Below are 288,358 nucleotides of genomic sequence, written 5' to 3' on the forward strand. Positions count from 1 at the left end.
CTGGAATAAGGATTTATTAATTTATTTATTTACTTATTTAATTGAATAAAGAAGTATGCAATCTCTCAGATATATGCCTGTGCATACATTTCAGACACCTTGCATGTTATTTTACCTGTGTTATTCTCCAGTTCCTTTATGGGGCTCAGAGTTTTAACCAGGACCCTGTCTTCCACCTTGCCCCATCCAGGCCTCGGCAGTTTCTAGAAGCTGGCTGGGTCCTCTGCCCAGAAGATCTTTGACAGGGTGCAGTTCTTAATTTCATTCTGTCCCATCCTTACTGATGTACTGTCCTTCAAGCTGTTCCTATTTAACTCCTGGGTCTGGCAGTGGAAGCCTAAGTGATATGTAAGCCCCATCTATAATGGATCTCATTTTCTCCAACTAGTCTGGGTATTGATTTAGGTTCTCTTCCTCAAAGTGAGGGCTGACAGAGAATGACAAGATAAATGGCACAGGTACTAACAGCATTCTTGGGAGCAGCTCAGTGTCTGGGGTGGGCATGAAAGCTCAGGGAAATATCCCCATTGGCTCCTGGCAGCTGCAACTTCTGCTATAGAGTTATCTAGAGAGAGCTTGCAAAACACAGGTGTCTCTGGTGCCTAACAGTTAATGTCAATGAAGAGTAGACTTTGAGACACTTGGAGGGCAGAGAGTGTATACAGGAGTCCGGAGGAGACAGGCTACTCCTCAATTTTTAGCCTGATACTCCCATGTAAAACATTTTTATATGAAATACTCTGATTTTTAAATGTTGGCAATTAGTTCAATCAAAAAGACCCATTGTACCAGCTGAATAGCACATGTCAGAGGGCCTGAATCAGGCCTCTGGCCAGCACTGCCGTTTCTGGTCTGGGGCACGACCACTATATTCTTCCGTTATCTCACCAGTTCCTTCTGGGTTTTGTGTCCCATTTGTGTCCTCTCACCAAAGTGGCCTTAGATTAGAGTTTTTTGCTTCATGCTTTAAAAACAAAAACAAACTTTCCTCGTATAGTGGCTTGTATAGTAGAACATTGCTATCTGGTGCAGACTTCAGCGCAAAGGAACAGAGCAGTTCGAAGAAAATTTGGAACAAGAGCCTGGTGGCCTGCTTTCCTTCCTTAGAACCTCACCTTGAACAATTTGCTCAGCTCCATGTTTGTCGTTTGTTCCCTCCAATGCCTTTCCTGTCCTCCTGCGTCAAGGGATCTTAGTGACTGAACCAGGCTTGGGGCTTCTTGTGTCCAGGTGTGGAGAAAGCTTACATTCTCAAGCACACCGAGCAGTGCCTGGGGATGGCCATAGTAGGTTTTGCTTAACAACACCTTCGTTTTTATTTGGGAAACCATGCTGCCCCCTCTGCATGCCGGGCGCTACCAATCCACATGCCCTACCTTCCCCTGATGATGGGAAGCTGCACTTGGGCTCCCAAGGAAGGCCAGTACCCCACAGGATCATCCACAAGCTGCCACCAAAAGAAAAGAGCATGGCTGCTGGGCAGGCAGAGTTAACTGGTGGCCACTATACCAACACTGGGGCATGCGAATTTGGGGGAAAGGGTGGTTCTCAGAGAAGCCCTTGCCTAGGTCCCCTAAGCTGCAGATGAGGAAGCTGAAGCTCAGAGATGGTGAGCGACCAGCCTAAGCCACAGGAGACAGGATCGGCAGTTTGTCATCTGCTTGGGATACAACTAATGATGTTTGGGCCATATTAGTTTGTTGGTCCTCTGTCTCAGTTGCCTTATCAGCAAAGTGGTCATAATGGTTTCTGACTCAAATAAAGTTTCTGAGAATGAATGAGTCCTTATCTTCAAAGTAAACCATGCCTTGAAAGTACAAAATGTGACTAGAAAAGTGATTACCTTGGAGAGTTCGCATCCGGTAAAATCAAGTAGCGCAAAGCGTTGAATGTAAGGGAAGTGTCTCCTTCTATCTCAAATTATCTCAGGGAGCACAGGATGCTAGACATTTCTAATACAACTTCTTGAGCAAGTCAGACTGCTCTAGAGAAGGTTCCGCTTGTTGATTTCTAGCACCGAGAAGGAGTATAAGAGCAATGACCAAGAGTGGGCTGACAGACCTGGGTTTGGGTTCCGGGTTTGTCACTTTCTCGTGTGGTCTTGGGCAAGTTACTTGAATTCCCTATACTTCAGCATAAATGGTTGCAGCAACCACAATAGTGGTTAATATGGAAGGAGATCAGGAAAGTAAATGCTTAGGATGCTAGATAGTACACGTGCTGCTCTAAGTGAGTATTAGCCAACGAGGACCACAATAGAGTAGTGGTACTGGTGGTCATGGTGGTATGCTCCTGACTGGGTAGCTCTTGGCTGATTTTTAGTGAGTATGCAGGACACAAGTGAGCAGATCACAGAGAATTTGGCTCAAGTGGGTCAGCTGCTTTTCCCCTTGCTGCTCAGATAGGTCCTATAGCCAATTTTCAGATGCAGTGGGGTCACCGTGCCTTGTGCTACTTGTGTAGGAAAAACACCCTCATTTCTAGCAAAGGGAATGACAATCGAGGGAAGGAGAAGGGAAATGAGGCAGGATGAGGATTGGCCTAGTGAGGGTGGTTCTTGGTGTCAATTTGCCTGAATGCCACCAGCATGGCTATTCCTTGGGAAGCCTTTCTCTGAATCTCCCCAGTACATAGGTCTTCTGGTCTTAGCATCCTGTGCCTCCCCCCTCCCTGGCCTCACAAAATAATTAAACATTTATTTGTGTAGATAATTGTTAACCCTGGGTCCTCCACCAGACATGGTTCCACAAGAGCAGGACTGTTTCTGTCTCACTCACTACCCGATTCTTAACCCTTGTTCTAGTTTCTCTAGATCGAAGGCTCTCAATAAATACTTGCAAAGAGTAGATGAAAATAAGAATCTGTCATGAGCTTTCTGGCCCTTTATGTTTCTGGGAACATGAAGCAGCAAACTGGATTAAGTTTGCGAAAAAACTGCCTCGATTTATCAGATAGCCTGGCTAGAATGTTCATTTCTCTCTCCAGAAGAAATTCCTAGGTGAGGCACAGGGAGAACAAACAACTTCTCATCTGGAGTCAGGAGGCCTCATTTTGCCTGGGGGAACAGTCCTGTCATTCCAGGTGGGTCAGGCTTTGGGAATTCAGTAAGGAGTTAGGCAACATCCTCAGTCCTCAAAGAATTCACCTTCTAATGGAGGAGACCAGAAATTAAAAAGCAGAAAATACAATTTCATGTAGTGGTGGGAACCAGGTTGAAAATAAAACATGGTGAGGTGATATATGTGATAGTGACTAAAGGGTTGGAAGGAATAATAGAGATTTGGGTGCCTGGGGAATGCCTGTGGAGGTGGTCCTTGAATTGAGACTTGAATAACAAAAGGAACCGACTCAGTGAAGATCTGGGTGGAGAGCATTCCAGGAAGAAGAAGCAAATGCCCTAAGGGACGAGGCTGATGTGTTTGAGGAAGAGAATTAAGTCCACCTGGAGCCTGCTGAGCTTCCTGCTGAAAGAGCTAAATCAGACAGGGAGGTAGGGGCTGGATCCCAAGAGCAAACAGGTCTTGATTAAGGCATTTGCACTTTACTGAGAGGGGCAGTCAGAAGGTTTTAGCAGGGGAGAGTGGGTTGTCAGGAGCCTGGGGCATATTTTAGGAAGGGTGCTAAACAGAGGAGGAGCAGCTGTGGGTATGAAAATATGTAGATTGATAAACCACATGTGAGGGCAAAAGTGTGATTGGTGCTTATTCCTCAGGGTGGGTTTGGGCAACTGGGTGAAAAAAGGGCCCATTTACTCTTTTAGGCTAAAAACAGAAAATAGATTCTTGGGGAAAAAATATTTTTACATATTTTGTTTATGTAAAGTTTGAGGCACTTTTTAGACAATCATTTGGAGATGTCAAGGGTAGATGGCTAAACAAGTTTGGAGTTCAACGGCGAGGTCTAGGCCTGGAGATGTAGCTGTGGCATCACCAGCATATGAAGGTGCTTAACTCCATGAGATCATTGGTGGGAAGTGTGTAGCATAAGAAGAGTAGAGGGGAGGGAGACAAATACTTTGAATATTTAGGCCTATAATCTATGCTAATTTATTTTATTTTAGGGCCTGAATCATCCTGATTGTTATTTCAGTTCTCCATACTTTGCATTTGCACCTCTGAAGAGTCCCTGATTTTTATTAACGAGGCGTTTGGTATAAAACTTGTTACTGTAAACTATCTGTAATCACATTCTAGAAATCAGTTGGTGGGTAACAGATGCACACATGACCAAGGGAAATGTCATAACCCACTTCCCATGGCTGTTCCTCTTGCTTGTACACATCTATTTTTAACATATGTGATTGCAAGGCAATGGCCTCATCACTGGAGGGAACTGTGTTTCCCAATGGAGACCCACAGTAACCGGACCCATAGAGAGGCATGCCCCTGTGTGCCAACATTTACTGCCACTGATTTGACAGCAGAACTCAAACCACAAAGAAATTTAAGAATGACCTTTGGTAGTTTCTGTGTGTTGGGGGAGGCGTGGGGGGCGGTGGAAGGGGAGTGGTAAGTGGTTACAGAAAGCCAGTTCTATAGTTCCAAGGGTTTCCTAACATGTAAAAATTTCTCAGAAAGCTTTGCTAATTTAGGACTTTGAGACTAATTATCAGAAGAATTTACTCATCCATTTCCTGAGAGCTGATGCTTAATAAACTCTTAGCTAAGTGAAGTTCATTTTTTTCAAACATGTGGTAGGTTTTGATCCAATAACTTGAGAGAGGAAACTTGAAGATTCATACCATCACAGGAGCTATGTTTCCATGACTGAAAAGCGAATTATTATTTAACAGTTTGTACTAAGTGCAAATAAATGGCTTATTTGGGGGTCAAAATCAGTTATTCCAGCTAAGTGGCACTACTTAAAAGCAGCCTGTTTTTCAACCAGAAGCCCTTGGTCTGAACACAGACTCTGAAACTTACTGGGAAAGTTATCTAATACTTTCAATTTTTAGTTTCATCATCTATAAAATGGATCTTACAGTTACCCCAGAGTCCTACAAGGACTGAAATATGCTTTGTAAACCACTGAGTGCCACAGAAACCTTTAGAGGTGGAAAAGTCCTTGTATTTCCCCATTTTGTTCAGAAAGACAATAGAATTCCCATCTCCAGTATCCCTGGAGTTTGTGAACTCAACAATAGAAGGACTGGGCATTAGTTGTTATGTCTCACTCTACCAGGCAGGATGTGGGTGAATGTAAATCTCCATGGTAGTGACTCAATATGGCCCATTAAGAATGAGATAACCTTGGTTATATCAGATTAGGAAGACCTGAACAACTCTTGGCTTCTGTCATACAAAACTGTGCTCTCTTTCACACTTCAATGTTCCGAATTTCATCTGATTCACTACACCATACCCTTCCTGGCCCCACTTACAGGAGGTTTTAATGTCCCTTTCTTTGAAGTTAGAATCATCTGTGGTGGTGATGGTGATGGGGGTAGGGAGACTGAATATTATTCTTTGACCTTAAACAGGCCTAAATGATAGGCCCCAGCAATTACAATTCACAAATTTATACTTCAAATAGACTCACAAAAGCACTCGAAGACACGTGGGCAAGACATAGCAGCACTGATTGTAATACTAAAGAACTAAAAACAAACAACATCCTAGAGGATATATCAAATATTTTACCATATTTCTATGTAATGGAATACCATACAACCTTTATAAATAATAAGGTAGAACTATATTTTCTGACATTGGGACATATATAGTTGGTATACTGCTATACAAAAGAATAAGATGCAGGACATTTATACAATAATTCTATTTATATAGAATAAGATAGAAATATATCTGTAAATTTATAAAAATTTTCTTAGGAGATATATAAGGTACTGTTAAGGGTAGCTATTTAGGGATGAAGGAAAGAGAAGGATTTTTACTTTTCATTTCATATGCTTATGTCAGATCATAGATCAATTTTTACTACATGAAAATCAAAATTAGTTAAAACTAGATTAGACAGTGGAATGAAAACTTATATTACTTAGGATATCTGGTTTCTTATTTTTGTAAAGATTTTATTTATTTATTTTTAGAGGCGAAGGGAGGAAGAAAGAGAGGGAGAGAAACATCAGTGTGTGGTTGCATCTCAGGCATCCTCTAGTGGGGACCTGTCCCTCATCCCAGGCAAGTGGCCTGACAGGGAATCAAACCAGTGATCCCTTGCTTTGCAGGCCTGTGCTCAATCCACTGAGCCACACCAGCTGGGGCAGGCCATCTGCTTTCAAGTTACAAAAGAAACAACTCAAGCTACATATGAAGGAAGATGTTTTCAAAAGAGACTCTTGTTGTATGGAACCCCATGGCAGGAAGCATAGAAGGGCCTGAGAAACACCTGGAAATGTACAGCCATTGGGAACTCAGGTCATAGCCTCTCTCCATCTCTTGCCTCTGCTTCTCTCCACATTTTTATCACTTTTATTCTCTGCAGTCCTTGCTTTTACTGCTGCCAGTTCTCATAACAAAATCTGGTGTCCTCTGGCTCTCAAACTCAAATATTACAAGAGCAGTTGAGTGGAGAGCCTAACTCTCTTTTCCTTGATCTTAACTTCAAATTACCCATGAGTCTCTGATGGGCTCAGCTTGTGCCCAATTTCCAGCCCTTGTCCGGTCAAGAGTAGCCAGTGAGATGGGGTCCTGTAGCAGTGAATGACTACTGAGGGCCTGTTCAGGTTGAGAATAATGAAAGTTATCATGCGCAGACACTCTAAAAGCATCCCAAACAAGAATATGTATGAGATGCCTTTGGCAAATTCGAGGCACTGGCTCACTAGGTTGTAGGTGACGCTATTTTCAATTGCCAAGTCACTAATTCACTTTTTTGGGTCATGCCACTGATTTATTCTGCTATGAAATTTCACATTGATGAACTTGTAGTAAATACTGGTTACAAAAGAGAACAATTTGAAGGCTATAATGCACAGTTGACCCTTGAACAACCTGGACTTGAACTGGGTGGGTCCACTTATGTGGTTTCTTTCCCAGTAAGTATACAACTGGCCCTACATATCCCCAATGTTCACCTTTGTAGATTCAACCAACTGGGTATGGAAAGCAACATTTTTGACCCTTGGATGGGAGACTGTGTAGGCAGAGGGCTGACAGTACATTGTTCTATACCACTTTATATAAGGGACTTGAGCATTGGGGATTTTGGTATCTGCATGGGTCCTGGGACCAATCCCCTGTGTGTACTGAGGGAGCACTATAGTTAAATTTTACTATCTATAGTTGGGCTTTTGACTTTGGGGGTGGGGCTAGTGCCCCTAACCCCATTGTTTAAGGGTCAACTGTACTTCCTTTAGATATATTTAGTAGCTTCCTTGTGCTAATAGCTAATCAATTAATGCCAGCTGGAGTACTTGGTGACTGAAGCAACTCAACCATCACATATTGGGCAGTGTTGAAATTATGAGAAATGAATACTTTCTATCATTAGAAGATATTTCTTCTTCTCGGTCTTCAATCAACTGACATACCAGGGACTGAGTTAAAGGTTGTTGTCCAAATATATTTTTAAGATGCATTGGAAATAAAATAAAAGACTAAAGGTTTTCTACATAGAAGTAGTACATTTGTATCCATCCATTCATCCACCCAATACAAAAACCCAAATGAAGGAATAGTCACTAAACTTGGGTGTTATGCACATCTATATTTGAACTTCAAGGTCTGTTGTTTATACACAAAGGGAAAAACAGCTAGCTCATATAATTCCTCTTTGGACTAAGTCCCATGAGGTAAAGGCCCATTTTCCTCTTGTTTATTGCCATGTCCTTTCTACCTTTATCATGTCTGGCATTTAATAAGTATTTCTAAAAAAAAACAACCTTGTTTGTTGAATGTAAACATATATACAGGAAAGTGCACAAGTCAAAAGTGCACAGCATGACATTTTCATGATATGAACACTGTACCAAGATCAAGAAATAGCAGATTGCCAGCACCCCTGAAAACTCACATGCTCCCTCCCAGTCACTACACCTGAAGAGGATAAACACCATCCTGACCTCAATCACCACAGATTAGGTTTGCCAGATTTGGGACTTCAGGTAAATGGAACTGTGCGGTGTGCACTCATTTGCATTGGATCTGGCTTCTTTTGCTCTTAAATCTGTTCATTCTTTTCCTAAATCACGTTACTTTATATGGATACATCACAATTTATTCATTCTACTGCTGATGGATATTTGGATTTTGGGCTCTTAAAAGTAATATTGATATTAATATTCTTTTGGCACACACGCATACATTTCTATTGGGAACAGAACCAGAAATGAAACTGTTAGGTAAATTCCCCCTTGCATATGTCAGATAAGAGTAGAAACTGCCAAAGTTTTCCATGTGGTTAAATCAATTTACATTATTTTTCTTTTTTTTAAACTTTACGTTTATTTAGTTTTTGGAGAGAGGGGAAGGGAGGAAGAAAGAGAGGGAGAGAAGCATTGATGTGAGAAGGACAACATGTACGTGCCTTGATGGGGAAGGAACCTGCCACCCAGGCATGTGCTCTGACCAGGAATTTAACTGGTGACCTTTTGCTTTGTGGGATGACGTCCAACCAACTGAGTCACAATGGTCAGGGCAATTTACATTCTTCTGAACAGTACATGAGTTTCAGTTACTACTCAAAGCTTGCCAACAACTTGAATCTATCTGTCTTTTAAATAATAGCCATTCTGGTGGATCTGTAGTGATATCATTGTGGCTTTAATTAGCACTTGTCTGATGACTAATAATGTCAATCACCTATACATCTATTTTTGTTGTTGTGTGAAGTGCCCTTTAAATCTTTTGCCCATTTTTCTTCTAATTGGGTCATTAGTCCTTTTTCTCTTGAAGGAGTTCCACGTGTATTTTGGATATAAGTCTTTTGTCCAGATGTAGGTATTACAAACATATTCTCCCATTCCGTGGCTTGCCTTTTCACTCTCTTAAGGGTAGTTTTTGATACCTAGGACTTCTAATATTTTCATATGATCCAGTTAATCAAACTTTTATGGCACTTCAATGCTTTTTTAGCCTTATTTAAAAATCTTTAACTACCTCAGGGTTATGAAGATATTCTCCCGTGTTATCTTACAGATACTTTGTTGTTTTGCCTTTCACACTTACATCTAAAATATATCTGGATTGTTTTTTGTATATGGTAGGATCAAAATTCAATCTAATTGTTCCAGCACTATAAAAAGGCCATCTTTTTTCATAATTCAAGTGATTATATATGTTTGTATCTATTCCCAAATTCTCTATTCTGTTTCATTATTTAATTTGTCTATTCTAGTGCCAATACCACATTGTTTTAATTATTGCAGTTTTACAATGAATCTTGATATCCAACTTTGTTCTCTTCAATGTTACCTTGGCTTTCTTGTCCTTTTGCATTTCTAGTCAAATTTTAGAATTCCTTTGTCGATTTCCATGAGAAAAGCATAAGCCTTTGGTCAGCTATTGAATTAATAGATCAATTGGGAGAAAACTGATACTATTTATATATTGAATCTTCTAATAAGTGAACCTGAAATATCTTTCCATTTATTTAACATCATCTTTACTTTCTCCTAATAATGATTTACAGGTTTTTTACTGTAGAAGTTCTGCCCATCTTTCTTAGAGTTATATTTTAGGTATCTGATGCTTTACTTCCTGCTTTTGTAAATGTTCTTGCTTTTTGTTTTAATCTCACACTATACTTCATTAGCTCAAATGGAGCAGGGCACACTCCGTAGCAATAGAGCACCTTCAGTTGGTGGAATGCCTGGCAGGTACACACTTTCTTTTGTCCCCTTACCCACACAGAGTATGTATGCATGCTACAGGTAATATTGATAGGGGACTTAAGATTTGGAAAATTTCAGTTTAAGTAATAAGTAATAAGCTTAGTAATCAGTGCACATAAAAGCTTTTGTCCAGGAACTGAAGGTATGACCTACTCTGACTCTAGGAGACCAAGAGCAGTCCCACTTTGGTTCCCCAGGAGGACTGCAAGCAATTCAAGATGATATCTGAGCAATTGTATTTCAGGGTGAGGTGACCACCGCCCAAGACACAGCTAAAGACAACCGCCTGGGGCACAGCTTAAAACCACCGCACCCAGGACAAGAATGCTGAAGTCATTTTTTAAATCCAATTAACTTTTCCCTGAATTTCAAACCCCTTACTTACACTTTGTCCTCCTTATAAAAAGGACCATTTTAAAATGGAATTTAAGATAGTCTGTTAGGGTGTGAACCCACCATCTTCTCAGATCCCCGGCCATCTGAATAAAGCGTCCACAAAGATTCAGTCGCTGTCATTGCTTATTGAGTTTGGTTGTGACAGGCAGCCTGAACTCCTGTGTCTTTTCCAGTTTCAATATCTTACCATTCTTTTAATCCAGGTTTATTAATGTATAATTGTGAATAAAAATTGTATGTATTTAAGGTATATAACCTGATGACCTTATATGTACCCTGTGAAACAGCCACAATATATTCACAGTAGCAAAATATGGCAACAACCTCAATGTTCATTTACAGATGAATGGATGAGGAAAATTCAAGACACATACACACAGAAACACACACATATACATACTCAATGAAATATTAGCGTAAAAGAAGAAGGAAATTCTGCCATTTGTGATAAAATGGATAAATGAAACTGGAGGACATTATGCTAAGTAGAATTGAGGCAAGACAGTAAGAAGCTAGGGCAATTCCTTGGCTAGCTTCCCTAAGTGGAATAAGGGAAACTGAGACAAAATAATTAAACCAGGCCCAACAGTTTGAGGAATTTACAGCTAGCCAGCTAATGAATCACAAGGTTTTATCTTCCCTAACAAAGGACACTTAGAAGCAAAGGGTTACACATTCCAGACCATTCAGGGGCAGATGGGCCATGGTTCCTGTCCCTCTTCAATGACATGCTTTAAAAATTAAACTACTCAGACAATAACACTATAACACTAGGTATCTGATGTTTTACTTCTTGCTTTTGTAAATGTTCTTGCTTTTTGTTTTAATCTCATACTATACTTCGTTAGCTCAAATGGAGCTCTATATGCACATTTTGATGAATCAACATATTGAAGGACATACCTGTGAAGCTAATAAATATTCTGTTAGAACTCTTCCCCGAGACTTCCCCTAAGATTCTGATGGCTAAAGAAAGATTAAAAAGCCTCAAGACAAAGGACACAGCAGGCCCATGCCTGTTTCCCTTAGGCAGGTATCATCTCTGCTCTTTCTCCTAAATTCCAAGCAGTCCCAAAAGACTTACCATCAGGGGAGCAGTGGGCAATGGCAGCTTATCTGGGGCTTAGCCCTTGAACCTGTCTCCATGGCCACCTTTTCCTTCACTTTCCTGTGAACTGACAGTAGATCCACCTTAGTTCATTTCTGTCACTTTCACTTCTTGGTGAGTTCATGCAGCCCAGTGTGGCCCAATTCTTTCCTATCACTTTTCTAAAAAGCTAAAGCAGCCCTACTAGGCTCTTTCCTGTGGCTTTTTCTATCTTAAGCCCTTCCAAGAAATGGCTTCACTGTCCCCAGCTTTGATAAACACACTCTCAAAGTCACTTGGACTTGCATTGTAAAATCTTTCCTGCATGAAGTCAAGAACGCACACACCAGTCTGAGGCAGACCTGCTATGGGCCCAGGACAAGTACTATATGATCTTATTCATATGTGAAATCTCAAATAGTCAAATTCATAGAAATAGAAAGTAGAATGATGGTTGCCAGGGCCTGGGAAAAGGGGGAAATGGGAGGGTGTTGGTCAAGGTGTGCAAGTTCAGCCATGAAGATGAGTAAGTTCTGGAGCGCTGGTGTCAACCATGTGACCATGGTTAACAATACTGTATCATCACTAACAATATTGTAGTGTTATTACTGTATTGTAGTTAATACTTGAAATTTGCCAGGTGGGTAGATTTTTGAGTGTTTTCATCAAAAAAAGGAAACAAAGTTAGATGTTATTACTTTTAAAGTTCTCTTTTGTACTTGTTTATTGTTGGTTTAATAAAGAGGTGATTGAATAAATCAAAAGCAAGCAATCAATTCAATTGAGAAAAGGTAAAACTAGTTGTTTGGTGTCACTTCAATAAAAATTAAGTGGTTAAAATTGTTTCCACTTTAGAAAAGAGTATAGAAAACTGAATAGGTGAGATGAATCTTATTCAGAAAGAGAACAGAGATAGAACTGAGAGCAGACAGGCACCCCCACCTCTTCCAGCTCTAATCACCACACCAGGGGTTTTCCTTTATTGAAGCATTAGGCCTACAGGTGTGATTTATTTGAATGTCGCAATAAATGTTTAAAGTAAATTGAATCAATGTGTACAATTGGAAGATTTAAAAAATACATGGTCTTCTAGATTTTCTTGAAAAATTTGAAATCTAACACACCAGGCTTCAATTTCTGTATGGCTACATTAAGCAGGCACTGAGCCAAGCAGAGGGGTCCTAGGTTTCTAGTTTTCAATGTCCTTGTGGCTGGTGGCTTCTGAAGTGGACTCGTTTAGCTCCCAGACTAGCTTCATGTTCTAAATTCTCACTTTCCAGTTCTCTCCAAATCCTTTAGCTGGCTTTTGTCCCACGTATTCCAATGAATTTGTTCTTTTCAATATCCTAGCTGACTGAAATCTTTCCAAATCCAGTGGCCGGTTCTTTATCTCCATTGCATGAGGCCTCTCATGACATAGCAATTTCCCAGGTTGACCATGCCCTCCCTGAAGCCATGATCTTGAAAGCTTTTGTGACGCCAAGCCGCCCTTATTTCCCTTCTCTCATCCAAGGTTAGTCTGCAGCCTCTCTGCCTTGTTTTGGCCACCCTGTTAGAGTCTAAATGCTGTGCCCCAGAGCTCTGTCCTCGTCTTTTCTCCATCTGCCTTCTCCATCTAAATGAGCTTATCTGGGAGGGCAAGAATCTTCATCACGTTTGCCCCTAAATCTTCAGTGCCTGTAAAAATGCCTAACACAGGAGAGGAGCTTGTAAATGTTGGTGGGATGAATGAGCACAAAACATTGGGAATGAGAGTCCCCAGTAATTTTTGCTTTCCAGGATCATCGAGCTTTCTACTGTTCCTGGACTCCCCCCCTGCCCCCTGCTTGGTGTGGGACTGAAGATCCACAGCATTAGTTCACATATTAATTAACTTGGGTGGCTGTGAAGTTGGGGAGATCCTGGCTGGGCTGAGGACTTTGGATCTCATCTTCCCAGCCTTTGACCCTCTCCCAACAGCCCTCAATAAAATGGTTTGATCTCCTCCCCCCAAATTAATTAATTTAACAAATACTTACGAGAAATAAAAAACACAGAAAGTGGAAATTTTCTGTTGCTGCACTTCATATACATGGTCATGCAGGTTAAAAAAATATAGAAAACATAACATTACACTGCAAAAAAGGCAAATGCAATGTGGAGTCTCTGAATTAGCTCTGACTCAGTAACACTCCTAATTAGGGGTAAGATGTCTTTAGAAAATCTTTTTTTTTAATCTCAGTTAGATGTCCTCTTCTTCTACCATTTCTAAGAAAACACCCATGCTATTTTTGTTTATCAAATTATCTGTTTCACTATTAATAATAATTACACCAAAAGACCAATTTAATTTATAAAGTTTCCCCCTGCTGTCTGAAAGTAGACTGTTTTTTATAAAGCCTTCACAAGCCAAAATGGGGTAAAGCAAAGAAGCAGTTACCTTAGGACAGATCTCACTAACAGACACACACAAAAAATCAATCAAGATGGAGCACAGATGCTCACAGACACAGGTCAAAGCTGTGGAGGCTGGACGCTGCTGCAATGCTGAGTGTGGTTCCAAAGAAGGAGGTTGGTGGGGCCACTCTCACTGCACAGGGTGACCACTGCCTCTGTAACATTAGTGAAAATAGGTGCTCATGTAGGTCTCTTGTAAAAGCAAAAAGGACTAAAGCACATTTTAGAAAAGTCAGGACTCCTGTATTCTTTACCATTGCCATGGACAAATTGCTCTTCATTACCTTTTTAGCTTTGACTTTACTGCTTATCATGCAATTTGCTATGGATCCCAGAATTTTTTGCATTTCTGCATCGATGGTCATAAAAGACTGAATTTTCACTTTGCCAAGTGTTTCAATGAGAAACACTTGCAGTGAGGGTAAGATGAGGTCTGCTTATTTCAGGAAGCACACCAACACATAAGGGGAAGGCTGTGAGGGCAATAACAAGGCTGGCTGGACGGCTACTCGCTGGGTATAAGGCTCTGAGTTATTTTATAGAGATGTTTAATTACAGCATGTGCCCAATCACACGATATCAGAGCTCAGCTGACTGGGCGTGAAAGTTAGAGGGATATGCATCAACTCTAGGTGAGATCCAATATCCAAGGCAAGAAACATTCTCTGACCTTTCTATGTTCATCACTCTACCCACGATTCTTGCTCTCTGGTTTATCAAGAATTTCCCCCACTCCTGGATTTTTTGCTCTCTGTTGACAAAGGAGCTCAAATCACCACTTTAGGTGGGGTTGAAAATACATGGTCTTAATTCAATAATTAATTAACAAATATTGATTGAGCAGCAGTCAGAGACTATTCTAGACTTTGTCAATATGGAGGCAGACAAGACAGTCTAGATGCTCTTCTCCGGGAATTTAAATCCTGGGGTGAAAGGGGATGGTGGTGGGGAAGACAGCAAACAAATAAATGAACAAGGCAATGGCAGAAAGCATCAAGCCCTATATAGAAAATAAAACAATGTGGTGAGATTGGTAGAGATGGACGGGGCATGGGGGAGGTAACCCTAGAACAACCTGGAGCTTGGGGTGAGATTCACAGTGTCTGTTTCCTTCCTCCCATCTCCCTTCTTAGTAGCTTCTTTATCCATTCAGGGCCAAATTTCCAGGAAGCGTGGCTGAATCCCCTGTGACCTGAAGTCCAGCTACCTACTCATTCCTTTACCTTCTTCCAGTTGACATCACTGCAATCACTCCGAGGTTTTCTCACAGCTGTTCTAGGCCCTATTCTCATTTACTTCTCACAATGGTCAAAAAAGGCAGGTACTTCAATCACTATGAACCTTGTTTTTCATTTTATATGTGGGGCCCAGAGACATTACTGAGACTTGCTCACTAGACATTACTTGTGAGGCTCACAGTTAGTGAGTGGAGGGAAGTGTATTCCTTACCACAGGGCCGTGCTGCCATTCAAACCCCACCACTGTACAGGAAGTCTAGCCCTGGCCCTCACCCACACTCCCACAGCCAGATAAGAATTTTCCAGAAGTTGCCCACCCAGCCCTCCCCCCTGCAGAACTGGAAACTAGTGTTCTCACTGTTGTGTGCGTACACCTGATTCATCTCGCCTGTGCCTGTCCAGTAACCTTTTCTGCCTGCAGGTGCCCTGGCATACCTGGCGTGACTGGCATGTCTGACATCCCAAGGAGACCATCTCTGAAAACCTCCCTCAGCAACAGGACAGCACTGTTTTCAGTAATGATCATAAAATGAAATGAGTAATAGTGGTTAGTAAAGAAATGTAGAAGGCAAAAATTTTCTGTTCTTGCATCTCATATATGTAAGTATATATAGTATATGACTATGTATGTACTTGTGCCTGTTAAAAATATAGTGTTACAGTGCAAAAAATAAAAATGGATTGTTTTAATTACATTACTGTATTCTTTTTTTTAACACACATTGAAAAATGTGTATCTACCAATTGGTCTGCTAGAGAAAGGAATGACAGTATTACAATTTGTTTCATTGGCTTCTGCACATTTCCCAATGATTTTATGAAAATAGCTCTCTTCATATACTCATGTTCAATGGATAACCAGGTCTGTCAACCTATTATTCTACTAAGTTTAATTAAAGAACACATTTAAAAATTTTCTAACTTGGAAAAGTTTCTTTCACACAAAATAATAGGTATAGAGGAAACGTCTGAAATGGAAATTTGGCAGACAGGCGTAAGAACCCCACCTGACAATAAACTGCAGAAGTTGCAGTAATGTGCATGTCTGTTTGCTTGGGATCCGGTCTAGCAGCCTTCAAATGGCTCTGCAGTCAGAGGGTTTTAAACACAATGAAGACTCCATGTGTTTTGAGAGAACGGGAGAGTTGAAATAACTCAAGTTGTATTATCATTTTTAATTTTCTATCTTCAGGTTAACTCAGGAACATATCATGTTTGGAGACTCATTGAGCTTGAAACACATTCGGATAGTTTCAGTCCATAATTGCTAAACTTACATTAGAAATAAATGTAGCTAGCAATTATATATTGGGAATTGTCTAAATTATCTTCTGTGTACACTCCAGTGTTCACTGAATAATAGAAAATAAAAGTCTAATATAAATATTATATGTTATGAAAACTCAACTGTAACTGCAGCAATTAATGAGAACTTAGACCAACGAGAGATTTTTTTTTTGAGAGAAAAGTATTTTATCCCTGGCATTGCTTATAAAAAGCAGTGAGGTTTTAGTTGGCTTTGTTGTTACTTTTCAGGGCCCTACAGACAACCCTCCCACTACCTCTTCCTGGGTGGGCTGTGGGGCCGAGTCTTGCTGATCTTCCTGTTCCGGGGGCCTGGCTGACTCTCTGTAGCACCTGGACTGGTGAACACTCACGTTAACCTCTCTCACCCTGTTGGCTTCCCAGGCAGGGCCTTCCCAGACTCTCGTTGGACCTGTCTGCAGGACACTATACCCACAGATCTGCCTCTCTTCTCTGTGCTGATCTTACCCAGCCATTCACAGAGACTCCCGAATCTCTGTCCATAGTTCTGGTGTTTTTTCTGATTTGTTACCATTCACTGGCATTTCCAGGGACTGATATTCCCAGGTATCAAAATCAAAAGGATTGGTAGGAATGGTGATTTTAGTCTCAGAGAATATGGCTGGAATCACAGTCCAGCAGTAGTTCCAAAACCACTGTGGTTCATGGGTGAAACATACTTGGGCACAGGGACGAGCTCAGAATACTCTGTCACAACATATCAAATGTAATAGTCAGTGTGAACCATTCTGGACACGCCAGTAGCCCTGCAGCCAGGGATAGAGAATGAGCGGTGGAGGCACTGACTGACAGTCTCTCTCCCAAGGCAGCCGTGGTTCCTCAGTCCTGCCCCTCTGTCCCCAGTGACAGCAGAGGCTCCCTCAGAAGCATCCTCCTCACGACATTCCTGGGAGTTGCTACCAGTTGAGCAGCACGAATGTCAGGAAAGAGAATGATTTGCAGGGGGAATAAGTGTCAGGGATATGGTACATACAGATTAGGAAGACATGATGTAGGGAGAGATCTGGTATAAACACATAAGAACAGGAAAGCAATGCAGATGATAGGCAAGAAATGTATGTAGAGAACAGTGGAAGTACCAAGTTGCCAGTTTTACTAGGGATCCATGTGGGGAACGTGAGTTGATTGTATCAGAAGAGACTCTATAATAGGGGCATTATTTTCTTCCAGTGAGCTTGTTACTTAGTCTCCAAGGGCTTCAGCTTACTATTGTGTGACTTTAGACAGGTTACTCAGTGCCTCAGAGCCTCAGTTTCCCACCCTGTAAATGAGGTTAATAATAATACCTACCCTTGTAGGGCTGTGGCAAGGACTGAACAAACTAATCCACATGAAGTGTTCAGAAAGTGCCTGGTTCACAAACAGTGCTCCACTGGTAGTTGAAGTTACCTCTTAAATCCTTTCGAGGCTAAAAGTCCGTGGGGAGGTCCAACAGTTTCATTGAGAAACCAGGATTAACTCTGGGACAGGTCACTTTCTCCAGGTGGGTGCAGATGGTGTCCCTCTGTGCTTAGTCAGGCAGCTTCCCACCTGAACAGCCTTCCTTTCCCTGGGTCTCAGGGGTGGCTAGTCAGTGGACACACAGGTTCTTAGTCACAGTGGTGGGGCTGGGGCAGCAGGAACCACATGTCAAAGGGTAAGTTGAAATTGTGTGGTTGGGGGATCTGTGGCTACACCTCAACACTGAGCAGGCCAGGGAGAGGGGGCAGCCTCAGGGAGCAAGGGACAGACAACCGGATGAAGACAAGATGGGGGTATAATCTGCCAGATAATTTTACTTATTCTATATGTTGTGTATCATAATAGTACAAATATGTCTCTTTTTGGAGGAAATAAAGGACAGTCAAATGTTGTTACATGAAAAAAATAGTGATGAGAGGTATAGAGAAAAAGGGCAGAATTAAAAAAAATTCCCTCAACTACACAACAGAAATGTGTTTCTGATTGGCATGAAATGCAAACAGCCAAAGCAGAAGCCAACATTGACACTCAGTGATGATTTCTGCGGGGAGTTTGATTTTCTTGTCACCTGGATTGATCTGATCCATAATCTTTATTTTACTTTGAATTGCATAGCTGCTTTTCACTGGGAAGCGAGGGTTAGGATGAATTGAAGACCTGTCAGGAACATGTTGCCTCTAGGGGCAAATGGCAGACAGAGAAAGTATATTTAAATGGATGAAACACAGAGAAAGGATTGAGCGGAAGGCCAGCTTGCTTCAGCATGAGGTGCAGACAGACCTGCCTGGTCTTTGGTTACAGTCTTTGGGAGACCATCATGGATATTGGGCTAGGACTTCAGATAACTTACTCCAGGTGGGCACATCACAGAAATGGGAGCTTTATGCTCTGAAATCAACTCAGCCACCCACAGTTAGAGTAAACCCCGCAGTTTCTTTTGAAATCAATGTCATTGTGTCTTTTAGAGAACAAACCAGCGTGTTCACAAAACACAGCCCAAGTCACCTGTACAGTGTGAGTGCCGCTACTTTTTCCATGTTTGGATTTTTGCTTTCCTGCTTTTCCTCTTAAATGTGTCTGGAGGTAAAATGAGAAGACATTTTAATGATCACTTAAATGCAAAGACTCTCATTTCACCCTCAGATCTTTCATTTTTCACCTTTGGGGCTGTCCTTATAGCTACTGGTAGAAAAACAAAATTGTACCTATGTCAAATTGAGAACAACTCAAATGCACAAAAGACCAAGGGTGTTATTAGATTTCTGCATTCATATGAAAGAACCTACACAACTGATGCATCTGTATTTACATCAATATACGCCATGTTTTCTGACTTTAGTTTTTCCTGTGCTCCTCTGCATCGATAAATGCAGGCACACACTGCATGCACATTATGGTGCTAGACATTATCTTAGAGGCCATCCAGTATCGACTTGCATTCCATCTTCACAGTTTAGGAACCAAGTGCTGTTCTCACTTCTGTCTTACAGGTGAGAAATGGAGGCCTAGCAAAATGAACTGATCAAGACTAATTGCACTGCTAGTAAGTGAAGGTCCAAGGCTCAAACTCAGGCAACCTGCCTCCAGGTTTCTTGTATGTTGTGCTAAATGCTCTGGGTCTTTTTATTTTGCCTCTCTGACAGATCTACCTATACAACACCAACATATCCCTCAGAGTAACTCTCCTCAGTGTCTCATCTGGGATTAAGAACCATAAGCGTTCATCGTCACCCGTATGTTGCGCGGCGTGCCCACCACCCAAAGTCAAACCTTCTTCTGTCACCGTACATCTGACTCCCTTATACAGGCGATGTGTCATAAAATTGTACGCTTGAAACCTATATAATTTTATTGACCAATGTCACCCCAATACATTTCATAAAAAAAGAATAGAAAATGTGTATTTGTAGCCATTCTCTACAATACTGAATTATGCAAAAGTGTATGTGGATAAAATGAAAAAGTAGAGAATACTCATGATATTTGGATACCTACTATATTTTATTTTTAATAAAGGTTCCTCACTCTACATAAAAAAAGAACCATAAGTGTTGACACAAACACCCTGTAGGTCTCACTCAGAGGCTGCACCTAGGTCTGAACTCAGCCCCTTGGGGGCACGCTGCAAGGCTGCTGGTCAAACCCAAGGGGAAAGACTTTTTTTCCTGCTTCTAAAACCATTTCTTTTTTTTCCCATTAAGTGTATCATTTTTACTGAATTTTTTTCCATTGTCATTTATCCTCCCATACTCTCTTCCACCTCCACCCGTCCCCCATCACCACACTGTTGTCCATGTCCACGAGTTCTTTCTATTTTTTTCTTTTTTGCTTGATCCCTCCACTGGCCCAATGCCCTCAACTTCCCCATAAGCTATCATCTGCTCTCTATCTCTGAGTCCGTCCCTGTTTTGCTTATTAGTTCAGCTTGTTCATTAGATTCCACATATGAGTGAAATCATATGGTGTTTGTCTTTCTCTGACTGGCTTATTTCACTTAGCATAATGTTCTCCAGGTCCATCCATACTGCTGCAAAGGGCAAAATTTTCCTCTTCTTTTCTTTTTGTTTTTGCGACTGAGTACTATTCCATTGTGTAAATGTACCATAGCTGTAAAACTATTTCTTTAAGTGAACCCAAGAGTGATTTATTTTAAACTAATCTTTAACCCTAATTAAAAAGGTAATTCAAAAATTTAAACATGAAAAAATATATAAAATTCTTCCCTCCTATCCCTTCTTGAACAGATGACAGCTAGTGGCAGGGGTAGGTTAGGGGTGAAGGGAGTGAGTATCTTCACCCCCTAAAAAAGGAAAAAGGACTCACGGACATGGACAAAAGTGTGGTGATTGCTGGGGGAGTGAGGCCTAAAGGGTCTAAATGGTGATGGAAGAAACAGAATAAAGATTATATATTTTCAAAATAGCATTTTAGAAAAAATATTTTTAATTCTACATAAACTCTTTCAATAGAAGATAAAAAATTGACCACACTGAAGTGAGGAACATCTATCAAATGATACCACTAACTTATTCATTTAAAATAATCAATTAGCACAATGTGTGAACTGTGTCTCCACAATACTGTTCTATTAAAAATACCAAAACTAAAGTATTTTGGAATACATGCCTAGGCAGTAAAATTAGGAAGAGAATCAAGGAAATGAATTCTATGAAACTCAGGACAGTGTTTTCTATGGGAGAGAGAAAGGATTAAGTTAGGAAGTTGGCAGGGTGAGGAGGTGGGTGACCCTGAAGTGCTCTTTATGTCTATTTCTTTACCTAGGTGTTGTATACACATGTCTATTTTACAATGCACATTAAACTGTCCATTTATGCTTTAAATGTGTTCTCTAGTTGCGTTATACTTCACAGTAAAAATGTAACAAAATATTAAAAATTCACAGAAAGGAGTGAATTGGAAAAATGATAGGGTTACAAAAAAATTTAAGCATGAAAAACAGAAATAAAATAAAATTCTTCCCTTTTATCCCTTCCCAGAGCTAACTACTGTTTCTTTTTTTAAAATCATTTTTTATTGTTATTCTATTACAGTAATCCCAATTTTTCCCCCTTTGCCCTCTTCCACCTATCCCACCCCAGTGTGAGAATATTCTCCAGTTCCACCAATGCTGTTGTGAAGGGTAGGAGCTCCTTCTTTCTTTCTGCTGCATAGCATTCCATTGTGTAAATGTACCAGTTTTTTGATCCACTCATTTACTGATGGGCACTTAGGCTGTTTCTAGCACTTGGCTATTGTAAATAGAGCTGCTATGAGCATAGGGGTGCATGTATTTCTTACATATACCTCCAGAAATTCATGTTTTCTGTTTGTTTTCATATAGGCAGGAATATATATCTTTTTAAATTCATTAAAAAATATGTACTAAGCATCTATTAGGTGCTAGACACTGGGGATACAGTAGGGAATGTCATGAAGGTCCCTGCTATTGCAGAACTCATGTTTTCCTGGTTTCCCACTGGTGAATGTCCCAGAATCCCACAAGTTAGTTTCTCCTCCTCTGACTCTATTTATACAGAAACTAGAAAAAAATCTATTTTAATTAACTTCCATTGTATCTAAATCCTTCAGTGAGGGAGAGAAGAGGAACAAGGAGGGACTTTAAGTAGCCAGCTTAAGGGAAGTCTTTGACTTTTTTTTTTTTTTTATTGAATCTATGTCTTTGTTGTCCCAGGAATGAAATGTCTTTGGGACACTGACCAAAGAACAGCTTGGACACCCCCCTTTAGTTTTAGGAATTTGTAAACTTAGAGAGACAGCACTACCATCAGTTGCCATTCCAAGGTCTGAAAATTTCAGAGGCAACTATGTTTTAATTTTTCTTTCTTTCTTTTTTTGAAGTAGGTCCTTGAAAAAGTCTACTCTCTCAAGATTTGTATTTAACCTAAAACGAGACTCCATTTAAAGGTACCTCTTTTGCTTTTGTCATTCAGACATGGATGTAGATGTGACTTCATGAATCCTGCAGTTAGTCAACTGTCACCCACCAGCAAATACTGCCGGTGCCACGGACACCCTCACCCTCTAGCCACACAGCTCACCCTCCTGAGTGTTTCTGATCCAGTACACAGTAGGCACTTCATAATTGTACTTGAATGTGACCATTTTAAATGTGAATCTCACTCATTAAAAGATGGGGGGCATCTTTTCATGTGTCTCTGGATCCTCTGTATGTTTTCTTTGGAGAAGTGTCTAATCAAGTCTTTTGCCCATTTTTCAACTGGGTTGCTTGTCTTCTTAGAGTGGAGTCATGTAAGTTCTTTGTATATTTTGGGGATTAAACCTCTGTCTGAGTTATTATTGGCAAATATATTTTCCCATACAGTTGGTTCTCTTTTTATTTTAATACTGTTTTCTTTAGCCGTGCAGAAGCTTTTTATTTTGATGAGATCCCATTAGTTTATTCTTTCCTTTATGTCCCTTGCTCTAGGGGACATATCAGTAAAAATGTTGCTGCGTGAAATATCTGAGATTTTCCTGCCAATGTTCTCCTCTAGGATTTTAATGGTGTCACAGCTTATATTTAAGTCTTTTATCCACCTAGAATTTATTTTGGTGTACGGTTTAAGTTGGTGCTCCAGTTTCATTTTTTTTTGCACATAGCTGTCCAGTTCAGAATGGCCATCATAAACAAAGCAACAAACAACAAATGTTGGAGAGGTTGTGGGGAAAAGGGGACCCTAGTTCACTGTTGCTGGGATTGCAACTAGTACAACCATTATGGAAAACAGTATGGAGTTTTCTAAGAAAACTAAAAATGAATATGCCTTTTGACCCAGCAATTCCACTGCTAGGAGTATATCCTAAGAACCCTGAAACACTAATCCAAAAGAACCTATGCACCCCAATGCTCACAGCAGCACAATTTACAATAGCCAAGAGTTGGAAGAAACCTAGGTGCCCATCAGCAAATGAATGGATCCAAAAACTATGGTACACTTACACGATGGAATTCTACGCAGCAGAAAGAAAGAAAGAACTCCTACCCTTTGCAACAGCATGGTTGGAACTGGAAAAGCATTATGCTGAGTGAAATAAGCCAGGCAGTGAAAGACAAATACCATATGATCTCACCTTTAACAGGAAACTAAACAACGAAACAAACAAGCAAGCAAAATATAACCAAAGACACTGAAATACAGAACAGGCTGACAGGGACCAGAGGGGAGAGGGGAGGGAATTTCAGGGGAAAAGGGGAAGGATTCACAGGAACAAGTATAAAGAACACATGGACAAAAACTAAGGGGGGTGGAAATGGGAGGGAGGTGGGGAGCACTGGGTGGGGGTGGGGGGGCTGGGATGGGAGTAAAAGACAGAAAACTGTATGTGAACAACAATTACATTTTAAAAAAACCCGGGGAGAATGAAGCCCAACTTTCAGCACTGTGTGCCAAAGGAACTTTTAGGAAACTCTATTAGCTAAACCAACAGTGGTGACTTCCTGTCAGAGCAGGCGGTGAGAGGCCCTTCCTGGCACTGACGACCTGTTTGGTTTGGTCGGGTTGTTTACACAGTGCTCCGATGAAGGGAGCGATAAAATAATGTACAAAATTCCTCCCTCAACCAGAACAGTATCCTGGCTGTCAGCTGTTAAGGGGAGGGTTCTATCAGCAACAACTTAATGGCTTTGAGATATTTCAAAAGTGCTTCTTCAAGTGCTTTCAAGTGCCTTAGAAACAAGTTACAGTTGATGGAGAGTCAGTCTCTCCTTTCTTCTTAATCCTTAGTCATTAACAGTTCAATTCAAGGACTAAACAGGTTTCAGGAGTTTTTAAATCCCAGTTACTGATGATCTTTGATGTTGAATCACTTCTTTTTGTGTTTTACTTCCTAAGAAAATTGCTGTTGAGGGTCCCTGACAGGTTGTGCTCTCTCAAATGCTAATGGCAAGCCCAACCGGATGCGGGTGGTCATCACTCCTCATCTGCCTTTTTGTATCCTCACTTGCTATCAAAGTCAAACTTCCTGGTCTAAAATTTCCTGGCTCCTTCCTCATCCTATATGAAAGGACTAGAACATATATTTGCTTCCTCAAGTCTCCTGGGTACCTCAACTCTTTTTAAAGAACTGTTGGAAAGAACAGATGCTACATTGTGGACTTTATACAGGAAGTACCTAGTGGTCTAGCCCTGCCTCTTTGGTGATTTTCTTCTCAGTTGACAGTGGGAAGAGAGATAATATGCATGGGCCAACCTTCTCTGCTCAGTGCTTACTCCATGCTCATTAAAATCAGTGTGGTCTCCCCAGTCCAGCTTTGACCTTCCTATCCATTTAGGAGGAAAAAAACTCTGACCAATACTAAGTATTAGCCATCAGTACAGGCAAGTATTCGTGTTGTGTACCTGCCTTATTTGGGGAAAATTTTTGAGATTTATGAGGCTGTATCAAATAAGATTTTTGAAAAACATTCTCTAAGTGCTTCCATTACTCTAAATATTTAATCTAATCATGCCGATCCTTTGTTTAGAACCCATTAGTAGCTGCTCCATTGTATTTAGAATTCAATTTAAACTTCGTGACAATGGCCCCCACAGTCCTAACAATCTGGCTTTTTTTTTCTAACAACTTTGAGGAAATATTAATGTATAACAACCTGCACATATTTAAAATATACCACTTGAATTAATGAATAAAGAGCATACCCATCTTTAAAGTTTTGTTATGCCCCTTTTGGAGTTAGTATCTCCTTTCACACTCATGCTCAGGCAACCATTGATTTGCTTTCTGTCACTGTGTATTAATTTACAATTTCCAGAATTTTATATAAATATATGTACTTCTTTCCTGCTTCATTGGACAGGGAATAATGACTTTGAAATTCACCCACACTGTTGCATATATCAATAGTGTCTTCCCTTTCACTGTTTTTTGTTAAATTATCATTTATATAATATTTCAATTTATGGATATACCATTAATTATTTATCCATTCACCTGTTGATAGACATTTGGATGGTTTCCAGTTTGGGGTTATTACAAAACTTAATTAAAAGATTTTCATAAAAAGGTAAACAGAAAGTAAATTACTACTGAAAATGTAGAGTAGATATTATTTGCCATAACAGAAGCTCACCACAGAAATGAACACGAAACTAATAAAGGAATTGTACAGGTCAAAGTCATTGCAGCTTCCAACCCTGGGGTATAAACCATGGTGGGGAACTGTCTCCCTGCAGGAATCAGATGGGCTTCTGGTTTCCATCCCAGCCTGTGGATCATGGTTAGACAACGAATAGTTACACTCTGTGGTGTCCAGTTAAAAGCAGTAAGTCTGGCAGATGATACGAGAGAACTTGGCGCTGTAATGTTGACAGATGCTATTCAGTCATTTTATCATTAAGTGAAAAAATTAAATGATCAGTGACCCCTTCCTGGGGTCACTGGGGGTGTAATGGGGACAAAATAGATGTGGTTTCTAGCTTATTTGTGTTCTAAAGAGTAGAGACTGACAACAAGATGAGCCTTTTGGTGTGATAGCACTATGTTCGCTCATTTGCAGCTAGTTTGAGAGAATACAGCAGGGTCCTCACTGTGGCCATAGGAGTCACCCATATTTAAATGATAACCCAAAACATAATTAGGAGTCAGACAGGTAAGCAGAATGAGAAATGGGTGATGAAACAGAGGAGCAGGTTCTAGGGAGACACTGAGAAGCCAAAACATAGTCTGGTCAACTTCTAATCTCATCTCGGCATGATGAGGCATGGCCAGGAGTTCTAGATCAATGCAGTGGAGAATCCATGCCGGTCTTGGTTTCTAATGCTCTTCATCATGTCACTAATCCCTCCCTGCCCAGCTGGTAACTAAGGTGACAGGTATGCTGGTAGACTAGTGGTCTACAATGATTCTGGGAAGAAATTGTATTTGACTTATGCCTTGTCTATGTTCAGTGGTTTACTTTATACAGCTAATACCAAGTTAGTCTGTATGAAATGAACCTGGTCCTTCCAAAGTTGACTAAGCCAATTACAACCAACTTCTGACTTAATTGAAGCCAGTGGGGGTGGGGATGAAACAAAGGAAGGAAAAGCTCAGAACATCATCACAGGTCCAGCAAGTTTGAGGGAGCAAAGCTATGAAGGTGAAGTACAGTTAATGGGAAGAGATTTGGGGACTCTGATGTGTTCTACCCAATGTCTATCCCTTCCTTTTTCCTTGTTAACAAAACTTTAGTTGTATTCAGGGGTCCACCTTCCTCCAGAAGGCTTGGACTTCAGAGGAGAGTGAGCACACCCCTAACCTGGAGACGGATCTAACTGAAGTAAGTCAATCACAGAGCCTAATGCCACTTGCCGATTCAGGCATGAGACCTGTTTAGGCATGAGGATGTGACAGAATTCTGGCCACAGAGACAATAGGGGAAGTGTGTGGGGTAGCTCTGGCAAAGCTTTTCTTTCTCTTAGAGAGGATCCCACAGAAGAGTTGGTTTCTTCTTCTTCTGGATGCTTTTGTTATTGTGTATGACAATGGAACTGCTGTGACCATCTTGTGACCATGGAGAATAGGAGACGAGATTGCAGGCCTACCAGACCGAGAAACACTCGGGGGATGGCAGAGCACAGAGTTGAGAGGATCTAGACCCTTAATGACTTCCCCAAGCCTCAGAATCACTCATCTCTGGAGCTGCCCACTTTGGAAGTATTCAGTTTTCTCATGTCTTAAGCCACTTTGAGTTTGGGTTTCTTAGGCAAGAAGCATCCTAACTAAAGATTCAATTCATTCATTCATTCATTCATTCATTCAACACCTACTCTGGTGGTGGTGACTCTATACTGGGTCAGGCACTATATATACTAAGAGATACAGACAAAAATTAAAAAAATGAAGTTGGATGTGGTTATGTACCTGGTTTTGCTCAATGAAATGTGACCAGAAATGGCACATGTTACTTTTGGGGAGGAACTTTAAAAGCCAGTCTGGTATTTGTCATGCTTCCTTTCCTCTGTCATGAAGCTGAGTAATTAGGTGTTGAGAAAGAACTTCCTTCCATTCACCTGCCTCTCCGGTGACCGGGTTGAGCAAAATCCTACCCCTTCTTTCCCACATTGGATGTGTAGTGAGATAGAGAAAAATGTTGTTTTAAACCATTATGAATTTGAGGTTGTTTATCATCCGGTAAAGTCTGCCCTAGCTGACAAGCATGGAGACTGCTTAGCACAGAGTCTGGTGTTCAGTTCACAAAAGCCTACCTGCTGTGGATGTCGGGATTGTTGTTTTGCTACTGAGGCGTGCCCACCTAGAGTAATGAACTAACGAGGCCGGCACATATCTAGAAACGTACTCAGACTGTGACTATTTAAAACCCAGTCATTTATAGGCTTATCGAGCAGAGAGGGTGCCAGTTAACTACAGAGTGCATGTTTGTACTCAGAGTCCAGCCATCTAGACCTAGGCGTCTTAGAATCCCAAATAAACAAGGTATCTTTAAACAATGGCCAATATAAAGTTTTGCTTTTAATATTATAAAATTAATTGTAGCAGGATCAACTAGAAATCCGACTTCTCTACAAAGAGAAAGAGACCTGAGAAAATGGATAAAATACTGAAAATATAATGTTATTAAGACTATTTACAAAAATACAGTGTCTAGTTCAGGAGAATTCCATAGTAATGAGCCCCGCCGCCACGTCTGAGGCAGGGCGCAGTGCCCCCTCCCAGAGGGACCCTGGTCAACAGAGATTGTCCTGGGAAGAAGAACCAGGATGGCTGGAGTACGGAAGCTGTCCCTTGAAAGCCCTCAGCAGAAATAGGAAGGTGTTTTGTCAAGAGGAGGGTCTTGTTAGCTGTCTTAAAATGCTTAAAGAGAAGCCCACTTCCTCTGAGTGCTTGCAGGAGGTCAAACAAAGCTCAAAGGTGGAGCGCCAGGGACACTGAGCTCAGCTCAACAAGGAAAGGAGTAAGAGGGAGTGGCCACAGAGCGCCGGGCGGCGCCCCAGACCCCTGCCCGGCGCAGGGGCGGGAGTGGGACGGGGACCGCCTCCGGCCCGGGATGCGGCAACTCGGCAATTCGGCAACTCAGAAACTCGCGCACCTCCGCGCAGTCGGCTGTGGACTCCTGAGCCAGGCAGGTGGCTCCGACCCCAGGAGACCCAAGGAGCACTCAGGTGTGAAACCGGGCGAACTGTGGGTGACGGCGTCTGCGGGGGACTTCGCCACGCGTCCACCGAGACCTGGGGAAGAGAGCCTGGAGCTCCGGACCCCCGGCCTCTCCACCACCATTTTGGATACTCCGCTGGGAGGCGCCTGGGGGTCCCACCGACTTCCAGGACGGACGCGTGCCGCTCTCTTACCGCCAACTAGGCGGCAACCCCTGTTTGCCGCGGTGACCGTTTGCCTGTGACTCTACGGAGCCTGGAGCCCCCCGAGAATGCCGCGGAGTGGACGCGGAGCCCGTGGGGCAGCGCGATGTCCGCGGAGGAGCTGTCCCTGCAGGCTGCATGTCTGGCGAAGGCCTGGGAGGAGCTTGGCCAGACAGGTTGGTACTGGGGACGTATGACTGTTAGTGAAGCCAAGGAGAAATTAAAAGAGGCACCCGAAGGAACTTTCTTGATTAGAGATAGTTCGCATTCGGACTTCCTACTGACAATATCTGTGAAAACATTAGCTGGACCAACTAATCTGCGGATCGAGTTTCAAAATGGGAAATTCAGGTTGGACTCTATCTTGTGTGTCAAGGCCCAGCTTCAGCAGTTTGACAGTGTGGTTCACCTGATCGACTTCTACGTTCGTATGTGCAGGGAGAAGTGGGCGAACCGAGCGGCCCACCAGAGCGGCGGCCTTCACCTGTACCTGACCAAACCGCTGTACACGTCCGCACCGTCTCTGCAGCACCTCTGCAGACTTGCCATTAACAAACGCACCCGCGCCATCTGGGAACTGCCTTTACCGACGAGACTAAAGGGTTACTTGGAAGAATATAAATTCCACATATAAGAGTTTCCTTTTTCCTAACCATGCCTCACGTAGACTATCTCCAAAGGCAGCTGGGTGAGAGAGCCACAACCTGCCCCGGGTAACAATGCGGCATTCCAAGAACACCTGAGCCAGTCTAACGCAAATGCATGACGGAGGTGGCTAGATAAGGTGCCCAAGGTATTTCACCTAAGGCTTTTCTTCTTAAAACTATGAACAGCTGATCCTCTGAAGTTAAAAATTAAAGGTCTCAAGGAAGGCTGAAGGGCTGAAGTGACATTTTCATCGGAATGCCTGGCCTTTTGAAGGTTCTTTGTTTTTTTTTAATTTTGTTTTTGGTTGAAGGTCCAAGCCCCAGGAGTAAAGGACTCCATGGAGGAGTCATGAAGAAGGGGAAGAAAACTGATGCGGGCTTTACTTCAGCGGTGTGTGCCTGGTGCTCCGAGCCTGTTTGGCCGCGTTACATTTTGTATTCTCATGTCCCCAGGAGTTTTGATGATCAGATGTGCTTGTGAGTATTTATCTTCATTTTATGCAATTAACCAAATCAATCAAAAAAGTGACCATGAAATCCCGTATTTATCTTTTTACTACACGTATGAACTCTCTCGTGTGAATGAGTGCTATATTAATTCATTTTAAGGGCAACTTAGTTCAGAAATATTTCAAACTGGTGCAAATGAAAAAGATTGTCTTTTCCTTTAAGACTAAAGATAAGAATGGCATGCTATACTGGTTCAACCCAGTTCCTGTTAAATAACACCATGTAAATATAGACATTTTACCCTTTGAAGTAGCTGTGTCCCAACCTGTTGCCATAGATTTTTTTGGAAATGGCTTAAAAATTTCCAAGTTGTCCTTGAATGTCTAACTGAACATCAGCAGTTGTCTCAATTCTAAGAACTTTGACTTAATTTTCTTCCAGATATCTAGGGGAAAACTTGCCTGTTTTTCAAAGTGTTTATTTACTGCTGGTACTATTTGATTAGAATATATTAAGTAAAAAAAAAAACCAGACTTCAAAAAAATGAAAAAAGGAAGATATTTGACCTTATAATAATGGTATCTTCAGAACAATGAAAGGGGCTGATCTTGATATAGTGAGCTGTCATTTAAAGTGTTTCAAGATGCCCTGGCCAGTGTGCCTCAGTTGGCTGGAGCGTCGTCCTGTCTACTGAAAGATTGGGTTTGATTCCCAGTCAGGACATATACCTAGGTTGTGGGTTTGATCCCTGGTCAGGTGGCCTATGAGAGGCAACCAATCAATGTTTCTCTCTCACATTGATGTTCGTCTTTCTTTCTCTTCCCCTTTCTTCCATCTCTAAAAAAGCAATGAGAAAATGTTCTTGAATGAGGATAAAATATTTTGTATGTATGTACATATATATAGTGTTTCAAAAGAGGGTGAACAACCTGTATGTATACAGAATTCATTCCGCACTTACTGAGGATCTACTAAATGCCACATGGTCAGCCAGATAAAGGTTAATATGTGATTGTTGATCACAGGGCATTTAATGAAAGTCTACAATGTATAAACAATAGGTACAAAGATAATTATTTTGTGTGGTAGAGTTTGAAGTTGTAGAGTTTGTGTAAACTTTTAAGGAGATAAATGCTGTTTTGAAAATCAGGAAATACCATATGGAAGTTACATTTTACTGGGTCTAGAATGATTGTTTGGCATTTGTGTTGCAGAGGAGTAAAATATCAGTGTGGGGAAACTCAGTGATTTTTTCAAGTCTCCCAAAATTTACACCATCCAATAAAGGCAAGACTAACACAATGGTGATCTAATGGGATGAGACACATATAAAATGTGTATATGAACTAAAGGGACCCTCCAACTTTTTTTAAAGCAAATAAGTAAAGGAGCAGTCTGCCGTGTGTGGATGGGGAATTTGCCACTCTTGATGTAGCTTATCAGACACTTCAGGTGGCATGTAAAATCCTTCAGAAGCAGGGAGAGCTTCTGGACACATCTGGAGCTGGGACTTTACTGTGAGGCTTGTGTCCCTACAGGTTTGCTTAGAAATGGAACTGCAAAAGATGGATGAGTTTTGGAAAAGGGACAGGTTTTATTTTGCTCTTCCAAAAGGCTATGGAACACTGAAGTAGCCAGAAGGGATAAGAAGCAGGAGGATGAGTAATTGTCCCTATAACCAGCATTATAGGGATCCCTGTAACCAACCATCCCTATAACCAATTTCTGAGAAAAAAAGAGCAGCACACCACTAAAACTGACGAGTCCCTTCTTTAGCATCAATCTCGAATCAATCACAAATGGTTATTAAGACCTGATACTTTTAAGACCTGTACTACTTGATGGTAAGGAATAGCAGCAGTGTGATAAACTGAGAAGCTGTGGTAAGGCAGTCCTAGGTTCAAGCCTGCAGCCTTCTGCTTCCCAGCTCTATGGCCTTGGATGAGTTAGTTAACCTCTCTGAGCTCCAGTAGCTTCATTCGCAAAGGCAATACACTATAGAGCACATAGGGTAGCTGTGAGGATTACACAGGATGATGCAGTATCTGTATTCGTGTGCTTGCGCAGTACAAGCCTTGTAGCAAGCACTCATAAACTATAACTGTCAGTATTATTTTACTCAGGAGAAAGACAAGCAAAGAAAAAAAAAGAAGGTAGGCATTAGTTTGGCTTTGTTGGACTTCGGCTTCAAAAATCAATTCAACAAACTTGAGCACTTATCTTGTGCATGGCACTGATTTAGTGGTAGGGATGCAGTAAAATCCCTTCCTTCACAGAGATACAATCCAGAGGGAAAACATAGACAATTAATAAGCAAAAAAATAACAGGATGCTTTTACATAAAGATTAGAGCTATGAAGAAATTTTAAAAAGAAAATGGGCTACAGTGTACTGATGCCATGCATGAGAACCCTGGCTGGACTTGGGGCACGTGGGGAAAGATGTGAAGTCCTACACAGTATGACATGAAGTGCACAAGTGTGTGCCAGATTGACCCCATGATTTTATGTCCTGCAGTTATGTACTTATAGTGTCTTAATGAAGTCAGGTCCCAGACACACGGACTCCATCATTCCAAAGGGATTTATTTTAGGACCCCCGCACTTCTTTTGGTCTTGGACAAGCTGGATTACTCTTTTACAAAGTATTTTGGCAGAACCTTCAACTGATGTGTATTTTTAGTACTGAGTTCGTGTGTAAGAAAAATGTGGATGGAAGGGTTGGCGAATAATGGGAGAGGAAAATAAAATTGCAAACTGTTTCACAAGTGTCGGCTCAGTAGCAATGGCATAGAAAGTATTGGGTGATTTATAGGCTATGTGAAGCTTAAAAACAAACATAAGTAAAAGACCAAATTGCTGGTATTTTGACACTTGTGAGAGTGTCAATGATGAAAGAACTTGAACTGACAAAGACAGTAGGAAGGGCCAGAGTTGGGAGTCAGGGGGAGACAGAGATAGACATTGATGCAAAAAGGCAAGCTTTTGGGAGAATGCTCTTTTTGAACTTAATCACCAAAAACATTTTCTGGAAAAGCCTGGAAGGACTTTCCTTCCTTGGCCCAGATGAACAATATAGCCTCTGAGTAAAGAGAGAAATCATGGTCTATCTTTGAAATTCTAGCTTGATCCTAAAAGTGCACACTTTGATTTTTTAAAAAATGGCAAGAGGAATTTTCAACAACCAAAGTAGCTCATAAACATGATTGTAAAAACACTTATAGGACTCATAAAAGAAGAGATTGAGCCTTTAGTAATAGCCCTGTCTCATGAAGTGCGATCTGTTAATTGCATACATTGTAGACATGAATGGCTTTAACACATTTTATGTCATCATTCTGAAACCTACACTCAGGAATATCTCCAAGATTTTGTTCAAAGTCTTCTCTGTTACCCACAGCTGAGCTCCTGATTCAAGCTAGTTTCTCATTTATTTCTTCTATAAACTCTTAAGTCTTAAATCTACCTTGTATTTTTAGTTTATGATGTTTTTTTTCCTCTGAAATATCAACTTCTCAGTTTCTATCTTGGCTTCCTTCTACCCTTCAAGGTTTAGCTCCAAGGCCTCTTTTTTATTGAACCACTTCTTAAGTAGAATTACCTGTACACCGATAGGGTTTCCCATAGCATTTTATATACATCTTTATGATCCTTTTGTTTATCACCATCATGTCTACCATTTATTGTGTGCCCACAGGCACTGTGTTAAATATATTACATCAGTTCCTTCATTTAATACTTGCAATGGCCTAATGAAATAGGTATTATTACAATTAACTGAGGAGGTTAAGAAATTGCTCCATTTTATCCAGCTAATAAGACATGACACCAAAGTTTGAACTTAGTCTTCTACATGAGCTCTCATACCACACCGTTTACTTTTGCTGGCATTACAGTTTGTTTTCTGTCTGTTTCCCTCTCCAGATAACAAGAATGTGTAAGTAGGAAGGACAGGTGAGGAGTTTTTTCCATTGCTTCTGCCCTCATTTCCAATGGCTTTTCCATACCAATGGCCTCTTTTGGCTCATGCTTCAGACTTTCCTAAAGTCTTTCAAACAAGCAGCATGTGGCCTCAGCTTCCCCATACTTCTCACTAAGTGGCCTCAGGTCCAGCACCAGCAGCAGCTAGCTTTCGTTTGTAGCTTGCCTTGCCTGGGCACCTCCAAGTTCAGCAAAAGTAGCAGCAATATGCAGATTGCTTTTAGCTCTTGCTGGGAGGCCCCTGGGCAGAACACAGGTGGTAGGTGACCTTGGCCTGCACCTCCTGGGAGGGCCCAGAGTCAGTACACTGGTGGACAGTTCCAGACCATGTCAAAATACCACCTACCCACCTCTACAAGTGACACAGCAAAGGGGTGGACTCAGTGGGCATCAGAGCCTAGCTGAAGTAAATCCTGCTCTGTAGGGTGGGCCACTGCTCAGCTGATCCTCAAAGGTGGTTGCAGGCTCTCCTTGTAGTCCATCAGCCTGGGGGTAAATTCCACCTATTGATATGCTAAAGCAACCAAGGCTCAACCATAACATGTGGGTGTACACAGTCCACACAGGGGCAGGGTATACCTGCAGTGCCCAGCTTGAGTGATCAGGGAGGCTATGCTGCTGGACCTCACAGAATACCACCTACATAAGCCCACTCTATCAAGCTCTACCTAATACAGGAGAACAACACAGGGAGGCTGCCACAATGAGGAGACAAAGAACCATGTCCTAAATGAACGAGCAGAACAAAAGTCCAGAAATAGAACTAAACAAAGTGGAGACAAGCAATCAAGTAAATGCAGAATTCAAAACACTGGTTATAAGGATGCTCAATAAGCTTAGGGAGAACTCCAACAGCATAAAAAAAGAACATGGAAACCATAAAAAAGGACCAATCAGAAATAATGAATACAATAACCACAATGAAGAATTTACAGGGAACCAACAGAGTAGATGAAGCTAAGAATCAAATCAGAGTTTTGTAATATAAGGAATCCAAAAATACCCAACCAGAAAAGCAAAAAGAAAAAATCCAATAAGTGAGGATAGTGTAAGGAGCCCCTGGGACAATGTCAAGCACACCAACGTTAGCATCATGGTAGTGCCAGAAAGAGAAGAGAGAGCAAGGAATTGAAAACTTATTTGAAAAAATGACAGAAAACTTCTCCAACTTGGTATAGGAAATAGACATACAAATCCAGGCAGCACAGAGAGTCCTATACAAGGTGGACCCAAAGAGGCCCTCACCAAGATACATCATAATTAAAATGCAAAAGTTAAAGACAAAGAGAATCGTAAAATCAGCAAGAGATAAGCAGTTAGTTATCTATAAAGGAGCTCCAATAAGGCTGTCAGTTGATTTCTTAACAGAAACATTGCAGGCTAGAAGGGGAATGACAAGAAATATTCGAAGGGATGAAAAGCAAGTGCCTACAACTAATATTACTTTACCCAGCAAAGCATATATTTAGAATAGAAGGACATATAAAGTGCTCCCCAGACAAGAAAAAAACTAAAGGAAGTTCATCACTACCAAACCAGTATTGCACAAAATGTTAAAAGGTCTTCTTTAAGAAGAAGAAATAAACCAGAAACAGAGACAGACTCATAGATGGAGAACAGATGACAGGTAGTGAGGTTGGGGAATGTTAGAGGGTGGAGGGATTGAGCAAAAAGGAAAAATGACTCATGGACATGGACAACAGCGAGGTGATTGCAGGGGGGAGGGGTGTAGAAGAGGACTAAATGGTAATGAAAAAATGCAATAATATTATACAAAAGGATAAAATATGAGCAATAAAATGGTAATAAACACCTATCTATCAACAATTGTATCTGAAAAGACAAAGGAGAATGGAAACAGACTCATGTAGTACAGAGAACATTTTATGGTTGCCAGATGAGAGGGGGAATGAATGGGTGGGTGAAATGGGTGAAGGAATTAACAAGTACAAATTGGTTGTTCCAGAATAGTCATGAGGATGTAAAATACAGCATTGGGAATATAGTCAATAATACTCTAATAACTATGAGTGGTATCAGTTGGGTACCACATTTAGTAGGAAGATCACATAGTTATATAATGGCTACTCACTGGGCTGTATACCTGTAACTAACAATACTACATGTCATCTATAAGTGAAAAATAAAAAAGTGATTTAAAATTTAAAAATAAAAAAATTTCATCTATTTACCAGTCCATTAAAATTATTTTTACACCTGAACTTTGCATAAACCGTGGGATTAAGCCATGATTTGACCAGGGGCAGGGCTGTATTTGCATTCCCAGTGCCCGGCCCTCTAACTGATTTTTTTTAATTGAATGAAAAAAGAAAAAGATTCTTTTTTCATTAACTGAAGAGTGAAGAGGGATTTCAGATTAGTAGAAATAAAAGGTAAAAAAAAATTGATAGCCCAGTGCTATGTGGGAATAGGAAAACATTAGGTAGATTTTGAATCTTTTCTACTTAATTTCCAAATTCTACTTGATTTATAATTTACATTTTTTATAGTTGTCTTTATGCCAAGACTGGTTTCTTTCCATTTGCATGTGCAAATGTAATAAATTAAATAGTTATTAGTGTTGTGGTTATCTATGGTATTTCCAGAGGTCTTTAGTGTAATCATGAAAATAAACACTGAATTTTTTCTAAAAATTCTTCCATACAGAGAATTGGATGATGGGTCTCAGAGAAACTTGATACACCGAGGCTTGTCTTTTCTCCTCTCCGTTTTGGTTTTACAGGGTGGCAATGCTCTGGGGAAGCACTGGGAGTCTGGTTATCAACGTGCTTTCCAGAGAGTAGAGTGTGCAGGGAAATGAGGGCTTGTGAAGAGGTCTGTGAGGAGGATGGAGAATGGCACTGATCATTTGCACTGGGCCAGAGTCAGTGTTGGGAGCCCACTGGCTTTGTGGAGTGATTCACAGGGTGGTGGATGTTTTCTTCTGCAGGAGAACTGGCTCAAAGTCACAGAAAAAGTGAATCAAGTTTCAGGCTAGTCCTCCATCCATGAGTTCCAAACAGCTCTCCTCCACTGGTGTAGCTTTATCCTGTGTTTAAATGACTGTCAGTTAGTTTGCTGTTAACTGAGCTGAATGCATTTCTGACCAATACAGTGTCTACTCAATCAAAGAGGAGAATCACATTTGAATTTGTTCTCTACTAGTCCTGACTGAGGTTCATCTAGGTGTTAAACAATCACTTTTTGGTTCCTTCTTTTTTCTTTAAAAAATAAAGTCTACTTCCCTAAGAAATTGATTAAAAATATTTACTCCTAATACTCCCCCAATAAGAAATAGGAACAGGGGCAAATAAGGTTTTCAGTACTTGAAATTTTGGCAAATGTGTCCATTTTGGACCATCAATGCAATTAGTTAAGGCCTCTGGTCAGTATCAGAAACCTCTCCCCTGCCCCTCCTGATGTGGCCATCAGAAAAACGGGAGGGGCAGCCACACGAGGAAGTTTAACAGTATGGGAATTATGACTGCCTTAATGGGGGCTTTGTGAAAACACCTTTTTCTGAGTTACATTTAAAGCCAGCATACTGCCTGATCCTTGTGGCATGAGGGTGCTTTGTGTCCGTAGAGTCTCAGTATGTCTGATATGTTCATCTGGCGTGGGCTACATTTCCCTGGGGAACACGGTGATGTTCCCAAATAGGAAAACTGGGTGTTGAGAGCCATAATAAGTGGAGTGGAGTTTTGCTGGGTTAACCTGTTTGACGTCTTGCTCTCCAAACGGCCCCGTAAACTGTCAGTGGTATTTTGCTCCCGTTGCTATATCTCTGTCAGAACCTGGCAGCTGTTTCAGGGCCCAGACCTGTCAAAGCTGCCCTCGGAATCCTGACTGTGCGTGCTGAGCAGCCTGCGTACTTCACACACCCATTCCTCAGCATAGTTGGCCTCTGACCCACCGTTTGGTGTCTCCTGGAAAATACCAGGTCATCCTTTGCTATTTAGTAGTGGGCCCCATCCTACCTGGAAGAGCCACGTACTCAGGCTGTTCCAGGAAGGTGCTGTATTTAAAAAATACCAAGAAAAGGCCAAGGAACAAGAAGCTCCAACTCAGATAAACATGTTTGAGATAAGCCCCTGAAGCACATTCTTTGGAACGCCCTCAGCACAGGAGGAATCTTTGCCCTCTCAGGTTGATTTTGAGTTTGAAAATCTGACAAAAGACGTTTAGAGATGAGTCTGGTAATCAAGCTGTGTGATTTGGCTTTTGTAAAGAGCCATCCAAAAAAGAGAAATAAATGAACATGCAAACAAGATCAACTCTGGTCCTACCCAGTCTTTTGAGACCCTTTCAAAAGGGGAGAATTAATCTACTTAAAGAATGAAGCACTGGGGAGCAAGTGCTTATGGGAAACTTAGAAGGCCACACATTCTGAGGTGTGAAGTTGTGCTATGTTCCCTCCTTAAATAATCGGCTTCAACTCTGTCCATTGGCTTTCAAACTCTCGGCTGCATCAGAATCACACTTGGGGCTTGGAAACACACAGAATCCTGGGCTCCACCCCACAAGATTCTGATTTATTGAGGGCTAGGGTAGTGGGAGTTGATAATTTGCATGTCTAACAATTTCCCAGGTGATACGCCAGGGCTACTGCTTTAGTCAAACCTTGTACTTCCATCCCATCATGCCAGCTAACTGCTTGGTTGCCAATCCTGCCTTTTTTTTAAAGCAGTGTGACTCAGTCACATAGCTTTACGTGTACCCTGATTTGCAATTACCCCAGCCTCTCACATTTTATGGTTGTGTGTGGTTCATAATGGGCACTGGATCTGACACAGTGCATCAGCAGGCTCACCAAGTTCGAGATGAGGCTAGAAAGAGAGGATGGCTGTCGGACACTTACAGGAGGTGGGGTGGGCAGGATGTGGAGGCATAGTTGCCATAGCAGTTGTTGCAGTTACAGCAGATGACAGTCATCCATTCTGAGCCTTGTCACTGCGCTCCTGAACAGATTTCTTTGGGTTTCAGCATTTAATATTTTCTTATTTGTAACTTTTGGAAGGTGCCGCCACTTCTCTAGCCACAAGTTTGTCATCTTTTCTGTTTGTGTGGCCAGGTGCTCTGGCCAGCTCTTTCCTGCCACTTTCGTTTTGTCTCCTCCCCACTCACCTACGTAACAGGTAAGGCCCTGGTGTGCATTCAGGCTTCCTACTCAAGACTCCAGGTAATCTTTCAATTCATCCCCCACTTCACTTTGACCAGAAAAGAAATTCCCCAGTAATGCCAGAGTGCCACCTGGCTCTTAGTTTTTAGCCACATAGGAGGATCTTATTTGCCCCTTTGGTAAGCCCTTAGTTATTCAGACTTGTCCTGTTCTGTATTTTCTTTAGAAAAACCATGGTAGCACTCGGAGGAAAGCCAGGGATCTCAAGGAGACAGCTGCCTTCCCCACAGAGCATGGCCACCTGGCCTCTACTCTAACCCACCAGGTGCCCTTTGTCACGCAGGTCACATCATCAGTCAGAGGGCTGGGGACTCTTCCGGAGATGCAGAGGCACAGAAGCACATCCTTAGAGAGTCATGGAGAGAATGTGTGGAGATTTCTAATTCTTTTGCCTCCTAAGGAGAGCCATGGAGACAGTCGCTGGGTCACAGAGAACCCCTCAGACAGAGCCCCTGCCTCTGGTAGGGAGACACCTAGCACCAGGAAACGATGCGTGTTCAACAGAGACCCATAAGCACAAAATTGGGCGGGGGGAGATCCTGTCTGTCCATTTCTTTTTCGTTATCTTTTTAGGTCAGAGAAGTTCAGAAGCAGGATTCCTGTATCTTGTTTTGAGGATACCACGTGTGTGTTTAGTGCTCTACAGAACATTAAACAACCACGGGATTTATAAATATTTGCATTCCATAACTGTCCTTGGGCAGTATCTGCTGAGTTGAGTCATCCTGGGGCCACCTTCCCCCGGCCCCTGTGAGGGGCCCCTGAGGTTAACAGGTGTCAGTTCCTCCACTGGGGGCTAATGTACTCTCCTTCAGTCTGGTCATATCTGTCCTTCACCAGCACTTCACAGGGCCTGCCCGCCCGCCTGCCTGCAGTGTCAGCAACCTGAAGGGTCGCCAGCCCGAGATATGCCTGATGAATAAGCCTCGTGATTCCCACTGCCAGCCGTGTGTTCTTCCCGAGCCTCTCTTCTTTCTCTGCTCAGAGTAAACCCAAACCAAACCCTCTGGGGCTGGGAGTGCCCTGACTTGTCTGCTGATTAGACAAAAAAGTACTGATTGTGGCATCTTAATAGGGTTGTATGTCAGTTTGATGGGACAACTTGGGAACCATAAAGGCATAGGGAAATTAGGGTATTTGAGACTAAGCATCATGACTGGCCCTGATTCGTTTTTTCCTTCACAAAGAAAACAAAGCTAGCCAAAGCTCTCCTATGTCGTGAGAGGATGGGAGGGTGTTTCTTCAAAAAGTATCCTCTCATTCTGGTTTTGACACTGATTAGTAGATTTGGCTTCAGAAAATTCCAGATGGATGATGTTGGATGACTTTCCTGGGGTTAGAAAGTAGATTTTTTTAGCCACATTGAGAGTAAATCCTGGGGCCTCCGATGTGGGCGTGTGACCTGAGAGAGGCACTGGGTGTCCACGTTCCAGGTCTGTGCCTTGTCCGACACGGCCCTTTGTAGGAATGTGCACGCGCGCTGGCGCCTCACAGTGAGCTGTTGGGTGCTGATGAGTGAGCCTGGATCTCAGGGCCCACCTCAGTGTGCAAGCTGTGTGCGGGCCTTGTCCATTCACTGTGCTTTATTCCGACTTGAGTCTGACTCTCAGTGTCCTCCTGACTAGTCAGCGTGGCAGGAGAGCTAACCTCAGTCACTACTGAGACCCTACCCTCCTCGGGGAACATGGGAGGCTGAAGCTATGCCCAGTCACCAATTCATCCTTATTTCTCTTGACCTCACCATTGTCTGGGCCTTGAGTTCTATGAAAGTCTTGTGGTCTCTCTGCTTTTGTGTCCCACCCATGACATGGGAGCTTTGCCCAGGTTGGGAACCCTTGCTCAGGGCTGACCTCCTCAACTGTACCAGGCAGCCCTCCTCTCCAAGTCCTGCCACCTCTGTGGGTGGCACTGAAGGCTGGTCCTTCATAGCCATTTGACTTTTCCCCTTCCCAGACTCAATATGTCTCCCTTCTCTTACCTCATGTTCAAGGTCATTCCTCTGTCTGTACCCTCTTCCTCCCTCAGGATATCTAGTACCATGTCCCCAGAGAGTTCCCTTTTACAAGACAGGAGGATCCCTTGTCTTCAAAGGGCTTCTATTTGCTTCTGCTCTCTAAGCCAAGGACATACTAAGGATGAGGGAAGGGCCTTGGAAAGTGGGCAGAAGGCAAAACTGTAATACACTGAATTGGGTCCGAGATAATACTGGAAACAGGTATTGCAGCCAGGGAAGTGGGCGTTGCTTTTAACTGTGGTTATACCCTCAAGAGGACGGAACAAGTGAAACGTGTCATTCTGAGAGTGGAGGTGAGTGAGAAGATGCAGAACCTTCATACCAGGCAGTAAGGTATTGTGAGCACTGAATGCTCAGCAAACTTTCTCTAGGTCCCTGATGCACACAGAGTGCAAAACGGGAATGAGAAAGATGTGGAGATAATGTGACTTTTCTTTGAGAGAGGTCTTTATAAAGAGCATTTTGGGTAATTGTTAAATGGTAAATTAAGAAGAATCTAAAAAAACTGTGCAATGACTTGTCCTCACAGATTCATAAATAATAGCTCATATTTTGTAAAATGTGTACTACTTGCCAAGAACCACTTAAGCATAAGCAGCATCACCCCTAGTTTGCAGATAGGGAAACTGAGGCTCCAACTGTACCAGGCAGCTGGAATGGGACGGGCCTAGGTTGGAACCTCAGCAAGCCCAGTGCTCACTGGCTCGCCTTTGAGATGAAATGGGTTGGATCCCTCTGAGATGAAATGGTTGGCCAAATCTGAGTCTGCACCCACTTCTGCATCTGGCAGAGGGATCCACGCGCGCAGGCAGAGGGTGGTAGATTCTGGAAGAAAATCAGGGCTCTGATGCCTGAGGAAAGGTAGTGAAACAATAGGTGCCCCAACAGAACCCCATTTCATAAAATGGGTTTTAGAAAAGGAGGTGCTTGCTACTTTGGGTGTAGCAGGGGCCCTCCTGGAGCCCCATTCCTGCACTCCTGACCCCAAAGAGACCCTGTTAGCATCTCTCTGGAGCTCTTAGGCACCGAGGAGTGCGTTTGAAACCACTGCCCTTAAAGAAGCATAAAATATCATTGAGCAACAAAACAGATGTTACCACAGTCACACAGTGGACTTTGTACACTTAACTAATAAGGGAGTTCCTTAGGTCTCATTCAGGAACCATTATTGGTTTTGTATCAAACAATTTTAATAAGCTTGGTTATCTGGCCATCCTAGCCCAAGCCAACAAAGTAACACAGGGCATTTTGTGGCCCCTGGGAAATAATGTCACCTTTTATTGCTCAACTCTCTCACCTCCAGTCAGCGGAGACAGAAAGATTGGAACACACATCTTGGTCATGTAGCTCTGGAACCTGCGAGCCTCCTTCTGTGAGTCAAGCACAGATGATTTTGGGGTTACAGAGCCATTGTTCCCAGACAATTTTCATTCCACTTTCAACTGTAATGGTTTGCAAGAGCGGCAAGTATGTTCACTTGGTGTTGCTGTGCAGCTTGGATATAGTATTTGACAGTAATAAGCTGGGTGGGGAAGGGCCTGCCAACTTGTGGTTTGTGGATGGGTCGGGCAGACAGACAGTGTGTATCTGCTTCGTGCTCGCTGGCTCAGTCTCACTCATCTGTGCTTCAGGGAAAGTTATGGGACTGCCCAGCGTGAACTTGCCCCTCTTTGGTCAATGCACACAAGTGTGGGCTGCTTCTCTGGCTCTTTCTTCTAATCTTGTGTTCAGTGCTGACATGGATTCAACAAGCAAAAGTATTCCTGAGAGACAAGTGGCTTTTAAATAGTAGAAAGATCCAAAAACATTCTCATACTTTCTCAGAGAGACCTAGCAGACCCCCTTGTGAGGGTCAAGGTTAAAAGCTGGGTTTGGGCTTGACTGATCTGGATGCTGACCCTGACTCCATGCTTGCTACCCTCTGGCCTGGACAATTTTGTTTCCTTCAAAAGGGAATGGGACCCTGCAGTCCCGGGTGGCTGTGTCATTCCAGTGAGATGATATATACAAAGTGCTCAGCTGTGGGTCAGGTATCCAGGCAGTAGAGTGCTGGGCAAATGATAACCCCCATGGGTATTACTGTTATTACAATTGTTATGGTAATTAGCAACAACATCCTGTAGCTACACAGGTAACTCAAGTGGTGAGAATGTTCCCTCTTTGAACAACACCATGAGTTTTGCCAGCAATTTTTTTCTCATCCTTGGAGTTTGACAACCCTGGGCTTAAATAGCCATTTACTGCTTATTAACAGCGTAACTTAGGAAGAGTTGCTGAGTCTCATCTTCCTTCTAGTAAAATTCCAGCTAATTCACAGTTGCTTTGTGGATAACAAAGCAACTGTATCAGAGGAGGCTGGTTCTGATAACTGATAACTATTATTAAATGAATTTGAATTTCCATTAGTTAGTTCTGACTTACTCTTGAACAGTATGCCCTCATCTGCTTCTAGTTTCCTCAGGGGCCTGGTATGTTCCCAAGCTTGTCATTGGAAACTGTCATTGCTAGTTGAGAATTCTGTATACTGGTAATGCTAATTATTTTGATTTGGGAAACAGGATTTGAGTTTTGAGTTTTTAGAAGTATGATTTTTGTCATTGGCTCTTTACTTTCTGACACGCTAATGTTTACTTATTTTTAAATGTTTTATTTATTGATTTTTTTGAGAGAGAAAGAGAGAGGGAAGGGGGAGAGAGAGAGAGAGTTAAACACCAATTTGTTCCCCTTATTTATGCACTCATTGGTTCATTTTTGAATGTGCCCTGACCCAGGATCAGACCCGCAACTTTGTCATATCAGGTTGACATACTAACCAACTGAGCTACCTGGCCAGGCCCAATATGCTTTAGAATCAAGTAAACCTGCCTTTGAGCCACAGCTCTGTTCTTATTTACTAACTGCATTTGTGATTTTGTCTCAACAGCAAAATCTCACAAAATTTCAGCTCTCCCATCTGAAAAAAGGGCTAATACAAATATCTTCCTCACAGTGGTGTTTGTTTGTTGGAATATATTTTATTGATTATGCTATTATAGTTGTCCCATTTCCCCCCCTTCATTCCCCTCCATCTTGCACACCCTCTCCCACCCACATTCCCCTCCTTTAGTTTATGTCCATGTGTCATAAGTTCTTAGCTTCTACATTTCTTGCCCTTCCCCCGTCTATTTTCTACATACCATTTATGCTACTTATTCTCTGTACCTTCTCCCCCTCTCTCCCCCTTCCACTCCCCTGTTGATAATCCTCCATGTGATCTCCATTTCTGTGGTTCTGTTCCTGTTCTAGTTGTTTCTTTAGTTTGTTTTTATTTTAGGTGTGGTTGTTAGTAATTGTGAGTTTGCTGTCATTTTACTACACACGTTTTTTATCTTCTTTTTCTTAGATTAGTCCCTTTAACATTCCATATAATAAGGGCTTGGTGATGATGAACTCCTTCAACTTGGCCTTATCTGAGAAGCACTTTATCTGTCCTTCCATTCTAAATGAAACCTTTAATGGATAGAGTAATCTTGGATGTAGATCTTTGGATTTCATGACTTGGAATACTTCTTTCTAGCCCCTTCTTGCCTGTAAGGTCTCTGTTGAGAAATCAGCTGACAGTCTGATGGGAACTCCTTTGTAGGTAACTATCTCCTTATCTCTTGCTGCTTCTAGAATTCTCTCCTTCATTTTCATCTTGGCTAATGTAATTATGATGTGCCTTGGTGTGTTTCTCCTTGGGTCCAACTTCTTTGGGACTCTCTGAGCTTCCTGGACTTCCTGGAAGTCTATTTCCTTTGCCAGATTGGGGAAGTTCTCCTTTATTATTTGTTCAAATAAGTTTTCCACTTGTTGCTCTTCCTCTGCCCTTTCTGGTACCCCTATGATTCAGATGTTGGAACATTTAAAGATGTCCTGGAGATTCCTAAGCATCTCCTCATGTTTTTGAATTCTTGTTTCTTCCTTCTTTTCTGTTTGGTTGTTTCTTTCTTCCTTCTGGTCCACTCCATTGGTTTGAGTCCTGGTTTCCTTCCCATCACTATGGTTCCCTTTACATTTTCCTTCATTTCACTTAGCCTGGCCTTCATTTTTTTCATGTAATTTGTAACCAAAATCAACCAATTCTGTGAGCACCCTGATTACCAGTGCTTTGAACTGTGCATCTGATAGGTTGGCTATCTCTTTGTCACTAAGTTGTATTATTTCTGGAGATTTGATCTTTTCTTTTGTTTGGGCTATGTTTTTTGTCTTGATGCAGGTATTAAGTAGTAAGGGGCGGAGCCTTAAGTGTTCATCAGGGTGGGGCAACCATGTCACTATATTATGACACCATTTGTGGAGAGGGGTTGAGAAGAAACAATGATGATCCCTCTTGACACCTCTGCTCTCTGCTGGCTTTCAGTCACTTCCCCTGCTTCCCTCAAACAAACTGGGCCCTTCTGGTGCTGATTCCCAGGTGGATGGGCTTGTGTATACTCTAGGACCCTATAGGTCTCTCCAATGAACTCTCCTGTGAGGCTGGGAGTCTCTCCCAGCACCTCAACCCCATGGGTGTTTTCAATTGGTGATTTGAGGCTTTATTTCCCCATGCTGGGACCCTGGGTTGCGAGGTCTGTCTCACTCCCCATTTTCACCTTGTTTATCTACATGCAAATATGGGACTGCCGCCTGGTCAGCCAGATGCCTTGTGCACCATGCCCTGCTTCACCATTGCCTCCTTGCTTGGTCTGCCTGCTGCCACCCCGCACCCAGGGTCTGCCAGCCGCCGTCTCCATGCCCAGGGTCTGCCTGCTGCCATCTTACGTGCCCGGGGTCATCAGCTGCTGCCTTGAGTGCCTGGGGTCTGCAAGCCACTGCTTTTTTTGCTGCAACCCCTCTCCTCCTGGCCAACTGATTCCACCCCTCCTACTGGGCTGGATGAATGTGTCTGTTTTAATTCTTTGGTTGTCAGACTTCAATACAGTTCGATTTTCTGTCAGCTCTGGTTGTTATTTTGTTTGTCAATTGTTGCCCTTATTTTGGTTGTGTGAGGAGGCACAGTGTGTCTATGTATGCCTCCATGTTGGCTGGAAATCAGTATCTCCCTCGAAGTGGTGTTGTGATGACTGCAAGTATAATATATGTTAAATGCTCTGCACAAAGTGCTCAAGTTGATTGTTCTTGTGTGCAAACTTAACTTTAATGAAAATTATAAAAGAAAATTGATAGCAAAGGAAAAAAAACCCCAAACACTGTACCAAGTAAATTTTAATGCCTCTATTTAGTATGATGAACAAATGGTCTCTCATTCTCCATCAGGGACTTTAGACCAAGCTGTCTGGTCTCAGATCCAGTGACAACAGTTAGGAAATAAGAACATTTGCATTAGTTTATGGTAGTTGTTTTATGATTGAACTCAGACTCTGAGGGGGAAAAGCAGCACAATAATTACATTCAATCCGAAGCATCATCAGGGTGGGCTAAAGGCCCTCAATGTCATCGGGGAGCATCAGAAACAGCACAACAATAATCCATTCAATGACGGAGCTTTTTTTGTGCAAGTGGTACCCATACTGAGGTCAGTAGCCTGAGGAACTTTGCTTGGTTGCTAGGCAATAAGGGATCTGCTATTCCATAGCCCATCAATACCAACATGAAGCATTAAGCAAACCACACTCCTGGTTCCACTTATGAGATGGCCACATGGAAATGCTGGGGAACAAAGAACATTATGTAATGTGGAAAAAGTGAAAGTTGGCACCGCACGGCAAGGCCTCGTCTTTGAAGGAGGAGTGAATCAATAGGGATCATCTGCTGGTTGTGGTTCCTGCTGCAGTCGAAGAGGATGGGGAGGCAGCTCAGCAGTCCCATGCCAAGTCTGCCCCACAAGGCGCAGCAAAACCTTAGGAATCTTTCAGCTAATGTGACCCAAAGTACATAGATAATTCGTGTTCAAAAGTGTAATTTTAAAGGCTGAATGACTCTGGCTCTGAATTCGCCAGTTTATCATAATGTTCCCTGCAACCATCATGTGTGGCTGTAATCACCCCCATCTAGCTCAGTGATGCGTTTCACTGTAGTTACAGACAGTCGGAGTCCCAAGACAGACGTCACACAGCAACACTTTGGAGGACTCTACAGCACAAAGGTACCTGCCCTAGAATTTACATTGTCCTCTGCTTAGGAAAGAAGTTAACATTGCATTGGACCCCCAGCCTATTCATTTAGTAGACAGTATTCATTGCCCTTTTACTAGCTGTAAGAGAGTTGGTGTGAAAGTCAATAAGCTAGTGTGTTCATAAGATTTCCTTAAATATGTACCTATTTATTAAATCAGAAATAACAAACGGACTAGATTTAACTGGAAGTAGAATTTTCAACTGGGCAGTCTATGTAATTTAAGTATTACATGTCTCGGTACAAGACCTCATGAGTATTGACTGAAATCAGAGAACAGAGGTAACTGGCCACAAGGAACATCAAAAGAGGCGAATGAGATAGAAACTTGGGACACCTTGAAAGGGGGAAAGGAGAGGTGCAGAAGCACTGGAAGATTTTGAGTTCGTTTGTGACCTTAGACTGAAGGCTGGGAAAACAAACACAGGAGCACACAAGACATTGAGGGAGGCAGCTGTAGATGAAGACCAAATGTATCTGAGGAATAGATTTCAGTCATCTGAATGACCAAATATATACGTGTAAATAAATCATAATATTACAGTATTATAGGAGTAAGGTGGGGATAAATATTCCTCTTATCCTAATGGATAAATATAATGGACATTTTTTTAAAAGAAACGGAAGGAGTATGTGAATAATTGTGGATGAGATGATTGGTCATAATTAGTCACTATTCACTCATAGCCTCAGTCCTCACAGCTGTTTTGCCACAGAGTGACCTTTGGTGATATCTTTCTTCTACCCTCCTGGTTTTCACATGTGACTTGAGTTAGGGAACTGGGCTGCACAGCTGGGCCATTGCGTTCGTCAGAGATGTTTATGGACAGATTCCAATTGCTGTTGCTAGAACCTAACCATGAGGGTAAGAGAAAGGCACCTACAGGAATTACAGCGGTGGGGCTTCTGAGATTCCCTGGCCAGGTAATTTAGTGATCCCATTACACTGTGACCCCTGGACCACACAGGCATCTGCCAGGTTGGGCTCCAGCTGTCCCCTCTGCTCCAGGTGGGTCTGGACAGCCAACCTAGCAAGACCTCAGAACAGCTTGTTCTGAAAATTGGTCTTGCTCATGTCAGAGATGTCTTTGCTGATGGCTGGAAAGTGCTCAAGGAGAAAAGCATGTCTAGTCAAAACAGGAGAGAAAGGACCCAAAAGGGTTATGAGTCATCAGGAAGGTCATGTGAACACACAAAGAATTTTTCAAAGGATGTGATCCATCCTTGCATGATGGACTCACGGACATTTCTGCTCCTCTTGGTTATGGATTCTCTTTCTAGAACAGACCGGGAGAGTTAAGAGAGAACCAAATCAAATGATTCATGGAACCACCCTTATTTTCACAAATTTTTATCGATAATTTTCTCTGCTTCAGAAACAGGACCAAGTATTATGTGCTGGATGGGAAGCCGTGAATAAAACAGACATGGCTCTTGCTTGTTTTGAAATGTGGGATGGCTTACAACCAGAGCACTGCAGACAGAAGCAGGCTGGGCTGATAGAGGAGGACAGACTCTGGGAATGCAAGGATGGTTTAACAGTAGTGGATGCATTATATCATTAACCATAGTCATAGGTCAAAGGAGAAAAGCCATTTGACTGTTTTTGTCCTGACACCAAAAAATCCATCTGCTAGACTTCAGTGTCCAATAAAAACTGTTACTGGTCATTGTGGCTTGCCATAAAAAAATAACTTTATAGTGCTATAATTTCAGAACAGTACATCCTATTTATAAAAGTGATAAAAATATAAAATATCTGAAATAAGCTTACCAAAACATATATGATATATATTGTATATATACATGTATAAGATATACAAAGAAAACCTTAAAAAGTCTACTTCTGAAAAGAAAACCTGAGTAAATAGGATTTACTATTTACTATTATTGCCATTAAATACAGCTTGGGTATTTAATATTGTGGAGATATTAATTCACCCTCAGTTGACCAATTAAAAGTGATCTTATCACAGTAATGTTTGCCCTCAACCCCTCAGCCGCCCTCTCACCCTTCCCAGCTCCCTCACTTCGCTCCACTCTCTCGTTCTCTCCTTCACTTTCTTCTTCAGAACTTGACCAGCTGGTTTGAAAATCCATATGGAAAAATAAAAGAAATAAGATAAAAATGAAATTTAAAAGGCTAACTTCTGAAAATCCTAAAAAATAAGAGTTCTAATGACTGGACTACTTCATGCAGAAATTAAAATTTAAAGCTATAGCAATTAAACAATTTTGTTCTGGCATAGACAGAAAAAACAATAAATGACAGAGTCTAGAAATAAGCTTATATCCAACTGGACTCATATGGTGTTTAGTATGTGATAAAAGAAAACTTTTCAAACCAGAGAGGAAAACACAGTTTCAAATAAATGGCTCTAAAATAACAAACTATCATTTTGGGAAAAAACAAGGCTATATCACTTCTATTAGATAGCTTAAAGATTCAAATATATGTTTTTAAAAAATAAAACTGATAAAGTGCCAAAAGAAAACAAGAAAAAAGGAAAGTTCTAAAATGGTGAATGAAGTCCTTTGTAATTAAGCTACTAAACACCAAAGACAGATAGGGATAAATTAAATCTGTGAAAATTTAAAACTTTTGTATAGCAGCAACTAGAAAAAACTAGGGAAAATATTTTCAATACACATAATAAAAGGTAGCTAATTTTATTATTATTAAAAGAACTCATAAATCACAAAGATAAAGCCTAGCGGGAAAAAATGGAGAAGAATACCAACTTACAGTTTATAAAATGAAAAAAATGGATTATAAATATAAAAAGATATTTAATTTACTCAAAGGAAAGGCAATTAAAAGAATGAGATACTATTTCTCACTATCAGATTGGCAAAGATATAACTGTATAGTTATATAGAATGTGGTCAAGAGTGTGGAGAAATAAGCTCTCTTATAACCTATTGGTAGGGCTAAATACTCTTCGAGGTCCAGCTTGAGAACATGTGTCATATTTTTTATGTATATATTCCTTGACCCAGCAATTATGTTGCTAGAAATTTATTCTATCAATATACTCACTCTCTTATGCAAAGAATAATCTATACCTGCATCTAATACATAAACTTCACTGCAATATTCCAGCCAAAGTACTTAAATGTTCATCAATAGAAATCCTAATATATATACCCACCACTTTAGATATATTAACATAGGAAGATGTCCAGTATACTAAGTTCAAAAAGCAAAGGTAAGCTGGTATTATCCTAGTGGTTACAAGTTAAGATACCAGATACACAGTTGTGCAGGTGCAGCACATTTCCATGAGAGCACATGAGAAAATGTTAACAATGGTAATCTCTGACAAATGGGGCCGGAGACTGAGGAGTTATAAAAAGAAGCCTTTTATCTTAAATTTCATATCTTTGCATGTGTATTATTTGGTTTTAAATATTTCTTGCCACACATACCTATTGGATTTCTCATAAACAGAAGAGAGTTTCCTACTTTGCTACATTATACTTCTCAACAAGAGTTACGTGTGTAGCAGTATTGTTTTAGATAAAGGCTAACTTGCTCAAAATACTAAATTTGTCATGTAAACTCTCACTTATTTGAACAAAAACTCCAGTCTTTGTGAAATATATTTAAGTGATAAGCGAGTTTTAAAGTCTGAAATAATCTCTTTACAAAAACATCCACTTCAAGAACCTACAACTGGATAAATTTTGAAATATAGTTTTATTCCCCAAAGTAAGTGATTATTCTCCAAGCAATATCACTGACAAACCTATTATACGTGTGTATGTTTTATTTAAAAATACAATGTCTACAATCTAAGAAAACAGTAAATATTTAAAGTAATAAGGTGACCCCGCAGTGCTGGAATGATAACCTGAAGGTGATAACATTTCCATTACAATAGATTACCTAGAAATGATTGAAATGTTTCAGACTTTATAGGGCACTGAAATAAAAATAAGCACCTGAATATGACATATTACAGATGGGATTTGATTTTTAAAAAATAGTCCTGTTTTTCCTTTCTCTCTCTCTCTTTTTTTTTCACACCAGGGCCATTTTCATTACTATTCAAATGATAGTACACCTAATTAGCATATAATTATTCTGTAATCTTGGTTTAAAAGTGAGTTAATTTTTTTTTTCTGTAAAGTCCTAGGAAAACAATGTAAAAATTATAAGTTCAGTGCCAAAATACAGTCACCACCTTGCTCAAAATCTTATGATTTAAGGGGGTTTTGAGCTTTTTCTGGGCACTGAACTACCATGGAGCTATTATGCCTACAAGGCCTCCGAATAATGACCAGATATTTCAACTTGGACTAATGAATGAAGAGGGAGAACAGCCAGTCCTCTATTATGCTGTAAAGTCAGATGGCAATAGATAATCAAAAATAAAGATTAATAAGCAAACCTCAATTTTTACCTAAAGTATAAAATTAGGGACTTAATCAAATATGAAACATGTAGATGTTGGTCAAATAGTTTTTTAATTGATTGAATTTTTTTTCTGCGCTAGACATAGTAATTACTTATTACTGTTTCTACAATATTGAATTTGCATTCTAATGCAAACTAAAGTTAGAAATGGACAAAACAGTGTGTGTGGCAACTTGTTAGATCTTCAGCTAGAACAAGACAATGACAGTTTAGGTTAAATTTTCCATAACCTAGGCATAATGACAGAGATGTATCTGAAACTTCAAAAAGAGATTAAAGTAAACTGTTTAACGTTTTTTAAAAAAACTTTTTAATGAAATTTATTGGGGTGACATTGGTTAGTACAATTAAATAGTTTCAGGTGTATAATTCTATGATTCATCATCTGTATATTGTATTATGTGTTCATCAGTCAAATCGAGTTTCCTTCTACCACCGTCTATCCCCTTATGCCCTCTCCTACCTCCTCCCACTCCTTTTCCCTCTGGGAACCACCATTCTGTTGTCTGTGTCTACAAGGCAGAGTGTTTTTCACTGTTGTTTTTGCTTAACCCCTCCACCTTTTCCACCCAGCCTCAAAATCTCCCTCCCCCATGATAGCTATCAGTCTGTTCCATGTATTCATGTCTCTGTTTCTCTGTTGTTCACCAGTTTATTTTATTTATTTATTTAATAGTTTATTTTTGTTCATTAGATCCTACATATCATTTGGTATTTGTCTTTTTCTGATTGCCTCATTTCAGTTAGCATAATGCTGTCCAAGTTCATCCAGGCTGTCACAAAGGGTAAGATTTTCTTTTTACAGCTAAGTAGTATTCCACTGTGTAAATGAACCACCAGTTTTGATCCCCTTCTCGCCCCCATCTACTGATGGACACTTGGGCTGCTTCCAAACCTTGAGTTTTGTAATAATGCTGCAGTGAACATCAGGGGCCATATACTACTAGTGTTTCAGATTTCTTTACATCTGTTACCAGAAGTGGAACCACTGAGTCATAGGGCAGTTCCATTTTTAATTTTTTGAGGTAACTCCATACTGTTTCCCACAGTGGCTGCACCAGTCTGTATTCCCAACAATAGTGCATGAGGGTTCCCTGATCCCATATCCTCACCAATACTTCTTTGTTGATTTATTGATGATAGCCATTCTGACAAATGTGAGATGATATATCATTGTGGTTTGAATTCGCATTTCTCTGATGATTAGTGACATTGAGCATCTTTTCACATGCCTATTGGCCATTTGTATATTCTTTTTGGAAAGTGTCTAGGTCCTTTGCTCAGTATTTAATTGGATTATCTTCTTGGTATTGAGTTTTATATGTTCTTTATACATTTTGGATATTAACCCCTTATCAGATATATTGTTGGTAAATATGTTCTCCCATTCAGTGGTTTGTCTTTTCATTTTGTTGATGGTTTCCCTTGCTGTTCAAAAACTTTTTGGCTTGATGTAGTCCCACTTGTTTATTTTTTTTGTTCCCCTTGCCCAAGAAGATAAATCAGAAAAAAATATCGCTATGAGAAATGTCAAAGATTTTACTGCTTATGTTTTCTTCTAGGATATTTATGGTTTCAAGTCTAACATTTAAGTCTTTCATCCATTTTGAGTTTATTCTTGTCTGTGGCATAAAAAGGTTGCCTAGTTTAATTTTTTTTGGCATGTGTCTGTCCCATTTCCCCTGCACCATATATTGTCCAGACTGTCTTTACCCTGTTGTATGTTTTCACCTCCCTTGTCAAATATTAATTGACCACAGAGACATGGGTTTATTTCTGGGCTCTCTGTTCTGTTCCATTGATCTGTGTCTGTTTTTATGTCCATACCATGTTGTTTTGATTACTGTGGCCTTGTAGTATAGTTTGATGTCAGGTAGCATCATTCTTCCAACTTTGTTCTTCTTTCTCAAGATTGCTGTGGCTATTCAGGGTCTTTTGTGGTTTCCATATAAATTTTTGGAATATTTGTTCTAGATTTGTGAAATATACCATTGATATTTTTGTAGGAATTGCTTCAGATAGTATAGACATTTTAATGATGTTAATTCTTCCTCTCCATGAACACACTGTGTGCTTCCATTTATTTGTACCTTCTTCAGTTTCTTTCTTCAATGTCTTATATTTTTCTGAGTACAGGTCTTTTATAACCTTGGTTAAATTTATTCCTACATATTTCATTGTTTTTGAAGCAATTGTGAATAGGGTTTTCTTAGTTTTTCTTTCTGATAGTTCATTATTGGTGTATAAAAATGCAACTGATTTCTGGGTATTTATTTTGTATCCTGCTACTTTACTGAATTCATTTATCAGTCCTTGAGGTTTGTGTGTGTGTGTGAGATCTTTAGGGTTCTCTATGTACAGTATCATGTCATCTGCAAATAATGACAGTTTTACTTTTCCTTTCCTGTTTTGGATGCCCTTTATTTCTTCTTCTTGTCTGAGTGCTGTGACTAGGACTTCCAGTGCTATGTTGAATAAGAGAGGTGAAAGTGGACATCTCTGTATTATTCCAAGCCTTAAGGGAAACACTTGTAGTTTTTGCCTATTAGTATTAAACTGTTTAACTTTCATCTGCTTTGTTTATCAGTGCGAGTGTAGAGAGGATGCGAGGGAGGGTGAGAAGGCAGGCCACCATGAACTAGAATCTTAGTTGTATGACTTTAGTTGTAAAGTCAGATAACTTTAGGAAAGCACCCCAGGCCAAGAAAGAGGTGCTCTAGGTCCCAATTCTAATTCTGCTGGGAGTGGGCTGAGTGATCTGGGGTAAACTACTGAGTCTCTGGCTAGCTCAGTTTCTCATTGGAGATACCAAAAGATTGAATTAAGCCTCTTTAGCTCTTAGTTCATAAATAACACCTTCACTGACCTTTGTCTGGAAAAGAATAGTAGAGAATATGAAGAAATAGGTGGTCACTATTGTCACTTGTGACTGTTTTAGATTTGGAGAGAAACTTTCTCTTTCTGTGACTTCCCCTAAAGCATGTAGGATAATCGACTCGTGTACACACGCGTACATACTACAAGGACTGTGCCAGGTGCTCCACAATATATTGGTGAATAAAAGACCTGGTCCTACCTTTGTGAAATGTATGTCGCAGTGTATGTAACCAGGTGGGGCTAGAGTGCAGTAGAGTGAGTCCTAGTCAGTTAGGGTCAATTAGATTGGCCATTAAATTCTAACTTCACGTCCCCTGGGAAAGTCTGCTAACCCAGGACACCAAGTACCCAAATCTTGAGGCTAATATGCTTCATATAAATGTCACATAGCAAACTCAGAGCCTGGGTAGCTTTTAAAATTAACCCATGCATGTTACTAATGTTGCCTTTCTCCAAAACAAAACAAAACAACACAAAATTTTTGTATTTAGGAGTCTTACTGTCAGTGGTAATATTGTAATCTTATTTGGAATTTATTATAGGTATACTGTAAAATAAAATGATTAATTATGTTAATGGTAAGAACCTAGATTTCCAACATGAAAGAAAATACATACAAGTATAAAAATCAAAAGAGTAAACAAAGCTTTGATCTGAAATGTCATTCAGAATACTACTCAAAACTCATGATGTTTTTACTCTTAAATATTTTCTTTTGTCCTAGCTTTGCTATTGAAAAGCAGCAATTCTATTACGCAGGTTGTGGTTTCTAAATGCTAATGTCTCTCTAAAAGGACCCAGAGTTCTTAGAATAGGCTGGTTCTAGGTCTGGAGCAGGAAATGAATGAGATAAGCCTGGGAAATCTTGTTGGGTCAGGAAGCAAAACAGCCATCACGACTAAGAGGGATAATGTCAAAAGACACATGCCAGCCACAAGGTGTTCCTACTGCCGGAAAGGAGGATAGTTTGCATACCAAAAAGAAGAATGATTACGAGGGATTTAAATCCATCAAATACACAGTGGTGTTAAACAAAACAACCTTGTTTCTAGGGCAGTAATTTATTACTCTGAAAACTGATAAGGAAAAGACTCAAGGATTTATCTTGCTCTTCTTGTATAGACTGTATTTCGGCATAGCCAGATGGTCGATGAGGGAAAGTTCTTCATAGAAGAATTTCAGCTAATAAGGAATGATAGAGATAATCACCATTTTGCATCCTTAATAAAGTAATGAATTAAGCAACACTAAAATTATGTGAAAAGTTGGTGAGAGAAGTTTAAAAATGAGTGATCAGGCTGAAACTCATAAACTCATCACTCAGCCCTTAAAAGTGGGACAGACAGACACCATGCGCCTTAGGGCGTGGCACAACAGAATGTGTGCGGCCCCGCCTATAAAGCGTTACTCGCCTAAAACAGGACCTGGAATCTAACCAAGCCTCTAGATCTAAGTATCATTTGTTAGAAACACGGATGACAGAGAAACACATTAAATGACACCACAGTGAAGTAGACACGTCTGGAATCAGGAGCAATCTATAGGACTGTTTCAGAGGAGATGTAGGAGACAAAAGAAACAAATGCATTTTTGTGAACCATGTTTTAATCCTAATTCAGACCAACCTTTTACAGAATCATTTTTGGAACAATTTGGCGAAATTATGTATTAGATGGTATTAAGGAATCTGTGAATTCTGTAGAGGTGATAACACAGTAACTATGCAAACTATTCCTCACTTAAAATTACATACTGAAGTGTTTGTGCTATCAGGGTCCACGCCATGTCTAAGATTTACCTTAAAAGCTCCAGCCCCTCTCCCCAAGCCCTTCTCTCTCATCGTATGAGGCTAGAGAAAACAAGATTGGCAGACACAAGTTAATTGTTGTTATAGGTGGGTGGTGGATGTGTGAAGATTATTAACTTATTCTCCTCTTTCTGTGTGTGCTTGAAAATTTCCACAATGCCCCATTTTAACAGTATACAATTTCCGAGGAAGATTTGGTACTGTGTCTATATTTGGCCAAGTGTCACCCACTCCTAGTACTTTCTCTCGGTTTCTCACTGTGTTTTCTCTAAGGAATGATCTCTGTCTTGCTAAGTCCCCATTTTCTTGATTCACCCATTTTCCTTTAAGTCAGAAAAATTTTTATTTCCTTTATCTCCCTGTGGTCTTCACAGGGGTCTAGAGTTGGGCTTGTGTAAACATAAGCATTTTCTCACTTGCCTAGACAACGTGACACCGTGTCTAGTTTCTGTCCTGTCAGGTTGCCCATTTTATTTTATTTTTCTTCCTGAGACACTTGTTCAGTTTGTGTGGGATTTGTGGTTGAATTTACTGATATATAATTCTTTCTACAAAGGGACGCAAGACATTCTTTTGAGATACGGTTTTAGCCTCTAAGCTTGCAACCCCAAGCTGACAGATTTAACACGCTTTTCTCAAGTAGAAATAGGAAGAGAATGGCGTTGACATTACAGAAAGCCACTCTCTCTCCACAGAACCTGTTGTTTTTGTGGCGTCCGCTTCTCCTAGGCATTGCTGATAGAGCAGCATGCTGGCTATCTGTCTATTTAGGATTCTGCCTGCCCTACCAATCACACATCTGTTTTTACAGGTCCATTGGGAAGGAAGTGGCCTCGATGGGGGAGAGCTAATGCATAGTTACTGTGTATACACTAGGTTCTGTGTTAGGTGCTTCACAGGCACCATTTCATTAGTGATAGTAGTAATAAAAGCAGTTATCATACAACTGCTATGTTCCACTTGACATATTTTCCATTTGAACAGACAAAAGCTCTGAGGTTACTGCTGCTATTTTTAAGTGAGGTTAAGTAACCTACTCAAGTTTGCTCAGATATTAAGTGATGAACTCTGACTCCCAGACCTCTGTGGCCTTCACTAGTTTTTTCCACCAGTTCTTTGAGTGTGACTTGCATAATTTTGCCATCTTGCCTACCCCTTGGACAATTATTTGTGTGATGTTTTCAAATTGACATATTTTCCTTTAAGTATATTGACCCAAGAAGGAAACTAAATTTCACAGTCATAAGTGAAAAACTAATATCAATTGCATAAATACAAGGTAACCACAAAAGTAAATGCTACAATGAAATTTTAGCCCCTGCATTTGAGACTGGTCCCATGGGGTGGTTGAGACTGGTCCCATGGGGTGGTTGAGACTGGTCCCATGCGGATGGAGCAGAGCGGGCCCTCCCCTTGTCTGGCCGTGGCATGGGTGCTCCACTTGAAGGCTTGCTTTGTTTAATGTCATGCAATGTGGCTTCAGAAAAATGAAGCAGTTATGGCTCTGGGTCTCTGTTACAAAATGAAAGTAGATCATAGTACATGGACTAGACCTCGGTCATACTTTGGCCAACACACTGTTAACATTAGGTATGAAAAAAAGTTAAAAAAAGTTAAAAAAAGTTAGTTCAAATAACTAGATCAGAAAGCAAACATAAAGGGAACTTAATGAATAAATGAGCTAATTGTATTTCTTGGTAATACATTTTGATCATATTAAATTTCCAGTGCAGTATAGTTTAAGCTATGCTTAAGATGTAGTGTGTATACATATTTGTGAGCACATACATGTGTATATATACATACATACACAAACACATGTATCTTTGTCTAGGTATTGTTCTGTTTATACTGGGGGTGCTCATACCGTGCTTGGGCTTCCTGAAAATTCAGTATCAAAAACAGTACTAGACAAAAACAGTCCTGTGTAAACCGTGCTCGTGCATAGGCCACAGTCCTGATTTACGCACAAGAAGCCAATTCATGAGCAGTTTGAAGTGGAGTGTCAATCACAGCTGTTGTCTGGCTGCTGTGATTTATGAACTAGCATGAAGATTCCACCTGCCAGTTTGGGGCTAGCATGTGTGTGGGGAGCGTGGTCTGAAATGTCGAATCCACTTAACAAGCAATGTATGCATGTGTCTGTGTGTCTATGTATAAAGGCACCATTATACAAACTTTGCTCTAAGATCATGAGAGTCTGAAGGCTGGGGTCCAAAGTCCTGAGATATTTAAAAAGTTCAAAAACCTTCTCTTTTATGAGAAAAAATTTGCATTTGAAAGGCAATCTAATTTGGCAGAAACAAAAGTGACTCTGGAGTCAGACAGACCTTAGAGGAAATCCCCACTTTCTCCCTACAGGCCAGGAGACCTTACCTAGCCCTTCATTTCCTCATTCATTAAGTGAGGATAGTAGTTCCTTCATCAGAGAACTTTTATCAGATCGAATGAGAAAATACGTGTAAACCATTAAGCCTCGTGCTTGACCCTTGTATCATTCACTTATCTATCATTATCATCACGATGATACCATTATATGAGCAGCTAGGTGCTGCAGACACAGCAGTTAAGTGAGGCAGACAGGGTCCTCAAGCAAAGTGGCCAGACTCAGAAGCCTGGTATAAAAGCAATTGGGAAATAAGTAAAATAAGATAAACAGAAAGTAGTGGGCGTGGTTGTTAGCAAAGGTCTCTCTGAGGAAGTGGCATTAATTGGAACCCTGACAGGTAAGACTGAGCCAGCTCTGAAAAGAACCAGGGGCAGCATTTTGCAGGGGGAAGGTAGGGCAGTGGGGAGACAGAAGGTCATTACCAAAGTCTGGGTGGAGATGATGGCGAGTCAGGTTTAGGGAAGTGGAGCTTGTCATAAATATTCATTCACTTCTCTTCAAATATCCTCAAAACCAAAATTATATTACTCATCAATTTACTCTAAGTATTAATTCAGATGAAGAAAGCAAACATGCTTGTTTTATAAAGCATAGGTTCTTAAGATCTCAGATCCTCATGGCCTCCCTTTCTCTGAATTATTTGTCTTCCTGGCCAGGCCCTGGGATCAGGTATGTTGCTGTGGGTTTGACCATTATTTGCACTTAGTATTGCTCGTTCACATTCTTGCTAATAAAACTTCTCAGAGATAATAAAAGGAATGAATCTTTTTATTTTTTTTTTATGGATACTCAGCTGACTTTCCAGCAAACAAATTTAATCACAGAAATTCACTGTTGTGTCTGCCATGGGTAAGGGTGACTCTTGAGTGGCTTACGGGGACAGCCAAAAATCCCTAAGTGAAAGGCATGAGGTGGGACATGTTCCACTGAGGAAACCGACTCTCAGTTCACATCCTTGCCTCTTGGTTCTAATACTGGCTTACTTTGGAGAATGAGCAAGAGCCAACACTTGGTTTGGTTCCCAGATAGCTGGGTCATGAAAGTGTTCTCTCTCTGGGGGAACTCTATTGGGTATCCACGCATCTGAAAGCACAGATAACCTACTTGCCTACTCGGCTTCCTTCTAGTTTTCCACTCTGCAGTTTCAGCTTGTGGGCCTCCTCCTTTTCCAGTGGCCTTTCTCTTGCCTTGGAGTATTGTTCTCCAACACCCTGCAGACCTCTACTTGTCTTGGATGGCTATTTAGTCTAAGGAAACCAGTTAGCTGTTAGGAGTGAGCTGCATCCTGACACTTTCTGGCATGATAAGGTAAGGATTTCTTGTTTTTTTTAAGAAACCTAATTGCTCTGGAATTGTTTCAGAAGCAACACTGGGGGGCAAACACTGAAATAGCCCTCCTGGAACCCTCCGTGCCTCCTCCCTTCCCTTGGAGTTTTTATGTGGTTGTATGTGTGTGTGCATTTGTCCACACCTTGGCACTGCCTGTTTTTTTCAGGTGATTTGTTGCACCTAGAGATAAATAGTCAGCTTCTTATTAATGACTTCCTATGGGTAAAATCAACCCAACATGTTCTTAAGCCTCAAAACTTGAGAGCTGATTTGCAGGCTCCTATAGAGAAAATGATTCAACCTCTGATGCACATACCAGAGAAAATATCACTAATATAGAGTAGTGGGAACCCTCTGGGCTTTGGAATAAGGTCGACCAGGTCGGGTGAGGGTTTTAGTGCTCAGTAGCTGTGATCTTGGGTATATCGAGGGGCATATAAGAGTACTTACCTCCAGAGATCTTGTGAGGATTCAGTACTGTAGTGTAGTGAAGCAGCTAGCACAGTGTCTGGCACATAGTAGGCACTCAATAATTGTTGGCTATTTTATTACCATATAAATTGCCATTGTTTGCTTGGATAGAATAGAGTATAGGAGAAGTACCTATGGCTGGACACATGAAGTCCCTGTAATGACGTCCTAGTGACTTTGGTAGATTACCTCCCTTCCTGTCTAACTCCTGTCTCCCACACAGGCCACAGTGTCCCCAGCATCACTGTGAGGGTGGAGAATGTGCCCCAGGTTCTGTGAACACTCAGCATTCTGCAAAGCACCTGGTGCCTAGTAGGTACTGAATGTTTGCATAAAGGAAATACAAATACAAATAATTTATGTTCTGTAGTCTTATGAACTTCAGATGCTAGAAGTGTTGAAAAATCACAATGCTTCTAAAGTACAATTTTTTATTACTCTTATATGTTTTAAACCTGTTCACTATGGCGTCATTGGACAAATTGTAATTTTCCTATGTTAAAAATACTTAAAACAAAAAAAAAATTGGATTCCAGGCAGCAGGATCTCAACACATTTACAAATAATCTCCATTTTCTTTAAGCCAATCCATTCTGTATCTGATTTTTAAAATGTTAGGAATATAATTTTGAAGACAAAAGACTTGGCCACTTTTCATAGTGAGATTGCCATGGATATCACAGAACCGTAATTAAGAACATCTATTTAAGATGCATTTTAAACTATAGTTAATAATACCACATTGCATATTTCAAAGTTGCTAAGAGTAGATCTTAAATGCTCTCTCTCATCACAAGAAAAAGCCTCTGTAACTGTGTGTGGTGAAGGCTGTTACTGGAATCACTGGGGTGACCATTTCACAATAGAGACAAATACTGAAGCATTGTGCTTGCACCTCAAACTAATAAAATGTTCTATGTCAATTATACCTCAATAAAAATGTGTTTTCAATAAACTGAATGGAGAGGCAACCGATTAACTTAATAAAGAGCAGTCATCTGATTATTTCAAGATGTTCACATTTTCTTGGATTTGACTGACAAAACTGTCCAAAAGGAAAGGCTCTGTCCTCCATCAGCAGCTGTTTCCTTAGGGCATTTCAGGGAGAATTTTCAGGAGCCTGCTAGGGTTGCTCAGAATAGGGTGATGGTGGCTGGGGATGGAGGAACAATGTGATAACTGGACAGAAATGCAAGGTCTCTCTGGGGGTCTTTGTAATATCCCAAATCAAACACTGGCCTCAGAAAATAATCAAGTTAGTGAGAAAAAACAAACAGCTAAAGCACTGGAGTCCTGTCTCTTTACTTTCCATGTGACTCTGACTGTACAGAAGTACAGAATGCTGTTTCCTCTTTGCTCCTCTTTTTTTCTAGTTGTTTCCTTCTCTTTTCTGTCCCGTCTGGTAAACTCCTACTCACACTCAAAAGCCCATTTCAGCTGTCTTCTCCTGCCGGGATCAGCCATTCTTCATCCTCCTTTTCTTACTGCCAGGCAGAATAAATCCCTTTACAGCAGATTGAACAAACACATTGTTTTGAAATAGTCTGTGTATTTGTCTACTTCCTGTCTTGACTAGGGGTCAGCAAACTACAGCTCGTGGGCCACATCTGGCCCATTGCCTGCTTCTGTACAGTCTATGAAAGAAGAGTGGAGTTCACATTTTCAAATGGTTAGGAAAAAAACAAACAATAGTATATCATGGCATGTTAAAATGATGTGAGATTCAGTTAGGTATCGTCCGTGGTTACTTTCACGCTACAGTGGCAGGATAGAGCTACTGGGACAGAGACCACGTGTAGCCTGCCAAGCACATGATATTCACTGTCCAGCCCTTTATGAAAGGTTTGCTGGCATCGGCTCTGTGGGAAGGACCCTGATGTCATGGTCACATGCCTGACATGTATTGCTACCGTAAGCTGAGCACTATAGTCAACACTTGCCAGGCATGGTCTTCTTTCATCATCAACAACTCTATGAGGTGAGTACTACTGTCATTTCCATTTTGCAGATGAGGAGACAGGCACAGAGATGTTGAGTAGCAGTTTGTGGGAATGTGATTTAAATCTAGGTTTGCCTGCCTCCAGCCGGATGGAGCTCACAGCTGTAGTGTCATCCTGGTCACCATTCTCCAGGCACCGACGACAGCATCTGGCAGTGTCTGTGGAATCAATTAGTTACATTTACTTCCCGTTGCCCCCCATTGTATTCCTTGATTTAGGGGAAGGACTCCAATGCAACTTCTATTAGTTTTGCTGAGCAGAGAGAGGACCATCGCCAGGAGATGGATTAACTAATCTATTAATGTCATATGCTGAATATGTCCTCTGAGCCAAACTCAGTGCCAAGGCTGAGAAACAGAAGCAAAGGAGCCTGCAGTCGAACAACGAGTCCCTGGCCTGAGCATCTGAATGAGGCAGAAAACTCTGAACTGTGTCCAGTAGGGCAGGCTGAGTAGCAGAAGAGAGGGTTCAGGCAGTTTACCTGGAGGCCTCGTGGCAAATGTTCTTTCATTGTTTTCATATGGAAACCCTTATTTATTTTAAGTTTTTGCCCCTCCTGGGGAAGATTTAGTGACGAGTTCAGATGATACAGTGGCTGCTGCCAAAGCAATGAGGGTTTTCTACTTTCTGCAAAACTTCTCTCTACCGTGCTCAGGAAGAAAACGGCTGTCAGGCACTCCTGTGTCCCCAGCAGAACCGGGAGACTGAATGATCTCGTCCCCAACTGCTCACAGAGACTGCCCAGCCATGCACCCATTTTTAGATTTCATCTTGCTCAGTGCTCCTCCTGAAACACGGAGCCCTCACCTGTGGGCTCTGTGAACACTCAGTGGAGCCTCAGTTGTAAACCCTTACTGCACAGACTGTGTGTGGTCTGTGCATCAGCAGGATGGCATCACCTGGGAGCTTGTTAGGAATGCAGAATCTGCAGCCCCAAGCAGACCTCCTGAATGATAATTCACATAGTTAAGATTTCTGGGTGATTTACATGGACATTAATGTTTGAGAGCGACTGCTCCAAAGCTTAACACTTAAGGCAAACTTAATCCTTAAAGAACACAAGACCCATGGTGGAATCCAGATGTAAGTACAGCAGAAGGCAGGTGATTATTCATTCCCACAGAGCATGTGAGAGCCACGCTCAGTACAGATCCGAGTCACACTCATCCCTGAGAAAACCCCAGGCAGTCCTGGATTCCAATGTGTGTGTTCTAAGGATGCTCACTGCACATCTGCTGTGAGCAAAAGTGCTGTGAGCACTTCCTCCTTCTAAAGATGTCGTCGGCAAGAGCAGGAGAATATTTAACGCTCAACACCAGCCTTTTTATAGATCACTTTTTAGGTTGGTGCTAATACACATTTTCTCTTGTTGCAATAATTACATAGCAATAAATAGGTCTTGGTTCCTTCAGCATCACATAAAGAGCAGAAGCATGAGTTCACTGTACCCCTTCTCAGGGTCTCACCATCTCTGCTCGAAAGACAGACATACCAATAACAAGGCTTCCTTGTGTTCTTTGAAGCTGACATAATTTACAAAGAGCTCTGGCTAGTTCTTTGGATAGAGGTGGACAGGAGAGATTGTTATTACTATGGCAACTGTACTGTGGGAAAGAGGGGAGCAGGGAAGTTATTTACCAATACACATGATGACAAGGTGCTGCTCTAAACTCTGGTTCCTGATTGGGCACCACACTCGCACACGTATTTGGAGACCCTATAGCACAGGTGGCAAACACAAGGTCCGTGGCCCTTGTGCAGCCCTTCACCTTGTTCCTACCCGGCGGCAGCACTGAGCTCCTTGCCCCTAGTTAAGGAGTAGTCACATTTATATACTCCTAAAATGACATTCAGCCCTTTGAAGGCAACTGCAAGGCTGATGTGGCCCCTGGTGAAAGTGAGTTTGACACCCCTGCCCTATAGCCAGACATAAGGCTGTGCACTTTACATGCTTTCATTTACTCTTCTCTGATGTATTACAAAATTGGTACTTTTTTTTTGCATTTGGAGAAACAGACCATCTGCAAGTGGCATAATCAGGACACTGGTGGGCCCAGTTCCAAAGTCCAGGCTCTTGGCTATTGCAAAATCTCTTTCCCTACACAATATTCAGTCAAGGGGGACAGGTGCTTACTTGTATGCTTTAGAACTATGAGGCAAAATTATTTAAGGAGGCAGAACCTTTTTAGGCAAGAAAATGCCTAATCAAAAATGAGAAGGAGTCTAATCTGTTTCTCATTCCCTCCCTCTACTAGTAAAAAGGAAGTTTCTATAATGTGTTTCTTTGGTGTATTACACCTCAGCCCGAAGCAGAGGAGGCCACCCAGAGAGAGTGAAGCAACGGGGAGGCCTGAGAGTCTTGTCTAGGAAGAGGCCAACTGCACCAGCAATAGGGTACATAAATAATAATAATTACTATTAATAATAATTTAGTTGCAGTCTCTTTTCCTGAGTGCCTATCATGCACCAGTGCTAAATAATTCACATGTATTTATTTATTTAATTCCTCTAAACACACTACAAGGTAGGCCTGTTTTGCATCTGAGAACACTGAGGAGCAGAGAAGCTGAGAGCCCTGCCCAGAGTTGCATGGCTGCCTCAGTGTGAACACACGTGTGCCCGACTCCACAGCAGAGGCTCACAGCTGCTATGTGGTGGACACTTAGAGGCCAGTGGTGAAGGTGGAGGTGTTTCCTACTGCCTCTTAGAGTGGAGGACCTGTAACTTCTGGATAAATGTAAGCATGGAGTTTTCCAGTTTACAGGATGCAGACCAGTGCTTCTCAAACTTGACCGTGGTTCAGAAGCACCTGGAGGGCTTACTAAAACACATGTTGCTGTCCTCTCCCAACCCCCTCCCAGCCAGTTGCTCATTCTGTTGGCCTGGCTCTAGGCCTGAGCACTTGCACTTCTAATAATTTCCCAGGAAAGGCTACCTAATTTACAGGACTCAGAGCAAAATGAAAATAAAAGTCCCCTTATTCAAAGAGCAGAAAAAAGTACTATCAAATAAGGTGCTAAAAGACAAAACTGTTGCCATTCTTCTATGGTTCCTCTCCATTAGTCACAGTGCTTTTAATTTTCTATTTAATGTTCTAAGTAAAGAAAATATAAGGTAAGTTCTTGGCATAAATTTTACCATCCATCTGTAAGTTACACAAGTCTTAAAGAGATTTCAGTCACCTATGGAATCACCGAAATGATACATTTCTTATCTTTTGTAACTCATATGTATACGTATTTCATTCTTACCAGAAGAGTAGAACTGCTTCACAAAACTGAGTTGTATTTATTTCCCTTCTTGATATGCACGCAGTCTGTCAACTTTCTCTGCCCGTGAATTACCAAAGAGTAAGGAAGGACAGAGGATAAGGAACCATGGGTGGTTCTATCTTTCCCTCCCCTTCTGAGTGTAAGCAGTCGGCTAATTCTCAAGGAAGAAAGGATACCACAGGGGTCCTTGATGGTCTTGTGTTTCTTAGTATGCCACCATTGCCTTTGTCCTGGCTTCAAACAGAAAGGGAGACCTCACTGGGCCATCAATGTCCCCTCCTTCCCCCTCTCCTTCCTCGGTTTATTTGGTTGTGGACATGATGCATTTGCCTCAGCTGTGCTTTGAATTGCAGTGAACTCCCACACCTGTGGGCTCACTGGGCTTCTGTGCTCATGGGGCTCTGGGGATGCTACCTGTGGATGGGCCAGCAAGCACTGATGTTTCTCCTCTGCTCAGACTAACGCTCCACTGCTCCATTGCTCCACTGGACTCTACCTTCAGAGACAAAATTGTTGGGAATTTAAAGGTAGTGACTGTATTAAAGTGAGTACGAGGCCCTCCTGAGTAGGGGCCCTGCGCCCAGGAGATAATGCTGATGCAGATAATTTCTGTGATTTCCCAGTTCACTGTGAATGTGTACACTCAGGAACAGGCAATGTTTTTGCTTCATATCCCAACAACAAAGCCTTTCAAGATTTTCCACGAGAATCAGATTGCTTCCCAAACAAATGACTCCTACAAAGTAATAGTTTAATGACTTAAAAGGCAAGAAATAAGAAACATCCTGAGTTTCTTTAAAAATACATGTGCTTTCCCCAAAGTAAAGGCTTGAGGCAAAATCTAATCATATTTTACTGAACCCAAAACTTTGGGAAAATAATGCAAGATACTTAGCTGGACCCAAGATGCCCAAAACATTCTCTATTTTTAGAATTTCATTTTGGCGGGTTAGCTCCTGACCGCAGCTTATTCTACCAAAGGGTGTAGGGCTTTGACAGCACAGAAGGGAGGCTATTTCCAGAGTTAAAATTCTCCTGATTTCTCATTAATTTTCACTTACTTTTTTAGGTTAATATAATTAGCTCTAGTTATTTCTGTCTTCTTAGCAAGGAAGAATCTCCCTCTTCCTCACCCCACATTTATTTTTTCCTTGTTGGGTATGAGCGAAAGATAAAAATCTGCAAACTCCAAAGAGGATTTCCTCAGATCTGGAACTTACTCCTTCACCTTGACAAAGTTATATTTTTACTCTCAGCAAACATTCATCACAGGTATAGGGAGCAGGGTTTGTTTGAGAACGAACTCACAGGGGAAGCAGCTCTGCAGAGGTGCAAAGTACTATCGGAATCATCATGTTTACTGTGTGGGTACCCGGGCACATCACACATCTTTCTGACCTTGTCATTTTGTCCAGCTGAGGACCAGAGGGATCAAATCGGGGGGTTTTGCTTGTTTTAAGCTTATGGGGGTAAACCATTAACAGATTGTACTTGACCAAAGTTATCTGTTCTCTGGGAAAATTGTTTTCCCTCCTCTGCTTCTGTCCTTTTAGTTTGTTTGACTTTGTTAACACACTGCTTAGAATTGTTTACCTACACTGTTTCTTTCAACTCTTAGGGCCCCCAGAAAAGAAGGAGAAAACGTATGATTCCTCATACTGTGACCTTGCCTAGAGACTGTGACTTGCACCATTATGGGGTTCTTATACTTCAGTGGTTGGAAGTTGACCTGAACTAGGAGCCACACAGAGCTCTGCCTTTAAGTCTGTGTGGCCTTGGGTAGATTGCAACACCTTAAGCTTTAGGTCTAGTGCATAGGAAAACCACCATTTACCTTAGAGCAAATGTTCTCAAACACCAGATATGTGCTAAAATGCATTTTTTAACCCTCCCCTCAGTGTCTGACTAAGTAGGTATGCCAGAGATACTTACTATTTACAGTTCACTGAAGGGGCCAGTGTTGTCTGTCAAGGCCAAAGGCAGGAAGCAGAAGTGACATGTGTCACTACTTTGATGAACCATTTTGGAGCTGGTCCGTGACCCCCTATGTTCCCTTTCACCTTTGCTAGGTGACACTGCGTGCCATGTGTTCCATTTGTACAAGATGGAGACAGCGTGGATCCGCAGATCATTGTTTGGAAGGGAGATGCCATAGAGAGTCACTTGACCTGTGGTAAACTTGGAGTGAAAAACTTTCATATGCTAAGCAACAGATACTTGGAGGTGGACTTGCTTCTACAGCATAAACTAGCTTATGGCAAATGCAGACTTGGACACCATGCGTAGGTGCTGGGGCAACAAAACCCTAAAGTGCATGGCATTAACTCAGCAGTCAGGTGGCAGGCAGGCAGGAACTGATCATGGAGATTAGGGATATGGAGTTTGTGTTATTTGGTGGGAAAATGTTTGTCAAAACCCTCACCTGGGATAACAGGGGAGACCATGTGAGGACTGAGCTGGCAGTGTGGAGGGAAGATTCAAGGAAACATAACATCAATAATGTGTATTGGCCACTACTGGCTGTAGTCAGAAAAATGCTATGAAAAGAGAAAGAAAAGAGAGAGAGAGATGCTCTAGAAAGAACTGGCAGAAATGAAAGGCAGCAGAGCCCAGCAATGTGGTGCCTTGAAAGATTAGAAACCCCACTGCAACTGGTCTGCAAACTGTGAGAAATATGATATAAGAGGGCTATGGATAACAAATGTCCACAAAGCCAGCAGATCCAAATGACTCAAGGCAAGGATCAGATTTGGTGTGTGGCCACTCAGTGGGAAGAAACCAATAGAGAAAAAAGGCAGTTTTGAAAGCCACGTCTCCAAAGAGATGTATGGATGGGGTTCCTGGCACACGGGACTGACTGTGAGCAAATATATTGAAATTCTACTGAATCTTTGAGAAAGTGTTTGTCTAAAACTCAAGAGACTAAAAACATCCTTAGAGGGCATATGCCACAATATCCTTTTTAGATGTGTTAAAGGAAAATCAAGGACTATTAAGAACATCAAGACGGGTGAGCCAGGTGCTGCAGAGAGCACCAGACTTCCCCTCCTTCCGGAAAACAGAATGAAAGTCTAATGGAGGAACCTGTCCCATGCAAGGGTAGGGGCCACCAGAGCCATTGTCCAGGGAAATTGCAGAGTTGCCACAAACCAGTGACTATGGTGTGTCTTCCATTCTTCCCTTTTTCAAATGGGAGTGCCAGCTGCTACTAACATGTCCCTGTCTCATCATTTTTTGTTGGGAGTGTCTGTAGCAAGTGGCAGATTCATAGTTCTCTAGTCCAAGAGGAGCCAAATGTGGACCAGGCAGTGACTACTGGTCAGCACCTAGAAATCCTAGATTTTGAGCTCAGTCCATCTATGGGATGGGACTTGGAATTATCTTTCATAGGAAGGACTGAGTACATTCTCTGTGTAGGGAAAAGGGGCAAAGGATGGAAAGTGTCAGAGATATTTACTGCCCATTCTGTGTCCTTGTGTTTCCTTATGTTTCCTAGCACCTTGCAGGAGAGTGGGCTCTTGGGGTCATGGCAGTGGGCTACCAGGCCAAAGCGCAGTAGAGCGGTGTGCATTCTCCATGCTCCCTTGTTGAGATAACAGACCAGAAAAACAATCAGCAGACTGGCTACTGGGTCACTACTTGGAAAGGAGTACTGTGAAGAACCACCAAACCTGTGGCAAACTTTGTGTGAGGGGGAATTTAACCTTGGTTTTGTCATATCACTGAGATTTTTGAGGTTCACATAGGCTCTCCCAACCTAATCAATGTGGTAGAGTTGGGACGGGGCCCAGAATCTGCGTTTTTAAGAAGCATCCTAGATGACTAACAGATGGCATATAGACTCCAAAGACAGAAACACTGTCTTAGAGGATTGCAATTAGGTAAATTGTCTAAAAGGGCCTTAGAAGATAAAATTAAAATTTTAATCATGGCTTTCAATAAATGAGTAAATGCATTTTTAGAATACGCACAATGTTTGTTGCTTTAATGCATGATGATTATATTTAAGTAGAGATTTGATCGATTGTTTACGCTACTAGTATCAACAGCAGACCTGTCAGCAGGGCCAAATGACAAAAAAAAACAACCCCCAGCAGCTGGGCATATCCCTGCAGTGCATGCCTGCTGGGCCACGTTCCCCAGAGCCACCGTCTCAGCTCTGTTCCAGATGCAGGGGCCCAGAGTCCAGCACTGTCCGCGCCTCCCAGCCAAGCTCACCTCCGGGAGAGGCCAGTCCCGTTTGTGCGCAGCAGCAGCCGCTTTCATTCTTCACCCGCTAGTGCTCAGGCTGCCAGTTGCCAGTTGCCAGTTGCCAGTTGCCAGCTGGCAGCCTGAGCATACTGTGAAATGGGCGAGTGCACCTGTGAACCCATCCAAAGTTTATCCCAGCTGGCTTTCATGGACCTCCTTACTTCTTGGTGACATATCATTCTTTTGGCATCCTTGTCCTTAGGAGTAAGCACCGTGTCTGGAAACAGAGGTTTGATTACCTGCACCACTGTATACTCACTGGGAAACGTTTCCCTCTCGCTCCCTCCTTCCCTCTCCCTCTCTCCTGTTTATTCACTATAGGGTCAGGGTGTGAGTGACACAAGACAGTGCAAGGTACATGGTAAGTGGTCAGTTGTTAGCATCAGATTGTGTTGTTCTTGATCTACTCTTGCATTTTAGCCTTTGTCTGTCATGGTCCAAAGTGCTAGAGACCAGTGGGCACTGAATTGGAAGTCACGGTCAGATTTTCTGCCTCTCTGAGATATGAAGGAAGGCTTTTCCAAACACTTTAAAGTGCCCATAACCAAGTGCATTTAGATTGTACTTGAGTGGCACAAATCTTTGTCACTCTTTTTAAGTTAAAATAGACCTTGACACTGGGTGTTGTGGTAGCTGTAGGCTAACAAGTTAGAAGAGTATTTTCAGTATGTAGGGAAAAAATTACAACCTTGAAAAGTACATTCTTTCCATCAGAACTATTGAGAAACTACTTGAAAAATAGCCAAGTTAGTCCTGGCTTTGAAGATGTGGGACAGGGGAAAGGCCTCTGTCCTGGGTTTACATAGAGGTTGTATATTTTTCCATGGAGTGTGTATTTAGTGGCTGTCTAGATTAGAGGCATTTTGGTGAAAGAGAGAACCTTTGATGTTATTTAGCCCAATCACCTACCCAAGATGAGATCCATTTTGTCAATGTTAACACTTTGATAGGGTATCCACTCTTTCATGAGTTATTTCTACCAGTTAGAAAAAAAATTAAATGTATTGAGCTTAAATATTGCCTTCTTATAATTTCTACCCACTAGTCAAATCTGCGTCTGTCTCAGCTTCAGTGTCTTCATTCATGCAAATAGAATCTGTCCCTACTTGAGCCAGGGGGCAGTCCCTACTTGAGCCCTTTTCAAAGCTGTGTCCTAGTTATTCAAATGGCCCAGCAGCCAAGACAGAACTTCACAACAGCTCATCTCCTGTGCATGCTTTCCTTGGACACTGTAAAGAGGATTCGTGCATTAAAGAAACATTGCTTAAAAGTCTTTCTTTCCCCATCTTCTTCCTTCGCCCACTGCAGCTGCTTTGGTACCTTGCTCTTCCAAAAAGAAGATAGAAAAAAATAGATAAACAAACTATCCTGGGGGTACTAAAGTAAGTAAATCAACAAGTAAGCAGGTTTATTTAACATGGTATGCACAGTGAAAATAAAGTTATGATGTGATCCTATAAATGCAAAAGTATAAAAATTATTGAAAGGATGGCCCATAAACAAGAAAAAACCCACTCAATTCTAAATGCTAGCCTGAACAGTTTTTCACCTTTCTCCCATTCTGAATATGAAAGCCCTGAAAATCAGGGAGGGAAGCTCTTTGGAGTTTATCAAGAGGAGGGAAAGAAAATGAGTGGGCAGAACCAGAATCAGGTTGAGTGGGCAGAGAAGAGGTGGGAACACAGCCTGCGTTCTGTCCAGCACAGTGGTAAGAGCACTGAGGAATGGCACCACAGTCACACGGACGTCACCAGAGCCCTAGGGAGTTCATGGCAGACATTTGATTCTGCTTCTCTGCTGAACACTTTGAGGTAAAGGTCTCCTGTACGTTCACTTATCCATCCAAATATTTTTGAGTGCATTTTCTGTAACTCAATGGTAGTCACCAGTTATGTGGCAGTTCTTCATGTGGTCAATAGCACCTTTATCTCCATTGTAAAGATGAGCAGTATAGTCCTACCAAGTGTTTAACACTGTATTAGACATTGTAAGTTTCAAATCATCTATCAGTCAATCAATCAATCAATCAGTCATCCATCCTTTGTAACAAGGAAGCCCCAAATATGAGGCAATCCAAAAGAAAAAACTTGAGAAAAAGTAATTGGCTTCTGGGGAGTGGTAGATGGCCTGGTGTTTCAGTGAAAAGTAATTGTGCTACAGAACTCTGTGAAGGCTCTGCGAAACAGTGCATACCCAGAGCTAAACTCTCTGAACATGCACCAAATGTCCAATTTGTTGGATAGTCACTCTGTTGGAGATCCTTATCTTACATAGCTTTTATTTTCTTCCTAATCAGCACCTAGAACAATGTCAAACATAGTCAGTGTTTATTTCTATAGAACTTCAGAGCTATAGGTGGTTTTGGAGATTAACACAGACCAAGACCTGAAGTTTTGTAGATGAGGAGCCACGAACCTACCTGGACCATTAGAACAGCTTCCTAATTGACTGTTAAGCCTCTAGCTCCCTCAAACTTGACATAGCCATTATAGCCCTCTTAGCTTAGTCAGGGGCTACTCACCTGTCGGGTGAGTTTCAGTTGGGTGGCTTCGGTTACCCCAACCTCCAAACAAAATTAGATCTCCCTTATAATTCTCAAACAAAGCACCCCTTGACTTTCTTGTATAGCATTTTCTAATGATACTCATGGTTAAATTATAGTTTTTCGTGACTAATTACACCTAAGAAAGCTGTAAGTGCCAAAGGAGCAAAAATGAGTCATTAATTCATCATTCTGTCCCCAGTACCTAGCACAGTCCTGGCACAGAAGAGCTCAGTGAACATTTATTGAATAAATAAAATTTTGGAAGGCAGGCACCAGAGCTCTCTTTTTAAGACACAAATCTGATTATATCTTTTTCTTGCCCAAATTCCTTTTTTTAGTTCCCCATTGTTTAACAGTAAAGAAAAACATTTCTTGGGATGTTCTTACAATTTGGCTTTTCTCTAAGCTGCTCAGGTACTTTCAGACTTCTATGCCTTTGCCTATGCTGTGTCCTCTAGGGGGCGCTCTGTCCACCGGTCCTGCCTGAGAAGGTGAAGCCCAGACTCCCCAGGGAGGGCTGCTTGGTCTGGTAGGTTCTTGATGCTTCCATAGTGCTTTGTGTTTCCATGTGTTGTTTTTTCCCCCCTCATAATTCTTAAGGGAAAAGAAAAGTTTTGTTTAGGGTAATTATGATTAAGATAACTGAGACTCTTAAATGCTTTAAATTATACATTTTTAAAGGAGGTGAGAAGATATGTGGAAATCAGTTTGAACTTTTATGAGGCATGAAAGAGATGATCAAATGTCAAACTCAAAAGAGACACTAAAAAAAAAAGAAAACTTTTCACAGAAACATATTGATTGAAAAATTGTTTAGAGATTAAAAAAAAACATCTCTGACTTGTTTTGGTGCTGAGCACAAGCACCAATGCGCATCCCCTCTTATGAGAAGATCGTAAGGGAGTCAGATATTAACGCCCCCCCCTTAGAGGCTGCCCTGCCTGTTCACTATATGGTGTTGTGGAGAGGTTTTGAAACTTGACTGCTTTCTTCCAAGTTTCCACTTTCCAACTTTATGGCCATTGCAGACACACGTCTGTGTGCTTCCTGTAGTGTACTGGGCACACTGCTAGTGATCTGATGTCAAATAGCTGCTCCTTCATCTGTTGCTCGCTGAGGTGACACTTGAGAAAATTTTTTAAAAGCACTTCAGCCAAATCTCAGCTTCCACCATGTCTGTTCCCACACGAAGAGGGCCGGGAATGGGGCTGGCTGGGTTTCATGTCCCAATCTCTCTGCATCTGCTGGCCCGGTCCAACTGTACTCTTCCTCTCCTCTGGTTAGCAATACCACCTGTGAGATCCAGGCCTCCATTTTCAGAATTTTTCCCACGTTGACATCTCCTCAGCAAGAGCAACACACATTCCTTAGAGGAAGTCCTGGAGGGTATATGGCATGCCTGCGCCACACAGCAAGGTTGTCGGTAGAGAGACAGAGAGCTCAGGCCTTGAAATTCTGCTCTTATTGGGGTCAAGGATACAGGCCAAGGGGGTCACAGGTTCACTCTTCCTTTACCTAAACCTGTTCCTGAATTCCCCCTATTGCTCCTAAACTGCTGGGAATAATGGAGGGGCAGAGGAAAACGCGCAACCAGTGGTTCTCTTCCACCACCTGCCCCTGTCAGCTCCTCTCTGCTCATTTCTTGTCTGTGGCCTGTATCTCCAGTTATTTTCCTGGACTTTCTTCTGATCCCCCTGTCTTTTCTAGGGCCTTCTCCACAAATTTCACTCGTTACATTAGGTGCAATGATATAGCTCCCTTTTTGTTCCTTTTTTGGAAACATGACCCCTGAGAAAGGGGACAGGAACTCACGTATCACACTTCGAGCCATAGCAAGGTGTCTTCCCAGATTAAAAGCTGCTGTCTCTTGTGAGATAGAGTCTACCATTCCTTTAGCATGCAAGAAGAAGGCAGTCAAGTTTCTCGCTTTAAATTGTAATGTTTCCTTCCTCTCCTAGATGTTTTAGAAGCTAAGCAAAAACAAGTGTCTCTTCTAAAGCTACTTCACTTCGACATCTCAGGTTCTCAACAGGCTTTGTAATGGCAGCCACCCATTTGTTTGCAGGAGCCACTTTTGAAGTTGACTCTGTGAACTTGATGAAGCAAGACATCATTAAGAAGGGGGTGTTCTTGGAAATGGCTCTGCAGAGTTTAAACTCCAGTTCCTCATTTTGTGTTCAGAACAATTGCTCTTTAGAGCACACGGTAAAGATGATCACTTTATGGCTCCATCAACAACATGGAAAAAACCCAGTCCTACTGATTACAACAGAGCAGCTGGGCCTGATGACTCTCCAGTTTCATCTCCCTTTTGTGGCCTCCTCCATTACTGGAGAGGCCAGAAGCTTGGAAAATCAACGTTTGTCCTTAGAGAATAGGGTTGCACATTTTCCCAGCTGTTTCTAGGCAAAACTGAAACACAGCACTGGAGATTTTTGGAGATGTGTTTCCTTCTGGGAACCCCCCCCACCCCCCTCCCACCCCCCCAGGCAGAAAACTTGACTATGGCCTCTTTTTATTATTTCTGTCCTTTTTTTTGTTAAGTCCAAAGGCTATAAAGAAGAAAGAGAGCAGGCACTACTATGGATAAATTCTACTAAACAAAAAAAAAAATAGGTTTTAATTGACTCAGTTACAGTTAATCTGGTATTTTTTTCCACTGAAATAAAAACATTGAGAAAATATGACATGATTTATTTAGTAAAACTCCTGAATACCTGAAAGGCATTAAAAAAGGAGATTAGCAATACATAACATCACCTTACCTTTATATAATGCTCTGCATATTGTAAAGATTTTTCGTGACTCTCAAAAGACTGAATCTCATGTCACTGGTGAAAAGAAAGCAGGGAGGATATTTTGGTACCAATTTACGGATAATGACACAATTTCAAGGGTCCCAGTTCCATGATGTATAAGAAGGTCCTCTCTGTGGTAATTAGGGTTATGAAAAAATGGCCAACAGAATCTAGAGGGCTTTTTAAAAATTACCTTAAATTTAATCCAGGAAAATAAATGATAAAACAAATCAGTGGTAGAAGAGAAAAAAGGATATTTCTTTCCCCTTGAAATGACTTAAATTTAACTGTGGTCATCAGAATATGTAAAATCTGAAGTTACTTGATACTAGAAACTTCTAGTACCTACCGATTTGAATTTATAAGACTTAAACAGTGAAACACATTTTTGTACTCTTAGATTAATATACTAAATTATTCAGATAAAGCCATTATCATTTATATTGCACTTACATACTTTTACATACAATATTCTATTTAATCTCATGCTTTTTTTGTGGATGTGATGGATCAACTCTCATGAAGAGAGATTTCTGGACAGACAAAAAAGACAAAAATACAGGATCAAGACAGGCACAAATCTTTGCCCTGGCTGGTGTAGCTCAGTGGATCGAGCATGGGCCTGTGAAGCAAAGGTTTGCTGGTTTGATTCCCAGTCAGGGCACATGCCTGGGTTGTGGGCCAGGTCCCCAGTGGGAGATGCATGGGAGGCAACTACACATTGATGTTTCTCTCCTGCTCTTTCTCCTTCCCTTCCCCTCTCTCTAAAAATAAATAAATAAAATATTTTTAAAAAAAAGACAGGCACAAATTACAGTAGACTCTACTCTTATTACCCAAATAAAGGCATGGACAATAATGTATAATAGGAGACAGACAGCTGTGAAGACAAGGCATCTCAAATAAAAGATATTATTGTCATTCATCATCCATGATTATCTAGCTGGTAAAAATCAGGCTCACTTGATTGTAGGTAGGTAAGGGACCTTTCCATTTCTATGGCTTACAGTTGTGAGTATGCAAAACACAGTTTATTCTTATGTTATTATTTACAAATTATGTGTTAATTGAATTACCAATTATGTGTTCTTTGAATGTAAACATTCTTTTTTCCACTCCTGTATATATGACCCAGTAATCTATGAGAAACCAGTTCCTCACTTTTAGGATGAAAGAAAGAGCATAAAAACTATAGTTATATCTGTATTACTCACACACACACACACACAGACACACACACACAGACACATACACACACACACTCCACCCATCCACTCCGACCAAAATAAGTTTTCCTTTTCTCCTCTATCAACTTGAATTCTATCTAAGATCCCAACCTGTTGAAAGCCTCAGGTACTAAGTCACCATCCCAACTAAAGTTAAGCTCCCTCTGCATACACAGATTGTGACAGCTGAAATCCACTGTGGGTCTCTGCTAATGGATCCCCAATTTAGACCATGGGCAACTGGAGACAGAGCATGCTTCACAGGGGCCCTCAGCTTTGGAATCCCCTGCCTGTCTTGGTTGATCAAAGCTGCACTTGCCAACCTTCCAGACTTGGTGTCAACCTTGTATTTTTAGACTAATCAAGTGGCAATCTGAGGCTGGAGTTTTAAGTGTGATGTTTTTCTTAAAGAATTGTTTTATTCAGAGGTAGACTAGGTGTTTTTAAGCATATAAGTCAAGCTGTTGTATCAACTTAAACTAATTATTAGTGCAATGGATTTTTTTTCAATTTTTAAAATAATGCCTACTACAACATATGCCTGGGCATGAGGAGCACAGAAAGTGAACACTGTAATGGTAATAACACCTTCAAGGCTGGAAACAAATGAAGAGAAAGGACAGTAACACATGACTCAAGAGCTACCACACACACACACATACAGTGCCTTTTTTCTACCTACAGTGCACCTCTGAACCCCTAATACCGCCTGTTGGGGAGATGGCTCTGCTTGCGACATTTTGGTGAGAACAGAAAAGGACACTATTGTCAGGCTACTCTCCTTGTGGCATGCTCTGAAATGCCTGCAGCTCACCTCTGAGGATGTTTCTAGGTTAGAAAGGGACTGGAATGCTGTGGTGGCAGATTCCATTTTATCAGAAAAGATAGGGGTGCGTGCATGAATGGTTCCACTCAGGTCCGTCCTGGCTGCTGAGTACTCTTTTTCCCCACGTTGTGACTGTTTTCTCTACTTTTGCTATTACACTTAACTTTAGATTACCATAAAATCTTACAATCACAATGAGAGAATGCAAACCTGTATTCACAGTTTTGAAGATATTTAATGAAGATCATTTAAAATATGTCTTTGATATGTTGAGAATCTTAATTATAACCCAGTTTGATGATGCTAGGATCAAACTTCTTGATCCATGCCTGGACCAGTCAGGTGGTTTATCTGGCAAGTCTAGATGTGGGTGCAAAGAAGAACTATTTCTGTCTTTGATGTATATCATTTACTTTCAAATTTGCTACTTAATTTTGGATATAGTTCTCTGTTATTTCACATTCTGTATCAAATATTTCCAAAACCAAATGGGTTCAGTTTAAAAATTGTAGAATGGTAATTTGATCTCTTTTAGTAATGATTGTTAAATCATTCTCACCACATTAACAATACCACACATTTATTATTATTTAATGTGGCTTTAGAAACATATATTAGTGATGTGCAAATGAGACCTTATAGGCCCTGATCCATTATGTAGAATGTAGTCAAGGCTAATATGAGCAGACCCTTCTTAGAAACCAAGATCGCATTTTTTTTCTAATATAAAAAGACTGGTTGATTTTCTATTCCATTGCCATTGCCATTACAATAATGAAGTAGGATACATTTTCTTTGCATCAAAATCACTCATTTGGTAATTGGCTTCTGTTTCAATTTGATCTTTTATTTGAATTAGTTGAAAATACAGATTCTGTATTCTTTTACATGGTCAGGGTTCTATATAAAAGTCATTTATTTCATTTAGCTCCAACATTAATACCTGGGAATTTTGGTCTTATGTTTTTTTCCTACTTTTATAGGTGGAAAATATGCTTTGAAATTTTTGTTTTCAAACTATTTAAACATAAATAAAAAATGCCATACAGCATCACTGGAATAAAAACTGAGGCCAATGTGACTTATCCAGTTTTCCAAAGAAGATGTTTTCTGATCTGCACACAGCGGGAAGAGTTGGCATAATGGCTGTGAATCATGACTCCTTCAACTCATTGATGTGTGAGTCAGTGCAGTTGGAATAAATACCTTTGGATGTACATTACACAGTAATCCCAGCTTTTATATCCTTTCCTACTCCCCTAACCAAATCCTAAAATGTTAGGCATCTAGACAATGGCATAAACCCCAAACTCATCCTTACTCCTTAGGGCCCTTTCTAGTCCTTTCCATATGTGATTATTTTTGTGTAGACAGAGCAGCCATCTCTGTTTACAATGAAGAAGCTGAAGCCCAGTAATGTAACCATAGCAACCAAGCTAATCAAACCAGTCAAATCTGTGCAAAGAATAATTCTAGTTGCTCCAGAGATAGATAAGCTAGCAATTTTCCTCAGAGAGGCCCAGGCCTAACTGTGGTCGCTTAGCTGGGCTGATTACCACACAGTGTTAATGAGCATGAGAAAAAAAATAATAAGAGCAGCTAGCATTTATCGAATACTAAAGTCCCAAGCATGGTACTAAGCACTTTACATGCATTATCTCTAATCCTTATAAGAAGCGTATGAGGTAGGTACTATTATTATCCCTGCTTAATAGATTAGGAGAAAGGCTAAGCGATATTAAATCACTTGTTCAAGGTAACCCAACTAACAAGTGGTAGAGGATCACACTTAAATTCAGCTCTTCCCAACTCTCAAGTCCATACTCTTAACCACTGTGGACACCACTTCTCTCTCTTTATCACCTAACATCGACTATTTCTGTTTCTTGAGTGGACATAATATTGACTTGGACCCTGCTTTTTTTTTTGAGAAATGGGAGTGGAGGGAAGTGGGGTGAGAGAGAAAGGGAGAAAAGGAGGTGTAGGGGCCAGGAGAGAGGCGCGGCTCATCTTCTCAGTCATTTTATGCCTCCCAGATTTATCCAGGCCTGCTCTGCGCCAGGCACCACATCAGATGCCAGGCCGTGGCTGTGGAGCTAGGTAACTTCCTGGCTCTCAGGAGGCTAAGTGCCCCAGGAATCCTGCATTTACTTTCCCACCAAGTCCAATGTGTGTGCCCAGGTGAGATGTAGATACCTTGCTCTAACATTACCTACAGTTTTCTCCAGATAAGCAGATAGGAGAGAAGAATGCTCTGACAGCTGAATAAATGTAAGAATGTGTTCATGAAAATATAGAGCTGTTTCTCTCAAAGTCAGTTTTGAGGTCCTTGTTGCATCTTAGGGTAAATATGATGCTCTGTATATTCCCCTTGGTATGAATGGCTCATATCTGAAGTTAGGATCAGCCCTGAAGCAGCAGGTGTAACACTGCTGTTGGCTGGTAACTGTTTCTAATAACAGACAGGCTGCGTCTGTGTAAGGTTCTGAATGCATGGCAGGATCCGGTGAGGGGCCTTCTTGTTCTTTCACCATGTCAGAGGTGGCCCTAAGGTAGGGCCTGGGTGGGCCTCTCCTCCCTACAGCTCTTCTAACAAATCTCCAAGATGCCCTGGCAATTAGCCCTACTCTCTTTCCATCTGCACCAGGGTTGGCTTCCGTAAGAGCCAGTGACTGTCTGTCATTAAGAGTTTCAGGACAGGGCAATGGGACAACTACAGCTCCCCAAAATGTGTTCAGTTCTCATGATTCACTGGCCTCTCAGACCCATTTTCCAATATTTCTCCTCAACATCTTTGTCTACCCAACTACAGTGGCAGATTAAAAAAAAAAGGCTCTGAGTAAAAGATAAAAAGTTTCATAATGGGGCTTGAAAGCCTGGGCAATCATGTCATTTAAAAAAAAAAAAAACTTGGCTGCCAAACAGTTTGCTCAAATGACACCAGGCATGTTGCCCAGTGACGTGCAGATGGACTGGCCTTAGCTTCTGGGCCTGAGTTTTGGAGCCTTCTTGAAGATGGGTATCTAGGCAGGCACGCAAACTATGGCAAGACTGGGCTGTGCATCGTTAGCCTGAGGGAAGGACATGCCTGGGAAACTTGGAAGGTGGTCTCTACTGGCCTGCCCCAATTTCTGGGTGGAGGCACACCTGTCGTGCCTTCCCCCAAAGGGAAGGAAAAGCTGGCATGACTGTGACCCCTGTGATATGGTGAACAGATGTCTGTCTCACACAGTTGAAGTGAGCTGGCCTTCCAGAGATGTGCAGGTGGCAGACAGTGTCTTGGGAACAATGAGGGAAGGAAGCTCATGAACTACGCCTAGAGAGGGAATAAAATAGTTCTGTGCCACCCACCAGTAGCCCCTGCAGCCGAAGATCCTGATGCGAGAGCACGTCATTCAAGAAGCGATGTCTGCCAGGCAGCTCTCAGACCCTTGGTCCCCTTTACCTGGGCTGACTAAGCATCACGACCATCCTTAACCTTTTGTTTACATGTATCCAGTCACAGCTACCCTGACCCTTATTCTTTGTTTCCTTCACAAACTTTTAGGCTCCGAGCAACTACTGACATCACCTTTCCCTGGGCTCACCTTTTTCTTGAATTGACTCCATCAATCTGTGAGAGAGCCAAGGGCTTTTTGCCTCATCCTTGAGTCAGCTGAATATTCATATGCCTGTGCCTTTGCCAGTGCATCTTAATCATCTTTGCGGGCTACCTGCTCTTTGTTTATTAGCTTCTGTACACACATCAGTTAACTTTGCATCCTCACTTGAGTTGCATCAGTGAATAGTGTCTTATGTCACAACCTAGGGTGAACCAAGAACATTACTTATAGGGAATTAGGAATATCTTTGTTCATACTACACACACACACAAAGTTTGTGTTTTTAAAAAAATGCACCTCATTTTGCAAAAACTTACCACATGAAAATTTAGATTCAGGTCTGAAAATTAAATTTACACATAGCTTTTCAGGAACTCAGTGGGCTCTCACTTTCAAAGGAGGTGAATAGCACCTCCTCACAGATGTTGTGGAAACATGTCAAAGCCTTTTGCTAGTCCTGGTGATCGAGGTAGTGTGATTGGTATCTACTGAGTGGGGCCCAGGGAGGCCTAGATCAGAGTCTTATACAGCAAAGAATTGCCTCAGCAGACATCCTGGAGCCTCAAACCAACTCTCTCAGACATAGTCACGAAATATTTGTATGCAATTTTAATGCAGTCTAGAATATTCCAAGGAATGCTGTGAAAATCAAAGGAGACTGAATTTTGATTGCTTGGGACTTTACCAAGAATACTTCATCATTTGGGGGCAGGGACAAAAAAATCACATCACTGACAGCAGTGCCCCCGGTGGGGTTGAGCTGATGTGCACACCGTGTTGCGGCTGCTGCCTTCCCGGTGATGCCGTCAGTATTGGCAACAGCCACGTCCATGTTCAGACACTGTGTCTTTTAAAAATGGCTTAGAGTGTTGTCATGCCTGGGATTTTTACCAATGAAATGTTACTCTAAGTGACTTCTATTTCTCTTTCATGCGACATAGGACATTGTATTTGTCTTTAAATTTTATGAGTTATGTAGTCTGTGAATAACTATACAGACAGGTAAAAAGCTATTGTTATTTTATAAAAGAGGATTTGGGGTTTGATGGAGACAAAAACCATTGATATAAAGCAACATCTGTCAGCAATTTAGACAGAAATATTTTCCATTTGCACTGATCAGAGAGTTCTTGCTCTACTAGATGAGAACAGCAAGGCAGAGATTTGCAATGTAAGTTATGTGATAGAACGTTTGGAAAAGGTGGTCTACTTAATTGCACTTTAAGTTAGTCAGCTGCCTATCAAAGAATCCCTCCTGTACCTTGCTCATTCTCACTCCCGTGTTTGAGAAGCTTCTCAGCAGCACCAGGGTGCCAGCTCTCCCGGGGTTTGAAAGCGGAGGGACCTGACCATCCAGAAGCATAGACTGCCCTCTCTTGGAGGGCAACCTGCATTGAGATGGACATACTCCACACAGTTGGCCTTTATAATCTCGATACCCGGTATATCAAATGATGTTTCCGGTCATTAAAATTTGTAAAGGTTTCTGAACCTTTCTTACAAAATCACTAAAACAAAGTTATAATGTAATGCTGAGGTTCTCAAAATCATCTTGGGTGTTGGGTGGCCAATAAGGAGTGTACATTACAAAAGAGAAGGGGAGCAAATTGGCTTGGAGGAGAATGGGCTTTAGAGTTACAAAGGTCTGGGTTCACATTTTGGCTCTTCCAGTCATCAGCTGTCCAAGTTAGAAATGCTCAATGTATTCCTTTGTAACATAGGCACAATTCCATCTCTCTGACTGAGCTGATGTGAGGGTTAAGTGAGATCACAAACATAAAGGCCTCAGCAGAAGGCTCAGCATACAGAAGGGAGCAAAGTACATCAATCACTACCATCCCCGTCTTCCTGGGGAACTCTGTGATGACTTCTTGACCTGAGCCTTACAAGTGGCCTTGTCAGCTAGTCTGGTGCTCCATTAGGCTACACACACCTCTTCCGTAGATGGCGAATGGAAAACTTCAAGCCCTTATTGTTCCCATGTGCTTTCCTCTCTTTATCAGCGGTAACTAATTCTACTCTGGTGCCCTGATTATCTTACAAGTTACAGCAAAATATGAAAATATTTGAAGTTTAATCTGTTGAAAATAGCAACTCCTCCCCTCTGTAACAATCTCCCACCCTGCCCAATCAAATTGCAGTGAATCATAAAAACTGTCACACAAATTAGTGCTCAGTCTGTTAAGGGCTAAAATGCCATGCAGAACATCCCCCATATCCTCTATGTAATTGAGCTTAAAATAACAACAACCAAAAAAGAAATTTGTCCTTTGCCATGAATACAAGATTCTTTACAGTAAAATTCTTTTGATGTTCAAAGTCCCCTCTCCCCAAGCAATGGGTATTGGATGGTATTGAATATATGAGCAAAAAAGGCCCTCTGGAATAGGGGTCCTGATGTAGGTGGTTGTATCTCCTTCCTGAGACAGGTCCTGATTACAGAGTAGTTCTTTCTTTAAAAGTTGCGAATTTTGTCTTGAGAAAATAAAAAAATTAGCATAATCAACTAGCATTAGGTGTTTATTCTGCAAAAACATGTGATCTCTAGGTAGGCGCTATTCGCGACATCCTTCCACCTACACCTCATCTCTTCCTTCCCTGACCTCAGGCCTCATGAGTGCATCGAGTCTCAATAGAAGAGGCTCTTTTATTCTGTGCCACATTTGAGGTCCACAGACTGGGGTTAGGGTGATGTTTTTGACCTGATGTTCCTTCAGGAATTTCTTCTCGGTTTATTTTCTCTACATAGTTGGTCTTCTCCTTTGTAGACTAGGGTTCTTCACTTGCCTTTACTGTGAGGTGTGGGAAAGGCCACAGCACATGACATAATGCTTCATGATGTAAAATACTAAAGATGAGAGGAGGAGGGTGATGTTCTCTAGTTGTTCCTTGAATGACTAGTGAGGCTTACTATCAATAGTAATAATAATGATTATTACTAAAGCCTGAATGAAGGAATGACTAGAGGACATCACTCAAGAATGACATAAAAAAAATAGCATAGAGTTCTCATATTTTCCTAAGCTGAGTATCTTGGTTGTATTGGCTTTTTAGCTATATTTCTTTGCATTATTTTGTGTGTGTGTGGCTGCCCCAGTGATTGCAATTTACATCCTTCACTATTTACTGTCTATGTACAGTTAATATTTTATCATTTCACATATATGTTGGAAGTCTTATGTCCTTCCTGATGCATATTTCCTCTTCCTTTATGCTAACATGGTCATTTGTATTACATTTACAAATATTATGAACATCACTGGACAATGTTATGATTTTTGCTTTAAACCATTAGAAGGCTTGCAAATAAATTCCATGGGAAAGGCAAATTTTAAAGTGACCTTTTGTATTTACCCAGATATAACCAATTGCAGTGCTTTCCATTCTTTCCTGAGGGTTTGAGTTTTCATCTTCCCTTCATTCTGGAGAGCTTCCTTTATGAGAAGAGCTTCCTGTATACTTTGCAGTTAGTTCAGGACTACTGGTGCCTCTTTGGTTTCCTCTTATGTGGAAATGTCATGATTCAGTCTTCAGTGCAGCATATATTTTCTTTTTAAAAATTTTTTAAAATTTATTTTTAGAGAGAGGGGAAAGGAAGGAGAAAGAGAGGGAAAGAAATATCAGTGTGTGGTTGCCTCTCACATGCCCCCTACTGGGGACCTGGCCTGCAACCCAGACACGTTCCCTGACTGGGAATCAAACCAGAGACCCCTTGCTTTGCAGGCCGGCACTCAGTCCACTGAGCCACACCAGCCAGGGCAAGGCTATGTATTCTGAGCAATGAGTTCTGGTTTGACAATTTTTGTTCTCTGTCAGCACTATAGAGATGTTTGGTCCACCCTCTTTTGATTTCCATAGTTTCTGCTGAGAAGCCGACAGTAATCAGATCACTGGTTCCTTGTATGTAATGTGTTGTTTTCCTCTTGCTGTTTCCTTTTTGTCTTGGCATTTCCAAAGTGGACTGTAATGAATGAGAAGATAGGAGACTTTCATGGATCATCATGCATCTATACATTTTTATCTTTTATCAAATTCAGTAATTTTTTTGGTCATAAATTCAAATATTTCCCTCCTCCATTCTCTTTTCTTCTCCTTATGGAATTCCATTTACCCATCTATTGGACTATTTGATGATATTATCTAACAGGTCTCTGAGACTTTATATTTTGTTTAATCTTTTTTCTCTTATTTGTGTTGGATAATTCTATTGCTCTATCTTCAAGTTTGCTTTTCTCTTTCACATCTCCATTTAACTGTTAAGTCAGTGTAGTGAATTTTTATTTGAGATATTGTATTTTTAGTTCTAGAATTTGTTTCTTTTTATGCTTTCCATTTCTCTGAGGAAATTTGCTATCTTCTCATTCATCATGTGCATCATTTAGGAGATTTATAACAACCATGTTAATATCTTTGTGATTTAGTCCCAACATCCAGTTCACTCTGGGGTCACAGTCAATGGATTTCTCTTTCTCTTGGGAACATGCCCCATTTTCTTGATTGTTTGTATGTTAGTAACTTTGGATTGTATCCTGAACATTGCAAATGTTAAGCAGTAGAGGTTCTGGATGCTATTCCGCCCCCCACCCCCAGCAAGTGTGGTTTCATTGTAGCCTGCGATGATCTTAGGGACTTAACACCGAACTGTTTCTTGGGTAACAGCTGCAGTCTCGGTCCATCTCCTCTGTCTTCAGCTCAGTTGCTTTGAGTCTGTAGCAGGCTGCATAGTTTGAGAGTCAGTCAGAGATATGGACAGGCAGAATTGGATAGGTCTCTCTAGACCTTTCCTTTTGGTGATCCCCCCTCTTTTCCTAGCAGGTCTTGGTCACCCTGCTCAGAAAGACTGTGTTTGTCGCACAAGCACCACCATTGCCTGAGCACACTGTGCCCATGGCACTTAGGCTGAGCCGTGAACGTGGGGACTTTATGCAGCTCCCCTCCTTCCCTCCCCCAAGTGTGTTCTCCCCATTAGCATGTGGCTTCTGTTCATGCTCCAGGATTTCCAGCTTTTGATAGTACGTCAAGATTCGAAGGCGTTTTCCACAGGGATGTCATCCAATAAGGTCTTGTTCCATCATTCCCAGAAGGAGAGGACATACCACTCTTCATTACAAATGCGGAAAGGCGGGGCACTCCAGGGAGCCCTGCTATTGAAAAAGCACATAAGAATTGCTTCAAACCTGAGCCATTCTTATAAAAAAGATCAGCTAATGTTTATTTTTTTTGGCTTCACTTACAGATATCTCAACTATTTAAAGATGCCTATTCTATTCAAAATTACCAGACTCAAACTTATTAAAAATAAGTTAATTTGATAGGATTTGTTTTTTTTAGAAATTCATCTGGCTATTAACCCATTTCCCAACGTTTTCCCTGACTCACTTCAAAGACTACGGGGTAGTGCGTCTTGCTGTGGGCGCTCCAGGCTGCTGACTCAGAGATGTGCACGGAGGAGAGGAAAGAGCTCACGTTTGTGGGGGCAGTTCCCACAGCCTTCGCCTGCCCCCTTTCTTTTCTTCCTAATGAGATTTTCAGCATCACTGGAACCTTGTGGCTTAGGTTCTATCCCTGCTGGTTATTTTCCCCCCAAAGCTACAATCTTTAATGACATTATAATCATTTCCACAGCCACTCACTTTTGCCTCACAAGCTGAGAAGTAATACATTCAGACAAAAAATATATAACAGGAAGAGATGGACTACTAGGAACTAACCTGTTTTCAATCACATAAATGTCATTTGTAATAAGGCATGAAAGATAAGAACTTTTAAACACATAAATTAATAGGAACCTTTCTCTACTAGTTTTCCATTTGGCCTCTCCATTTCTTTTAACATTACTGACTTGACTATTCTATTAACTACACTACTTGGTGGGTCAGATGGGCAAAAGCATGAAGTTCATTTTATTAGTTTGTCAGCAAGCTCAGAATCTGTGTAGACTAGTACAATAATAATGATGCTTTAAAAAGATAGAAACAAGATTAGAAGTTTGCTAAGGTTAACAGTTATCTTTGAAAATATGGGCTTAAAGGAATTGATACTTTAATCTTTTTTATTGGCAGGAAGGTATATTTAAGTCATGATTCTTACACCAAAGCCAAGATTGGCACCATCCAAATAAAAAGGCATTAAATCAGAGTCAGGGTGTAGACCATGGGAAGATGGATTTACCAGGACTCTGTAGGGCTGGTGTAGGAGTACAATGGCATTAAGTTTACACTTTGTAGCACCAACCCTTACCACCTCCACTATACTGCTCTTCTATCCCCTTCTTTCTATTTGTGCAAATTAATAGCTTAAGAAATCTGTGTGCTGTCATTGTAGCAGGATTCTGGAAGAGAGTAGAGGCACTGTTCTAGGCTCCAAAGGCATGGCAGTGAACGAGACAGCAGTTTCCTGCTCTCCTGAGCTTGTGTTCCAGTGGGGTTGTTAATGTGTTAACATAGACAAGTAGAGCTAGGTACGAGGTAATTTCAGATAGTATAAATTCCTAGGAATAAAACAGATTGGAGGGGTGTATGATTACTTTAGAAAAGGGCATCAAGAAGAATATGAGGTGGTGACATTGGAGTTAAGATGGTCATGACAAGAAGGAACCAGCTTCATTAAGTTCTGGGAATGCAAATTAAATCCACGGTGTGTTTTACAGCAGCTTATGTCAGAGAATCAAGGAAAAAAATGTGTTTAACTGCTAAGGAAGTAAACCAAAATATCTACAGTGCTTACCTCTGGGTGTAGATTAAAACCTGGGAATCCATTTGCCACTGCCTAGTTTTCATATTTTTAATAATTAGAAAATATTAAGAACTCAAAATATATCTAGAGGGGGATACAGAGTCCAAAGCAACACTTAGCCACCTTGAAATAATTGCACATTAAAGAGGGGTTACCAGGTGTATCTGAAGGCGTCCTAAAACTGAAGGCCTTACAGAGGAAGCTCCCTGGACGCTGTACACAGGGTAGCAAGATCAAGCAGACAGAACAGGACTGCTCACTGCTGCTCTCAGGCCTCCTCTACACCGACGGGGACCTTCCTCAGGGAGCCCTTCCAGGGCAGCCATTGCGTTCTCAACACAAAGTGGACAGGGACATGAGGTGCTGCTGGAGGGGCGCGAGGTGGAGGCAGGGGCTTACCGATGAAGGGAGTCTTGGGGGCACTTATGGTTTGATGATACGTGCAGCAATATTCTAATTAGGCCCTTAGTTTCACAAAACTCACTTGTCTTTAACCTAAACCACAGCTCTTTAAAGGAAATTTAATTAAAGAAAACATGAACTTCTAACTCCATGAAAGTGTATGCCAACATATTGTGTTTTCATTTTTTGTTTTACCTTTTGCCTCCGGTTCTGGAAACCAGGGATAAAATTGGAACAACAAGGCATACATTCGTTTGAAGCTCATATTTGGCTAGAGCTTAAGGATAAAAAAAATTGCAAGGGATGTAAGCTGAAGTCTAATTTTAGACAAAGAAGCACCACTACTTCAAAAGAGAAGTAAAAAAAAAATTCTTCATTGATTAAAAATCAGGAGTATGTACCGTGATGGAGAAGGGCTGATGGTCGGAAGGGTTAACAGTCTGTAGTTCTGAATTTGCATCTTCACGTGCCACGAACCCCGCTCCAACCCCGCGGCGGCTCCAACCCCGCGGCGGCGCTGATGGCCTCTGAGGACACGGCAGCTTCCTGGCAGCCTGTGTGGACTTACGAGGCTGCTGCAGAGTGGCCTCAGATGGGCAGCTCGTAGGCTCAGCCTGTGAACACACTTGGCTTGGGCCATTCTTTCTTTTTTTTTTTTAACTGTTCCAACATTTAGAAATTGGAATAGTTATCCATGTTTCTGGAGTTCTTCTTCTTTTTTTTAATCAGAAGACCTGGCAACTCTGAGCCTACCCCCTTATCTGGTCGTATTTGGCAGGAATGAGTAATAGTGGCTGCCCCCAGTGGCATGCAGTTCCCACCTCACCCTGGACACTCATTATGGCAGCTGTACAAACTTTGATTTGCTCTCTCGGTTGGAACCAGGGCCCGGACCAAAACCATCAGCCTTTTTCACTGTGGCTCAGGATGTTTGTCACATAAACCGAGGAGACTTGGCTGGGACCAGTGGAATGGCCAAAGTTCACGTGTATGTTCACTCAGCATCTGCTCCCTAGGTGAGGAAGGTGTTTGTGCTTCTACAGGCACCTGAGAGTGCAGACGTTGGGAACATTGGGAGTGATCTTCCGGTGGGAGAATACGTTTTAGAGCAATAGAAAGGAAAAGCATTAATGAGAGATCTGTTGTTCTCACTTCCTCTTGTGTTACTCTCCTCTTTTTTAAAGGACATTTTTGTTCACCTTTATATATCTTGTTGATTTTTAAAAAAGTATTTGGGGGGAGTTTCATGGGATAGTCACATATATTAATGAGCATACTTTAAAAAAAAATCAGGTACCAGAGATTGTATCTTAACCAGATTTCCTGGTTTGAGAGAGGCCAGCTAATGGCCCCCAGCCAGGCAGGTGATCACTGATGGTGGGGATGACTCACACACAGTGCAGGGTGGAGAAAGTGACCCAAAACTTTGGGAAGCTGGGCATTAATTCACACTAGGCAACAGTCCCAAACAAATTAACTTCCCACCCGTGCTCCTCCCTCCCCCTCCCAATGGTGTTGAATTTTATCTGTGAGCATATTTTGGGCTTTCTGAAGTCATTCACGGCTAAGCAGAGTGAAGTGGTCCTTTCATATGGTTGGACTCCTGGTTGAAAATCACACTGAAAGTTTTATAAAGCCAAAGGATCTTTTCCACAACACTGGAAATGCCTCTTTTTAAAATTTGTATGATTCAGTAAAGCAGCTATTTCCTGGCTCTGCAAACACAGCTCCAACTTTGGACAGAATGTGGGCCCAGGCCTTGACCTGGGTCTGGGCTGGAGCTACCTGCTTCGACTCTTCATGGAAAGGAAGCTCCTAATGAGCACAGCTCCCAGTGACAAACAGACAGTTTTAGTGCTTCCAGGAAATTATGTGGGAGGTAGAACAAATAAGAAAGTTACACCCCCATCTTCCCACACACACCTTTTCCTTAAGTTCTTGACACATTCAAAGTGTCATGTGGTCAATAATTATTAACATTTCTATTAGTCTAGTTACATGTTCAGGGAACACATATTTTGCCACTAACAGCTAAAACTTAACTCCAAAGGGGGAGCCATGCATGAGCCATCTTGTAGAAAGTAGTATATTGTAAGATTAGAAAAGAACTATTTCTGTATTAAAGAAAATATATGAAAATCTTTAAAACATTTCTCTGAGCCAACCATAGCCCACAGTAGTTTCATTTATTCCAAAATCAGTAAATATCTGTTATCTACTTTACTTCTAGACTTGAGGGGGGGAACTGGGAGCAGGGGTTGTCTGTGGGGAAGTGGAGACAAACACTGGTAAGTACAAAGGAAAAAGGGGAAGCAGCTAACGGATAGGGAAGTGAGTGGGGAAAAGTAGGACACTTAGACTAAGCATTGAGGAAAGGCCGCTTGGAAAAAAATGTTTGTGCTTCCTCCTGAATGATGAGGAAAAAAAACAGCACAACAAGAGTGAGGGGAACATCATTCTAGAAAAAGACATGAATGTGAAATGTGAGGTCCCTGAAGAGAGACAGAGGGAAAGAAAGCTTGGCAGATTAACTCTAAGACCAGACTTGCTGATGTGGTGTGAGATCAAATCAGGAAGGCAGGCAACGCCCCAGTTGCAGACAAAAGCCATCAGGGGGCTTCCACAGGGGAGGGATGCATCCTTTGGAAACTCTGCCAGGGGTGTCCAACCTTTTGGCATCTCTGGGCTGGAAGAAGAGTTGTCTTGGGCCACACATTAAATACACAAACACTAATGAAAACAAAAATCTCATAATGTTTTAAGTAAGTTTATGATTTATGTTGGGCCACATTCACAGCCATCCTGGGCTGTATGTGGCCCCTGGGAAGCTGGTTGGACACCCCTAGGCTAACAAATTAAACCCTGCCAGCTAAATCTGGTCCTCTGTCTGTTTTTGTAAATAAAGCTTTATTGAAACACAGCCATGCTTGTTCACTTATGTATTATCTATGGATGCTTTTGTACTACAGTGGCAGAGTTGTGCAGTGGCAATGGAGACTGTAGGACCCATGAAGATGGAAGTCTTTAAAGGGCTATGTGGCAATTTAAAGAAAAGATTTTACAAACTCTTGCTTTAGACTGTGTATTCTTCATGTTGCATTTAATGGATTTTGGGTTGTTGAAAAGCTGTCTACCAGGTTGCCCTCACTTTCTCAAAAGGCACAAGACATGATTGCTAACGCAGGAATTTTTAAGAAAATAAAAATTTGCCTCGGAACGAGAGTCAGGCTTGCCTGGATCAAGTGACCACGTACATCATCCTAGCTAAAGACTGCTTCATCACAGCAAGAGGTTATCTCAGTCCGTAAGAGGTCTGTAAGCAAGTCGGATTGTTTCAGTGGCATGACGTTATCATCAGCTCGCTATCCTTCTGTTGGCCAAGGGATGTGGGAGGGCTCACCCGCATGGTAGCAAGAGGGCCGTGATGGTTTCAGGAAAAAATGCAGACAATATGTAAGATATTTAGCAACAGAACAAGTTGCCTGTATCTGCCCTCATGCCCTTTTACAAAGGAAGGAACATTCTTTATGGTTCACAGTTGCTATCGGTTTGTACCTCATTGGCTGAGATTAGCTTGTGTTACACTGATGTCTTGTGAGAAGAATGAATTTACCATGATTGGCTTAGGCTAACACTTACCACCTTGGAGTTGTGCACCTACATGGTGAATGAATGCCTAAAGTCAGGCTTCTGCCAGCAAGGGAGGTAGGAAAGACTGAGAGCTGGGTACCCAAGGTAAATGCCACAGGATGGGATCTTTGTAAAATAATCCTATGTCTGTCCCAAGATATTCAGAGAATAAATGTGAAAGGTGGAAATCACCCAAGAAACAAACTGTGCAAATCCGCCCATTGGGATGTGGTTTGTTGGTGGTGGTGGAATATGGTCTACTGCATAGTTTTTTGACTTAATGAAAATTTTGTCTGTTGCTTCCACAAGAGGTTGAATAATTCATTCCCGCATGTGGATGCCATGCTCTCAAAGCAATATCTACAATACATTTAGCCTCTCTGGTGAGTCACTTTTTTTGGATAGCTGTCTTCTGAGCTCGAAGAAACCACAATTGTTTGAACATGGACTTGATTCAATTGAGTTTTGCAAGTAGGGACTTGATACCATACGGGGCTCACCTAGGGTTCCCTAACAGGTCCTTCCCAACATATCTCGAGTTATTTGCATTCACTACATCTCCAGTTGGCTGGAAACCACAGCCTCCTTTAATCATCTGCTTCAGGTTTTTTTTGTTTATTTGTTTGTTTTGGAAGGAACTCCCCTCCTGGGAAAAGGTACTTTTGCTTCTTTGGTCTTTTCTCCACATATTCAGGGTGCCCAGTACCTGGCCGTGGAGGAGCTTGAAGTCTGCTTCTCAGGAGGCTGAATTAGTTGCTGTATGCATGGCATTTTCTGTGACATCTGTGAAGTTCTTGTAGAAAGAAATGTTAAAGGTGAGGGGAGCCGAAACCCAGCAAAGACTAGACAGAAAGAACTCTCTTGAGGACTGAGTCTTTGTGTATTAGATGAATTTATATAATACCCGAGTCTTCATTTTGTTTGAATTTGTAATAGGAGCTATTACGGCAATAGGGAAGGGACTGGAGTCCTGTGATATTTGTGGAGGACAGGCCACAGCTGAATCATTTCAACTTTGAGACTAAGGCACTCCGATGGAATTGACCTTCACCAAGCACAAGCTATAGGCTTAGAGAGATTACTCCCCAAAAGAGATTACTATCAGATTTCCAGGCAATGGAGAAAGGTTTTTTTTTTTGACCTCAGTAGTCATCAGTCACACCCTCCTTTGTTCTTTCATTCATTCCCTTATGTTATGATGAGAGCCCCTTATACATGTCAAGCCCCACTTTTGGCACTGAGAAAAGCAAATGGGACCTTATTAAGTACCTGTTACAAGCAGGTGGTGAAGGCAGTGCCCTTGTCCTCATGGATCTCACAGTCCAGTGGGGAAAATGGGCATCTGAACAGGTGCCTGTAACACAGTGAGACTGGAGTGGGCACAGGCAGGCTCACAGTCAAAAATGTCAGTTTGAGTGCCCAATTCTGGATTAAAACTGTGTGACTTTGAGTGAGTTACTGACTGAATGCCAGCTTCCTCAGTTGTAAAGTGGGGTCACTATGAGGGTGCATGCTCCTCCAGTTACTGTGAAAGCGAAAGGAAATGACGCGTCTCACATTGTTATTGTAACACTCGTTACTATTGTCATGTACTACAGTAAGGGCAGGACTGCCAGATAACAGGGGGGCTGTGCACAGGAGTGGAACACTATCACTTAATGTCCTGTCACCTTGGGCAAGTTACTCAGCCTCTCTGTGCCTCAGGTTCTTCTCTATAAAATGTAGATAATATCCCGTTCAAAGAATGATAGTGAAGACTTAAATGATGTCACTCGTGTAAAATACTTAGCATGATATAAACCCAGTACCTGTCAACAATATTACTGTGACTGCTGTGCCTATGGAAACAACAAAGGCAACAATCCAAAGGTCCAGGACACAGTTTGCAGAGAAGGTACGACCCAAAAGCATGTGCCATTTTTGCAGGGGCAGGGGTCAAAGCCATCAACCACTGTGGCTGGGAAAACAACCCTGCACCTGTTTTCTGCATCATGGATCGGTGGCATCTTGTTTGTGTGTTTTGGACAGAACATTTAATTGTGGAAACTTTGAGAGCTGTTACATCTGTATTTTCATGGGATAGTTCAGGGTGTGATACATCGGACTCTTTCCTGCCTTCCTCACTCCTAAACAGCCAAACTTTCCTAGAAATTTTCTTCTTAAGTTACAGAAAACACCTTTGAAAGCACTAAGATCAGAATCCTACTCTACACTGACCACTAATGTCCTCCCTCCCATCCTCCAAAGCTCTGCACATCACAAAACTCTAATTTTAGCCTGTGCACAGCTGTGCCCTGGCAGGAATGATGAGAAACGGGTGTGAAGAAAGCAAATGACCGAAGGGTGGGAGTACACGGCCAACATGCACACGCCTCTGTGCTATCCAGAACCACAAGGTCTGGCAGTCAGTGGCATTCCTTACCAGGACTGATGTCACCGGGGGGAGACATTCCTGACTTTGCTCCCCTGCCCCACTGGTTTTCCTTACCATATTTTTTGGATACTAAGTGTTCTTTTAGAAAGGGTCACCATTTTTTTTAGAGGCTGTCTTTCTCTACTCTCAATTCAAGCACTTCAGTAGAGTGCACCCCATGACAAGCGGTTCACTGGAGATGTACACCCAGCCCAGAGACTTCCCTTCCACTCCCTGCTGATTGGTTGAGGGAGGGGCACTGACAGTTCAGGCCAACAGTGGTCAAGCTGAGGATTCTGATCCTCCCACTTTATCCTGGAAGTAGGTAGGCCTGCAGCTTCCAGGGAGCACCAGGACACACCCGAGAAGGTGAGATTCTGTGGAAGGCAGAGGGGAGAGAAGAAAAACAGGCCTAGGGACATTATTTAAGCCCCTGTAACCCTCTAAACCATGGACTTTCCATTTACATGAGCCAGTACACTCACCTTTTCGCTTAAGCTGGTTTTATGTTTAGTTTTCCATTTCTTACAACCAGAAAAATCCTAATGCACTCAAAACCCATGTTTAAGGCCTGTAGAAACTGGAGAGGTGCACTCGGTTGGGCCACCAGTAGTTTATACTTCTTGTCTGACCAAATCTTGCAGAATATATTGGGAAAATGTCCAAAAGCACTTTGGCAGCTTAAGGGGAGAGTACAAAGGAAGCAGTAGAGAACACTCTGCTACCAATTAGAAGTCTGAACCCGAGGCCAATGAGTGACATGCTTTTGTGAGCCTGTGTCTAGTCCCAGACTCAGGAGCATACCCACTGCCCTGCCCCCACCCTGGGGCCATCCACGGAGAAAGGCGGTACAGCGATCTGTACCAGTGCTGGCTCAGGCTGGCCCCTGTCCCTGGTCAGAGGCCTGTGGATAAGACTTTGTACCCAGAAAATGAACTGTTTCAGGAACCATATGCTGAATTCCTTTGAAAAATGAACATTATCCATAATTTTTATTCTCAAGGCCACACTGGGCCATTCCCTATTGGATTTTTGGACAGTGAGAAAACACTGCCTGACTTTAGGCTTGTTTCTAGAATACTAGATTTTCCTGTGTTGTTTATGCCAAATTATCTTAACCTCAGATTATTTTGCTTAACTTTTAAGTATATTTTGGGGGGAATGGGGTAGGGAAGAGCAATAGAAAGGGAGGCAAAAGCAAACATGTACTGAGCAGTTACTTTGCTTGGCTTGAGCCAGCATGTCCCATAATGGTATATGCATTTGTACACGTGGTCCTTAGAACAAGGATAGGCATGATTATTTTCCCCATTGTACAGATGACAAAACTGAGCCCAGAGATTTGACTCACAGCCCGTAAGCATTACCCTACCTTCTTAATATGTACCCTTGTACACAATAAGTGCACATGACCATCCTCTACTTAGCATAATACTAGCAAACACAAGAGTCACAGAAAATGAAATTCTCCACCCTGAGAATATGCACATTCTAGGAGGACGCCAAGACTCACTGACTCAAGACTCAATTTAAAAAATTACAAACTAGTCCATATCTTAAAACCCCAGTGATTAAGTGCTATAGAATATTAGAAAATAGAACTTATTATAAGGAGACATTGGGGGTTTTGGATGTTTAGGTTATTTTGGATTTTTAAAAAACTTCTCCAAGGTACAGAAAATAAGTAGCATAGACAGTAGGTAGAAAATAGACAGGGGGGAGGGCAAGAATAGTATGGGAAATATAGAATCTAAAGAACTTGAGACACGTGGGCATAAACTAAAGGGGGGGAATGGTGGGGGAGCGGGTGTGCAGGGTGGAGGGGAATGAAGGGGGGGACTAGAACAACTGTAATGGTATAATCAATAAAATATATTTTAAAAATTTCTCCAATCATTGGAAGTTAACTAATGATGGAGCTATCATCTATTTTATTTTGCTTTTGGCAGCCCTTTCATGGAGCGTATAGAGTCTGGTGCACACAACATACAAACAGACCAGTGAACGAATGCTGTACGCCCCACTGGGATGATCACATGCAACTGGGAACTCAGGGATCCTCCTGGCTGTTGATTACCAGGAAAAAAGAGACAATAGGCCAAGCAGATTATGGGCTCAAGATTCTGGGTTCTATTTTTTTCTTATCTTTAAAATGTGGAGCTCTCTGGGATATAATTTAATGAGTCAGCTTAGAATTAACAGGAGTAGTTCATGTACTTTGAATACTGTGCCTGGGACAGAAAATACTAAAAGAAAGACAGTCTGGTTTAATGATTATGAATTACCTCAAACAGGAGCTACAGCTTGCTAAATCTGTCTAATTGGCAGAAGCAGCCCTGTCCAGCCATCATCTCCCCTTTGGTTTGATGGATGGTAACAAAATGATTCTTCCATAGATCTCAATCCTCAAATGACATTCTTCACATACAAAAAGCCAACAACGAGCACCAAAACATTGAAACAGTGTGGGTGGGAGAGAGTTGCACAAGTATACAAAACAAGGTGGGTGAAGTTAAGTAGTGCATGGTTTAATCTCTTTATCTAGAGAATAAGTCACAGAATTATTGGAAAGAAGATGTGGCTGAGCCCTGAGCTGGGAGCGAACTTCCAAGTCCTCTGTACCTCGGTGTGCACGTCTTTAAAGTGGGCCCTGAGACGTATTAGCACACTGCTTCCCACATTCCAGTCCTTTGCTTTGTTTCAAGGCAAATGGGAGAACCTGGGAGAAGTTCATGCTGTGGTCCCAGCTGTGGAATATCATCCCACAGTGTGTGGGTGTGTGGCCTTTGTGACTAAATGGCTGTCGCTTTGTACCCACAGGAGCTCCGGAGCTCACTTACATGTAGATGTGAGGACTTGGTTATATGTGAAATACTGTTTAGCCCTTTTTCCATGAGTTTCTGATGATCTTTTAAAAAGACAGTATTTAGTGGGACAGTTTTCTGGTTAATGTTTTCTCTCTCAATACTGAGTTTTAAGAATCTCTTGACTTGGTGCACGTGTTTTCCTGCTATGGCCTTAAAAAAGAACATCATTAACACCAGTCTTTGGTGCATTCCCCTGACCAATGATTTCTTAGATTTGGTCAATAAGGAGGTGACACTGGTCAAATAATGTCATCAACAGGCTCAGCTTCATTCAAATGACAAGAGGATGAGAGGAAAAGGAAAATGCCAAAACATCATGTCACATTTTGATAAATTGAAATACCATGAGAATAGAAACCAGAGCTGTATGTATTGGGGACTGGCAAATCCAGCCCATGGGCCAAGCCTTTTTTTTTTTTTTTTTTGGTATGGCCTGCAAGCTAACAATGGTTTCACATTTTAAGTGAGCACATTTCAAATGGGTACTAAGTCCCTACATAATATCTTTGATTTTTACCCCTTGCCTGCAAAACCTAAAATGTTTCCCATTTGACTCTTGGAGAAAAAGTTTGTCAAACCCTTGGTTTAATCATTATTTTAACATCAAAGATGAACATAATGCCTGACAGACATTTGGTTCAACTGAGTATTTGTTGACTTTACTTACCCAGAATTCACATTATTGACTGGGGTTCAATGCCATGGTCCATGTACTGCAACTTGGCCAGTGACTAACTTGGGCCAATGATGCACAGGGAAGTTCTCTAGGGTTTTCTGGATAAGAGCTTTTAGAGGGAATCATTGTGGATGACAGACAGACCTAGAACTTGCACATGTGAAGCTTATAAGAGAGCAATGGGGCCAGGAGAATCACAGGGAAGCAGTGCTCCTTGGCCAAGCCAGCCCTACCTCTGTCTTCTGTCAGATGAACTAATAGATTTCCACCAAATAATAATTATTTATTGCTTGCTTATTATGCGGTAGGCATTGTGTAATTGTTCTATGGACTTCATCTCATCTTATTTTTGAAACAACCTGCAATGAAGGTAAACTTCCATTTACATATAAGGAAACTGAGGCCTAAAGATTTTTAAAAACCTTATAGCTACTAAGTGGCAGAGCTGTGATCCACACTGGATCCACCTCGAAGTTGCTTCTCCACTCTTAACCACTGTTCTGCCCTGCTTTCTGCTGTGTGCAGCTGTATTGTGTGTGGCATCATACAATGTGCTCAGAAGGAAAGGTCTTTTCTGATAATTTATTTGTGCTGATAAAAAGCTGGAAGAAACAAAAACATTTTCTCAGTGTTCTTGGTTATGAACCTAGAGTATTAAAAATTTTTAGACAGTCTATGCGGGATCTTTGTTGTGTTTTATCGAAGGCTTTATTTATATGTTTTTAGAGAGAGGGGAAGGGAGGGAGAAAGAGAGGGAGAGAAACATTAATGCAAGAGAGATACATTGATTGGTTGCCTCTCGTATGGGCCCCAGTCAGGGACCAAACCTGCCACCTCCGCCTGTGCCTTGACCAGGGATGGAACTGGTGGCCTTTAGCGTTGTAGGATGACACCCAACCAACTGAGGCACACCAGTCAGGGCTTTGTGTTTTTTTAAATAAAGGTGAAAGAAATATTTTTTGTTAATAGGGTCATGTAGAGTTATACAGCTCTTAAGGTGGTATGCTTTTTTATGCTTTTTGGTAATTTGCAAAAAGTTTTATTTCATATTACATTACTTGGACACACATGTTTTCCAAAGGATGAGAAGCAATGCTATTTTAAGACACTTTATTGAAAACAATCATCCCTTTTAAAACTCCATTTCTGTATATTATATTCAATATTAAAGTTACTTTGTTTTCTTGGGCACACACAAATAAGATAGGCCACATAGTCAATTCCTGGGAAACTCTTTGGCACTTGTGTTGTGAAAAAGCTCTTTCAAACCACGAGGGTGGCATTTGGTAATTTACTGCTGAAGTAGACACCAAGTGGCAGCCGAGGGGTGAAAAGGAGGGTTTTCTCCCTGGGGGAATCCAGCTGAGCCGACTAATCCTGTAAACTGCTGCAGAGAGGGTAGGAAAAAATGGCTGTCCTGTCAGTAACTATTCGATGACACCCAGCACCAAAGGCTTTAATTTCCCACAGACCAAACTCAGCAGATCAGAAGCCTACTAACCAGAGACAGAATTTGTCTTTTGTTTTTGCATTTGAATGAAAGTCTTCTAGCCAAATGGTACTGAAATGTCATCTGGCATCTCTCTGGCTGGCTTGAGGGAGAGTTGGTGGTTTTCACCCAGTTTCCACATACAATGCTTCCCGCCCCAGAACTGTTGTATGTTAGGCTAAATTTTGCCAGACATTAAATAAGCACCATTTAAAAATACTTTAAGCTTAACAGCTGAATAAATCAGTCAGTGGCATTTATTTGTTACCCACTGTGTTAAGTTCTGAGGGTGGGGGTGGTAGAAAGTCACAATTAAAAGAACACATGAGGAATGTTCCATACTTATAACCCTAGCCAAAATGTCAACCATTACATTTTAGCACCTTCAGAGTATGTAGAAACTCACTTCCCAAATAATTTTCTGGGGAGCATGAGCCCTGTGAGATACGATAAATGCTCTGGGTTCAGGTGAGGTGAAAAAGTGCGACATTTACAGGCTTCTCCATGCAAGACCTCAGGACCTTTAACGTGCTAACATGTGTGGTAAACCTCCCAGTACGGACCCAAGACTTGCAGCATTCCCCGACTATTCAGACTACATTGGGTAAATATTGCGTAGAAATTATCAGTTGACTTTCCCCACTTCATAAATGCAAAAGTGGGGTAAGGTGACTTGTCCAAGATCATATAGTTAATTGTTGACAGAGCTAGTGGCAACACTCAGCTCTTCTCCTTTTAAGTCTAGTGTTCTCCAGTGAAGTCTGCAGTACCATCCTTGTTTTATAAAATGTACGTTTTGGCGTGGTTTCTCCTCGTCTTACTGAGTTGACTGGTTATATTACCATGTAACCACAGGTTAGGACAGTGAAAGAAGATCCAAGATTTAGGGTATAATAGCTTTAACCCTGATCTGCTACCAGGGAAAAGTTTGCAAGCTTAGTTATTTCTCTTTGGACCTCAGTTTCTGCACCTGCCAAATGGGAATAACAGCGCCTGTCTGGCTGAACTGTGGGAGGCTCTAATGTAAAGCAATTGGTGGCTAGATCATTTCTAATCTAATGAACTCAGGCCAGGAGGTGAATCTCACTGCAAAGGCAATGGAAGCCACTGGAGGATTCAGGAAAGTCAGAGTCATGAATTTGCCTAGATTGGAAGCCTTTTGAGGAAACAGGTTCTCTTTTTTCTCCCAGTGACTGCTCTATCACATTATACTCAATTGATATTGAATCAGCTGTAAATGGCAACACAACACAAACCAGAAATAGAAACAAAACAGTTAAGAGCTTTACCACGCTGCACATGCACAACTACATGCAGAGTACTAGGGGAGATACTATCAATGGTTTTTGTATATTATGAAAAATGGTCTTTTTTTCCCCAATAAGACCTCTCTCTTTCAAGGTCTGTTTGGTATTAGAAATGGAATCATAAACATGTTGAAAAGTAATTTGGGTGCTTTAACGACTGGACCCAAGAGGTTAATTTGTAGTACTTAATAATAGTTAAAACCAATTCCATTTTCTTAAGATAGATTGCTTTCCTGGTGCCCTGGCAGTTTACCCATTTTATAGACTTTCAGGTCAGAAGCGTCGACTTCCTCAGGACTGGATATGGAGTTGCCTTGTCACCTCATTTGATGGATGGGAAAAATAGATCTATGTGTCAGGAGTTTTGTAGGGTCATTAACTTCACCCTATCCTTCAAAATAAATACGCCAGCTTTAATTTTTCATGCAAGTGGTTCACCCCCATCCAAAAACCCATGTAGTCCTTGGGAGACAAATATCATAAATCAGAACTAGCTAGGCCAGTGTAACCCCATGGGGCCGGGTTCTCCAGCTGGAGTGCTCAGAAATGCAGATAAAGAGGGAAGGTAAAGAGGAGGGACTTTTATTTACTTTTGTTTGCCTTCAACACAGTTTCCACAGGCAGTCATAACCATTTACAGCTAGAAACGGTAATGACTCCACAACCCTCCTGAAGCTTCCAAAATACTCTTACAAATAAAAATAAATGATGCAATCAGTACAATAAGCCTTTGGGGAAACTAACCATAAAGGACACTGCAGTGCACACAGCCACATGCAACTCTCCCCTGCCAAGAGCGCATTCCTTTTGAAGGCCAACCGAGAATCTTACACTTCAGCAGCCCAACTGTTACCACCAGGCCTCAGTGCTGCAAGAGGCTTTGTTGTTAAACCACAGTTTTCCCTTGTCTCTTCAAGACATCCTGAAATATTGTCAACATCTGTAAGATGGACCACGTTAGGCATAACAAAGGGAAAATAAACATGTTCCCACAAACAACATTATTAAAAATAAGTATGCTACACATTGGCTCTCCTAATTCTAATTCGAGGGGAAAACCAGGGACAGGATGTGGATTTTGTTTTTTTAATGATTCAGTGGTTTGACCTAACAAGTGTATTTGTGTAATTTTGTTAATGCTCCAAACAAAGCTATGCTAAATAGTCAAACACTAAAGTGTCAAGGAACAAGTTTAGATAGAGAAGCTTAATTAAAAGTAACTTAATTTCTACCCTTTGGGGACCTAAATACTAGCAGTAATGGCATTGGGAAGGTATATTTCTTTCAGATAAAACAATAAAAATGAGACAATTTTGTTAAGGAGGAGATTTGGGTATTTGATAATAGATAGTATGCTTGGTTTTTTAAAAAGCTTGACAGTTTTCTTGGTGTTCTAGATATATAAAATTGATGTTATGCCAGCTCAGCTGAGACACTAATACTGTTTAGAAAGTTACGGAATTTCTGTTGGCCCCTTTGATCTCATACCTGTGCATCGCCTTAGCCACTGTGGCAGACAGCCTCTAAGGAGGTCCTCATGACCCTCCTCTCCTATGTTCATGCCACTGAGTGTGAACAGGACAGGTGACTTCCTTCTAACTAATAAAGTATGACAAAGGTTACAGAATGTAAGTGATTGCAATACACATGACTATAATGACTGCCTTGCAAGGAGATTCTCTCTCTTGCTGGCTTTGAAGAAGTGAGCCACCCGATGTTTTGAGCTGCCTCTGGAGAGAACCATGTGGCAAGGAACTGAGAGAAGCCTCCAGCTGACAGCCAGCAGGAACCTGGGGTCCTCGTTCTGACAGTCTTCAAGGAACTGAATTCTGCTAATAGCCATGTGAGCCTGAAAGTGGATCCTTCCCTAGATGAACAGAGGATGAGCCCCCAGCTCTGGTTGACAGCTGGATTTCAGCCTTGCAGAGGACCTAGTTACACCTCAGGACTCTCTTAGTGCTGGGGCATGGGTGTCCCATGGGAAGCCACTCTGCACTCACAAGTGCCCAACCCAGAAATGGAGAAGAGTTAACTCCTGTAGAGCCACCACTGAAAAATAAGGGGAATATGGCTACATGCTTGTCCCCTTCTTCCTTCAGAAATGCCTTTTGTAAACACAGCAGGTGCCAGCTTGACAAACCTTCCTTGCATTGGCCTGCTCTCTTTTGGTTTTTCATTGTCCTGTCCCTGATCCACAGAAGCTATGTGACAGTAACTAGGTATTGTTTTAAGTTATGAAGTTTGTGGTAATATTGCTACACAGTACAACTAAGATACCACTCGTGACTAATTTAGGTATTACATGACCCATAGCTCTCAGGGGGCAAAAATGAACCAGTATCAGCATATTTAGCAGCCAGTTGTAAGTCAGGGGGAAACCAGACTGGTCCATACGACATTTATTGATGCTATGTGGATGCAAGTGATTTGCTGTTCTAGCCCTTCACACCCTACTCTGCCTTGGATTAGCGGTAAGCAGTCAGACTAATTGCAATTACTCCAAACAAAATTATACTCTTGTATGATACAACATAGTTCTGAAAATGTAAGTGTTAGTCAAAAATCAGAATTAAAAATGTCATTTTATTTTTAAAAATAGCAGAGGCCAGGCCCTGGCCAGGGAGCTCAGTTGGTTAGAACATCATCCTGTGTACCTATAGGGTACAGATTCGACCCCTTGTCAGGGCACAAACTGACATTGCAGGTTCAGTCCTTGGTCAGGGAACATACAGGAGGCGACGGGTTGATGTTTCTCTCTCTGTCTCTGAGTCTCTCTCCATCTCTCAAATCAATAAACACATCCTTGGGTGGGGATTAAAAAACATGTAACAGAAGCTGTGTGGACAGGGAAAGTATGCTCTAATTGTTGTTTTTGTGTTTCTCTGCATGAAACTATTTAAAAATAAAACATCTCAGAGGCTGATCCAGTGCCATCTAATATGCATTTGGGGTGACAAGGAGAGTCACCTTCCACGCTGGGGCACAGAACCCAGGCCTGGCCGAGCTTTCTGTGTACAGCGCACTCCTTCTCCCAAGGAATGCCAAACGCCTGATCCCACTGACCCCTCAGGGCCCCTCACATGCCTCTCACCAAGGCAGCCGGCCACGAGGGACAGAGGCCTCATGATGGAGTGGCCTGGTTATTGTTGCCTCTCATTTGTCCTGTTGAGTAAGTTGGAACAGATGTTTGAACAGCAGAAATAATGAATGTGGGTGTTTAAATGAGGTTATAAGGCATGAGGAAAAGAGCAATCATAAGTTGCAGATTTTGACTACAGAAGCTGGTTAGCGGCAGCACAAGATAAAGTTCTAAAAAGCCTGATTCACTTGTTCATTCACATGTATAGGTCAACTAATATTTGCCAGGAATCAGGCTTGGGCCTGGGAATCAATGGTATACGAGAAAGACACGGTCCTATTTGAAAAAGGGTTGGGGGCTGATAGAACAACATATGCACAGACCCAGAGGACTGTGGTGTGCCGTGGGACCAGGAGGCATAGAGAGAGAGGTGGGAAAGAGGAAGCAGGCAGAACTTGGAAGCCAAGGCAAAGGTGTTTGAGAAAGTGCATCTTGTGAACAATTCTACCAGCTTCCTCTTCAGTACCTCCCACTGCCATCCTGCTGCTGGAACCCTTAACATTTCCCCTACTGCCAAGTGACCCTGTGTTCTTTGCTGTGGCTCGCTAAAGAGGGCCAGCCTGACCTGGCATTCTCTGGACCTCTTCTACCCAATTAAAACACATCAAGGGTCAAAGAGCATAGTAATAGGGTGCCAGCATTGACATTTCAACCTACCACATACAGCCCAATGGACCTTTGCTAAGTTGTCTGGCCTTTTCAATAGTACCTCATAGGGCTGTTGAGAAAATTTAATGAGGTGCTGGCCATAGCAAGTTTAACCTCTTGCCTGGAACATAGTGTGTGCCCATTAAATGGTAGTCACTATTATTATTTTCTGCTCCTGGGGAGTTTAACTATTCACCTCCTAATGCTGAAAGGAATGTGCAATAATGTGTTAGAGGAATATTTTAAATACAGTTTTGGGAGGGGCATTTTAAAACGAGGGCCAGTGCCCAAACCTGCAGAAGTGATTCTCATGCTGGGAAGGCCCAATGGCAGGTCAGGTCAGTGGGAGACACAGTGCCCACCTTTTGTTGTGTGCTTGGGCCAGGTTATGTGCGAAGTGCTTTACACACCTTCTCTAATTTAATCTGCACAACCGAGCTCTGAGGGAGAGCGCCAACATTCTCCCTTCCTACGGGTCAGGGAACCCAGGTTTGGTAGATTGAGTCTGTGGCCAAGTCACGTGACTATCACTATCAGATTTTTTTTCATACTCTTCCCAAGGGGATGTCTTCCCTAGGTGTAGACGTCCCCTTGAATTATACTCATGGTGCCTGCACATCTGTGCACCATGGGGCAACCAAACAGGGCACTTGGATCCAGATGGAAGTTTCTTGTTTGTTTATGGAGAATAGTCCAGCCCCAGGCTCTCCTTGAAATATTGCACAGTCTACAGTTTCTAGTGTGCACAATACTACCTGCTCTCCAGTGTTTCTGGCCTCTGCTTCTTCACCCCCTGACCTGACTTCTCCCAAGCACCTCCCCACAGCCGTCATGTGGGGTGAGAAACATTTGCCTGGCCAGCACTTAAGAACTTAAGTAAATTTGAAATTAACAAACAGAATTTCAAAAATGTTATCCATAGCTCCAAAACAAAAAAAACCTTAAAAACAAACAAACAAACAAAAACCCCAAGGCTTGGTTTTCTTCAGCCTCCTTCCACCTGGGAAGGGGTACAAACAAAGCCATTTCATCTTGACTTCAGGTACAGGAGAGCAAAGGTAAGAAAAAGGAACAGAGGCCTGAGACATTCCCAGGTATAATGCACTTAGACATGGTGCTGTTAAGATGAGGGGGGCATATTCTAGAACCCAGATGAACTGCTGGGCACAAGATAATTCCACATCATCTGACAGCTGAAAGTAATCAAAGGCTTCAGAGACAAAGATTATTTGTGTTCTTCTAAACAAACCAGTAAATCCAGAGGAAAAAGGAAGGCAGACAGCTGAGACTCACAGAAGAGGCAGAGAGAGTCAGAAAGAGAGGCAGAGAAGAGAGAAGGAGAACATAAATCACAAGGATGCCCATTCAGTCGGCAGGATTTGGAAGCAGTAGAGTACCAATGGCTAAACACCAGGGCTCCACTGCTTGCTAGCCGTGGGACTCCAGCCTTGGACTATACCCCTCAGTCTCAAAAATGGGGATAATAGGGGGACACTAACAGTGATCTGCCTCTTAGGGGAGTCGTATCAATCCCTTGGTATACCACCTGACATGCAATGAAGGCCCCACAGCTGTTACTGTTGTTACCTGTCATATACCACTTGCAAGGCACTCAGGGTGAGGGCACTATGGTGACAGAGATGAGAACTCAGCTCTGATCTCATAGTCTAGAGGAGGAGTTGAGAGGGCGCACAAATTCTAATCTGGGTTACGGTTTTAAGAATCACAAAAGTTACAAAGCACTATAGGAGTCAATAAAACCGCTCAAATAACAGAGTGCCAGAGAGACACCCACAGGCTCTGTTGTTTTAGGAATGAGAGCCAGGCAGTAATACTGGTCAGAGAGGGTTCAGATCGATAACTGCCTTCAGAGAGCAGAAGGTGGTAGGAAGGCATTCACACGCACAGCTGGCTGCTTTCTGGGCATCTTCCCACATTATCCAGACTTGTACACATTTCTTTGTTTTTGTTTCTGGAGCTAATTTAGGGTGGAGATAATTAAGTGCATGGATTTAGAATGACAAAAGTTGTCCATTTGTGTGTCTAATATTAGGTTCCTAAGCAACAACAAGCTGCTCTGGTCAGATGCGTCTTCACAGTATATTAAATTCCTTATGCATGACTGCTCCAACAGTTTATAAATGCTCTTCAAATTTTGGGCTGTCCATGCCAAACTTCGAAGTTTCTTAATGACAGTGGTGGCAGCCTGAGCCTTTAGGAGGACTCAGAAGGTTGCCAAAGCCTAAACATGCCATGGGAACTCTTGCCAAAGCCACTGGTTAGCTCGACTGTAGATGTCAATCATTGACAGCTCTTGTCCTCACGCCCTCCCAGTGCACCTGGAGCGCAGCCCGAAGAGAAATTCTATCACTCGCTTTTTCCAGGGGACATGCACATCTGTTGTTGACACATGCGGAGCCTCGGCTTTCCCACCACTTCTAGCACTGTTGCTGTGGTCACGAGACTTTAAGCTGAAGGAAGGACAGCCCCTCCTGGCAGAAGGAAGATGTGCTTCACAGTTAAAATCAAAATTCAGCCGGCCGCGGTGGCTCTCTCAGAACATCCCCAGGAAGGCCCAGATAGAGTCTGAGAACCTTCGCCTTTCTCTGTACACTGTTAGCTGCTAGGTGTCCGTGAGCGGTTAAGCTAAAGACAAAATTAAAGCACCGTATTGGTTTCCTCATTGTATGAATGGGCTGCATCTCCTGCTTTTCCCCTCAAATCTCTGAAAGTGACATCGTGTCGCTTTCCTAATTTACCTGGGCACCCCATTGCACAGACAAGTTGACACTGCATTTTAGTGGCGTGATGAGCGTTTCAGTTAAGAGTCTCAGGTTGGACAGGGAACAGAGTCAGCAGTACTGTAATAACTACGTGCTGTGCCAGGTGGGTGCCCGGGGAGCACTTCGTAAAGTACGTGACCGACCACTCTGCTGTACACCTGAAACAAATGCAAAATAATACTGAGCATGAACTGTCATTGCAAAAGAAAATGAAAGACTCTCAGGCTGGGAGCCACCTAGTCCTGGGTTTGACCCTGGATTCACTGGCTGGGTGACCTTGGGCAAGTAGCTGCACCCTCATAAGCCTCACCCCCTTATCTGTAAGGCTCACTGCCGGCCGCAGGACATTCTTCTGAGGGTTCTGGGAGAGAGTGATATAAAGCCTCTCCCTTGGTGCCTGACACAGAGTAAGTGCTCAATAAACATCAGTGACCACGTCACAAACGAAACTTGAACAAACAAAACCCACAAACTGCTCTGTGGAGTGATTGGAAAATTTGGTAGAGGCAGTGAACACTTATTTCTGCAGTTTAGAATGTGATAATTGGGCAAATGTTTCATCTTTGTTGGGTGCTCAGTAGGGTTTGGGTAACATCTTCTTAGAAATGCCTATTGTAAGGGGGAACAAAAAAACCTCACTAGGTTCATAATATCACTTGAATGTTAAAAAAGAATTCTTTATCTAAAACTTGCAATTTGGCAAGACAAGTTACTGTGTGTGACTTGTGAACTATTCTAGCTGCCTGAGCCATCCCAGATAATCCGTCCATAGCAGTCCCATTAACCTCTGCTTCTCTCTGTCCAGCAAAGCGATAGTTACATTGCATGCAAGGAGGTTATTTCTCAAAGTTTGACTCTAGAGTCAGGTAGGACTAGCTTCAAATTCTAGCTTTACAGCGTATAAGCTGTGCGACTGATTTTGAACACCAGCTATTCCTCCAAGGGGTGGGAATTAGTGGGGAACCTTCCTGATAGGGTTGCTGGGAGGAGTACAAGAGAATGTGTAGGAAATGGCCTTGGAATGGTAGAGGCTCAGAGAATATCAGCTGGTAAGATGATGATAAAACTCATTCTAAACTTACTGCTTTCAGGACTCTTAAATTATTGAAGACCCCAAATAACATTAGTTTATGTACATCTTATTAATAGTACTTAGCATGAGAAATTTAATGAAAATTTTATTAAAATATTTGTGTATTAATTTATAAATTAGTACAAACCCTTCTTACACACCAACCTAAAACACTTTTAATAAAAAAGCAACTATTTTCTAAAAACAAGGGACACAGAAACATGTCATTGCTTACATTTTTTAAAAAATATCTCTTTAATGTCTGCCTTAAGAGAAAAGAATGAAATTCTTATATCTGCTTCCATGACAGCCTGTTGCAATATCACACTTGTAGCTTCTAGAAAACCCCACTTTATACCCAAGAGGGAATTAAAAGAGGGAAGTAATACTTAGTATTATAAAAATAATAATAGCAAATAGGAAGATAATAAAAATAAACACCACTTGGTTTTACAAAAGCAGTTCCAACCTCACGGACAGGACTCCTGCCCTTTGAAAACAGCCAGCGCAGCACAGGTGCTTTCCTGCTCTCAGTCTCAGCTGCAGGCAGTGCCCCACGTGCTCATGTAACAGAGCGAGCCCAGTGCAGAACAGAATGAGAGAAATATCTAGACCAAGAATACAGTAAGCCTGAGGCCCGCTGAAGAATCTACTTGTAGGAATAAGGTTGTCCTCAAGTAGAAGGGATAGCAGGAGCCCAAACCAATGCACAGAAGCAGGCGAGTATGAATTATAGTCTCAAAACAAATGGGACCAGTTTCTGTGATGTTTGTATCTGGCCACTGCAGATCATTGCTTCTCCGTCTCTCCCTTCTTCCTTCTGCACCCCACCTGCTCTGCCCCACCCAGAACAGCTCCCTTGACTATCAGACAAGGTAGTGACAGCCCACCAGGGCATGGTGACTCAAACCCATGAAAAACTCCTGAATTTTCCAGGCCTGGGTTCAAATCCTGAATTTGCCACCTCAGAACTAAGTGGCCCTGGAAAAGTTACTTAATTTGCTGATTTTTGGAATCCTAATGTATACAGTGGGGATTGTGGTGAATTAAAAATGGCCACATACTCTGGAATTCCTCCCATGAACAGGTAAAGCCCAAACTGGGCTGGCACAGTGTCAATCACTAAGTGTGGTGGAGGCAGAAGCATGTGACTTCTCAGGGTGGTTTCGAGAGGCCGCATAGCTTCCACTCCTGCCCTTGTGGAAGTGAGAGGTCCCCGTGCTGTGATGAACCATCCCTTGGCAGGAAAGGCCCAGCCCTCTCTGCTGAGAGCCCAGACATCTTACCCACTCCAACCTCAGCCAAGCAGCCATACAGAGACCCTGAGTGAGAACAACAGAACCGCCACCCAGGCAGCCCACGGGATTGTGGGAAATGATCTTTGCATTCTGGGTCACTAAGTAGGTGGATGGTTTCTAGGGTGATCAATTTCTACCAGTTCTCATGTACTTGCCCACTGAAAATCTTACATCTTAAGAAGCAGTAGAGTCCTACTTGGTCATATGCGTGTAGCACAGCCACAGACGCCTCACACAGGGACAAGAATGGGCTGCTCCGTGTTTCTGAGTGAGTTAAGTGAAATGAGGAGGCAAAATAGCGGCCCCAGACAATGAAAGATATTTTTTGTTTTCATTTTATAAAGTAACTTCACAATAACTTGCTTTATAATAACTTTTTCCTCTAATGAAATAAAATTTCCATAGCTAATAAAAATGTGATCTGTTAGCTTTGTCTGTCACTGAGCTTCTGATTCAGGGACCCTAAGTTTCTTTAACTATACCATATAGCATTCTCTCCCTAAAGATGCTACATTTTAAGCTAAGCACAAAGGTAGCAAACCTCTGGGAAATTACAAACCAAAAAGAAAAAGAAAACATTGGACTTAACTAAACTAAAACCCGCTGTGAGTTCTCACAACATTATCACTGTTAATATGGGAAATACTTAATATTATGTCACTCTGAGTAGGTCCAGCATAGGACTATTTTTTTTTCCTGAGGATACGATCTGCAGGTAAGGCCCATACATTGTGCCCACCAACAGGCAGACTCACGGGGCTATTGCATGTGAGAGCTGAAACCCTTAAAACTCTAATTTAGAGCTGTTCTTTAGGAAGAAACCTGGGAAAGGGGTCCCAACACTTGTAAAAATCTGAAATTCATTGAAAAATGGTGTAGTCTTTGACCCATGTCGTAATTGTTGGATCTAAAAATGTATTTTAAGTGACTAAGAGGTAGCAGGTCTCTCTTTCTAATGGAATTGCCTGTTATTTACATAGTTAAAGTAACTTCCTCACCAGAGGGGCCAAAAGAACTTCATGCTACCAAAAAAAATTACTATCCTGTGCATCGCTACAGAATTCTGACTCTGCAAAAAACACACATTGAAAACACTCAGCAGACTGAACAACAAAAAATGTCAGTGTTGGAGAATTTAATTAAGAAGGTATTTCCTCCTGCAGACTTCCAACAGCATGCTGAAAATGGGCACAGACACATCTGTGTTGCGTGTGGCTTCCTCGCATACAGGAACATATTGAGACACTTAAGAAAAGCATCTCAGATGCCCTGCAAAGAAGCAAATGCTTGATTCTCAGACACAATCAAAGTAGGATTCAATCAGCCAGGTATTAATTGCCACTGCTCCTCAGAGAGAGTAAGCAAACATACAAAGAATAGAGGTGTTAACTTTATAAAGAATGGAAGGCAAGCCACAATCTACATTTTTAAGAGCTTCTAAAAGCAACAGACCACCCTCCCCATGGCATGGATTTGTATATTTGAGGCTACACATAGATGGATGGATAGATATGTGGATATCTGCATCTTTATCCCTATTTTATGCATCTATATTGCTTCAGCAATTACATCCATCCATCCATCCAATATGATTATACCTCACTTCATCAGAAGCAGAAAAGTATGGTTCCTTCATTTTGGAACACTAGATTATTTACCCCCAAATTTAACAGTCTTGATTATGTTGGCCTCTAGAAAGCCACTACACCTGTTATTGTGGACAGAGTTAAATATTAGAGAGCAGAGAGTTTAAATACTCATGATTTTTTTTTTTATTTAAAATCAGACTCAGGAGCTCTGGAATAGATTTCCTAGCTATTTTTTGATATGTTAGGCATTTCCAGAATTTCAATACTCAGTTTCTAAAATTAAATAATCTCAGATCTGGCCAGTATAAAAATGTATACAAAACCACATGAACAAAAAATACAAATGAAAACACCCTTTTTTTAAAGGATAAAGCTTTAAGAAACAAACAGTAAATGAAATAAAATTATGACAATAATTATGTATTCAAAAGAATAATGACAGGATAGTGAAGTACATTTGAAAGATGTATGCTTAACTGTAAAAGTATATCTCAATGGCCACAAATGCCACCAAGAGAATAACACATCAAAGTGCTTCCCTTTTCTCCCGTAGCCCCTGTCCTGTCCCATCTGCATGAGGGTTCTAGGGTTCCACTGTGTCCTTTTTACCCACAACCTATTCCTCAGATGGAACAAGAGGCAGCTTGAATATAAAAGATAATTCGTTCCATCAGCTCCCCTGCTTAACAGTTCTTAATGGCTTGGGAATTTTATTCTAAACAGTGCAGACTCCTTCCCTTGGCTGTCAAGGCATCGGGTAACTTGGATCACCGTGTGCCAGGCACACAGGTGTCTTATGCTGCTTGTTGGGAACTGAAGCCATCTTGTTTCTGGGTGTTTAACATCCTTCTTCCCATTGCCTAGGATGCTCTTTCCCTGGCCTTCAACACCCTTGTCTCACCCTTCGAATTGAATCCACATCACCATCCCATAAGGCTTCCATGACCACCGTGGTTTATACAGCCTCCTCCCCATCACCCTCACTCTCTCTGCCACCTCACTCTGTTGCTCACCTCCATGGCTCTTATCAGAGTCCAAGATTGTTATTTATTAGTTTACTTGTTTGTAGTCTTTCTTGGCTGCTAGAAGGTAAGGACTTTGGAAGCATGACCTTGATTTGCTCCCTCACGTTGGATTCCCTGGACCCAGAACAATGCCTGGTTTTGCTTTGTCTAATATCTAGAGCACAGGTGGCAAACACAAGGCCCACAGGCTGAATCCAGCCCTCCACCTTGTTTTATCCCACCGGGAAGCAGCACCGAGCTCCTTGCCCATAGTTAAGGAGTAGTTACATTTACACAGTCCTAAAGTAACATTTGGCCCTTTGAAGGCAACTGCGAGGCTGAGGTGAGTCCTGGTGAAAATGAGTTTGACGCCCCTCATAGAGAATTGATTAGAGGATGGCCAAGACAGGAGTAGTGAGAACATTCAAGAGGTGATTACAAGAATTGACATGAAGAATGATAGTCTCTATGACCTTGGTGAGGGAGGGAGAGGGCGGGGCAGGTGGGAGAGATCTTCAGGAGACAGAATCAGCAAGACTTAATAATGGGTTGGATATGGGAGATGTTAGAAGTGGTATCTAGGTTTCCCCCTTGATTGCGAATTTCCTAAACACATTTCTTCTTCCATAAGTTTATATGATTAGTAACAAGTGTTCTATAAAATCAGCCTGCCACTGACCACAGCTGGTAGGTACCAGGAGTGATATATTCGTACATAAGCCCTAAGTAGGTGGACAAGACATTTTGCTTTTTCTAGGGCAGTCCTGGACTATTGTCCCTGCATAATTACTTATACTACCTCCTTTCCCTCTCCTTTCCCACTTTTGAGACGGAAAAGTGGATAATAACTTTTCTGGTCTGGATAATAACTTATATGGTCACATTAGGCATGTAAGGAGGTTAATTGCCCCTAAAATTATCTGGTATGTACTCTGTGTAACAGGAGTACCCGATGTTGAATGGTGACTAAGCCAATAAAATGTAGCTTCTAGGAACACAATAAACACTAGGTGAACGAAGAGAGAGTGGGCAACGGTCCACATGAGGTACATGCTCCAGAGCTGGACTCACTGTGAGAGTAAGGCTAAGCACCTCCCCTCCTTGAATCCAGCTAATTCCATTCCTGAGAGTCATTGGAGCTAATCTCTTCCTCCTCGCTAATGAGCTTAAGTGGCAAAATTGCCACCCGAAGGCACAAGTGTCAAGTGGGTGGTGGTTTGCAAGGACTTGCCTGTCATCAATAGGAAGCTGCACTAAGAAAATCTTCACCAGTGGTGAGGCTCCTCAACCTGTGATGGAGAATCGAAGACCAACGAGACTAAAATTAGAGCCCCTGCTGTTTCTGAGAGCTCCCAGCCCGCCTAGCGACCATGGAGTCTAAGGGGGGGCCGAGACAGGAGCTGCTGAGCCTGGGCAGCAAGGAAGATCCGAGGCCCAAACATTTTTCAGACACACAAATCCAAGGCTTTGGAGATACTTCAAAATTAGAAGTCAAGTGGTTTTATAAGTGACTAATTTTAAGGTTTTATGGCTCAATAATGTCTTAGAAATCAACATGAAATTCTCATGTTTCTTAATTTTTGGTCTCAGCTTTCAATGGGTCATTGGTCTATAAGCAGCTCTTATACATTTCCTCCTCCCCTATGTTTCCATTGAAAAAGAAATTCTAGTTGTGACTCCACTGGGCATTTCCCAAATACAAAAGAGTACATAATACTGTGATTTGACTGATGTGCACGAGAGAAGTCTAACTTGCAGGGGTGTCCAACCTGCGGCCAGTGGGCCTCATGCAGCCCAGGATGGCTATGAATACAGCCCAACACAAAATCATAAATTTACTGAAAACATCATGATAGTTTTGTGATTATGTGTTGCAATGTATTTAACACGTGGCCCAAGACAAGGCTTCTCCTTCCAGTGTGGCGCAGAGATGCCGAAAGGGTGGACACCCCCGAGGGTTTCTAGTCAGGCACATACTGTTCTGAGTAACTGAGAAAATGCTCTGTATACCTCCAAACTCTAGCTTGTGGAGTTTATATGATATTTCATTCATTTAGCCTTTTATAAAATGATAAAAAGTCTCTCTTTTCTCCTTCTGTGGCCACCACCTAGAGAAACCCAGCACTGGGGTGGAAGGTAGATCTTAGTTTGACTGAGAGAAAGTGTACAGGGTTTTCAAACTACCCCCTTTCAAAGCGGAATCCTTGACTATAACTGCATTCACTGGGAGTTCAGCTCTATGATGCAATAATAGAGTTTCAGAAATTGAGAAAAGTACTTATGTAAATAAAACTCAAGCACCGAAGACTTATACAACTTCCTATCTTTAAAAAATTGTAGCTGTAATACATATATTGTAAATGTAATATGTGTGTACATAGTAATGAAACGAAAACAAAAGGAACAGGGGCTACAGTAAATTGCAAGGTACTCCAGGTATTTAAATCCAATAAAAATATCATTATTGGCAAGATTTATTAAAGCGTCATTGGGAAAAGCAGTACTGACATTTTTCGTTTTTTAGTTTCTCTCTCCATTTTTTCTCCCCTTAAATTAAAACTCACAGCCAAACAAAACCTCTGGCTGGACTGGAAGGAACACTATTCATTCCCCTGCTCTGACCTGATTAGTCGGAATGTTTTTTAAATGATGACTTTCCAGTCTGGGTCACCGCCAGAGAGAAAGGCCCCAAGTTAACGGTTGCATTGATTATGGCTCCGAGAGGCACATTAAAGAAATTTCAGTAACACTAAAAGAAATGCTGATCTTCTGAAAGAATTTTATTTAATGGATTTCTTAAAAATTAAGGGTTTTGGAAACTTGTCAAAAGTGTTTAAAATTCCACTTACAAGTTTGGCTGCCTAGAGACTTTGAGTGGTGAGAACTTTGTCATTTCTTAGTATAAAAAAGCTTCGACCTTGGACTCTGGGATCCTCGATCCCACCAGTGGGGGTCTTGATAGAACTGCAATTCTGGCTCGAACGTAGGACACTTTTACCACCCTGACTTCCCCTTGATGAATGTCGTCTGTCATCACTTCCCCAAGTGCCCTTCCTGGGTGGCTGTTTCTCTCTGTCTCTGCTTTTGAAAGCTGCACTCGGAGAAAATCAAGAGAAAAGGTGTTGACAAACTTTGGAATGTTTGGTTGGCACAGAGGGATGGGAATTTGCACAGAACTCTTATTGGGCAAATTTCTCTCAGCTTCCGGGCAGGGAAGTTCTGGTGCTGAGTGTCAAGTGCAGGAAGCTAACAACAGATTAGCCGTGGACTCTTCACTCTCTCCCACTCGTACGTATTCTGTAAAGCTCTTCAGTCTGTATTTGCAGCAGGGGAGGGCCACAGAAGTAAGCTCCTATTCCTCACCAAATTCTTCCATTTTGAAATTGGCCAGTATAACGATGTGGTGGCTTATTCACGACTGAGACCTGTGCAAAAATCATAGCCCACTCAGGACTTGTGAACGGTGTTCAGGGATGAGAAGCAGAGTTACTTTCTCCTCTGTTCTTACTAAAGTTTGGTGGCTATGCTTTACGCCATGGCAAGTGAGCTTTCATTAGATGTCAGAGTAGTTCCTGTTATTTAAAGTGGTAGTGAATGATCATTTTTCTCAATCCCGTCTCATCTCCTAAACTTTCTTATGTGTGCTTGAACCAAGCAGTCATACTCCCTTTCAAGTGCCCCATGTCTCTCTGTAAATGTCTGACCTGGGTTGGCATAGAGAAATTGATGATCTTAAATGACATTTCATTTGCATGAGGCCTAGTGATGAAAAGAGGGAGGGTCAAAACCAAGAACTTGTGGAATATTAAAATGGTAAAGACAGAGGTCAAATTGATTGTCTGAGACTTGGTGTCTAGCATTTAAAACTCCACCCCCACCCCCACAATCATTCCTGGGCTTGGACCTGTTATTGGCAGGCCAATACAGTCGAGATTACTTCCCACAGCCGCAAAGTGGAGAACTGGCCACAGAGTAAAGGGGGCAGCAGTACTGACCACAGAACCCACGCCCGTCACACTGATCGTGTGTTCCCTGTGAGTGATGATGAGCAACTTCTGATTTTCCCCCACCCAAAATCATGGCACTATGTATTCGTAGCTGGTTGGTGGTACAGGGAGCACCTAGTTTTATTTTACTTTGATTTATTATGCTTCACGGGTATTGTGTGTTTTGTTTTGTTTTTACAAATGGAAGGCAAGACCCTCCACCAGCAAAAAGATTACAATTCACTTGATTGTGGTGATCTGGTAGTGAACCTGTCATATCTTCAAGGTGTGCCATGTATTTCTACAGCCACTGTTTTGACTATGTGTTAAGGTCAAAGGACCTGATAACTTCCTTTCAATCACAACAAAATTTTGATACCTGTGATCTGAGTCTCCTGCTAGCTATACCAGTATGGCTGACCTGATATTTACTAGACTCTACCTAAGGCCATCTCCCACTCTTGGCCCGCCTGTCTTTGGGGTTTGCTATCCTCTTTATTCAATGCAAGGAATTACTTTCTTCTTAATTTTATCATATTGCTCAGGTCTTTTTAAAATCTTAAAAACAAGCTCTTGCATGAAGCCTTCCTGGGATCGTTGGTTCCATTTTTGAGGCCAGAAACAATAGCCTCTGGTTCACTTTCTTGGGGAATGCATGCTCACAAACTCTGTGCTTCCATCTCCTGGTATGGCGCATCTCCTGTTTCACTGAAAGCTCTTGAAAACTGTCCTTAGACACTTAAGGAGCCTAGTAGTTTATCAAACTGGATTAGAGGGTGAAGGTAGTGAACTGTGTGTGCAGTTTGCCCTGGCAGAAAGAATATTTTATTACTGGCACTGTTTAGAATTACTAGTGCATGGTAATAGTAAAAAGCAGCCCAATTTTCAGGTGGTATCATTATTGTTTCTAAATGCTACAGAGACCATGGACTCCCTTATTAAATGCCAACCTTGCCACCCTGTGTATGGCTCTGCTCAAAGCAGCTCCAAAATGACCAAGTTCTATTAAAAAACACACAGCAATCTTTTAGGATCCTCATTACTGAAGCACACATTTTACCCTATTGTCGAGAAATGTCAATGCCTGTAGGAAAAAGAGCCAAGCACCCTGTGCACAGAGGCAATCCCAGGCACCAAACGGTGCAAAATATACTTGCACCGACTGCCATGTCCTAGCCTTTTCCTTCTGTGTTAACACCAATGAAACACAGACACTAACCACTTTTCAAAAGTAGAGTCTATAAATACTTACATTGCCCTTTAATTTGGTTGCTTTGTGCCCACTGTACCCAGCTGAATCTCTTTGGGGGTCTCCCCATTTTTTAAGTAAAACTAATAACTCATTAAGATCAAGCCGAGTGGAAATATTTTTTTCTTGTCTTTTTCTGGGAACTTTCCTGAGGCCCAGGTTCCCCACATACAAGGTCATGTCCAATAGTTTGCCTTCTTATCACTGAAAACAATTTCAGGAACTTTTTCAGTCTTTCTTCCCCTGTGTACTCATTAGGGAGTGTGAAGAGCGTGAGAGTGTGTGCAAAGGCAAGTGCACAGGGTGGGTTTGGGACTAGGCCTGGAAAGACATATTCTATACCACTCACTGGTAGAACCCAGCCACATCCCACACCCAGCAGCAACAGAGGATGCGTGGCCAGGAAGAAAATGAAACAGAGGTCAGTGACCAATAAGTGTCTCTGCTCCACCAGCAGATGGTAAGAACCTCGAAAACAAGGTATGCTTAGTTCTGTTGCTGCCACAAGTCCCATGTGCAATATAGTACCTCCCACATGGGACAGTCTTAGTAAACCTTTGCCATCTGGATGCATTGAAAGTACTGGATGAACAATAAGGAAAGGAATGAGTTTAGAGTAAAATTCAAAGATTTTAACTCTTACCTCTAGCAGAATGGTTCGTCTGCTAAATCCAAGGGGCAACTTAGAAGATCCCATGAATGCTGATGCACTGTTAGCATTTGGTTGAGAATTTTAACACCAAGAACGATTTACAGAAATTCACTTAAATTGTTCAGTTTTTGTTAATTTTCTAAATAACCAGTTTATGCACACACACGTATTTGACTGTAGCTATTTGAATGTGTAAACATACGGAAAAAAATTTGGTTTCACATGGTTTTTTAGACCAAAGAGAGGACACATAAACATTTGTAATGAACAAAGGCAGCCTTATTCCATATGTTAATACAAGAGACTTTGGCATTAATGGAAGAAAATTTCCTCTGTGTTTGCAGTTTCCTTTGAAGGACCTTACTACTGCATGTCACCCGGAAAGCCTAGCAACCAGTTTTTAAGTCCTCACAAATCAATCAGTGCTAGGCAGTGGCCCACCCACATTGTGCCCTAATTCTAAGCATTCCTACTTGTGCCAGAAAGGGACACTGATGTAGAAGCACAGGAGATGTAGTTAATTCTCTCAGGAACAATATGAGAACAATGATTACTAATGGGCTACACTCTTAAGATCACAAGAGAATAGCCACAGATTAACATGCAAAAAAATGCAATTATCTCTAAATAACAGGCATTAGCAAACCAGAGTACTGCAGAGATGGATTGTTCCTACACACCAAAGAAACTGATGAAATCATCTCCTCTTCTATGCTCAAAGGTAAAGAGAAGAAATACACACATTATAAAAAAAAGTCATCAGGTCTTTCTTATTTAATACTGTGCTATTTTCTCTCCTGATGATGGACTGATAACATTACATGAAGGGTTATATAGGTAAGTCATGCTGTGTCAAATCATTGCTTAAATAGGATGTTTCTGAGCCACTCAACCTGGTATTATCCAACAAAATATAGATGATCAACGGGCATTAAAAACAAAGAATGAATAAACAACCAGAATGGTCCCCCACTTACCTGCAGAGTGTACTTGGATTCTGTTCAGCAGCTGTTTCAGTTCACTGTAGCTGCATCTGGATGTTGGCATCTAGATCACCATACTCCCAGTTGTTTGTTGTGGGTCCCATTGTACTTGAAAGTGCACTAGTTTAATACCTATGAACATGGGGGAGATAATGTAAGAACATCAGGATTGAAACTCTGCTCAGATCCATTGCCCAGCCAGTGGCTCCCATTTAACAATGAATCTTAAATCAGCAGCTCTCACACTTTAGGAGCACCAGAATCACCTGTGTGTTTATTCAAACCCAGGGCTAACTCCAGTCTGAGTTTCTGATCCAGTAAACCTGGGCTGGAGTCTGAGAATTGGCATTCTAGCTCCCAGGTGAGACTGATGCTATTGGTCCAGGATCTGAACTTTGAGATCCAATGTATTAAATTTAAAAATTAAACATCTAATTGCAGATCCTCCATATGCCTGGGAATAGAGAATAATAGATTTTTGCCTGTAAAGGGCCAGAAATGTTACCCAAACCACCACATCTTTATATTAGTATCTGTTATATCTATACTCAAAATCTTTTTTGTATATTTGAAATTTTTATTTTAATGTAAAAAATTCTAATTAACAGTAATTGGTAAGAGTGTTTGTTTGCAAAGTAAAATTTAAAAACAAGTGAACTGAACATTTAGTAGCTTTCAAATACAAATATAATCATAGCAAAATCAAGTAAAATAAATTATACAACTTTAAACATTAAACATAAATCCTCTTTCCCTTTTTGCTGCAAAGTAAAATAAAATTAGGGATACATTTATTTAAAATTTTAACCTCCCTAGTTCGGTCCCCAGTCAGGGCACGTGCAAGAGGCAGTCAGTCGATGTTTCTCTTTCATATGTCTGTTCCTCTTTCTCTCTTACTCCTTTCCCCTCTCTATAAAAAGGTCAATGAGCATGTTGCGGAATGAAGGTAAAATTTTTTTAATTTTTAAAAATAAAAATTTTAACCTCTTTCTCATCAACAAAATAAACAAAAAAAGTGAGCCTGATGCCTTCCTTATACTTGCTTAAAGAGTTTCTTTGAATATTTACCAGAATAACCCTGCATCTTTTTTAGAATCGTTTCCAGTCATTACCTTTAGGGAAAAAAATATCGGTTCCTCTTTGGCACAGTAACTTCTTTAGCTCTTCCTGATTCTGGGCCTGTCCCAGCATGCAACGGACATGTTGATCCCCAGTGACCAATAAACTCTCAAAGTTATGTTCACATGCTGATAGGCCCCACAGAAATCATCTATACTGGGTTAAATTCAGCTGTAGATGTTTTTGTTTGGCTGATACAGCACTTGAAGAAGACCTGCATCTGTGTGCACTTGGGAGGGGCGAGTCCTCTGAAGCCCGTACCTCCCCCTGAATAGCAGCTGACTCCACTCATTTATGTCACCTGCCTGCTCCCACTAGATTGCTGAAATTGCAGCACCTGAAGAACCCTCTCATTGAACAAACGGAAAACCATGGCTTGAAGAAATTAAGCATCTTCTCTGGAGGCACATGGGTAGCCAGTGCTGGAAAAGAATTGCAACTCATGGCTCCAGGCCCCCTCCTTAGGGTTTGCTACCTCCCCACATTTGGGGTCTCCACTGTGCCAACATAAACCATTAGCTTGGCCACCATGGTCACCAATCTTGCTCTCTGGGTCGCCCTGAACAGCACACATACCACAGTCATCCACATGGGTCTGTCAGACATGCCACGGCCGCCTGACCTACAGGGTGCCTTCTTCATCTTGAAAACTTTCTCAACATGGTACCTTTCTTCAGATTGTTTTGAAATGTGTTAAGGCTCCACTTCCCCTTTTTAGGTTTGTGGAGGAGGAAAATAGGTAAAAAAGTCCAGGGTAAAAAAAAATCACTAGAGCACTGGCTTTGGGGTTGGTGATGGAAATGGGGTGGACTTTCACAAAGGTATTCTTTAACAAACAAAAAACAAAATCAGACTTAAAAATCTCGTGGCACAGTCTTGTTTGAAAACATAGTCAGGGAAGATACAGTGTCTCCTTGGCTCTTAATTTGCCTGTTTGATCTGTTCTCCGGGTTTCTTTTGTCATCATTGCAGGGAGAGCATTCACCTGTTTGATTTTGACCTTCAAGCAAGTGACAGAGGTGGGAGGACCAAAAGTAGTGATTCTCAACATTACATACACATATCACCTGGGGGATTCTTTACCCTATAGCAGTGTGACCCCTGGGGGAGGGATTTCCGGTGAGCCTGAAATCTACATAATTCACCTGCACTTGCAGGTGTTTCTGATGCTAGTGGCATGAAGCACACTCAGAGAATGTGCTTGTGCTTTAGAGCAGTGCTTCTCAAATCTTAGTGTGCCCACCAGTCTCCATTAACATGTGGAGTCTGATTAAGCAGGTCGGAGGGCATTGTGAGGTTCTGTATTCTTCTCATACTCCTGGAAGATGCTGGTCCAGGAGATACTCTTCGGGTTGACAAGGGTTCAGAGCTCTGGTGTGGCAGCTGGGCATATTGCCTGGGTTCAAAACTCAGTGCTGCTCTCTGCTGCCTGGGAGTCTGGAGAAGTTACTTAACCTCTCTGTGCCTCAGTTCTCTCATCCCTGAATAGGATACACTTAATCCTATGATTTTTGTGAGGTTTCAATAAGATGATAAATGTAGAGCTCCTAGCACATAGGGAGGCTTAACAAATGTTAGCTATTATTGTCACTTCTGGGTATTACGCTTTGACTTTTGTGTTAAATATACAAAAAGACTGGTGGCTTGGCATATTGGGCTTGCTTGAGTGACCTGAATTCCATGCCCCTCTCCCCCACCCACCTCTTCTCCCTTCCCCCAAAAAGCTCGTCCCGAAGATGTCAAAATGGCCATTCACTCCTCTGAAACCAGAGGAGCCAGGAGAATAGCAAACTGACAGGCAACCTCAGTAGGGACAGGAGAGAGGGTATCAAGTTTTTGAGCTGTGCCCACGTTAACAGATTTGGAACTTCTTGAAGAGGTACCACGTCTCCCTGAAAAAACAAAACTCGAGCATTTTCTGCCACAAACATCTACAATCACAGCCCCCCCCACTAATACAGTTCCCTTCTGCCACCACCAAAAAGATTTGCCCTTATAAATCAGAAAAATTGCCTCAATTCCAGGTTGGCCAGCTAAGAAAAGTCCAGCCAGCAGCTCATCAGCCACTGTAGGTAAGGGTGGTGACAAGTGGGCAAAGTCCAGGATGTCTCGCTTCTTGGTTCCACAAGACTTACTGGTATAACATTGAGATGCGCCAGCCGGCTGACCCCCAGCTGAGCTGAGTCTCACCTCTTCGTTTTAATCACTGATTCTCACACCTTAGTCTGCTGGAGCATCTCCTAGGAAAAATTTTAAACTCACAGATACCAGACCACACTTCACAAGGTGCAGATTCAGTAGGTCTGAAATGAGTACTAGGTATCTATATTTTTTAACGGACATACCAGGTGATTCTGTAGCAGGCGGTTCATTCTCTGAGAAATAAAGCTTTTTAAAGAGTGAAGAATAAAGAATAAGGCTTAAACATGTGCTAGTTTCACAGGAGCAGCTGCCCAAACGTTGTTGAGTGGCCACACAGGTTAATTTTGTTCTATCGAATGACCTCAGACCAGTCACCATTGGTTGTGTGAGCAGTGACCAAGTGCTAATGACTTCATACTTCGTTTCCTCTTCACAGACCCGTTGTTACCACTCTCATCCTCACAGAGTAGAATAGAGTCTTGGCTCAGAGGGTTTAAGAAACTTGCGCAAAGTTTCACCCTGAGTTAGTGTCCACAGTGGGACTCCAGCCTGGACTCGTCTGAGCCTGAGTCAGAGCTTTTTCTAGTACTCTCTAAAGCAGAGCTCCTCACGCTTTAGAAAGTACTAGCTTTCCTGGGGGGCCTGTGAACACAGACTGCAGGCCCCACCCTCAGGGTTTCTGTGGCCATGGGTCTGGGCCAGCCCCGAGCGTTTGCCCTCCTGGTAAGTTCCCAGCTGTTCTTCCTGCTGTTGGGCTTGGAGAATGACAGCCCTAGAGTTAGCCGTTGGGTCTTTTTCGAGAAGTCTGATGCTGCATCTCTCTTGAGCAGCATCAGAGAGATGCTATTCATCCAGGACAATTTAGAAAAGCTTCCTTTTTTCCTTCAACTGTTGTTTAGCCAGTAAGTACATGACAAATGGCCATGAAAGTTGCTGTAAGCCAGTTCTTAAATGTCTTCGGGTGTTACTTTTAAAGTTGTAATACATCATCCCCTCCCCTCAAGCAGAAAGAACAATTCCCCTTTGTGGTGGCTCTTTCATAAGAATTCTTCTGCTTTACCTTTTATTTCTTTGCTTTAGAAATGATGAGCTGTCACACTGTGCTTCTGCTGCAGCTAAGCCCCGGTTAGCAAAATGTCCTTCTAATTAGTTCTGTCAAGCCAGGCGCTAAGGAAATAATCCAGGCCTCATGTCTCCTTTCTCCCGTAGTCTGATGATGGAATTCCAGCTGCGGTCTGGGTAGGTCTTCCCTTTAAGTTAATGACCCTGCCTTGTCTCCTGGGACTTCTGGGGTGTACTCATACTGGGGACAGCCACATCCACCTTAGTCGGGAGCACAGACTGCTGTGAGAGGAGGGAATATTTCAGCTGTTGTTCCTTTTGTTTTTCTCAAGGAATCGCATGTGTGGCCTGCTGAGCTATTTCCACAACAAGCTGAAGAAACACAAGGGTGACCCTGTGGAGTTTCTGAAGGGTCTGATGGATACTCTGGGAAAGATGAAATTGGCAACTCAGAGTCAAAAGTCTCCACCGACTTTGTCCTCTCTTGATGCTTCGTGCACCTTCTACACACCTCTATCTTCAGCAATAAAGCCGTGTCACCAAGGCCCCTTCTTTCGCAGAATTCAAAGTACAATTTGATTTGATAATAGTTTAGCTGACCTTCTTTATGACTCTTCAACTCAGTCCACCAGCATGGCCCGTGACAGGGTAGTGTATGGATGAATTGGGAGCCCTGGATGTCAAGTGCACCGTGTCACCATGAAGTCAGGCTAGCCAACTGTCAAGCGGAAATATTTGTGCCTGTTGCACTGGATGGAATGAAAGGAGAGGATGAAACAGCTCATTATACATGAAAGTGTCTAGAATGTGTAGGCCCTTAGAAAATATTAATAGAACCTGTGTCCCCCTAGGTACCTAAGTCCATTTCTCAAATCTTTTTCTCTGGGAAAAACATTTGCCATGGTAATAAAATCTGATTCAGGATTCAGCAAAATTCAGACGCACATCAGTGGGAGGCAGTTGAGCATTCAGGCTAATGACTCGGACCTGAGCGCATGCCTTTGGCGCTGCTGCTCACTCGTGGTATAACTGGTGGGCTTACGGTCCCTGATTTTCAAGTTTGTCTCTTATACAGTTGTTATGAACATGAAATAATTGTGCATTAAGCTTTTAGTACAGTAATTCATAGTAAACACTCAGGAAGCACTAGTTATTTTACTGATAACTATTTGGGGGATATATGTGTATATACACACATATATGTGGATATATATATTCACAGTATTTTGCAAGTAAATTCAGGGATTTCATGGATTTCTTTGAAGCCTATTTATGCATAGACACTTGGGGCCCAATTATATATGATATAAAGTGTTTTCCATGTATTATGTTATTGATCCACTATCTGATGTGTTGGGCTTTGCAGTATATTTTTCCCTCTGTGCTCAGGTGATAGGTTTACAGACTTTCAAATGTACTCCTATGACAAACCAAATGTAACATCCTGTTGTCCTGAATGTGACAATCCTGAGTCTTGCAAATCCATTCAACTTCAGACCAAGCTCCAGTTACACGGCCTGGAATGGTACAAAGCTTTCCCGACATGTTCCTGTGGCATCATCCTCATCTTTCTCTCTGGCTCATCTCTGGTCTCTGCTGGCCCCTTGTATACTCCTTCTGTTATGTTCTGTGTCACCCCATATATAGCTAGAACTTGGTTCCCTTACTGGTTCTCACAAGAAATCTACATTGAGTATTTTGTGATGTTGGTGAAGTGTCACATTGTGGAGCACAACTTTTCACCATCCTCATCCTTCCCCTCCTCCTCTCTGGCACTTCGAGACATTATCTCCCTTTGCTTCGTTTATGTGTGGTCCACAGCCATATATAGGGCTGCGAAGGTACCACTTTCTATCCCACCCACTCATCAAGAATGGTTTTATCAGACAAATACAGCTCCTTTCCTAAGAGAAATTTGGTGGAAAAAAATTTCTCCCTCTAATTGCAGATGGATTAATGTCATATTTTATGTCTAATTTTATGCCCCAGTGCCTTAGGACAGTACCCACCATGTAATAGATGTTAATCTACTGGGGCAGTGGGGAAGGGGAGTGAGAGAGAGAGAGAGAGAGAAGAGAAAGAGGGGAAGAGGGGAAGAGGGGAAGGGAGGAAGGAGGAAAGAAATCCCTGAGCTTGTCCCAGACCCAGACCATGATTCCATTAGTCAGCTTAGTGGCTGGTCTGTAGGTGCCTGTTCTCCTGCTTATTACTGTAGCACAGGTTTTGTCCTTTGCTTTTCTTTCATGCCTAAAACCTCAGTGATTTTTCCCAAGCTAATTTTAGCCCTCACAATAGAGTCACACTGTGGTTCTGCCCCCCTTTCCCTTTCCTCATGAAGTAAGAAATTCACAACTCACTTCCTAATCCCCTCTCTGGTAATTAGTTGACTCAGGGGGCACCTCAAGAAGCCAGGAGCATGTTGTCTTTCATTTCCCCTCCTCCAAGTCTCTTCCCACTATTAACCTCACCTTCCTCAGCCAGAGCAAAAATTAATTGATATGCCTTCTTTCTCTGGACATCGTTTGTCTCTTCAACAGTTTTTATTTTTTTTAGAAGCTATCTCCTCAGTTCCTGTAAATTGTAGCCTTCCTAGTGTGGCCTTTCCCTTTCAGAGAGATATTATTGGAACCTGGGCTTGACTCTCCTTCAATTTAGAAGAGAAACAGAAATGTGGGCTTCTTCCCCCCTTTTCTGGGGACCTCTTCATGGAATTCTGGGAGAGATTGTGGCTGAACCTTTAAAACTGCATTACTCTGTGTTGTGTTGGGGAGGATCCAGGTTGAAGAAGTGCTGTGAATTAAACAGAGAAAAAGGAAGAAGAAAGCTACAGAAGCCACCAGCAACTTCCTGCTTTGGGGGAGGAAGGACCTTGCTTTGCACAGTGACACTCTGTCTGCCTCAGGCCCAGGGCGGCACAAGGAGATGAAAGAAAGTTGGGTCTTTCCCTGGCGAAGGTGGATTGAGACATTCAGACAGCTAACACTGAATCGAGTGGCCAGACTGTGGCCTGTAATTTAATCACACACAGGACTTACATTTCCACATAGTTTGTGCACTGTGTGTGTGAGTAGGAGGGACAGTTGCTTTTCATTTCTGTGTATCAGGTACTGAGCTGAATGTGTATAACGTGGTTTGAAGTCAGAACTATTCTGGAGTTGGTTGGAACTGGAGAACTGGTTGCTTGAATGTGTGTAGGGTTGAGGACACTGCAGCAGCTGATGACTGTAAAGAAAATGAGGAAAGGTTGCCTACAAATGTTGAAATGTTTGAAAGAATCCTCAAGACCTTTGGAAGATATTGGGAAGCTGCTCCATTCAGTCTGTTTATGTCAAGTTCTACACTAGATGACAAAGGCCAACCAGAAAGAAGACTCAGTCCTTGTCTCAAAGGGCACCATAGTCTGTAAAGGCAGACAGGAGTCACTGGATAATTAGAAGAATATGATGAAATAATTTGAATTTCCAGCAGTTGAGGAATTAAGGTAATTTTTTTAGTGGGTTATCATTAACATTATATTTGTTTTGAGTTGAGAATGCTTATGGTATAATATTATATCAAACAAAGAATAATCATTGCATGTATATATGACAACAGCTGTGTGAAAAAATAGTATCACTCTTCTAATTAAAACCCTTCAATATTTTCCCGCTGCCTTCAGGATACAACTGAACTTCTTCAAGTTGAAGCTCATAAGACTCTTTGTTATCCAGTCCTGCCACCTACATCTCCAAAAACATCTCCTCCCACTGTCCTCCACCCCATGTCATCCCACCCCAAACTTCTCCAGAGCCCTGAGAAACAATTCTGCTTCCCCACTACCATTATTTAAGGGCAAACATGAAACAACAGAACACACAGGCTGAGCTATATTTGTGTTTTCCCCCATCACATATATAATGTATTTAGGCTTTACCCCACCTTACCCTCACTTCCCTCATTTATACCACTCTGGAGTTAAAACACCCCTAAATTGGAGAAATTTTGAGATTGAGTACTTTTTAAAAGTTTATCTTCTTTTCTTGAGCTTTGTTTGCAATGATGTGTCTCTCTGCAGCTGACATCTAGCTAGAATTAGAAAGAGACATGGGTTTTCTCCTTGACTGGCTTTGAGATCAAAGACAAATGGGCAAGCTCCAAGGATCTGGATGAAGTTTGCAGGCATTTTAAACCATACTCTGCTTTGTGTAAGCACTTTGCACAGACAGGTGTGAATATGGTAAGGGGAGCCACACCACAAACTGTAGAAAGAGCAGAATGATGATCACTGATTAAGGTACTAAGTTGCAGACTTATATTAAGTTCCAGATTCCACAGCAGCCTTCCAACCCCTCTGTTAGCTCCAAAAGGAATGCATTGCCAAGGAGAACCCTCCCCTGCCTTTCATAACCACCTGAGCTCCTAAAGCATCATACTGTTGGCACATAATTGACACTTGACACATCACATTGCTGGAGTTATTAAAGTGAACATGGGAAAAAACCCACAATGACACTGTCATTGTAATACTGGAGATTCAGTCAAACTGCAATGCCCAGTGATAAATCCAAACTGTGAGTCAGGGATGCTGATCAGCACACGTTTCTATCACTAGCACCAAGCAAAGTATCCATCCAATCAGCAAATCAGCTACCAGAATGAATATACCAGAGTTTGGGAATGAGCCTGCTCTGATTCAGAACAGAAATGTCAGAGGAGTTCTTGCTTTCTTTGGAAGCCCTCTTAATGGGATTTTAGGAGGAATTCCAGGTGAGTCGTACAGACTGGATGTTGGTGTGGTGCCAACTAAAAGGGTCCCCCAAATGGCACTGCACTTGCAACAGTATGAAGATGGGTATTCCTGACTCCCATTAGTCTGTATATTTGCATGGCTATTCTAACGAGTCCCTCAGGAGTGGAGGAGGGGCAGAGTTCCAAGGGACTTGTGCAGTCACATCAGAGGATCACCAAATGGACTCCACAGCTTGGTCCCATTTCCCTAAAGGGCTTCACTTTTGCCCTAGGGGCAGGGCAAGTTTGGGGGTGAGAGTCCATGGCTTGGAATGTCAGTGGATAAGTTGAGTGCTGCCACCAAGGCCTTTTTACCCTGCCTGGTCTCCATGCAGTTGCCTACCTCCTTGATAAATGCTGAATCTCCATTTAAATGTTTGTCACCAGTCCCTCTGTGGAGCCCACACAGAGTGTGTCTTGGTGCCATCAGGAATCAGGACCATGATACGGAGTCTCCGTGGGTGCCAGCCAGTTATAAGCAATGGTGCCTCGGGCATTGAAGGAATTACTCCCATTAATTTATCCTTTTGGAGAGAGGCCAATCAGTGAAACTTCAAGTGTTAGAAGAGACTTAAAAAAAATCAGGTCTGATGATATTCAAGTCCCCACCGACAGGAACTGGTTTGAGGAGGGAAGGAGGGGAGAGGGAGGAGAAGCCACATTTTAGAAAACCCTGTGATGGTCTTAATAAGTAGATAAAAATTTTACTCACTTAGCATTTTCAGTATTAGAAAGCCAAGAGGACTGAAGAGGGGCCTGAGAACTGTACCTTCTTCCCTCCAAAGATAACAAAGATTCTACAGAGCGATCTGTGCTCAGACTTCGTGCTTAGGGCAGGGAAGGGTTAAGAATGGGTTGAGCAGTATTTTCAAAGTGACTATAAATGATTAAGCTGATAAATATCAAAGGAGAATCGAGTTCTCCTCAAGTGCCTTTTATAATATTATTTAATTTGTCTCCAAAAGACAAGTGCAGTTTTAATACTATCCCACTCTTAATGATCCTACTCATCTTCCGAAACTCACTTAGATACCTGTATCACTGATCAAGAAAATGTTCCCAAATCACCCCCTGCTTATAGAATTAGTCCACGTTTTTGACATGCAGGTATTGTCACTTATCACACTGAATTGTCCTTTGTTCATTTGCAGGTCTGTCTCCCCCGCTGAACAGGGAGCCCCTTGAGTCCAGACGTTGTCTTCATTTACCTATGGGCGTCTGTTTTAACCTAGAGCTTGGCACACCTTAATTACTTGGTATTTGTGTACTTAATTAAGGAACACACTGAGCATAAGTACAGTATTTTCTCTGGAACTTTTGGTGGCCTTGACTAAACATCCTGGTTTTCTTTCTGATTTCAGATCATGGGCTAGTTTTTCTAGTCAGATTAAATTATTTCATAGATGAGATCACTGAATTTAAATAATTCTCCCAGGGCTGTGGAAGTTGTTAAATGGCTCAGCAATTTTTGGTAAATTTGTGAAAAACTCCCTTGGGGATAGAACCTGGTCTGTGCCGACACATTGGTTTATAGCTTTTAGTTAGCCGACTTGCTATAAAATTCATATTGTATGCCACAGAAACATTAATGCATTTGATTGTTGGGTGCTTGCCCTTTTCTAAAGTATGAAATATTGAAAATTCTACAGTACATCTTGCCCCAAGAATTTCAGAGAAGGTACTGTGAATGTGTATAGTGGTATTTCCTTAAGGGAACTCGTATCATGTAGTAGGTGTGCTTAGTCTGTTAGTGCTCATTTCAGCGAGGCAAAATCAATTTCATGTCCAACTGGTGTTAGTCATTTGAACTTTATTGTTTGTGTTATTTTGTATGCATTTAACAGTCAATGTATCTTGGGTGAAAATGTGTTGAAGTTATATGCAGTTGCTATTAATTACTAATTTTATGTTTATACTATTTAGGTACTACTATAATAAAAGCAATCTAAGTAGAATAAAAAATGGAGGAAATCCGTGAAAAATTGCATAGCTAAAATTAACTTTAAAAAAACCCTCCTGTGGATATAGAACAGTAGAAATAATTTTGTGTCTAATTATAAACATTTACATGTGTATGTATTATTAGATGTACACATAAATATACAATGCATGCTATAATAAAGATGGGTACTGTCCAGATTCAGATTAGTTGTCTTCTTCTCTCGACAACCCTACTTGTTTTTTTCTTTTACCAAAAGGTTATTAAGTTTACCTAAGTTAAATGCATTATTATGAGATGCTCAACTAGGAATCCCTATCTATACCTACAGTCACAGAAATGGCTGATTCTTCCACTCAGTTTGGCTGATCCCACCCCCACCTCTTCAGCAACCACATGCATCCAGAGATTTCAGAGGAGCTGATGGAATCGACCAATTGATTTGGAATGATGAGGGTTGAGTCTTAGTCAGAGCACTTGCATAGTCAGTCTCAGCCAGAAGGCTAGAACCTGAACAACATTTGTGGGACAGTTTAGGACATAATTTACATGCAGCACCCCACAAGAAAAAATGTAGGAGGCAGGCTGGCTGTAAGAAAGGAAACAATGCAGGGGCATGGGGAATGGCAAGTAGAAACTAGTTTCAGTATCAGAGGGAAGAGAGACAGCCATGGGATGCACATTGCAACGCACACCAGTGTGTGTTGCTATAGTGTGCAGCTGTAGGGCAGTGTTGCTATATCTTTGTTTTTATTTTTTAAGTGGAGGTGGGGGGAGAAGACCAAGCTTTTATGTGAATTCTCCTGATTTTCTAAATTGGCAACTAATTCAAAGGGAAAAAAATGGGTTGGATCATGTGAAACACATCTGTGGGCCAGGTTTCGTCTTCAGACCATCAGTTTGCATCCTGAGTTAGACCTGAAGGCAGCCATTAGCATCCTGGACAAACTTGTCACACATGGCCCCTCTTCCTACCTCGAGAGGAAAGGAGATAGAACTCTTCATTTGTGGTAAATCCTACATTTCATCTGAGGTGATAGCTTTGGCCATGGCCCAGAGGTTCGCTTCTGGAAACCTGAAATTTCTTCCTGTCCTCATTATTGTTTTTGGCTAATTGCATTAGAAATAGACTGGATTGGAGTAAATTGAAATGGATACTCAAGGGCCAATCCTAGGGCCTTATAAATTCCTTCTTCAAAGTGAATTCTAAACTGAAATTCATCCTCTTTCCATTCCTTTTATATAGACTCCTCAGAGTTCACACAAAGTGCTAAATGTCTAACACTAAATGTGTCATTGGGCCAACAGAACCCATGAGCTCAATCTGTTTCATTATACAAATTTCCAAAACTTAATGATGAAATGTTTTCATTTACTTAAGTGAGAGCAAAAATTTTTGGCAGCATGACTGCGAAATTGTTAAGACAGTTTCCACATTTGAACCTTCACTTGTATTTTTTTTAAAGATTTTATTTATTTTTAGAAATAGGGAAGAGAAGGAGAAAGAGAGGGAGAAAAACATCAGAGTGTGGTTGCCTCTCCCATGCCTCCTACTGGGGACCTGGCCCACAACCCAGGCATGTGCCCTGACTGGGAATCAAACTGGTGACCCTTTGGTTCACAGTCTAGCACTCAATCCACTGAGCCACACCAGCCAGGGCTCACTTGTATTCTTTTCATTTCTTTGTGCAGCAATATGCATTAAGAGCCTATAGTATACTACTAGGTGCTATTTCTACTATTGGGAATATAGCAGAGAGTAGTAAGACAAGGCCTAAATTCCTGTAAGTATAAAATCAATATACAATAATTTATATGTAATCATTTGATGCCGTGTGTGTGTGTGTGTGTGTGTGTGTGTGTGTGTGTGTGAGAAGCCTATCTGGAAAAAGTTCAGCCATTGTTAATATAACAAGAATGGTTTGCATAACACTGATGTCACTGGGTAGCCAAGGTAAGCGGACTGGGATGCACATGTGTGAACAATGATGACTTCCCTGTACTAGTCAGTGGGGGAAGTAGACACTGTTGAGTGAACATGTGTACTGGTGACCATTGCATTCAAAATGACTGAGCAAGTACAGCAAGAGACCTGCATCAAATTTTGTGTTAAGCTTGAACATTTCTCTGCGGAAACTGTTTGGATGATTCAGAAGGCCACATCTATGGGCAACTGGTGAGTGGTAGCTTCATCATGACAATGCACCCACTCACACATCACATCTTGTGTAGAGTTTCTTGGTGAAACATCAAATCACCCAGGTGACCCAGCCCCCCGGCAGCCCAGATTTGGTACCCTGTGACTTCTAGCTTTTCCCCAAACTAAAATAACCTTTGAAAGGGAAGAGATTTCAGACTATTGATGAGATTCAGGAAAATACAATGGGGTGGCTAATTATGATTGGGAGAACTGTGTGAGGTCCCAAGGTGCCTACTTTGAAGGGGACTGAGGTATCACTGTCCTCTGTGCAATGTTTCTTGTATCTTGTACCTACTTCAATAAATATCTCTGTTTTTCATATTACATGGCTAGATTACTTCTGGACAGGCTTTACCTACATATATGTGTGTGTGTGTGTGTGTATACATATATATATAGATATATATATATGTATAACAATAGATATTACACAAAACTAAATATGAAATCACAGACTATACTCTGTCCTCAAAGGATAGAAAGGAAAAAATGTATCCATCCTAGAGAGACAGGGAAAAGAAGCCCAGAGAAGAAAAGAACATGGGAAAAATGTTCTTAATAGTAAAGATTGAGAAATTACATACAGGTGCAGATGACCACAGGCAACTCTAGATCAGTTGTAAGGTAGTAAAAGGTTATTGGGACTTCATGTCTCTGGTTCTTCATAAGCCTCTGGTTCTCAGCTCTGCATTTCATGAATTCTCAACTGATAGGCAGAATGACTGCTTTTGGGAAGTTGAGTATGTAGTTCACTGTATACTGCATTTTCTAGCCAGAGTTTAAAGAAAATCCACACTGGAGTAAATAAGCAGTAAAAATGTCCAAGTAAAGAGTAACAAATCAAAAGCAGCTTAGTTTTAAGAGGCAATAAGGACGGAAAAGAAGACTGTAGCAATACAAACAACACTTAAAGACAGTGTCTGCTGGTCTCACATCTCCAGTAAAGACACGAGCCTGGGTTCCAATACAATTTGAACAACTCTTGATCTGCCTGACTATCTCTTGTATCAAGCCTTTTCTGAATAAAAGCCTTGAAAAGGATCAATAGGTTGGCTGAGATCATCAAAGCAAAATAGTTTCACAGGTCAAGTTTCCCTATCAGCCATTTCTCCCAAAGCAGATTACAGCATTTGTATCGCTAATTAAAATTAAAAACTTCCTTTCTATTTCTGGAGGCAAAGTCTGAAACTGCCAAAGCCAAGGAGCTGGAAAACTTTATTTTCTTAAGAATTGAGAAATGTTTCCCCAGCCTACAAAAACATATACTTGACTACAATTTTTCTTATTTCCCCAATACTCTGCTAATGGGGAAAAAAGGGTTTTAAAAAAAACCCAACTTTATCAAGTGTAAGGATTCTTATCTTTCTGCATATACATATAATGAATTAATCATTACTTGAAGGAAATGACCAGAAATTCTTATAATAGTCACAAGCCAATTTCAGTTGATATTTATAAATAATTGAAAATGGATTGTTTTGCTTGTGTTGCTATTGGGATAATTCAGGCAATACTTCTCTCTTTTTTCCATTTGCTATGTATAGAGCTACTTTGTAAAACCTAGAAAATAGAGAATATATTTGGGAATCAAAAGACATGACAAACTCTCAACATTAGAAGACAGCTTCCAAGTGGTCACTCATTTGCTTACTCCTTGAAATATTTACTGGACATGGGTTATAGATGAGACTACAGATAGCTGTGTATGATAGTGAGGACACAGTGATGAAGGTGTCCCCTGAAATCTATAGAGAATACAGACAGCAAACCAGGTGCTACCAGTGGGGGAAGGATGCTGAAGGAGAAGCTCAGGGTATCAGGCAAAAGACCCATTCCTGAGTAAGGTAGGGATGGCTATCTTCTCGAAAGAAGTGACGCTTCTGCTGGGACCTGAAGGGTATGTAGAAAGTTTGTAGGAAGGTCAAAGGGAAGTTGGAAGGGAATGAATGAAACCATCTGGGATGTTCTAGCCCAGCTCTCATCTGACTACAGCTGCAGGAGGGAATCAAAGAAAGAGCAACATAAAAACCACATCAGCAAGTCCCAGTCAATCCACAGAATCATAAGCAGTAACAATAAGAATTTAGTGGCTCAAACATGAGCCACTAAATTTGGGGGCATTGACTATGCAGCAATAAACATGATGGTTTGCACTTTACAAGTAAAAACTAGATGTGTTGACAGCAGATCCACATGTTGCAGGAGCCCTGCTGAGCTACAGGGACCTCGGTGTGTCAAGGTCCATGCCTTCCAGACAGCTGTTTAGTCCATGGCGAGAAAGAGCATTGGGGAGAGAATGTTCTTTGTGCAGGTACCTGGATATGGGCCGACCAAGGGGTGAAGGGAAAGAAACCTGGGACTTCCTCCCCTGCTAGGCCTTGTAGCACAGGGCTGAGTCCTCCACAGGCTATTTTATGTATGTTTGTGTGGGCCCCAGTGCAAGGCTGTGGAGCAGGGGAAACAAAGGGAAGTTTCTATGCTTGAGGTGTTCTGGAATGTTGCTCTGGTGGCCAAAAAAGCAAGCAGGACAGAGCGCAGGAACCCAAGCTGGCTTCCCTCTGGCACAGGCTCCTGGAGGCGGCTGTGGGAGACAGGAAGGACTGGGCTCTCCAACAGCCCCAGAGCAGCTGCATGTCTTTCTGTTACTTTTGGCTTTCTCATTCTTCCTAGTTCTTCCTTCTAGGAAGGGTAACCTAACCTCTCTGAACCATGAATGCTTTACCTTTAAAATGGGAAGAATAAAAATATCCACTGTAAGAATTAATTAAGACGACACGTGGCAGAGAGGAATGAAAGGGAGGAGGAATGGGACAACTGTAATAGCATAATCAATAAAATATATTTTAAAAATTGAAAAAAGATGATACATGTAAAGCTCTTACAATACCTGGCATATAGTTTCAGTAATATTTAAATAGATTATTATACTGTTCTACTTGGAAAACCCTCCTAATTGATTTGAAAGCAATTAGCTAAAAGCTAGCTATTAAGAGATAATGACCATTGGTTAGGCACAGGATTAAAATTGCCAGGAGGTGTATAGGAATATCAATGATCATTCTGTCCAACGACTGTGGTGTCAGCCTCCTTAGCAGGTGTCTCAGAGAAAGCTAGCAGGAGACAGAGAGCACATTCAATAGTAAACAAATATTTCCTGAACACCTATTAAGTGCTAGGGACTAGAAATACAGTGATGAACAAATATCTTCCTCATGGAATTTATAAGGAAACAGGAAAGCAAATAGTAAGTAAGTAATTATGCCAGTAACTATCGATTGCAGTAATTACCAATTGCTAGATACTACATAATACCACTGCCTATCTACCAATTTGGGTACCATTTTGTATTTTCCCAACAAACACTGGCCCAGGAATCAGGTTTAGTTTTTCTTAACAACAAAACAAAACAAAACCCCTCAGAGACAGGCCACTTACTACCAATAATCAAGTAGGCACTTAGTTTCGGAGTCTCACTTTCCTTGTTAGCAAAATTGGGGGTGGGGGATGTGTTACAACAATTCCAATCGCACGGGATTATTGGGTGGTTCATTAACTGAGACTGTATACAAAAGTACCAGCAAGGCCTGGCTCACAGTGGGTACCCAGTAAATGGTTTGTTTTCTTTCCTTCACTTACTTCAGGCACACATTAAACTTAGGAACAGATTCCTGTGTCAAACTGAATGACAAAGATGAACAAATATAATCCACATATGTGAGGCCTGTGCTCTTAATTGAGAGAATTGAGTGCATTAATAGTTTTTGGCATTGTTACTGAAAGCTATCTCTCCTTGTTCTGTGCTAATTATTTTTTAAACCAGCCACTACTAATGAGAACCAAACCGAAACCATTTCATTTAAGCAGCAGCAGCAGGTTAAAAGCTATCATAACATCATTCGATAAAACCCTAGCCTTCAGTGTAAAGGAAGTCTACATAGCCTGTGGGCACGTGTGTGGGGGAGTGTGTGCTGGGGGAGGGAGGATACATTCATGTGGCCATTTGACCTCACGGAAGGGCCAAATCGTCTCTGTGAAATGGAAACCCAGTGGTCATCAAATTATGAAACTGGCAATTTGGGATTTTTTTCCTAAACAAGTGGTTTAGGGAGCCAGCATCTTACTGGGAAATGATTTGCTTACCTAATTGTGCCATGTTTCCAGGTGACAATTTTAGAAAAAATAATGGCAAGATATTTGAATTACCAGAGAATGTTAGAATTATAAGGCTTCCAAGCAATCATTCCTCCCAGCCCTTGTTAATGCTGAAATTCTTACATTGTACATATACATACACACTATTCTAATGTACTTCATTATACTTTACAGAAAAATTATTTAATACTTTAAACAAGTTCAGGCATCTAACTTTTGATATCTTCCAATGTACCCTTGTAGTTAGTTGCTAAGGGCAAGAACAAAAGGAAAAAAAAAACTATCTTGTTTGCCTTCAGCAAGTTCATAGCTTCCATAGCTTCCATCTTTAATTGTTGAAATTGGCAACAGTTCCCTCAAAATGTGTGTGTGTTTTATGAATGAGCATACTGGATAGTTACTTTAAAGTAGCTATTTTAGGGAGGCCTGCAGATAACTCCATGCTGCAGACAGAGACTGCACTAATTCCTAACAGTCTAGTGTTCAAGGTCATTGGCAGAAAAGGGAAGAACTGGCTAACACATTGCATTTCTTTCTCTAAGTAGACAGTTTAGGATGGTTTTAATAAGCTGGGCTCATTACAACATTCAGTTGTAAAACCAAATAATACGTGGATTTTATATTTCTGTGGACTTTAGGGACACAGGTCACAGATACTGTTTGGGACCAACTGAAACTCTGTTGGGAACCGCCCTGCCTGGTTTCAGGAATTGTAACTGCCTCCCATGGCTAAGTGAGCAACCTCTGGGATGCGGGCCACAGGAGACAGAGCTTGTCTCTGGCAGCAAGCACTGCTTCTGCTTCTTCCCCTGCCCCCAAAGCATGGTCAATGTCCATGGCGGGTATGACCCCTCAGAGGGGGACAACCTAGGCCAGACATGATCACTTGGGGGCTGCAACAAAGAGGGAGCGATGGACCCTCATCTCCTGGCTATTGTGACATAGCCCAAGTCCCCATTTCCATCTGGGAGAAGTGCTGCCTGGCTCTAGTCCACTTAAGCCTAAAAACCTTTGATGGGGAAGGTGGTGCAGCCCTGTGCTGGAAAAGGTAGGTATCTGGGTAAATCAGGCATAAGAAAGAATATATGAAAGTCCTATGAAACCTGCTTTGTTTAGAAGGCTCTCATTTAAATGATAAGGGTCCAAGCAAGAAGTTTGTTCCTTAAAGTTTTATGGCTCATTAGCTATCTGACCCTGACTGAGAATAAGACCTCATAGTTCTTTGAATGATATCTATTGTTTGATCCTTACCTGTATTCTTGTGCAAATGAACCCAATAAAAGCCCCTTGGGCAGGGGGCTCTTGGCCCTTCCCCTTTGAGGGATTGGCCACCTCTCCTCCCTAAGCAAATCACGTCTTGGTAGCATTAACTTTCATCCGTGGCAGACTGGGGGACTTTGCGGGCAAAGTTGTCCCCACAAAACTCAAAGGAGTGTTATTTGGTAGCTAATAAGCTCTAAATATTAGATTGAGCCTTAAGATTTTTCTATCATATCTTCATATTTCTTTTTATTACTTAAAAAAATGTCACATACTATTGGTAGGAATGTAGATTGGTGCAGCCACTGGTGAAAACTCCACAGTGTGGAGGTTTCTCAAAATATTAAAAATGAAACCGCCTTATGACCCAGCGATTCCACTTCTGAGTATATGAGTATATCTAAAGAAACTGAAACACTAATTCAAAAGAATACCCTATATGCACCCCTATGCTCACTACAGTGTTATTTACAATAGCAAGCTATGGAAGCAACCTAAGTACCCATCAGTAGACAAGTAGATAAAAACGCTATAGTACATATATGCAATGGAATATTACTCAGCCATAAAAAATAGTGAAATACCATTTGCAACAACATGGATGGACCTAGAAGGTAGTATGCTAAGCGAAATAAGTCAGACAGAGAAAGACAAATACCATGTGATTTCACATATATGTGAAATCTAAAGAACAACATAAATCAACAAATGAAACTCAAACAGACACAGTGCAGAGAACAGACTCATGGTTGCTGAGGGGGTTGGGAGACTGAGTGAAAAAGGTAAAGGGATTGAGAAGTATACATTGGTAGTTATAAAACAGTCATGGGGATAGGGAATACAATCAATAATATTATAATAACTATTTATGGTGTCAGGTGGGTACTGGAAATATCAGGGGGACACTTTGAAAGTGTATGATTGTCTAACCACTATGCTGAAACTAATACAAAGTAATGTTGAATGTAAACTATAACTGAAAAAAATTTAAAAAGTGTCATGTAAACTAAAGTCAATTTTGCCAGCTGGCGCGATCTCAGATGGTTATAAATTTTCATGTGCTGATTTTTTTATTTTCAACATGCAAATTTTCAATCTTCTGTGGAAAACTATTACTTAATCTAGTGGCATTTGGAAAGACAGCTGTCAAAATAATAATTTGTTTTATTATTTCATGTTTCCTGCTCTATGTCCAAGGCCTATTTTGTTAGTGATTATTTAGGGTTTCAGATTAATTTAATTAGGAACAAACTTTGAATATTTACTACAATCTAAATTTTTGTAAGTTCATTGAAACATATATTTTCATAAGGAAAAGTTTTTGTTGTAATTCAAATTGAAGAATTCATATTTTCATGGCCATTCAATTCTGCTTAGAAAGTTGTATTTTATGGATAGTAAAATATAATCTACTTGTGATGTAAAACAAAATGCAACAATAAAAAGTGACTTGTTTGCATTGAAATATCACCCCAAAAAATCTCCAACACAAGGCTTGAGAGATTGTGGCCTTTTATGCCTAAACTTCCAACAGCTTGACACTAAGTTGAAGCCTGAAACATTCTCAGGGTTTTTTAGCAGACAGCTGCAAAAAATATGTGGGCAGCTGAGTGCTTCAACATTTGTTAATATCAAACAAATGAGTACATTAGGAAAGACAAAATAATTTCCCAAATGCTTCAATATGGAAGGTTCTAAAATTATTTGAACGGATTCTTCATCTTTCTATTTGCTAACAAGCATTTTGGTGCACCTAAAATTATAGGTCATTTTCACTGCAAAGCAGGACAAATTAATGTATCCTTGTGTTTTAATTTGAAATATTTAAATTTCTGTCATACCAACATACCAGTGTAGAAAAAGTAAAGCCATCCAAATAGGAAGATTGTTGTATTTTTCTCAAGAGGAAATGGTACATCGTAACTGGGCGAAACTTCTGGATAATTGTTCATTAGAAGGGTTCTGGCCAGTGTCGCTGCAGTCAGGGTAACTGTCTCCTGTTACTTTCCAAAAATAAGAGTTTATTTCTCCATAAAGATAGAACCACTGGGGTCCCCTGTGTAGCCATGTAAAAGTAGATCCGCTGCCCTGGCTAGTGTGGCTCAGTGGATTGAGTGCTGGCCTGCATGGCAAGCCAAGGGTTTCAAATTCAATTCCCAGTTAGGGCACATGCCTGGGTTGCAGGCCAGGTTGCCAGTAGGGGGTGTGTGAGAAACAACCACACATTGATGTGTCTCTTTCTCTTCCCTTCTCTCTAAACATAAATAAATAAAATCTGTCCAAAAAGCAGACCAAACACTTTTAAAGTATGAGGACATCTTAGGACAAGAAATTACATGTGGATTAGGCAAGCTTTTTGTCCTTGATTTAATACCAGGTTCAGTTTTGTGTGCGAACCTCTGATCTCTTACAGCTTTATGGTCACAGGAATGAATTTTATTCCAATTTAGATTAAGGTAACCCCTCCAGGGTCAACAGCAGTCACTGAGCACTCACTTGGATTCTGCACACAGAACATCTTGAGCTGAACTCCCCTTCCCTGGCGTGCAGACACGCTGTTTGGGTGACAAGTCCTGCATCTGCCTCAACAGCCATTTCCACTGACTGCCCCACACAGCTCTAGGGCGTGACTTCTCTCCATCACTCATCCGGTCTTTTCAAATCTCAGGAACCAATTTCTCCAAGTTTCAAACTTCCGTTCAACAGACACTCCTTGTGGCTCTTCTACACCAGGGACTACATTTAACATAGGAAGCTAAGTAAAACCCTGCGTCTGTGCTTACAGTTTGAGGGCGCTGCTGTGCGTGCTGTGCGTGCTGTGCGTGCTGATAGAAAGGAGCCATGGAAAGGGCAGGAAATGCACATTGAGCTCTATCTTTCATTAGCCTTCTGCCTCACAAAGGTTATACAATTTCCTTGAATTCAGGTACTTCCTCCACAAAATCAGAATAATTACATTACGTGCCTTATAGGATTACTATAGGGGTAAAAAGGATTAACAAAAGGAAACCTGTATTCACGGGCTTGTTATGAATGGTCAACTATCCTTACTAGATCTGTGTAATACTTGTGATTTACAGAACTGCATTTTGATATTAGAAAAATTTAAAGCTAGTAGGACTGCAGAAATCAGGTAGTTCAATGATTCACACCAATAGCAATCAGGGTCCAATGAGGAGACAGAAAACCCACCAGTTATTTGAGTAAAAATGATTAAAAAATTGTTAGGTGGGTATACAGTTGTTAACTATGGAGAGAGAATGAGAGAATATGAACTTGAAGGTAGCAACTGTAGGAGGCAGCTATCACCCCTGTGGCTAGAAGAACAAAAAGAAGAGGCTGGAATTATTAAAATTTAGGAACTTGGAGGAAGGGCCCAGGGCTGAAACTCAGACTTCTGAGGAGGGAGATGTGCTCAGTCCTCTCTGAGCTCAGACAAGGGCCTCCACCAGGAGGTGTTAGACCAGGAGTGGGGGCGGTGCATTGGCCAGCTGAGGCTGGGCTGATGCACTGACGGGGGTGAAGTGACACAGGCTCTCCAATTGGACAAACCGCGAATTGGACCCAGCTGCTGCTATTGGCCAGCACTACCATTCACTGCTAGGGTTAGGAGGAGAATGGGACCTGGCTTCCTGGTTCTAGTTCTTTCAAGAAATGGCTGCCTCTTGACCTGAGTTGTCAGTCAAGCCCACATTTTCAACATAAATCCTTCATTCTATTGAAGCCAACTGGGCTCTCTCTTGAGGAAAAAAGTCTTAGCTAATACAAGCCTGGTGAATCAAACAAGGAAAGTAACATCTTGCCAGAGTCCAGTGTACTTGGTACCCTGGTTATATCTCTATAAAGTCCATATCTTGCCTGGTTATATCTCTATAAAATCTTAGTTTATTTGTATAAGGCCAAAGTTTTGCAACCAATTCCTTTTCCTTTTCCCCTATTACATTGTACCACATGACAAGCATATTATAAGCATTTAGAGGCAAAGTTGACAGTAAAACGCTTTTAGTTGGGTATTGAGGAAAGGCTCCTGTCACATTAGACATCTGAGTTGTATTAGATCAGAGGTTGTACTAATAGTGTAAGTCTGTAGACAAATCATTTGTGGTGTTTGATTGCGTAGGTTTGTACCTGATCCTTTGTGATAACAGAACTTCTCTGAGGACTTCATAGGTGCCCTCCTGCTTCTATCACCCTAAAACCCTCAATCCCAGGTCAATTCTCAGAACAAAAGTTATGTTCTGAGAAGATGAGTGCTTACAGTGCAGGTTTATGACACAGTACTCACACTTCTCCTTTGTGTATAGATGGGGCTGGGACTTAAGAGTGATAGGCTGATTCCATTGACTTAGAGAGTAATAGGCCAAGACAGAGAAACTCAAAATAGAAACACATAGCTAATTTTAACTGAGAATATACAATGTGCCAGGCACATGTATTAGCTCATTTATTCCATTCAGAAACCTGTGAGGATACACTATTATTATGACTATAGTCCGATGAAAAAACAAGGGTCTGAAAGGTAAAACAGTTGCCCAAAGTCATGAAATTAGTAACAGCCAGAAACTGTATTCCAATCTAGGCAGCTGGATCTACAGCCCTCCTTCCCAGCCTCAGACTCTACTGCTGCCTCTCCTAAGGTCTAGAGTGTTCCTGGGGACGCTGGCTCCACAGTGCTTGGAAGTCTCCTCTACTCTGCTAGAGTGGATTTGTTAATGCTCCCACAGCCTGACTGTCTTCTATTTTATGGACCTGAACACAATGGCAATTAGATAATTATTTGACAGACTATAATTAGCATAAGAGCAGAAAACAGATTTATAAGTCCACTTCTGCATCCCTGGTCCCTAGGTTTGAATCCAACATTTATTTATTGAAATAAATGTTAAAAAACAAACAACTACTGCAATAATTATCCATTCCTGCATTACAAATTATCCTAACACTTAGTGGCTTTAAAAACAAACACTTATGTCACAGTCTCTGTGGTTTAGGACTTTGGGAGCAGCTTGGCTGGATGGTTCTGGCTCAGGGCCTCTCATACAGTTTTAGTCAAGGTGTCTGCTGGGGCCACCGCTATGGGAGGGCCTGCTGGGATTGGAGGGTCCATTTTTACAATGGCTCCCTCTTGTGGAAGGAGGCCGCAGTTCCTTGCCATGTAGGCCTCTCCAGAGAATTGCTTCATAGAGTGTCCTCACAATATGGCAGCTAGCTTCCCTAGAGAAAGCAGTGAGAGAGGAGAGAGAGGAATGGGGGAGAGAGAGAAGTTGCAATACTTTTTGTGATCTAGTCACACAGCATCACTTCCACCATACTCTTCATTTGAAGCGAGTCACTTTGTCTAACCCACATTCAAGAGAAAAGGACACAAGGTTTGTTGGAGACCATCAAGTATCCTAGACTAGAAGGCAGAGTAAGAACAGAGGAATGAGGGAGGATGGGGAAATAAAGTGGGAAGACGGAGTTTTTACTTGCAGTGGTTGACAAAGGAAAGCAGTGGAATGGCATGATTAGAAAGGGCATTTCTCTAGGAATATTTATCTGGGAAGACAGAGTCAAGCGTTGGAGACTGAACTTCAAAATCATTAGGAGACCAATACCTTTGCAGGAAGGTTTTTGGGGCTTGTTAATGAATTTAATAAGAGAGGAGCCAGAAGGAGTTGCCAAAGGCGACATAATGTTTTTGGTCTGGGTGATGATGGTATGTTATTGATCAAAAGGAAGGGTACAAACCTATGCAAGCAAACACCAATCTACTGTAGCAAAGTTCTGGAGGTTGGAAGTCCACGATCAGTTTCACTGGACTAACACCAAGGTTCTGCAGTGCCGATGCCTTCTGGAGGCTCTAAGAGCAGGATCTGCTCCTTGCCTTTTCAACTTCTACCAGCTATGTGCATTCCTTGGTTTGTGACCCCCTCCTCCATCTTCAGAGCTCATCACACCAACCTCTGATTCCTTCCTCACATCACCTTCTCTTCTGACTTTGAGTCCTCCAGTGTCCCCCTTGTACCTACCAGGTTAATCCAGGATAACCGCCCATCTCAAGATCCTTACTTACATGTGCAAAGTCCCTTTTCCACATAAGGTAACTTCCACAGGTTCTGGAATAGGACATGGCATATTTGGGAGGCAGCTATCTAGCCTACTAGTCACCCAAATTCAGTTGGTTCAAATATATCCCAGGTGCTTCTGATCCTCTGTTTTCCTAGCTGAATTCACACACCAATGTGAGGCCTTTAAATATCACTTCCCCACCCTCTCAGCTTCATGAGTTTTCATGCCTCGTTTTTTCATCCATAACAAACATCATCATCATTCTGCAAAGGCCTTAGTATCATCACAGAACTTTTTGGTCTAAAGGGACCTCAAATCTCATCTAATCCAGCACCATTTGAATATTTATTTCTATTGGTCTTAAAGCCTGGATGAAAAAAAAGTGAAGTACTTGAATTTACTTCTCGATCTCTCAATTTGTTTTCCTTACTTGCCATTGATTTCCTAGCAGCTCGTTCTCCCCATGGTTTCTCTTTCTTCAGCAAAGAGCATGCCTAGAAAATTTCCAGCTTGATGTATTAAGTGTTCAGCATCTTAATCAGAGCAACAGACATAAATTTCTAACTATGATTAGGCTAGATAAAATTTGAGGTCCCTCCAGATCCTCAACTTCTATGATTCTTTTAGCAGTTTTCTCAAAATAGTATTGATGATAACTCTAATGTAATATAAACTTGCATCATTTTTCACTCTAAAGAAATGACTGAACTGTAAATCACTGTTATTTCTCAGAATTGAACTGAATTTGCTAGAAATTTTCAAACATATCATGTAGTTTGTGAACAATTTTTAATGATACCTATGTTTAGATATCAAAAAATGTGGTAGAAAGAGCTGTGATTTAGAGTCAAATGAATTTGAATTCAAATTTTAGCAATGCAGCCAAGCTAAAGTATGGAAAGTATGTTAATTCCTGCAAACCTTCACACATGTGTAATACATATATGTAAATGCTGGGGGGACTGGATCTGACCATGAGGAAAAGCGACTAGCAATGCTTGGCAAATAGCAGACGCTCAGTGAATGTGGATCCTGGTCATGGCATTCAGCAGTGCTTATCTTCAACCGTGCCTATGGCTGGGCTTAGCTCCTCCCCTTTACCTCCCTCCTTTCTGCACTCTCTCCACCACTGAAAGAGTAGAAGCAAAATGCCCCAAATTTGACACTCGAGATCCCTGTTAAATTGAGTTAATGTCCATGATACTAAATAATGATTAGCAAATATATTAATGATTAACAGATTCATACAATAGTTATAAGGTTAGGGATGATTATTCATTAACTTGAGTAAGCCTCTGTGTTCCCTGATGGCTGCTATGATGTGCAGTTATGAGCTGTGATGAAGGAAAGGCCAGGAACGGTCACACGTGCCTGACCTACTCAGGCAGTAGCGGCTGTACAATCAACGTGTTCTTAGGTCAAAGACACGCTCCTTCTTGAAACAGCAAACCATTACGTTAAAAACCAATTCAAAGTTAAAATCCATGCATTTTGTATAATTATTGTAAATACATTTCTTAAAAATTTTCAGCTACTCTATTATCAAAGTGGCCTTCTCTCGTTATTCATGACTGGATCAAGTGAACCCAAAATAGACTTAAAAAACATGAGTTTCTCTTTTCAGTTTCTTATGCCTTAAAACTCTATAAGATATCTTGTGTTCTGTATGGGGAGAGGGGTTGTGTTATCTTGTGTGAGAGGGGTTGTGTTATCTTGTGTTATCTTGAGCATCAGTAGACTGATGCTCTGCAGGGAGCCTCAGCAGGGGAGGTGTGGGAGAGGAAGTGGACTTGGGGGTCACCAGTCCCCCAAAACAAGACATGTATATTGTGTTGGTATTTCTCCATGTCTCCTTAGATTCTGTCTTTGTAGTATCTCATCTGAAATTGCCAGCAAAGGTCATACATTCAGCAGTGATACAAATGTTAACTTTCCAAACACCTACTCCTTTGGTTTTTGCATATTTTTTCCTCTATTTATGAAATTGTGGTCCCCTTATATCAGAGATACATCTATTTGAAAGAGAGTGTAAAGTTCACTTATCATGACTCTCAAGACCTAAGTGAAATTACAGTCCTTGACACTAATGAGGTAGTTATACTAATACTGAAATCCTGAATAAATAAAATTCAAAGCCAGAAATTTGACAGGTTAACTGCAGAAGGAATATAAACTCATTGGAAACATAGTACAAGCCAAGTAAATGTCTGAGCCTTAAATCTATCTCAATTCAGAGAAGGGCCCTGGGAATATTTTGCTACTTATATTGAATTGCTTGTTGAGACCAAATGGTAGTGATTCCCTATGGCATGTATCTAGTATGGTTGTTTGGTTGTTACAAATCCTCTCATGGAGACATTGTTAACCACAAACTGCTCTGGAGTGGGGCTTAATGCTCTCAGTAGTTGCGGACTTTGGGGCTGGCCCATGATAAGGATGGAGGGAAAAAGCATCATTTATCTTAACACGTTTCCTTCCAAGAACTCGTGTGGCATGCATCTTCATTTCAGTTTTCCTGGTTGTTCGTTCTGTTTTCAGTTTGTGAGGAATCTCTGTACAGTTCTCCACAGCGGCTGTGCCACTTTGAGTCGCCAGTAGTGCACACAGGTTCCCTGTTCTCCACAACCTTGCCAACACTTGCTATTTGTGGACTTTTTGTATGGCTGCCTCTCGTGTGTCCCCTGCTGGGAACCGGCCTGCAACCCAGGCATGTGCCCTGATTGGGAATCGAACCACAATCCTTTGGTTTGCAGGCTCAATCCACTGAGCTATGCCAGCCAAGGCTGGACTTTTTGAAAATAGCATTTTGACTGGAGTGAGGTAAAGTGTCAAGTCACTATGTTGTAAATGTGACCTAACAATATTGTATGCTAACTACAATGAAAAAATAGAAATAAAATTTCCTTTTGAAAAATAAGTGTGGTTGTCCACATTATTAATAAAATCTTATGTATTGTATTCCCTCATAAAATTTAAAAATCTCGCCATTTCTCTAACCACCTCAGTGTCCTTCTTCTATTCTTTGAATATTCTGGGACTTTTGACATAAAACATTATTGTTGTATATTTTTTTAGTATTATACATTTTTCTTTTCAAGAATTATAAAATCTTTATGCTGTTTTATAATAATGTTTAAGACAATTACAAGAACAGTTCTAGATTGAGATGACATCAATCTTAAAAACCTTTGTTAAATAATTTACGTATTCTTGGGCACTTTGTTTTCATTCATCTTTTTTGGTCCTGAAGGCTTTTCTTCATATGCTTGTGGGTATGTTTTATGGTTATTGAAAATTATTTTATTATTTAAATATTTTACTTATTATTAGACTTCTAATGTCATACAAAAGATCTCTAAAGGCAAACTGACTTTTTTTTCTTTATAAGTAATCCTTTTCTCCTTAGAGTGTAACCCTCTCTGCCTGACTGTAGGAAATTGTCTTTACTTTTGAAATTCAGATAACCTGGGTCCTTCCTCTACCTCAGGAAAGTACTTTTATATTGTGTCTAACTTTTTTGTTTGTTTGGGGTTTTTTTGAATTTTTTATTTTATTTTTTTAAAATAATTTTTTAATTTAATTCTTGTTCAAGTACAGCTTCTAACTTTTATTTCAATTTCAAATGCTTCTCTCATTTTCATTGATCTTTTCAATCTGGGAGAGTGTCAGTCATTTCCTCTATATCACTAACTCAGTTTTCTACAGTAGCAATTCTACTCCTTATTCATTACAATGTAATTAAAGTTTTACATATAGTAATAATAACTTTCTTTGTATTTTTCATTATCTACTTAGTTCCTTTTATGTTTTTAGTATAAACTATCATCTTTCTAGTTTGTTTCAGAGACTGTTTTATTGAACTTTATTGTGGAGCACAATACAGATGTTATCTAACCTTTATTTTGGTTTCAATATAGTATTACTTTCAAATGGATGCTCTGTCTCTATTTCTTGATTTCAGTGTTTGTTATCTACATTTCTGTTGCAGATTTTTTAATGGTTTCTATGTTGTTTATCCCTCCTTAAACATGAAGAGATTGATTTAGTCATGTTAGTAAACCTAAAGTAGGTGGGCAGATTCTGTATGGACCCTCATCACGTACCTAAACCAGGTTAGTCTCTTCTCGGCAATGTTTAAGTTGGAGGGTCAGCTGGTATAAGTTTCCACGATTAGGTCAGTGATTCCTCCAGCTCATTGGGAATGAGAAAGATTTAGAATTGTGGGCAGGTTTTGGCGAGAAAGTAAAACCAGGAGCTCCCTCCCTGTTTCTGCCTTGTGGTTTTGCCCAGTTTCCACTCCCTGCATTGAGGTATCTGTGTCTGTTCTCTTCACTGCGGCCCAGTGTCTTGGAAGAGTTCCACTACATTAGGGAGATGAGAGTCACTCTGAGTTTTCTATTAATAGCATCACACTTATGCTTAATCTAAAAAAAAAAAGCTGCTTGGAAAGCTTTCCATTCAGGCTGGTGGAGAGTTTCTAGAGGTGAATTCCCACCTTTTCCACAACCCCTTCTTCTCCATTGAGGATTGTGGTTGGGTTCTGTTTACTTATCACTATTTTTTAAATTTAATTTTTGTTGAATTGCCTTCCTACAACTTTAAGTAGAATAGAAGCCTTTCCACCAAAAAAAAAAAAAAGACCATAGAAAATCCAGCATTCTTATTATGCAGTAGCAAATTTCAGGTGGAATATCATTTATGGTAGTCATTGGTACATGCCAGTGGGTAGCCTCTCTCTCCTTAAAGAAAAAGTTACCAACATAAATACAATAAATCCTCAGTATATATAGTCAATAGGTGCTGCGACTTTAAGTGAAATGACATTTAAAAACAATTTTGTCACCGGTTAATGAATATAAACAAGAGTTAAGTTCCTACAGCATCTCATCAACACCACAACAAAACAACATGGAACGAAAGAGCACCAGCCGAGGACCTGCTCTGTTGAAAACAGATGGTCAGCATCTGCTTACAGAGCTTGATCAACTGTCAGAACATGGGTTAGAAATGCATGGAGTGGTCAGGGTTAAAGTTCAAATCATTTTATAAGAAAATCTTCTAAGTAGGTCATAATTATGCACTCCTGAGATCACGACAGAATTGTCTCCTTAAGCCTTGTCAAAATTCTAGGTTCTTCCCTTTGCCCCGTAACCTATTGGTCCTCCTACATACCCCATGCCCAGACCAAGAGTCTACTTAATGTCACTCTCCAATAAATTCTTTAGATTAACTTCTGATGCTTCAAAAAGGGCCCAAGTGTATGGATCTCCAACTCTTACTGAATTGTCAAGTCATTGTGGAACTTCTAGAACAACATATGTTTTAAAAAAAAGAATTAGGGAGCAGTTTGTGTAAGGAACTCCTACATATCAATAAGAAAAAAGACCAACAACTGTACAGAATAACAGGCAGAGATATAAGCAGAAATTTCACAGCAGACAAAATCCTAATGGCCATGAAGTATATGAAGAGATGCTTGACCTATTAGGTTTAGGGAATAAAACAACCAGATGACATTTCACAACTATAAAACTGGCAGATTTTAAGAAGTTTTCTGATATCAAGTGCTGGTGGAGAAAGGGAACTCATGATCACTGATGATAGGAGTGCCAGTTGGTACAATGAAGCTGAAAAGGGATTGGCTGATACTAAGTATGGTTAAAAATGCCCTGCCCTATGACCCTCCACTCCACTTCTGGCTTTACAGCCTAGTGAAGATTTTACACATGTGTGAAGGGTGACATGCCAAAGAATGTTCTTTGCTGCATTGTTTTTATTAACAAAAAGTTGGAAATGACTCAAATATCCATCACTAAGAAAATGGGGATTAATAAATTGTGATATATTGATAATGGTGGAATGCTGTGTGACAGCTAAAACAAATGAGAAATGTCTTCACATATCAGTGTGGATGGATCTTAAAAATACCATAGAATGAGAAAAAAGCAAATTACATTTTGATTTAAATAATTCATTTAAATTAAAAATAGTGACTGTGGAAACACTACACAGCATTTATGGATATCTATAGACACATGCACTCATGGGAACGCTGGAAGGCGTGGATTAGAATGAGGGTTGCTTTGGGGATTAGCGGGAGGTATGTCTGAGGATTGGGACGGAGGAGGTGTGTGTTTATTTCTTTAATTTTTTTCCCTTTCGATAACAGTGTGGTGATTGCTGGGAAGAGGGAGGTATAAGGGTACTAAATGATAATGGAAAAAATAAAGATTAAATTTAAGAAAGAGCTTGAGATAGCTATTGCAAAATAGTGTTCATTTTGTCAATACTATTGTCTGTGTCTACAAGTTTGTTTGTTATCAATCAAAAGGCAACAAATGAACAAGCAACACGGACAAGCTATTAGTTGTTCTTTTCATTAAAAGATACCCTAGACATTCGCCCTCCAGGGCACCGGTCCCCTGGAACTGAATTCCTTCTGAGAGGGAGGAGCTAGAGCCGCCTCTGCGCTCCAGACCTCGGAAGCTGCTCTGTTAGAGCTCAGAGCTCGGCTCCCTCTCAACAGGGCTCTCGAGCAGAGCTCTGCTCAGCTGTACACGTGCACAGCAGCCTGGAAAGGCAGTATCAGTCCAGCTTCAGTGGAGAAGCTATTTCAGAATTGCGATTCATCTCTAATGATTTGTTATTTTTTTAATATTTTGGGATAAATGTTAGAAACTATCTAAATATAAAACAACTTGAACAAGACACTTCTATACTTAGCCCATATTCCTACTTGTTCCATCCGCAGATTTAGCTGGTGTTCTCAGGAACATACAGTATAATTTCCTGAAAGCAGATTGTGATCCCCCCATTTTAAAACACGGCATTGGAGGTAGACACCTTTTCCTCTGACTTTCCACATCTACTAATCATCCTTTTCCATAGCAAAAGCAAGAGTCCAAGTGTTATAAAAAATAAAATCTGTGGGGAAGAACTGCACTTCTTTGCACCTCACCAGAGGTGAGGTAATTCTCACCAGAATTATCTGGAGTGTTTTTGAATTGTTTCAAAGAAAACTCCTGCCTTGTCTAGGGCTGGAGTGAGGCCAGAAAGTAGAGAGAGTGGATCAATATGGGAGCCATCCCAGCCCCACCTGTAGTGCCCTGGTGATTAGAGGAAATGGCTTATCAGTTCCTTTTACAACCTGGAAAAGAAATGATTTGTAGAATCAACGGATGCCTGGCAAAGCTGTCAACAGTAGTCCAGATATATATGTCTTCATTACCATCAGACACGTGAATCAGAAGGAACCTAAGTTCCATAACTCAGCCCGTAACACAGTTAAATGTATCATACTGGTGATTAGCGTGGTTATTACACACAAGGGGAAGCTGGGCATTTGTTTGTCTTATATGGAAACAAATGCTGGTTTTACCTTTATTATCTGGATAGCTAAATATTGTTTCTTTATGAGAAAATTTCAAGTCTATCATGACTCAGTCACAAAGGCCAGCAGAATGAGTGAAAGGATGAGTGTCAACAATAAAAATTAAGAAAAAAAGTGGAAGGGCACAGTTATAAATACTCTGGCAATGATGTGTGCAATCACTTCGGCTGCTGGAAGACTTGGGGTGTTCAATAGTAGGAAGTAATAGTAATAGTTCAATGGGTGTTCAGCCAGTAGGAAGTCAAGAAGGAGAACATTTTCCTGCTTGGTGCTGTAGAGGGAGGGCTGAAAAAGTGCATAGAAAATGCTTGTACTGTGTGAATCAGCCCAAGACGAGCTGACCTAAGAGCCCCCTTTCATCCTGCAAGTTATTCCTGGACTAGAATGTTTAAATAAGATCAAGAGGAACTGTTCCTTGGGATTTCAGAGCTGGGACAGAGAACCTTTGAGCGGAGGCAGGGTGGAACTGTGGAAGCAGCCACATTCCAAGGAAAAAGTCATGGCCCAGGGAGGTTTGGCTCAGAAGGCAGTGGCCAGGCAGCTGGAGCCCAAAGGCTCCCACCTTCTAACCAGGAAAATCTGTTTATTGGTCCTCGAACACTCTGCATCCTTGTGGTCTGGCATGGCTGGGGAACTGCTTCGTAGTGTACACAGGCCACTCTGGGCTTGAGCATTTTTCTTTGAAGCAATTCAAATAGATCCCATGGTAGTTATTGAGACTCGGCGGGCACATAAAAACAGCCCACTTCTCCCTTGAGGTTCATACCTTATTTTGAAATGTATCACTAAAAATGAGATAATCCAAGATCCAAATGCCAGCTTTTACTGATGAAGCTGAGTTGGAACATAGCTTGGATTTGCACTCAATAATGTTTTTCTCTGAATGAAACCCTCCTGCCCAACCAGGGCAGCGGGGAACAGTGCAGGCCTCTCGACCAAGAGAATGCTGAGCCCCAGGCCCAGTCCCTTCTCCCCAGCTCACTCAACTGCCCAGGGAGGACAAAGAGAAGGAGAAAGAGGAAGGAAGCAGGGAAAGAATGGCACAAGTGTTTCTCCCACACTTTCCCTGCCTAAGGACATGTTTTTTCTCCATAGAAATTCAAAAAGTGTTATATTGTCTGCAATAGACTTTAAAATGCTCTGTCCTAGATACTGTGTTCATTTTAATCCACATGCTAGGGGTGGGGTTAGTTAACCTGAATGGAAATACACACTTCGGCATTGCCAGAGGCACTCGGATCTCTCCTCTGGGAAGTTACAAATTAGAGGTGGTTGAGAATGCCGGTCCAGCCTCCTCCTCACAACCACAGAACCCAAGGCCTCACTAGATGTGCCATTGCCTTGCTCAGGGCTGGAGTTTGCTGCAGAGCTGGCACTGGAAATCAGAACTCCTTCTCAGTACACCGATGGCTTCCTTTCATGAAACTGTATTCACTTTAGTGTTGAAATACTATTAATTAACATTATGGAGGTGCTTATTACATAACCAGCACTGTCCCAAGTGCTGGGACAGTGGGACAGTCCCATTATCTCATCTGATCCTTACCATCACAGAGAGATTGGTCATGTTATTGTTCCCATTTAACTGGTGAGAAAACCGAAGATCCAACGTCACTCAGTGAGTGACTGGGAGAGCAAGGACTCAGACCTAGACACTGGAGTGCAGAGCCCAGCCTTCTTCACATAGCCAGGGTGAGAAAGTATGTTGGAGAGGAGCTTGCTTTACTTGTCCATTTATTGGTAAATTAATATACCAATAAAAAGCATTAAAAGCACATGCTGCCATTCATTTGCACTATATATTAGCTAGCTGGCTACTATATTAGGCTGTTTATCTTAAGTTGCTTTCTAATTATTTTATGAATGTATGCACACAAGAGATTTTCACTTCTGTCATATATTATTTTTTCCCCAAATATATTTTATTGATTATTACAGTTGTCCCATTTCTGCCTTCATTTCCTTCCACCCTGCACACCCTGTCCCTCCCACATTCCCTCCCTTTAGTTCATGTCCATGTGCCTTAAGTTCTTTAGCTTTGACATTTCCCATACCATTCTTGCCCTCCCCCTGTCTATTTTCTACCTGCCACCTATGCTACTTATTCTCTGTACATTCTCCCCCTTTCTCCTCCTCCCACTCCCCTGTTGCTAACCTTCCATGTGCTCTCCATTTCTGTGGTTCTGTCCTGTTGTAGTTGTTTGCTTAGTTTGTTTTTGTTTTTGTTTTAGGTTCCATTGTTGATAATTGTGAGTTTGCTGTCATTTTACTACACATGTTTTTTATCTTCTTTTTCTTAGAAAAGTCCCTTTAACATTTCATAAAATGAGGGCTTAGTGATGATGAACTCCTTCAACTTGACCTTATCTGAGAAGCACTTTACCTGCCCTTCCATTCTAAATGAAACCTTTGATGGATAGAGCAATCTTGGATGTAGGTCTTTGGATTTCGTGACTTAGAATACTTCTTTCCAGCCCCTTCTTGCCTGTAAGGTCTCTTTTGAGAAATTAGTGGACAGTCTGATGGGAAGTCCTTTGTAGGTGACTGTCCTCTTATCTCTTGCTGCTCCTAGGATTCTCTCCTTCATTTTAATCTTTTTTATTTATTGTTCAAGTACAGTTTTCTGTCCCCCACTCCCATCCCAGCCCACCCCCTGTGCTCCCCACCTCCCTCCTGTTTCTACCCCCCTTAGTTGTTCTCCATGTGTCCTTTATACTAGTTTCTGTGAATCCTTCCCCTTTTACCCTGAAATTCTCTCCCTCTCCCCTCTGGTCCCTGTCAGCCTGTTCTGAATTTCAGTGTCTTCAGTCATATTTTGCTTACTTGTTTGTTTTGTTGTTTAGGTTCCCATTAAAGGTACGATCATATGGTATTTGTCTTTCACCATCTGGTTTATTTCACTCAGCATAATGCTTTCCAGGTCCATCCATGCTGTTGCAAAGGGTAGTAGCTCCTTCTTTCTTTCTGCTGCATAAAATCCTTCATTTTAATCTTGGCTAATATAATTATGATGTGCCTTGGTGTGTTTCTCTTTGGGTCCAACTTCTTTGGGACTCTGAGCTTCCTGGACTTCCTGGAAGTCTATTTCCTTTGCCAGCTTGGGGAAGTTCACCTTTATTATTTGTTCAAATAACTTTTCCACTTGTTGCCCTTCCTTTTCCTTTTCTGGTACCCCTGTAATTCAGATGTTGGAACGTTTAAAGATGTCCTGGAGGTTCCTAAGCCTCTCCTCATTTTTTTGAATACTCGTTTCTTCATTCCTTTCTGGTTGGATGTTTCGTTCTTCCTTCTGGTCCACTCCATTGATTTGAGACCCAGTTTCCTTCCCATTACTATTGGTTCCCTGTGCATTTCCCTTCATTTCAATTAGTTTAGCCTTCATATGTTCCTCTAATTTGTGACTAAAATCAACCAGTTCTGTGAGCATTCTGATCACCAGTGTTTTGAACTGTGCATCTGATAGGTTGGCTAGCTCTTTGTCACTTAGAAGTATTGGCTCTGGGGCTTTGAGCTCTTTTTCTGCTTGAGCCATAATGTTTTTGTCTGTTTGCACCTGTTACATATGAGGGGCAGAGCCTTAGGTGTTCACCAGAGTGGGGTGACCCAGTGGCTGGGTTGTGATGTTGTATGTAGGGACGGGGTCAGAGAGGGGAAAAATGGTGCTTTGCTCCCCTCTCTGTTGCACCTCAGCCTCTTCTACCACTTCCCCCAAGCAAATTGGGCCTTTCTGATGCTGATTCCCATGTGAGTGGCTTGTGTGCATTCTAGGAGCCTGTGGGTCTCTCCAATGAACTTTCCTGTGAGGGTGGGAGTCTCTCCCTGTGCCTCAACCGCCAGACATGTTTTCAATCAGTGTTTTGAGGTTTTATTTCTTGGCGCTAGGACCCTGGGTTGCACAATCTGTCTAGCTCTCCAGTTATCTGCGTGCAAATGTGGCACTGCTGCATGGTCAGTCAGCCACTTAGCACACGGTGCCCACTTCTCAATTGCTGCCTCGCTGGGTCTGCCCCTTGCCACCCCATGCCCAGGGTCTGCCAGCCACCTCCTGGGTGCTCAGGGTCTGTCCGTTGCCACCTTGAGTGCCTGGGGTACCCTGCGTGCCTGGTGTCACCGCTTCCTGTGCCAAAACCCTTCTCCACTCGACCACCTGACTGCGCCCCGCCTACTGGTCTGGATGAATGTGTCTATTTTAACTCCTTGGTTGTTGGACTTCCATACAGTTTAATTTTTTTTTAGTTTTGGTTTTTACTTCGCTTCTGAATTGTTGTTGTCCTGGCACAGTGTGTCTACCTACGCCTCCATCTTGGCTGGAAGTCTCCTGTCATGAATTATTTTTTTAATGGTTGCCCCACATCCTCCCCCAATCCCTGAGAACCACTGCATTTTCAGAACTCATTTTTAGTAGTTTTGTTTGTTGCCAGTACTGCTGGCCTTGGTTGGCTTTCTTTACTTGATTATTTGAATAAGATTCTCAAGATGTGGATTCTCTGGAGTGTTCTAAGTGCAGGAGAGGCTCTCAGTATCTTTCGGAAAGCCCCTGCAAGATGACTGCCGAGGACCTTATCCCCGCCTAAGGCTTTGGCATTGTGAGGTATCCTCCAGAACTTAGACCCTACCCCCAGATAAGGGAGAGGAAACTCTGAGTGAAGGTTAAACTTCTAGTGCCTGGCAGGATGGGAGCTCAGAACTGAGATTAAATTCAGTCATGGACAGAAATATTACCTGGGCACTGGTAACCTAATATGCTGTTAGGTTTTGTTAGGTGGCTTTGAACTTTATTTAGTGGATGATAGGAAGCTAAGTAAGGCAAGTGACATGCCCAGTATTTATTTCAGAAAAGTCACTTTGGCAGCAATGCAGAAGATAAATTAAAAGTGAGAGAGACTTGAGGAAGGGAGGCCACTCAGGAGGTGATTCAGGAGGTTGAGTCAACAGGCTGTTTGGAGGGAATGCAGGGGAGGAAATCTAACTCACTCTCTGCCTATTCCCCAAACCCATTTCCTTTCCATTGGGACATACAGCTAGATTACATTTCCCAGCCATGCTGGGTGTCAGTGTTACTGAACTTGGACCAGGCAATGTGGGCAGAAGTGAGGATCACCATGTGCAGCCTCCCTTTTGAACCTCCATGCACCCTCTATTCCTCAGTCCACCATCTGGTCTGCATACCAGGGTGAACTGACAACCCTGTGTTGATGGTGGAGCCTCCATGGAGCTGGGTCCCTGAGTGACTGCATAGAGTACACACAAACACACATGCCTCTCGACGTGTTAGCAAGACATGAATTGCAATCATGTTTACAATTTCCAAGTTCATCTATTAGGGTAGCTAGTGTTATCTTCATTAATGCAATTCCTGAACTTCTCTGGTCAGAGCAGGCTCAATCCTTTGTGTGCACTGCTGTGTACCAGCTCTACCCTCATTATAGGAGAAACAGGAAAGTAGAAAGAACATGTTACATACCATCTCATCCACCAGGAATAAGCAGTCTTAACAATCCGATATACTTCCTCTCACTCTTTTTCCCCCTTATAGCAAGGAGGATATGTGGCCCATTCACATATTAAATTTCTCATTTAGTGACTTACTTATTCATTCAACATTCATTGTGGGCCTGTGCGTCAGGCACTGCTCTCAGTGCTAGAGATAAAAGAATAGACATGACACAGTTCCTATATTCCAGGGAAGTACGACCTTGTAGAGGACAAAGGTGCCTAAACAGATCATGACTAAGATAATGACAAACAAAATGTGTCAGTGGCATGACAGAGAAGGGAACTAAGGAAGCAAAAAAGTAAGGGCCTTTACTATATTTGTAAAAATCCACATTTATTGAGTGTTTGTTATGTGTCAGAGACTGTTTTAATCATCTTTCAGATAGAAACTGATTTATTCTTTGTGACAGTCCCGTAAGATGCATATCACAGTCTCTTAATGTTCTAGGTGAGGAAACCAAAACACAGAAAGGTTAAATAACTTGTCTCTTGTTCAGTCTCACAACTACTTAGCATGGAGAGGGATTTAGCAGTATATGTGTATGTGTGCTTGCATGTGCACACACATGTGTGTGTTGAGTTGGCCCCTAGAATAGTTTCCTATAGGGGGGTGGGGAAGGGCTGAGTTGCATGTGAGAAACTGGGGGTCATGGTTACCTGGCAAAGCTGGGATGAAACATTTGGCCCTGATCTTTGGATCTTACTATATTCCCACTGGACTCCTGGCAGAAGAACTTGATGTGAAGGTGTGGTTAGGCTTATTTGAGGAAGTAAGGCTGTAAAGGGAGTCTGGCTCAGATGATGAGTTCTGCATAGAAGAAGGGAACTGTTCATCGAGTGTGTGGCTTTTGAAATCTTGTTGACTCTGCGTGCTAGGAAATGTGGCCCAAGTGGTGTTCTGGAATCTGGGATTTGTAACCCCCTACTCCCTGGAGCCTGAGGCTGGTGGAAATTAAATAGGGAGCGAGAAGAGAAAGACCTTCTTCTACAATGATGACAGCTCAAAGCTCCATCTCATCCAGGGAGTCACACATTTTCATAGACCTAAAGCCTCAATGTTAAGTAAGGAATAAGGCACCTGTGATATTTCACTGGTCAATTAGGGGAAATGGTGGTACTGTGGAGAGGGTGAGTTTTCAACACAAATCTATGAACAAACCTGGCCTGGGAATCCATCCTTAAATCAAGTAAAAGGTAGGCACTCAACCTTGCTGTCTTCATCTACAAAGCATGGAGACAATCTTGAAAAAGCATGCACACTAAGGCTGACTTTTCTCCTTTCCTTTCTTATTGCTAAGTTCCAGCCCTCATTTTCTTTATGATTTTATAATGAAAATCTGACCTTTCTGCATCAGAAGTTCTCTCCCACTTGCCTGACATTCTTACCCTTTCTAAAGGACACTGTGAAAGGGCCTGCTTGCTCCTCCTGCCCCTAGAATCCTGTTCTAAAGTTATAGGGTTGTTCTTTTCCTCATACAGCCAATGGTTTCACACATACCCATGAGTCAATGATTATGATACACAGAATAAAAGCTCTCAAAGATGTTCACTTCCTAAGCCCATGATCCTGTGAAATATGTTATCGTACATGGCAAAAGGGACTTTTGCATTTGTGATTAAGTTAAGGACTTTGAGATGGGAATATCTTTCTGGGTTATCTGGGTGGGCCCAAAATAATCACAAAGGTCCTTGAAAGTAGAAGGTGGTGGCGGAAGAGAGGGGCAAAGGGGGATTTTATGACAGAAGAGAAGGTCAGAGTGATGGCATGTGAGAACTCAGTTCACCATTGCTAGATTTGAAGATGGAGAAGGAGGGCATGAGCCAAGGAATGCGGGCAGCATCCAGAAGCCAGAGAAGACATGGAAATAGAGGCTTTTCCCAGGGCCTCCATAAAGGAATACAACCTTGCTGACATCAAGATCTTGGTGCAGCAAGACCCACGCTAGACTTATGATCTTAAAAATTGTAAGATAATAAATTTACATTGTCTTAAGCCACTAAGTTGGTGGCAAATTTTAACAACAGTAATGGAAAACCAATACAGTCACAGTTGCAATTTTCTCTCTTCCCAGGGCAAGGAAATCCAGTGCCACAGCTCCAATAACCCTCTGCAGTACTTCATTTTGCACCTTCTCAGCCTTGGCTAATCTCTTTATTTATGTTGACCTTTGGTAGTCCAAGTGAGTTATGATTTTCACTTTCAAGTCATCCTTTGAATATTGCTGGCTTTCTGTGCTCAGAGAGACCACTTGATCCTGTGACTGGAGCAAAGCCCACTGACTGCCTTCATGATTTGATTCTATACCATGAGTTGATTTGGGGGCAGCAATAGATAAGGAGAAGACTTGGCCTTTATGTTTTTGATAGAACACTGGTCACAGTAATTTCTTTCTCTTGGCTATGTCACTCATCCTCCACTTCTTTTGGAAACTCTTATTTTTGCATTTCACTGTTTACTGTAAAGTATCTTGAAACCACACATGGCATCTGCCCTGTTTGGGGAAAGAGGCCATTTTGGCTGGAAGCAGATGTGTATAGCTAGAAATTTAATAACAGTATTTTGTTTAATTATATTTATTTCTGTGGTTACCTTCTGCTTATGATCATAGATATTGATTTTCCATTCATAATCAGTAGTATATTTTTTCTTTTTAAATAACTTGATTTCACTGTAAAATAAGAGTTGATTTTAAGAAAAATATTTAGTAAATAATAATAGGTGGTAAAGAGACATGACAAGTAGTGCAATGGTGTAGGCAAATGATGGACATTTGGGAGAAGAATGCCTGAGCTTATCTGTACAGTGTAGGTCGTGCTGGGTGCTCTAATCTGCTCAGCAAGACCTGGCCGAGGGGAGTTGGCCCATACATCTATTGAAGCTTGTGGGTGGTGTTGAGAATCGCAGATGTCCTGATTTTGAAAGAGGTGCGCCTTTCATGGGGCCCTCTAGGATACCAGAGAAATCGCAGTGGCCAGCTGGTCTAGCCCATGTTTTTAACAACATTCACTCCACTGCCCTCTCACATGGTTGGGGGCGTGGTTAGTGGTGTGTTTGAAGAGAGATGTGAAATGGGAAAAGCTGTGTAATGCTGGGATGAAAGATCATTCGTCTGTTTTTCCTCCTGAAGTCTTGGGGAAAAGTAAGAAAGGTTGAAGACATTACCTAATCTGTCTCTGCGGTGCCTCTTTGTGTCTATAAGTTTGATAACATTTCCCAAGTTACTGCCAGCCTGCCCATCTTTGTCTACGGCAGTGAGTTTCAACTGGTATGCTACAAGAATATTGAAAACATGCAGTACCTGACTAGTCAGAGGCATTGACCGCTTTTCCTTTAGATTGTCAAATGAAACAATGGCAACAGCCAACACAACAATAGCCATCCAGAGTGAATGTATCAAAATTATACCTTTTTGTGTTAGATTGGCAAAATATATATTTTTAGTGTGCTTCAGAATTTTAGTAATTAGTTTAGGTGTGCCATGAGATGAAAAAGGGTGAAAATCACTGTCTGGAACACATTTGGCACTGGTAACCTGGCAACACTTTCCATTCTCTAAGACATGACTGTGGACTGAGCCCAGCTCTGAGGGATGAATAGTTGACCAGGAGAATAGTGCGGACGCTCAGAGAGAATGCTCACCTCAGACCTAGGGATTTTGAATTGTTACCTATTTATTCAACTCCAGAGATGCCATAAAACTCAATACTGCCCAATTCAGTATATTTTATTTGTAATTTTTCTCATGTTGGAAGGGCTGCCGTCACTGTATCACCCAGTCAAACAATGTATGTCTATAATTACATCATTTATATACTTATCTGTTACATTACTCAAAAAGAATGATCATCTTTTGGCCAAATGGATAGGAAAACAAAACTTCTGAGGGCACTTTCCCTACGAGAGAAAAATCTAATGGTGTAGAGGTTTCTTCCAACAATTAAGGTAGAGTTTGCTTCCAAACCTGGGTGTCCAGAAGTCCAGAATTACCTGTGCTTAACTTCACAGAACACCATTTTTGAGAAGCCCTGGGGACAGGTGAAGGGCCTGTTCAGTAGCGCTGTTTGGAGCTGGGGGGAAGCAGAGGAAGCGGGTGAAGAGACATAGGCCTGACTGAGATCAGCAGGGTGGAGAGATCATGATCGTTGCCACCCCAATTTTGTACTGAAGCGTGCATGGCCCTGCAGGATCTGGTGCCTGTCTGCCTTTCCAAACTTCCCACTCCCATTCTCTCTCCCCTGTGCCATACATGCGGACTTGCTAACCACCTACTAGCTGTTTCAGCTCCCATTCTGCTCCTGGAAAAGGACAGCATCTCCCACTTGGGGTCCTGGCTCTGACCACTGCCCGGCACATTCTCCCACAGATAGGCATATAACCAGCTTCTTTTTATATGGCTCCTTCATAGAGGCCTTCCCTGGGCATCCAAGGACATGTGCTATTTTACTAATTTACTTTCCCTTTTCTCTCTCCTCTCTCCCCTCTCTCTCTCTCTTGTAAGCCCTGTGATGGCAGGGCTATTGCCTAAGTTATAATTAGCTACATCCCAAGTGCTAGTATGGTACTTTCCACATAGTAGATACCCAATAACTATTCTTTTTTTTAAAGATTTTATGTATTTATCTTCAGAGGGGAAGGGAAGGAGAGAAGGAGAGAAACATCAGTGTATGGTTGCCTCTCGTGAGTCCCCCGCTGGGAACTGGCCTGCAACCCAGGCATGTGCCCTGACTGGGAATCGAACCGCGATTGTGTAGTTCGCAGGCCTGCGCTCAATCTACTGAGCTATACCAGCCAGGGCTTCCAATAACTGCTCTTAAATAAATGAACTATTATCATACACAATGCTAGGTAATAGTCAGTCAATTTACAGGTTAAATTCTGAAATATTTGGGGGAGCTATTTGGTTTGCCATGACATACAAAAGGGAACAGTTAAATGATTTTTAACTTTTTAGTTTGATGACAGGTCTCACAAAATAAAAGCAGGACCATACACCCTCATTTAAATGGGTGATGTACGTCAGCTTTTGTTGGTACAATTGCTGTCATGGACATGGCAAATAAACCAGCTGTGACCCTACAAGACTGGTTCCTCTAATTGATAGAAACGAAAATTGCCATTTTACTCGATCTGGAGGCTGAGTGTGTACAGAAAACCTAAATTTACTTCTAGCCTTGATATAAACTCATGTTTGCTATTTGCCTGGTACAATTGAAAGTACCATTCTCAGAGCCATCCTGTCTTGTAATGATTTATCATACTTGTTGTTCCCAACGTTGTCAGAACTGTGTCCCCAAAATAATATGCAAACATTAACTTCTGCAGAAATAAGTAATTATGCAGGTTTATCAGCCTAGAAGGTCAGCATATATTATAGAGCAGACAGCTTTGGCTGATGAGAAACCTCAAACACTGATAGCAACTTGAACATCTATTATTGTTTCAAACAAAACAAAACAAAACAAAACCACAGCAGCTCCTTCTTCTGTGATTTATTCCTTGAGGATATGGTCAGAAAGATTATTGCTTCAGACTGTCCTGAATGACAGGCTAGTGGCGTTGGCACTAGCACACTTGGACTTGGACCCTTCATCAGGAAGCACCAAGGAGCACAAAGGCTGGGTGACAAGATAGGAAGGGCAGAGAAAATAGAGGAACCATTCCTTCCAGGGCTGTGGTGGATGGTAAAGCCAAGCCAAGGAGGGCTATGTGGACAGAGAACCTGAGTTTGAATCTGAGGTGGATTAGCCCTTACCCACCAGGGGACCCAAGGCAGGCTCCCTGACCCATCCCAGCATCAGTTTTCTGTGAAAGAAGAAAAATAACATTTTCCTCACAAGTTGTTGTGAGGGTTAAATAATGTAATGAATGTGTAATCCTTTTACACTAAAATTTATTGTGAGAATGTCAGGTATAAATTAACATTTCTAGGCCTTTTTAAGTTTTAAGTGGATATTGGAAAGCAGTAGAAACTTCTGGCCATGAAAGGATTTTGCATTTTATAATGCTCTGAATTTTTGGAAGACAATAAGCAGGAAAATTTCAGACATTCAAAAGACCAGGGTGTGAATCCTGTCTCCTCTCCTTCTTAATGAGGCAAGACTTATCAGTTAAAGAGGAATGCTAAGAGCAGTCCCTTTAAGTGCTATTATAGAACTGAGTGCAATGAATGAGTCGTGCTACACAACTAGTGAGATTATTTGTTCTTAGCAGAAGGAAAGTAGTTTCACGAATCATGTTTGTCTGTTCTGCACAGAATCACTAAGGATCTAGAATTACCTGAATTTTATAGAGAAAATTACATGATCACAAGTATGAATGTTCCCACAGGATTTAGGATTATTTCTAGTGAAATTTAAGGTTTGTCTGTATTATGGAAGTCTCACTTAAAACTAATTTTCTGCCAGCCATAATGACCCAGCTCATATTATTGCCTAGCCAAACTTATTTTTTGCTTTTATGGAGAGGCAGATCCAAGTGCCATCTGCCACCTGGGTGGTCTTTGCAGCCCCCCAGATGTCAAACCCCACAGTGAGAACCTGGCTCCAAGTCCTTTTTCAGCAGGGTAATCACCCACTTCTAAGCACACAACCGTTCCAATGGTTCAGAACCCCTTTTCTTTAGTATATCAGGGAGCTATTAAATTTTCACTCTGCAGTTGGCCTCACGTCTCTTTCCCCAAGGACTGGAGTGTAAGAAATTTTCTTCCCTCCCTGTGAATTTTGCTGGGATCATGATTAAATTTTCTGCTGGTAAATGAGGAAATCAAGGAGACATGAGGTGATTTCAGAAGTACATGTTCCCCATTCTTTTTGGCAGGGCCTAGGGGGAGAACGAACAACTAGGTTATTTTGTGTTTTATTTTATTAAGAGAAAAATTAGTGGTCTCTCTAGAATGATACACATTTGAAAAAAATCAAGTTATAGTAATTCAAGCAATTCAAGTAATTAGGAGCTTAGGTTTGTCAACAATGAAAACACCAGCTCAGACCCTGAGGATGGGAGGTTCATTCTAGGAGGTGAAAGAAGGGAACAGGAAGTTGGGCATCAGGAGGATGGAACAACATGTCCCTGTCAGATACAACTGCTTTGCGTCCCATCTTGCAGGGATGAGAGCAGGTTTTCTCTAGGGCTGTGATTCACTTCTAGTCCCCCTGCCCCTCATAACACAGCAGCACAAAACCGTGTTGCTTCCTCTGATATTTTCAGATTGGGTCCAGTGTGGCAGTTTCCTAATACCATGCTCCAGGTACTGAGCAGAACATCATACATTTGAAATTCACTTAAGCCTGTGATATCTCTGTGAGGAGGCATTATTATTACCCACCTTACAGAAAATAAAGATGAACATGAGAGATGTAAAACTGACAGCTAGGGAGTAATGGAGCTGGAATTCAAACCCATGCTGTGCTCTTTGGCGTTTTGACAGGGGGGTTCTTGCTAGAACCACTCTGTATAAGAGCCTGCTCACCCTATGAGGTTCAGCCTGAGAACCACCTTCTGCAGACAGTGAATATTTGTGAAAGAAATCTCAGCTAACTCTCTGTCTTTTAGATAATTGGTAGTATGTTACCACAACATTTGTCTGTTTCTATAGCATTCATATTTCATTTATACCTCTAATAATATTTTGATGCTTTATCTTAACCAGTTTAATGCCAGATCCATTCATCCACTCTTCCTTCCTTCCTTCTCTCTTTCCTTCAAGACCCCTTGAAAAATCTATACTGACCCCCTTGTAGTCTCTAGGTACTGAGTTAGGTGCTTGGAATAAATGGTGAACAAAACAGACCTGGTCCTTCACCTCACAAGTGGACAGTCTAGCAGAAGAGACATAAATTAATCAAAGAATCACACAAATATGTAACTATCAACTTGACAAGTCCAATAAAGAAGTGCAGGAAGTTCTGGGTGCACATAAGAGGTGGTCCTGACTTCCCCTGGGGGTACTGGAGACTGCCTCCTGAGGGGCACCATGAGAGCTGAGAGCTGAAGAAGTAATTTCACTCATGGAGTGGTTCTGGTGTGCCACGCTTTGTCTGCAGCACTTTTCATGTAGTGACTCACTGAATCCTTAGCACGACCCTACCTATTATTTCCCACCACCAGGACCCATAGCATTATGATGCCACTTTCCACATTGGCAAAGAAGAGGAGGGGAGCATCTCCGACAGTGGGAGTGGTAGCTGGGCAGGAGAGGGAGATGCTCTCACAGAAAGCAGAGAGGAGTGGTGTCTGATGACACCAAGAGACATTTCTTCTACGAGTTTTGAGTTAATTATTTTATTATTTTACGAGTTTTGAGAAATCACTGTATTTTTTTAAGCTAGGCAAATGACTTGATTAGATATAAGTTTTCAAATATTACTTAGGCTGCTAGGTTAATGCATTGGAATGTAGGGAAGCAGGGTAGGGAGGAGACTTGGGAGACCACTGCTGTCCTGCAGGGAGGGTTTGGACTAGACAGTAGTCCTAGAAATGGAGGCAGGTATGACATATGGGTAGCCATGCACTTAACACCAGTTTTGTGCACAAAAGTCATTTAGCTTTATACGGTAAAATATAGTCTTTAATTTTATATATGCTCTGAATTTCTTTGCTGTATGTCCCCAAGTCCCTCATGGATGTGATTTTTGCTACTCGGTTTTAAGTCCTCCTTGGAAGGTGTTGTTTCTTATAGTCATAGATTCCCCAGGGGTCTTCAGGGCTTGGGACACAGACAACATTAACCTTCAGGCAACAACAGTACTAAGCCCCTCGAACACTAGTGGATGCTACTTAACACTGGCAATGGGAATTGAGGAAACCTAAATTTAGCAGGCCTCTGACTTTTGTTGGTTCAGTGCTGCCATTTGCAGATTAAAAACAAACTGTCATAAGTCCCAGAAATCTAAGTAGAGGTTCAAAGGGCAATTTTAAAAGGTTTTTATAATGAGGAAGTAAAAGTTACATTGTGATAACATGCCCATAAACATATGAAAACCACAAAGACTGAACACTTATTGAACTACTTCTAAGATTTTTTTTAACTAAATGGAAAAGTGCTAAGAGCTACACACTTGTTTACTAGTGTTACAGAATCTCAGGAGCGACCGGACGTTTAAAAATCAGATATAGGGACTTCTGCCAAGATGGAGGCATAGGTGGAAACACTGTGCCTTCTCCCACAACCAAGTTTGAATACAACAAAGGTTTGGAGAACAAAGACACAGCCAAAGACCGGAAAATTGAATTATACAGAAGTCCCACGACGAACCGTTCAACGGGGACGGTAAGAGGGGCGGAGCCAGCAGCGGAACAGGGTCGGGCAGGACAGATCCCCCGACCTAGGCGCGCAGTTTGCCCGGAACCAGTCGGGGTGTGGGGCAGACTGACCGTGGTCGCACATTCACGCACAGTGAGACAGACCACGCAGGCCCCAGGGGTCGAGGGCTGAGGGCGGTGGCACACTTGCGTGCAGTGGGATGAAACACATGGGCCCGGTGACGGTGGCAGCTGTGGCACCTGTGGCTGCGGCGGGAGGCGGCAGACGGGACGCCATTGTTTCTCTTTGACCCCGCCCCCACATGCAACGTCACAACCCAGCAACTTAGTTGCCCTGCTCTGGTGAACGCCTAGGGATCCTATCCTGCTACGTAACAGGCACGAACAGCCCGAAAGATGGCACAAGAAGAACTCAAAGTCCCAGAGACGATAACTCTCAGCGACCGAGAAATTGCCAGCCTCTCAGAAGCACAATTCAAGACACTGTTTATCAGGATGCTCACAGAACTGGTTGATTACAGTCACAAATTAGAGGAACATATGAAGGCTGAACTAATTGAAATGAAGGGAGATGTCCAGGAAACCATTAGCGATGGAAAGGGAACTGGGACTCAAATCAATGGAATGGACCAGAAGGAAGAACAAAACATCCCACCAGAAAGGAATGAAGAAATGAGAATTCAAAAAAATGAGGAGAGGCTTAGGAACCTCTGGGACATCTTGAAACGTTCCAACATCCGGATTATAGGGGTACCAGAAGGGGGAAAGAAACAGCCATGAGTGGAAAACTTATTGGAACAAATAATAAAGGAGAACTTCCCCAGTCTGGCAAAGGAAATAGACTTCCAGGAAATCCAGGAAGCTCAGAGAGTCCCAAAGAAATTGAACCCAAGAAGGAACACACCAAGACACATCATAGTTACATTAGCCAAGACCAAAATGAAGGAGAGAATCCTAGAAGCAGCAAGAGATAAGGGGACAGTCACCTATAAAGGAGGATCCATCAGACTGTCAGCAGATTTCTCAAAAGAGACCTTCCAGGCAAGAAGGGGCTGGAAAGAAGTATTCCAAGTCATGAAATCCAAAGACCTACAGCCAAGATTGCTTTATCCAGCAAAACTTTCATTTAGAATGGAAGGACAGATAAAGTGCTTCTCAGAGAAGGGCAAGTTCAAGGAGTTCATCATCACCAAGCCCTTATTATATGAAATGCTAAAGGGACTTATCTAAGAAAAAGAAGATGAAAAATATGAACATTGAAAGGACAGCAAACTCACAGTTATTAAAAACCACACCTAAAACAAAAGCAAACCAAGAGGACAGCTAGATCAGGAGTGGAACCGTAGAAATGAAGAACACATGGAGGGTTAGAAACAGGGGGGTGGGAGGAGGAGAAGGGGGGAGAAGGCACAGAAAATAGCATAGATGGTAGGTAGAAAATAGATGGGGGGAGGGCAAGAATAGTGGGGGAAATATAGAATCTAAAGAACTTGAGACACGTGGTTATAAACTAAGGGGGGGAGAATGGTGGGGGAGGGAGTGTGTGGGTGGAGGGGAATGAAGGGGGGAATAGAACAACTGTAATGGTATAATCAATAAAATATATTTAAAAAATCAGATATAGGAGAGCAGGTCAAAGAGGGTCTGATATGGCAGAGGATTCAGTGGAAGCTCCACGAACCTCCTTCCAGGACCAATCTGGAATTACAACTGAACTGTAGAGAAATCACCCAGAATAACCAGCTGAACACTAACTAGACAGAAACTGTATAACCACAGGCAGACACAAGAAACCACTTCACCACAATGTGACTGCTGGGGAATACGGAGGCAACGTGAGAGGTCAGAACCTTTGATAAGACCAAGGAAAAAGGCAGAGTCTTTGGTAACATTATAACACTTTTTTTTTAAATTAAAAGAGACAGGTGGTGTTTAGCTTTAAAAAGTTTTCCACAGTGGAAGCTAACGTCATCTAACCTCAAAACTCATCATATTCAAAATTGAGATTTCTTTCCAGCAGTCATCCCTCTTTCAGAACTGGTCATTATATGCTTCCAGTTTTCAGAACAAAAACCATGGACCCATCCATGATTCATCCGACTTGTCAGCAAAGCCTGAGCCCATTGCTCACCTTCTTCATTCACAGCTATGACCATGGCCCCAGTCCTCCTCATCCCCTGCCCAGACCAGTGCAGTGGCCTCCTAACCATCTCCCTTCTCTCCACCCTGTCTCTCTTCAGCCTGCTTTCAAGACAGCTGCCAAAGGGAGCCTGTTGACATAAAAGTCAGATGATATTATTTCTCTGCCCAAACCTTCCATTGTTCTCTTATCTCAGACTCAACTCAAGGTCCTCACAATACCCTAGGAGTCTTGAAACCATCTTTCCCACTTTCCTCTCTTCCCACATTTCCTGCCAGCTTTCTGCCCACTTCCTCTGCTCCTTGAGCGCTCATGCCACTCCCACCTGAGGGCTTTGCTCTTCCTGGCCCTACTGCACACAATATGCTCTCTAGATACACATAAGGCTTTCCCTTTCACCTCTTTTAGGATTTTGCTGGAATTCGTATTCTTAATTGAGGTAGGAATTTGATTATTTGTATAGAGCAGTATTTTGCTTTTTAAATAAACGCTTAAATAGATGTAGCTCAAAGCCAAAGTTGGCTTATATTTATCTTAATGACTTCTGCAAAATAGCCACTATTTATTGATTGAGAAAATGGACATAGTCTGATGATTTCTTAACACTATCTGGAATTATATTCAGTGCCTTTTTGATAATGCACTCCTAGGAAAAACTTACAAATCCTTTTTTGTAGTGAAGAGTTCACATTAAATTACTCTTCTTCATAAATAATGACAGGAAATGAGGGCTCGACTAGCTTATATGAAGCCTGATGAAGACCAACTCTGCCTAAATATCACCTGATCCCTGGGATACAGTATCCTCATCATCACAGCATCCCCTTCAATGGCTTCCCCACTGCCCTAGGGATGAAGGCCAGAACCTTTACCATGGCCCCACAGTCCGGCGCTTGCATGTCTCTCAACCCCATTTGAGGCCCTGCTTCCTTTTTGCTCCCTGCCTTCCAGATATTCTTTAAGGTCTTTGAACATATCTTCCTTCCTCTTGTCCAAGGCTTTTGCAGTTTAGTCCTTTGACCTGAACTACTCTTACTTCCTCCCCCTCACACTGTGATAACTCCTATACCTCAGGTCCCACAGCAACCATCGCTTCCTTGAGGATGTTTTCCCTGACCTCACTCAGCAGGTCAAACACTGCATTTCTTTCTCATAGGCTCTTATAATAACATTGTCCTTTCTTTCAAAGGTTATGACTTTATATGCATTAGTTTGATTCTTTACTTTTAATCTCACTTACTAAACTGGACAAGGACAAAATTTATGTGCATATTTTCTCTCCAAACCCCAGCATGCAGCACAGGGCCATGCCCATTTAAGATATTTAGTAATTACTTGTTAAGTAAATAAATGGATGAATAAGTATTAAAATAAACAAAAATCACAATTTGGATTCTTGAGGGATTCAATCACCTTTTAACAGAACATCATCATTATCTTCCCATACCCAGAACTTTTAAATCTTATCATTATCTCCATGGCTCAAAATCTGATGGTATGGCCCCCCAAACACTAATAATGCATAATTCACATGTAATTTTCAGCTTTCAATGAGCTTTCACTTTCATTTCTACATTTCACTCAATTTACTGATAAAGAATCTAAAGCTTAAAATGCAACATAGTTAACAACACAAAAAGTTAAGGCTAAAATTCTAACCATACCAAATCTCCCACAAAATATGTAAAGGGTAAAGAGAGGAATTGGAAATTTGGTCCAATTCTGAAGGCTCAGGGGAAAATATATCTAAAAATGGAGTATCTCCCACCTCACACCGGTTGGAATGGCCATGATAAATAAATCAGCAAACAAGTGTTAAAGAGGATGTGGAGAAAAGGGAACCCTGGTGCACTGTTGGTGGGAATGCAGATTGGTACAGTCACTGTGAAAAACTGTATGGAATTTCATCAGAAAACTAAAAATGGAACCACCTTTTGACCCAGCAATTCCACTGCTGGGATTATACCCTAAGAGCCCTGAAACACCAATCCAAAAGAACCTAGGCACCCTGATGTTCATAGCAGCACAATTTACAATAGCCAAGTGCTGGAAGCAACCTAAGGGCCCATCAACAAATGAGTGGATCAAAAAACTATGCTACATTTACACAATGAAATTCTACACAGCAGAGAGAAAGAAGGGGCTTCTACCCTTTGCAACAGCATGGATGGAACTGGAGAGCATTATACTAATTGAAATAAGCCAGGCAGTGAGGGACAAATACCATATGATCTCACCTTTAACTGGAACATAATCAACAGAAGAAAAAAGCAAACAAAATATAACCAGAGACATTGAAATTAAGAACAATCTAACAATAGCCAGAGCGGAAGGGGGAGGGGACAGTGGGGAGAAGGGTTTTCAGGAACTACTCTAAAGGACACATAGACAAAACCAAGGGGGAGGGTGGAAGCAAGGGAGGGAGGTCGGTTTGGCTGGGGTCAGGAGGAGGGGTGAGGAGAAAATACAGACAACTGTAATTGAACAACAATAAAGTAATTTAAAAAATAGAGGTATCTGTCCAACTGCAAATATAAACCAAGATTTAATTTATTAAAAGGGATTATTTTATTAAAATTAAGTGAGATTGGGTCACAAAGCTATTTACCAGGGATTAGTATATGAAATTGTAAAAAGGGGGATAAAAAATCATTCCAATTCATGGCTCAGACAGCAACCTTTACCAATTTCTTCTTTATATGTCTGTTTTGTGCTTATTCATTATACTGACTCATTATACATAGACTCTTCTATTCTCTATTTGTCTACAATGCAATTTAGTTCACCATTTAGTGGCTCTCAATGTTCCTTATGTATGCATTTAGTTTCAAAACTAAAACAGAATGATAGGAACTATGTCCAAGCACAACTAAGTGCCCTTTACTCAAGGTTCTTATGGATCACTTGAGCCAAACACCTCTTTATACAGAGGTCACTGGGTACCAGTCAGCCTCAGAAGAGATGGCTGAGCAGATGTTTTAAGAGTGTTGAGTTAGAAGGACAAAAATTAAACTTCTGAGTACACCACAGAAAAGTAACCCTGGAAACTCTTGATGTGTTGGTTTGGGTACCCCTCAAGGAGAAATACACAATAAATAGTAAATTTTCACAATAGTAGAGGTCCTGTTTCAAATCATCTGAACCCTCAAGTGTAGGTTAAGGTTATCCAGGATTTCTAGTGGCCCTAGCTCCCTGCTGGAAGCAAAAATACATCTTCTCTGGACGAAGACCACCTCAGACCTGAGTTTGCCTGGCATTTTTTCAAATTCAGTTTCTGGAATTCAGTACAAATTCAATACAATTCCCTCTGAAATAATACAAGGGGATCACAAAGAGAAAAAAATACAATGTAAACTAACTCACATGGGATCCAGATAATAAAGCAGTGAGACTCAGAATGCTTAATATGTTTAAAGAGATAATAGGCATGATTGAAAAGTTGTACAGGGAACTGGAAGCTATCAAAAAGGACTAATTTGAAAAATATATAACTGAAAAATATAATAATCAAAATGAAGAATCCTAAGGTTTTTAATAGTGCAGTTAACCCAGCTGAAGAGAGAGTTAATGAACTGAAATACAGGTCTGAGAATAGTATCCAGAATGAAACACGACTAAACAAAAGGATTTTTTAATAGAAAAGAACAAAAACAATCCAATCATATTGCAAAAGTATGAAAATAAAACCTCACTGAAGGGGATGGAGGGAAAAGTGCTGGACAGAGTAACTATGGAAATGAGTGGAGCCAGCAAGACTGAAAGCAAAAGAAAATGTACAGAGCACTGTTCTTTGGTTGGTAAAGTTGTGGCCCACAGGACACAGGTTAACTATTCTGAATTTGTACACGTGTGTGTGGGAACTGAACAGTTAAGTAAATTAAAGGCAGGCGTTGGAACAGGTTTCTCACTGCTGGCTTCTCAGTGTTGGAGAGGAAGTTAACAGATAAGCAAGGGTGAAACACTAGTATGAATTGATATTTCTTAGAGACACTAGTATGAATTAATATTTAGCTTACTATAGAAATAGATGGTCACACTTTTTATGGTATTTATACACACACTGTAGACTTTTTATAGATATGTAAATACACACAGATTAGTATACATACATATATGTCCCTGCTCTGTCAGATGAGACCAGAAGCAATGTCACGTAGAAGCAATGAACATACCTAGCACCCAGATTTTGATTTCTAATATCATTATCCAATAAAAAAAAACAGGGCTCTTTGGATAAACAGTTGATCCTAGGACTGGAGCAGAAAATACTCAAAAGATGCCTATGGGAGAATCGTGTATTACTAGAAAATAATAAGGTGCTTTAAAAAAAGACACAAAACAACAAACCTGCAAGAACAAAGCTATATTGAAGGGGCCAGCTGAAAGAGTTCCTAATAGCCAAACCTGGAACAACCTCAGCATCAAGATAAAGTTGTAATGCAAAGTTGCATTATAACTCAAAGTATAAAATAAATGTCCACAACATAAATGGTTGAAGAACAACATAAATGAGAAAGAAGAGACAAAACTCCAATGCAGAAAAATTCCAAATAATTTGTGGAGATATTCGCCCTTAAAGAGGAGCATAACTCCAACTCCTTATCATGGGCCGTGCACAGTGACACCTTTCTGAAGAGCACAGGGTGGAAAGGGGAAGGAAGAGTAACTTTAGAGCAGAGGAACCTGGGAACCGCTTCCTCGGTCAAATGATCGCGGTTAACTTCCAAAGCGGTAAGTCCTGCTGATACAGCATGATGAACATGGCACTTAAGCCCTGTGTTTTTCCTCCCCAATGCCCCCTAGCCTCATCATGAGAAAAACAGCAGCCAAGAGGCACCTGTGGACATAAGACAACTAAATGTGGTACAGAACCCTGGATAGCATTACTGAAGAGTTAAAGGGCACTAGGCAAAAACTAAGGGAATCTGAATAAATTATGGACTTTAGGTAATGACAATGTGGCAATATTGGTTCATTAATAAATAATGACTGCATAAAAGTATTATGTCTGGTGAGATTTAAAATACATATAGAATTAAAATATGTGACTATAACAGCAAATTAGTTGGGAAGTTGACAAATGCATTATCCAGGAAGGATATAATTGTATAGAATTGCCTATGGTTTGTATTATATACCCAATGATATGAATAACAACAAAATTTTATGATGCTGAAATACTTATCATTGTCTACTTAAAAAACCATGCACTAAGAACTATGTATTTTTATAGATAAGACTGTATGATCTCACCTCTAACAGGAAGCTAAACAACAAAGCAAACAAGCAAGCAAAATATAACCAAAGACACTGAAATAGAGAACAGGCTGACAGTGACCGGAGGGGAGAGGGGAGGGAATTTCAGGGGAAATAAGGGAGGGATTTAGAGGAACCTATATAAAGGATACATGGACAACAACTGAGAANAATACATATAGAATTAAAATATGTGACTCTAACAGCAAATTAGTTGGGAAGTTGACAAATGCATTATCCAGGAAGGATATAATTGTATAGAATTGCCTATGGTTTGTATTATTTACCCAATGATATTAATAACAACAAAATTTTATGATGCTGAAATACTTATCATTGTCTACTTAAAAAACCATGCACTAAGAACTATGTATTTTTATAGATAAGACTGGTATGGCCTCTGTACGCCAGAATGTCAGTACATGGTCCCTGCATAAGTAAGGAATTCCTGGTCTTGGAAGTCCAACCAATGAATTTTGCTTTAATAGCTCTTAATATTTACAATAACAAGCTTACAAAACATAAAACACATTGCAAAATCAACCTGCACTTAAAAAAAGAAAACACACAAGAAACTCTTTATGTTTCCAGCTCTGCTTCTGAATTTATAAAGTTCAATTTAAAAACACCTTTTAGAGAAAGTAGGGAAAGTGGGGCACACTTGTTTCTCCCAAGAAAAGAATGGAAATCTTAAATGCTCAACTGCAACATGGTTGCCGTGTTGTATCACAGACCCAGCAGCAGTTAACTGAAGCCAAGCCATTGAAATGAGATTTTTAATGTCTCACAGAATACAGAGATTTGTGTGTGTGTGTGTGTATGTGTTCTGGGAGGTAAAGATGAAATATAATATTTCAATCATACCCAAAAGAACATGATTTAATATTTCACAGCTACTTAACCCACTTACTCAGAAACAGCAATGCAAATGTTCAAATATTTACAATCACCAAATGACAAAAGCAGCCCAATTGTCCATCGATTAGTTGAGTGGGCAGAACAACTATCAGGCATTTACACAATGGAATTCTACTCAGCCATAAAAAAGAAGAAAATTTTACCCTTTGCAGCAGTATGGATGGACCTGGAGAATATTATGGTAAGTGAAATAAGCCAGTCAGAGAAAGACAAATACCAAATGATTTCACTCATGTGAAATCTAATGAACAAACTGAACTAACAAGGAAAATGGGCAGACTCATAGATAGAGAGCAGATGACAGCTATGGGGGAAGGGGGAGGTTAGTGGGCAGAGGGATGGAGCAAAAAGGAAAAAGGACTCATGGACACAGACAATAGTGTGGTGGTTGCTCAGGGGTGTGGGTTATAAGTGGACTAATTGGTAATGGTTAAAAATACAAGAAAGATTAAATTTAAAAAACCAGATACGGGAGAAAAATCTTCATGGTTTATACATATAAACACACATACACAAAATCAAAGAGACTATTGAGGCATTAATCCACTTAATTATTCCCCCCCAAATTGTCAAATCAGATGCTTGAGGTAAAACATGTTTTCCACTTTTAGAAATGTGCCTTGTTTTGTTTTGTTTTGTTTTGTTTTGTTTTGTTTCAGGGAGGTAACATCTGCATTTGAATAATTGACATCTTCCGTGTATTCAGAGTGACTGAACTGGCTGGGGCTGAAAGAACAAGAACATGGATGGGGCAAATGGTGTTGCTAGGTTTCTACATTTATATAAGGCTTGGAGAACTTGTGTAGAACCAAGAGTTTCTTACTTTCAGCCCTAAGCCCCAGGCAGATGTGACTACAGTCCCAAAGGACCTGAAGAGCCAGAGCTTCCTCTGAGGGCAGAGCACCCAGTTGGGCCTGCAGGAATGAGCAACACCCCATGGGGACCAATGTATGGGTGTAATACCCCTGGGAACATGTTGCCTTAGATTGCCATACAGCCCTGATGATAGACCAGGTGAGGGCTATGAGCTCCGTTTTAGGCCTAGCAAATAAAAGAAACTCAATAAGCAATATTTTTTAGTGGTGAAAGTGATGGACAGTGTGAGGCTTATTTGTAATCATTTGACTCGGACCTCAACTCTCAGGTGTGTATTTTCAGTGGGAGTGTTTATGAAGACACACTCCTCTCCCACCCTCCTCTCCCTTCCTTCCTCCCCAATTACCTCCCACATCCTGTCTGTAGGAGATGCCTCTGTGAATGACACTGTGGTGTCCCTGCTGGATAACCAGGCACTCAGCCAGAGCGCCCAAGCCAATATACAAACACAACTGTTCCTGGGGAAAAAGAGAGGAGTATGATTTCTGAGCCAAACTTTAATAGTGGTGAGCCAGAATTCCGATAATTTGGGTAACTCTGGTTTGTTTTGTCTGTTTGGCTTAATGGGGTGGGTAATGCCCTTCATTTTACAGCCATCTGAGGTCCCTTGCTCCAAGAGGATGAAGAGGTGTGATAGACACAGCTGTCTGAGTCTACCTGTGAGCGTGGAGCTGTGGTGTTCTTGAAGAGATTGATAAAAGCACATGTGTGGAGACAACAGGCAGTCGGCCAGAAGAAACCTCTAGGCTGCTGGCTGCAGCCAGGGAAAATTAGTGGCCTCACCCCGAGAGATCAGCCCTCTGTTGGGCCCCTTCCTCCTCTGTTTGCAGAGGACTGTCATGTCTGGATCTAGGGTGAATGTGAAGGGTCCATAGAGATGGAATGTGTGAAACAGCCAGACCATGATCGGATAAGAAGAAGCCTGGTATCAGTGCTTTTCTTTCTTACTTTCCTGGTCAACCTAACAAAACCCCATTTCTCTCTAACAACGGCACAAGCACATCACATTGCAGTCAGCCTCTAAAAGGTCACTAGGGAACACACCAGAAGAGAAAAATAGCTAAATGGAAAATTCCTACCAAAAGAAAACAATCCACAACTTCATAAACTTACTTAGCATGTATATGAACTTAATATCTGATCTTCCAAGTAAGTATTATATCCTCATTTCACAGATGTGGAAATAGCCTCAAAGGAGTGAAATAGCATCTCTGTTAAACAGTAGAGAAGGAGCAGAATCCAAACTTAGGCCTAACATCCATTTGTGTTTCACTCTGTGTTCTATTTGAACAGAATAGCATTTTGTTTTGTTTCACTTCTTTGTTTTTTAGTCATGGTCTACATACGTAAGACTTAAAAGTTCTGTCTCCTATTCTTCGAATCTGAGACACCTTTACTACAAACAATTTTTTAGATGTTCAAAGCAAGTTTGGATTTATTTTACTATTTCACTCGTTGATGCAATAAACTGTTAATGATACAATAAATCTATGACTCAAATTGGATGACTTTTTCTGTAGTGTTTCCCCTACACATATATGGCTCATTCAGTGATTTATTCATGAGACTGTTTACCAAATGTTTGCTCTGTGCCTGGCATTGGACTTGACCCTTTGCATATACACACAAATGAATTGGGAACCATCCTCAGTTCACCGTCACATAATCCTCCTGCATCACGTATGTGGCAAGCACCACCACTATGTTGGATATGCTCCTACCATGCTTCATTATCAATGTGGACAAAAGTTCTCTCCAGAAAGGTGGGTGAAGATGAGGAAATAAGTACTTTGATCAGAGAACTGGTTTCTAGAAATCATTTTTTTATCCTCACCCAAGGACATGCTTTCTGATTTTAGGGAGGAGGGAAGGAAGGGAGAGTGAGTAGGAGAGAAACATTGATAAGATGGAAACATCGATTAGTTGCCTCTTGCATGTGCTCCATCCAAGGACTGAACCCGAGAGCCAGGCATGTGCCCTGACTGGGAATCAAACCCACTGCCTTTAGGTTTATGGGATGATGCTCCAACCAACTGAGCCACACTGGCCAGGGCTAGAAATCATTTCTTGTTTAAAATGAAAAAAAAAAAAGAGGAAGNCTAGAAATCATTTTTTTATCCTCACCCAAGGACATGCTTACTGATTTTAGGGAGGAGGGAAGGAAGGGAGAGTGAGTAGGAGAGAAACATTGATAAGATGGAAACATCGATTAGTTGCCTCTTGCATGTGCTCCATCCAAGGACTGAACCCGAGAACCAGGCATGTGCCCTGACTGGGAATCAAACCCACTGCCTTTAGGTTTATGGGATGATGCTTCAACCAACTGAGCCACACTGGCCAGGGCTAGAAATCATTTCTTGTTTAAAATGAAAAAAAAAAAGAGGAAGCCCACAGGCAAAATAAATAGTTTCTTCAGCATACAGATAGCCTCCTAAAGATCTTCATAAACATGAAAGTGCATACACACATTCTCTTTCTCCAACTTCCCCTTGCAGTACAGAGTTTAGAACACTCAGAATGCACAAACAGTGTGAGGTAGGTGGTGCATTCGGGTCTGAAAGAAAAGTTAGTAAAATGAACTTCCTTCTATTTTGCTTCAGGGCCCTTCAGTATAACTCTTTCTGTAGTTTCTACCTGGAGAGTCAATTCAACTCATTGTCTTGTTAAATCTAAATGAACTTTTCAACACCTCCATATTCTTGCCTTTTTAAGACTTCATCATTTTTGGTTTGAATGGAAACCTTCACCGTACCTGTTGTACGTCTTGTTTCAAGAGTGGCTTACGAGCCTCCCTCTTTTGATGAACCTTCTATCCTCATTGTTCTGTTCTTTCAAAAAAGCAAAGGCTGATTTTTAAAAATGTTTTCTTGCTTTCTTTGCCCTGCAGTGCCAAACAGATCTCTGGTTTTCTGGGTTTTTATTTTAGATAAAATTTAGGAATAGCATGTGAAGGAAATTACAAATTGTGTGTGTTCTTTTACTTCTCCCCTAGCTGAAAAATGTACAGGACTGGCTCTAAGTACTCTGAATTACTTACTGACTAATTTATTGATTAATGTATTCATTAAATACCAACTTTGTGCAAGGCAGTACCCTAAGCACTGGTGATGAAATGCTGAACCTAGGTATACATTGCATCTAACTCTCTGTTTTAGAGAAAATGATGGCTGTACCAATACCAATTGCGTGTAGGCATGTAGAATCCAACAGCACTGTTTTCCTCTGCTGCAGCCGTGGTGGGCCAACATGTGTTCCATAGCTGTGGATGTAACAAAGAAATGTGTAATACCTCTCTGTTGAATGAATGAGTAAAGGATTATGGAGCTGGAGAAGGAGTTTTTAGAAAAGATCTATTAAAATGACATAGAATTAGGATGTTGGAAGTAATTAGTTGAAAAACTTAGCACTCAGTAAGGGGAGAAAAAGATTGAAAAGACCTAGAATTGAAGTCTTTAAAATATTCAAGAGCACCCAGAGGTGGAAAACAAATGAATTTACAGACATGTAGACCTCTAGAACCATGTAAATTGAATTGCTCAGTGGACAGGAAGTTATTTTTAAAACAAAAAGAAACAATATATGCTTTATATACTGCTTTGTTGATTTAAAGCATTTATTCCTCAAGAAGTGACGTAAATTGAAAAAACATCAATTGGTCTTTATAAGAGCCATGTTGAGAATGGACCTAAACCAATTTGATCTCTCACAATTATTAGGTTATTTTTAGAACTGGTGGCATTAAAAACTGTAAAGGGTCTAGTTAAAGATCTCTTTTTCAACTCTGCTGCCAGGTTCAAGTGAAAACAAATCTTCAACCAAAACCTTCCACCCATACAAAATTTATGAAAAAGCAGGCATCAAACCATCTACAACCCATTTGGTAATCTTCTTGAATCCCAGCTCTGTTCTTTAGTATCACACTTTGCATACAAGACTCACTAGACACAGGCTGGTCATATGCTGGGTCCAGATCCAGTTCACCCTCTGGGTGGCATCAGACAGTCCTCCAAATTAACTACCTGGCAGTCCCAGTTCCGGCTGCCATTTAATTTTTTAAAGGACACATGGACAATAACTAAGGGTGGGGGGTGGAAATGGGAGGGGGGTGAGGAGCACTGGGCGGGGGTAGGGCTGGGAATATAAGACAGAAAACTGTACTTGAACAAGAATTAAATAAAAATAAAAATTAAAAAAAGAAAAGAAAAAAATTTTTTAATTGATTGATTTGAGAGAGAGTGAGAGTGAGAGAGAGAGATCAAGTTGCTGTTCTACTTACCTATGCACTCATTCTCATATGTGCCCTGACTGGGGAGCAAAACCACAGCCTTGGTGTATCAACTGTAACCGATTGAGCTACCCAGCCTGGGCCCTGGTTGACATTTTAAAAAGTGCACACAGGACTTCCTAGAATGGAGCTTAACACCCCCACCAGAACATAACTAAAAAAGCTAGGTAATTTTTTAAAAGGATCTATTTTAAGGCACCATAGAGCTGCAAAAGCAATGAAGACTAGATGAGCTAAAATTCCAGATGAAAACTCCCAGAGGGAGTGAATAAAGGATCTTTAGCAGCTTTTTCCCAGGGGGCATTTGCCAGTTCTGGGTCTGGCCAAGTGGCTNGAGCGAGAGAGAGAGATCAAGTTGCTGTTCCACTTACCTATGCACTCATTCTCGTATGTGCCCTGACTGGGGAGCAAAACCACAGCCTTGGTGTATCAACTGTAACCGACTGAGCTACCCAGCCTGGGCCCTGGTTGACATTTTAAAAAGTGCACACAGGACTTCCTAGAATGGAGCTTAACACCCCCACCAGAACATAACTAAAAAAGCTAGGTAATTTTTTAAAAGGATCTATTTTAAGGCACCATAGAGCTGCAAAAGCAATGAAGACTAGATGAGCTAAAATTCCAGATGAAAACTCCCAGAGGGAGTGAATAAAGGATCTTTAGCAGCTTTTTCCCAGGGGGCATTTGCCAGTTCTGGGTCTGGCCAAGTGGCTGAGAAGCCTAAGTTGGCTCCAGCGAAGGCCCTTGCTGTGAAAGGAAAATCAGCAGAGACTGTGGCAGTTACGCAGCCCTGAGGATTGGCTTCAGCACTAGGCTAGTGTCCTTTTCAAGACATTTGCTAAAATTTGGAAGCTGTGTAAGGCGAGAGACTTAGAAGCTAAATTGAAAAACCTCTTAAAAGAAGAGCAGGCACTGGCTGGTGTGGCTCAGTGAACTGAGTACCGGCCCGTGAACCAAAGGGTTGCCAGTTCAATTCCCAGTCAGGGCACATGCCAGGCTTGTGGGCCAGGTTCTCAGTAGGGGGCGCATGGGAAGCAACCGCACATTGATGTTTCTCTTCCTCTCTTTCTCCCTCCCCTCCCTTCCCCACTCTCTAAAATATATATAAATAAGCCCTGGCTGGTGTAGCTCAGTGGATTGAGCGCGGGCCTGCGAACCAGAGGATTGCGGTTCGATTCCCAGCCAGGGCACATGCCTGGGTTGCAGGCTGGTTCCCTGCAGGCCAACTCCCAGCAGGGGACACATGAAAGGCAACCATACATTGATATTTCTCTCCCTCTCTCCTTCCTCTCTGAAGATAAATAAATAAAATCTTTAAAAAAAAATAAAATATATATAAATAAAATCTTTAAAAAAAGAAGAAGAGCAGCATTTTTCTTAAGTTCATGGTTCTGAAGAGACATTGACTTGCTGGGGAAGAACACTGGGCCCCAAGGGTGGTGGTAAGCTGGTAAACTGGTCACAGGGCCCCAAGGGCGGTGGTAAGCTGGTAAACTGGTCCCAGGGCCCCAAGGGCGGTGGTAAGCTGGTAAACTGGTCCCAGGGTCCCAAGGGCGGTGGTAAGCTGGTAAACTGGTCCCAGGGCCCCAAGGGCGGTGGTAAGCTGGTAAACTGGTCCCAGGGCCCCAAGGGCGGTGGTAAGCTGGTAAACTGGTCACAGGGCCCCAAGGGTGGTGGTAAGCTGGTAAACTGGTCCCAGGGCCCCAAGGGCGGTGGTAAGCTGATCTGTCAGCTGTCAATTTACCCTGGGAGCACATGCAGATTCTGGGTGTAGCCAGGACTACATCATTGAGAATCCAGCTTGGCCTATCAGAGGACCATTGCTGGAGGGTAGGAAACCAGAAATGTTGGCATTCTTGTGAAGCAAAAATGACAAAATTGGAAACTTGAGGGGCCTCAAGCACACAGCTGGTTTTCCTTCAAGAAATTTGCAGATTCACGGAGCAGGAGACTAAAAATCAAAAACATCCTGAAGGCAGAGTGAAATTTTCCGTGCTTTATTAGCACTAAGTCCAGAACCTTCTGGGGAATGGGGTCCTGGTCACTGTGTCAGGCTCTCACTCAAGTGGAGGGCCCCAACCTGGGAGGAGGAGCAAATCAGAAAGAGACCCAACCCAGTCACAGGGTGTGGTAAGGTGTTGCCCCCAGTTCCAATCTCCCTGCCCAGCAGAATAAAGTGCTGACGCTGTGGTGGAATCATTGAGAGCCTCCTTAAGTTTTTTTTTTTCCTCCTTAAGTTTTTATAAACACTCTCCCGCATTTAACCAAGATGCAGAGACCGCTGATATCAGAAGATTCTCATACCCTGTTATGTAAGGAGGGGTGTGTCTCTAGTATGTGTGTATGTACATATTTACTAATGCTGGACAAAATCAAATTCATATAAAATCTTTTTAAAATTAAATTTGTTGGGGTGACAGTGATTAATAAGTTTATATAGGTTTCGAATATACAACTCTGTGGTGCCTCATGTGTATACTGCGTTGTGTGCCTATCACCCAAAGTCAGATCTTCCATCACCATACATGTCATTCCCCCCTTTCACAACCTCTCCCACTCCCTTCCCTCTGGTAACCACCATACTGTTGTCTATGTCTGTGAGCTTTTGTTTGTTTGTTTGTTTTTCATGTGTTCATTTGTTGCTTTCAGTTTTATATGCCACATAAGAATGCAATTGTGTGGTTCTTAACTTTTTCTGTCTGACTTATTTCACTCAGTGTGATACTCTCAAGATCCATCCATGTTGTCCCAAATGGCAGGCAGTATTTCATCTTATGGATGAGTGGTATTCCATCAGCCGGTCTACACCTTGAGCAGCCTCCTTTCACAAATGAAAGTGCCTCTCTGTCATCCAGGGTGCTGGTCAAAGAGAAAGAGAGCGGAAACCCCTGCAGTAGCACTGCTGGGTGTGGCTGTCCTGATAAGCCCAAGCTGACCACCCCACAGCGTGAACCTCTGACTAGTGTGTAGCTGTGTCTCTAATACACTGTCTTTGATGGAAGTGTTTTATGTAAAACCTAGCCCACGTAATAGACCAAAAGTCACTTGAAATCAGAAATCTTGTTAGCTTCAACTCTGTGTGCCTAGATAATTTAGAGCTTAGCACACAATAGGGGATCAATAATATTGGTTGAGTGAATTAATAAGTGAAATAGTTTGGTAAAATATAAATAATGGATTATTCAAGACTACATTTCAAATGTTGGAGAGTCAGACCAGCTGGGTTTTAGCTACTTTGCCCCTGTCTTCCTAACTTGTCATTCTGAGTCCCCAGTTGTGTCCTGTGTCTCCTCTCTGGGTTCTCATTTCCTGTCTTAGATGGTTGTGCTACCACCCAGACCCTTTCGCATGCATCTCCAGGAAGGCAGTGTGGCACAATGGTTTAGAAGGAGGCCCTCAAGTGACAGGCCGTCCTTGTCAGGGAGCCGTGACTTGCACTTACACCACATTTTCCTTAACCCCTGGCAAGTTACTTAACCTCTCTGGCTCTGAGTCCTCTACTAGAAAGTAGGTATAGCAAGAGAGGCTATTGCATAAAGTTGCTATGGGAATTAAATGAGAAAAAACATATTCAGATGTTTAGGAGAGTGCATTGCACATGGTTACAGTGCAGTAAAATACTGGCAGTTATTTCTGTTTTTATTCAAGCCTATGCATTACCCAATTTAGCCTTTTCAATCAAATACCTCTGGCACTTATATTAAAACTCTGTTCCTCTTCACAAAACAAAGGTCCAAGAAACATGAGACATATTTTTTTAGAACTTTTTCAAATTAATATTGTCTTGTTCAAAGAAGTCAGTAGAGGGACTAACACATCAGAGCTGCAGGCATTTAAAAGACAGTTTCCCAGTTTTTTTGACATTTCTCACTCTTTATGGGTCGCAAATGGTTTGGGAGCCCCCCCCCAAAAAAAAAAAACCCAGCTCATTCCTTCCCAGCCATGTCTTTTTTCTAAACCAAAATTGGAATCTCCAACAGATTTATCTTACTAAATGCAAGATTTAGCTCAGAATGACATCTGCTTTTCTAGAAATCATATCCAAATTTAAAAGATGAAGAATTTGTGGACTCTTAGCAAGGAAAAGAGTATAGTCCAGATTCTAAATATCACTCCCAAACGGAAGTTCTTTTAGGCCAAGACTCATTTGTTTGAAACCACGGGAGATATGGAGGTCATGGGAACAGACCCTACATTTATTATTGGTTCTAAATGTCTCTGTTGCCTAGATATTGAGCTACTATAATGGCTGGTCCACTTTAAAGGAACACGGCATAAGGACTACAGACAACTCCAAACAGCCAAACCAGTGGCTGCATATGACAGCCCAGATTAAACATCAATCAGCTTTCTGATCTCTGAGTAACAGAGCTGATTTTAAATCATCATCAGCATGTATGGTAAAAGTTATATACAGCCAAACTATCCTTGACAATTTCTTAGGAAGAAACTGGATCCCAGTAAGCCAAACACATCCAGTCTCCTCCATCGTCCAAACCACCAGATGAAGTCGTTGGTTTGTGTTTTGGGGCCATATTTTAGGAAATATCCTTATTAGCACTAGTAGCATTTTCAGTGTAGAGATAGGCCCATGCGGTGAGAGGCATGTATGGAAACTGGCCCCAAATGAGAAAAGATCAGATTGACTTTTCCTTATTTCCCCTGCACATTAAGCATATGCTCACTGAGGGAGGTGGTCAGGCAGAATCACCTACATTGATTACATGATGTATAGTATTTTCTTTTCTCTCATCCTTGGCATGGGCACATCATGTGACCTGGACCAGTTGACTCCATGAAGTTAGATGCATGGAGATGTAGTCTGTACCACAGTCCCTGAAACAACTAATAGCCAAAATCTACATGTGCCAGGGACTGTAGTAAATATGCATCACTTCACACAACCTTGTTTAAAGTTTAATTTTTTAAGTTATACACAATAATGGACTTTTGGTATACAGTTTTATGAATGTTAGTACAGGTATAAATTCATGAAACACCACCCCGATCAGGATACATAACAGCTCCATCTCCCCATAAAACTTCAGCAATCCTCTTGTAGACACACTCTTCTCCACAGCTGACCCCAAATAGGTCTATGGTGACCATCATCTTGTGCTCTGTCATTACAGTTTTGTCTTTTTGAGAATGTCACATAATTGAAATCATACTGTACATGGACTGTGACACTGGTTCCTTTCATCTAGCACAATGCTATGCGATTCACCCAAATGGTTGCAAATGTCGGTAAGCCCTTCCTTTTTACTGCTGAGTAGCATTGCATTGTATGGACACGCTGCTGCTTATTTGCTCATTCGCTCACTATTTTGGGTTGTTTCCAGTATTTGGTAGGCATTAATAATACTGCTGTAAACATTAGCACATAGTGCTTGTATGAATGCAAGTGTTCGTTTAATGTGGGTGAGTATATCCAAGGGTAAGAGAGCTGAGCCAAGTGGTAACTGTATGAGAAACAACCAACCTATTTTCCAGAGTGGCTACACCATTTTGCACTCCCATCCGCCACACATGAGAGTTTCCGTTGCTCCACATCCTCACCAGCATTTGGCTTTGTCAGGTGTTTTTAATTTTAGTTGTTCAATAGATGTGTGACATGTAATCTAATAATGCTATAAAGCAGTTCTGTTATTTTCTCAATTTTGTAAGTGAAGAAAACAAGGCTCAGAGAGATGAAGTGAATCATGACACGCTTCACATAGCGTTTTAAGGGTTAAAGGCAAGATTTGAACTCAGGCTGTCTAAGCCCAGAGTCCTAAAAACTTTCCATGCGGGGTAGTAAGAAAGACATGTGTCTGCACATGTGACTTTTATTCACAAGTCACAGTGCTTCAACATACCTGGATGTTTTTCATCGTTGGAGATGTTTTAACCATGAGTTTTGCGATGAATCCAGAGGAAGCCTTTTATCAGAAAGAGTCTTCCTTCTGGGGAGGTGGTAAGAGGGAGCCTAGTAGATAGATAAAGAGAGTGACTTAATTTTTCTCTTGCATGACAAGAAGTATTTAGGGCAAAACCAAGAAGAAAAACAAGCAGGCAAAAAATGCCCTGGGTGACCTTTTACTTGCCTTCTGCTCTTTTCTCCCACAGGGTAATCACTGCTCTTCACTGGACAAGAAAAATGCCAGCTCTTAAAGAGCCATTTTTATACATTTGAAAAGAGAAAAAGATGCCCTGTTTTTCTTTTCCCAAGTTTTTCTTTTTTCTTATCCTTCTTGAACTATGGTCTTAGTTCAATGTCACAACCTCCCTGCAGGTATGATGGGTTCCTCAATGGTGGTAAAGCCACAGAAGAATGACAGGCTGACCACTGGGGCCATTTACAAAGAAGAAGGTGAAAATATATATATTGGATTTCTTATATGTAGATCAAAAGCCTGAGAATACCAACAATTTGTCTACAATTTAGTTATATTGTTTACTACTTTTTTGTTTGTTTCATAGGCACTTGGATTAATGATAGGCAATTAAGAATAAACTAGAAATAGAGGAATATTTAAGACTCAGGCACTGGACAGAAATCAATTACATTCTTTAATGGGCGAATTTCCAGCTTTGAAAGCCAGACAGGACGGTTTGTGTTTGTTACATCATCTGGTCCAACAGCAACACAGTCGATTCTCAGCTGTTGGCTGCGTCTGCACCGGCTCTCCTCCCTCCGGCAGCTTCCCCTCTCCCGACTCGCCCAACGCCACATCCTATTGGGGAAAAGCCCTTCTGCTGTGTGCAGGGTATATTTCTAAAGCCATGTACTGGAACCTCCGTGCTGGGGGGGATCCTCCTGCAAATGGTTTTATTTGCAAGAGAAGTACATTTAATGCTGGGTTTTCCAGCACTTCATTACAGAACACAAATAGAGGGGTGTCTCCTGGAGTGGGCGAGACTGACTCTCCGGACTTCAGTTCTGTGTTCCTTCTCTGTGGGATTCGGATCATCTCATCTCACCCGCCTTGTCCATTTCTCCTAGCCTGCATCTTCTGCTTCTTCCAGAGCTATTTCTCATTGTCTCTGGAGAAAAACAAAACTGGATCCCTTCCTAACACCACATGCAGAGGTGAACTCTAGATGTATTTAAATATATAAAATGATAACTGTAATAAAAGAAAATGTAGGAGAATATCTTTGTTATCTAGGGCAGGAAGAACTCAGTGAACAAAACATTACAACATGAAAAGCATAACTATGAAGCAAAAAATGATTAATATGACTACTTAAAAAGTAAAAAAACCTGCTCAAAATAGGGCAGAGTTAATAAGCAGATGACAAAATTGGAAGAGATATTTGTCACATCTGATACTGACAAGAGATTTTTATTCCTATATAAAGGAAACACTTGCATGCATAAAGGAGAAGACAGAAACCCCGGTAGAAGAATGGACAATGAATATGAACAGGCAATGTGTAAAAGAGTACGTCAAAAAGGCCCACACACAATGGAAAGAAGCTCAAAATCATCTGTAAAAGGATAAATGCAAATCAACATGCTAATGATATATCACTGGACTGGAAAAGATAACACAGCAGGATAATGTCAAGAGCTGCAAGGGCTTTGGGGCTGGGAGCTCGGTGTCCTGGGGCTGCTGACTGAGGAGTGGTGCGGTGTCATCTGACACCACTCCATCACCCTAAGTGTATGCAGTTGTATGACCCAGCAATTCTATTCCTGGTGTAGACACCAAATAACTTCTCACACAGATCCAGAGGAGGTCATGCAGGTGGTGAGGAGCTAGAAAGAACCTGGCTGTCCATCCCTGAGAAGGCAGGTGGGTACAATGTCGTGGGTAAGACCACATGGCAAAGGATTAAATATATATGTAGTGACAGGAAGGACCATAAAACATAGTAGTTGTGGGAAAAGAAATACAATAAGTTACAACCCAGTGTCATTTATGTAAGTCTAAAGCAAGCATGTGCATAAAATGTCATTATATCCATTTTGTATGTAAAAAAAGATGCATTTCAAACACATTCAACTAGAATAATTGATGTGGGGGGTGTGAAAGTGGGAAATGGAAGTGGATGAGAAGAAATAGATACAATAAGAGGGAGCCCTTCACAGACCATGGATGACCTTGTGCCATGAACCAGAGTATTATTAACTTGAGTCTGCTTCTGAGAGCCACCATCAACAAACCAACAAATAAATACAAACTTGCATGTGTGATACGTCTGAGCTTTCTGCAAAGTAGGCTTGTAAACCTGGGACAGCCTCCCTATCCTCAAAGACCCACTGCTTTCGTTCTGGAGAAAACCACGTTCATCCAGGACTGCTAGAAGAGAGCTGATGAGATCTTTGTCTTTTCCCAGTCCCGTCGGTGACTTGTCCATTCTATTGTGAATCTCAATTGTTACTCTCTAAGCCTTATAAATCTCTCCTGACTACTTATGTTTGGGTGTCATGACTCTAAGTCCCATGTATGTAGGTGTCCATGACAAAATGCCCATCTTTAAATAATGCATTTTTGCTATTTATATATTTTTCATAATAGTAAATAGTAAATCATGTAGCCAGTCCCAGCATTGAGGGACTGCTAAATAATTATGGCACATCCTTATAATAGACCAACTCTGCAGTCACAAAAGAAATTAAGTTCTTAAGGCACCAATACAGAACTATCTTCTGGACATACGTTTAAGTGAAAAAATAATGTGCAAAATAGTGTGGCTTATATGCTACAAATTGTGTTAATGGGGAAAAGAATATGAAAAGGTATTTGCTTGTCTATATCCAACATCTCTGAAAAAACATTTAAGCAATTGATAATACTAGTTTTCACCTGGGAGGAGACTTAGTGATTGGTGGACATATGTAAGAGGAATATTTTCTTCTTTTTTATGTCTTTTGAATTTTTAAATCATGGGAATGCACTATTTTAAATTAATATTCAAAATCAATAGAGGACTTCCGCCAAGATGGAGGCATAGGTGGAAACACTGTGCCTTCTCCCACAACCAAGTTTGAATAAAACAAAGGTTTGGAGAAACAAACACACAACCAAAGGACAGAAAATTGAATTATACGGAAGTCCGACTACATCTAACCGTTCAACGGGACGGTAAGAGGGGCGGAGCCAGCAGCGAGCAGGGTTGGGCAGGACAGAACCCCTGACCTAGGCGCACAGGCAGACGGGAACCAGTTGGGGTGCGGGGCAGACCGCGGGCGCATATTCGTGCACAGTGAGACAGACCATGCAGGCCCCAGGGGTCGAGGGCTGACGGAGGTGGCACACTCGCGAGCACTGGGACGAGGCACGAGGGCCAGGTGACGGCAGCAACTGCGGCACCGGCACCTGTGAGGGCTGTGGCGGCAGGCGGCAGACGGGACACCAGAGTCCCTCTTTGACCCCGCCCCCACATACAGCAGCGTCACAACCCAGCGACTTAGTTGCCCTGCAATACCGGTGAAAGCCATTGTCGCTCTTTGACCCTGCCCCCACATACAACGTCACAACCCAGTGACTTAGTTGCCCTGTTCTAGTGAACATTTTAGGGCTCTGATCCTGCTATGGAACAGGCACGAACAACCCGAAAGATGGCACAAGAAGAACTCAAAGTCCAAGAGCCAATAACTCTCAGCGACCAAGAAATTGCCAGCCTCTCAGAAGCACAATTCAGGACACTATTTATCAGGATGCTCACAGAACTGGTAGATTATAGTCACAAATTAGAGGAACAAAGCCACAAATTAGAGGAATATATGAAGGCTAAACTAATTGAAATGAAGGGAGATGCACAGGAAACCAATAGTGATGGAAAGGAAACTGGGACTCAAATCAATGGAATGGACCAGAAGGAAGAACAAAACATCCCACCAGAAAGGAATGAAGAAATGAGAATTCAAAAAAATGAGGAGAGGCTTAGGAACCTCCAGGACATCTTTAAACGTTCCAACATCCGGATTATAGGGGTACCAGAAGGGGGAAAGAAACAGCCACGAGTGGAAAACTTATTTGAACAAATAATAAAGGAGAACTTCCCCAGTCTGGCAAAGGAAATAGACTTCCAGGAAATCCAGGAAGCTCAGAGAGTGCCAAAGAAGTTGGACCCAAGAAGGAACACACCAAGGCACATCATAATTACATTAGCCAAGACCAAAATGAAGGAGAGAATCCTAGAAGCAGCAAGGGATAAGGGGACAGTCACCTACAAAGGAGTACCCATCAGACTGTCAGCGGATTTCTCAAAAGAGACCTTACAGGCAAGAAGGGGCTGGAAAGAAGTATTCCAAGTCATGAAATCCAAAGACCTACAGCCAAGATTGCTTTATCCAGCAAAACTTTCATTTAGAATGGAAGGACAGATAAAGTGCTTCTCAGATAAGGTCAAGTTCAAGGAGTTCATCATCACCAAGCCCTTATTATATGAAATGCTAAAGGGACTTATATAAGAAAAAGAAGATGAAAAATATGAACAGTGAAAGGACAGCAAACACACAGCTATTAACAACCACACCTAAAACAAAAGCAAACCAAGAGGACAGCTAGATCAGGAGTGGAACCATAGAAATGAAGAACACATGGAGGGTTAGAAACAGGGGAGTGGGAGGGGGAGAAGGGGGGAGAAGGCACAGAAAATAGCATAGATGGTAGGTAGAAAATAGGGCGGAGGGCGAGAATAGTGGGGGAAATATAGAATCCAAAGAACTTGAGACACGTGGTTATAAACTAAGGGGGGCAGAATGGTGGGGGAGGGAGAGTAAGGGTGGAAGGGATTGAAGGGGGGGAATAGAACAACTGTAATGGTATAATCAATAAAATATATTTTAAAAAAATAAAATATATTAAAAATAAAAAAAAGAAAAAAACAAAATCAATAAGTGAAAATTACATTTTCAACAAAGATTAAATTTTCATAATATCACTTTATATGTGTGTAGATACTAAGTAGATATGTATTTTTCCTTTTTTTTCCCTATCCTCGCCCAAGGACATTTTTTTTCATTGCTTTTAGAGAGAGAGAAAGGGGAGGGGAGAAGAGAGGAACATCAATGTGAGAGAGAAACACTGACTGGTTGCCTTCTCATATGCACCCTGACCAGAGATCAAACCAGAAACCTGGGTATGTCCCCTGGCTGGGAATCAAACCTACAACCTTTCAGTCCACAGGACACCACTCCAACCAACTGAGTCACACTGACCAGGGCCTGGGTAAATGTATTCAAATGATGATAACTATGCTACAGAGTTTCTATGGGGATTAAAATAGGCAGCTGAATTTAGAAAATAACCGCATATATCAGAACATATACACCAAGTGAAGAATAACTTCTTAGAGGTCACTTTTAGAGGTAACACACTTAGTTAATAGAATGAAGCTGCTATTCCTGACCCTATTTTGGATTCCTCTAAATAACATACAGTTAAATTTAACATACAGTCTTTAAATTTGGGGTCCATAGGGTCTACAGCTAAAATTCAGTAGGCCTGTGTACCTACCTATACAGGGAAAACTTATCTGTATTTTTATTAAACTGTTTATAAAATGTGTTTCCTTTCATTATGGAAGCATTAGTAATTCCTATAACTTTTCACCAAGAGAAATCCTGGACGTCTTCATATTCCATTATTTTCATATGATATTTTAGTTTTGGCAGATACCTGGAAATCTCAATTCCAGGTAGACATTCGACTTTATTATACTTTTATTTTACATTTAATTACCTAATGTGTTAATAAAGAAGCATATATAGTACTATGCCACAATTGTTTATATTTTGATAGCTATTCAATGTAATTGGTTCCTTGTAAAACCACATATTTTATTTTATGCTTTTAACAATTCTATTCCACGCTGGAGTCCATGGGCTTTACCAAAGACTCCCACTGCCCAGGAAGCTAGGCTCCCTGCAAAGAGGTCTCACTTCTGAGAAAGAAAAGTGGATGTTTTAGGACCACATCTGTATTCTAAAAAAAATAATACTAACAGTTTGGGTTAATGCAAACACCAAATATACTCTCAAAGGATGAAGGTATGACACCAATAGAAATACCTTTGAAGAAGTTCCATAAAAATGATCAGAACTTTTATTATGTCTCGTCTAATATGCAAATAATCCATTCATTCAGTGAACATTTACTGAGGGTCCATTTTGTGCCAGTGAATGCTGTGTGAATGCTGCAGTGAATGCATTCACTGCTGTGAATGCTGAGTGAAGTGCAGTGAGCAGGTTGCACACAGCACCTGCCCTGATGGAGCTGATGTTATAATGGAAGGAACCAGCCACAAAAAGTCAAATAAATGCATCAGACAACCTCAGATATGTGCACACACTGCAGTGGGTGTGAAGCAGGACACTGTTCTAACCCAGAGTGTGGGAGGGAATGACATGGAGACACAGTGCTTAGTTCTCGTGTCTCGGTCTCTTGGCTCAGATCCTGGCTCCTGCCATCCTGGCCCTTTGACCTTGATCCAGTGACACAATCTCTCTAATTCCCAGTTTTTGTTATCTGTAAAATGGGTGTATTAACATTACTGACCTCAAAGTGCTGTTTTAAAGAACCTGGCCACTCCACACATCTTCCTCAGATCCAAGCACAGAATTCTGAAGATTCTAATACAATTTCCTAGAGAAGTTTTCTTCTTGGCATTGTGGCAAAGAGCTACTTAGATTAGAGTCTAAGCCTTCTATTATTTTTATCCAAATTCACCCAAGAGCACAGATTGAAATTAGAGTGAGGAAAGAACTCAAAACTGCCACTGTTCTTTACCATAGCCTCTGAGAACACAGAGCCTGGGAGGCCGAGAGCAGTGAATGAGGGGGATTGTCTCCCAAGCTGATGGAGAAGGATGGGCCACATTTCTGGCAGGCAGAGATATTTCTAAGAAATGGTGCAGTTGGCAGATAACAATCTCAAGAAGGGAGGGGGTGGGCTCTATGGCAAAGGGCGGTTCCTCTGATCAGCACTTAATCAGAATGTACAAGACTCTGATTAAACTCCCTCTCTCATGGAGCCTGCATTCTAGTGAGGGAGACAGACAATATACAGGCACAGAAACATCTAGCTGTTTGTGGGTAAATAAAGAGCATTTCAAGCAGTAATACTCACTCTAAAAGAATAAGCAGGGTGATGGGATGGACAATGACTATTTAAGGGGTTTGGAGGACTTTATGTTTTAAAAGGTCCCTTTGGCTTCCATGTGGAAAACATGTTGGGCAAGGAGGAAAATGGAAGCAGCAAGACCTCTATGAGCCAGAGGTTACTCTGGAGGACCTTGCCAGAGATGACAGTGGCTTGGACCACATAGGTGGAGATGCGGATGAGGGATGCAGGTGGGCAGATGAGTCAGCTGAAACAGGAAAGGCAGCCACCAAGGCAAGCACAACAAAAGGTAACAGAATGGGTGCTTAGAGCGGAAAGAACATTCCGGATTATTCTAGTCCAACCCCTTAATTTCTGCAGATGAGGAAACCACAACCCAGGAGGGGGACTCAGAAGCACATGACCAGTGTCTGAGCTCCCTGACCTCACTTCCTTCTACCACAGCATGCTGGAGACCCTGAACTAGAAGGGGAGCAAGCATGCACAGAGACAAGGACAAGAAAAGAGAGCAAGTGTAGAAGTGGGAGAAGAGAGAGGGCAAGGGGCAGTGAAGGGTCAAAGGCAATCCAGATGGAATGGAAAGAAATGATGGCAGGTGAATTAAAGGACAGGGGCAGGCAGGGGAGGAAAGCGAAGGGGAGGATGGGGACTTTGATGCTGGGATTGTTTAGGACTCAGGGTTTCCAGTTGAGGTTTGGGTTAATAGACCATTGCCTGGTTCACCACAGATGGCAGAGCACCAGCAGCAGCAGCAGTTGGAGCAGCTGCCAGCACCACCTGAGCCACAGGAAAAACGGCAAGGGAAGTGCAGATGGGCAGGAAGTGGCTCTGGGTCAGAGCCAGGTTAGCCCGGATCACGCTGTTCTTGCCCACCTCCCGGGATGTGCAGAGTCTTCCCAAGGAAGCCCAGAGCGCAGGCCCAGTTCTTCATCGTCACCACCATCATCATCATCATCTCTGTCATAGTCATTATGGTCACAGTGTCACCATTTCTCTGGGTCAGGCAATGTGCTAGGGACTGTACCAGCATTTCTCCCATTCATCCTCCAAAAACCCTTTAAGGGGGTATAAGTTTTTTTGGTTTACAGATAAAGAAATTAAGGCTTAAGTGAGTCTCCTAACACTACCTCAGAGCCAGGAAGTGGCAAAAAGCCCCTGCTATCATTTCTTCCTTCTCCTCTCTTCTCCTCTCCCCTGTCCTCTCCCTTCCCCTCCCCTCCCCTCTCTATTTTGCAGCAGCTGGAGGGGGCTTGGCTCCAGGCTGACGGGGCTGGCTGAGCCTTTGCTCTTCCAACCTCCAGTCCTGTCCCATGGGCCACCCCCTCCGCCAAGTGGTTCATCCCAGTTACACAGGCAACTGACAGAATACAAACAGAACTTTCTTGAGAATTTTTACACTGTTTCATTGTTTAAAATGTGTAACTATTGACCTTCTTTTCCTGCAAGGCCCTGTCAAATGTCACCCCTTCAATGAAGGTTTTATTCCTCTCAACAAAATAAACCCCCCGCTCTGTGCCCTTAGACTCATGCATTTTGGTCTGCAGCCCTTGTTTGCCTCCTGCATCACACCATGGGCGTGTTGGGCACAGAAACTGTGTGTCTGTGCCCTTGACAACCTAGTAGGGTACCTGGCAGAGCAGAAGCAGTCCATAATGTTAACTAAACTGAAAAGTAAAAAATGGGAAGGGCCTTTGCGGGGGCCACTATAAATGAGCAGTTTCCAACCTTGTTTCCTTAACTCTGAAACTCAGCTGAAGGAAGATATTGTCATTTCTGTGAGCATACTTTTATATTTTCTACTAGTGAGAGAGAACAAATAGGTATGGATTTCTATTGGAAGAATAACTAATAAAAGTATTTTATGAGAATGTGAGTTATAAAACTGATTTTTTTGGTTATCTCCAAATTGTCAGTCTGTAAGAAAAAATAATAAATATATATGAGTATTCTTTTTTTACTTTAAACCTTTTCATTTCAGACTTTTGCTCCATGGATAATAGAAATGGGATGACCAATTATAATATTGAAGAATAAGCACAGAATAACTAGTTTTAGAGCTAAATATTGTATGACACACAATATCGATAACTTTTTACATATCACTATGAGTAACATTTTTGCAAATTCACTTTATTTCTGATTTGGTCTTTGTAGCTCTGTTTTATTATTAACTGAAACCCCACAGATAGCATCATTCTCACTGATGTGCACTGAAGATAAAAAATACACTGTATTTCTCTCATTTATCCCTGCCTTGTTCTTTATTAAAAATACAGACATGGGCAAAATAAAGAAGAAATGGCAGTACACGTACTGAAATCACAATGTGGACACAAGACAATAACCCAGAACCACTGCACCCATCGACACACCCAGAGTGGCCACTTACTTGGGCTTAGGGGGCCAAGATGGGACCATCTGAGGGCTGTGTGTGGTCCTCAGCCAACACTTCAAAGTCGACCTCCTTTCTCTCACTCTAGGCACTGCAGTATAAATAAGCAAGGATGATCTCAAGATTGAAGACTTTCAATCTTCCCTAGCTACACGGAAAATCACTTGATTTACAAACCAGAAATTTAGTGAGAATTAGTATAAGTAACTATTATTAGTGGTATAATGCAAATCCTATGGCCTCACTGATCTGAGGCCACAAATCATGTCATGTTTATATAAATTGTATCTTTCAGATGCCTACTTTGTCAAAATGGAATTTTTTCCCAGTAAAAGTTATCCTCCAAAGTGGCACCTCTCCTGTTCCCACAGACGCCTCTGGCTACTGCAGTCACCATGGGGGCGTCTACCAAGTTTCCTTCTCATGGTCTGGCTCCGACTTATGGAAGATACCTGGTATCTGCTGTCAAACTCCCTGAAGACCTTGTGGATCATGGCAAAAAGGCGAATGTTGCTGCCGTGTGCTGCTGTCCCCAAAGCAGGCAATTTGCAGGTTGCCAGCACGGGGCAATCTCCACAAACAGAAGATGGTGACAGAGATTTGTCTTCTCCCTAACTCTGAACTATACCGTATTAGTTTTCTGTTGCTGCTATAACAAATTATCATGAACTCAATGACTTAAACCAACACTATTTTTAATTTTATATTTCTGGAGGTCACAAGCCCAGCAGGGCCCTTACTTGGTTGAAACCAAGGTGTTGGCAGTGCTACAGGTTTTTGCTTTGTTGTGATTTGTTTTTCTGCAGTCTCTAGAGACAGCCTATTTCCTTGCCTTTCTCAGATTCTGGACACTGCCTTGGCTCATAGCCCCCTGTTTATCTTTGACTCCCCAACCTTGTTGTACCTCTCTAAGCTTTCTTCCATACTCATGTACTCCCAGAACTCTCTTCTTCTGCTTCCCTCTTCCACTTTGAAGGACTCTTTTGGTTACATGAGGCTCACCCAATTATCCAAGATAGTGCCCCTATCTTAAAATCAACTGATCAGCCATAATAATTCCATCTGGAATCTTGATTCCCCATTGCCATGTAACCTGACCCAGTGGCAGATTCTGAGGGGTTAGATAGGGACACCTTTAGAGCTGGGGGCATTATTCTATTTACCACATACACTCAGTTACTTAGACTCCAAAGCAGGCTTTTCCATGTCCAAAGTTTCCCATGTCATTAATGAACATATTACTAGTATAATAAGGTTACAAGAAATAACAATCATGCTGAAACAAATGGTATTTCTCTATATTACTGACACAATTGGAAAATAAACTTAATGCCACTTGCAACAGCATCCAAGAACATCAAATGCATAGAAAGAAATTAATAAAGGCTACGAAAAAATTTACACTACAGCCTGTAAAATGGTGCTGAGAGAAATTAAAGAAGACTTTTGAAAAAAATGAAGTATACTATGTTCACAGATTACAAGACTCAGTATTAAGACAGTAATATCCCCAAACTGATCTATAGATTCATGCAATTCCAAAAAATCACCAGCAGTATTTTTATTACAAATTAATAAGTTGATTCTAAAATGTGCAAAGGACGCATTAGTCATTCATGGTCAATATCAATTCAACTCAATTCAATTGAAAAAAATACCAAGGTTCATCTCTGTTATAACAAAAGAGGGCAGCAATACAATGAACTATGTAATGAGACAGCTGTGGGTTCGAATCCAGCTCCGCCACCTACAACTTTCCCACTCTCAGCAGAATTTCTCAGAACTTTCTGAGGGGGACTACAGAATAAAGGATGGTATGGTCTAGACAAGCACCCCAGGAGGCTTGGCTACAACTTTCCCTCCTGCCACCCCTGCCAACTGCCTGGAAAGAGAAGCATTGTTCTAATCCAAGTGAATCATTCAAGTGATACTGTGCTATTAGGTTTGGAAGGGACCTTACAGAACATTATATTTAACCAAACTCCTCATGTTTCAAAAAAAGAAAAGAGATGTCTGAAGGGCATGAAGTGGCTTGCCCACAATCATAAAACCAAGGTGACTGTGACTTATCAAAGTCAGACCACGGCCCAGCCCTAGCTGCCCAAATTTGGGTGTAAACCCTTGGCCCCAGCTGTGTCTGTCACCCATGTGGCTGTGCAGCTCAGAAGGTGAGCCTCTGAAATTCAGGTCTTTTACCTGAAAACATGGGGAGGGAAATAACACCTATTTTGGGAGTATTTTGAGGAGCAATAAGACAGTTTTTAAAGTGTTTAGCAAGTTGCTTGACACAAGAAGGTACTCAACTTTTTCTTTTTCTTTTTTTTACTACAAACATTTTTTTAAATTTAATTCTTGTTCAAGTACAGTTTTCTGTCTTGTATTCCCAGCCCTGCCCCTCCCAGTGCTCCCCACCTCCCTCCCATTTAAACTCTTTCTTTTCTCTTCCCTTGTTTTTGATACCTAGCTGATCTCCCATAAATATATCCTCCAACATGTGTGTCAGAACTTTTAAAGACATTTTTAAGTGAAAATGTAGTTGGCATACAATATTATATAGTTTCAGGTGTACAGTATTAGTTATTCAATATTTGTGTACCTAATGAAGCCATTACCATGATAACTCTAGTAGCCATCTGTCACTGTATAAAATTATTACAATATTATTGACTGTATTTCATGTGTTTATGTATTATCCTGGCACTTATTTATTGTATAACTGGAAATTTATAATTTGAATTTTCCTATACCTTTTTTTTGCCATTTTCCCCAACTGCTTCCCCTCTGGAGATTCTCAGTTTGTTCTCTTTGTCTATGAGTCTGTTTCTGTTTTGTTTTGTTTGTTCATTTGTTTTTGTTTTAGATTCCACTTGTAAATGAAATCATATAGTATTTGTCCTTCTCTGTCTGACTTATTTCACTCAGTATAAGGTCCTTTAGGTCCACCCATTCTGCTGCAAATGGCAAGATTTCATTTTTTCAGTGACTGAGTGATGTTTGGTGAGGATGGGGAGGGAAAGGATCTTCCATGTACTGTGACTGGGGCTGCAGATTGGTGCAGCCCCTGTGGAAGACAGCATTGGAGATCCCTCAAAAAGTGGAAACTGAAATGACTGTGTTACTCAGCAATTCTACCTCTGGGTGTCAGTCCAAGGAAAACAAAAGCACTAGTTCAAAAACATATGTGCACCCTAAGTTCACTGCAGGGTTATTTACAATAGCTAAGATATGGAAGCAACTTAAGTGCCTATTGAGAGATAAATAGATTTTTAAAAAAAGGTGTGGTTCATGTATACAATGGGATAGTAGCCATGCTATCTAACAACAAAATCTTGCCAGTTAGAACTTCTGATGCAAATATTCAATAACAGAATTATATTCAAGCTGACATAAGCAAAAGTGTGGGGTATGTCATAAGGATAGGGGGTGTATCCTAAGGACTCCAAAGTCAAGAACTCAGCCAGGCTTCAGAAAATCACTTGAACTAAAAGTCTCTCTGCCTGTTTCTCTCTTTTTCTTTTTCCTTCTCTTCTGTCTTTTCTTCTCTTTCTCTTCCTGACCCCCTGCTTCTTCATGTACATGGTAACATCCTTAAGAGGATGGAAATTTCAACATTTCTGATAGATTTCTTCTATTTGCCAGCCCAGCCTCAATGGTACTATTTTATTCCCGATACCAAACTCGTAGGATCAGGATTTTGCTGGCCGGGGTCAGAAAAGGGCCATAGAGCTGCACAACGAAACATACCTGCCTGGGAGCCAGCACTCCTCCAGGTGAACTGAGCAGTCATAGGGTCATGGTGAGTTGAAACCCCCTAGAAACCCCACACAGTGTGCTGGCAATTTGTTGGCTGGTATCTCTGAGGAATTCCTGCCCATATTTGAAAGGCTTCCAGCTTTACACACAGCTCAGAAAGGGGCCACAGTGGCCATGGCTCGTGTCTCAGCGTGGAGGCATCAGGGTTTAGATTCTATCCATTTCCCAAACTCCCTGCTGATTTGTTAAATACTCACAGTCATGGCCACAGACCAAGTTTTCTCAGTACCTTCCCTTGATTGAGTCATGAGGAGAGTGAGAGCAGATGTTCTTGCCCTTAAAACCTGGGCTCATGGAAAAACAGTTTTTAAGAGAATCATCTTATTTCAGGTAGTCTTGGCTCTAAAATGAGAGGCCTCTTTCATGGAGTTGCTGTGATAAACGGCCATGAAATATACTATATCAGGAAAAATATTTGCTTCATGCTTTCCTGCTACTCAAAGCTCCTCTCAGAACCCAGCTACTCTCCATCTCGGCAGTGTGGTTTTCTGCTTGTGTACATGACTGCCTTTCTCATGAATGAATTATATGTGAGCTAATTATAGAAAATTAGATTTTTTTGCAGGACTTACTATGGTCCTTTATTGGCAAAAGAAATCACCCCTCTAAGTTTCAGGTTTTATTAATTTTCCCCTTAATTAAAACCACTGACTTTAGTGAAAAATTAAATAAACAACATAACAGTCTCATGGATGTAAGCTTACACTGTGTGACTGCTGAAGAGTCATGCATTACTACAAGCACTGCCTGAGGTTGTCAGGAAATGAACACAACCAACGCAAGTCTCCTGAACCCCCAAGTGAACTTTGGATTTTTGCTAATGCTAAGCAGAAACTATTGCTCAGAATTTTCAAGTTCAGTTCTTAGCTGGGCCATTCTTTTTCATAAGTTCTCTGCACGAGAGCCTATGGGAAAAAATATGAATTTAGCAAAGTTAAAAATTATGTGTATCTAAGTCATAGCTCTTCCCCAACTTGTGAAAACGAACAGTGTTGAGGTCTAGCTTGGAATCCAGAATTTTTATGTGGATGAGTGGGGAGGAAGAGCAGAATGCGAGTTAATCCAGGAAGTAGGACACATGCCCAAGGCCTTTGCTCCACACAGTGAAGTTCGAATTTCACACGGGAATTTATGCGTGTCTCTCACCTTTCCACAGTGGTTTGTCCCACCATGCTCCATGAATTAACTGCTTGCTTAGTAGCTTCATTTCTTTTCTGTTGGCATCTCCTCTGATAAGCACTTAGAGTCCTACCAAAGAGGAAAGTGACTCCAAGCAAGCCCACGCTAAGACACGAGTTAAGAATGACTGCTAAGCACCAACCCCTCTTTCCCAACACACTTCAGAAGATGAGCAGCTAAAATGTTCGTGTAGAGTAATGTAGTAGTTACCATGTTACATCCACCTTTCCCCCCTAATGTGCAAACCTTTATATTTAGGAATTTGACCTTTAGAAAGGTGTCCTAAATGAAGGTTTGCTTGAGAGTACCAGGATTTTTATTGTAACATTGTATCTAAAAGAAAAAACTTGAAAACAAAGTTAAGTGTCCATTAGGGTAACATGAAATGATGGTGCACCCGTATGTTGGACTACGAAGTGGACATTGGAGGAATGGAGCCCACCATATATTAGAACACAGGAAAATGACCAGGCCACTAGTTAATGGAAAAACCAGCACAGAACATATAGAGTCACTTAATTTTTCACGAAACAATCTTTATGGAGCTGTGTGTGTGTGTGTTTACATATGCTCATCCTCACAGACTCAAAAGGATACACGGCAAACTGTTAACAGCAAAAGCTGGGCCTGTAATGGATGGTAAAAGATAGACATATACATTTTGACTATACACACTTTGATAATGTTTTAACTTCCTACTAGTAGGAGATGTTATTTTATAATTAAAGAACTAAATATGACTAGGGGTGGAGTTTCAATTTTGGAAAATGTAGACGTTCCGGAGATGGATGGTGGTGGTGGTTTCGCAACATTGCAGATGTGCTTAATGTCCCTGAATGGAACACTTGAAAATGGTGGAAATGGTCAGTGTCATGTGATGAATATTATACAATAAAAAATGGTGTATTTCACATGGGGATTTCCATGACAAAAGGAAAGGGCAGTGTGTGGCCTTAAAGATGAGGCTGGATCTGTGAAGTCCTCTAAATATTCTGTGAAGGGGTTATATGTGACAGGGTCCTAGAGTGACAGATAATGCCCTTGAGACTTTAAGACACAGATCTCTGCAGCTGTGAGCACCCTAGGAGACTTCTCTTTGGTAAAGTGGATATTTAGGGGGAAGCTCTTTATGGTATTGTATCACCATTATCACAATCCACATTCCCCTTCAGTAATAACTATTTTGTGTGTTAAAACGGAGCCTGCCAAGAACCATGTAATATGTTAGTCTTTTGTATACAGCTTCCTAAACTCATTTTATCTTATTATACCTGCACTGAAATTTGTTGAACAAACTGCAAATGGCAAGATTTCATTTTTTCAGTGAAAAAATGCAAACTGCATCTTACATTTTTCTAAGCACTTAATTCTATGGAACTACAACTTTCAGTCTTATGCATGCCATCTTTGACATAAGAAGCAGTTTTCAGCATTTACAATACAGAAAGAAATAAGGGTCCAAGGACAAATTATACCTCTACTATCAAGGAGAGTCTTTAGTTTTAGTGAACCAGTCAATAACACATGTTGAGTGCCTACTGGATGAGCTAGGTGGGACGTGCAAAGAAGTGTAAATACAAGTGCCTCAATGTAAGTGCCTCAGTTTAAGGGGTTGACATCTGAAAAGGAAATAACTAATACACACAGAATTGAATTGAATTGAATTGAACTGAACTGAACTGGACCAGACTGGACTGCATTGGTTTAGACTGGATTGGATCAGAGTGGATTAGACTGAATTGGATTCTTTTTGACTTGATACAAGGAACACTTACCCACTCAAATATCCCACTGAGTAAGGTAGTATGGGTCAGAAGAAGAGAATAAAAATACTGATAAAATATGTTTCCTACAAGACTCACAATTGAGGAAACAGCAGGATGAGCTAACTGAGCTGCAAGTCATACTGTAATCATTATGTAATTTAAGTTACAAACAAATGATGAAGAGGACTGGATTCATAACATCTGCGGCAATCAGAGTAACCTTTATAAAAAGCTGAACACAGGAACAGACGGGAAGGGCAGGGGGAAGGATTATGCAGGTTGAGGAACAGCTTGAGCAAGGCCTGGAGGTGGGAATGTGCCCCAGTGTCAAGGAAACAGAGTGGTTCATTTCATTTAGAGCAGAGTGTCGGTGGGATGGGGTGGGGCGCTCTCTGCATGAGATAAATTAGGGGAGGGAGATTGGGGCCAGAGCCTTGAGGGCCTTGTGAGAAGTCACACAGTCCAAGGGCTTCAGAGGTTGAAGGAAACTAACTTGATGCTCAACTCCTGCAGCCTTTCTCCGCAGGAGGCCCTCGGCTCTCACCCAATCACTGTGTCTGCTTGTAACCGTCCTTCCCATCCCTGCTCAGCCCCCACTGCTCTGTTCCCCACGCAGCAGCCAGAGTGGTCTTTTGAAGACTGCCAATCAAATCATGTCACACTTCTGCCCAGAATCTTTGTCTCCCTCTGTCTTAGAATAAGTTCAAAACATTAGCATGACCTTGAGAACGTACAGGTAAGGGCTCCATCTCTCAGGCCTTGTCTTGTACCAAGGAATCCTGTTTCTTCCATACACTTCAGATCACCTGAACTGCCCCTCCCTGCTTCTGGACTGCTCTACAGCATCTTTGTGCCTATTGCAATGCTGGAAAATAGCAGGTGGTTGATACCTAGCTGTGAAATAAAGTACGAAAAGCAGGTATGCAGGCATGAGTGAATCACCTCTACAAGATTCACCTCTACAAGATACACCCTTATCATGGAATGAATACAGAATGACTAATTATCAAGAGACTCCCTATTCTGTCTGGAGAGCAAAAGATAGGTGGGCACTTATGGAGAAAGAATTTGAGTAGGGTCAGGAGGATTTCAGAACAGAAACTAGGGCCTTGCTGAATGGGTCCTCAGTGGAATACAGGTTGGGCAAGAGAAACCAGAAGTGGGGATACTGCCTGAGAACACAGCAGAAGCTGATGAGTTTCAAGGGGCACATGAGACTGTGGTTTCAGAAGGATTCAGAAAGTTCGAGGTCACAGCAGAGATGACCTGCTATGAAGGCAGGGCTGCTGGGTAATGGGAGTGGAGAAAGGCATAAGGGTCAAAGGCAAGAAATTAATGGACGAAGACTGGGCCTTTTATGGTATGTATAATTGTAATTCCACGGTTTTTGCTAGTTCACTTGCTACTGTCTATCTTTCACTGCCCCCAACTAGACTATAATCTCCCCAAGGGCAGGAGTCAGGTACACTGCAGTGTGCTACCTAGTGTCTACCATAATGAGAGATACTCATGAAATGTTTGGACCCTAAATGAATGACTGAATGAATGAATGCGTGGCTACACCTCACTGTCATCCATCTTTTTAAATTTGAAGGTGATTCTATTTATAGCTGTTGTGTGATGTGGGTGAAAAACAGTTGACACTGGGGAGTTGTGAGGACATAGGTTTACCAAGCTGTTAAACTCTGCATTCTATACAATTGTGTGTATTATTCTTTAGTTGTTTAATTCATTTTCTCTACTTTGAAAGTGTATATACTTGAAGGTCAAGACCCCAGTCTCATATAAAACTGCATTTCTATCCCCAGAGCACCCAGCAAATGCTGGAAAAATAATATGCAGATGTACAGCAGCCTTGAGGGGTTTTGCAGTTAAACAGGCTTTTATAGTTAGACTGCCAGTGATTTTCATATCTTACTCTCATGTCCTCAACTGCAAAATAGGAACAAAAACCAGGACACAGCTCACAGCTCACAGCTCACTTGATGTAAAGCTCAAGTGAGATAACATATATAACCATTTATCAGTGCCAGGCATATAACATTCCATGCATGGTAGCTAAAGATTAAAATATGTTAAATCTCTTTATTGGACTGTATAAGCTACTGCTGCATTTAGTTTGCCACTGTTTACAATGATGACACTCTTTCCTTCTTGATATGCTGGCTATAAGGAACATTTCCTTTCCTGGTCTGCCTTGTCAGCAGTGTGTCCTGACCTCAATGCTGCTCTTCTGCAGGACCCAGTCAGTCTGTGTGTTCCCTCTGGAGGCTGGCGGGCTCCCAACCTCAGGGGCTGATCTGGGTGTGCACAGCTCCATGCTGCCCTCTGGTGGTGGTGTTGTGGTCTGCCCCTCCATGCACTGACTTTCCCAGTGTAGACATGATGGTGCTATAGACATAGCACCAATAAGGAGATTCTCTGGAAATTACAGGTCGTGGTGAGGGGTGCACTGTACCCCTTGTTTTGTTTGGCACAGTTCCTCTTATCACCATGCTCCTACCCCCAACCGGTGCATGGCTATTAGGAAGAAGATGCAGTCTGCACCAATGAAAAACTCAGCATCTTCAAAGGTTATAAGATCTTGGAGCTCAGACAAGGTAGTTCCAAGACTCTAAGAAGGCCAGTAGCTAGCCAACAATCACACAGCTAAACTATGACTTTGACCTCCTAAGTTCTGTATGATAGGCACCTACCAGATCATTTTCCTTCCCCAAGGAAGAGGTCAAGGTGCCCACCATAAATAGCAGCTTCCTCCAGGAAGACTTATGCATCGCTGCAGCTGAAATTAATCTCGATGGCCATTTTCATTTCTTCCCTTTCCCTCATCCTTCAAATCCAACTAATAAGCAGACCCTTTGTTTTCCTATGTTATATATACGTCTACTCTTCTCCACTCAATGTCTCCCTTGCTTGGATAACTACAGTTATTTCCTAATGGCTCTTTCTGTTTTCTTTCTCCTTCCTTCTCTTTCACAACCTTTCTTCTCCTGGCAGCCCGAAGGAGTGGCTGTCAGACACAGGTCGGTCCTATTTAAAACCCTTCTCTCTGCACTTAAAACAAACCAACCCTTCACCATCATCCATGTATCCCTATGTGACTCCAATCTCATTGCCCACTAGTTCTCCCCATTCCACCCAGCCTGATCCCTCTCCTATGCCTACAAGATCAGCCTTTGCCTTTGCACTTGCTGTTCTCTCTGCCTGGAGTTCTCTTCCCTGCACCTGCCTTGTGGTTGGCTCTTCTTCCTTCATCCCAGCCTAGATGCAAGCCCATAGGTAGGCCTGCGATAACCACCCTGCTTACTGCAGCCTCTCTCCCACTATTCTTTCCTCATTATTCTTGATCATGTCTTCCTATTAGTTTTCTTCATAACAGTAATTACTCTTTGTAATTACCTTCTTTCTTGTTTAATGAATATCCTCCATTAGAATATAACTTCCAGGAGGACAGAGATTTTATTTTCACATTGCTGTATTCTCAGCATGTGGTACATAAGAATTGCTCAAAAAAGTGTGGAATCTTAAAAAAAAAGAACAAACAAAACAAAACAAAAAAGACACATAGAAACAAAGTCCAAAAGGATGGTTACCAGAAGAGAGCAGGTAGGAGGACAGGTAAACAAAGGTGAAGGGGAATATAGTCAGTAATACTGTGAGAGATTTGCAGAGTGATGAGTGATTACTAGAATTAGTGGGGTGATCCCATTGTAAGGCATAAAAATGTCAAATCACTATATTTTACAGCTGAAACTAATATGACTAGTATATTATATAACAATGATACTTAAATAATGAAGGAAGGAAGGAAGGAAGGAAGGAAAGAAGGAAGGAAGGACGAGCTTGTCTCTAGGAAGAACAGCATTTTATACCTTATGGCACTGACATACTTTCTACAACTCTCTGCCTCTCCCTGAGTGAATAAACATGGATAGGTGATCTCCTCTTCCCCACCGCATGCCCTTTGTGGGTGTTTATGAAATGCATAGACAAAACTGTAAATATGTATCCAAAATCAGATTTCTTCTTCCACGTAACTTACAATAAGTAGTGGATTTGTATTCTTTCTCTTATTCATCACTGTAAGCCGTAGTAACAGGATTTGATAGTACTAAATGTCATCCCCATTACAGTAACACAAACTTGATATCATGTTTATTTGGTAATGGTTTCTCCCTGAAACTAGAGATTCAGGAATTATTTCCAAGAAAAATAATTGAATAGAGAAAGAGACTGCAGTTGCCATTAAAATGAAAACCAGAAATCATTTTGTGTGTGTAATTCTTCTCTGGTCCCACCTCCAGCAGTGATTGGAAACAGGTCCTTAAGGGTGAGTAATAGGAATGAATGTCACAAGAGTCAGATATAATGAACCAATATCTTTTTTTTTCAGAGGAAAAAAACAAGCACCCCAGTAAAGAAATATGCAGACGCACACTGACACATACACACAGCATCAGGTCTCCTTTTGACTCAGTGACAATAACCTGATTACACAAGAGTGAAATTTCAGTCAGATCTGGCCCTCGCTGTAGAAGGTGCTGAATCACCTGCCCGGGGGAAGCTGCAGACATTTAGCACTTTCAGAGACAGCAGCAAGCTAATGGAATTACTGTCTGGCTCACGGAGCTCAGATCACCTGGGTATGCCAGTGAGCCAGCCTCCACAGCTGACTGTCCTGCACCATTTCCCCCGTACCTGTTCATCCTGCTCTGTGTTGTACGAAAACTGGGGAGAAGGTGAGCTGAGGGTGAAGGAATGGGAACTAATGACTGTCTCCTAGATCTGCTCATCTATTCCTCTATTTGGACAACTAATTACACTAGGGTGTCATCTCCTGGGTCTTAGGGTCCATTTAGAATAAATAGTGTTCAGGTTGGTTTCGAGGACCACCACATACGTTTTTTTGTCTTCAAATAATTTTTACCTTTTCTTTTAAAGATCTGTTGTTCACTATGTGAGAAATACACACTTTCTAATCTTCGGTTTGCATCCTTTAGGAAAACCTGTTTTAAGCATGCGTTTGGGAAGAGGATGGACAACAATGAGAGGGCAAGGCTGCTAACACATGACCTAACATGACGACTAATTCTCATTAAAAATTTGGAAGAATTTTTATTAAAACACATTTTAGGCAGGCCTGAGATGTTTGTTCAGGTGACCTGACTTTCCGCTTCAAGAATAATGGGTGACAGAAAATTTATTTGCTGTGGCCTGTTTGCTGGAGGGACAGATTAAGGAAGTAAGGCAGGGTTTGATTTCGGAAGGCGAGGCTGTGAGAGGACTACAGTTGATGAATGAAGCTCCTGAGCTCTGGCCTCAGCAGACCTCAGAGAACAGGCCGATGGGTTGATAAGTCCAGAAGAGTACCCGTTTGTCAACGAGGTTTCTTTCTAAGGTACATTTCACACAACAGCTTTGCAAATGCCTTCACCCCACAGCTCAACAATCTGAACGAGAGAGGGCTTCAGCAAAAGTTAAGACTGACCTATAAAAAAAAGGCTAAGTAGTGGAAAGAGCAGTGTGTGCTGGAGTCAGAATTCTTAGAGTCCAACACTCCTCCATCATGTATTACCTTGTAACTTGGGAGAAATTCTTTAATCTGGCCAAGACTCCACTTTCTTTGTTACAAAATGTGGATAAATAATTTCTGCCCAACTGTTCTCTCTGTCTGAGTGGTTGGGAGTTTTAAGTCAAAGTGAGAGCTGTTTAAAAATTATAAAAAACAACACTAAAAATTGTAAGATGTCATGATGTGGTGGTGATGATGTGGGTGAGCACCTGGCTGCTGGTGGGTACCTGGAGCTGTGGGTACTCAAGTCTGCCCCAAACCCCATAAGGAATAGACTGAGAGAGCCAGCTACCTTGTGACCCTGGGGAACAGGCAAGGGGCTTCGGCCTCAGATACAATGCTTAGTAGGCACACAACCCAAAGGGAACAAGGGTCATCCAAGTGTCAACACAACCACCAACCACCATGACTTGTGCAGGAAGTGAAGGCAGGGAGATGACTCAGCCCTCAGAGTGCACTGGGGCAAAAGGTAGTGAGAGACACAGACAGGTGCGTGAGAACCTCAAGTCTACTCCTGATCATTTCTGTGGCCTCGGACAGGTAGCTTCTCCTTTTTAATTAATTTTTTTCACTTAACAGACAGTGAAATTTCCTTGTTGGGGTACAGTTCTATGGATTTGGACACAGATGAGGATTCATGAAGCCTCCAGTACAGTTAGGAGAGGGGATGATTACCTCACCACATAAACTTCACACTCTTGCCCTTGGTAGTGACACCCTCTCACCACCCATGTTCCATGGTGACTGCTGACCTGTTCTCCACTACTAGAAGTCCGTCTTTTCAAAAATATCAGATTCATGGAACTCAAGACTAAGTAACCTTTGAAAGTAGTGTATTTCACTCAGCGTAATGCCTTTACAAGTCTCTAAGTTGTTGCCTATGCTAATAGCAGTCCTTTCAAATACTGCTGCTTTTAAATATTCCCGTTGTATGAGTGTGCCAACGTTTCTTCATCCATTTCTCTGTTGGAGAGCATTTGGGTTGTTTTCAGTTTTTGGCAATTATGAACAGAGCTGCTATAAAACACTTATGTACAGGTTTCTAGGCGGACATATGTTTTCATTTCTCTTGATTGGGAGATGGTCGCCTTTATCTGTATAGCTTTGTGGGCCACGTAAGTCTCTGTCATGACTGGTGTGAAAGCAGCCATGGACAATAAGTAACAGAACAAGTATTGCTGTGTTCCAATAAAACTTTATTTTAAAAGGTAAGCAGTGTGCTCAACTTGGCCTACTGGCCATAGTTTGCTGCACCCTGCTCTATTATAAATACTCAGGAGTGGGATTTCTGGCTCATATGATGAGTATATTTTTGACTTTGTAATTAGGTGTCAAACTATTTTTCAGAGTGCTACTTTGTGTTACCATTGGCAGTGCATGAGAGTTGTAGTTGTTCCACACCCCTACCAGCAGTTAGCATTGTCAGCGCCTTCAAATTTATCGCTTCTTATGGTGGGCAGAAGTATTGCATAATGGCGTTAATTTGCATTTCCTTACTAGTCAGTGATGTTCCACGTCTTTTTATGTGCATAATGGCCATCCATACGTTCTCTTTGGTGAAGTGCCTGATTAAGACTTTTGCCTACTTTTAATTGGGTAGGTGGTTTTCTTACTGTTGAATTGAGAGATTTATTTACGTATTTGAACATAAATCCTTTCTGAATATTTTTCTTGCAAATATTTTCTCTCAGTCTGGGTCTTGTCTTTCCATTCTCTTAACAGTGTCTTTGGCAAATAAAAATTTCTAATTTTGATGAACTACACAAGTTTTCTTTTATGGATATTACTTTTGGTGTTATTTATAAGATCTCTGCCTAACCCAGATCATAAAGATTTTCTCACAAGTTTCCTTCTGAAAGTTTTATAGCTCTACAGTTTCCATTTAGATCCATGTAAATGGATCTATGTTACAGTCTTCATAGAAAGTATAAGGTTTAGGTTCAGGTTTATTCACACACATGCATACACATATTAGCACCATTTGTTGAAAAAAAACCTATTCTTTTTCCATTTACTTGCCTCCGCATCTTTGGCAAAAAATGAACTGGCCAATTGCAATGTAGTATCCTGAATTAGATTCTGGGACACAGAAAGGATATTAGTGGAAAGTCATTAGTGGAAAACCTGGGCTGAAATCAAATGAAGTCTAGACTTTGGTTAATGGCATTGTACCAATGTTAATTTTTTAGTTTTGTGAAATATAGCATGGAAATATAAGATGTTAACGTTAGAGAAAACTGAAAAAGGCATATTGAGAACTCTGTATTGCCTTTGCAACTTTTCTATAAATCCGTAATTACTTCAAAACAAGAAGTTTATTCAAACAATAAATTGGATGTATTTGTTTGGGCTCTCCCTTGTGTTTTAATGAATCACATGCCTGTGCCTTCCCAATAACCCCACTATGTTGATGATTCTGGTGGCTTCACTGTTACTGAAAAATTTGCAAGCTTTCTTTTGTCTGTGGGTGTCCCCTGCAGACTAGGAGCTCTGCAGGGGCAGTCATGCAGGCAGAAGTTCAGCTCTCGGTCACTGTCAAGTCCCTAGAAGCATGTCTGGTATATGGCCAGCACTGAATAAATTCCTCTGTGAAATGAATTAAGGAATGGATCTTAGTGATGGACTGAATAAAGCACTTCTGAATCTGAGAATCTGAAAGCTGATTAAATATGGGTGGCTGAGTAAACGCTCAGGAAAGGTGGGACTCTGTACCTCTGAGTTATGCTGGGGTTAGTTTACTACTTCTCACCCATCCTCCAATCCCCTCACTTCCGCCCCCCCTCCCCTGTTCTCTTTTCTACCCCATGGGGTGTGTAATGTCACGACTGAGGAGTTCCAGGTCAAATTATGACAAGAACTTACCATGGCCACCTGGGAGATGCTACGGTTAAAGAAAGCTCTCAGCACGGAGTCCAGAACATGGCACAGGTTCAGCAAGCGCTAGCCTTAACTACTATGTTTAATCATTAAAAAATACAGGTTGGAGTATTTTATTTGACCCACAGATTATTTTATTCATTTATTAAAAAATATTTATTCATAAAATATTTGATAGAATTTATAGGCCTTATATTTTTCTAGGAGCTGCAGACAGAGCAGAGAATGGGGCACATAGGATCCTGCCGTCAAGAGTAAATTTTTTTTTTGCCTCAGCTGGTGTGGTTCAATGGATTGAGTGTGGGCCTATCAATGAAGGGTCACCAGTTCAATTTCCCATCATGCCACATTTAGGTTGTGGGCTGGGTCCCCAGTAGGGGGCATGAGAGAGGCAACCAGGCACTGATGTTTCCTCTCCCTCTCTTTCTCCCTCTCTTCCCGTCTCTCTAAAAATAAATAAATAAAATCTTTTTTAAAAAATGAGTAAACTTTTTGAGTGAGCACCCCAACCGATTTGTTCCATCTGTCAAAACCTAATGCACTTGATAAACTTCAGTCTATAGGGGTTATGCATTTTATTTAGAAGCAAAACTCACCTTCACCTAGTTTTTAAAAAGAAAAACTGTCCAGAGTCTGACAAGGTAGATCTGTGCTAATTTTCATAGTTGCCATGATTGGCTTATGACTTCCAGGGTGTGAGAGATCTGAAAGGGCTAATTCTGGAAGGCCTGTTGAGGAGGCCAGGGGGAAATGCGTGCAGGGGGCCTTCAGAGCTCTCCCAACTCCTGGGCGTGACTGCTGGGGTTTTTGTTTGTTTGGCTCCCACTGCAGTAAAACATGCAGAGGAATTCAGTAATTCACACATACACACACCCCTACCAATCATACTTCCTTAATGTAATTAATGACTTTAATTTTTATCATATTTTCAACTCTCAACCAAAAATGGGGAGGGGGAGGCCAATTCAGTGACTCTCTTACCGCCTGGGGAAAATTATTTTTTTTAAGTTTAAAAAAATTATTTATTTATTTATCTTTAGAGGGGAAGGGAAGGAAAGAAGGAGAGAAATATCAATGTATGGTTGCCTCCCGTGAGTCCCCTGCCAGGAACTGGCCTACAACCCAGGAATGTGCCCTGATTGGGAATCGAACCACGATCGTGTGGTTCACAGGCCCGCGCTCAATCCACTGAGCTACACCAGCCAGGGTGGGAAAAACTCTTTTGAAGTCTCACTCCGAGTAGCTTAAGGAGGTCCCCTTATCCAAAGATACTTGCTCATTCTGCAACAAGGAACTTTCCCTTACCTGGGGCATTGCTTCCGTGTATACATTCCTCCACCTCCGCAATTGTCATTTAACAACTGGAAGAGGCTCCCGGGTTCCCTCCTTCAGATGGAATTAGGCAACAAGTTAGCACATCTGAAAGCTGCCTCATGTTATCCCCACTGGCTAAGAAGAAATGCAGCTACGTCCTAGGCAGCTAATTAGACATTTTTCTTTAAATATGCCTTGCATTTTGAATACTTTGATCTCAGTTAAACTGCACCCTTAGCTAATTAACAGCAAACAATGAAGCAACTTTGTTGGCTGTTGAAAATAAACAGTTTCCCAGCAAAGCCAACTCATTACATATGGGCAAACATGATCTTCGAGACCAATTTCCTGCAAAGACTAATAAGACAAATTGTTTTTTCTGAATAGCTGCCTTGGAGATATATCTCATTCTGTTTGCAGTGATAAGATCTTCCCAGTGGAATATCCTCCGATCGTGCACCCTCACAATAAACACAGCAAAGTGACTCGTCCACATCATCCCTGTGCACCAGATGAAAGCATTTGGCCTGTCTCATCGGCCCCAGCACCAGCAAATCCAATGAGGCTGGCCATTGTCATGAATGTTACACTTCACATAAGTCATAAAATTTAAATAGAAATCACATTATTTTTGGGAGGGGAGGAGTTTTTACAGACAAGCACAGCAATCTTGGTAGCACTGTGCTAGTATTTAGTAATGGTCTGCAGCATGATATCACCAGGTTTGTAGACATTTATCTTCTTTACACCAACACAGACAAAAGCCTAACTTTAAATGCTAAATAGTACTCAGAAGTTTTAAATTCAACCTCCCTCATACTCAGCCATTGTTTTGTTTGGCTAATGTTTAGTTTACAAAATACACTGGTCAAACTCCCTCTTTCCATTTGTAGGCATAGCCAGTGCAAGCCTCCATTGGCTGGAGATGATGGATAATATTTGTTTTGGTGTGACGAAATTTATATCAGGTCCAGTCACAATTCTGAAAAACAAGTTAAGCGGGAAGAGTGACCATGTATAGGATGAAGCTCCATTAAAAAAAGAATATCTGCTGAATTCTAGGATTGGTGGATAGGTAAAAAATTGGCTAATTGGTTGGTTGGTTAGTTCATTAAATAATTCATTCAACAATTACTTACTGAGCACATTATGTCAGGGACTGAGCCAGCTGCTGGTATGTGATGGGCAGCCAAAGGCTGACCCAAATAATAAATGACTGTATGCCTTGTGATATAATCCCACATTTATTTCTATGGCCACTCATTTATTTAGCAGACAGTAACTGAACACCTGTGTTTACGCAGGAGCAAATAGTAGCTAACAACCATTATGAGCTTACTGTAGGTCTTACAGGTATTAATGTATTTAATCCTAATACAAAATATCCATCTGTAAGGACTGTCTTTGATACCCATTTTGCATGTGAGGGAACGAGGTACAGTAATTTGCCTAAGGTCACACTGCTGGTGAGTAGCAGCTCTAGGGTTTGAACTTTGACTGTATGGTTCTGCAGCCCAAAATATAATCAAACTGTATTGCAGAGAAGGCTGAAAGCCAAGTTCCTGCTCTAGGAAACCTTCATATTCTAGACCTTCAAATGTTGGTCTAGAAGATCGACAAATATAAAACAAGTAGAAAATATTTTCAGTCGTGTGTACATAACTGTGGTTTGTAGCTTATTCGCCCTTTAAGGGATGCATTGGAAGGTGTGGTCAGGTAGGACAGAGAAGGTCCTGTAAACCTCCACAGCAGTGACGATGGCACAGGCTTTGGGCCCAGACAGCCATCAAATGATGCTCTGCCGTCCACCTGTCATGTTCACCTCTCTAAGTATCATGTCCTCATCTGTCACACAGATGTGGGTACATGTCCACAGGGAGCTATTTTGAAGCTCAAGTGGAATAACATATGTAAAGCCTGGTATACAGTAAGTGCTCAGTAAATGGATCTCATAGTTGTAAAGTGCACAGATTGGCAGAGGAAGGGGATGAAAGTGGGAGTGGGTGGGCGACGTGTGCAGAGACGCAGCAATGAGCCAGACATTCTCTAATTCAACCCACTAAGCTCACGTCCCCGTTCTTGGCTCCTCACAATCATTCCAGATGCCCTGGACTCTAAATAACAAAATTAGGGTCTCTGCGATGATGAGGCACACACGTAAACATATACACACACACACAGAGAAAGTAACACATCCCAACCTGTACTCAAGGACTTAGAATTTGATACTAACTAAGCCAGAAAGGATTTTGCATAAGCTCATCTCTAGCCAGCTGATGAGCCCTTGCGAAAGCCGGTATAAGGTGAATTTCAGCATTATAATGTTAGTCATTCATGGGTCCATTGTGCTGAGCGTCACCCCCATTTACAGAAACGATTACAGCAGGTTCCCATCTCCTTAGGCAAACAATCGACAGAATTTGTTGACTGTCTACTCCATCCTAGTACTGTGCTGCTGGTCCTGTTCTTCTTCCTGGAGAACAGGCAGACATTGCGAGAGTCTTGTTAACCGCCCATAAATGTGCAATGTGGGAGTGATTAATGTGGCAAATGCTGGCTGGGACCAGGGAAACAGAGTGCCTGCTCTCTTGGCACCTTTTCCAAAATAGTGCACTATACCTTAAAAGCAAGCGTTTCAGCCATGAGCCCTGATTATTTCAAATGGGCAGTATTTCTTTTATTTTGCATTTTAAATATCTTCATTGGTCTTCAATACTCAATTTACAGTAGAAATGGGCACACATAATTCCTAGACAAAAGGGATATAAATTTCACCTAACTTAGGAGAGGATATTTAGGCAATATTCACAAGACACATTTGGGATCTACTTAGGGTGGGGTGTAAGCGTTTGTGGGACTGGAGAGGACTAGGCTGTCGGGCTAGGACGATGTCACACTGACTTACCGCCTCTGTCACCTTCAGTTATGTAGGGTATTTGCCATCAACAACTGGCACTTCTACACCCAGTTTTTAAAGCTGAGATCTCAAATGCAATTAAATCACGGGACGTTTCAACAGAGCACTGTCAGTGCAGGAGCAGTGAATGGAATACTAATTTCAGGTGAAGCAGGAAACACACAGAGGCTTTGAAGTTGGAAGAAGTTTTAGAGGGCATTTGTCCAACCCCATGCAAAATCTCCTGCAGCACATTATTCAGTTTTTATTGTCAAAGTGGGTGGAAACTTTTGGTGCTTCTATCATCTGTGCAACTGTTTTCCCTGTGCTCTACTGAAGAGTATCTTTATAACCAGGCCTGTCAAGTTTCCTTGGAGTCAGCGCCGGATGATGCTGGAGGCCTCAAAAAGGAACATCTTGTGTTTCCTTGGAGTGTTAACCATGGCTGATACTTTTGCCATGTAGAAAACTGAGATGAAGCCATTATGGCCTCGCTTGGTACTTATTAGACTTTCGGTAGGAATGAATGAACACATTTATTCTCAGATTTAAAGTTAAATTAAAACTTGAACAGTTCCTGTTCAACCATTCTTCAGGCCCGAGCCACTGTGCAGACTGAGTATCCTCCACATTTTCTGGACAAATCAGGCCCTAGATGGGTCAGCTATGGCAAAGAGCACCATTTCCATTGCCCAGAGCTCAGAGACACCCACTGATGTCCCAAACAGGGAGCATTCAGGGTGAGAAAGGCCTTGAGGTCAGACCAACCTAAGGTGAGGGTCCAATCACTGGGCGGCCTCTTGGAGTCTCGCTTCCTCACCTGAGAGTCACATGCTTATGGAGTAGCAATACCTATGTGCACTCAGGGTCACAGGTGAGGTTTCAGGAGGCAGATCGCTGCTTATGAAGTTGTTCCTAAACTCAGTCATCAGTTTCTCTGAGCCTCAGTTTCCTCCTCTGGAAAAGGGTCACACAATAGCAACAACCTCAAGAGGCTGTTGTGATCATTAAATTATACTATTGGAAAATATATCAAAAGTATGTAAATATGTTTTGTGTGCCCGAAGTGCCTTGCCCAGGGCTAGGCACAGAAATACATCTTCAGTGATTGGCTTTCATACCAAATGCACCAAGGTTCTCGGCTGAGAAGGTTTATAAATTTTCATAACTGGTCTTGCAAATACTTTGGAGGAATGTCAATAGGAAGACAGGAAGGGGGTGGGCTGGGGGTGGGATGGGGCTGGAGAGATCTTCGCTTCTGGTGTTTTTTCTTTTCTTTGAGGAATGGCTGCAGGGTATTGGTGTCCGAATGTTGCTTTGGCATTGATGATAGCCCTTAACATTATGGACATGTAAAATCAGAGACCTGGTAGCCTATTTTAACACCATGATTTTCTCAGTTCCATTAAGTAACTCCTTCAGGCTTCCTCCCCCAGGAATAATGATGTAGGTTTTTCAGGGCTTATTTTCTCTGTATATTGAGAGCAGTACCTGAAAAGGAAACTGGGGCCATTTAGTGATACGCAGCTCCTGGTGGTCTCACGCCTCCGTTTTCCAGGCTGGTCATGCTCTCTTGTGACCAGAAAAGGAGAGCTATCGTGACTTTCATCATGATGGGCAGGAACTGGGCACCATAAGGTGGCTTGTGCTCAGGCTGCAGCTCTAAAGATTACAATGATGTGGCTTCCAGTCTCAGCTCTGCCACTTCCCAGAGTGTGTGCCCCAGCCAGCAGCCACAGAAGCTCTTAGCTGCAGGGCCCTCATCTGTAAAATGGGGATGCCACCCCCTGGGGTTATCTACAGATTCCATGAGCGGATGTACATAAGGTGCCCCAGATGGTCTGGTATTAAGGTCAACGCCTCTCAGCCATCATTAGCTACTCTCCCAAAGCAGACTTCCTGTTTAGACTGCTGAAGTAAAATGCTGTTAAACGTTATCATAATAAGATTCTCGCAACCTGATATTTTCCTTCATTCTTTCGAAGAATGATCGTCTGTTAGACCCATCTAGAGATCTAGTGTATTCACGAGAACCCAAGGAGCTTCCTGTTATCCCTCAGCAGACCCTCCCCACCATCAAAACACACACACACACCCTCATCTCTGCCTGAAAACTGCACTGGGCAAATGTTTATTGAAGGAGACTCAGTGCAGGGCAGAGCAGTAAGGAGCAAGTGTAGGCATTCAGGTGGAAACTCTGGCATCCACGCCCTGCAGGACTGCACATGAAGCTCTCTCTTATGGGCCCCATCTGGTACTAATCAGCCCATTTCCTGTCTCCTGAGTGCTCATGTACACTGTGAGCACTGTGCGCATTTATGCTTGCGTAGTGTTCTCTGCACGAGTCTGCTTTTTGAAAAGAGGGCCTCTTTCTTCCCTATATCCCAATGGATGTTGAGAGCAATCAATGACTTTGGGGTCTGTTGGACCTGGGTTCAAATACCCATTCTACCCCTTACCACTGAGGTGACTGGCTTCTTTCAGCTTTGCTTTTTCTCACAGGTGAAAGAGGGAGTTAACGTGTCTAAAGGGCTTAGCAGAGGTCTGGAATATAGTAACCACTCAAAAATAGAAACTCTACGTTGACAGCCTATTTCATAAACAGTGGTGGAGGACAGACCAAGAAATGGTTATAAGAACGATTCTTTTTGGGATTTGGGAAAAGCTTCTGTGAGTTGTGATGACATCATTCTTTCTTGTAACATATAAACCTAGAAAAAGAGAACCCCAGTTCCATTATCCCTAGCTTAAGTACACGGTATTTGAGTCCATGTAAGATAATCCAGTTCTAAAATGCCAAAGCCTCTTCAGCTATTTGGAACAATCTCATAATGTCTTAATTTTAAGAAATAACTAGCTCTTACTTTTAGACAAAAACCAAAGAGGACAACTTAAATCAGTTCCTCTAAGTAAATGAACAAAAACACAGGGGAAAACACTATTTACCCACCAGAAAAAAATAAAAGAAAAAAAATAATATTTTAAGACATATCTGTCAGCAAATTAGACTATTTTCTTTCCTTTTTTAAAAAAGATTTTATTTATTTATCTTTAGGGGGAAAGGGAAGGAGAGAGGGAGAGAAATATCAATGTATGGTTGCCTCTTGTGTGTCCCCTGCCGGGAACCGGGAACTGGCCTGCAACCCAGGCATGTGCCCTGACTGGGAATCGAACTGCGATCATGTGGTTCGCAGGCCCGTGCTTAATCCACTGAGCTACACCAGCCAGGGCTATACTATTTTCTTAAATGAAATAGATATCTTGATTTTAGATTTCACCCCTCCTTTTTATGTACTCCCCCCCAGTACCCTCTTCTCCCCCTAAAATGTTTCTTTCTGGACTGTGGGGGAAGCAATAAAATACTGATGTCAGCCCTTCCTAGCAACAGAGAAATTTCATGCTGTGGAAGAAGGTGGGATACATTTTCCATTGAATGACATATGGCTTTCCTGAAATATTGAGTACTCATATATGAGTATGAAGAACATACGATTGAAATTTCAATTAATGTTCAAATATTGTCTTATCCATCCTTGTCCTCCTAGGTTCTTTACAGCTGGGCCCAGGTTAGAGAGCCAGGTTCCTGAGCAGAGGTGGTCTGAGAATCATGGAGGCTCTGAGCTCAAAGATTGGAGTCCTCTGGACAGATTCTAATTATTCCCATGACTGTTCACATGTGGGGCATTATGGATTCAGATGCTGAAGCAAACTGTGAGCCACCTCCAGGCACATGCACACACACGTGCTCATGTGCCATTTTGGACTGGGTTTTGTGAAGGCTTGCTCACTGATGCATCTCCAGACTTCTAAGTTACAGAGTCTGTAGGTTAAGGGCTTCTGCGGAGAGCTTGGGCCAGTCTCTTCCATAGACTTAGCAATCAGGGCCCTGGCAGGCCATATACTTTGTAAAGACTCACTCTGGCCCTTTTCTGACTTTATTTCCACAATGGGGCAGAGTGACCACAGAGCAAGAAATGTGCCTGGTCACACATACAGTTCTAGGCCAGTCTCTGGGGACCCAGGACCCCACTATGAGAGCCTGTTACAGGCCGTTCCTCAGGGTTTGTTCTCTCCTGGGTATACCATGTCACAGAGGCTTACTGCTGGGTGGCTCTTTTTCTTCAACGCAGGTTAAGAGCTTGAATGGTTAGAGCAGGTTTCCACATATATAAACATAAATCCCCTCAGAGTTCAGAATACAGATAGGTGAGGTGGAAGAAAAGGAATGTAGATGGACTTTGGACTTGGGCTCTATTTGCACACGTGTCCTAGGACCAGCAAAGGGGCAGGGACCAGTCTTTGCACATGCTGTTGCTTCTTAGCTCTTTATCCTTCTCTCTTGGCTAATTCCTACTCAACCTTAAGCCACAGCTTGGATGTTCTTTTCCCAGAGAGGCATTCCTGGACACTCAGTCTTATTCCTGGGTTAATCACCAGTACCCTAATATTTACTCTTCATAGCAGTTATTTAAAAGTTGAGTGACTTTTTAAAAGTGTATTCTCTTGAAAATTATTTGTGGTTATTTGTGTAAAGTCAAGAATGTTCAATGCTACAACCTCAGTACCTAGCATGGTGCCTGGCATGTAGTGGATTCTCAATAAAAAATCTGTGGGTCCTTGTTGGGTGGCTCAGTTTGTTGGAGCATTGTCCCATGCACCAAAGGGTTGTGGGTTCAATTTCTGATTAGGGCACATGACTAGGTTGCAGGTTCCATCCCTGGTTGGGGTGCATATGGGAGGCAAGTAATCAATATTTCTCTCTTAAGAAAAAATCAATAAGCATATTTTTGGTGAGGATTGAAATAAAAATTTGTGGAATGAATGAACACCACTTATGGGACCTGTATTTTCTATATCCTAAGAAATGACCCCATTCCAGTCTTTGAAAAGGACATTTCTTCCTTCTTAACCTGGTAGGAACTACAAGGTATAATGGCCCTATAGTGTCCATAAACTACAAGGCCATCTGGCATAGGGGGTTCTTGGGCCCTGGCTGAGGACTTCGGGACATGCAATAAATGCTGGGAAGGTGCCATGATGTAGTGTATTCAGGGTGCAATGAGGCAGTAAGAGAGTAAGAACAGTTGTGTGGCACTGTGTGTTCTTCATACTGTTGTGAGTGTTGGTTGACACTATGATGCAGTCATCACAGGAATCTACTGAGTGCAAATAAAGGCAGTCCAAATCTGGCATGAAGTGTGCATAAATGGCAGAAACTTCTTATTCTCCTTAATATGGCTGACTGACTCCTGATAATATTCTGATTTCAACCCCTCAGCAACTGAATTATCTCCCAATGACTCAGCCCCCCTTGTTCTGATTGGAAAAATCATTGTCCATGAGAACAAGTATTGCCAATGCTGGTAATTGCCTGCATGTTGTGGTACCAACCAACTGGCAGAAGTTAGGCTAGCTTTTCCCAAGATAGTGTAATAAGTTCAAGGGAGAAACTATTGTTGTAGAATCATGGGGAGAAGTTGAATCATCAGAGTGAATACATGTGCATTAATAGTTACAGTTACTATTTGTCGAATGTTTACTCTGTGCCTGGCTCCCTGTTGAGTGCTTTATGTTCATGTTCTCATCTAAATTTTATAAAAGCCTAAGAGATGAGTATTATCCCCTTTTACAAATGAGGGAAGAGAAACTCTAAAATATTACGTAGCTTGTCCAAGATCACTAATAGTAAAGGCATGTTGTAAACCTATGTTTTTTACTCCAATTGTTTTTTTCTTGAATATTTAGCCTTGTACTACCTAGTGTATAAAAATCTCTTTATATATCAAAGAGATAACTTCTAGGCTAGTCTTAAGAACAGAATAAAAGCTAGACTGGGACAATCGCCAGAGGGTACCTAAAGCTGTTTTTGTTCCCACATCAGACACCAAGGGAGACGTCATTGCAACTCTGCTTTGTCCCTTATCCATCCTCCATGTGTCAGCTCAAAAGGCTAAGACTGGGCTTGATTATCTGCTGCTGCCTAACCAGCTACCCCAACACAGTGGATCCGGTCTCTGGGTATAGTGTATTGGGGTGTACTGTTGCTTCTTCAAAACTGAATGTTTTATTTTTTAAATAGGTTTCTATTTTTCCAGCTTTATTGAGGTACAAGTGACAAATAAAAATTGTATTTCAAGTGCACAACATGATTTGATCTATGCACACACTGTGATTACCACACTCGAGCTAACTAACATAGTCATTGCTTCACAGTTACTATTTTTTTGTGTATATGGTGAGAACACTTAAGATCTACTCTTAGCAACTTTCACTTATCTAATCCAGTATAACTAACTATAGTCACCATGCTGTACCTTAGATCCCCCACTCAGAGCTTATTCACTATAAAGCTGGAAGTTTGTACCCTTTGACCATTTTCCCCATTCCTTCTCAGTCCCTAGAAACAAGAGCTTCTGTGAGTTTGATTATTTTAGATTCTGCATTTAAGTGATATCATAAGAGTATTTGACTTTCTGTGTCTGGCTTATTTTACTTAATATAGTGACTTTTAGTTTCATCCATGTTGTCACAAATGGTAGGATTTCCTCCTTTCTTGTGGCTGAATAATGTTTCATTATATATTAATACCACATTTTCTTCATTCATTCATTGACAAACAGGTTGTCTCTGTATCTTGGCTATTGTGAATGATGCTGCAATAAACATGGGAGTGCAATACCTTTTTAAGATACCGATTTTGTTTCCTCTGGCTATATATCCAAAAGTTGCATTGCTGGATCATATGGTGGTTCTATCTATAAGGAACTTCCATATTCTTTTCCCATAATAGCTGTGCTGATTTCTATTCCCAGTGTACAAGAGTTCCCATTCTCTACACCCATGCCTACACGTGTCTCCTGTCTTCCTGATAAAAGCCATTCTAATGGTGTGAGGCGATATCTCATTGTGGTTTTGATTTGCATTTCCCTGAAGATCAAGGGTGTTGAGCACATTTTCATATACCTGTTGGCCATTTGTATGTATTCTTTGGAAAAATATCTATTCCAATCCTTTGCCCATTTTTTAAATTGGGTGGGTTTTTTTTTTTTTTTTTTTTTGCTACTGAGTTGCATGAGTTCCTTATATATTCTGTGTTGGGAACCACCCTGCCTAGTTTCAGAAGCTGTAACCCCATCATGGCTAAGGCTGAGTGATCAACCTTCGAACCATAAACCACTAAGGAGACAAAGCTTATCTCCCTGGCAGGAGCGCCACTTCTGTTCTTTTTTCTATGACTGGCCTCCAATGCTTGATCAGTTAGCCAATAATGGGTAAGATTTCCCAGGTGGGGAATGACCTAAGACAGGTATGATCATGATGAGGTCCCAGGAAAGGACTTGGGGGGCTATAGCAAAAGGGGGTGATGGACCCTCACCCCTCAGCTTTGACATAGCCTGAGTCCTCATTCAGTCTGAGAGAAGTCTCCTAATCTCTTGGCTGCTTTACTTCTCCTGCCTGACTGAAGCCTGAAACAATGACAGAGGGCGGTGCAGCCCTGTGCTGGAAAGGGTGGTTCTTGGGGTGATCAGGCCTAAGAAAGAATATGTAAAATCCTGTGAAATCTGCTTTGTTTAGAATGCTCTCAGTTAAATGATTAGTGTCCAAGCAGGAAATGAGTTTGTTTCCCAAAGTTTCATAGCCCTTTAATCAACTGACCCTGTTTCAGAATAAGCCCTCAGAGTCCTTTGTATGTTATCTATTGTTTGATCCTAACTGCCTGACAATGATTGATGAGCTTTACTTGTATTCCTGTGAAAAATGCACCTAATAAAAGCCCATTGAGGAAAAGCTCCTGCCCTTCTCCTTTCAGAGATTGGCCACCTTTCCTCCCCAAGCAGATCATGTCTCGGTAGACTTATTCTCATCTATGGTGGTCGGGTGACCCTGTGGGCAGAGCCTTCCACAATTTTGGATATTAGCTCCTTATAGATATATGGTTTGCAAATGTTTTCTCCCATTCTGTAGGTTGCCTTTTGATTCTGATGCCTGTTTTTTCTGTTATACAGAAAATTTTTAGTTTGATGTAGTCCCACTTATATGCTTTGCTTTTGTGGTCTGTGCTTTTGGATTCATATCCAAAAAATTATTGCCAAGACAAATGTCAAGTAGCTTTTCTTCTAGGTGTTTAATGGTTTCAGGTCTTAGAAAATGTCAGAGTGGCTGGGTTTCGAGGAGCCACTTTCAAGGAGACTTTACTCAGGTGAGTGGAATCTCCATGCTCCTTGGTGTCTCTTCCTTTTTTCATGTTTCACTGTGATTTCTTATCATCCTGGCCTTCTCGCTGTGGCCTCGGTTTCCCACAGCACAGTGATTGTAGAATAGATGCTTACACAGTGTCAACTTTTCCTAGTGTGAGTGTGCCAAAGCAGGTGTTCCACAAGACCTGAGAGGAAGTTCTAAGACTTTGTTGAATGCTTCCTTGTTGGTTCCAGAAGGTCACTGCTGCCACGTTTTGTTGGTCAAACGTCACTAAGGCCAGCTAGATGGTAGATGGTATATGAGTATAGAAATGAAGAAGCTGATGGTAACTATGGTAGCCAAGCTACTATATACTGTCTCTTAAAACTATTCCTGTTTTATCAGCACCCATCCAAATGACTATTAGGAATCTTTCGCTTTCTTTTTTTTTTTTTTTTGAGAGGATAGGTTAGAACAGTCCTCTTAGTAGGAAACTTAAAGGCAAATAACATTTAATAACAATTTGCTACATACCAGACCCTGAGCTAAGTGTTCTGCAAGTGCTATTTCATTTAATTCTTATAACAACTTCTCAAGTAGATCTGCTTATTCACAGTATTACAGATGAAAAGGTGATCCTCAAAGAAGTTGAACAATTTACCCAACAGCACACAGTGCATGGAATCTCTGAGATTTAACCTGAAAGTTAAATCTGAACCCCAAAATTTGTGCCCTGAGTTAATATACAAATAAGGTAAGACTTTATGTGAAATGTGAGGTCGTGGTCAGGGTTAGACAAATTTCCAGGCTGTGAGGGAGACGAGATGGGTAGCAACCTGAGTAGAGGCAGAAAAGTAGGGTCTGGCCTTTTGGATCATCAATAAGTGAGAGGACTGGAATTTGACAGATTGGCAAGAGACAAGCTCTGGAGGCATGAAAGGCAGGGGAGCCTGATCCACTATGACAGGAAGGCCAGACAGCCTACTCACTCCAGAGAAGCCCTTACTCCCAAGACTTAAGATCTGAGTTGATGTCTTTTCTTTTTCTTTTCTTTTTTCTTTTCTTTCTTAGTTTCAGAGTATGATTCAGCTTGCTCAGTTCCCAGCTAAAACTCACAGTAAGAGTAGAAGAAAAGTTCACACAAATCGATGAGTAGGGTCAAACAATGGCCCCATTTCCACTTGTGTGTGTGTGAAAAATTCCATTCCTTCTTTTTCTGTTAAGTTAACAACACTTGGGAGAGGAGAGGGAGTTGTTAACTGGCGAGGCAATTTCTAAATCAATTCTTCATCTTTGATCCAAGTATAAAACCTCATAAGGCTAGGTAAACATTTGGTTAGCTGAGCTTTTATAAAAGTTCGGGATGAAACAGGCTTGATCCATGACTTCACAATGTCAAGTTTCATTCCTTGAGTAAACAAAAGACAGTGGTCAAAAGCACTGGCTTCAGAGTCAAACTGACCTGGATTGGAGTCTAGTTCCACCACCTACTAGCTGGGTAACTTTGGACTAGTCACTGACCTCTTGGAGCCTCACTTGGCTCATTTAAAACTGGAAGAAGGACAATACTTAGAGGAGGCAGTAAGGATTTAAAGAGATAGTGCATGTAAAGTACCTGCACAGGGGCTGTCTTACAGGAAATACTGAATGCACATTAGTTATCCATGTTGGATCTTAGGTTCCCAGATACTTGGTCTGACTTCAGAGTCTAGTGCTTATCTTATCGCTTAGGGCTAGGAAAGGGAGCACTGCTATGAATATTGGGCTGGCCAAAAAGTCTGTATGGTTTTCTCTGTAAAATAAAACACATTTTTCACTTTCACCAGTAACTTTATTGATTTGTTTATTTTGAGTATGTTGGCTATCTCCTGCTATCGGCTTCTAGAGGGTAGAGGCTAGGGGGTACTGTTAAATATCTTCCAATGCAGAAGACAGCTCCACAACAAAGAATTATTTGGCCAAAATGTCAATGGTACAAGAAGCTCACAGACCACTTTTGACATGATCAGTCACAGCACCTTCTCCCTACAGTGCACAAATCTTTTTTTGTGTTTCAGTTGCATTTTTAGCTTTCTTGAAATGATAAAGCATAGTATATAAAAAAATGCTGCATATTTTCTTCCATCTTCAATATTAAAGTGGATGCACAAAATTCACCAAATTTGATTTTTTTAAATGCATGTTGATATGACAGCTGTCACAATACAGTCTAACAATATTGTTTTGAATGGAGTTAAAGACAACTCCATTCAAATGGAATTAAAGCGCTACGAGAGCCATCATATGGAAAAAACATAATGGACTTTTTGGCCAACCCAATACTACAGTTATAGTAATGAGACCCCTACTTGTCTGAAAACTATCTCCTCATTGACCAGAAGTGGGGTGCAGGAGGATGTGGAGTCAAAATCTCACCCTATAACATATTAACTTAGTGATTGAAGGTATAATAGTGCCTACTTCATGGGGCTATTTTGAAAGTTAAATTACACATAATGCTAGGTACTGGTAGTATTGTTACAGTGTAAACAGTGTCTTTGCATTATCTATTATAATCCATTGAAATATTTATCAAGTGGCTTCTGTGTGGCAAACACTATTCTTAGGGCTTCTTCGGGACACATGGGCCTGTGCACAGAAGATTGGCTCCTGGTAGGCACGCAAGACTTGCTACCTGTCATTTCAGCAAGTCACTAAAAGTACTGATACGGCACATAGTGTCTGTAAACCCAGGGCGGGGGCTGTTTCTAGAGGCCACTCTATTCTAGAGAAGATGTTCATTATTCAGGATGTCTAACACATGTGATGGCCAGAGGGAGGATCCCACTGTGGAAAAAGCAAGAAGATGAAGCCAGGCAAACAGTGCCAGATGTCATGGTAAAGNGCATGCAAGACTTGCTACCTGTCATTTCAGCAAGTCACTAAAAGTACTAATACGGCACATAGTGTCTGTAAACCCAGGGCGGGGGCTGTTTCTAGAGGCCACTCTATTCTAGAGAAGATGTTCATTATTCAGGATGTCTAACACATGTGATGGCCAGAGGGAGGATCCCACTGTGGAAAAAGCAAGAAGATGAAGCCAGGCAAACAGTGCCAGATGTCATGGTAAAGAAAGACCTGAGTAAGAAGTGAGGATACACAGGGAGCTAAACACAAGTCAGGTCAGGTGAAGGCGGAGACTGTGGTCCAAGTGGATATCTGAGGATGACTGGCTGCATGCACAACACTGGGTCTTTTGATATAAAATGACTTGGTAGGATGAGATTCAAAATGATATTTGTACTTTTTCATAAATGGTGACTTCCTTTTTTAAAAAAATTAGGTCCAAGTTCAAACCTTGGAGACTGTGAAAACAGATGTTTTAAAAAGTACAAACTACCAATTATAAAATAAGTCACAGATATGTGCAACAGAGAGAATATAGTCAATAATGCTGTGAAAACTTTGAGTGATGACCAACAATTATTTGATTTATTTTATTCTGGTGATCACTTTGTAAGGTATTACACAAATATCTAATCACCATGTTGTATCCTTGAAACTAATATAATATTGTATCTCAACTATAATTAACAAATAAATTTAGAGTGCCTCTCTATTTAGTAGATGAGATGCTGTCTGATTCATGAACCATTTCATAAAGACAATCTTTAATTTAATAAATAAGTAAATTTAGAAAAAGAAACAATTGATCACAAGTCATTTTTATTTCCAACTGCCTCTGCAGAACAACCAGGGTCTAAACTTGTTACTTTCAAGGCACATGAGTGGTTAGACATGATTTATGCTAAGAAGCAAGCCTCATGACATTGGAGAATTTAATTTAGATTCTAATAACAGGTGTACATTTTCACTGAAATGCCTCAAGCACTTCATTTGCTGATGGAGACTGTAAGTGGGTAATGAGGTAGGAGAGTCTGGATGATACTGGGACTGTGTGAGAGGGATGCAGCTGGTCTGCTTTTCTCCACCTGGCTCTGTTGGGTTCTCCCCATTAAGCACTAAGTGGAAAAGGCAAAAATGACTGACTTTGAGATGATCTTAAATTAAATGTTTTTGGTAAGGAAAGAAAGGAGGAGTATTATTTCAGAGACATAATGAAAGCTAAACCTTCACCTTGAAGTGCCTGGGAAAAACCAATACTAAATTGTTAGTTAAATAAGTAATGATAGGATTAAATGAGATGATAAATAAATGTTCTATCCACTTACTGCAGAGAAAAGAAAAATCCAAACCAGGCACATGGCACCAAAGGCAAACCTACCATTTTGTTGTCTAAGCTTTTGGCTTGTCAACTGATTAAGGTCAGTCCCTTCGTATTTCAGAAAATTCATAGGACATAACATATTGCATCCTCACCTCCTTCCAAAAAGCCCTTCCTGGTTTTATTTATCATCTCATTCAGTCTTGATTCTATCATCCATCTTTATAATAACTCCCTTACAAACCCACTTAGCTCCACTGTCCATCATTCCCTTCTCCATCTTCTGCTGCAAAAACATCAGCCCAGATGAAAATCATCTGCCTTCTCTAGGCTTATAGCAGAGCCTTATGAATGTTACCAGATAAACTAAAAAATAGAGCTATTTCCACTTTAATTCATGTTGTATCTCCATGAGGTACTCAACACACTCCTGTGATCCTACTGTTTCTCCAATAGGTTGGATTTCCCATTTTCTGATAAGGCTGTTTCTTGCTATCTTCTATCTCTGTATACGTCCACATTATTTCCTCCTCCTCTGATGAGCCTCCTCATGCTGCACTGAGAAATCAGAAGTCACCAGGGAATACTTCGCATCTTTCAACAACCAAAAGACCAAACCAATCTCTACTTACAATCTGGAATCCTCTCCTACTTCCCTCCAAGCACAGTGGAGGATCGAGTCTCTCTTCCTCTCAAAGCCTACCCTTCCCCTTGCTCCAGATTTCACCCCCTTCCTCTCCATTAGTCTCTCTCTTTCCTCTGTATTGGCACATTTCCCTCAGCAAGCAAACTTGCTCCAATAGCTCCCATTATAAGATCAACAAATAGCAAAACCAGACGCCACATATTCTTCTAGAAACAACCCCATTTCTCTGTTCCCTTGTATATTAACCTTCTAGGAAGAATTGTTTACATTTGCTGACCCCACTTTCTAACTTCTTGCTCACTCTTATTTATTAACAATCTGGCTTCTTCAAATCTACTCCACAGAAACTGCTCTTGTCAAGGCCTCCAGTGACTTCCACTTTGCCAAAGCAACATCTTCACTTAATGACATTCTCAGCAGCATTCAGTACAGGAGTCTCCCCTTTTTGACATGCTATTCCCTCTTAGCTTTCATGATGCTATTGTCTGCTGGTTTGTGTTCCACTTCGTATGCTATTCATTCTCATTATTATTGCTGATTACTGCATAGCTCATAGATTTCTGTACCTGGGGTTTGCAGGCCTCCATCTCTGTATCCCTGGAGTGAAGAGAGGCTTTTTCAGCAATTCAAATGGATTTAAATACCATGTTTCTGCTAGTGGCTCCCAATTTTATATTTCCAGCCTGAACCTTTCTTCTACACTCCACTCATATATATTCAATTTAACTTTTATCATTCTTCCCCACTTGTATGTCTCACAGGCATCTTATACTTAATCTGAGCAAAATGGAAATCTTGATTTTCTGTCTCAAATTTTATTCCACCCTCACACAGTCATTGTCATATTAATAAATTGTATGACACTCACCATTGCTAGTCAAGCAAGAATCCTCATTGGTTAGTCATCTTTTCAGTCTTGCTTTTCCTTCATGTCAGATATGAAACCCACCAGTGAATCTTATCAAAATCATCTCTAAGAGTCCTCCCATCTGTCCACTATTGTCATCCATATCCACTAGTACCACCTTAGTCTAAGCCATTGTAATCTCTCATTTAGATGACCTCATCCATTTATGCCCCTCTCCCAGCCATTTTCCATGTAGAACCCAAAAAGCTCTTTAAAAAGGAAATTAGCCCCCAGTGGCTTCCAATTGCACAATAAAGAGAACTACAAGGTCCTAAACAATCTACTTCCCGCTTCCTTTTTTCACAACCTCATCTTACAAAACTCTCCTCTTCACCTAGTATACCAGAGCCCCGCCGGTGTAAGTACTTCAAACATACCAAGCTCTTACCAGTCACATCATTTATGTTGTTCCCTGAATTATTGCATCACTTAACCATTTTTATTCTTTTAGGTTTCAGTTTAAATGCTACTTCCTCAAAGAAGCCTTTCAAAGCCACTTTCCCTAAAACACATCTAGATATTTCTCTGTCCAGCCCCTTTTTCATTTCTTTGGAAAGAATAAGTAAGCAAAAGAATGCCCTCCAACAATAGGGACCATATTTGTCCTGTTCATCATTGTAATGGTCAGCATCTCATGTATTACCATACTCGGTATTGGTTGACAGTGATACTGAGGAATATGTTTATTTACTTATAGGTAGTTACATTGGCATATTGTGGTCCTATTATTCAATTTAATTCTGACTCCAACTCCAAGTTAGCACAAATCCCACAAGTTTAGAGCTCAGTCTATGAGACTGTCTTAGACATCAGCCACAAATAGGGTACCTGGGCTACCTGCACTTCTGCCTGACTTACAAATTCAGGGGTTCTAATGCCCTGCCTCAGGTTCGATCATTCACTAGAATGACTCAGAAAAGTCAGGAAAACACTTTACTTATATTTACCATTTCATTATCAAGGATACAAATGGAATTGATACATATTGCAAACTATGGGGCAGAAGAATACAGGGGCAGGACCATACAAATGGAAAAGATGGGAGGTGGGTACAGAGCTTCCATACCCTCCCAGGACATGCCATTCTCCTAGCATGTCAAAGTGTTGGTGTGTTCACCAACCCAGAAGCTTACTGGACCTTACTGTTTAATGCTTTTCCTGAGAGCTCATTTCACAGGTGTTACATAAATCATTGATCACTGAACTCAATGTCCATCCCCACCCACTTGTCCCCCAAGGTCAAGGGGGTGGGGCTGAAAGTTCCAACCCTCTAATCACATGTGTGGTCTTTCTGGTAACCAGCTCCCACTTTGAAGCTATCTAGGGATCCTGCCTTGGTCACCTCATTAGCATAAACTCAGGTATGGTAAGAAAGGGGATTGTTAGGACTAACGGAAGACACTTCTATCCCTCAGGAAGTTCCAAAGCTGTATGAACTCTGCAGAGTGAACCAGGGACAACAACCAGATATGTATCTGTTTATTATACCACAGTAGCAAAACACTTTGAAATATTTATATATTATACTGCTGAAGACTGGAAGAAACAACTTCTAGAACAGATGATACATGATAGGAGTTTTGTTTAACAGCCAAGATGAAGGTACAGATGATTCCAGCATGTCTTTATGTATGCTATGTGCTATAGTATGTTTCAATAATAAATAACATGAAAAATTGCCTTTTTCTGGTGTCACCAAAGATAACCAAAGAAGATATATATATATATTTTTTAATTATTATTATTTTTATTTATTTATCTTTAGAGGGGAAGGGAAGGAGAGAGGGAGAGAAATATCAATGTATGGTTGCCTCTCATGCATCCCGTGCCAGGAACCGGGAACTGGCCTGCAAACCAGGCATGTGCCCTTGACTGGGAATCGAACCGCGATCATGTGGTTTGCAGGCCCACGCTCAATCCACTGAGCTATACCAGCCAGGGCAAGAAGATATATTTTTAAGAGTAAATAAATTCTATAATTAAAACAACATATTTTAAAGAAAATATTTAAGTATAATTCATTGATAGGGTGGCTCCTTTGTATACTTTTTTAAAAGTTTCTGGGATAATGTTACATAGATAACACCAAACAAAATTTATTCATCACATCATTCATAGGTAAAATAATACAGAGAAGTCAAATCCACAAAAGCACAAATAACTACACTGATGTGATCAATTTAAAAAATTTAAATTTTTGAAAATTAAGACTTTTTAATATACTAGACTTTGTGTCATTTTGTAACAAGTTGAAGAAAGATCATGACCACCTTTTTTTTAGAGAATTGCAATTATAGGTGGCATTCAACATCTGGTTGGTTTCAGACGTTCATCATAGAGATTCAATAATTATATACATTATCAGATGGTCACCATCTGTCCACGTACAAAGTTATTACAATATTATTGACTATATTCCCTGTGCTGTACCTTATGTCTTCATGACTTATTTATTTCATAACTAGGAGTCTGTACCTCTTAATCCCCTTCACCTATTTTGCTCCCCATCCTCTCTCTCCTCTGGTAACTACCAGTTTCTTTCCCGTATCTATTGTCTAACTTATTTCACTTGGTATAATACCCTCTAGGTGCACACTTTTGCAAGTGGCAATATGTCATTATTTTTTATGTCTGAGTGTTAGCAATAACCCATTGTGTATGTGCATGTGTGTGTGACATCTTTATCCATTCATGCACCAGTGGACACTTAGGTTGCTTCCATATCTTTCCTATTTTTAAAAATATTTTTATTTATGTATCTTTAGAGGGGGAGGGAAGGAGAGAGGGAGAGAAATATCAATGTATGGTTGCCTCTCATGTGTCCCCTGCCGGGAACTGGCCTGCAACCCAGGCACGTGCCCTGACTGGGAGTTGAACCGCGATCGTCTGGTTCTCAAGCCCGCGCTCAACCCACTGAGCTACACCAGCCAGGGCCATATCTTTGATATTTTAAATAGTGCTGAAAGGAGAGATGTACCACCCTCATAAGTTAAAAGAATTAACATTGTTAAAGTGGCCATACTATCCAAGGCAATATATAGATTCAATGCAATTCCCATCACAATACCAATGGCATTTTTCACAGAACTCAAAAAAGAATGCCAACACTTGTATGGAACCACAAAAGATCCCAAATAGTTAAAGCAATATTCAGAAAGAATAAAGCTGGAGGTATCACATTTCTTGATTTCAAATAATACTACAAAGTGATAGTGATGAAAAGAGAATGGTACTGGCATAAAAACAGACACACAGATTAACGGAACAGAGAGCCTAGAAATAAACCTGAACAGATGTGGTCGACTCATCTACAGCAACAGAGGAAAGAATATAAATTGGGGAAAAGACAATCTCTTCAATAAATGGTTTTAGAAAAACTGGACAGCTATATGCAAAAGAATGAAAGTGGATCACTACCTTTTATCACATACAAAAATAAATTCAAAATGGATTAAAGGCTTGAATGTAAGACCTCAAACCATAAAATTCATAGAAGAGAACTAAAAAGTTTTTGCACACTGAAGAAAACCATCAATACAGAAAAAAAAGCAGCCTACTGAGTGGGGGATTTACAAATCATACATCTGATAAGGAGTTAATATCCAAAATTTGCAAAAGACTGACAACTTTTTAACCACGTAGGGGTTCACTAAAAGCACTGTAGAACTTAAAGATAAAATATACATTGTTTTCTTATGAAAGTGCAAAATTTGCTGATATCTTTGGATTGACAAGGGGCAATCAGTTTCAATTCACCTGCCAAACATTTTTGAAACATAAAAACATAGTCTATTTCTTTGTCATCAAATTAACATTTTTAGTAATGTGTGGAGAGGGGACTGTTTTACCCCCAAAATTCTCTTTTTTTGCTAGAGTATTTGGAAGATAGATATTTGGAAATGTCTCCTGATTCTGTAGTTTGTGCTGCCTATAAAAACTCTCATATGTGCATATTTAAAATAATTAGAAACAGAATATATTCTTTTTATTGCTGTATCACATATCAGAAATTTAGCAGCTTAAAAGAACACATATCTTTTATCTCAGTTTTCCTGGGTCGAGAGTGTGGGAACAGTGTACGGTCCACTGCCCAGAGCCTCACAAACTGCAGTGAGAGTCTCAGCTTGACCAAGTCATCCGGGGAAGACTCTGCTTCCAAGTTCATCCAGGCTTTGGCAGAATTTATGTCCTGTGACTATGTGACCGGGCACCTAAGTTTTTTTGCAGACTGCTGGCTGGAGACTATTTGCAGGTCCTAGAAGCTACCTGCAAGTCCTAACATTCATGCACAGTTCCTTGCTATGTGGGCTTCTCCAATATGCCCGCTCATTTCTTCCAGACCTCAAGGGGAATCTCTCATTCCAGTGTGTTAAGAGGGAGTCTTACATAACAGCCATAACCATGACAGCGATGCTCAATGTTTTTTGTCATATTGAATTGATCGAAAGTGAGTCATATATTGTGCCCATTCTCAAGGCAGAGGGATTCCATGAAGAGATGGACTTCAGAGGGGGCGAGCCATTAAAGGTTATCTTAGGGTCTGTATGACACACAAAATCTTCCAGTCACTTTGCAAATCTTCATGATGAAGAGTTGCAGTGGGCTTAGAATCCATTTGTTAAAAATATAGGAATGCAACTAAAAGAACCACTGACTAACATCAGGGATTTACATGCTAAATCATTGTAAGACTTTGATATAATTAGTGGATGGAATTGAGTGTCATGATTTCAAACACAACCAAGGATGTAATTATTTACTTTTTATCTATTTATCTTTGGGAGACATTTTCTTTTTCTGCTTGACAGTCATTAAAACCAAGGATCAAACTAAGCTGAGTAACAGACTTTTGAATTGTTGACTTACAAGAATAGTGTATATTAAGTTAAGAATTTAAAATATAAAGACGTTTATTTTATCACATTGTATTTACTAATAATAGTTAGCGAGATAAAATGCTAGTGAGGTAGAATTCTGGAATTAGCAATAATAAAAATTTAAAGATGAACCTCTTAGGAAAGAAGTTAACATGCATCCCAACATAGACGTATTTTCTTCTTAAGAAATTGTATACATGGATTATGTTATAAATATATTATATATATTCTAAAAATACAAATCAAATAAGATACAGATAAGCTATGCAAAAATGTGTTTTATATATTTATAATATCATCTATGTGTACAATTTCTAAAAATATATGTATATGTTGGGGTGCATTTTCACTATTCTCTCTTTTTTAAAAATCCTCATTGGAGGATATGTTTATTGATGTTAGAGAGAGAAAGGGAGTGGGAGAGAGAGAAACACCATTTGGTTGCCTCCCATAAACATTTTGACTAGGATCAAACCTGCAATCTAGATATGTACCCTGACTGGGAATTGAACCCACAACCGTTTGGTGTACAGGACAATGCTCCAGCCAACTAAGCAACCAGGCCGGAGCTCACTTTTTCCTTCATAAGCATGTGCCAAAAACAAGTTTGGAACCCACGACTCTCGCTGTTCCCTGCCCAGTGCAGTAGCCACTGGCCATAAGGGGCTGTGGAGCACCTGAAAGGAGACGGGGCTCAGATGAGACATGCTAAGTGTAAAAATACATCCAACATTTCTAAGACTCAGCAGAATAAAAAAATTATTTATATTTTAATTACATATTTAAATGATAATACTTTGGATATTTGGGGTTAAATAAAGTATATTGTCAAAATTAATTTTATCTATTTCTTTTTATTTGTTTAACATGGCAACTAAAATTTAAAATGATATATGTGGTTTACATTATGTCTATTGGCTAGCAGTGCTCTAACAGATTGGACAGTGTTAGAAAAAAGAAGAGAGCTGGTTAGTTGTGCTTTTTCAGCAAGAATGAGATTCATCTTAAATGATTTGTAGAAAATCCTGCCCTCACCTCAAATGATCTGCTATACGGCATGCTCTTGTGGCTAATTGTTTCCTTCACTCATCATTAGTGAGTAGTGTGATATTTTAATCTCATTAAAAGTTGAACTAGATTCCAGAAAGATAATCTGATTTCCCTTCTGAAATGACCCCTCTGCTCTCTTTGCCATCACCAAACACACTGATGCTACTTCTTCTAATAGCATAGTAATTCCGATGTGGGATTAACGTTCATGTGCCCTCAGGGAATTATCCCGATAGTGCATGTGTAGGTAAGTGTATGCACATCAATGCAGTATAGTGAGCTCTTGGAGCAGAGGAGCCAAGAGCTCACTGCTAAGTACTTGAGGTATACTTTTTTAAAAAATTGGCCCTGGTTGGTGTGGCTCAGTGGACTGAGTGCCGACCTACAAACCAAAGGGTCACTGGTTCAATTCCCACTCAGGGCACATGACTGGGTTGTGGGCCAGGTCCCCGGTGAGGGGCACACAAGAGGCAACCACACCTTGATGTTTCTGTCCCTCTATCCCTTCCTTCCCTTCTAAAAATAAATAAAATCTTTTTAAAAAATTGCTTTATAATTAGTTTACAATAAGCCACAATTAAAACTGTCTTAGCTGTGATAATTTCCTTTGCAAATTGATTTAGCCAACTATTTTGTTAAAAAATATACAACCTTCCTTTTTCCTCCCATAATTTCAGGAAGGAGTCTTTCACTAGAACACCATGCAGCAACCACACTGGCAAAGCAAACCTTGTCCACTTCCTTTTTGAAAAAGCCTTGCACTGGGAGATTTTCTCTTATTGGCCTGTCCTCACTGGTGTTTTCCCTGCAACTAGACTCCCTCTGAGATGCTATTAAACTCTAGAAGCCTGTGATAATTATAGTAATTCTCCTCAGAGGAATTATAATAATGTCTAGCTGTTGAAAGTCTTCCTTATGTTGATAGTCTTCCTTATGCCTACTTTTTCATTACTTCCAATTATTGGCCTTAAATCTTCCCCATAGGGATTTACAGAGCACGCTCCTTCTTCCACAAATAATTCTAATACTGCTTCTAAATCTTTTCTCCAGGTCACCCAGTTTCTGTAAGCATTCCTCTTGTCCACTACACAGATATTTATCAGAATCTGTCTGTTTTTCCCCAGCCACCTGCTTGCTGTTCACATGGCCTTCGCTGGGTCCCTGCTCCTTGTATCATGGGTCCTCTTATTATGAGGACACCAGTCCTATAGGATTGGGGCCTTATGACCCTCATTACCTCATTTAATCTTAAAAACCTTCTTAAGAGCCCTACCTCCGCACATAGTCATATTATGGACTGGGGCTTCAACGTAGGAAGTTGGCAGAGGGACATGATATAGTCCAGAAGTGCTTACAGGAAAACAGCAGAAACTGAAACAAAATCCAGGTATAATGGGCAAATGACATGGTTTAAAATCTCTAAAAAATGTCTTTAAGGGATATGGCAGGCAAAATCTAATCCAATACTAGATATGAGAACTGACTAACGTGGCTGGAATGAGACTATCTCCTCTTTCTTTATGGAATTTATACCCTTATTTATACAGCCCAGGATAACATTCACACTTGCAGCACAACTATTGATACGAGGGCCCACTTTACATATTTCTCTAAACTACTGTCTATTTGTCAGTATCTATGCAACTTCTGTCTCCCTATGGGATTGAAAGTTGAGTGGAATTGAAAGCAATATCTTCTAATTTGTTGCACGCCTGTGCTGTGACTGATACTATGGACTGCACACCAGCAATAGCACTGGCTGACTAGGGCTGGCTTTATGGGGGTGTGATTTGTGCATTTGGTTTGATGTCTGCTCTGGTCACCTTACATTTTAAACACAGGGCCTCACATTTTCATTTTAGACCAAATACCACAAACTATATGACTGACTTTATACAGCAAATTATTTATGAAGATCACCTGGACTAGAAGTCAAAAGACCTCTGTTCTGCCACCAAGAATGCTCATTTATATGTCACCACTGCTATCTCAAAAATCGCGTGATCCTGCTTAGTAAAAGGGCTCCACAGAGAGCCTCTCCTGCTTTTGCTTGCCAAGCATCCATCCCCCAACTTTCCTCCAGAACTGCTCCTTCTCACTTTCTGTCCAAGTGATTATGTGGTTCAGGGGGCTGAGCCCTCTTCAACCCCCACCCCTTGCTCCAAGGTAATTTGTGGCTCAGGTCTGGCCAAGCACCATGTTTCACCCCCCTGGAATAGCCTGTAACTGACCCAAAACTGGGCATAATGCCCAATCTAGGTCAATGGAATTCGATTACAGAAATTTGGTGGACTCTAAGGTTCTCCCCTCTGGCACTTCTGAGAGGACAAGGTAGTCCTGGAGATGCTGGTCATCACCTTGCGTCCACAGAGGGGAATGTGCCTGAGAATGAATCCAGAGGAAGGCGAACTGAGAGACAAAGAGAGTGCAACCTAATTCTGAGGACATGGTGCAGGCCCCCGGATAAGCAGCTATGCCTGCAACCTGGACATAGCAGCTATGAGAGCCAACCAAGGTCCTGAGCCTAGTGGAAGGGTGCCTGTCCCTTGCAAATATGGGAACTGTTCACTACTGGAGCTCAGGTTCAAAGCAGGTTGCTGTTGCATTAACAGATACTGGATTAATGAATGGAAGAGTGCTTTGTCACAGAAGTCACTGAAAGATGTCAATCTAAGTGGCACTAGATGAAGGATGCCTGAAAATGTGCAAATTATTTTCTTTGCTTTTAGATATATTTCAGGGCCCCAGAAGTCACTAAGAACTAGCAAACATGGTTCACTAGAAAGTTACTGCACAAAGAATCACATTTTATGATTGCCAAAGTCAGTCTAATTGAGCTAATTAATGGAAGCCAAATTGAAGGCAAACTCTCAGGAAATAGCTTCTGAAACTCAAAGTCACTTTTCAAATTTGGAAATCTGGCTTTAATGTGAGTATTAAATTAAACACGCCATTGTGCAAGACATAAAGAACGAGGTAGTGGTCTTTTCTAAATGAACAAATAGAGGTAAGGAAGCTTAGCTCTACTACCCCACCTACTATTTACTGTGTGTTGAAAAGTAATGAACAGCTTAATCAAATTATTATCTTTAAAATACTGTTACTTCCTTGGTTTTGCACTGCTTTAAAAATGTTTCTTTGGTCCCAGTAGAGAAGGTCTGCGAGATTTTCCTTGGGGAGTGAGCCTAAAGCTTTTCCCATGAACAGGCCGAGAGAAGAGACAGAGAATCATGTCAGCATGAAAAAAACATGGGTAACTGCTATGGCCATGTACTAATAAAAATGGACATCTCATAAAGTAAGGAGCCCTTTGCCCTCAGAGGCATTAGAATCGAGGATGTGTGTTCCCTCTAGGGAACACTGGAGACAGGTAGTAAGGTAGCTAATAATGGGATAGTTCTCTAATTCTGCAAATCCTGGGAGAAGTTGCAGGAAATTCTGATATCCTAAGTGCACAGTTTTGTTGATGCACAACATTCTGGTGATGAATGGAAGAGAGGAGAAATCTGTGAGTCCCTCCCAAAGATTCCAATTATTGATCCATTTATGCAGCAACATGTCCACATGAGCTTACCTCTTCCTCTTCAGCAGCTAGCAGAGCCCTTGGCATAAAGTGAGCATGCAATAAATATCTGTTATGTGATTGAACAAACTGAATAAATCAATGAATTCATCCCTCAGCAGTTATGAGTTTAGTTGTGCCTACACTTGTTTTGCCCCATACTTTTTTCATTTAAAAATTGATCACATAACTCCCTGAGACATACCACATTATTCACTTTGCACTGTGTTATTTAAGCTCTCATCTGTTCATGCCTCATTTTCTAACATGGATCATAAGTTCTCTGAAGCAGGTCTTACAATCCTTGACAAACTGATAGATCAGTATTCAAATACTCAAAGCAAGCTAATGATAATATTCATAGTGCAAGAACTGTTGGCCAGCCCTCATGAGGGTTGCAAAGCCCAGCTAGTTCCTCTTGTAAAGAGGAATAGTGCATAGCTCCTCTTGTAAAACCCAGGATATCTCAAGTTTCCAAATTCAATTGTTCTGTTTCTCAATGCACAGAATCACTGCCAACATGGTGGACTTTAACACATGTGCAAAGGGGATAGCAAATCACTGGAAATAAAAGCTAGTGCTGAGGAGCTTACGGATGGTCTAAGCTGATTCCCTCATTTGAGCTAGGAGTAACCAAGGCCATCCTCCACAGTGAAAATGTTTACTCAGGGTCATAGAGGAACCGCAGGAACTCAGAGATCCTGATCCCAGTAACTCTGCTCCTTAAGGACTTTACAAGCTGCTGGATGAAGGACATCTTTACTTTTTATTAACTACATTAAAACCTTTTGGACATTCCTTTTCCAATGCCCCCAGCAACAATACAAAAGAGGAGGTATTGCTGGGTGTGAAACCCTTGGGATTCTGCTTCCCCTTTTCCACACATCAGAAACATGAAAGATGGGATGTCAGGACTTGTACCACACCAGCCTCTCCTGCGGGGACTGAAAGGAGCTCACTGTAGTCCCTAAAAGTTAGTGATTGCACTTCAAAAAGAAAATAAAAATGATGACTATTTCCCCTTGAGTTCAAAGACTCCAGCTAATTTTACCCTCTAGCGCCATCCGGGGTATTCGACTCTCGTGCAGTGCAGAATGAAACACCATGTGCCAGCTGGATCTCCAAGGCTGCTGCTGCCTAAGGAGGATCTATCCTCAGCACGTGCAGCTCATCCCTCAGTTGCTGCCTTGTGTCATAATTAGTGATGTAGCTTATCAGCCCCTTGAGGGGAGCAGCTGTGCTTTATTGCTACTGACATCTTAGCTGTGTACATCACTGCAGGCCTCTTCTACTGAGAGCCCTCCAGTGACTTTAAAACAAACTGAAAATAAACCCAAGCTCTTGACTACAGCCTACAAGGCACTAAAATAACCTGGCCCTGCCAGCCCTTTACCTTATGCTGTTGTCTCCATACTTGCTCGGCTCCCACCAACATGGCCTTCTTCTTTGTCCTTGAACATGCCCAAGCTTGCTCAGGGCCCGTGTATTCTGTGCCTGTTCCGTGTGTGCTGGAACACTTTGCTCCAACATCTGCAGATAAGGATCCCTTGTTATCTCGAAGGTCTCAGTCCAAACACCTCCTTTGAGGGGTCTTAAAACACACATCTATCCTGGTGTCTTTTCTTTTTTTCCACAAGAACAATTCATGTTTTTTGTTGTTTTTTTTTGCTAATGACTCTCACTAAATATACTTCCAGTATAGATGTTAAAGAGTCCATCAGGTAAGCCATTTCTTGCCGGCAGCTAAATGTGGTCCTTGAAGAGTACCTTGAATATGGTCCTCATGCTGAGGCGACTCTGCTTAGACTAAGCCTTCTTCAAGTATAAGGGAAGTTAAAGGATTTGTCAGGTGAAATCGTTTCTTGCTAATGGCTAAGGGAATTCTGAAAAGAGTAACAAATACTTGATAGTATTTTATTCTACAACCCATTTCAGTCACTGAAGCTATCTTGTATGTTATGTTTTATTTGATTATTGTCTGCTTGGCTTTCCTGGAATGTAAACTCTATGAGAACTGAGATCTTACCTTGTTCCCTGCTGTAATCCCAACCTCTAGAAGAGTACCTGGCACAGAGGTGTTCGCTAAGTAGTTATTTAGTGCAGCCCCCACTGAACCTGACCGCGTTGTGTCACAGGCAGAGCAGCCAAGTCAAAGAAAGAAGATTGCCATCTAGTTGACATCTAAGAGTCTAAGGACATGATTGATGGCCAGCAACACGCAGCTGAGGGAAAGACAGTTTGTTTAGATGGTTGGCTGAGTCTTTAAGTACCTTTGCTATTTGTAAAATGATAGGAGAATTTTATGCAAAGCTTGAAGTAGTTTTCTAAAGGTTTTTTTTTTTCCCTTTACAGTTGGATGTATCAATGGTATGTGGTAGGAAGAACACTGGACTAGTTAGAAACAATGAATAGATTTATTTCATGTAGACCAATTTGTTTTTTTTTCTTTTCTTTTTTTAAAAATATATTTTATTGATTATACCAGTACGGTTGTTCTATTCCCCCCTTCATTCCCCTCCACCCGCACACTCCCTCTCCCACCATTCTCCCCCCTTAGTTTATAACCACGTGTCTCAAGTTCTTTGGATTCTATATTTCCCCCACTATTCTCGCCCTCCCCCCTACCTATTTTCTACCTACCATCCAATTTGAATTGATAGAAAAGAGCTGTCTGGAAGACTTAGGTAGAGGTATTCTAAGAAAAAAATTCCAAATTTACAATGTCTGCTCTGCTGTTTGGGAAATGGTGGAGTGGTGATGAGTTCCAAGGCTTCCCTGTTCTGATGGGACTGCCTTCTGTAAAAAAAAAAAAAAAAGAAGAAGAAGAAGAAGAAGAAGAAGAAGCTGTAGAAAGGAGCTCCAAGGAATGGGTTTAAATGAATTATACAACTGTCCAAGCTATTCAACTAGCCAACAGAACTGTCACTTTCTCTTGGTGCAATAGTAAAGAAATTGATGTAGCTCTTTCAATTTTAGAACGTGACTTTGGACAGATCATAACTTCTCCAAGCTTCAGTTCCTTCCACTCTAAATTGGGCCAAATAATTTCAACCTATATAAGTCATGAAGGAACAAACTGAACTAACAAGCAAAATAGAGACTGACTCATAGATAGAGAGCAGGCTGACAGCTCAGGGTGAGGGTGATGTGGAGCTAAAAAGAAAAAAAAGAGAGAAAGGACTCATAGAACAGTGCAGTGATTGAGGAGGGGAGGGAGAGGGAGGAGATGGAGGAAGGTACAGGAGAAAAATCTGACAATGAAAAAAATACAATAAAAACAATGTCTATCAAAACCAACATAACCATGCTATGAGAATGAATGATTCTTTGTGGGAATCTGGGAGCTTCCAGAATGTATTGGCTTTCTGTGCTTCCTGAATTTTCTTCTCCTGACCCTCTGGCAACTTTGGGGCACTGCCATGTGGATCCTTGTCACCCCTAGCAGTCACACATGTCATTTTGAGTGGCCTCTAAGTTTCACACAAGACAAAGGCTTTCAGATGCTGCTTGATAGCACCCAGGCAGTGGGTGTGGGCCTTACCTTGCAAATATCTTGCCTCATCTAGGGTTTCGTTTTGGAATATGTGTTGCACTACAAATTGTTAGCTGAGAAGTTAGTAGATTCATTAGTTTAATTAATGCTGGGAAAGTAAATACTTGTTTCTCAGAGATTAATTTTTCTGCTCAAGACCCTTTTCTTGGGGGAATGGAGGGGACATGTATAGTTTTCTGTTCCCAAGTTTTGTGCCTTTCATTTTATGGCCAACATTCACAGATGTGTGGCCAGTTTTCCATAAAACATTCAAAAAGGAAAATGAGAAGGGAATGCACCAGGGCAACAGAAACAGAGCGAAGCGGTCAGGGATTCTTTAAGAAGTCTGCGTCCTGAGAGGTGGGGAGAGAGAGAGAGAGACAGGAAAAGGCTGTGCTGAATGACAAGAGATGGAAAGTTGCTGAACCATAATAGACCTCGCTTGTATTGACACGTGTTAACTGAAGTGAACAGCTGGGGCAAAGTTACTGAGCATTTTATTTCGGCGTCTGGCAGTGGACCGAATCCTGTTTGCAAAGCAGACAGCTGGGGCAGGATCTTACAGGTCTAAAGCACAGTGAAGAGGGAGTCAGTCGCCCAGCCCAGCTGGGGCAGTATTGCCATGGGCCATCACCTCTGTTAGACACTCTGCCTTCAGGGAAGGGACACACTGACCCTCCTTTCACATCGCGGCACCTGAGGTAGCGTTAGCCTGCATTCGATTCCTTTGGTGGAGTCAGGGTTGAACTTAAGCAGCAAGTTTGTGCAGGGTATAGGCTACACATAGCTGCTGCTCCGCCCACACAGCCTGAGAAACGGCACAGACGAGAACTGACATAGTGGTGCTACTTCTAAAAGCTGACATCAAACATTGTGCTAAATCTGTTTGTAAGGCTTACCTTATCTAATCCTCACAGTAAACTCTGTGTGGTTGGTACCATTATTATCTCAGTTTTGCAGGTGGGGACTGAGGCTTGAAGATGTGAAGTCATCCGCCCCAAGGCAGAGTTAGAAGTGACAGAGCCAGAACTGCAACCCAACCTTGGATGTCTGACACCCAAGCCTGGGCTCTTCCTTCTGAGCCCCCAAGTCACCGTTATGCACACAGGACCAGTGTCACGTTCTTGAGGTTTCACTCTCTGTCTTGGTGTTGAACATTGTGGCACATTTCCATTTGTCTCTACCTGTCGATGTTGATGTTGATGTCTCTACCTGTGATGTTGATGTAGTCGGGGAGTGTTTGTCAGCTGGTAGCTGGAGCATGTAGAGTGTTCAAGGGATTTCTCCTCTGTGGGAAGTTTGCTTCATGAAGAAGACCAGTGGAAGCAGAAACAGAGGGAAGGCTGATTTTCACTCTATGTCCTTAGGGGGACACCGGGGGTTGGGCGCCGGGAGGAGAGGGCGAGCTCAGTGAGGGGGTGGTGCAATGCCCCCGACTCTCCAGGAAGTCCCACCATTTCTGCTGAGAGCATTGGTAGAAAGCATTGGCATCTTAAGAATATCGATAAAAAATCATTTTGCTGTCACTCTGGTCTTACTGAAATTTAGCATTCCATTTAAGTATCTAGAGACAGACAACGAATTGGAGAAGTATAACCAGTATCTACGATTTTGCCACCAACAGAGCTCAGATATTTTCATGCTACATTTCAGACACTGAGATAGTGTGGAATATTACTGATGCAGAATGCTGCTTTGAAATCGTGGTAACCACCAGACCTGCCACTAGCTTTTGTTAATATGTGTTACTGTATCACAGTTTAAAATATTGTGATTGTTGTATTTAAGTATAATTGTGGGGAAAACTTTGCCCGCAAAGTCCCCCCATCTGCCACAGATGAAAGTGAAACTACCAAGACATGATCCGCTTGGGGAGGAGAGATGGTCAGTCTCTCAGAGGAGAAAGACCAAGAGCCCCTTCCTCAATGGCTTTTATTGGGTTGTAATACACAGGAATACAGGCAGTAAGGATCAAACAGTAGATAACATTTCAAAGAAATCTGAGGGCTTAGTCTGAGTCAGTGTTTGTTGGGTAAGGGGGTTGCAGAAACATTGGGAGACATACTCATTTCCTGCTTGGACCCTTATCATATGAATGAAAGCACTCTCAGCAAAGTAGGCTTCACAGGACTTTAGGAACTCTTTCTTATGCCCAATCACCCTGGATCCCACTCTAGCCCGCAAGGTGCAGCACCGCCTTCCCCATCACAGGTTTTCACGCTTAAGTGGATTAGAGCCAGGAAGTGCTTCTCCCAGATGAAAATGGGGACTCAGGTTATGTTAGAATAGCCAGGGGGCAAGGGTCCATTGCTCCCTCTTTGTTGCAGCCCCGAGTCTTTCCTTGATGGCCTACCAAGTGATCGTGTCTGGCTTAGGCTACCCCTCCTCTGAGGGGTTTTACCCATCACTGACTAACCGACCAAGCGTTGGAGGCAGAGACAGATGAAGAAGAAGCAGCACTCCTGACAGGGAGATAAGCTTTGTCTCCTTAGTGGCTCACAGTCCAGAGGTCGCTCCCTCAGCCTTATCTATGGGGGGCGGTTACAACTCCTGAAACCAGGCAGAGTGGTTCCCAACATATAGTTGATTTTCTTTGAATTATTTTGATTATTTTTAATTTCAAAACATTTTTTTCTTGAGGAGGGAGATCTAGAGGCTTCACCAGATAGCCAAAAAGATGCAGGGGTCACAAAACAATGGAGAACTCCTGCTCTTTGTCACTTATTTAGAAGTATGTTACAAGAATTAGACATTTAATCTGCACTCTAACACTTCGAGGTGGTTACTAATTACTATCACTATCCTTCCTTATAAGGAAGAGGAAGCTGAGGTACCATGAAGGTAAGGAGTTTTCTAGGATGAGTCCTGGATTTACTGAGTGCTCATTGTGCGATTCTTTATTGCATCTCTCTTCCCTGCCTGCTCTCCCAACATCTTGCAGAAAAGGCTGGGGACTAACACATTCTCCCAGATGTCCAGGACAGGGGATTCCAGGGGACAGCCTACTGAAGAGAGGCACTGTGTGAGAGCTGAAAGGTGGACAGACTGGGAAACTGTTGTCATATTAAGTGTGAAAAATAATCTTTGTTTAGGAAAACACCTCGTTAAGGGCACTTGGCTGTAGCAAAAGGGTCCAGGTTGGAAAGACCTGTGAAACTAAGGGAAACCACGGATTTAAGGAAACGGAAAACAGGGAGGGTGTTTCAGCTTTCCTTTCTTCCTGAGATGGAGGCAGATTGGAGTCCAAGTTGAGGAAGATGAAGAATATTTCAAGAGCTATTGCTTAGAGTTCTCCAATGCAAATATATTCCACCTTCTTACTTTTATACCTTTGGCCAATTAATACACACAATGGTCTTGGTGGCTTTTTGTGTACAGACATGTGAAAATGCAGACATGAAATCTAATTCCATGCCTGGGTTTGCCAGCCTGGGACAGGGCTGTGGGAAAATGAGGCTTTACCTAAAGGAGGTACCTGAGCACAAGGATGATCTTGGAGCCAAAGCAGACCGTGAAAGCCTGAGCTCTCTGAGCATTCAAGGCAACAGTGAGAAGGGCTCTGAACTGGGGTGGGATGCAAAGGGAGCTGGGGTCAACCTTTCTAGACCTTCAAGAACTCAGTGGTATCTGAAGATCTCTCGATTACATGTGGACGTGAGGCTGGATCTGATCTGCTCAACAAACAACCCAGTAGGGGCCTTATCATTATCCCTCCCCCATTTTTATTTTCCAGAAAGACAATGAAGAGTAACAGAGACTCTAAAGGTAACACAACCGAGGTTGAGTGCAGCTTTGTCTCATTCTAAAACCCATACTCCAAAATCCAAAACTAGGTTGCTACACTTCCAGCCACTGCCCCTCAACTGCTGTGCTTAAATTTTCCTCTTCATAGGATACGGCCCATTGTGGGAAGCCAAAGTCATATAAGATCAGAGTTAACTTACTGACACCTGAAAATGTGGAGCAAGTTCATCTAGATGATATTTAAGGTATCTTTGAATTTAAATTAAAAAGATCATTCTCAAAGAAACCCACCTTGGCACAGAAAATGTTTACTACCAAGGCTATCTTCCAACTCCTAGGGGTGAAGAGGTTCATTTTTGCCAGGGCCCAGCATCGTGGGTGTGGCCCATGCAATTGCACCCAGAAGGACCCATGCTTGGCTTTGTGCTCTGCCATCCCTGTTTTGAAATTCTTAATAATTTAATCTCTGAAATTGTGTTTTGTAAGAGAAGACTGATGAGGCAATTCTTAGGAGCAGAGGCAATATCAGATTGGCCCAAATGTCTGTTACATATTTTCTGTACGATGGCTCTACTAGTGTATAATCGTCTTCAACTCTATTGAAAGCAATTTTGTTAGACTGTATGGTGATGGCTGTCACATCAGTGTGCATTTAAAAAAACTTATCAAAATAGGTGAATTTTTGTGTAGCCACTTTGATGTTGAAGATGGAAGAAAATATACAACATCTTGGCATACTATGCTTTATTATTTTAAGAAAGGTAAAAATGCAACTGAAATGCAAAAAATATTTGTATAGTATATGGAGAAGGTGCTGTGACTGATAGAATGTGTCAAAAAGTGGTTTGTGAAGTTTCTTGGTACTATTGACATTTGGCCAAATTGTTTTTGCTGTGGGGCTGTCTTATGCATTGGAAGATGTTTAGCAGCACCCTTGGCCTCTTCCCCCTAGAAGCCAATAGTGGGAGAGAGCTGATGTATTGAAAATACCCAAATCAATAAAGTTATTGGTGAAAATAAAAGTGTGCCTTTTACTTTATGGAAAAAGATGTAAAGAACTTTTTGGCGAATGCAACATGCATGTCCCCCACTACACTTGCACTGGGCCCTGCAAATTACATAGTTCATTCTGCCCTCTCCCCAAGTGAAAGGTAGACTTTAAGTGCATAACTAGCAACCATCTACCTACCCTGTTGATTAAAATGCTTTTCTCCCAGTCAGGAACTGGAGAGTCAGTCCTGTTTTACAGTAGTTGACTTTCTGTGGTTATTTGAATATATGTAAGGCCTTGTGGCCTATGTTCCAGGGGTTCTTCAAAAGAGGCATGTGTCCTTGGCTCAGAGACAATGTCCTAAGTTTTAATATTTGATGTAACTCAACTCACTAAATGCTCATGGTTTTAGATTCCAAGCCTTTCGAAAAAGAAACAAAAATTAGATTTGCATGACCCTCAGGCCAATGGATGTTCCAACAAAGTTGCTGGCCCTTGGTATTTTAAGGACAGCAATAGCCAAGACTACAAGAATCCCTGGCTAGGGATGAGTCAGACCTTGCTCTGGCCAGGTGTGACTCCTTCCTGCTGCTTATACCAACACTTACACTTTTTCTGCAAGTAGCAAATTTAACAAGCTGAATTGGACTAGATGTTTAAGCGGTTTTTAATTTCTAGTATCTACAATTAAGAATGATAATCATGCCCTGGCCAATGTGGCTCAGTTGGTTGGAGCATCTTCCCATAACCAAAAGGTTGCTGGTTCAATCCCCAGTCAGGGCACATGCCCAGATTGCGGGTTCAATCCTCAGTCTGGGTGCCTCTGGGAGGCAACTACTGAACGATTTTCTCCTATGTCAGTGTTTCCCTCTCTCTCCTCTCCTCTCTCTCTCCAAAAGCAATTAAAAAAATGTCCTCTAGTGAGGATGAAAATATTTTTTTAAAGAATGATAATCACTTAAAAGAAGATAGGCTGTGCTCAAAAACTGAACGTATATAGATGTTTGGGCTGCAGGGAATCAATCTGCCCATTAAAATTCTAATAAATGCGGACTATTCCCATTCTTAATTAATTGGTTAACTAAACAGAAAGGCTAGGGTGAAATACGAGCATGATTATTTAACATGAAAAATCAAGAAGGGTGGATGAATAACAATGACATAATTAACAAATAATAAAGAACATTTGAGTTTCAATTAATCCTTATTGGCAACTCAGTAACATCCAGCAGAATCTGTTTCATTTCATTGCAAACTGGGCCTCTCAAGTTTAAACAATTTTAACACTTTGTGTCTAATATAAATCCACTTATTAAAAATGTTCAAGATTAACATGATACATTTAACTACAAGAGCAAGGCCAATTAAGAAAATAATTTGGTCAAGTAAAGTGTACTATTCTCCTTGCTCAAATATAAAAGATTTTATTGATTAAATTTGTTACTTTGTAAAAACAGTTACTCTACTCATGAGCGTTAATGAAAGAGATGGGTGTAGCAGACAATTGGAGGGGTCAGGGTCCTGGTAAAAGTAAGAGAAGACTCAGCATTCTCCGTGGAAACAGGACCAATATGGTATTTCATATATACAATCTCATTCGAGGTCTGTCCAGAAGATATCCAGCCATGTAATATGAAAAATAGAGATATTTATTGAAGAAAATTCAATAAACATTGTACATAGGATGATGATACCTCAGTCCCCTTCAAAGTAGGTGCCTTGGGACCTCACACAGTTCTCCCAGTCACCATCAGCTGCCTTGTTGTATTTTCCTGAATCTCATCGATGGTCTAAGATCACTTCCCTTTCAAAGGTGATTTTGGTTTTGGGGAAAGCCATAAGTTGCAGGGCGCCAAATCTCACTGTAGGTGCGCTGAGTCACCTGGGTGATTTGATATTTTGCCAAAACATTCTGCATGAGAAGTGATGCATGAGCAGGCTCATTTTGTGATGAAGCTGTCAGTCACCAGGTGCTCATAGCGATGGCCTTCTGAATCATCCAAATAGTCTTCATAGAGCAATCTTCAAGCTTAATGCAAAATTTGATGCAGGTTCGCTGCTCCATTTGTTCAGTCATTTTGTATGTGATGACCACACAGTGTATATGCTCACTCAATGTCATCCACCACTCCCACTGAATAGTACAGGGAGGTCATCATTGTTCACACATGCGCATTACAGTCCATCCTCCTTGTCTGCCAGGTTACATTGATGTCACATAAACTGTTCTTACTGAATTAACAAGGGCTCAATGACTGGACTCTATCCAGACAGACCTCATCATATATATAGATATACATACAGAGACATAATACAGATATACAGAGATAGAGTGTGTGCTTGTATATCTCTCCCCCCTCTCTCTCTTTATAGATATCTATATAGGTATATAGATATAAATATAGAGATAGATATATCTGTATATAGATAGAAAGAGAGAATATGACAGATCTCTCTATACACACACGCACATATATCCCTCTCTATATATGGGGAGGAGACAGAGAGAGAAAGAGAGAATATAATAGATCTATCTCTATCTCTATATCTATATATCTATAGATAGATATCTATATGTCTATCTCTATATCTATAGATATCTATATAGATAGATATAGATATATCTAGTAGATATAGATAGATATAAATATAGCTATAAAGAAGGAATATGACAGATCTCTCTTTCTCTCTCTCTCTCTCTCTCTCTCTATATATATATATATATATACATATATCTCCCTCTATAGATATATGTAGGGGGAGACAGAGAGAGAAAGGGAGAACATAGCAACTTTACTTTAAGGATTTTGCATACACTATTGTAGGGGCTGATATATCTGAAACCTTCAGGGCATGCTAGAGAGGCAGGGAGAAGTTGATGTTGCAGTTTGATTTTGAAGGCAGTCTGAAGCCAGAATTCCTTCTTCCTTGAGGGACCTTAGTCTCTTCATTTAAGGCTTTCAATTGATTGGATGAGGCCCACCACGTTATGGAAGATAATCTGTTTTACTCCAAGTACACTGATTTAAATTTTAATTGCATCTGAAAGAAAAAAAATATCACCTTCGCAACTACACCTAGACTAGTGTTTGACTAAATACTGAGTCCTAGATCCTAGACAAAGTGACAGATGAAATTAGACACCACAGAGAACTATGTGTGCAGGGATTGGACTGAGATTCCCAACCCCTAAGGCACAAATACAATTGGTCTGGGATCAGACTGGGAATTGAAATTTCTAAATCCCCATCCCTAACTACCTTCTCCTACCTTCTTCCTGACTCCATACCTACCCAAGCTTCTAAAACATATCAAAGTTTGTAATCCAGGGCCCAGAAGTCTTGAGATAGTCCTAAAATTAGTTTCCCTAAAATTAGAGAGACAGAAAAAAGACAATTATAGTGAACATAGAGAATTTTAGAGCAAAACAAAACAAAACCCTAACACTGAAAACAAGCAAACACAATATGTTCTCCTTAAGTCAGGTCTCCAAATTCAGTGCTTTTTTCATAATCCTCCTATATCCATCTTGATTTTAAATCCTATTGGGCCCAAATATCCAAAACTAAGTGTTGCTAGCTCCCACAAAGTGGTAACTAATTAATAGTTTTTAATGCAATTAAACTTTCAAAATGACATTTGGTTTGATTCCATGCTATGGGAGGAGTGGGGGCTGTTGCAGAAGCAACAGTTTGGCCCATGCTTTCCGAGTGGATTCTGTAGAACAGCAGTCCTTGAAGAGTTGAGCTTTGAAGGGGTTTCTTGGACAACTATGTTTGGGCACATGGAATGTTATAGCCACCCCCCTGGAGAGTCATAATTTATTATTTTTCTTTTTTTAAAGACTTTATTTATTTATCTTAGAGGGGAAGGGAAGGGAAGAAGAGAGAGAGAGAGAGAGAGAGAGAGAGAAATATCAATGTATGGTTGCCTCTCATGCTTCCCCTGCCGGGAACCGGGAACTGGCCTGCAACCCAGGCATGTGCCCTAACTGGGAATCAAACCACGATCGTGTGGTTCTCAGGCCCGCGCTCAATCCACTGAGCTACACCAGCCAGGGTTTTATTTTTTTTTCTAATCAAGCCTTCCATAAATCCTGCTGGAATGAAACCCTATCAATTGTGTTTAATTTAGCATTTCTCAAATCCATTGAAGCATCACTTTCCTCTCATGCAATGCATGTTCACATCCCAAGAAGCACAGTTTAGAAAATGAATTTAAAAATTTAAAGACCACAAACAATAGTCTATGTAATTGAGAAATAACTGCATTTAGTGAATGAAGAGCACAGCTGTGGTTAGATGCCTCCTTAGACCAGACCAGGCACATTCCCAACTTGCTGGGTCACTGAGGTTAAATTCCTAGGGCTCAGGCCACTGCTCTCCACTTGTCCCATCCCTAAAACCATATGAGATTTGTAGAAGACTCCACAAACCAGCAGACAAATTGTTAGCTGCCTTTACTAAAACAGAAATAGTTTCTTCAATAAAATTGCTACTGGAAGGATGCTGAGAGGAAGATAGCACTTTAACCCACATCTAAAGCACTTAGCTGGGACTGATTTAAGTGTTAAAATAGTGAGGTCAATTTTGGGGCCATCTGCCTTAGAAACTGGGGCAGAAAAACTAGTTTGGAGATTACTGTTTTGGGCTGTTTCCACAAAACAAGTTGAGTTATGAAGTGGGAGTTCAAGAAATTAGAGGCAGGGAGGCATATGGACATCCCCTAGCACTCTGGGCAGGCTTTGTGTGAACTGCAAAGAGTTACTATCTCTGGGTACATGAATTACAGAGAGGTACCCTTCCTCCAGTTCTGTGCAGGCTTGTACCAGACCTAAGTCTTGAGATTGTCACTCCACCCGTGCTGGCCCAGCTGCCTGGATGTCTTTGTGTGGAGTGGAGTAAGCACCACTATGTGTGGAGGCTGGAGGCAGGGGTGGGTCTGAGCAGGAAAAGAAGATATTCAAGACAGAGAGGAAGAATGAAGCAAATGAGTGCGAGCTGGGATGCTCAGACTTGTTGTAGACCCCCAGGGCCTTTGCAGAGTGTAGCATTTTACACATGGCTGGTAGCAGCTGTGAGAGGCTTATGGCATGTTTGTTTGAACCTAAGATAAACCCATTCTGCTTTTCTTAAAAATGAGAAAATACTTCTATTATTTTATTTTAGTAGCAGAATGACAGCCCAAAAACCACTGTTCTATGAGCAAATAAATTTTAGGACATTTATTTATTCATTATTAAACAAATTGAGCCACTTCCATAAATTTAGCACTGTTCTAGTCCTTGGAGATACTGTGGGAAACAGGTTAAATACTATTCTTCCTCTTTCTGAGTTTACACCACAGCAGAGAAGATGAGATAGTTAAATAATGACAATCAATGAGCTGACAGTAATGATAGAGGAATTCCTGGAGGTGAGGAGGGGAGATATTCNAAAACCACTGTTCTATGAGCAAATAAATTTTAGGACATTCATTTATTCATTATTAAACAAATTGAGCCACTTCCATAAATTTAGCACTGTTCTAGTCCTTGGAGATACTGTGGGAAACAGGTTAAATACTATTCTTCCTCTTTCTGAGTTTACTCCACAGCAGAGAAGATGAGAAAGTTAAATAATGACAATCAATGAGCTGACAGTAATGATAGAGGAATACATGGAGGTGAGGAGGGGAGATATTCTTCCCTACCCTAACTTGACTTCCATGAGGTACCAGGGAGGTGTTCCGAAGGAAGGGGTCTTAGGGACCAAAAAAGGCAAAAAGTTAGAGAGGAAAGCTATGGAAAGCTTGGAGAATCCCAAAGGGATTCTCAGGAAGAACTCAGAATTGCCTAATTATTGGATGGCAGGAGGAGAGAGGTATGAGTTAAAGATGGGTATTTAGACGGAGTACAGACAGTAAGAGGTTTTTAAAGTTACACGGGGGGTTGCAGTGTGGTGAACTAGTGAGGAGGGAGACTGTCATAGTAATTCAGGCGAAACCTGATGGTGGTTTCAGGTGGCAAAACCTGATGGTGGTTTCAGGACTGGAAAGCTATTTAGCTGGTGGGCAGCTGGATTGAATGAACATTTACTAAGGAGGAAAAATTAGGACAGGCGTTGAGGAAGAAGGTTTCCAGGATGATTTCCAGGCTTATGAACAAGACAACTTGTGGAACAATGGTGCCACTTACAGAGATATGAAAGCAATTCTGGAAGAGAAGCGTGTTCCACAGGAGTTCAGTTTGATCATATTGGGTCTAAACAGTCCTTGAGACACTTTAGTGGTTACACCCAGGGACGGGCACTGAAATGGATGATGAGAGCGCTCAGGGAGCGGGTGCGTGGAGAGAGACGTGAAGGGGCCGGGCCGGGCCTGACGAAGTACAGATGTTTGCCTAGGAACTAAGAGTTGTCAGAGGCAGGAGTCAAACAGGTTTTGATGGAATAGATTCCAAAGGAGGGAAGACTTTTAACAGGGATTAGGATTGAAGTATAAGGTCCTAGAGATACTAATAAGAACGAAAAAATGCCCTTCGCATTTGGCAATTAGGAGGTCACTGGTCACTTGAGTAGGTAGTGCACTGAGTGGACCTTAGGGTAGGGTTCGGAGATGACTGAGCAGGCACAGGGACCTGGAGAAGTAGGAAGACAACTCAGAAAGAATCTGTGATGAATGCTAGATAGCTTGGAAGTGCAGTGTGATCGGACCATTTTATGGTTGGGAAGGGGAAAAATGTTGAAGAAAACCTTCATATGTTGGCACTAATAGAGAAAAAAGAGGAAGCTAAAGATACCAAAGACTGAAGGAATCAGTGATGGGGAAGGTTCCCTGAAAAAGGCAGAATAGAAGGGACCACGAAGTTACCTTGAGTAGATGGATGGCACCTCTTCCCATGGGGCAGAGGTGAAAGAGCAGCCCCTGGGTGTGAGCATGAAGCGAGAGGTAGCAGTTAGGAAAGCTGGGCTAGTTTATCCTCGAAAACTTTTATTTCTACAAAGTAGCCATAGGATAATCAGCTGAGGGATGGCTTCGTTTTTAGCTATCATGATACTTTTTCTAGACTCTTTATTATTCCTCATGATACTGATTTCTCATTTGCATGGATTATTGTTTGAATGTGTCCTGGAAACTTCTTCTTCACTTTAAACATTAGAGATTTCAGCCAAAGTATGTGAGCTGGATGGTGATTGAAGGAAAGTTTCTTATTTAAAAAGAGAAAGAAAAAAAGAGGCATCTTGGATGACGTGATACACCAGTATACCATTGAGACCAGAGAGAATATTTGACTTCATGATGCACAGAATAAAGTTTTAGAGAAAAGATTTTCAAGCATTTCACTAAAAGAACATGAGAAAATTTTACTACTAAATGACTGGACTTCCTCCGGCCTCCTCCCTCCCACTGCCCACTTTCTTTCTTTTGTATCATTCTTTTTACTGCTCCAGCAGTGGCCAAGTTTACAATACTGTCTTTCATTCCTGATCTGAAAAATTTGTTTTCTTTATTTTTCCTCCAAACACACTTATACAGCAAAATGTTCCTTCCAAGTTGTCATAGGAAATTGACAATTTGCCATCTGTTTTTAAGTGTGCAAAAGATTCTTTTTAAAACACCATGCTTTAAGATAGTAGTTTTCTTTTGCTCTTCTGTATCCCTTTCTCCATTTAGGTTTACGGATGATGGCCAGCATCTGGACCTGGGTGAGAGATCCTACCTCATCCAAAAGCTGTACAGCTTCAGGGAGCTACACTGGGTGGTCAGGAAGGGTGGTTAGAGAGGGGCTGCTGGCTAACCTCTGCCCCCTGCCCTCTGGAGATGTACCTCCTTAAGATCAGATTTCAGGGCTGCCACAATAATGCAAAACCAACCTAAATCAGAGTTCCTCAAACAGCACTGGAAATGATAAGTCGGCCTGGAGAAATCTGTAAGTAGAACAAATCAGCTTCCAGACTGAGTTCTGTCAAGTCAGTGAGAAGCTTAACTATGTATCAAATTCTGTTTTCTTCTTCAGCTTGCTCTTCCTTTTTTCTGTCAGTGAGAATGCTTTGGGGGAACAGCTATGGTAGTAGAATAGCAAAATTTGAGTCAAATGTGAAGACTATTTTTTTAATTTTCATTTTGGCTCTTTATCTTTGGGCACAAAATCTTGTGTAAAACATTTACATGTATTAGACAACCTTCTTGGAAGGATAGCTTATAATTGCTGGCTCTACTTCTTCACTTCTCAATCATTCTTTTATTTGGATCTTTTAAAATTACCAAAGTAACGCAACATCAAATACTATATGAGAGGTTTTTTTAAAGTTAGTGTTCACTGCAGCCCTCCTCTCCAGTTACTCCAAGGGGAGAAGCAATCGTATTTCGGGGGTGTTTCCTTCCATGCCCTTGTCTATTTTCACGTTAATCACCCTTCACTAGATCAAATATTTGTTTCTTTTCAGTCTTTGTCTTCAAGACTATTGAATACTGTTAGTTAAACTTTCCTTCTTGAGACCCTTCCCTCTCTTGCTTTTCATGATTTCTACTCTTCTGGTTTCTCTCCTACCTTCCTTGCCATACCTTCCCATTATTATTATTATTACTATCATTATTATTAGCCGTTACCCCTCTGCCTGCCTGGCAAAACCCAGTCTTCTGGTCTCTGCAGGGTGACGGTATCTCAGGAAACCCCCTACACAGAATTACAGAAACTGTTGGGCAAAATAAGGATTTACTCAATCTCTTCATTTTTATTGACGTAAAGAACTAAGACAAAGGGGGTGAAGAAATAACATACCTAAAGTTACCGTAGAGTCTGAGCCAGAAACAAAAATGCCCTAATTTAAAATCTAGATCTTGATAAAGGTCAGCAAGATACCAATTCCCTGACATGTTTCTTTCTATTTACTCTTTTTTTCCCCTTTTGGCTTGGTAATAGCAGAATCGCGATGCAAACCTAAACCTTAAAAGATGTTCCTTAGGAGCCCAGTAGGAGCCATAACGTGCTATGTGGGAATCCACCTGGGGCAGTCCCCAAAAAGAACTAAGGAGAACAATTTATTTCATTTATTCTGAAAACATAAAAGAGTAACAAGCTCCCCTAAATATTGGGATAAATTTAAGTGGCACAGAAGGAGAACTGAAGGGCCTTGTGATGAGGCTCCTTCCAGAAGCATTTAGGAAGCTATAGGCATTGGGAAGAGCCACAAGTCAAACTCACTGATTTGCTCAGTAACAGCTTCTAAGGTATAAACCCACCGAGCCTGTGCTGGAGGCCTGGGGGTACCACTTATGTGCCTCACCTTATACTAAACCCTTTTCAAACAATGACCATATTTTCCAAGCCCAACACTCAGGCTTATCACATGATCACAGAAAAGGCCACTTCAAACTTGAGTCATTTTGTAACTGCTATGCCAAGGAGTGTTACAGGAATACAGTCATGGTTTTTATCACCCAGATATTGCAATCTATTGAGTGTAACAAGTTTCTGTGCACAGCAGGACAGTAAAATGAAAGCCCATGTATTAGTTTTTATCTGAGAGCCTCATACCTGAAAACAAGAATTATAAGTTAACAAAAGTTATAATTACAGCCTTTCTTTGGGGCAGGCTGAGAAATTCTAAAACTAGCTCTATCAGCCTTAGTGATCACTCCCCTCTGGCTCTGAAAACAGTTGAGGTTGGACAGGCTGGGGGAGGGAGAGAGCATTTCTTAGTGTTTGTCTCAGCTGCAGAGAACTGACTCATTCAAGGTCACACCCCTTGCTGGGGCCCACGTCCAGGGCTGGCTGATGTGGGTGTGTGAAGGACAAGCAGCCTAGGGACAACTCTGAAGGCCATGGAAGCTCTAGAACTCCCTGTGGGCTTGGCTGAGGCTGTCACTGGGCCCCTCAGCTGCTCTACCTCTCCCACTGTGCACCTGCCTGCACCTATCTCTTCCCTTCTGTGGTTGTTGATCCTACAGGTGCTCCTTTAGAACCGTTCTGCATACTAACTCCTGTCTTGGGGTCAGTGTCCAGGAAACCCAGCCCATGGCAGGAGTGGGCAGGTGCTTCTCTCTCACCTGCAGCCAAGCCAGTGGGTGCTCAGGTGGACCCCTGGAGAGCATGATGTGTGTCTCCTGGATTTGGGAAACAAAATGGACTCAGGCCCATCATGCCAGGGAAAGCTAAGAACCACAGGCAGCAATGCTGAGAGAGAGAAAGGAGAAGAGAGAAGGAGAGGGACTGTGTGAGGCTGGGAGTAAGTCCCTCCTGTGAGGACAGAGTGCGTGTCTGAGGAAGACAGAGAGCAAAAAGGCACACAGAGTGCTGAGGCCCTGCAAGCAGCTGGCCAGGGATGTAGGACATGATTCAGCTCCATGCCAACAGCACGTTAGTTGATAGCGAACACTTGAGAATCAGGGTTAAAGAGTTTTACTCTGTATCTGGGTTTAGTGAAGAAGATGTGAAAACATTAGTTACATCTCTATGGCTTCAGGAAGAGGGAGAATTGCAGCATAGATTTACCATCTCTGGAATAGACTGGTAGAGAAGATAATCTATATAAATCACTAATTTTTTATATAGAAACTAAGTAGAATGGGATTTGTCATCCTTCATGCCAGAGCCAGAAGTAAGTTTTCAGGAAGACAGACCTGCTCAGATGGCTCCTCTGACGGAAGCCGCCAATAGCTCCCACTCTGGGATGCTCCAGAGGCTCTGTGTGGCCTGACTCTGGTCAAGCTTGCCACATGCTCCCTCTGCTGGGTTCTCTCGGGACACTCAGGGTTCCCTTTTCACATTGCTCCACATCTCAGTGCGCTTCTTCATAGTGATCTCTCTGCCTGGCACACCCCTGCTCCTGCTGGCTTCTCAACCCCCAGGATCAGGTACCTCCTCCTCTGAGAAGCCTTCCTGAGACATACTTCCCTGTCCAAAGTTGCTCCTATTCCCCCTTTTGGGTACTACTCTATCTTGTCTCACAAACCCTGTATCAAATTGAAATACTCATTCTTCACTTTGACTGCAGGTTTCTTGAAGATTATTCTTATTCATCTTTGATTCCTTAGCTCTCAGCACTGTGGCTGACATACAATAAGCACCTCATATTTTGAGTGAATGAGAGGTGGTGAGAGTCATTAAGGGACACTTCATGGAGTGATTTGGAATTAAATATGATGATGTAACTCTTGGGCTGAGTGGCTTAGAGAGGACTGCCCACTGTTTCCCATGAAAGCCTGGAGGATCCTGAATGGGTATTACTGCAATTCAGCTTTGCATGATCGGGAACTTTTATAGCATAGACACTAATCCACCTCTCTTGGAATTCTTGCTATTTGAAGAAGGAAATCTCACCTGACAGACGGCTTAATGTTCAGGCAGACTGTATTTGTACAGCTGCAGAATCTTTCCCAAACAAGATGTTTAAGATCTCCTCTCTTTATGTAGGAAATCTGGTGACCAAGGGAAAACATTACACCTTTTCAGCAGAGCCTAGAGAACTGTGGAAAACACCGTGCCCATTAAAGGTCATCATTTATAGAAATCCCTTTAAAGTTTTCCCTCTTCTTTCTGGGGGTGTGTGTGTGTGTGTGCATGCATGTGTACATGCAAAAGTGTCTTTGAGTTGTAAACAAAGCCCTTCAGAAATCCATGGGTCAGGGAGGAATGGAAGCCTGAGTGGCCAGGCATCCAGACAACCCACCGGGGGCCTGACTATGTGACAGGCCCCATGGACAGCTCTCAAGTTGTCAAAAGAGTGTCTTGTAGAGTTTGTCCGGGAGTCATTTCTTCAGTTAAGCTTCTGTTTGCTCTGCAACCATCTTACTGAGTGACTACAATGATGCTGTTCAGGAGAAAAAAGTTCCAGCCATAGCTGCCTAGAATGCTCATTCAATCTGGTGCTCGTAGAGGAAATGAATTCATATGCATAAGACCATCAGGGCCATGTATGGCCACAGAATAGACATCAGAACTCTTCCCTGCAAGCTGAAAGGAGCCACAAAGTTTATATAAGATGTCGTGCATCCAAGTGAGATTTCTGGAGCAACTCTACTGACTAAGCCTGTGGCTTTGAGGTTTGGGGGTTGTAGGTCCCTCCTTTGTGGATTCACATGGGAAGGGTGCTTAGCCCCTTCTGTCATTGTACCTGAACACTTTGAAGTTTAGGATGCTGAGGGAGATAGTTTAAATTGGCAGAAACATAGGGCTTTGGGGCTTGAGGGTGCCTTCAATTCCTATCATTAAACATGCAAGAGGAATGGGGGCAGCTATGGTGACAGCTAAAGGACTCCAGTCATGGGCCCCTTACACTGGAAGAGAAAGTGGGAAGAAAGGGTTCTGGTGCGCTCCACAGTTCTACTTTTTGAAGCTTTGCATGGTGTCTAGCACCCCTCTTTGGAATAGGTATGATGGTTGAAGAATCAGAGTCAACTGTTGAAATATAAAATAAAAGTAAGAAAAAGTTGGGTACATGAAGAGAAGCTAAAAACATGTCCGAATAGTCTCTCTCTTTCAAGAGGAGAAAAAGTTCATGTGTCCTAGAATCTTTGGGTCTGGTTAAAGGGACATCCTTTGCCTCTGTGTAAATATATCTTTGTTCAATGGCAGAGAGAAATTGTGAGAATAAGAGAATGAGAGAGAGCAATTTCAAACTCTCAAACTCCAGGTCAGAGCCTTCAGTATTCAACATCAGTGGAGTAAAACAACTCACTGTCACTATCCTTCAGTAGAAATATACCAGGAGGTCCAAACTGATGCTGCCTTGAGAATCAGAAGCAATATACTGAAGTGCCCAGATCACACCTGAACTTCATCATTCTGGTGAATGGTTCAAAGAAATAATGTGCCTCAAGCCGAGGCAATGGATCATACTGGACTTTTGCAGGAGCTGTTGGCAAAATGGGACTCTCTTCAGGGGTTGCTAATATGGACAGCCTGCCTGAAAAAAAGAAAAGAAAAGCCAACAGGGGAAACAGCTGAACTGAAAGATGAGGAGGGAGAATGAGCACATGGTTACCTAGGTCTAGATCTATCTTATAGTAGAAACAACCCTGGATTTCCAGTTAAGGGAATCAATCAATTCTATTTTTTTGCTCAAGGTAGTTTGAATAGGTTTCTGTCACCTACCAAAAAGATTTTTTAAAAAGAGTCTTGCCTAATACAGAAATGCAGAGCAGAACTGGAAGTTTTCAGCTTAGATTCCAGACAACCTCAACTAAGTTAAATTTCAGAAAATGAGAATTAACAGGGACCCTGAAGTTGGAGTTGAAAAAAGGGAAGAACGCAATATGTACCATCTTATAGAAGCCCTTCCCAAGCAGCTCTCAAACTCTTTCAGTGTTGTTTTTCACGTCCTCTGGTATGTGGGCTCTTTTAAGACAGCATGCTGCCTTAGTAGATCAATACTATAAAGTGTCTTTACCCGGTTTTCTCCTTTGACTCAGTTCTTTGAGCCCCGTGGCATTCCGTGGCAGAGCTCCCTGATCCTGTTTTTCTGGCTTGGCTTCTCCTCCTTTTTGTCTGCCTTTCTGTAGTGTAACACCATCACAAATGAATGCTTTCTAACCCATCTGTCTGTCCAGATAGACTGCTATCCCAGACAGCAGAGATTGCCCGTATTCATGCGCATATTCCCTGAGTCTAGCACAAGGCCTGCCATACTACATGTTGCATTGAATTGAATTTGAGGTCCAGTCAGACTTAATTGCCTACCCTTCAACACCCAGCTTCTTCCTCCTTGGAACTCTCAGAGACCTCCCTGCCTTGCTGCTCATGAAAACCTTTGTCTGTAAACATATTTATTCATTGAACACTTACCAAGTACCAGTAAGCACTTTATGTGCTCTAACCCATTCACCCATTCAGTCCTCACAACAGCCTCTCTATCATGCAGATGAAGAGACCAGACCTGGAAAGTTAAGTAGTTCGTCCAGGGTCACCTAGCTCCTAAGCAGTGTGGCCAAGAATTCAGGACAAGCAGCATATTCCTCATCATGACCCTGATTTCAACTGCAATGCTATCAGTTCTTGGTGGGCGAAACGTGCTTCATTTATGTTGTTGAATTACCCTCTCAACAACACTATTCACTACTGATTATTAGTCCCATTTTCCAGATAAGAAGATTGAGACACAGTAAGGTTAAGTCTTTTGTCCAAGGCTAAGTGGAAGAGCTGAGATTAAACCCTGACTATCTGAGCCCTGAGCCCTGATTCATCAACCACTGTGACAGTTGTCTATTGTCACAGTAATTGATTGGTGGTTGTATCATTGAGAGTTACCAGTGTTATCTGACTTTAATTACCCTTTGTCGTTCTCATTGTTTAATGGGTATAACAATACCTACTTCATAGGGTTGTTATAAGAGCTTCAACCTATATAAAGTTCCAAGAGTGTTTGGCATATAGTAAATGCTCAACAAATGGTAGTTATGATTATCATTTATTGAGTGCTTATTGTGCCAGGCATAGCACTAGGTACTTTACATGTAATATCTCATTTAATTCTCACTCAAACCCTATGAAGTAGGTACCAACGTAAGGCTCACTTTACAGATGTAGAAACTGAGGCTCAGAGAAATTAAGTAAATTGCCAAAAATTCCTCAGCTGCCCAATTTAGTTGTTTGTTGGAGTAGCATGGCACCAGCTCTTATTGTCTTTCTTCCTTGGAAAGTTCTGGTGAAGATACCAGAGAGCTCAATGGTCACTGGGCGAACTGGCCTTTTGGTGGTTCCTTAACCACAGGAGCCTCAGCTTTGTAGGTGAGGAGCTTGTTCCTTTGTTGACACAGCCCTGTGGAGTCAAACTAGGGAAGCAGCAGCTGCTCAAAGAAAGAAAACACATGCTTACTGAGCTCCTACAGTGTCTGAGAACCAAGGGCTGGACACCTGAGGTTCCCATCTCATTGGAAGACTCTGCTCCTGGCAAGCTGGAGGTGCAAACCTTTCTTGTCCCCACCCTTCCTGATGCTTCTTATGGGTGAACTGGCACAAAGTGTGGGAAGAGTTGGGAATTCTCTTGTTAATTTCAGTTTTTATAGGTTATTCAGACTGCATAAAAATCCATGTTGAGTCTACAAGTATCTAGACCAGCTGCCTGTATAGATTAAATAATGCAGGTGACTGAGAGTTACCAGAGCAGAAAAGAAAGTGGTTTCACTGTACAGTGGACCAATCCAGAAAGTTCAGGGACAAAAGATATGTTTTAACCTTGCATGACCCAATTTCTTCTCATCTTCGTTTGGCTGTCTTAAATTTACTGTGCAATTACCAACTCTTAACTTCACTTAAGCTATTTAAATAGCTATAATGCTGCCTTTTTATGTACAAAAACTAAAAAATAAACAAACAAAATTTGATGGTGGAGAATGGCATTTGTAGTAAAGGATTGATCAGTTCTGTCACTCTCATTTGGGCCACCAAATCGAGCCTCTACCTTCAGGAAATATTGCTAGATAGGATCATTTCCACAGGCCAGGCCGTGTTTCTTTTTAATATCACAGCTGACTTGCTGTGGTGGAGGCTGTTGCAAACTGCTGGCACCGCTGCTGGTTACAAAATGTGTTTGCCAAACCCCGCAGAGGAGGGGAGTCTGACTGTATTCTTTGATGGCAGGCTTCTTGGCCAAGAAACAGACCTGCATAGGAAGAACCTCATTCATTTTCCCCCCTGCATCTCCCTGTGCCCTGGACAAAGTGAGAGTATCAGCGAACAGGGATGGAAATTTCTATTCTCTTCTCCATCCAGTATTGCTGCTGGAAACTCTTTGGAGATGGCTAAGGCATCTATTTCCTCCTATCCTTATTCTTAGAGCACACAGCCACCGAAACTCAGGAAAATGCAGATGGCTCACCTCTGCCACCTATGTGCTTGAGAAACAAATGACAGTGGGTACCAAACGCTTTGAATCCCTCAATACTTGCCAAACACTCCTGCTAGTTCTCTTCTAGGTAGGAAAAATGTAAAATCAGCAGTTACAAAACGTAATTCTCTCTCCTGAAAAATCACAGCTTGGTGTACTGTACTCTGTGGGTGATGATTATACTGTTATTTTTTTCTGTCTCCATTCACAGATGTCAATACATGGTGAGTGGTTTCCAAAAATTTACTTCATTTGCAACTAAAAGCAAGAGGGGAAGGCAGTGCCAGCCCCACTGGCGTGCTGACAGCTCAGCGCTCTCCATTAAGAGCTCAGCTCTATGCCACTCAGCTCCTGGGTGTCCAGGCAAGAAAGCAAGGGCACACTACTGAAAGACGCCTTTCAAAACGAGAAGTAGACTGTCATAGTACCCACCTTCTTTCCCTTTCTAATCCTACCTCAGAGTCAGCCTTTAACATTTGGGGAAAGAGACAATGATTCAGAGTTAAAGGTGAATGAAAAAGGATTATTTGAATTCATTTCAGAGTTGTTTGGGGGAACAACATTTTGTTTAGTGAAGCAAGTGAATTTCCTTCTCAAAGTTGGCAACTGAGGTTGGTGAACAATGAGACAGGAAGCAATGACCAAAGAGAATGAGATAAGAACCTTAGCCACCACAGGTGCTTACTCTCAGTTTCAGAGGTCACCTGACTTTACTTTTCATTTATCATACATGCATTTAATGCTGAAAATTTACAGTAGCCTCAGTGATAAAAATTCTATGCCATTTTTATTGTGCTCTTATGTGTCAGACACTCTGTTAGAAGTGCTTTACTTGTATTAGTGTGTTTAATCCTCACAAAATGCTACAAGGTAGGGGTGATTCTTCCTTTCCTTTTACAAGGAGAAAATGGAAACATTGAGAGACTAAGTAACTCGCCCAGGGTAACTCAGCTGGCACATTAATAGAGACAGTCTGACTTCAGAGCTGCATTTGAAACACCTCTCTACTCCGTGCCCAGGTGGGTAGGGTTAGCACAGGGCTTTGGAGCAGGAGGCAGCTCCCCAATAAGCCATTTCTACTTCTGAAGGCTTTATTTTTATTCCCTTACTGCCTTTTTTAATAGCAGTGTTTTGGGAACGAACAAAGGAAGTATCCTACTGACAAGAAGACATGGATGACTCATGTTGAAGAAGGAGGAGGGGGAAAAGGCTTTTTAAGCCACAAGGATACCATTTTTCACACCAGAGGAGGTCACCAAATAATCACAGGAGAGAAAAGATCTTGAGAGGTCACATGGATAACAGTGTCACCTTTGGGGAGGACACCATGCTGTCAGAAAAATGGTCCAAAAGAATCCTTGCTGCAGTGAGGGACTGGGTTACCTGTGGTACTTGTGCCCAAGAGCATGTGCTTTATTAGGTTGACCAGATGTCCTGCTTGGTCAACCCTCTTCATTTTAATGGTCTGGAAGGGAGTCCTGGAAAATCTTCTGGAGCAGACAGACTTGGTTGTTTCTGCATCACCTACTGACAAGTTGTAAAGGACTTTATGTTATTTTGTGTTACGATTTGTAATAGTTCAGGTCACCAAATAAGTCAAAGGGCTTGGTTGCCTGGAAGTAAATCAAAACTCTATCTTCCTTTTCTGTCTTAGATTTACTTATTCCAACAGTATATGATGAGTTTTTTGGGGGGCCAGCCAGTAAGGATACATATATAGAAAAGCAAGAAATGGTCCTTTTCCACAAGGAGCCCACCCTGGGAAGAGTTGAAGTTCTGCAAACTCTGAGAGATCCTCTCATGCTCTGCTACTGACTACTGTGGACACATAAGATGTGGAGAAAACCGGCTATCACTTTTCTCTCTTTTCCGGATATTCTGTGCCCCAGGTCCCATCTTTCTTTCTCACTGGACTTGATGACTTTATGCTGATCCAGGGTCAGACAATTTTCAGATACTAATAAAAAATAAGAGCTCACAGAGAAAAAGATCTGTATGAGGCCCTCAGTTCGTCCTTGTAACAATGCTTTAAGGTCATTTTTATTACTATTCTCATTTTCTATACAAGGAAACTGAGGCACAGGCAGTTAAAAAGTGAGCCCAAAGTAAAATGGTAGTCAGTACCAGAACCAGGAAATTTGGCTTCAAAGCACATCATCACAAATATTGCTATACATTGTATCCTTGATAATGCTGCCACTAAGAAAGAGTATTTCGGGAGGAAGTAAAAAAGAAGCAGAATCAGTAAAGATACTCTAGGCAATTTACCACAGACAGTGTTATCATTTATGAGTGTTAGAGATTATCTCTAATCTTCAGTGTTGTGCTGATGGATGGATATTATTTTATGTATGAGGAAACTGAGACCCTGGGAGCAGCCAACCATCAAATAACTAGGAAGTGGCAGAACCAGGTTCACTTGAACATCTGGTGCTCCTTTTCCTGCACGATCCTGCTTCCTAGTGCAAAGCAGAGTGGCACAGCACCCGAACATACAAATTCTGCCTTGAAACAAAAGAGGCCATCCTTGAGATGAATGAGATGAAGCCGCCAGTAATGGACAAGATTATGTATTAGACCATCACAGAAATCACTCTGTACAACATTTTACATGATGATTTATCTTCCTGCAACATTCCCATCAAACAGGTGGCAGACTACTTTGGGAATCAGAATGACTGAGAAAATTTTGCTTGAAAACCTACGTATTGATACAAGCCCTGAAAAGACTACAGGATAAAGATGTCACGTGAGTCTTCATTAAGTGAGTCCTCTGCCTGGGAAATCACCTTGCTGGCTCAACTCTGGCATTTTGCATCACCTGCCGGTGTCACTCAGATCATGATTCAATCCACCAGGGGAACTTCCTCAGAGTTGAAAACAGCTCCTGGATCACAGAAAGGAGAGTGGTGGAGTCTTGCCACTCCCATGGTGATGCAAGCTTGTCAAGTTGTCATTTGTAGTCAGAGAGCTGACTGTGGTTAATAGAAAATAATTTCGCTGGTCATACAGACACTCACAGAGACAGACCCGTGCACACACCATGCAGAGAGACCGCGGCCCGCGTTCCTCTCCGTGGAAGTTCTGCCCGCTCTGGATCTTGCACAGACCTGCCACTAGCCTTCTTATCATTACTTCCCCTGCTCAATGGATCCCTTCACTTGTCATGAATCTCTCTGATCCATAACTTTTTCTCATTTCTTTTGTGAAGAGAGTTTTACCCTCAGATGAGCTGGATGAACTCCTCCTGCCTATTCTTTAAAGGCACAGAAACAAAAGAGCAAGAATAGATAACAATAATGATTGAGTGTGCACTCTCTGGCATGGCCTGGGCTGAGTGCTTTACATGAATTACCAAATTTTTCAGACTGTAAGATGCACTGGACCATAAGGTGCACCTAGGTTTCAGGGGAGGAAAATAGGGGAAAAAATCTTGAAGCAAAAAACGTGGTAAAATATTTAATAACATAAATAACATAGCCCCCCCCCCACCAAGGGAGCCAGGTAGACTACATTGGGACCAGATTTGGGGAGGAAACAGAGTGTCTTATAGTCCAAAAATACGGTAGCTCATTTCATCTATATAAGACCCCTAATGAAGTAGGTAGTATCATTGAGCCAGTGTTATAGGTGATGAAGACTGGGATTATGTCACTTGCCTGAAGCACACGGTGACTCATCTTGGACCCAGCTCTGGCCTGATGATGGACCTCACCTTTCAGTGTACCAACCCTGCAGCTCCCTTTATCCCTGTGATGTTTGAAAGTATAACAGGGTCTGTTAGGGGTAAACGTTAGTTTTGTATGGATAAAGGGAAAATATCTGGTACAGCCCTATTTCCCTGTAATTCTAGCATGAGGATTCTGAGATATGATTTAATTTCCCCTGTGACTTAAATAGCAAGTACATCACCCACTACTCACATTTCTTTGCCTACTTCATAGGAGCATTTTCTTTAGGGAAAAAACATGTGTAGAAAGAAACAGAGGCACTGTGAAGGAGGGGTGACTGGTTTGTCAACCACTGCAGCCATAGAATAAAGAACATGTGCCTCAGACATGGAAAATGGTCAGTAAATATTTATTGAGTAAATGGATGAGTAAGAGCTTTAAAGAGTCACATATATGCCTGTCTCCCTGACAGGAACACAATAAACTCCTTGAAGTTACCATTCAATGCTGACCCCTAACTTCCCAGAGGCAGATTATTCTGACGTCTGGGAATAGTGTTACATTTATTGAAAGGGCCCTTTATCCCTGGCTGAGAAAACCAAGTCCTAAGTGTTTGTGCTTCTGTGTGAGTATCTGTGACTCTTTGGAAATGATTAGAGGGCCGGAGAGGAAAGGAGGGGTGAACAGGCAATGCCATTTATAGTTGTAACCCTTTTAAATCCACGATTCATGTGTTTCAGTGCACGAGAAACTTGAACTTCAAAGGCATATCATCCAAACAGGAATTCTAATGAGTTGCTGTGACTCTCAAGCAACATAATGAGAATATTATCAAAATCATCTGCTCTCCCCTGTGTTCTCCAAAGTCTCTGGAACATCTCATCCTCCTCTGCAAAACTATCTCCCTCATCCTCTACCCTACTCAACCCCTGTGGTCCCTCTGGTAACCACCCCGTCCTCATCTCCACAGGGCTCTGTAGAGAGTAAGTTCCCCCTGTTTCCCCCTCCATCTAGTCTCCTTATTCAGCATCCCTAGGGGATGAACCCTCCCTGGAGGACAAAAAAAGAGAAAGAGTATGAAAAAATCTAAATTCTTTTGCAGGCAAAGAGGAGAGAGAAGGGGAAGGCTGTGGATACTCATAAACTGATACCTTCATCCCTTTAGTAAAAAAATGACTACTGTGCATTACTAGGCTATGTCCCCCAATTCTGCAGAAGTTGCAAGGATTCATTAAAATCCTAGTTCTCAAACTGCACATGTCAGTCACCAAAGAAGTCTTACTTTCCAGAGAGAAATGATATCTATAAGTCATAGGCCAAGTCTTGAGCAATGTTTTGTCAGAACTCCTAGCTTTTTACATTATTTTGTAGCTAATTTGCTATATCAAACCAGCATTTAGTTATTTTGGGCAAAGTAGATTTAGGATCTAAATCCTTGGTTGCACACAGATTTAGGGTACATGCTCCTTCTTTTTTCCAGCACAGCCCATTTGGTTGCCTCTATATAAACTAAGAATGCTCATTGCTCTAGCTACCCTCCTTGTGCGTGTCAAAATTTCCCATTGTCACATTTCTGACCAGATATCAATAAACGTGAGTGGGAAGGGGCATAAAGTCATGAGTGCTGCTGCTCAGCCTTGTCCGTCCTGCAGAGCTTCTTTCTGCTTTGGCTGAAGATAGGGTGAAGATTAGGCATGTTGGGAGCCCTTCTGTCTTAAGGAAAACCCTTAAAGGGTGAATCCTGTCAACTGAAACAAGTTTTTGAATTCCAAGATGGAGCCAATTTCTGTACTACAGCACTCCATCATGGCTGGGTGCATCAGGAGAATAGGAGGTGGGTGGCTTTCAGGGAAATAAAAAAATTCAAGGCACTCTGCAGATGGTCATATTTCCCAAACACTGAAGGAATTCTTCCCTTGAGCATGTATGTTTCACTTCTTTCAGATAAAAAGGTAAATAACTTCAAAGGACGCCATGTATTTCTTTTACTAAAAAGTTTGTCCTTGTACCTTCAAAATACAAACATATCCATTTGTTCCTGGGAAGAAGGTGTTCTGGGAAATGGTGTCCCATTTATTGAAGGTAGAGGAAAGTGTAGACCTAGGAAATGACAGACCTGGAAATTGCTATTTGCAGACTTGACCTAAGAAGATGTTGAAATTCCTGGAGCCTGATGACTAAGAGCATGAGTCATAGATCAAAGGTGGCATCCAGGAAGCCCAGGACCAGCCTCTGCCTAGATATGCTTATCAGGAACTTGAAATATTCAAAGAAACATACTTGAAATACGTATATGCTGGCATTATAAAACGAGGAGAATCCACATCAAACATATTCAGACTACTGACTTGAAAAAAAATCAGAAGACCTGGGCCCACATTCCTGCGCAGGCTTGTAGTGTTAGAACTGTGTGGTCACCCTTGCAGACATGCGTATGTTCTGGCATTTGCCATGGCCTCTCTGGCCTGTTGTACACATTTGCATTAATTTCCTTGCCTACAGAGCCAGGGCCCTCTTTGCCCTGGCTTCTCCATTATAGTTGAGTTCTTGGTCATGTCTCTTAAGGTTTTTCAATCTTTGTCTGCTTACCTTTGCTTACCAATAATATCTTACCACAGTGTTGGATGAGCTAAATAAGACATTACATGTAAAGTGCTTAGCCCAATGCCTGGGTCATACCACTTAATATATCTTAACCATTATTATAATTAATGTGGTTCTAATCATCTAATAAGCCTATCCAAATCTTTTCTTGCCACATTTCTTTTTAATGTAAGTGAAGAAATATGAAAATAATGACCATAGATGTAAGCCTCCTATTGCTAAAATCTTTTGGGTCACTAGATGTACTGTACTTTGGAATAATTAAGATTATGTGATTTGCTCAAAGCCATGTATAAACTGGGCAACTGTCTATTTCAATTAATCATAAGGAGACAGAGCTGAAACTGAGGGTTCAATGGAGAAATGCCATAGTGTGGGGACAGGCCAGATGTGGCACAGAAGACCCTTTATCTAGTGAGGTAAGGACACTCACCAGTCACCACCGAGAGGCAGTGCAGTATAGTGAAAGGACACCACAGCTGGGAGACATCAGGGTTCAGATCACCGCTCTGTCACCTGTAGGTCACTTTGGTTGGACAATTCCTCTGAGGTTTGAGTTTCATTTTGTAATTTGTAACATAGAAATGGTGAGTATGTCGCTCGCAGAGTGATTGTGAATGTTAATTAAAATAATGAGGATTTAATGCCTAGCACCCAGTAAGTGCTTAACACATGGTCATCATAAATAAGATTCAGAGTAAGTTATAATAGGTCATCTATTGAAAATAGTTAAAATCTTTATTGAAAAAATAATAGTCCCCAGGTGTTTAGGAAGATCAAGAAGGGAAATGTTGAAAAACCTGAACCTCAAACTCGAGGCATGCCCCCTTTTTATAGAGTAAATGACCATCTGTCATTTACTGATCACCGTTTCTGTCAATGCCTCAGCCCCGCAGTGAGATTCCTGACGGTACTCTGGGGTTTTTGTTTGATGTGTATTTCAAATCTGTCTCTTTCTGATATGAGCAGTATTTTGCTTCCTTTTAATGTTAATTTGTATATAAAAATTCTGCTTTGGCCTTCTCTGTCAGTCTTGTCTTAACTGATTAGAACTGAGAGCTACAAGTTATATTTTTGCATTATATTCATAGTACCCTGCCACTCACTGATGTTTGGAAATGACTTGGAATTAATGTTTCTTGGTTTTTAAAGTGGCCAATGCATTTGTTCAGTCCAGTGTTGTCTCTTGAGCAGCTCTACTCTGAAATCCTACAGAAGCAGCTTCTCTCTCATTGACCCATTATGTAATGCAAGCTTGGGGCCACATTTTATCTACCTGGGAAGTTAGTTCTCGTAATGTAATTTTCTTTCATTCAATATTCTGCAGACATTTACTGAGCACCTCCTATGTACCAATCACTGTTGTAACAGTTAACTATAATGAGCATTTATATGCTACCTGGCACTATGCTTAACAGGATTCATAATTTCACTGATTTCACCCAATGACCTTGTGAGATATTGTTACCGGACAAGGGGACCCAAAGTGGGGGGCAATACTTGGCCCACCGAGGGATGCCAAAAACTGCTTCAGAAGACAGAGGCCCCTCCCAAGGATGGTATACTAATATCTATTGGGCTCTTCTGTCCGCCGCCAATTGGAAAGACATCTCTCAATGCCAGAGATTTGTGAAAAGGAAATAAAATGTTTATTTAATGCTGTTTAGGCCTAATGCCTTCATTAAAATATTAGTCTTTAAGGGCACACACACACACACACACACACACACAGCGCTCCCTTCTCCCACTGTCCTAACTCTGGGTACTGTAAATCAGGAAAAGAGCACATGTCCGTTTTTCAGGTCGCTGGCACTGTGGGCTGTGTCGCCTGTCCAGGCAGGATCTCCAATTAATCCAAAGTCATGCGGCACCTTCCACTGGCAAGAGTTGTTTGTACCAAGTTCCAGTCAAAGTCTCCCCTGCTTTCCAGGCCACTCGGCCAAAGGGAGTGCCCCAAAGCCTCGTGGGCTTCTTCTACCAAACTGCAGGAGTCCCCACTCCACCAAAAGTGCGTCTTTCTTCTTCACCTGGCCAAACGGATCTCTCCATTCTGGCAAAGCTGAGTGGTCTTCCCTTTCACCTGGGCAAGAAGGGGTCTTAACTCTGTTGAAACCGAGTGGCTCTCTCTCCTAATGGCTACAGGGGTCTATATCTTTCCAAAACAGCGTGGCTGTCCCCCTCACCTGGCCAAGAGGGGGTCCTCACTCTGCTAAAGCCACATGGCTCTCTTGCAGGCCCTGTCTCTGAGGATCAGCCCCCAGTTCCATCCTGGATACCAGCCACTCCCCTCTCCCTGGCTCAAAACTTGGCCACAGCTATTTAACATATCTGTTAAACCAGTTACAGGTTATAGATATGTTAAATGACCATTCCAAAGGTTATGCAAAGCTGTTGCTATGCAAAACAACTCTCAATGGCCCTGCTCCATTTGTCCCTTCCCCCAACTGACACCTTGGTGGGGGAGGACATCTTAATATTTCCTCCAATATTCCTATACACTTTGAGTTCTGGACACCATTCCAAATCTTTTCTGGCCGCCCCGCCCCCCCCGCCTTGGTTGCACCCTGTATCAATATGAACTGTCCATATTTTACAGAAGGGGAAACTGAGACATATAAAAGTTAAGTAATTAACAATGAACTCAGCTAGTTAGAGGTGAAGCCAAAACTTAGTTTATGTATGTCTGATTGTGAAAGCAGTGTATGTCTTAAACACTGTACCAATGTTTCTCAAAGTAGGTTTCCTGACTTTGTGACCAGCTGCCTCAGAATCATTTAGGGCGATGGCTGCAGTAACACTACAGAGGAGTGGTGTGCCCCGGACCTGCTGAGTCTGCATTACTCACACATTCTCTGGGGCATTTTTGTCCCGTCTAGAATTTGAGAGTCACTGATGAAGATTTTTGGATATCGAATCTAAGAGAATGAGGATGAAATTGGAAAGCAATTCTTCGACGTGAAGGTGAAGGTTGAGGAAAGAAATGGGCCCACACTTTTAAGAATCAGTTGTGAGAGATGCCCTAAGGTTACTCCAAAAATTTTAATGAAATTAAAATGTACTTAAACTATACTTCTATACAAATCTCTAGTCACAACAAATATGATTTTAAAATGCAGTGGCAAGAGGGAGGTACTGAGTCACTTTCTAGAATTATGGGAAAAAAACATGCTTTCAATTTTAGAATTTCCAAATGAAGAGATTTGGGGACAGCAGTATGGTTAGAGGGGGTGGATCTCAGAAGCTTGATTATTTGGGTTGGCTTTGAGGGAGTTGAGAAAGATGTACAAAGCACCTCCAAGATATCCCTTGTGCCATGACTGTTGCTGACTCACACTCAGCCTGACTCTCCAGCAGCATGTGATGGTGGTGAGAAGGTGGATTAACTCATGCAGGGCTGACATTGATGACTTGTTTAATGAAGATGTCAGGGCCCAAGCTGCAAGTGTGATTTCCTGTACAGCCAATTGCATCTGTGATGAAACATCCTCCTCCAGGTGGCCTGTGTCATCACTGAGTTCCACTAGTCCTGGGAGGCTAGGTTGGCTATTTCTCTGCTTCTCAGAACACTTCTCTAGGGAAAAGGCACAGGGATTGAGAAGCATGATTGGTAGGTATGAAATAGACAGGGGAATGTTAAGAATAATATAGAAAATGGAGAAGCCAAAGAACTTATATGTACGAGACACAGACATGAACTACAGGAAGGACTGCTGGAGGGAAGAAGGGTACTGGGTGGAGGGTAGCAGAGGGCAAAATATTGGGACAAGTGTAATAGCTTAATCAATAAAATATACTTAAAAAAACAGCTCTGAACCTCCTGCCTGCCAGGCTGAGGAGTCCCCAGTGTCAGCTGTGTGGACGAAGACTCGGCTTTGCCTTTGCTGTGGACACGCCCCAGTGTGACCATAACAATGTTAAATGTAAATCTTGGATGACGACAAAGACAAAAGTACCTCAATGTTGGTAAAGGGGATTCTTAAAAAAAAAGGAGAGAGGAGCAAAACTCAACAAGGAAAAAGTAAACCCCGAACACAAAATAATTAGTACTCTAGTATTTCATAAACTGATTGCTTTATTTTTTTAATGCAAGTTCATCAAAATTAATAACAAGGGGCAACATGTAACATGTTCTCCTTTTTGAGATTTTTTTTAGATTCCTAAGATTGAAGAGAATCTACTTTAACTGCTTATTAAAGTCAAAGTCCCTTGGACTTTTCTTCTGACACCCATAAAGTTTTATGACATTCCTTATTTGGGAGCCCTGCAAAATAAGAATATTTATCTTAAAACAGGACTGAGCTTTTTTTGTTCCTCTGAAGAGCAAGAACTCCCCAACGACACTGACCTTGGGTTTAATTCTCTTGCTTCCAGCAAGCTGCTAATTGGTTCAACTCATCACTGGGTCCCTTGATATTGCCCCCTTTACCCATCCTCCACTTATTCACTCTTTCCTTCCCTTTTTCCTTACTCTCGGTGACTTTCCAAACCCTCTCTTTTTTCAGGGGAAATCTGTTGATTTTGCTTATCTATTATTTCTCCTCGGTGCTCTGGTAGCAAAGTCTCTTTTCCATTTGATAATCCACCTGTGTCATTTTGGCAAAGTTATATTAACCAAGGGGAGACAGACAGTGCCTGGCACACAGCAAGTGATAAATAAGTATTTTTTAATTAATATTATATTACTTCTTCAAATATCTTATGAACCTCTTTGCTTCTCTCTGATCCTACAACCATTGCTTTAGGCTAGATTTTCCTCTTCCTTATTTTGATTACAAGGGTTTCTTTATCTGATTTTTCCCTCCCTCTTTCCATCTATCCTACAAATACTTGAGTGCTCCTTGTAAAGCAGGAACTGTTCTACAAGTGAATTAGGGCAAATTACCTAACTAATCCTCAGTTTATTCATTTGTAAAACAGGGCCACTGTAAGTCTAACCATATAGGGCAGTGGGGGTATTAGATGAGAAAATGTGCATTAAGCACTTAGCTCACATTAATAAGACTCTATAACAAGTTTGTGTCTTTGCCCCTACCCCGCTAATCTTTTCCTGGCCTGACAAAGACAGCAGAGACACCCTGATGGGTGTTACTTGCCAGTCCTGGGCTCCAACAGATAGACACATTATTCGTCTAGTAATGAAAACCTAATTTTCCTAACAAAAGCATGCTGATCCCTGCACAGACACCTATGATTGTAGCATATATGTTGCAGAATAAATCTTGTCAAACCATGAATTGATATTAAGTGCTGTGCCATGGATTGCCAGCGAGGAGTCACCTTGAGCCAGTCAGTAGGCTCTTTTAAGTCAAAAGTTCACATTCCACCCTCTGCAGGTGGCTGCTTGTATTCCTGAGGCTGTGGCCTGTGATGAAAGGCTGCTGCATGCTGAATGCAAGCCAAGATAGCAGGGGTCCACTGGGAAATCAAGCAGAGTTGGAACCCAGTTACATAAACAGTTCTTTCAGTTTCCCTGATCTTTGTAAAAAAAAATTTTTCATCTTGTCTCAGTTCAAGTTCAGGGTTTCACAGTTTCCTGGGCTCCTTTTGAGGTCTGCCATAGTTTAAAGGAATAAAACAGGAAATAAGTGGAGTTTCTCCTGGATTTCAGCAAAGCAGCAGAATGCTTTCAGCACACCATTTGGGGAATGGGCTGCTTTGGTGGTTGGGGACCGTGTCTTACCCATGGTGAAGTGTGTGCATGTGTGTGCGCAGGAGCTCACATTGATTCATGTCTACACTTCATTTTATTTTTGCAATTGTCCCTTTCCAAGTTTAGTTGAATTTTTAATCTTCACTTGGCAAAATCACTGTATAGGAAAGAATTTTGCCCAGTTGAAAACTTACTTTTTTTTATGTCAAATACAACATTGTAAATGAAATCTAAAATGCACCATTTTTTGTTTTTGTTGTTTTTGTTTGTTAGTCATGACTTTTCACAAGGGTTTGTTAAGACAGCACGTATTTCTTTGGATCATACAATCTCAGGTAGATGTCATCTATCATCATAGTTATTATGATGTTTAACCAGGTGGGAAACAAATATGTTTTAACCTGAATTTCTTCTTTAATATTTGAGCTTCTACTGGTTTTATGATTATTCCCTGTAATTAGGTGGCTTAGTTGAGAAAGGAATGCCTCAGACTGCATTAAAAAGATAAATAGTAATATAAGATAGAATGATTAGAAATGAATACAGATCATCCTGAAATAGCTTTTGACATTTATATTCAATATACTTCACAGTATTTGCTCCAAGAACCTGCATTCAAGGGGATTTGAAGGAAAGATGCTAATATTCATAACCATTGTACTTCTACATTGTCCCTTTCTTCTCAAGCCCTAGAAATATTGTAGCTAAATCCTTAAAAGGAAGGGAGTGGGTCTGTCTAATGCCTAACTTGAAAGGAAAGGGTAACAGGTTAGTAGTGGGGAAACTAGAACATGAATAGTGCCGTGCCAAGAGGGTGAATTGCTATTATGTTCTTCGCAAGGGTACAGAAAACACAGCTGTCCCTGTATTTTATCTTATATGCAGTATGTTTTTACTCTGTGTACATCTCTGAGCTAGGTGCCATGGAGAAAACAAACCTAAATCTTGCTTGGTCTGTTTCAAGGGAGATGAGGAGCTCATAACGGGGCAGAAGGGCATGCATACATGTCAGACCATAGCCGGGGGGCATGGTGGGATCCATGGGAAAAGCTCCGAAGGGAAGCCTGAGTCTGGAATGAGCCAACTTCCAGGGCGCGTCAGGCAACTGCTGCATCACTGCTGCGAAATCACCCCAGTGATCAAGTCCACGTCAAACATCCTGCCTGCTGAGTCTGGAACTGGGAGAACAGACAGAGGCTCCTCTCAGGGTGCACCGTTGATGCTTCATCCCACCGTTACTCACTCGGCCACTTAGCAAAGCCTTGCTGAGCATGGTGAGAAGCTGTGTGCTGGGTGGTGAACCAAAAGGAGCTGTGCTAGGAGCTGAGAACAGAGAGGGGAACCAAAGACACCCATGGTACTTCTATTCTGATGGGAAAATGGATATTTAGCAATTGTCACACAACTAATTAATTAGACTTGTGATAAGAGCTCCAAAGAAGTACAGATGGCTAAGGAGGGGACCTAACTTGGGACAATCAGGAAAGCTTTACCAGAAGTAAAAGTGGCTAAACTGAGGCCTGCAGGGGCTAGCTGGTAAAGAAAAAGTTGGGGTGCAGGGAAGGAAAGCATTTTGTTAGAGATTGGGCTGGTGATGCTCAGAGATGTCTGAGAACCTAAGAATTGGGCAGTGCGCTGCTTGCTGCGGGTGAGGTGGGAGGTAGGCTTCAGAGGAGGAAGGGCCTGGAGGGTCACTTGTGGGAGTTTGAACTTGATCTTTAGAGTAATAGGAAGCCCCCAGGGATATTTGAACAAGGAAATGACCCAATTATATTTGCATTTTCAATGTTCTCTTGGACTGCATGGTGGAGAATAGGTTGAAGGGGCCTGGGTCAGAGGAGTGATGATGGAGATGGAGGGAAAAGGCCTCAAAATGTAAACTTGAGAGAGGTTAAGAGAGTGGGCTTGCAGGCAGCACTGCGCATGCTTCCCCCTCCTCCTTCTGCTCTAAAGAAAGAGTCCCCGTGCTGCCCTCAGGAAGGTCAGGATCCAGGGAGGGAGGCTGAACGGGGAGCAGTGGGGCTTGTCTCCACTTGGCACAGCGGCACCTGACTCCCGGCACTACTCTGGGGAGGCAGAAGCTGGTGTTACTACCACCCGTAATTGCAGGTGATGTGTGACCCAGCCATTAAACTGACTTCCCCACGGACACCCGGAGCAGAGTAGCAGGAATAGGTTTGTGCTTTATACAGTATGATTATCATCCATGATGTCCTTAGGTACAATGCATTTTGATGGTGGTTTGATACAGTCCACAGAATTTTACATATTCCACAGAATTTGAAAATGGACTATAAAGCCAACATGTTTTTAATACCCAGACCAGTCTGTCAAAAGCAGAAGCAGAACAAATGAGTTTCTACTTTAGGTATCAGACAAAATTTTTTAAAATGTGTTCCTTTTTCCAGTCTATCCAGCTGGAGGGCTGCTGAGACCAAGTGTACTACTGTTCAAGTTCAGTTCAGTTCCTAATTTGGTTTTGAAGTGAACTTACCATTGGGATGATTAAATTCACTGATCTGAGTACCTGTTTGGTGCTACACTGAAACAAGTTCTCTAACACTCTTAATGGACTCATGGTTTCTTTGTTTAAACTGCTAAAGACACAATTCAAAATGGTATAGAGTAGAAGGAAAAAAAAAACCAAGGAAATGATTAATTGACTGGTTTACTGACCTGGTTTGGTGACCTGGAAATGTGTCTTTGGATCATGGAATTGCATCTTATACTCTGTAATTAAGGAGATTCTGGAATGTTTGGAGTATGGGGCATAAAAATAATAGCTACCACGTACATCGTGCTATGCACTTTATAAGAACCAGTGTATTTCATCTTTATATAAACCTTGTAATATAAATGATTTTATTGCACTAAGTTTACCAAGACAAAATGAGGCTTAAAAAAAAAAAGATGAGCAATTTGCACTAACAACTGGGAGGGTCAGGATTTAGGCTCAGTTCCAAGCCTGGGGTTTGCATCTAAACCACTACCTCCGCCCTGGGCTCCCGTGCGAGACAAGATGAAGCCCACAGATCTTTCCTTAGTGTTACCAGCAGAAACCATCCTCATGAGAAAATGGGGCTAATTGCAGATACAGCTATTTATTGATTTATTACTTTCACTTATACCTGTGAATTTTTTAGATATTGACTTTTGCTTTTTAAGTTTGCATGTCTGACTTAAGTTATTTGAAAGTTATCTAAATGCAGTTGGCTTAGACTAGGACTAAAATGCTCTCATAGACTTTATGGCTTCTACATTATTGTGGAAACAGAAAAAACTTGATAGCCTTACTGAATCCCAGACCCTATCAGCAACCATTCACATGCATCACATTAGTTGAAGAAATGGGGAGAATTTAGAATTCTGAAGAAATGTGTCAATCTAGATAGTGATTTAAATAGCTCAAATTTTTTCACTAAATTTTTATTATTATTTATTTATCTTTAGAGGGGAAAGGAAGGAGAGAGGGAGAGAAATATCAATGTATGGTTGCCTCTGGTGTGTTCCCCGCCGGGAACTGGCCTGCAACCCAGGCATGTGCCCTGACTGGGAATTGAACCGCAATTGTCTGGTTCGCAGGCCTGTGCTCAATCCATTGAGCTACACCAGCCAGGGCTAAAATTTTAAATATATTATTATTTTACTCCAAGTGTTTCTGTTATGTCAGGAAAAAAATTCTGATAGGAGTAGAAGAAATAGAAAGCTGATGGACAGGTTCCAAGGAAACAAGTAGAAAGGTTGCTGAGGAGAGAGAAGTGGGCACATCGGAAAAGTCAGAGACTTTGGAGGAGGTTTAGGCCTCAGATCAAGTCTCAGCTTCCCCCCTTGAGAGCCGTGACCTTGGGAAAGTTTGCTATGCTCTCCCAGATTTCACTTTCTCATGTATAAAGTGGAAAAATTTCCTACAACAAGTCATGTGAAGATTAAGGAGACAGCAACAGCATTGCTATTTGGCAATATTTTATTACATACCACTCATTATTTATCTCAATCATAAAATGAAAAGAAAGAAATATAAAGTACTTTATTCCCCATTTTATAGAAGAGTGAACTGCGGCTTAGAGAGCTGTTTTTTTAAGTTTATAGTTTACACTCAATATTATTTGCATTAGTTTCAGGTATGCAGCATAGTGGCTGACAAAGTGCCCCACGCACAACATTTCAAGTACCCACTTGGCCTCATACACAGTTATTACAATATTATTGACTATATTCCCCATGCTGTGCTTTACCTCCCTGTGACTATTTTGTAACTACCAATCTGCACTTGAGGAGGCTTATGGGAGTAGGTGACAAAGGTGAAGGGAATGCTATGCTTTTTGCTAAGATCATAGAGCTTCTGGGGAAAAGAGCTGTAACTCACCCACGTCCCAGAGACTGCCAAGGCCAGGCTCCTCCACACTGTTGGACAGACGGCTTCTGTGTCACAGTGAGAGCTAACATTAGCAAGCATTTTGAAAGAAGCCTGTGATGAATGCTCTGTGCACATGATTTCCTTTAATAACAGTTTGATGAGATAGGAATGAGCATCCCCACTTCCCAGTAGAACCAGTGTTGAGGCTGGGAAACTTTTTTGTTTGAGGCCAGGAAACTTAAGTTGTTTACCCAGGGTCACTGTGGCAGGTTATGGACCTGAGCTCCACATTGAGATCAAGCTGATGCTGCAGCTTACATTAGGCCTCCCATGGCATGTGCAAGCGGCTAGGCCCAAGGTACCTCACTGTGGGTGGTGCTGATGGTTTTTCTGGAAATTCTTTCATTATCTCATCAGCCTCCAACTCCACAGAACAGCTAGACCGAGGCAATGAGAAAACTCTTCTGGCTATTCTAGGTCCAAGAAATTCAGTTCTATCCTTCACCCTTTAAACTCAAACTTGTCCTTCCATAATTTACTTTTATTTTTAAGGATTATTTATTTACTTTATTTTAAAAATATTTTATTTTTATTGTATTTTTTCAATTATCATTTATCTCCCTGAACAGTAAAGAAAACCATCAATAAAATGAAAAGACAAACCACTGAATGGTAGAACACATTCACTGATACATCTGATGAGAGATTGATATCTGAAATTTATAAAGAACCTAAAAAACTCCACACCAAAAAGAATCTAATTAAAAAATGGACAAAGGACCTGAATAGAAACTTCTCCAAAGAGGACATACAGATGGCTAATACACATACGAAAAGATGCTCAAGTCACTAATTATAAATGAAAATTAAAATCACAATGAGGCATCACCTCACACCTGCCAGAATGGCCATTATCAATGAATCAACAAACAACAAGTGCTGGTGAGGATGTGGAGAAAGGGAAACCCTTCTGCACTGTTGGTGGGAATGCAGACTGGGGCAGCCACTGACGTGGGCCCTGGCCTGCAGTGCCCACAGCGTTATGGATGGAAAATCAAGACAAATTCTCATGGACTCCCAAGTCCTGTGGAAGAAAAGGGACTGCACAGTTATTTCTTCAAGGGGGGAGCACCTCGGAGTGGCCTGGCAACTCTCTGAAGGGGAGAGCACGCTGACCCTTGCCTAGTCAGGCTTTTATTGTTGTTGTTGTTTTGCACAGGAGTTCAGGTACAACTTATTAATCATTGTCAGGCAGTAAACAGTAGATAGCATACAAAGAACTATTAGGGCTTCTTCTAAGTCAGGGTCTATCAGCTAAAAGGCCACAAAACTTTGGGAAAACAAACTCATTTTCTGCCCGGGCCTATATCATTTAACTAAGAGCATTCTTAGCAAAACAGTCTTCACAGGATTTCACATATCCTTTCTCAGGCCTGATCACCTGGGGAGTCTGCCCTTTCCTGCACAGGGCTGTGCCACCCTGTGTCATTGTTTCAGGCTTAAGTCAGACAGAGGAGGCAGATAGCCAAGGAATTCTCAGAGACTTCTTGAAGACAGACTGAGGGCTCAGGCTTCATCAAAGCTGAGGGGCGAGGGTCCATCACCCCCTTTCTCCATAGCCCCCCAGGACCTTCCCTGGGGCTTCCACGTGATCATGCCTGTCTTAGGTGGTTCCCCCCCTTGGAAAGCTTACCTGTTATTGGCTAACTGATCAAGCATTGGAGGTCAGTTATAGAAAAAGGAGCAGAAGTGGTGCTCCTTCCAGGGAGATAAGCTTTGTCTCCTTAGTGACTTATGGTCCAAAGGTTGCTCACTCAGCCTTAGCCATGGGGGGTTACAGCTTCTGAAACCAGGCAGGGCAGTTCCCAATAAGCCACTATGGAAAACAGTATGGCATTTCCTCCAAAAATTAAAAATGGAACTGCCTCTGACCCAGCAATTCTACTTCTTGGAATTTACCTGAAGAAACCTGAAACATTAATCCAAAAGAATATATGCATTCCATGTCCATTGCAGCATTATTTACTATAGCCAAGAAATGGAAGCAGCCCAAGTGTCCATCAGTAGATGAGTGGATAAAACAACTATGGGACATTTACAGTCCCATAGTTTTATTCCAAATGGAATACTACTTGGTTATAAAAAAATTTTTTTATCCCTTGTGGCAGCATGGTAGACTTGGACAGTATCATGCTAAGTGAAAGAAGCCAGAGATATACAAACACCATATGATTTCACTCATGCGTGGAATTTAATGAACAAACGGAACTAATACACAAAACAGAGACAGACTCATAGATAGAGAGCAGGCTTACAACTCTGGGTGGGATAGGGGTTGAGGATTGAAGGGATAAAGCAAACAAGAAAAAGAATTCATGGACACAGACAACAGTGTGGGTATTTATTTATTTACTTACAGAAGGGAGAAAAGAAGGGAAAAGAGAGGGTGAGAAAGCATCTTGTGCGTGCCCCAACTGGGGAGGACTGAACCCACAACCCAGGCAAGTGCCCTGACTGGGGGTCGAACTCTCCACCTTTCACTTTGTGGGTTGATGCCCAACCCTCTGAGTTACACCAGTCAGGGCCCTTCCATAACTTTAAATGGTAGCCCGAGCTCAAGATTAGAATATCTGATTAAAAAGGCCCATAAAATGCTGAAAAAACTGCTCAACGTTTAGAGGTCACAAGCATGGCATGACTGTCAATCATTTGTATACTGTATGACTTCAGGCCCTTTTGGTGAAACCCAACAGGGAGGCCTGATCCTTGCCTTGGAGAAACATGCATTTAATATATTTGTCCTTGGCTTGGGTCTGCTCCCAAAGGATGGCCCGCAGTGCTGTTAGAGACAGTCTTCTCCGTGGGAGCAATGTGCTAAAGGCCAGGGCATGACTGATGCAGGAGGTGTTATGATGCCTAATGTTATATCATCAAGACGACCTGTTCTGCTTGCCCATTTTATGTGAGTTTATGAGGACCAAGGCTTCAGGAAAGGAAAACTCCATGTTATTTTATATATTGTCATTGTCCTCACCATGTAACGGCCAAGTAGGAAATATGCTGGACTGGAAGAGTAGAAACTGAGGTTTTAGTCTTAGTTTGTCGTTAACCAGCCTGGAACCTATGACAAGTCAGTTCTCCTTGGGCCTCGGTTTTACCAATGGCAAAATGATGATCTGGATGACTTCTCAAGATATTTTCAGAACTAGTGAGGAATTTAAAACTGTGCTTTTCTTCTGTGGAGAGGCTCTTTCTGGCACTCATCTGCAGTTAAATCCTTGCAGTCAATTAACAGGGAAAGCACCTTGTTTTTCCTTCCTGCCCAAGGGCACCCTAAGTTACCATTAGCACCAGTATTGGGGTATGACTCTGCCTGAAGTTCTGAGTCACATGGGCAGGCTGCTTTAAAAGCAATGTATATTCGTTTGAATTACAATTTATCACAAATTATATTTAACCTCTTTTTTATATAACAATGGTTATTAGATTTTGACAACAGCAACTGAGAATAGAACATGAATTTAAAGAGAGAATCGAACTAGAAATGAGAAAGGAAGAATTTCAGAAACTATTTTGCATTATCCCTCAAATAAAACCTATTTTAGAGGTGAGGTAACGCAAGTTAATCTAAAAAATTACTCTGCAAGGGCAGGGAGCACATAGAAATTGGAAAGCAGCAAAAGGAGCTCTTTGATAGAGCTTTGTTCATAAAAATGTTTCAAGTAGGAGAAACAGAAGCCATTTAACACATGTTTTAAAATGTTAAAAAGTGTCTTTTCATTGATATATCTTTTTCATAACTCAAAAGAACTGTAAATTGTGTCTTTGACAAATTATTTCCTAAACTAATCCTTTTTGATGACTAATGTCTAGCAGATGGAGGTCCTCTGCTGCTCAGGCTCCATGTCATACTACTTGACTTAGAATTTCTCCCATGCACAGTGTCATATGCTTCACTATGTCTAAAGGCTAACATGCAAAAGGCAGACTCCAATGCAGAGGCTCATTTTATTTTCGGTTGCTCCTTAGCACTTGTTTCTGGGTTTTGAAAATATGTCATTTCAACACAGATTACATTTATAAGCACTACAAGAGTAGACTTCAATTTGACCAGACCATTTAATTGAGAGTGTCTTCATTATCACTTGTGATCACAGACTTGGACAGAATCAGTAACAGATGGATTGATTATATGATGTTAAAATTAGTTCATACTTCCCTGGATAATAACTTACCATCAATTCAACTGACTGAGAGACATTTAGAGGATCCTGGTAGGTGAGCTGTTTCTGATTCTGCCAATATTGTAAGTGGTTGGTAGAGAAGAATTAACATGCTGCTTAAAAAGCCTACAGACATTGTATTGTAAGATGTCATAGTACTGAAATCAGAGAATGGAGTAAAAATGATTTGGAGCTCCTAAGAGATTAAAAGTAGCATTGAAGCTAAATAAGATTCACCATAGAAACATAATAAAAGTTCATAAGTTCGTGGGTAAGAATCATCAGCATTAAGATTAGTGTTGGCCCTGGCTGGCATAGCTCAGTGGATTGAGCACAGGCTGCAAACCAAAGGGTCTCTGGTTTGATTCCCAGTCAGGGCACATGCCTGGGTTGCAGGCCAGTTCCCAGCAGGGGGTGTGTGAGAGGCAACCACACATTGTTTCTTTCCCTTCCCCCTTCTCTAAAAGTAAATAAATAAAATCTTTTAAAAATTATTGTTTGGAAAAGCTAAGAGTAACTAATATAAATATTATTGTTTGGGCAATAGAAGGACTGAATTAAACATAGATGGTTGATGCAGCAGATGGGAAATAGAGAGGTACAGAAGAGTCTTTTGGTAAGAATAATAAAAGAAAATCACATTACCTTAGCAAAAATTCTTTTCAGATTTGTCTGTCTTCAGTTGCTGGTCACAATTAAATGAGGCATTTGCAACTAACAGCCTTTATTTTGGGAATCTCTGTTTTGTCTTCTTTGAAGGTTACCCTTTAAGGCACAATAAAATTTGGGAAATACTGCATAGAAAGAATTCTAGGCCTACTACTGTGTGTATATGTGTGGCCTAAGAGAGTATGTTCTAAGCAGGGGTGTCCAGCCCTTTGGTGTCTCTGGGCCACACTGGGAGAAGAAAAGCTGTCTTGGGCCACACATTAAATACATTGCAACATGTAATCACACACACACAAAGATTTCATAATGTTTGAAGTAAATTTATAATTGTGTTGGGCTGCATTCATAGCCACCCTGAGCCACATGCAGCCTGTAGGCCACAGGTTGGACACCTCTGTAAGACAGTCTATTGACTAAAACCTAAATCTAAAAAAAGACAGTGTGTTTTAACTTTTAAAAAAATTTATTGAGAGAGACACACATTGATTTGTTGTTATGTATTCATTGGTTAATACTTGTGTGTTCCCTGGAGCCCTAACCAGAAATGGAACTCACAACCTTAGTTTGTGGGGACAACACTGTAACCAATTGAGCTATCTGGTCAGGGCTTTTTTTTATAACCCAGTTGACTTAATTCAGTACAATCATGTGCAGTGAATAGACAGTACAGACAAAATCTATCCTGAAGCATATACCAATGCAGGAATAGCTTTATTATTCTAGTTGAAAACATTAATCATTTAGACTAAAAGCCTTCTTCATTGTGGCAAAAGACTCACTTGAATGCAAATATTTTCATGGGAATTTTGTAAGATGGATTTAATTTCTTCTTTAAGAAACTCATTTCAAAAGCATATGTGGTTCATTATTTATTCCCCCAGCATGTGTTTTAATCATCATATGGTTGTATCCACACACAAGAAGTTAATAGAATAATTAAAACCATGCAGACCATGCGAGAAAGAGTAGAGTGTCCAGAGCTTTTCATAAATATTCATTGAGCCCTCAGCTGTGCACGCAGTCTGCTTTTAGTGCTCAGAGTGATATGAAGATAAGTTGGTTAATATGCCACTGAACTCTGCATAGCCAAATTACTTCTGAAGAAATGTCTACAGTTTTGTGTCTTGCTTTGAGTATTTCACCTGGGGGTAAGAAATATGTTATGTGGCAGAAATGAAAAGGAATTAGTAATAGTAAGCCTGAAAAAGAAAAGGCTTGGTGAAAACAAGATATTAACCTCTAAACCCCAAGAGGCCAGGGTTGTATTTTATTCTCCCAGCTCCTTGCATTGTAGCATAAAATTAATATTCAGTAATTATCTGTGGAATGAATTTTGAGAGAAGTCAAATTTGGGAGGGATTATATATGTTCTACACACCCCAAAGAAACAGAGGTAGGAGTAGGGGTAGAAGTTGTGTGGCCACGAATTCTGGTTAATTTAAGGAAGAGCTGTCTAACACCGGCTTGTAAGAGCAGAGCCTTCTTATAAAGTGTTGAGTTCATTAAAAGTAGAAATAAATGTTCAACTGAATGCTGGGTAGTTATTATAGAGATAATTTCTGTTTTAGATGGAAGATATAACTAAGTGATTGCCAATATTATATAATATTATAATTTAGTTACTTGACAAGTTGTACATCAATTATCTGCATGGTTCATAAGACAACATATGTGCACATTTCTTTCCATTTTTCTTTTCAATGTATTGATGAGAATAAAGCCTGATCACACACAGAAAGAATTGTGACTTGGACCCTTAGTTTGTGTTTCACCTGGTTTTCATTCTTAATGGTGATAATGGTTCTTTGGCAAAATCTCAGCAGACATCCAGCCTCTATACCTAGCCATTAATACAAGGGGCTAGGATGTCTATGTTGTATCAGTAGAAACATCCCCTACAATTTAGCCAACTACCCCAAACTGTGATTTACTTTTCAAGTTCACCTTCTTTCTGATTTTTTCACTGCTATCTTCTGTAGACACTCAGAAAGCGAGCCAGGTCATGGTGCCTTCCTGTGATACCATGTTGACAGCAGAGTGCCTCGTGTCAGTCTACTGGCCAATTCCAGGGCAGTAAAGAAGGGTCAGTGATTTCACAGGCAGCAAAGGTGCAGCTGCCAGCTGTCCTGCTGAGAGTGATGGGCATAGCATAAGAAAGATGTTTGGCAATCTGAGCAAAGTCTAGAGTTCCAGATCTGGCTGGTTAGGATCGACTTTCTTTTCTTTTCCTTTCCTTTCCTTTCCTTTCCTTTCCTTTCCTTTCCTTTCCTTTCCTTTCCTTTCCTTTCCTTTCCTTTCTTTCTTTGATGGATAAGCAAATTATCCATCATATAGTTTATTCATATATTTGCACATTGGAATAATACCACAAAGAAATGATAAAGAATGAAGTATTGGTAAATGCAACCAGCTTTATTTTCATGACAGAAAGTAAAGGAAAACCAGACCAGTTAAGAAAGTCACCATATTTTCAACCCACAGCAATTAACAGTTTGTAAATTAGAGGGCTAAAACAACCTTTCTCAAAATCTCTTCATAAGTTTTACATCATCTAAAAATTTGAACTAGTTATCTTAATAATTTATTCCATTATGTTCATTTAATAACATTAAACACAAGCATTCTCAATTATACAGGGTGGGGCAAAAATAGGTTTACAGGTATGTATATGGAAAATAATACAATAATTAATATATAATAATACAAAACTGTGTTGCATGTACTCATAAGTGTAAATCTACTTTTGCCCCATCCTGTATGTTTTGCTATTTTTCTATTTGAACTTAATGTATAGAAACACATACTGGACTAACTGATAACACAGGTTAAAACTCTCTGGTCCTGGCCTAAAATACTTTAAGTGGTCCACATGAGAAGAAAATCTCTAAGACCACAGAGTGATAATAATAGGAATAATAATAGTAATAAAATAACAACAATCACAAACATGAGCAATGCTGAATTGGTGCGCTTTCAGCTACCTCAGTAAGTTTGGTTTTAGTCTTGTTCCTGTTATTAAAATAAGAAAGCTGAAACATTGAGAAGTTAGGCAATGACACCTGGTCACACAGTCACTAGCTAAGTGGTAGAGATGGGTTTTAATTGGCATCATCTGGCTGCAGGGCTTTTTGCTCTTATCTACTACCATCCCCTCCTTGTCTATAGTAAGCGAATGGCAACACCAGGAAGATGACAGCATGACCCTAGCATTATTGAAAAGAGGATCAGACTGAGCCCTAGACAAAGGGTTACAAGACACCCAACACAGCATTTTTGACCTCCTCTTGGCATTAGTGGCCCGGTCTACTAGGCATTGGCTAAATGATGCCACCTATCTAGACATGTGAATACAGTGATGGATGTATCTTAGCTGCCTCTGACTCCTCACCAAGAATGGAAGCCATCCACAGGGCTCATAGTCTACAACTATTAACATGACTTTACTTTTCCACTGTCTTCATCAACATAATTTTATTCTTCCAGAAGACTCTTGCCCAGGAAGAAAATATGTTGCTGCAAACTTTATTGTTCATTCCAGGAACTGAAAGACATCAATTCTTCAACAGGAAGTTTCAAGTAACGGCTTATATCCCAAGACTCTCTGAAACCCTTACCTGAAAGTTCTCAGCTATTTCTACCAATCCTAAACTATTTTATCATGATACTTACCCAGCTAGCTAGACCTGTTGCATTGAAGGAACTACCTTAAACCAGCTGTTAAAATCTCAATAAATATCACAACCTGCGAGATGTTATATTCTGGTCCTGGGGACGTGTCCTCCTTCACTGCCCAAGCCACACCACATGTCTAGATATGTGGCATCAGTTAGCCAGTGCCTCGTAGACTGTGACTAATGCCAAGAGGGTGTTGAAAATGCTGTCATTGGGTGTCTTGTAACCCTTTTTCTAGGGCTCAGTCTGGTCCTCTTTTCAACAGGTGATGTGGGTGATATTTTGTGTATTTTATGAGGTCAACATTTACTATCTCTCAAGAAAAAGTAGGTCACTTCTTCCAGGAAGCTGTCTTATATCTCTTCCTAATTCCAAAGGAGAACAGAAGCAGTTAGGACTTGCTCAGAGGCTGAATTTTCTAAAGTTTTTCACACCATGAGAATATTCACCATTTTTGGCCTTATCTAAGTCCAAGCAAAATATTCTCAACATATAAATATTAGAGGCTCCATGATGTCTCAACTCATATTAATGTTAAATGTTTGCTCCTTGTTTAAAATTTCCATAAGACTATTTAAAAATTCATGCTTTGTTTGCCTAGATGAATTATTGTAGGTAGAAACAGCACAGCTTAATGGGAAAGGAGGAAGAAAAAAGAAACATCTTAGCTAGAGGTCATTAGGAAGGTGTAATGTACACAGTAACTCAATATGTTTTAGAAATGTTAACTTGTTCTTAAAAATAATTCTTTTTTGTTTTGTTTTTCATGGGTATGATGTTACAAAAAGTGTTTAAAATGTGTATGCAACGTTTAAGAAATGATAATTTAAAAAGTACTCATTCATTATCCAAATTAAAGTATGAAATGTTACCAGGACATGAAATGGCCCTATTTAATGTTTTTACAATGTACTGTCATGATTTCAATATAATTTTCACAATGATGGTTTCTCAAACTTATTGTGGAATGGCTGTGCCAACTTTTTCTTCTAGTGGCATCCCCACAGTTGGATTTATGCTAAATATTTATCTGTTTAGAAAGGGGGTTGACAATAAATCTTTCAGATGAAAAAAATCTTAGTAAAAACCAGGAAAAGCCTTGGAAACTTAATATAGATTTTGAAATTGTTCTTGACTACTTCCTTGTTCCCATGACAATTTGGGCCAGGGCCTGCCCACCCCACTCAGAGCCCTGTCTCTGCACTATCACTAACAGACTTCAGTGGGGACTGTGCCCCATGGAGCCCTGTACCTAGTATGAGCTCAGCACAATTTAATTAAATGAATGGCTGGCATTATCAGTAGCCCACAAGCCTTGAAGAAGCCTTCCTTCATGTCTTCCCTTCTCCCCCTTTGCTTTTACTCTCTCATTACTTCTGTCTTAGGACTCTGCCCCTGGTATCAACCACAAGTACCCCTTTCCAATGCTGATAGAGTGCAGAATAAATAGATCGATAGCCTCAGTTTGTCATGGTTTTTGTTTTACTATTCTTTTTCAGCATTTATTTTCTATTACAAGTTTTCATTAGATATTTTATCAGAAAGAAATCATGTTGTTTGTAAGACACAAAATGGAGCAGAGATATATACCCTTTTCCAATCTTACCATTCTGAATAACCAGTTTTTATGGCTTAGGATAGTCCGGCCGTTTCTCAATGGTCTCAAAACTACATACAAATATTTTTTCTCTCTCTCTCACCTCCCCCATATAATTTCCCCCAATTTGCCAGGCCAGCTCAGAGGGAATTGTATTACACACATTATTCTGAAGCCTTATTTTTTCACACAACAATAAGCCATGGTTTGTGGATATGAGTCTAACCTGAACTTTTTAATGGTATAGATGTGCTTTAATACATCCACCATGTCAGTGGAAATTCTGGCTTTCAGTTCTTTCTCATTTCGAGAGCAGAGCGAGAGTAAATACATGTATATGTGCACATCCGTACATTTTCCATTGTTTGCCCTAAAATACCAGAGATAGCAAAAGTAAGAAATTGCTGGGACTTTCTTTCACTGAAGTTCTTTCATCTTATAGGAGCAGCTTTATTCAGGACAAAATGAGGTTCTCTATAAGGAGAAGAGGCGTTCAACTCATTTCTAAGAGGACATGAAATTTGCCTACAATGTAAGATGAA

At 41.4% G+C, this 288,358-nt stretch overlaps 1 protein-coding gene across 1 annotated transcript; it reads left to right on the top strand.

Moving 5' to 3' along the window:
• The first annotated feature begins 28,244 nt into the window (after positions 1 to 28,244).
• LOC118997337 (suppressor of cytokine signaling 2-like) lies at positions 28,245 to 123,467 on the top strand. Its single transcript, XM_037060918.1, has 3 exons — positions 28,245 to 28,496; positions 28,556 to 29,678; positions 123,350 to 123,467. Exons 1-2 carry the CDS (start codon positions 28,245 to 28,247, stop codon positions 29,186 to 29,188), a joined length of 885 nt encoding a protein of 294 aa, XP_036916813.1. The 3' UTR covers positions 29,189 to 29,678; positions 123,350 to 123,467.
• Positions 123,468 to 288,358: the final 164,891 nt, after the last annotated feature.

Source organism: Sturnira hondurensis, unplaced genomic scaffold (genome assembly GCF_014824575.4).
Source record: "Sturnira hondurensis isolate 20B ecotype Veracruz unplaced genomic scaffold, ASM1482457v3 Scaffold0001120, whole genome shotgun sequence".
NCBI classification, from domain to species: Eukaryota; Metazoa; Chordata; class Mammalia; order Chiroptera; family Phyllostomidae; genus Sturnira; species Sturnira hondurensis.

What these genes read in the sequence shown, in the direction of transcription:
- LOC118997337 (XM_037060918.1), top strand. Translation starts at nt 28,245, where the DNA reads ATGCGGCAACTCGGCAATTCGGCAACTCAGAAACTCGCGCACCTCCGC. An exon ending in TGGATACTCCGCTGGGAGGC is followed by an intron (nt 28,497 to 28,555) that starts GCCTGGGGGTCC and finishes ACCGCCAACTAG; the next exon opens with GCGGCAACCCCTGTTTGCCG.